The 288,358-nt window shown below is 37.8% G+C and overlaps 2 protein-coding genes and 3 non-coding genes across 5 annotated transcripts; all 5 read right to left on the bottom strand.

Annotated features, from left to right (window-relative positions):
- Positions 1-62,044: 62,044 nt before the first annotated feature.
- Positions 62,045-62,133, bottom strand: TRNAY-GUA (transfer RNA tyrosine (anticodon GUA)). The gene is given in 2 exon segments: positions 62,045-62,080; positions 62,097-62,133. It is a non-coding gene; the product is annotated as a tRNA-Tyr (tRNA).
- Positions 62,134-65,847: 3,714 nt separating this feature from the next.
- On the bottom strand, positions 65,848-65,935 carry TRNAY-AUA (transfer RNA tyrosine (anticodon AUA)). Its single transcript is given in 2 exon segments — positions 65,848-65,883; positions 65,899-65,935. It is a non-coding gene; the product is annotated as a tRNA-Tyr (tRNA).
- Positions 65,936-67,400: 1,465 nt separating this feature from the next.
- TRNAY-GUA (transfer RNA tyrosine (anticodon GUA)) lies at positions 67,401-67,490 on the bottom strand. The gene is given in 2 exon segments: positions 67,401-67,436; positions 67,454-67,490. It is a non-coding gene; the product is annotated as a tRNA-Tyr (tRNA).
- Positions 67,491-100,927: 33,437 nt separating this feature from the next.
- Mettl4 (Methyltransferase like 4) lies at positions 100,928-188,265 on the bottom strand. The gene is made up of 9 exons (XM_090389788.1): positions 187,643-188,265; positions 175,782-175,838; positions 167,243-167,441; positions 153,844-153,999; positions 140,044-140,110; positions 132,005-132,179; positions 115,902-116,091; positions 111,545-111,636; positions 100,928-100,981 (listed from the first exon to the last, which is right to left on the bottom strand). Exons 1-9 carry the CDS (start codon positions 187,874-187,876, stop codon positions 100,928-100,930), a joined length of 1,224 nt encoding a protein of 407 aa, XP_090245914.1. The 5' UTR covers positions 187,877-188,265.
- Positions 188,266-200,931: 12,666 nt separating this feature from the next.
- LOC150091252 (proton-coupled folate transporter-like) lies at positions 200,932-234,240 on the bottom strand. Its single transcript, XM_090389776.1, has 5 exons — positions 233,496-234,240; positions 218,751-218,990; positions 211,600-211,683; positions 210,177-210,333; positions 200,932-200,998 (listed from the first exon to the last, which is right to left on the bottom strand). Exons 1-5 carry the CDS (start codon positions 234,238-234,240, stop codon positions 200,932-200,934), a joined length of 1,293 nt encoding a protein of 430 aa, XP_090245902.1.
- Positions 234,241-288,358: the final 54,118 nt, after the last annotated feature.

The following is a 288,358-nucleotide window of genomic DNA, read 5'->3' as shown; positions in this document are numbered from 1 at the left end:
GCAACTGGAGAACACCGCCAACAGAGCAATAGAAACTCTAGAGGACTGGGCTAACAACAATAACTTGAAGATCTCATCCTCGAAGACAAGATCTATATTATTAAAAGGAGCCCTAGACACCAGACGACCCCCTCAAATCAAGATACAAGGTAACACAATCAAGCTTACCACCGAATTAAAGCACTTTGAAGTCGTACTAGACAAAAACCTGAGCTTTACACCACAGTATGCGGAGTATCCTCTAATTTTCTTCCGTAAGTGCACTTACGGAAGAAAATTAGAGGATACTCCGCACTTTTTGCGCGAATCACACGCAAGGAATGGGGTTTGAGGCGGAAAACCCTCAGCCTCTACTATAAAGCTATTTTCCTGCCAGCGATTACATATGCTTCTGGAATATGATATCGCAAGGCTACCACTTCAGTGAACCGGAAAAAATTGGAGACTACACAGCGACACATACTCTTAACCATCTCGAGAGCATGTAACACTGTAAGTACCCACGCACTCCAGGCTCTAACGGGATCCCTCCCTCTGGACCTGGAGATTGTTAAGCATGGGCTACTCTATCAACTGACCAAAGGCAGAACGGCAACATGCCTCGACTACACCATAGATCTGTCAAATGATCCCAAAGTAGAAAGGAGCCGTCTCTCCGCTTACCTCCAACAAACTTGGCAGGCCCGCTGGGAGACTTCCAGCAAAGGTGCAATAACTAGAAAATTTCTACCCAACATACGGCTGGTATACCCGGATTATCCACCAGGACTCTACACCACCTACCTGCTGACGGGACACGGTTCCATTAGAGACAAACTACAAGGATTTGGACTGAGTGATACACCGTTCTGCCTCTGTGGTGAACGTGAAACGTGGAGCACCTAATGTACAGTTGCCCACTATATGAGGACCTCTATTGCAGGTTCATTACTAGAACACAGCTTAACCTCCGTAATCAAGAAGACCTCGCCATAACTGAAGTTGACACATACAAGGCATTCGCCAGCTGGCCCAGGACCTCTTCACAAGGAGAAGGACGCTCCCACAGCCTCAACCACTGCAGTAAACAACCATGCCGTGCAGGCCAGCAGAATGTCTACACAACCACGGAAACCTTCCCAGATACTACTATGCAAGGGCTCAGAGAAATGATTGCAGCACATTGCTGCCACCTAGCCATATGGCGATCTGGGCTGGCAACCTTGACCAGCCTGCTTTCACTCCTATTCCTTGGAAGGGGGGGGGGGAGATGGCTCGCTGTCTTCTCCTCCTCCTGCCATCCCCCTTTCCCTCTGGCGGGGCATGGGCATGCCCCACTGACTGCAGGGGCCATCTACCCTATCGGCCCCTTAACTTCTCTTTCTTCTCCCCAGCCTTCAGTCTCCCTACCCTTCTCTTTGACTGTACACCGCGAAAGCCCCACGCATCCAAATTTAAATTAGCACCAAAATTATTGCCCGCCCCATTAGGTCTCTAGAACTTGTCATTTTAGCGTACAATCCCATGGTAATTTCGGGGAACAAACCCCACATACTAACTTAATAGCGAATTTGCAATTATACCACCGTGATTATCTATCTTTTTTTTTTTTTTTTTTTTTTTTTTCCTATAGGACCCAGCCGCTGAAATCCCAGGAAATTAGGCGGCGGGACCTGCCAGAGTATAATAAATTTCAAGGTACACCTGGCCAGCCTCCTCGTTGGCATAGTACGGACAACGTCGGGTCTCATCAGGGGCTCGACGGCCAATAGGCCAGAAGAACAATGGGCACAACATACTACACAACACATGATCCACACACTTTTAAATCTCTGGTCTTGACAGAGTACTGTCCCTCGATACAGCGAACACTCGCGGAGATGGGAGAAATTCCTGGTGCCGTTTGACCCTCAACATACTTTGTACTTGCTTCCATTGGTATACAGCAGATTTACACTTGATAAACTTATAAGTGATTAATTTCTTCTTGTTGTTTTAGCCAAGCCGATGATATTCCAATTCACATTTTCTAATTCCTTTTCCAGCTCTAAAATCTTCTCTTCATCGGTGAGCGATCTTACATCGTAACAGGCTAAGTTCATTTTCCATTCATGACAGCCTGGTTGCACCCAGAGATTCTTAGCACCCTCTGCTTCCACTCTGATCGTCTCGCTGCCGTAAGAGGGAGAGTGAAAGCTGCTGGGGACTGAGGGCCATTTGTTTCGTCGTGTTGTCAAAGTGCTGGAGGGTTTGGTCTTTTCCTCTTCACGCTGATCAGACTTCTTGAAGAGAACCACTCTACACGTTCGTTGCCACCAAAGTGACGTAGAGGGCTTACCGACGAGAACTTGTGCATGATTGGATTTTAGGGAGGAAGACCAACCGGACTTCTCCTACACTTTCTAAAATAGAAAGATAATGGATCAATCAGTGTTTTAGACTGAGTGTCTGATAACACAAACCACACAGAATGCCTGTTCTCCTCTAAGCCCCTATTCGTAGATTATACGAGTCTTAATAAGAAAATTCGTATTAAGGCTCGAAAAGAATTCTGAAATTTTTTATAAACTGGATCATCATCCTTTATAATTTATGAATTTTATTTAAATGTTCCCGGTCATGAGATCACATATTTTGCGCAAAGGGAAATATTTGTTAATACACTGGTGTGCAAAACTTAAGGACCAACACTATTTCTAAAGGTTACAACCACAAAATCTTTACTTAAGATACTCTTTACTGATGAGAGTAGATTCAGTTTTTCTGGATGTCAGTTAATCTGGCGAGAGGTTGCCACACGGTATCATCCCGCAAACATCACTGAAAGGGATCGATATGGCGGTCGAGGTGTTCTCGATCTTGGATGGACGTACACAACTCCACATACTGGAAGGCAGTACTGTAACCGGTGCACGCTACTGTACTCAGGTAATCCTTCTCCATGTGCGTCTGTTCTGAGGTGCCATTGGCCCCGAGTTCGTGTTTATGGATGATAATGCCACACCCCATCGCACTGTAGCCGTTGATATGCTTTTGGAAAGTGAGGACATTGTTCGTATGGATTGGCCTGCCCGTTCTATCGATCTAAATCCCATCGAACACGTATGGGACCCCTGGGGAGACGCCTAGCGGCACGTCCACCGTCCACACCCACCAGAAAATGTTCACCAGCTGAAGATGGTGCTGACAGAGGAATGGATGATGTTACCGCAAGAGCTTATCAATCGACATTAGGAGTGGCCATATCTCCTACTGAGGACCACCTCTTCCCTTTGTTCCATCTTTGGCAGTGATGCATCTGTATCATGGCAATAAGTGTTTTGTTGCCATTTTTGAATAAAGTCCCTCTGTACCGTTCTGCTTCCGTTGTTGTGTCGGTGTTGTTTCCTTCATCATTTCTGTACCTCGCGAGGTTCCTTTGGTATGCTTTTCCCGTATCCAGGCCACTCCTATGAGGAGCGACAGGTGAAAACCTGACTGGTCCTTAAATTTTGCACACCAGTGTATTTCTTTGTGCAACCCACAGGCGGTTTTGAATTTGACATCCCTGCCTTAAAGTATTTAAATCAAAAGGCTGACAATAACAGCATATTCAAGGCTTGGGAATTCTATTAATTCTTCTCAAAACCGGAGTTAGGAAAATAAGATTACGGCTATAGCAAAGGAAGTGAAGCCCATTCTGAAAACTTAATTCATATAGAATTTTATGACTTAGAATGAGGGGATGAAATATCTAATCTTTATATATACAAAATTGGTTTAGCCGTAGCTATGGATAAAACCATTCGTGTTACATAAATATACTGTAATTACTATCGTTTCAAAATTCATAGGAAGAAAGGGCAAATCTGTCTCTTTGCACAGAGAAAACTCAATTCTGTTAATGTCAGATTTTGCTCTAAACTTCAATTTTAGAGACCCACTGATTAGCAGATTGCCGTGCATTAAACTTTAACTCAGATCAAAATTTGATAGCGTATGTTAAACAATAATGACACTTTCCTTGTTTGCATGATTTGTTAGGGCCTTAATGATTGTCTACAGCTAAAAAAAATTCCTGAAATCGAATCCGAACACAAAACTATCCGCTCAGTGAGCCTCCAGCTGCTGTTCACATGTGTGCCGAGTCCCAACTGAGCCAGTCACAGCAAAACCCCCCTCCTTCCCCAGGTTAATCACTTAAATTTTTCTTTCCTTTGACAGTTCTTATCTTTTCATTCATCATAACATGGTACTAACTTTTCCAGAAGTAATTAGCACTTTCTTTCACTGTTAGCTTACCTATCTCCTGTATCTCAGGCCATCGAACTTTATCTACCCGCACGAAATTCAGTACAATGAAGCTAATTTTGTATACACTCAGCCACGTTCGCAGACATAAACGAAATAGTTTACCTGTACTGGATATCCGAGCGGGAAAAACCCGCTTAAGAAATCCATGTGACCAATTAACCACCTAACTAAGATCCTTCGAATACTTGCGACCATCCTAACTTATAACTGACAATCCTTAAATTCAGAAACTCTTGCTTCGACTGGAATTTTTGCTGCTGTGCGAGAATTAGTCAGTATAAGTTAGCCACTTGCAACTTACAAGTTGCATGTGACCTTCCCAAAGACATTTAAGCACCAAAAGGATTGCTCTTATCTGCCTGAAGAAGACAGAAACCTTTCAACAGTAGCAAAAAAGAAGGGTAAGAGTTAAATCGTGCTATTTCACAAAAGGCACATCTGCCACCTACTGCTGAAAATAGCGCATGTTGGCACCACAAAAGGAACTGTAGTATCCAGCAGGAAGGGTAATTTCGTACTAATAATAAGTTTAAGGGTGTACTCCAAGAAGAGACAGGCATCCATATTTATTGTTTAATTCACTCCAAAGGAATTGGTAAAGATCACAAGGTGAAGCTTGATGACACCTTCGAAACTGCGCCCAAAGAAGGGCTTCTTGCTAAGTGTAATGGAACTCATTCTGTTAGACGAGATCATGGAACCCATTAATGACAGGCAGCGTGCAATTAAACTAAAAAAACAAAGTAAGGAAGGGCCCCATTATACAACCACCGGTAGCTAGATGACAGGCTTCAATATGCAATTATATAAAGTGACCTGTATAATCAATAAATCTCGGATTTTTAAAAGAATATGCAGACATATTTACTCCAGCATATAGCAGTTTTAAAACTGCCCAAAAAAAAAAAGAATAAGCCCGAGGCGAACACGTAGTCGTATGATTGATGTCCAGTCGCATTTATTGTGAGTCTTATCAAATCGCCACACAGAGCGGCTCGAATTTCTAAACGTAGGAGATGTTTACATCTGTCCTTACCAGGCACATAAATCAGTTAGCAAATGTCCTTTTCTCCTCTTAATTACAGGCTAAATTAGACTTAATTGCTCTCCACAGGATGGATTAATGGGTGACAAGTTTTAATTGCTGTGACAGGAATACAAAGAGCAATTACGGCCTATCTTGTCGTCACGTTTTCATAGAAAAGTGAAAGGCAAAAAGGATGTCTTTTATTTGCGGCTTGACATTTCAACCAATATTAAAAATTTATGGTCATTTCGCCCCTTTCATAACACTGTCGCACGCATGTATGTCAGTGCTGTAGGTCTATTAATATATTTTTTTCATAGAAAGTATTACCTCGGGCTGCCAGTACGTGTTGCACAGCCAAACCCAACAACCCATCAAGCTTTCATGTTTAACGTGAGCTTTGGAAACACACAGGCCTTCTCGTGTACCTTATATCTTAAGAATGCCAGTATTTGCCCGAGTGGTAAGCGAATATTTCCGATTAAATGATGTAATACGAACAAGAAGAAATATAATACCTTATTTAGCAAGAATTGGAACACCTTATTTAACGAAGAACCTTATCCAAGAAGAATTCAAGAATATTTAACGAAGAAAGAATTGGATAAATAAGATATTCCAATTCAAAAAGAATTGGAATATCTTATTTATCCACAAAATAATTATTAGTAATTTGTAATACGACGAATAAGACACCCAAAATATACAGTGACAAAAGGATATTTTTGTTAAATGTCAAGATTGTATTATTACGACAGCTATGGAATAGATCGGGGTAGAAAGGGGGGCCAAATTTAAAAAAAAATAGAGTTCCACTAATGCCATGATGAGCCAGTTTTTTTTTTTTTTTAATTCTTTTATGCACCTATTTTACGCAACCTTAACTTTTATAGTCTGTTGAACCATCTGACCCAACTGGGGTCGAAATCCCTGGAACTGCATACTATACTACTACTCTATTGTTCGGAGACGAGTACTAAACTCCAAAGTGCTGCTTGGCAAAAATAAGACTTTTTTATTGAAATAAGAATAAGTGACTTCCATTTTACATACACCATAGCTGGTTTGGGTTCCCTCTCCCACATCCTTTAGCAATTCATCTCGCAAAAACTGGCAAACCAACCATATATCAAAATTACACCCATGACATGCACGCCTCATGGCTTGATTTGCCTTGGGTAAAATTAAATTCTAAACAATCTAATGCATTTTTTTTATTATTATTCACTCTTCAGGTGACCTTTAAGTAGTCTCTTTCCCATCCTTTATTTTCCAAAAATATCACAACTAAATTCTATTTATTATACAACTACCGTTCATAAAATTAGCTGCAATACTTTCACGCTTACTCCTCCCCCCTTTGCGTTCCTCAAAAGGAGATACGAACTCTCCCTCAGAATTTCGAAACTGTTGACGTAAAATTATATGCCAACAATTAGGAGAAAACTCATACACTATTGGCCTAATATCGATTTAGACATTTATTACCACAGCCACGTCTTTCTTATCGATTAAATGGCTTACATCTAACATGAGCCAGCATAATGAGAGGTAGTGGGCAGTTTCGTGCAGTAATTTATGGAATTAATAATTTGCCCGTTGTGAACAAATACTGATTTTTTTTATTATTAAAATCCATGTAAGTTTATTCGCGAACTCGCACATCATATGGCAATCTCCTCCGAAGAACATTTCCCCCTCCATGCTTCAACAACGCTTGTATTTAGCTTGTCGTTCATGATTAATTAGAGCGTATTGCGTATCTATCATAGCCTTACACAATCATGCACGTTCGGGTTCGCGTGATCAATTTTCCATTGTTTAAATATGAGCATAGCACGTGACTGCGTCACTCGAACACTAAGCAAAAATGTTTCCACATCACGAGAACAATATTTTAACCTCCGTCGAATTAGGAGGGACTTTTTTGTTTTTGCAATTTCTCTGAAGCAACTGATCGAAGATTGAAACGCATGCAGAATTCCAAGAGAAATAAATCTGTCTTTCTTGCTTCTTCGTTGCTCTTTTATCTACATGTGTAGGTTCAGTTGATATGATTGGTAATAATTAGGGCGGTTTCCTCACTTATTAAGTGAATACGCAGGTATTGAATAATAAATAAATTCCACCATCCCTTCGTATGGGTCCTCCATTTACACACCCCACAAGCGTCTGTATTTTTATAGTAACGTTATCTTCTTAGCATCTGATGAGGATAGTGCATTATAGCCTAAGATGCTGATGCACCAACAAATCTAACAACATCTGATGAGGAAGAATTATCCAGTAAAACGCGGTGATAATCATAAAATAAAACTCCTAAAAACAAAGAGAAAATCTAAGGTGAATAAATAGATAATAATAATAATAAATAAATAAATAAAATATTTACAATGAGAGAAGGGGTTCCAGATGATGCAGAAATCATTGTCGCCTTTTTACCCTTATTCTGCTGGTATTTTCCGACTATGTGGAAATGTCTTCTGTTGCTCATTGAGCAACAGAGACAGCGATAGTTAACCTGAAGGATTACTTCCAGAAACACACAGCAGCACTGAACCAGGCCATAAGGAAGATAAACAAGCGGTATACCTCATTCAACCTAAGCGAGGAGTCCCCCCAACCAGGAGGTACAAACGAAGCTAGAAAGATGGGCAGAGAAGACACTCCATGGCAGATACTACAATGATCTCCATCAATATCACTTATAGATAAAATTGCTTCCAATGCATGGCTCACGAGCGGGACGCTCTTCCCCGAGACTGAAGGATTCATGCTAGTCATCCAAAACCAGGTAATCAACACCAGGAACTATACAAAATACATCGCCAAGGAGCCCGGAGCGTTCGATGACACATGTCGACGATGCCACCTGGCCTCAGAAACGTTCAACACATCACCGCGGGATGGAAGGTGATCATCCAGACTGAGTACCCTCATAGACACGACTACGTAGACAGGATAATACATCAGAAGCTACCAAGGAAATACTAGTTGATCGGAGAAAGTGTACCGTACTACAAGTACGAACCTCAGGTAGTACTAGAGACCGCAACCCACAAGCTGTACTGGGACAGCGCCATAATAACGGATAGGACAATCCCGCACAACAGACCGGACATAACCCTTGTGGACAAGAAGGAAAAAGGCTATCTATCTGATTGACATAGCCGTGCCCAACACTGGCAAACTCCAGAAAACGCATTGAGGAAAAAATCAGGAAGTACATGAACCTAAGACAGGAGATCAAAGAGATGTGGCATATGCAACAAGTAACGACCATCCCGATCATCGTGTCAACCACAGGTATGGTGCTAAAGACCCTACATAACAGCTTAGCAAAAGGTCTCCCAGCGGACACCTACAAGGAACTCCAGAAAGTCGCAATCCTGAACACCTGCAGGATTGTCAGAGAGTTCCTCGACCAACAGTAACACCAGACATTACAACCACCCTGTGTACTTGGTAGCAATACCCGTCACGAGGTGGGACCCCCAATCAGGGAGAAATAATATAAGAGCAATAATAATAATAATAATGTAAAATAAATAAAAAATAAACCTATGCATTTCCCTCCTCACGTAGGTACGTATCCTGTTAACTCGAATTTTCAAAAAACGTCACAGCTGCAACTACCACAAATTTAACTCGTTTCAATAATTAACAACTCTGGCTGAAAAAATAACTTTCTACAATCTCCCGTCCAAATATTTTTCCTGTCCCATCTGGAATCTGAATTTATGGGTCCTAGTTTGAAAATCATTTCACCTTCATTTTACTATCTCCCTCTCAGAACTCAATCATATCCTCTTGTAAGGTAGAAAGACCAGATGCTGATGGCCACAACCAGGAAAAATGTGAGTTTAAGCCTAAATCAGGGATTTTAAAAAAGGGGGGGGGGACAATGGGTATAATGAGAATTTCGCCATATTTAAGTAATATTAACTCTAAAAAAAATACAGCTGTAATACTTTTAAAAGAAAAAGTGGTGGTTTAATGTAAAATTAAACTACCACTTTAAAATTAATAAATTTGAAGAATAATTACAGTATTGCAATAAAATAAATCAGAATGCAAAAGTTTTACTAAATTGTATTTTAGTTAAGTAAATTTTGTTTTGTAACTTTTCATTGAACTTCTTTTTGTCTTATGAACATATCTGCGCGTTAAATTTTACGTTAAATTTGCATAACATAATGGAATGAATTGATTTTGCAGCCATACGGTCTCGTTGGTCTGAAAATATTCTCTCAACATTTCCATATACAACATATATATCAGTATCGAATGAAAAACTTGACTTGTATCACTCCTCTTTTGAGATATTACATGAAAAAGTTCTGCGAAAGTCAAATTGCTGCTCCAGATCACTTTTTTAGCATAAAAGCATTCCAATCAAGCTTTCTCATCTTGCTGGCCGCTTTCTGCAATTGAATTGGTCAGATTCTTCACTGGACACTTACTCCTTGTGATTGGAAAATAGCATTCCATATTTCTCACTTTTCGACCAATGCCCAAGTACCTCACAGTTCTGTTCTTACACCTAGCCTTTTTCTTTTGTACAAATGACCTTCTTCCACTTACTGAAAATTAATTAGCAATGACAGCAAAGGATACATCCCTTCTTTGTGAAAAATAAAAAACTTTGCAAAAAAAAAAAAAAAACATTCCAATAACCTAGCCATTTATATATAGACCAACTGTGAGGAAATCCTTGCAAGTCTGAATTATGCACCGTTAGCAAGGTGCACGTGGTATCGCAGAAGACTGGCGAAGTAACTAACCTTTAAATCTTTCTTGGATAAATGCATTGCAAATATCACTTCCGTCTTTTGCTGTAATTCCATAGTTTTCCTTCTAAACAAACAAACAAACAAAAAAAAGGCCACAGAGTGCAATGCTATCAAAATCGAATGTAAGACGAGTGACAGCCACTCTTTCGACTTTGCCTACTTAAACTACTCAAAATAAAAGCTACAAGAACGGTGCCTAAACTTCCATTTATTTCGAAGAGTGAAGAGAAATGCTTCGCTAAAAGCATAGCCTTTATAAAAATGTATTAATATCTCCACGTGAGCAGGCATGAATAGTACTTATACGCAACATCCTCATGGGAAACACTGTAGTTAAGATCGTCGTCCTACATCGTATAGAAAGGCTTGAGTTGGCATCCCATCAAAACAGAGGGAATTTTGATGGGCTTATTTTTTCACATTGTGATCAGGTTAGTCAGTCTCGAGTTTTCTGCCGAACAGGCATACCATTCAATAGACATAACAACACTAATGCCATAACCATAGTTTGCTTTGGCGCAAAAACCAACGCAGAACAGCAAAAAATTACCACTTTGGGACATGCGCACGAATGTCCATCATTTGAAATGCATTTCTTCACCAAACATTCCTCTTGGCCACCACCAGGCTTACACGTGGGATATTTTATGCCAGTCCAGCAACATTAATCTGTTTTATAATGAAATAAAAGTCCCACACGATAACCCTTTAGATTTACAATTTCAGAATCATTAATGGGTTGAATCAATAAAAACACAACGTCGTATTCCAACCTCCTCTGACAATTTGAGAATGGACGCACACAGCAGAAAGCGCTGACAACATACGTGACAAGGATGATAATGCGTATCAGGTGCCAGTGTCGAGTACGTGACGACCTCCAGCTTTCAAAGATTTTTATATTTGTTTTGATCGTAAAGCTTATTTGGTCAGGAAAGAAATTCAACAGAACTGATAATTTCTCTTATTTCTTTTTGTTTAAGTAATTTTTGATGTATATAAAGATTGAAAAAGCTAGTTCCAGTCATGTTTGTTGTAACAAGTTATTTATTTATTTATTAGGTCTGGGAAGATTATATCGTACGTAAATATACCCATTTAGGGTTATCGTTAAAGTTCTTTAGCCATGGTCTATACGGACTTAATTCAAGATTAATAAGAGAATGAGTATGAAAATATTTTGTCTCTTAATCTCGACTGGCTAAGTCACTCACACAAAAATCTAAAGTTCCTGCCCCTCCCCCACCTCCATATTTCGAGAATAAGTATTTCTCAGCTGGCTGATAATCAAAATGTAATCATGCTCTTGTCTACACAGTGTGAGAGCATCCACTTTGCTACCGTACGTGTACTTGATTAGAAATATTTATCTGATAAGGCGTGAATTAAAAATCGCTTTCGAAATCTCAAAAATATTAATCTTTTGATAATCGGAAAACAATTTTAAAAGTGATACACAAACTATCATATATGATTTTGTCTTTTATGTCTCTTTATTTCTGCTTAAGAACTCATCTCATAGTGTCAACGACTTAGTGTTTGGTCCAATCTTATTTTTTGGACTGACCCCAACAAATTAAAACCAACGTTTTCTCAATAGCAAAACAAAGTTCTCTGGTGTCTAATATTCACATAATAACATATGTAATTAACTTTATTCCCTGCCTGATATTTACTTTTTATACTTTTTATTCGCTGTCTGATACTTCTGATTTCCAACTAGTCGCATACACCATGTATTTGTGCCACATCTGTTTCAAGTTAAGCTTAATTCTGACGAGTTACGTGAAATTATTTCATATTTAATAAGAAATATAAATCGCGTTGGTTACAACTTACATGTTTAAATCAGATTTCATGATTAAAATGCTAAACTGTTTCACCATGACAGCTGGTTTTCTGAGTAACTCATTGAGGAGGAAAAGACGTCAGGCTTTACCAAAAATGTTTTTTTTCCATTGCGTTGTGTCACTTATTTTAATGTGCCACTATTCTCTTCATAGTCTTTCTGCTTAGCCAAATGCCCTTGACTTCTACTATTTACGAAACAAGCAATCAGTTTTGTAGTATAGTTCAGTCCAGCAGAAAAGTGATAATACGGTACCACTAATAAGGCATTCTAAAGACGTACTACTGAATAAAATTAACCTCGTTCGCTGAAACGATATATAATCAATCCATTTCCTTTAGACAGTAATTCCGGCAAGTACTTTAAGCCAGATTGTTTATCTTGTAAGCACACAAGAAAAATAAGAAGAAAAAAAATTGCGGATGAGGTTGATAAAAATCTTTCGATGCTTTTACTTTGGCAAGTTTCTTTGCAAACTTCCTTCTCGATCAATCAAAACCGTGTTGACGGCACCTTCCATCTAACAAAATTATCAGCAGGCAGATTTTGATAGCGAGAAAGTTCTCGACTAGTCAAAACAGCATCCATCATGCCAATGAGCAAAATACATCAGAAGTGCGCTTTTAGAACTGTTTCAGCACTGTCTGGTGCTAAGTGATCATAACAACACACAATTTCACTGGGTGGACAGGCACCATTAACCAGTCCCCTGTTTGAATGCTATCCTTGTCCCAAATGTCACTTGTTTTGTTATATTATGAGCTCTGCACTTTTAATTCAAGAATCAAGAATGAGCATTTTGCGTCTCTTTAAGAATATTTTGGTTTTTGTTGCTTTTTGCTGTAGCGTTCTGCAGACAAAGAGTATATTAATGCTGTTGTCGTTGATCAACACTGATTTCCAACCTCTTTTTAACCGCAAGCGATATTTTATTCAATGAAACTACCATACTAAAATTTTTCGCCCCTCAACGACTGGTTAAGAAATTCACTGCTTGTGCATCTAAACTTAATATGAAGTTAAAATCTTAATATAACAGCCAGTGAATTTCGGCTGAATTCTAGATGAGCTTTTAGTTTCAGTTTCAAAAGAGTAGGTAGACTTAAAATTGATGAAATAAAGGATTTGGGGACAGGGGAGTTAGTACAAAGAGTAATTCTCTTTATACTTTGTAACAGGTTTATAAAAGGATCACGATTGCCCTGTTCTCTTTGTAACAGGGCAGTCAAGATCCATTTCTCATCAACAGGTTTATAAAAGGGCATAAATAAGATGGCTATCCCAAAACTAATACAAATTTCACTAAGTAGTTATTAACCACAGTATTTATTTTCAAACACTTTATATTACAAATCCATCACTATAATCCCTCCTCCATCACAGCGACTGCATCCAAATATTTGATTGTTTTCACTCCAAGAAACTGGCCATTCTTGTTCAGATTACACAACGCCTCGAAAAACTTCAGTGGAAAGTTCTCAGCAGTCTGAAACCATTTCCCACAAAATATAGGTTCATTGCAAGTTCTGGTTCGAAACCTTACGTCTGTTTCATCAACAGCAACAGTCCTCTTCCAAAAATATGATATTTAGAAAAGGACCTGTAACTGTTGCGTTATCCAAACTGACATTTTACTCCTTCATTATAAATTGCAAAACTCACTTGCCGATAACCATTGTAGAAGAATCTTCTCATCGGTTGGCCAACCTCCGACTGATGCCAAAGTCAACAGTGACATATCAGCCAGCCGCCTCACACATGCACTTGTCCATTACCTTTGAGATAACATTCTTAATAAGACCAATACCTGAACTGGTTTTCCTGTGCTGCTTAAATTCGGTATAGCAACTCGTTTCTTTTTAAAAATTAGGCGCATTAACCTAAAAACATCTTTCATTGTTTCTTGCAATCAATGTTTTAGCCTCTGATTTCCGACTTCCAGAAATTCTACCCATTATTGGCAATTCCACAAAGTCGTGACTCCCATGTCAGGAACTTCATAGTTACCGATCTGAATCATGACGCCTTAATCTACTTGATCATAGCCCACCATTTCTATCCACCATCATCCCGACCTTACAGATACTTTTCAACGTAAACCAAACACTTATCCTGGGAAAGAATTGAGGTAAAGGTCAAAACAAATTCCTTCGCGCACCTCACAAATATCAGCACGTATTCTGCTTCTTCTGGTTTTAATCAAGGTCCAGATCACTTAGATCTAAGTCAGGAACCCACGCAGTCATAAGCCACAGATGTTTTTCTTCGATCTCCCACTTCTCTTGCCCTGAACCTGGGAAAGGGGAGGGGTAGAGGAATACTTCTTGAGAAATGAAAACAATACCAGAAACGTGTGTGACCACACCCAGACTTGTCCCCCACTTTAATTACAACTAAACCTTGTATAGATGGCCATGATTTGCTAAGTGCGTGTTCTTAGACATCCAACACGTTGTTTTATTATTAATAAAACACACACACGCTCATATAGAACAAGACTGCGATTTATTTTATTGGTAGTACGCCCCTTGTCTTAATAGCTTCTTTGTGTTTGTTTTTTCCTGTTAATAATAGTCATCCGGACTAACCTTCATCACCTACATGCACAGTATTAAAATATCGGTGAACAAAAGGATTCATACGGGTCCCCCCCCCTCATATCTCGAAAAGAACCAAGGGAAATTCCATTCGCTATATACGCAACATGAGAAAAAAACAATTGTTCGAACTGTGCTTTTAAGGCCTTGAAATCATGTTTTAAAACAATAAATGCAGAAATGGACTAATCTCTTTGATATCCCAGTAATTTCAGCAGAGACCAGTAGCTGAGTCACGACTTTTCGCCATTTCCCTTGTAATCGACAGTAATTCTCGCCGCTAGTGACCTTTGATGTCGGCAGGGGGCATGGTTGTGGAGAGGAAAAACTCTTAGAATGACAGGAACGTTGTTGAGTTATCTCTATTGTTACCAAGATAATGGAATTGAAAACGTGTCCCACATTATGAGCATAGTACTGTCCCGGATGTACGTGATATATTTGCTTATTTCATACGGAATAAGTGCATCAAGTAATGTAGTATGTAAGATTGCCATTGCTTAACAGAAGACCCATAAAGTCACTGAGATTTGACTAGTTTAACATGATTATCAATATCCGTTAAGAAAAAAATTACTGTTTGCAACGATTCTCCCTGAAATTCCAGTTCTCCTTTCCCCAACAAAACATTATTTGAACATTTCTGATTTGCAAAGTTCCAGGCAAAACGAGAAAAGTAACGCCTCTGATTTGAGTTAGTGTAATATTTTGCACTCAATTTTTTTCTAATGTCTGTTTGCATTGACCATGCATACATTCGGAAGCGACAATAGAAATTATGGATATCATTAAGGTCATCAGACGTCCTGGTTTTTAATTGATTTTAGTTGAATTTCTATTTTTGTCCTAGCCTTTCGAAAGTCTATTTTCTGGATATATAAATGGTTTTCCATTCCTGGTTTTTCCGAAATTTTAAACATAATGATTACCCTGTGGTTTTTATAATCTCTCCTTGTAGGAATTCATTTTTAATCTCAAACTAGATCTACCAAATAAGGCTATAAAAGGCATTCTCATTTCCATTGGAAAAACCACTTATGCGAGTAAATTCACCAATAGCTGATTGTAAGAAATGAAGACGGAAGTTGGATATAATTTCCCTTCCCTTCTATTCACAAACGATCGAACTGGTGCAGATTTTGAGGGCACCTGCTGTGTGTGTGTACCATCCTGCAGAGAACTCTCTTGTAGGCTAAAATTCTACAGGAAGTGGATAGACAATCTGCATTGTGTGGTGAGATAATTGCTTTGCAATCTCCTTTAATCTTGTTTAAAGATGCGATATTATTTTAATTAGTAGTTCGTCAAACTTTATTATTTTGAAATTTTTTTCTTTTTAAAGACATAACGTATAACAAGTTCTTGACACATACAAAAACTAGCTGGTTAAGTTTATACGAAGCGATGAATCGAGTATTAAAATTTTTCGCAGTATTCAAAGCATATTTTGCAGGGCAGAAGATTGTGATTAATAGATATTCTCCAGAGTGGTGTAACGTAAAAGTGGGATCCCTCAAAGATCGGTTCTTGGACCACTGTTGTTTCTCATTTTCATAAATGACATCAACGAAGAGATAGAAGGCATGATGCCAAAATTTGCAGATGATGTAAAGATTGGCAGAGTCGCTAATGATCAGTGCCAAACAGCCTCCTATGACTTGAACAGACTTCAAAGATAGTCAGAGAAGTGGTAGCTATGTTTCAATGCCGCTAAATGCATGGTCTTACACTAGGGGAATAGCAACCCACAAAAAAAAAATCATACACTTGGTGGGGTTGAATTAAAAATAGTGAAGGAGGAAAGGGACCTTGGAGTTACAATACGGGCAGATATGAAGTTTTCTGAACATTGTAAGCAGGCAGCCAGAAAAGCCCATGGTCTCCTATCGATGAGTTATCGAACGCTATCCTGTAGAGATAAGGAGGTCATAATCACACTGTATAAAGCAATTGTAAGACCAAATTTGGAATACTGTGTTCAAGTATGGAGACCTTATCTGAAAAAAGACATCTAGCTTCTTTAAAGGGTACTAAGATGGGCAACTCGAATGGTGAGGTTGTCAGAAGGATGACCGTATGAGGAAAGACTAATTATGTAGGCTGCAGGTGTGGCAACCAGGCATCTTAGAAGTGACCTGACTGAGGTTTATAAGTCACTGAGATGGATTAGTAAATTGAAGGTGGAATTCTCACTGTTCTAAAGAATTCCAGAACTTCTTCAAGTTAATTCAAATTTATAGAATTAGTGCTTTTTAAAAAAGTATACAAGTTTGGGGGAATAATTAAAATGAATATGTAAAATTTTTGAAATAGAAATTAAAACTGACGAAAACTTATCATTAGTCAGTTTTCTTTGATTAAAAATTCAAAATTATAATAATTGGCGACACTCCAGCTGTGCCACCGTGGTATCGAGTTCTCCAATTATATTCCAGAAAATGTTCAATTCATTTAAAAGATTCTAAACTATATTTTTTTGTAAAATTTATTTTCGTAAGATATAAGGTGTGGAAATGAAGTTCCCGAACTGTTGCAATAAAAGAACACAAAGTTAAGGAGCTCAAAAATGGTTTTGTTTTTATTTACAGTAATCACCACCTGATTGAATACTCTTATTACACCTTTCTAAAAGTTGCTGAAAAGAGTCAGAGAAGGCATCCAAAGAAATGATCAGTTCAGTTGTTACATTTTTTTATGCCCTAAACATCCTGAATTCTCTCTCCTCTGAGGACAGTTTTCATCTTGGGAAAGAAGTCCGCTGGTGCTCAATCGGAAATGTAGAGTGGATGGTTGATCTGTACAATGTCAGAAATGACTCACATGTGCAGACTGGGAGGAGGCATTGTCGTGCAACAGGAACCAGCTGCTTTTCTCTCGAAATTGTGGCGTCACCCAGGAAATGGACTTCAATAGTCATTGAAGCACCTGTACGTAGAACGCAGCATTGACTCTCTCTCCACTTCACGTAGAAATTCCTTGCGAGTCAATCTCTGTTTGTTGAAAAACATTATCAGCATCGTCTTCATCCTGTACTTCTGTAAACGAAACTTTTTGCGACTTGATGATTTTGAAGTCAACATTTTAATTAAACACATTTAAACAGTTTAACATTTTATTCGTTTCCGTTGCAGATTTTCCCAGTTTAAAGCAAAATTTAATATTCGTTCGTTGCTCCAGTGCAAAATCGTGACACGGAAGGTTAACGCTACTAACAAAACTGGTTGTTGCTTGCAACTTGTTACTGACAAGTTGCGAGTAATTATTGGACAATCTCTGTGCCACCATCTGTTGGAGGAAGTTTGAACTACAATATATAACTCCCGTTTATTTTCAAAGTCATCGAACAAGACCGCAACAGTACCAGTCCGATTTACTGGCCCACCTCGTATAACAACACACCTATTATTTAAATTATGTGTCTAGAACGTTGCCATGTCCTCTCAATGTTCACTGGTCAGATGGATGGTTTTTCGTCCATCCGATTAATGAACGTCAGGATGTAAAAACTGCTATTTATTTAATTTATTTACTATTTCTTTTTTTTTTTTAATCAGTCCTTAGCAGAACTAGCATTTTTCGTGCATCCATGTTAGCATGGTAATAAGGATCCTCGATGGTAATGGGCACCAAAGACTTGTTACTTATTTGACATAAACCAACTTTATCATAGCCTCAATGGTTCTTTGTGCTGGAGGCCTTACTACTATATAAGATGGCTTTGGTCCTTAGTACCATCCTTTTGGCCATACTGTCCTCGACTTTTCTTTTTATATTTTGCTGTCTTAAATTAATAAGAAATAAAATTAATAAGAAAGGAAATCCGCACATCTATTCTACAGTTGTAGAATAGATGTGCGGATTTCCTTAAACGGGTGCGTCAGAGATTCTTATTTGCAAGAAATCCTGGATTAAACGACATCAATTTAAGAATATCGGGCAGCGTCCTGCACAAAGCGGATATTGTTGTACACGTTAGCACTAATGACCTTAAGAGTAAGAGATCTGCAGATTTAATTAACAAGTACAGGTCAATGTTGAAAAAAAAGTTGCGAGCTAGAGTTGAATTTGAAAGTGTCTGCAATTCTGCCCAGATACGATAACAGGGAGTATATGATGAGAGCCTTGTCAATCAATTCGGCCCTGGAAAGATTGTGCAAGGCTCATGGGGTAGAATTTTTTTTCAGCATGGTCTGTGCTTGTTAACAGGAGATACTGCTTCTACAGGATGGGATATATTTAAATAGAAAGGGTGCAAAAATATTCTAATGCTATCGAGGCAGTGTTAGGTGGGTCGGAAAACTGCTAGCTTGGGGGGGGGGGGGTTCACAGACTAAAAGATTAACAGTAGTCGCAGGCAGAGGCGAAACCGATTCTTGCACTGCTTCTATTGTAGCGAGCAACAGCCTAGAGAGCAAATTGCTGGGGATTTCAAGAGATGCTGGGAGTTATCATGGAACAAGTAAATGCTGCATGGGATGTGTTAGGGTAACTAAGAGTAAGAACAGGTGCATGTATACTTGCACGTTCACCAATGCTAGAAGTATAGTAAATAAATTTGATGAATTTGAAGTGCTGATCAAGACATCAAAGGCAGATATTGTTGGGATATCAGAGACATGGTGTCACAGATATAAGCAGTGCAGAATTGGAATTTGGGGAGTACAATGTGTACAGACAGGGTAGGAAGGGAGGAGGGGTTATGCTGTTAGTTAAGAAACGCATAAAATCTAACGAAATGCATCCAGTTGACATAGTGGACAGTGCAATGTTGAGTCTGAGTCAGTTTGGTGTGACATAAACACTGGGAAAGAGAAAATGAGACTAGGAGTGTGTTATATGCCTAATGACTCTGATGAATACAACGAACAATTGTGTAGAGAAATAGAATGGGCCAGTAAATCAAAATGTCTTGTAATAGGGGATTTTAACTTTCCAGATATTGACTGGAACTTTTGGGTTGATCCCTCGCTGATACTAGCAAGACCTTTGTGGATTTATTGGAGGATTGTTTTCTACAGCAACATGTTCGCGGGGCAACCAGAGGGGGTAATACTCTTTGATCCGATTATCAGCAGTAATGACTCATGCATTAGGAATTTGCAGATAAAGGAACCACTAGATGACAGTCTACTGATGTGGGATTTACTTAAAGGTGTAACTACCGTGAGGGGTAAAGGGAAAGGTTTTTGTTTTCGTAAAGGTGACTACAGTGGTCCCAAGCAGTTTTTAAATTCTATACAGTGGGATCAACTGATGGTGTTAAAAACAGTGAATTCTAAATGGGAAGCCTCCAAGGAATTAATCTTGCAGGCTACTAGACTTCATTAGAGGTTACTAGGCCTCATTTTACGAAGTATGTAGAACTGCTAGAACGAGTACAGAGAAGAGCAACAAGATTGGTGAGAAGAACAAAGGGTTCTCTTACCAGGAGAGGCTTAAATTCTGTACTTTGCAGCAGCTAGAGACTAGGCACCCGCGAGGTGATCTGATTGAGGTGTACAAGGCCTTGAATGGTTTGAGCAGGCTCAATGCTGATGAGATACTTCCGCTTGCTCAGATTAAGAACCTGAGGGGGGAATAGATTCAGATTGAGGAAAGACAGTTGTAGAATAGATGTGCGGAGTTTGCCTTTAGCCACTGGGTAGCTGATTGCTGGAACAGACTTCCATCTGTTGTTGTGGAAGTTTATAGTTTAAATAAATTTCAGGGACAAACATTTGAAGTGACCGGATGAGTAAAACTGGAAGTTTTTTTTTTTTTTTTTTTTGGCTGATGCGCTATAAGCTTGCTTTCTTGCATCATATGCCTCAACTAATGCTAATACTTTTCGTTCGTAAGGAACCAAGTGACATAAACATTTCCATATGATGATGTTTGGCCATCAGTTAAAAATTTTTAATTAATAATATAGCAATTTAACTCAGCTAATGAGGAGGCTCCTTGCTTTCGTTTATCAGTACAGTATAAGATAGTCAGAATAGGATAGATACTGTACAAAGCTTTGTTCTCTTTGTGACCGTCGAAGTAATTTGTTGAAATGTTGCACTTAAGTCGTGTTACTGTTTCTGCTGTTATGAAGAAACTGTAAGCAAAACCAAATTTATGTGCTCTGCACTTTTTACAAGATTCACATCGTAGAGAGCGTAAAGGAGCCAGAATTTTCCTGATCACCATCTTTCACCGGGGTGTTATATGAACGTGAACATTCTCTAATTCCTTGTAAAATTGCAAATTATGCCTGTGCTCTCTTTCTATCTGCCTGTCATGTAAAAATAAGGCAATGATATGCATAATATAATTAATTAGACAATGTATAATTTGTATAATTTATAAAGATGATGATTTGTATAAATTATAAATGGATAATTATGTATATAACTTATATTTGTATATATGAATGTGCACCCCCTGGTTAATAGCTGTAAGCGGGTGTCTCTTAGGAGAAAATACAGATAATAAAAATAATAATATACGACCGACCATCCAGCGAAGTTACTCGAGTGTTCGATAGCTCTCGTCAGAGTTTCTACTACCACTACGACACGCTAAAATTTCAAGCCTTCTACTCTGCAAACTGGTAAGTGCAGTAAAATGTAGTACTACAACATTTGAATGGGTTTTTATTTAGCATTTTATAATTCTAGCAACTTGGGAGAATATATATATTTACTTTGAGTTTAACGGGTTCAACGGATAGGCCTTATTTCCATAAATCGAGATTTTAACTCCTGTAAGGTCCATGGTTGAGACGCCGCAGATCGGAGTTGCTATTCCAACACAAAACACAGATGCTCGATGGGACTGATGTCTTGGGAATTTGTAGGCCAGGGCAATACCTGGAAGTCTTCCTCATGTTCCGCGAACCAGTCTCGAACAATAAGGGAGGTGTGGCATGGCGCATTATCGTGCTAAAAGACGGCACCGCCAGAGGGGAAGACCGTTGCCATGATAGGGTGTACCTGGTCAGCAATGATGTTTAGGTAGGTTAGACATCAGAGTGCTCAGCACATGGATGAGTGGACCCAGGGTATGCCAGCAAAACATCGCCCAAATCATGACACCGCCACCACCGGCTTGTTTTCGTCCCATGGTGCATCCAGGCGCCATCACGCCCCCAGGTAAACGACGCACACGTACTCTGTCGTCCGCATGGTGCAACAGGAAACGTGATTCATCGGACCAGACGACCTTCTTCCAATCACTCAAGGTCCAGTTTCGATACTCGCGTGCCCATTGTAGGCGTTGTCGCCGGCGAACCGTGGTTATCATGGGCACTCGGAGCGGCCTGCGGCTACGCAGCCCCATTTTCAGCAGGGTTCGATGTACTGGGCATTGCGACACATTACTCCCGTCACCAGCGTTCCAATTATCGGCGAGTTGCGCCACAGTCACCCTTCTGTTGCCATGTACCATCCGGGAGAGCCTTGGCTCACCTCGGGCATCGATGAGCCGTGGTCGTCCAACACCTCGCGGGCGGTTCGTGGGTTTTCGCTTCTCGGACCACTTTCAGTAGGAACTAACCACGATTGACCGTGAGCATTCCACCAGCCGTGCCGTTTCGGATATGCTCTGACCCAGTCTTCTGGCCATTACAATTTGGCCTTTGCCAAACTCACTTAAGTCCGCTGCCTTTCCCTTCTGAAGAACAAGAGTAACACTGATTAACGGAGCTCAGTATCAGGTGTTTTTTATACCGTGTCCCGACCCGTGCACGCACCATAGTTCATCTGCAGTTGCTCGATTTGCATAACGACTCACTGTTCATAATGTTTTGGCTCATCGGTGTATGTATGTATACACTGTATTTGTATGCATGTAAATAAAAAATATATATAATGTAATGTTGACGTTCGGCCAAATTTGTAAACTCTTTCTCCTTTCTGTCACGTGTGGGTGATCTTTGGGAATATTCTGAACTGTTCTCATTAGCACACATCCATTTGTCAATCTGGACGCATTGTCGTGTACGCATATTTAATACGACCTTAAAAGCTTCTACATGAGGTTCTATAAAATAACCGGAAATCTTTCTACCCCATGATTCCCTCTTCACTCTTCAAATTGGATTGACTTTTATTTTTAATTTCAATTTCATCAACCTCAAACTGCAACCATTTTTATATGAAAATATGAATAATATAAAATAACATAAACTGCAAATTGGAACTACTGGTAACAGAATTCTCCGAAGATCAGGGACAGCCACAAACAGACTATTCAGAGTTGACCCTGAATAGTCTATTTGTAGTGAATGGAATCCTTCGGGGATGGGTTGTAAGAACTATTCTTACACTTATTTTTTAGAATTTATAGATTATCAAATTTTAATAAATAACTAAGTTAAAAACAGTGAAGCACTCAGCAGAACTGTTTGTGCTGTTTACTCTTCGAAAGTGAGAGATTAGTGTAGCAGCAGGAGGGACGCTGACCAGATTATGATACAATGGGTAAGCCAGATGATGCAGTTCGTCCCTACAGAAAATAAGGGCTGTGGCCAACATACCATAGCAGGGGACAAAAGAACGCCCACACCCCTAAAGTGGTTCCATCTCCATCCAAAGGGAAGACCCAGATCAGTAAACAAACCCAGATCAGTAAACAGACTCGAGATGTAAACAAAGTACAAACAGGCCGACACAGGAAGCACTCAATGATTTCACAGGCGATGTCTTGTAAGGAAGCGTGACAGAAGAGGTAAGTGAAATGGTCATCCCAGGATAATTTCTAGAGATTGGTTAGAGCCCGGATGTCGTGAATACAAAGAAAGGAGCTGTACCTATCAGATGCGGGTCCAGGCGAGGAGAAAAGAAAATTAAGCGAATGAAATTCAAGATGAAGAGAGAGAGAAAAATGTGATTTGGATGGAAAATAAACGAGAGTTGGAAACAAAACTCGGATGCGGGAGTGAGGAAAGGAGGGGGAAAAGGTCAGAGTCCCAAAGCGGAGGAGAATCCCGGGAAGGCGCTTGAGAGTGGCTGAAGGAAATTCTGGGAGTGTGGGAAATGCATATAGATAGTTCCGGAAAGATGATAGTATAGTGGGAAAAGAAAATAGCAAAGGAGGAATGATCTGAGTAAGGAAGGTCGTCCGAGTTACCCTTGGAGGGCTAAACACAATAGTCCTGGAAAAAGATTCTGTGCGCAGTTGGAACGTCTGAGGTCGAGCCTGGAGCACATCTAGCGAGTTTGCGGTGACCAAGCCAGAGAGGAAATAGGAAGAAACAAAAAAGAAAAAAAGGAACTCATCCAGGTGGTAGAAAAGGAATGCAAGTAAGTTTATATAGAATTATTATTAGCGGAAACGGTGTTAGAAATAAATAAACGAAAGAAAAAGTAATTGACAGGACATTTAGTAAAGAACTGAAACCAGGGGAACAGAAAATATTGTAAGTGATAGGAAGTAGAGTCAATAACTTGGGAGAAAGAGAGAAAGAAAGTGTGTGTGTGTTAATCATCTGTGATTAGAAGTATCTGAGAAACAAGGAAAGTTATTAAGCCTGAAAAGGCTCAAATGATTGCGTTAACCTCAAATGATTGTATTGGTTAGTTATTAGCATTCTGTATAGTAGATGAGGAAGTTACAATTATGGTTAGAAGAACAAAGATGAGTGTAGACATCATAACATGTATAGTAATAGTTGATTGTTGTAAAATTTCGATATTATGAATTATAAAGTGTGTGTAAATATCTTGTGTAAAATAAATCTAGTTTGTTGTTTTATCTTGATCTTATGTGTGATATTGACACCAACTATTAACAATTAATGGTACGAACTATCCAAGCTGGGAAGCTAGAGTAAAGAGAAAAATAATAAAATAAAGTCCTTAGAACTTGGATCTTCTGATAAAATTAATGGATAATATAATATGCAGCAGGTAGCATGTGGGCCTTGGAAGGAAATTGAGGACCCCCCTTGCTTCAAGAAAAGAAAATCAAATAAATTTCTTAAGCATCGGCCTAATGAAGGTTCCAAGGAGGGGATATGAATATATATATTGTGTGTAAATAATTACATATATAAATAAGTAAAGAATATCATCATTAAATACCCCCCCCCCCACAGGGTGATACAACCCCTGGCTTGTAGCCGTGAAGGGAGTTTTATATACAGAAAGCACATTGCTGTATACAATAAAGAGTTCTGATGGTGTTTTTCCTGTTCCTAATGACATTAGAGAGAGAGAGAGAGAGAGAGAGAGAGAGAGAGAGAGAGAGAGAGAGAGAGAGAGAGAGATATTACATCTACAATGTAGTATTCAATGAAATATTGTAAGTATGGTATTGTAATATACGGTAGAAAATTAGATATACAACCATTTAAAAGTATACAACAATGTCTGAAATTCACTCGACTCACTCTCGCAATGATATGTAAGAACTGCAGTCCATCCACACATTTTGGCAGTCCACAGCTGAATAGCACAAGGAGCTGCCCAGTCCAGACGGTAAGAACACCCAATACCACAAGGAGATGCTTAGATCCTTGTGGTATTGGGTGTTCTGTTGGGTAGACGGAGGAAAGTTATTATCCTATGATAATAACTTTCCTCCGTCTTCCAAATGTCAAGAATGGTGTTATTTAAGGATAAGCAACCAATCGTTAATCGGAACGGTACCGTCTATGCTATGCCTACCCTAATCATATAAGACTTTCTTTCTGATAGCTAGAGACCAGCTGATACGTATTCCACCATTGACCTCCAACGTTATTCTTAACGTAACCAGAAACCTATGTCAGTCATTGTTCTCTAGCTTAATCATCCTGAGTCTGCCTCAATTGCAGAAGTACATGCCTTCTTCGAAAAACCTTCAAGGCAAAGAAATGAAACGCCAAAAAAGGTTCCTTCGTTCCAAGAAGGCATGCCTTACATCCTAGTACAAAGGTCGGCAACTTACGGCTCTTTAACTTTTAGCCCACATGAAGCAAAGTTTGAAATGGAGTTAGAGGACTTAAAAATCAAGGATATGTGGAGTGCAAGACTAAAATGCCTTAAAACTGAAATTGAGGATTTGGAAAGGCGAAAGGCTGCCCTTGCAATTCTACATAAATGGATGCCGATAGATGAGTTGAAAAAGCAAGACCAAATTGTGTTCGATGTGTGGTGTATCTTACCGGACACGTATATAAATTTGAAAATATTTGCGTTTGGACTTCTCTCAGTTTTTGGTTTGGATGTTGAGAGACTCCTAAAAAACAAGTTCAGCAGCAAAAGTCACATTAATTAGAAATATTATTAATAAATAATATTTCAAAAAAAATATATTTTTTTTTAATAAAACACCTTCCCACTCTATTCCATTTCTTAAACCAGCTTGAGCTGAAGTGCGGCTCTTTGGATTCTCTTTTTTTTTTTTACAAGACGTATTCCCAGTATTCTCGTGTCCCACAAGAAGGCATTTAGTTTAGCAAAAAACCAACAATGTCCAGTGATAAATGATATGGATTGAACCAAGAAAGTATACCTCTGCCAGCCTTGTCAACATATGGAAGAAACTTTTTTGTTATCAGTCCTTTCACACTGCCATCCCACCTTTCCTACATCGGGCAAGCCCATTCCATTTCTTTTTCTTCTTGTAACTACGGTCACATTGCACTGCAATCCTCTCTCTCTCTCTCTCACTCCGTCCTTCCCGATGGTGAAGCATATTGACTTAAAAAGTATACTCAAATCAAGAGGTAATCTTCCTATTAATACGTGCAGTGCAGCATTAGACACCATCCAGCATGCCACAATGAGCTGTAACAGCATTACTCGCTGAATTGCAAATATCTTGCACACATTTGTCCTTTGTAATGCACAGTCTATCTAAACATGAGCATGAGCACCATAACAGATAATTGATAAAAAGACAGTCGTCGAATGACCCTAGTGCTCTGCTTTTAACTCCCCACTCCGACCCGGTTATTACTACTATCATAGCGACAGAATGACGGTTCTTCTGCACAATGTGATTGATGTGCGACACAAATCTTAGACTTCTGTATATTTTTACCACTAAATACGTTATCGATTTCAAGTTTATGACTGTTAAGAGTGCTAGTGGCAATAATTTTAGATGCAGTTTGAGAGCGGTGTGCATTGTCCAATGATCAGTATAGATTTAAGCCAAGGAGAGGAACAGACGATGCAATGGAAAGAATAAAAATGACTCTTAAAAGCTGTGAGAAAAAGTACTGTTTGGATCTATTTATAGGCTTTGCGGGCGCGTTTGGCACCATTGACTGGAACAGTGTACTAATGGTGCTTCGTAATGGCCGTACATGTCCTAGATTTACTTAGTTATTAAAGACTATTTTCGAGATCGATTTCTTATGGTCAAATTAAGCAGTAGGACTGTTACCAAGCGAGTGGTTCGGAGTTGTCCTCAGGGATCTATCTTTGGGTCACTCATGTGGAATTTAGTACTAAATGATTGGCTACTCCGGAAATACAGAAAAACACACAGATGACAGCATTGCAGATGACCTAGTCATAATTGCGGAATTTCCCAAGGAAGGAGACTCCAATTTTGCGTTATCAGAGCTGCATGATTAGTGTTTCTTCACAAGGTGACAGTATCAACTACAAAGCTCTGTTCTCTTAAAAGGACAGCTCTCTCTGTCACGAGGAACCTAGTCACTACGATAGGAGGTGTAAGCCTGCACACAATATACTGACGCCATGATGAGGTCAATATATTAAATAAAAAAATAAATAAATATTTTGTTTATACTTCGGTACCACCACTTGGTCAGAGTAGTTCACAAGATAGAGAGAGAATATAAGAAACAGCACCGTATTTAGCAGTCTCAGGCTTGAATTCCGGTCACTCAAAGCACGTGTGCTTATGCACCTTCGTGCCTAACTACTCGCTACGGTGACTTGTGTTTGTAATTGCGTATATTCCATGATCGCAATGCGAGATTTAAGTAGTCTGGGGTTGTAATGCACATAAATATTAAAGCTATATAAAACTTTACTCCATATCAGAATAATTATGTTGGCTGGGTATCCCTTCGGTCTTAAGGTCCTGAGACATAATCCAGAGCATCTCCCGGTGAATCTGGCCATTCACTATCCGTTTGATGGATGAAAACTGCCAATTTTACTGAGGGGGGGGGATTAAAAAGGGAAACCATGTACTGCGCTATAACAGTAAACTAGCAAGATTCTTTTATCTTAATCAACTAAAGATAAAGCGATGGGGAGCTAACTCTCATATACGTTGTGAAGTTCAGCTAATCATGTTTAGAAAAGGCGTTCATCGTGTGACATCCTTCGCTGGTAAAACTGGAAAACCTTTCTTGGAAAGCCTTTTTCAGCTCAACTAAAAAAAGATTTTCCAAGAAAGGTGAGGCAGCATCTGGGGCTGGGTGGGTTATACGTCCAAGGTAACTCAGATCATGAATAATGATAAGTTTGAAAGGCCCATTTAAAAAGATCGTCATTAAGTACCTAACACATCGAAAAGATTTGAACATGGAAAGATCCGGGTTCGATACAATTTAGGTACAAGAAAACATGGAAAACAGGTCTCTCACAATTTGTAAAAAGAGTGAAAAGAGGATTTACAGCCGCTAAGATATCCGTATATTTTGCTCAATGTACATTCATTGGGACTAATATCTAATTAAATATTCGCACATTTATTATTTATTTATTATACTGTACAACAGAAGCTAGTATCGCAACAGGATTATAACAACAAATAATAAAAAATAAAATTACAGAGGAAGCCGGGTGTATAATCTGGCTAGTGGCGGGCAAATAAAAAAAATGGCGCCTCTTGAAAACTGTTCTTTTGGAATTTTTGCATTTTTAAACCATAAAAAGGCGTCCTCCAAATTTGGCGCCCAGGGCACGTGCCCCACCCTAGTTACGCCACTAATTCTGGCTGAGAATATACTGTACAAGACCCACATATCAACTTTCAATACAAAGACCAACTATGAACTATAAAAAATAAACTATAAAAAAATAAAATGATCGTTGAGTATGAATAAATCTGTAATTCGGATAGCTGAAACCAAATAAATCGAATTAGTGTTATGATAACTACTCTGTATCCTTCAAAAATCTAACATTATGTAACGTTAAGCTACAACAAAAAAGGCAGTTATCGAGGGTACACATCTATATTTGGAGTGGAGCAAAAGGGCCCTTCAGCTATTCTTGTTACAGGCTATTCTAGTGAGAACATTGCTTGCATAGAAAATAGTGTACGGAGACCTGAAATTTTTTTCACCGCAGCTAAGTAATCCTCCCATATCTTACGCGGTTAATTATTAAAACACTTGGTTCAACCAAAATGGGCTGTTATACAACCAAAAAAAAAAAAACAAAAAATTCTGAAAAACAATCAGATAACTGTAGCCCTTGTTAGCATTACTGCCACGACACTTTAAGAACGTAAACGACTGAAACGCATAAATCTTCGGGTCACCTTTATCTTCGGGACAGGTAGCCCTATAAGTAACAGTATCAGCAAACGCAGCATGGTGTAGCCGAAAGCACTCGTACTTAAAATGTACGCCCACCCCCTTGTGGCTGTCAGTCATATTTTATGACGGGGCTATCACGGGTCAGGTATTATAGCCTTCAAAACAGCTTGTCCGTGTGTGCCCCCCGAGAAATTTGTATATTATGGACGCTCGCCCTATTGATCTACATATGTGGTGCTTGACATATCAAACTGTGCCAGCGTAGACCACACTGAAAGGCGTACCACACATACAACCACCCTAAAAGGAAAAATCTTCAGATATGAAAGAAATTAATCTCTTTGGGGGCTGTTTATAATAGGCGTTAGCTGACAGACTAACACTTGGCTTCTTGTTCGTCCTCTCAAGCGAAGCGCAAGGTGTAAAACTCGTGCGTCATTCACTCTGTGAATTTTCGACTCAAATCTCTTTTCCAATAAAACTTATATTTATTTATTTAGGCTGCTTGTTTATAATAGTTCTATACAAGATTGCAATTATTTATACACAGCAAAGATTCTTTACTACCTTTGTATTAACACACAGTGTATTGAGTACATTTTACAGAAACAGCGATAGTTTAATTAACAAATATTAGGTCTCCATGACAAACCGCCCTAGGACACATGATTATATTATACGCGTTCCTTAATGTAAGATTAGGGGGCAGATTACCTTCTAGAGACGGCCTAACAAGCATCATTCTCATCAGGAGATTACAGTTTTGTAAAGACTACATGTTCTGTTAATTCTGAGTATGGTGATCTCTGTGTGGAATTTATCACAAATGCACCAGGAATCGATTGGCGAAAGAAGGTGCCATTATTTTTGGAATCTGACGAGGATTTTTGCTGCTTTTCAAAAGTTTGTGACTTCTGCTTTACTAAGGCGCCGTATTTTGTCACAGAATGAGACAGTTATCACCATCCTAGGATCTAGTGATGCAGCTTAGTAATACACCAAATGACTGTCAGCTGTTTTCAGAATGATGTAAGATTAAGGAGTTCGGCAGGGTGAGAAATGGATCTTAGTTCTGAAATAAAGGAGAGTGCTTATTAGATGGACGCTGTTGGTGCCTTCGCTGTTTGTTCTGACCTTCGGATCATCAGTGACCTTGGTGGAGGCTAGCACTTCCTCCAAGTGGGTACGGGATTTTTTTTTTTTTTTTTTAGGGCAGTAAGAGCTGTAAAACAGAAGTTTTCGAGGTCGGCCACGATACATGCGTAGTTATGGCCCACCTCCTCGTGTTGTAGATGGGCACTGGGTAAGCTTTCCAGGTGAAAAGTGTCCCTGGTGGCCAGAAACATAACAACATTAGGAACATTTCAAGCCTTTTATTTCTTGTCATCACCTGATTTAAAAGAATAGCTGGATTCCATAATCCTATATGTAATTTGCGCTCAACCATCGGGAGGATTTTACAATGTGCCCTGCAACTGCGCCCAAATGCGGTTCTTATTTCTAGCAGATCGTATATACATCATATCAGATTGCTCTTTTAGGGCATAAAACAAAAATTGATTTCTAATTTATAATCGGTATTCAAAAAATATCTATTTGTATTTTGTGTAAATGGCAATTAACCTCTTTTTTCTTTTCAGATTGTGGGTTACTACACAAAAGGAAAAATATTCACCACATTTCGGAACTTCCCAAGAAGATAACCTATTCCTGCACAAATCCCGAAATTCTGAAAACTTCAATGGATAACAATCATAAGTCTGCCTACATCATATCACATTGCGGTAGGGGAAGGTCTTTGCAAAATGGTTTCCCAAGTGTCTCAACAATGAACGTAAATTTGCGGCTGAGGTTGGGTCCGCAGCGCCTAATACGATAAGAAGAGAAACGAAATGACGTGAATCGCGTAGTGTCTGTGGATTAGAAATGGTACAGACATTTTAAACTAGAGAGCAAACGATGCATCACTCAGTGGAAACATCAATCAACTACGGCAGAATAAATTCAAGCCTATTTTATAAAGATAAAAAAAAATATATAATCTTTATTGTATACAAACGTGGTATATACAACAGACCTTTCACAGCAGTAATGCCAGGGGTTTTACATTGGCTGGTGGATAATAGCCTTGGGGGGACAGGGCCCACATCGAAGTTCGGGCTCATTCCCCAGAGCCAACAATCGAATCAGTGTCAAATTATTTACAGGATGTTATGCTTTTGACAGCATTCACGATGAATTAATAAAGATATTCATATTTACATTTATATTAATATTTATACTCATAAAGATATTCTTGACTTTATTTACAACACATTCATAAAGATATAGTGTTTTGAACATTATTTACAGTATATTGAGTATTATTATGCTGCCCTTATTAATGTGCACTTTGCCCGGCCAAGGTCAGGATCTTAAGGATCTGTCTTCGGTATCTCCGATCCTTCGCAAACCTACAGAGGTCGCCGTCAATTGAATGAATTGTGGCGAGCATCTCCCTGGGGAGAAAGCGGTCACTGAGCGCTAGTCTGTTATAGTAAGCTGACCTCAGTCCGGATAGAGGGATCCTCCAGCCACACAGTTCCCAGATGCTTGGCTCCGAGACCATTCCGGTTGTCATCTTGACAGTGAGAACAAGGCGTTTTTCAAATACAAGATCTGGAAGTCGGACAAAATTAAGTGACATCGCCATCGCAGTTGTCCTTTGCTGGGGTGGACGACGATGTTTTTGCGTGATCCAACGAAGGAGTCAGTATTCGGCGGAGTACACGCGCTTGATATTGGTAGGGGCCGTGGATCCCCAAATTTCCGAGGCATACAATACGACGGAGTATACTGAGGTGTATATGTACCGTCGAGTCACATCCAGATCCCTAACGTGGAGCAGTTGCTGTTTTGTGGTCCAGCGCATTTGACAGAGTTTTGCTGTGAGCTTGTCAATGTGGGGGGTTGAAGCTCAGTTTATAATCGAAGACGACTCCCAAGTCCGTATACATCTTGACCACTGGTTAGGGAATGCCGTCTAGAGAAGCTTGGATTTCAGTGGGTTGGCGCTTCAGAGAAAATGCAATTTGGGCTGATTTGGCAGGGTTAATGAGGAGGCCAAATTGATGGAGATAGGATCCTGAGTTATGTAACTCTTCATTGATCTTTTCATTGATGTTTGAGAGATGTTCGCCGGGGTTAATTTGAGTATATATATCTTAATATCATCGACATAGCAGAGTATGTCTTCTCTGTTGCAAAAACGGAATAATGACTGCAGTGAATAATGCTCCGGAGAAGACTCCGCCTTGGAGAACTCTCGCAGTGATCTTTCTCCAGATTGTGTTGATCCGCTTTAAGAAGAATGGTTCTGTCAGAGAGCAGGGCTGTGATAAACCACAACATGTCACCTTTTATGTAGAAGTAGTTTTCTAGGAGGTGAACAAGTGAGGGGATACTGATGGAGTCGAAGGCAGCTTCTAGGTCGATGTAGGCAAGCTCTGCTTTAGCTTCTAATGCACTGAGAATGGTGTTGGTTATGGATGTTAAATTGGTGACTGTGGATCTTCCTGGAATGGCATAGTGAATCTGTGGGGGTTTGTGAGGCACGATTTGATTGGTGATGGTGGAAAGTAATATCTTCTCCATAAGCTTCAAGAGGCTGGAAGAATAAGAGATTGGCCTGAACTGTTTAATGAGGGTTGCAGATTGGCATTTAGGGTGTGGCCTCACAGCATATCTGTTCCAGAGAGGGGGAAAGTAGTGCTGCGTTAAGACACGGTTAAAAATTGATAGTAGAGGATCAATGATAAACGAGCAGCTAAGACATTTGATCATGAATTGTGGCACAAGATCGGGGCCTGCAGTTGCAGTTGGGAAAATCCATTTATAGCAGTTATAAGCTGCTTCCTGGTGATGCGAACGGTGGCGAGAATATCAGTAGGAACGTTGTTGATGAGTAAGTTGCCTAGGTGCATAGGGGGTCACAGTGTTTGAGAACCGTGCAATGTGGTCCATCCACAGTTCAGGTTCCAGTGTTTTAAGAATTCCTGTGTGCTGAGAGTCATAAAACGATTTGCCTTTTCTTATGGTTGCATTTAAATGCTTTTTAATTGCAAATGATTTCTGGCGGTTGAAAACTGCCCGGGCTCTGGAGAAGGCAATACGATCTTGTATAGCCCCTGATTCTTTCCATCTTTTATGCAGATGCTTGTTGTCCACCGAGCTCTCGAACGGGGAGTGATTCAGACAGTCTTTGTAGCACCATAACTTGCAATGGTTCGAATCCATCTGGTCATGAGGTCCACAGCTAGCTCGAGATCACAATTATTGAGAGCCTCCCAAGGTATCGAGGATGCAGCTTCGAGACATCGTGGTGGATCAATGAATTTGGGTACTGTGATGTCTTTTTTCTTTTTTGGGTCTTGGATATCAAAGTTATGTGCAGCTAAATGCAAGAGTATGGCAATGGGTTCGTGATCAGATTGAAAAAAGGTTGTGAGGACCGTCTTCGAGGTCGCATGGTGCTGAAGAGAATATCAGATCCAAGAGATTAGATCCTCTCGTAGGGTGACAATTAGGTAGACTGATACCCAATGAATCCATACTGCTAAAGAGTTTCCTACTAAGATGTGTAAGAGTAGATGGAAGATTGAAATCTCTGCAAATGATGTGCTTAGCAGAGGCGTGGAGGTGATTTACCAGCCAGTGGATCACATCTTCAATGATGTCACTGTTTGGTCCTGGTGGAATGTATACTGTTGCTATGTCTATCAGGATGGCATTGAGCTTGAGGATACCATAGCAGCTTCAAATGCAAGGGATTGGGTTACCACAGAAGGTGCCAATGAGAAGATAGTGGTATTATAGAATACTGCGATTTCCCCCCCCCCGCTACGATCCTCTCTAGAGGAACAGAACATCTGGTACACAGCCTGAGGAGCACACGCAAGGGAGTCCCGCCCATTCCCAAGCCATGTTTCGGCAATGCAGAGAATATCAAAGGTTTTAGAGAGTGAAGCTCTTCGATAGTGTCTAGCTTGTTACAAATACTCCTTGCATTTTGATAGACAATTCGAATGGTGGTGGCCATAGTAACTGGAGTTCGTACAGGTGGCAAGTCTCTTTTTAAGGTTCGCACGGGTCTACTGTGCATTGTGATGTGTATAGGGATATCCTTCACAGGTCTGAAGCCCTGGGAATTGTCATTGTAATCTGCTGAGAGTTCGCTTGAATGATACGTGGACAGTTTGTTCTCAGTGAAGTTATTTGATTTGATTTTTCATGCGTTTTGTTGGCTTGGGACCTTGGTAGCTTTAATTGCTATTGCGTTTGATGTTCATGTCGGTGGTTTATTGCAGTTCTTGGCTTCTGATCTAGGAAGGGTTTGAGGAGGGTTCCAGGGGACCATAGCCTTGGATCCAGTACGAAGCTCATCTTCTCTGGGTGGCAGGTAAGGATGAAAGAGGCGTAGATTGGATATCTGGTTCTCCCATCAATATTCATCCCATATACTTCTGCAAACATGGCCTTAATGCTGTCTGGTTTAGTAGTCGGTTCCAGTGGAGATATAAAGATTCGACCACGAGTCTGAACTGCTGTGATGTACGAATTAGAACGAGTTCCCTTCGAGGAAAGTTCTGTGGCATTTCTATTGCCCTGTTGTCTTCCATGTTCCATTTTCTGATATGTCGAATATGTCATCCGGGTTTCTTTTGAGTGAACATGTTGATGGGTGAGAGATGCCAGGGAGTAGAGGCTGCCTATAAACCCTGCTAGTGGGATCTTTTGGTTATTCTCAGCATCTTTTTTGCCGGTGACTACTTCTGTAAATGTGGGTCTTGATGCACCCCTTCCAGTATGGATTGTCTCTTTTAACCCTTTAGGTTTAGTAGTATTTTGGGTCGGTATTGTGGAGAGGGCCACCTGAGAGGTCTTTGAGTGGCTATCCCCGGTGTTGCTAGATGCAGGTTTGGGAGAGTTACAGTCATTGAGCCCTGCATCTCTGCTATTAAGCTGATTCTTATCTCGTTGCGTTATGGCTGTCATTGGGCTAAGGGTGACAGGCATATGAGCCATTGCATTATACATAAATTGGAGAATATAATTCCTTTGAACGTTGGAATCATATATCAATTCTGCTTCTTGTGGCTTGTTTTCCTAGGTGCGCAAAAAATATACACACACACACATTCCATCAATGGTTATAAAAATATACAGAGCAGTATTGGTGGAATAGGGGGAGATAACGTAGCATGAAAACAATTCATCCATAAGTTATAGGGTCCAAAACCAAAATTATAAAGTAGTATTACACTTAGTTATTGTCTTTAAAAAAGAGGATATAGATATGTTATACTAGACTTCAAAAGGGTAATTACAAACAAAATGAATCGTGTATACAATGGCGAATACATACACTGAGTGGACAGAAATCATGGGATATCTACCTGAAACGGGTAGGCCCACCTTTCGCCCGGATAAGGGCAGTCACACTGCGAAGCATTGAGTCCACTAGTTCACGAAAGCGTTCCACAGGTGCGACGGAATTATGTGCTTGCTGCACATAATTCCGTTGCATTCCTGGGGGGAGGTTCCGCACCTACCGGTATTGCACTATCTCCGGTGGGTGCGGGATTAGTGCACAAGGCACTAAAGGTGATAGTAGACCCAGGCTTGGCTGCTTGTGCCTGGAGGCGGGCAGCGGCTGCCTAGGTGTTGGCTGCTCCTTGGTGGCAAGGTGGACGTACACAAGCGATACACCAATACAAAAAGCTTTGCAGAGTTTCTGCACCAACACGGACGTACAAGGTGGAGATGGGCTAAGGACTAGCAGCCACCCTTGATACAGGTAAAACACACACACACGAGTTCAGATATAATATAATATTTTATATATGTATAATGAGAATGCTAATGCATATAAAAAATTGTATATATATATCTTCTTTGTAAGTTTTGTATATAATTGTGTGTACAAATAAATGGGGAAAAAAATGGAATGGGGGGAGGATCCAAAGCTCGAACGGACCTTTCCACAGCGCATCCCAAAGATGCTCCACAGGGTTCATGTCCTGTGAACGGGGAGGCCATTCCATGGTGGTAAAATCTGCGGAATGCTCTTCGAACCATGTTCTAACCATTGCTCTCTGGGGAGGCGCTTGTCCTGCTAGAAGAGTCCATTGCCCTACGAAAGCACGATGACCATGAAGGGATGCAGATGGTCTGCAAGGATGGACACGTTACCTGGACCTTTCAGAGACGCGTCTAGACGTACCAGAGATCCCAACATGTGCCAGTTGAACACGCTCCAGACCATTACCGACCTGCCTGAACAGTTCCTTGCTGACGTGATGGGTGCATGGCTTTGCGGTTTCCGCCAGATAAGCACCCTCCCGTCCGTTCCAAACAACTGTAAACAGTGCTCATCGGACGAGGAAACCCGTCTCCAATCATCCAAGATACAGTGCCGATGTTCTTTCGCCTAGTTGAGGCGTACAGTTATGTGTCGTGGAGTTAGCAATGGGACTCTGGTGGGTCGGCGGCTCCCACAGCCTATTGCTGCTAATGATCGCCTGGTGGCCTTGGTGGAGACGTTTCTGGGACCTCCCTCGTTGAAGTCGGCAGTGATTTATGCCACTGTCGCTCTCCGGTTGGCTTAAACAATGCGAGACAGACGTCGAAGGCCACGTTCATCCACCACCTTTCTCCTCCCACAGCGCTGTCCACGATGAGATGTTATTCCGGAAATGGCGTATTCCCAATACACTCTTCATACTGTCGAACGGGGATAGTGCAATTTCTGTGCCACCTCCACGATAGAGTGACCCATGCGTCGAGCACTCACTATCATCCCTCTTTCAAAGTCGGTTAACTGACGACGTTTATCCATACTGATATCGAATTATCGTCTACATGAATGTAGCGTACCTATATACCTGCCAAGCTGGGGGTTCGTCCACTAGCGCGAGGGGTGACAGCGTCGTGTTGCCAAGGGACCAGGAACACATGAATTCTGTCCTTTCAGTTTATTAGGCAATGTCATTTTGATATATCAGGTTCTTCAATTTAGTTGAGGGCCCTCTGCAACCAGATGCCTTTAGTAAATGTAGTGAATTCACACATTAAATAATAATAATAAATTTTCTTCTTTATACTCCGTAGGGATTACACAATAAACAATCTCTTAAATGAATTTGCCATTTAGTCTACAGATCATGTTATATTGTTCAAAAGAACAACTATTTGTTTATGGCCCATTTTAAAACTTGGAAAATGTTCTTATTTCCAATTTTTTCGTTTAAAAACTTGGAAATAAGAACATTGTCAAACTAGAAATTGATTTAAATCAAATCGGAAATTGTTATCACAAACTATTTAAAGAATGCATACATAAGCTCCATTTTCAATTTAAAAGCAAAAAATAAAAATACATACACATTACATTCCAGGAGCGTTAGCGAACAGTAATAATTCATGATTTATAACAAAAAAACTACTTTTATGCGCAAACTGAAAATATTTCAGTCTTGTGCATTCATTCTTCCAAAGGAGCGCACAGCAACAAACATAATATTCAGTGCTTCGGCTACAATATACGGTATACTGAACTCGTACGGATAGCCTGTGCTACGGACATAAAAAAATAGTGGAAATCTTTATTGCAATAATAAAAATACAATTTGATATATTGCAATATTGCCTTTCACGGCCACATATGTGAAGGTTGACAGTAATAGTACAATATGTAAGAGAAAGAACATTGATAAATTAAACATATGAAAATACATATGTGGACGAATAAAAAGGAATGCAGCTCAAAACTCAAGGTATAATACATTTATATACACCACAATGTACAAAGAATATTTAGATGGAAAACTGAAGAGTTAGTAATCCATCTTCATGCCATATGGTAGTGCTGGCTTCTGGCATTAAGGCGAGGTTCAAGGAGAAGGATCAGGGACAGGTAAGTACAATTTAATGATGAGGCGTCTGTATTCCTTGTCACAAGCAAACTTAGTAAGGTCAGCATCCAAAGACTGAGCACATGAGAGTAGCTGAAAAGGCAGAAACCTGTCAGATAGATGGAGACTGCTGAGATGCGGGCACAGAGTTTGAGTCGCTCCGAAGGAAGGCTGAGGGTTTATCCCAGAGCACAGGTCCCAGAATGGTGTCGAAATCTTGCCAGTGATCATTTTGACAGTCGTAGTTAGTAAGGCGTTTCATCCTAATCAGCGTGGCGAGCCTGTGAATTTTTTTTTTTATCAAACTGGTCATTTCAGTTGTCCTTAGCTGTGGAGGAAGTTTGTTTGTTTATGGCCCATTTTAAGAGCCAAAATTCAGTAGAAAAAAAAAGTGGCCGAATGTACTAGGGGCAGCAGATGCCCATACCTCTGCGGCAAATAAAGGCGGAGAGTATACTATGGTATTTATATATCTTCTGGTAGTTGTGATATCATTAATATAATGTAAATGCTGTTTGGCCATCCATCGGAGTCAAACTGCCTGGGTGAGCTTTTCCATGTGGTTATCAAAGCAGAGCTTAGGATCAGTAATAAATAAATAACAATTGCCGGATTTCTGTTCGTCTGATTTTAATGAAATTTGGGTTTGCTAGAGAAATTGTTGTAATCGAGCCAAAAATAAAATTTAATTAAAAACCATCCACTAGGAACCGAGTTATTACATGCAGACAAGAGGTGCATTATTTTAGATGGATTTCTATTAGTCCGATTTTAATAAATTTTGGGCGGGTTCCACAAATATTTCTAAAAGGGCCAAATATAAAATTTTATGAAAGTCCATCCACTGGCAGTCAAGTTGTTACATGCGGATGGTCATGAAAACAACAGAATCTTTACGCACATATGCTAACGCGCCGAAATGAGGAATGAATCACTTCAATACAATCCTGAATTGACTAATAATCATATAATTGTTTTGGGGGGAAAATAAATAAAATAAAAATAAACAGAAACTGAGCAATTCTTTTCACAGCAGCAGCCAACTTTATACAGATAAGCAAGTAGTTGGCGATAGATAAAACAAACAGAATTCATCACAAAGTGAGCGACGAAAGAAATTTTGGAAACAAAAAAATCTGCGGAGTCTAACTTGGTGGTTGTTAATTTACAAGAAAATCTCGTGTTTATTTAATCACAGAATCTACCTGGAGTGTGGGGGGAAAGGGGTTAAAACCCATGTTCGTCACGCACGCTCTGCGGCGAGCATGTAAAGCTGATCTTGCTTCTCGCTAAATTAGTTAATTGGCTGATGATATCGGTGTTCACGTTCTCCTCCAGCTGCTTGTTCAAGCTTTTGTCTTAGCCAAGAAAATATCTTTCCCTCCCCTTTCGGAACCTAACCAAATATTTAGCTGCTGGCTGTTTGTTACTCCAATAGGAAGCGAAGAACCCCATGCGTGGCACGATCTTCTGTAATTAAAACTCGTGGAGCGCGTGATCAATAAACAGCGTTCGTCGTTTAAAACCAGGAAATAATGGCAGCGATCAAAACCCTGACACTTCAACCCATGAACCTTCCGAAACAAACAGTTGTCGACAACAGACATCCAAGAAATAAAGCCTCCCCATCATTGTCCACTTTCGAATACGTTGGCTATTATAAGTAATGCATATTAATTTGAGCATGTGCGTATGCACTTAGATACACCTGAACTGCTGCGGAATCAAAGATCACCATGTCTTGGAATTCCACAAATCTTTTCGTTCTTCTTGTTTTTCAAGGTTACAAGTTGCCTGTGGGTCGCAAAAATAGCATGTCACCACACTTTGGTTTTCATTCCATTTCTTTTTATTTATTTTAAGAAATTGAACACAACAGGTTTAACAAGTAACAGTGTCTCCAACACAAGTTGAATCAAAGTTACAAAGAAGTCAATTATGAAGAAAGCTCAAGAAAAACATGCATACGTGAATGCAGGGCTATAAAAATAATGACAACATTTCAAAACAGCAATGTGCAACAGTTTAAAAAAACCAGCGCGGATGTATGAATTTTAAAGATAATGCCTTCTCATCAATTACAGCAATTTGTTAGCCCAGTTAATAATTTGTGTTACCACGGAGGTTGTGGCTACTGTTTTTATGAAAACAATACCATGATCCTTTGCTCCAGTGAGTCTACTTACTAAAATTTCAGAGCTACTGATGGAATATTGGTAAATTTCACTAGTTTTTTCTAGACCCTGCAAATGAAATTAAGAAAGATTTTTCAGGGTCGATTTTCAGACAGCTGTTTTTAGTTCGAGGCAAAGACGAAAAGATTGCTGCAGACGGAAACCCATACCAATTTAGTTCTTGGTCAATACAGTGACACACGCGCACACAGTCACATTATAAAGTCCTTTTGCAGTTTTAAATTTTCATAACTTCCTTTCTATACATGATAAAATCAATCTGTAAAAAAACGTTAGAAATGTAATTTTGTGACATTTAGTATGCATGTGCTAAGAGTTATTCATTTATTTTATTTACTTTTAATTTTTATTTTTGCAGAATTAGGCTTGACCAAATGGCTTCAATAGAAGAGAAAGTAAATTGTGTGCTGTGGATTGCCGAGTTAAAGTCTGTAATCGCAGTACAAAAAAGATTTAGAACCCATTACAACAAAGATTCACCACACAGGAATGCCATAACTAACTGGATGAAAAAGCTTAAATAAAACAGGTTCCGTCAATGATAAACCACGATCTGGAAGGCCAAGGACAGGTTGTTAATAGTGAGAGTTATTTGGAAATGCTGCAGAATTACTTTATTTCTGACCTAACACGTTTAGAATTTATATAAGTGATACAGTGTTTCGGCAAGATAGTAGCAGAGACCATGGCAAGTCCATTTAATAAGCAAAATAGATCTCAAGATTTTTTTTTGTTCAATCCCATTTTTCTTATTTTGTGAATTGGTTAAACATAACTTTTAAAGTGACTTTGGTAGGACATGATGAAAGAAGAGGAAGTTCGACAGAAGACAACACTGCTACCAGGAAAGGAGACGACAAGATTTACTACAACTGAGTTAAATTTAACAGCGTGAAGAACCGCTATTCCATAAAACTTCTTTTTCGCTACTAATCTATCGGTTACTTTCATGTGTTGAAAGCATGAAAACAATTATAGCACGAATTACGTGGTGCCTTTTTTTGAACATATGTGGCAGCCATCACGATGTGTGCCAAAGATGTTAACGTTCGACTAGAAGACAGCGCGATACTATGCCCACGTAACATTTACAGTTACTGACCTGTGAAAAATTCAAATGATCCAGTAAGTAATGGCTACACAAAGAACTCCCGCACGCCCCTAGAAAAAGCGAAGATCTGAGCAACTGTTGAAAAAGACCATCGTAAATTTGGGCTTGAGAATTGTGAACCATTCTTCACTAACAACACGGATTGGCCCCGAGTACGATACGCATTTTTTAGGGTAGGGCCGTGAAAATGGGAGGTGCATTGGATGCGCTGCACCACAGCCCCGATATAAGGGCCCCCCAATTGAAGGAGCCATCAAAGTCTCAATTCAATAAGAAACGAGGCCCCTTAACCCCTTTTGCATTCGGACCCACAAATACCTTTGCACGGCCCTGCTCGAGGGAGAGGTGTAGAAATTCCAGATGAAGAATTCAAGCTCAATGTCCTGAAGTGACTACGTGATCAGCGTACATCTGTCCATGCTCCCAGTATAAATTTTTTAAAAATGGATGAAACCTTGAAAATGGATGGTAGTATGGTGCGCTTCTTGTTATATATATATATATATATATATATATATATATACACAGAGACCAGGAAACATAAAAGTCTAGGTAAACTTTGAACCACCCTCGTATTAACTGATATTTATTTTCAATTTTTCGGTGATGCCGTACAAAACTGCCCCTTACTATGTAATCGGTTAGTTACTACTGTATTAACTCATCTATCAATTCGGCTCGGACTACACTGTGCCTTTTGCGTGTTAAAACATTTGTTGGGAGCTTCTGTTACGTGTGTTTTTATAATTAATAGATAAATGTAAACGTATAGTCCGAAATCGAGGTAAAAAGAAAACAGGCGGGGCATTGTAAAATACGAGACAGTTATCGATTACCTTCCACACCACTGTTCTCATCCTCATCTTCTCCTAAACCTTTAGAAGTTGAAAATTCGTGAGTAATTCAGTGGCAGTATTTAAAAAAAAATCCCATTTTTCAAACTCCGTATTGAGAAAAATGCTTCAAAAATTTCCAAAGGAGATAGGCAAGACTGGTTTCGTGCTAGAAGTAAAATCGCCCATGGATTGGTTCCAGAGATTAACTTAACTCTGACTTGCCACTTGGTAACCTCTGTGAAAGATTACTGTTACTTTAGCCAGCTGAAAAGCCCTGCCCTCGGGGTGCCGACTTTATTCCCCTCACGCCTTCTTTCGGCCGTGACGCGAGGGTTCACGAGCACAAAGGGTGCAGGGTCTGACTACCGATCTCACTATAATTAGAACAGTCCTGTGGACGGCACGATACACGTTAAATTAAGTAGTTGATTTCGCTGCAACACGTGATCCAATCATCCGCGTGCACTTTTTTCTTACCTCCTTGGTTATTAATATAAATGCGGTTGAAGGGAAAACAACTAAAGTTTTTAAGTGGGGTTACGCAAAAGGTCAGGTAACAGGGTGTAGTCTTTCCTGAACCCCGAACTAACAATACCGAATGGTTGTCACGGCATTTTTTTTTTCTTTTTTAATTCTTTTTTTCGGCATGTGTGAAGCATCCCGAATTAAGTAGTCTTACTTTATTGTCTTTAAGAACTTGGTAAAGATGATCAATAGAACATGGCGCGTAGTTGAGCAGGGACAGGTGAACGCCCTGTGTATGTATTGTTAGCCCGCAACCACGTACATTTTATGGAAACGAGATTCTTGGGACAACTTCGTGAAAGGTCAGGTCAATCCTTGGCAGATTTCAATGCCAACAATTACAACTTACGGAAATTAACACCTTGAGCAGCTAAAATGCACTATTTACAGGTTATTTACCTATAATAGGAACTCTTTAACACGTGCTTTGATAGGCAATACTCCATCTAGTCATACATGTGAGATTAAAAATGGAACCGGACTGTTTGTGAAGCAACGTGCCGAACGAACTTCCTCTTTTCTTCCTCTGAGGACCCCCTAAAATTTTCAATGTAGGTGTAGTTATATAACTACACTATAAAATTGGAAATTATATTTGCAATTCGTGTCTATGATGACATTATCAACGCTAATTACAGCAGTTATTACATACAACAGCATCCACATTTCGGTCGTGATTTTCTACCCCCTCGAACAATGACCTGCATCAAATCCGGCAGTGTCGTGAAAGCAGTAAGAATGGTGGAGCGTTACCTTGTATAAATGTCTTCTTCACTAAGAAGGTTTCCTGGCAGAAACAGTATAAAGTGTGTGTCCACTTCATTAGGTAAACCTACCCTTTCATGAAATGGAAGCGCTCCTCCAGAAACAGCACCATGCCGTATAAAAAAATAAAATAAAAAGTCTTGGGCAGATAGGGATGCTGTATGTGCGCATTCACTTAAAGAATGGACAAGGCGAAAGTTTAAGTGATTTTGAATGCCTATTCATGAGTATCTCAAAAACCGAAAAATCTACTGGGCTTTACAAAGTCTCGGGTGATTGAGCAAATAACATCCAGCCAATGGAGATCCTGTGGTCAGAAATAACTCGTTGATACGAAAGGACAACAGAGGCTGACCCTTAGTCAGTTGTTTACATGCCCTCTGGATGCCCCAACATTGACATAACTGTATGCAGCAAGAAGCGAACAGGAGACCACAATTCCAAGTCGACCATTCACAGAAGTGCACTTCAAAGCCTAACATTCATGGAATATCTCTCATACATGTTTTCCTTCAACAATATCAATTACTGCAACATCTTGGAAACCGACTTAAGTAAAATAAGTTTTGAAAAGAACTGCAGAACAGAAATATTGGCTGATACCTTCTCCTTATTCAATTCTAACACAGACCGAAAATGACCAAAATCGCCGCAACGAGAAATATCGTGTCTGCAGCCGACATAGCCTATTTAAGATAATCGTTTTCTTTCTGGGATGTACTATGGTCATTTAAAAATAAAAAAAATAAATTTTCTGTTTATACTCCGGGACGACCAAACGGTCAGAGGAGTTCACAAGATAGACAGAATACAAGAAACAGCACCGTATTCAGTAGTCACGTGCTTGAACCCCGGTGACTCAAGGCACGTGTACTTATGCACCCGCGCGCCTGACCACTAGGCTACGGCGGCTATTTCCTGTGGGTTTTGGAGTAGATCAGACTTTTCTTTTTTATTACATTGCAGTACGCTGTGGTGCGGCTCCTTGCTTTTTTCCTCCTTTTTGGTCTATATTAGTTATTTTACTTTACTCTCCTTGTTTTATATTTATTTATTTTAATTACTCTCGAAATTTTAGTAAATTCATACCAAAGCGCCTATTTTGTTATTGATTTATCTTTTGAGTTTATAACCTCATTATTGTGTCACAATTGACTTGTAACTGAAGTAAATATCGCTAACACCTTGCTGTTCGAGGTCTAAAACCGATTAAATAAATAAGGGTTACAGTCAGTCAAATAACAATCCAGTACAACAACATTAACCTAAGAGGCATTTCAGAACGCACAACTCGTTGCACTCCATCACAGATGAGGCATCGCAGCAGAAGATCAAACCGGATTCCACTCCTCCCAACAAAAAGCAAGATTTAACGGTGAGGGCTCAGGAACACAAACACTAGACAGTCGATAATTGGAAAAACGTTGTCTGGTGTGACGAATAAATTTTGATGTTTTACGCTGATGGTTCTTCCATCAGCGTGAAACAGCAAATAGCGAAAACTGCTCGCGTCCATGTACCCATCCTGCCAGGTGCCAAGAACATAGGCCGGTTGTAGCAGCGTAATAGTGTAGGGTCTGTTTTCGTAGTACACATTGGGCTCCTTGATACTAGTGGGGGATGTCAATATTACAGGCCATCTGGAACTTGCTTCCAACCAGTTGCTCCCCCCCCCCTAGTGGCTACAGTGTATCTGCAAATGGATTCTTCCACCAAGAAAAAACGTCATGTTACTACGAGAGCACCGTGCTGAATTGATTTTAGAAACACGAGAGTGAATTCAACCTACTGTGGCCTCTACGGGCATCACAATTCAATCAATTGAGCATCTGTGGGATGAGCTGGACCGAGCTCTTTGGAGGATATTCACAAACAACCAATTTTGACAAGCAATTGAATAAACGTGGATCAGCATCCCTGTATCACGCTTTCGAAACTTCGTTGAGTCCATGTCAAGATGAATCATTGCTGTAAATTGCTGGAAGTTACAGGATTTTGAAAAATCCTGTATAAATTCCAGGATATTTTAACCCACAAAACTGGAACCCAATTTCCAGGAGGAAAAAACCATGCAACTTCTCGATACTGACTAACTCAGCGATAATGTGAACAAAATGCATTAAATTTATGTATAGATGGAACTGGAACCTAGATCTCTTCCAAACAGTGGAGGAAACGGCGATCATAACAACTGTACTGACCGCGAGGGAAAACTGCTCAGCAAATCTGTTCAGTTCTGTGACTATAGAGGGCTCTCATAACCCTGCAGGCGAATGTATTCAATAACCAAATAACATCCAGCAGCAGCAGTCCTGTGGTCGGAAACAGTTCGTTGATGCGAGAGGCCAACGGAGGCTGACAAGAGTAGCACAGAGTAGCAGGAAGGCTAAGTTATGCACAGAGTAGCAGGAAGGCTAAGTTATGCACAGAGTAGCAGGAAGGCTAAGTTATGCACAGAGTAGCAGGAAGGCTAATCAATCAGTAAAAAGGCGTAGAATTAGCAAAAATTGGTAGGGTGCAAGAATTAGCAAAGAATTAGGGCCCCATGAAGACAGTGGAGGCCCACGGAACTGTCCCAACATTTTTTCATAAATATTATAAAAGAAAACTCTATCACATAATAATAATAATAATAGTAAAGGGCCATCGTAAGTTATTTCTTACGTTTCCGACAACGGTAGCTAATGTGGGAAAGTCATTTAATAAGTTAAAACAATAAAAGAAATTCTATAGGAAAAACTACTGTATATTAGCTATTAAACACAAAACAGCAACCAAAATATACTTCAAAAGAACTAATTAGTGATTTTGAAAACAGTCAAATAAGAACCAAATTTATAAATTAACCTAATCATATGTTATACCTTATAAATGGTTTTTTTTTTTTATGTACCAACTTTAACAGTTTTTTTATATTTTAGATTTTTTCAATATTACTTAAAATGTACATTATAAACATTTTTATAAGTAAGCCGTTTCGTGTTAACAAAAATAATAATGAGATTTCCTTCGGGGCATAAAACTTCTAGCTATTACTGCAAAAAGAAGACATCAAGAACTTGATTAGAAGACAACATCCAAAGCTGAGACCTGCGTCTTAAGCCTGACAAAATACCGGACCGGACCATGAATGACAGTGCAACTATGCTGTCTAACGCCACTATTGGCCTGCCTCACTGACTCTCTGTGGTCGCCTTCTCTATCGTCCCCATATTTCTAACTCTTCCCCCCCCAGCCTTCAATCTCCCCTCCCACTCTGTATGCTAGCGAACGCCCTACAAGCCCAAATTTGACTACACCAAAATTGCTTCGCCCACAAAACTTTCGGCCCCTCTCATTCTAGAGCTATCCCTGCCGCGATCGCTTCACGCGTGTGCTATTTTTTTTTTTTTTGGTCCTAGCCACTGAAATCTCAGGAAATTTAGGTGGCAGAACCTGCCAGAATGACTATCTTAAACTACTAGGTACCTAGTCTGACTCAACGGGGAGAAGTGCGGGCAACGTCGGGCCTCAGCAGGGGTCTGGCAGCTAAATGGCCAGAGGAACAACAGCACACAACACTACACCTAAACAATACCCATATACAACGTACCTTTAAATCTCTGGCCTTTACAGTGTTCTGCATCACAAGACAATGTATACCACGCGGAGATGAGGGAACCCCCTGGTGCCGTTTGACCCTAAACACATTTTACACCAATGGCAACCAAAAAGGCACTTCAAAACACACAATTCATACCTTGCCACGGATTACGTATTGCAGACTCAAATATAATTCACCAAGTTGCATTCTTGTCAATGGTTGTACTCCGTTTAATTTTATTATTTTTCCCTATTTTTCTAAATTATCGTAGACACAGAGTATAAAATGGAGCTACGTCTTTGTGAATTTTGACCCAGAAATCTGGAGTGCTTGTCTGAGACTCCAACAATTTTACCTCCCAAACAACTCGTAGTTGCTGCAAAGATATACGGTATGCATATATAATGGTTATCCCTAGAAGAGCACACAATTAATCAGTATACTGTCATACAGATGATGAATATATTAATATTATGGATAACCTTTTAAAGCTTTTTTTTTTTTTTTTTTCATTAAGAAGAGAAATCCATGTCTGTATAATATACATGGATTTCTACTCGATTCATAGATACAACAGACATGGATTTCTCTTCTTAATAGAGTATCTAACTATGCTGATAACAGAAATATATTAGGACAAGTTAAACAACCCTCATCAGGAAGTTAGGAAAGGCTGATGGCACAACCGCAGCGAGTGGTAAGATAAAAATAAAGTTACACACACCACCTGTTCGAATCCAAAAGTCCTCTGATCCATGTGTGGCCTTTCCCGAGTGTAAAGGGAAATTTTATTTTTATATTACTCTGACCGCGTAATTCTAAACAGGTGTTTTTCATAAAACGTTACGAAAACCACATTACAACTTTAGAAAATATGAATTCGGTTGGTAACGTTTCAGCATTCTACAGTAAGTTTAATAAAAATCCAACCATGCTCATCTGTTATATATTTTTTTTTTATTTAATTCAGATAAAGTAAAAGTTACATTCACTCCTAGACAGCAATCAAATGGTAGGAGGGTAAACAAAACCATAACATAGTAATACGAAATCTATATTGGATAATAAAAAATATACAAAGATAAAGATACAAGGCGAAGGCAGATTATGTTCGATATAAATTATCAATATCCAGTCAGCGACTGTCAAAACAGAGTGCGGGGATGCCGGCAGGATGCTCTAGGCTGACTGGAACAGGAGCACAAATGATCCTCAATTACAGAAGCCACGTAGGACAATGATGAAATGAAGGTTTAAAATTGAAAGATAGCGTAGGTATCTGCAAAAACTTTTGTTCTGTAGGCCTTGTCAACACAAATTGCCTCAGGGTTGATGTTTAAGTCGTTGAGAAATCCAATCGTGTTTGCTGGTAACATATGACTGAGTGAGCTGATTTGGTTGAGGGCAGGTCGGATCACAGATGTTTGCCGATTACTTATTTTTCTGTTATCCTTGGGCAGGATGATGAGGCTATCGATGCTGGGAGCGCCTAGTTTACCGGAAATGAACTTAGAGAGAGTAATTATGTTGCGAGTGGTGATGATTTGCTTCCAAGGGGTCATTCCAGGCAGCGAATGTAGTATATATCTAGAGTTAGTAAAGGGATGTCCTGAAATCCTACTGAGGGATCGAAGAAGTCAATACTCAATCCCAAGAACTGCCGCAGGTAGGTTGGAGGGGCAGAGGACTAGATTTCCGATGCGTAGAGAGCCACTGGTACTACACAAGATCGGATATACTTAGTCGTCACCTTGCTATTGCAGTAACCCACCAGTTCCTGTCGAACTGACCAAAGGGTTGAGAGGAATTTGTTTCTCTCTTCCTTCAAGTGCTCCTGAAAAGACAGGTTCGAATCCCAGGCCAATCCCAGTCCTTAGGTCCTTGTGAGAGTTGAAAAAAGTAATTTGATGTCCATTTATAGAGATGTACATTGGGATTATTCTTCTCATTTTTATAAACATCATCCGGGCAGATTTTTCGGCATTTAGTTCAAGACTAATATATTGAAGAAAGGTGCTTATCTCAGGGATTTGTATTGTTGCAGCTCTTTGAATAGAGAGCGCTTGCTCCGGCTGATCCGAAAGAATGAAAAGCTTCAGATCGTCGGCAATACGATGCCATGTTTTGGAAATTTGCTAGCAGATGTTCCAAAGCTGCTGCGAACAGTGGTGCTGACAAAACGCAACCCAGTGGAACTCATCTGAAGACAGTAAAGGATCGTGAGAGACCATTGTGCTCAACAAGGAGTCGTCTTTCCTGCAAATTTTTTTTGAGTACAGAGAGGAGGTTATCGGAGATCTTGAAGTAGTTCTTCAGGATATTAAGTAAAGATGTGATGGAAATTCTATCATATGCAGATTAATGTCAAAAAAAAAAAATTATCTCGAGCTGCGTTCGAGATCTACTACCATCAATTTCCTTCAAACAATGTTTGGAGGATATTGATGGTAGTAGATCTCCCAGGGATAACGCTGTGAAGGTGACAAGGTCTGTGATGAAAACAGTATTCAATAAGTTAGGATAGGATTGTCTTTTCAAAAACCTGAAGAGCCCACTGCATACATGCAAACGCTAATTGCATATTGTTCCTCATAAAATGCCTTTCACAGAAGTATTACAATATGCTGAATGTAAATGATATGAACCATGCTAAATCGCATGTGCTCGGGTTAGCGAAATCGCAAACTAACGGACCACAGTATCTTGAGTCGAAAACAAACTTCGGCCTGAAATCGTGGCCGAATTGGAGAGTTCGGTTGATTATTCAGTCTTCAGTTTCAGAAATTGGGAAGCCAAACTACTCACCCCAAAAGTGGAAGCTTTCTCCAGGGACGTACGATAAAATTTTAGTCAAGGGAGAGAATAATTGATAATAATTGTTCCCCCCCTCCTCATACTTCGGGGAAAGGAGGATTAATTCAATATGGAAGAAATACCCCTTTAATAATTTCTATAATTATCTGAAAGATTTGTTAGCTTGAGCTCCACTGTTCGCGCATCTATTCCTAATTTTTTATGTTCATTCAACACGCCGACATATTTTTTGATTTTTTAACATTAGATCTTCGGATATTAACTAAGACTGTAAAAGAAGAGGGGGGAAAAAAAAAAAAACATTGTCCTTTACCATCAAGAATCTTTAGTAGTTAAGGTAAAATTGCAAAAACATGTCCAATGCTTTTGCTATTTTACCTCATGCGACTGTGGGCCACAGCCTGTGGCATTCCCTACTGTTATCTCTCTAAGTTTTGATCTCTCTCTCTCTCTCTCTCCCCCCACACACACACAATGAAGGGAGAGAGATACTTTTATTTCCAAGAATGGAAGCTATTGTCACCCAATTGCGTGATAACTATTATACCTCGTCTGTTATCACAGTTATGGAAACTTAATGTTCCAAATGCAATCTTTATTTGCTACTTACTTGCCAACAGACTGCGTGCGACTCGTACAGCAATCTATCAATGACAGATCGGTGCGTTAATATACCACACGCGTCCCAGAAGGAACGTGTGATCTCCAACATGTGCGACACACAAATACAAGAACTGAGTTTTTTTGTTGATGCCCCCATAACGCTTTGCTGTTACTTCATGTTATTCGCATCAAAGTTGGTACAAATTTTCGAGATTAATTACTACTGAAAGGCAATTCATATAAGCTTTCTTTTCATTTCGGGTTGATCACAGAAGAATTTCTTCAAAGAAAATAATTACACATTACTTCATTTCGATATTGAACAAATATGAACTGTGAATGTCGCCCATTCACTTCATTAACTGTAACTTTCGCTAAGAAAATTTCAAAGGGAAAAATCAGCCATGTCCACGTTTACAATATCTCAATGCTCTTGTGTTTGTCCTGAATCGAACATTTTGCGCAATTCGTTGTATACTATTCCGTTTAAATTCGTGAAAGTGAATGAATATCTGTCAAAAAATATTTTTTTATTGTAGAGTATTTTTCTCCCCGTTCATACGTGAATGGCGGTGGTGGCAGACCCAGCATTAAAGCTCTTAAGTTAGCGTATAAAAATGAGCTACAAAAACAGCCTCCATCAAAGCCACAGCACATGCGACTATAAGTGCTCTCCGTGACAGTATAGTGGTTTTGTCACTTGTCACTCATTTAGAGAGGTTTTGCTTCTCGTCCACGACTGCAGGAATTTCAAAGGTTCTAGAGGTTAGTTAGCAGATTTAAGGCTGGATGGGGGTATGGGTTATTCCCAGTGAATTATTGCGGATGTTTCAGCCCACACAACACGCATATCGGCACACAAACACACACTTCTACAGATATATAATACAGAGTGGCGCAATACGCTTAAGTTGCTGATGCACCTAAAATCCTCGTCAGAAACAAGTGACTAAGTTCCATCAAACTAACAGTGTTGATAGGTTCCCCGGGAAGGAGACGAATCATTCCATGGAAGTGATCTTCCACAAAATTCTGCAGTCTCCAAAGGAAAGGTCAGCACTGTATTCAAAAGAAATAAACGTAAAAGGAACTTCACTAAAAAAAGAATTATCAGAGGCGGGCTGTCCTGAGGGTGAAAGAGGTGCACTGCACACGGGTGCCAATGTTCAAGGGGCGTCTGAAAACCTGAAACTTACATGCACATATTAAGAAAATTTTAAACGGGTGCACGAAATTTCAATTAGCACCCGAGCGAAAAATGGAAATTGGCACGTGGCGCCACATACCTTAGGAACGCCCCTGAGAATGATGCATATTCTAAACGCTTTTCATATTGGATCCATGTGACTCAGGAGCCAAATGATTCTGGCAAGAAACGTGAGGAGGGGGGGGAGATGGACTGGTCATGGGGCCAAGCAATGTATTCTTAAAAAAAAATTGTTTTTTGATGAAATGATAAGTAGATCTGTCGGATTATATAAACAAACAGACTACTACCTTGGATTCCAGTGGCCAAACGAACTTGCTGAGATACTAACAACTCGTAAAACGTGTCTTCCCTTCACCACTCGAGGACTACTGTAATCAAGGCCCATGGGGTGACCCCCGTAAGCTTTGATTACAGTACTATTCGATATGAAAATTATTTTCTAACCAGATTTTTTTTAAATTTAGCGTTCAATACGCGTTTAAGAATAGCGTAAATAACACGCACAAAATAAAAGTGTACTAAACATTCAATGCAGAGATAAAACAATTAAGTATAATTGAGAACAGATCAAAGTTATAATTAACTCCAACTAATTTGGCAAAATTTTTCACGTAAAAAAAAAAATGGATGTAGATCTATTTTATTAATTATTAAATATGAGCTGAGATATTTTTTAAGTATCTCAGCGCATACTGACGTAAATTTCAGAGTAGGTTTAAATATCCAAGGAACAATAATTGCATATTGTTCCTCTCACAAAGTATTACAATACGCTGAATGAAAATTATATGAACCATGCTAAGCCACATGAATTCGGTTTAGTGCAATCGGAAACTAACGGACCACAGTATCAGCAACATGATTTGAGTAAATCACAAGCAGTATTAATATACTCCTGTGATTAGGGAGTCAGGATTTTCCGCAATAACTTCTATCAGCCTGTCTAACGCATCACACACCAACAGTCAATGTCCAGAGACACAGAGTTGTTCAGATTCTGAATAGTTTTAGTCAAGAATTTCCGCTGCCAACATACGCAAGAAGTTTAATATCTTCTACATAAAACAAATGCAGTAAAACACTTTTTAATTTCATAGTACTGAACTTTTTCATAACATTCAACGGATGTGCCGTTACTCTCCTTCCACACCCCATCATATAGTCCATTAAATCAATGTTTTACTGCACGTTCAGTTTCAGTATAACTTGAAGGTACAGTAGTTATGAGCCCTCTTCGAAGGACCGTATTCATCGAGATGCAGTGTCGCGATTGCTCCAGGATCTAAGGTCGTGAGAACCCCCCCCCCGCGACCTTATTTTTAGGTTCTCAAAAAATGGCCGTGTACGAATTGCGCATCTACCAGATAGTTAATCCTTAAGAACTATTTCTAACCTGGAAAGTAGGTATCAATTGCGCACAAAACAATTAATGAATCATTCACTTGCCTATTTTAAAACAAGGGTATGGAACGGGATAGACTCAAACACTCAAAAAGGAAAACAATGATATTTTCTAAAACGTTCCACATAATGATTCATTCCCTTTTTCCGATTTTTTTTTTTTTTTTAAACAAAGGCCATAAAAGAGATATATCTCCTATTCCCGTAACGTTGAGTTGCAATTCAAACAGAGAAGTGTTCCTTCGAGGAAATTTGTGTCTCGTTGACACGAATTTAAAAAATAAATAAAAATTCAAAAATGCATAAGCAGACTACACTTTGTTAAACATTTTGGGTATTATTTCAAAAAATAAAAAAGTTGATTTTCATTTTTCTGCACCTAATACTTCCTTATAAATAATTAATGATAAAAAACAGAGAATCCCGTACTTGGTGTTCAATTCAACGGTACGAAATGGGTCGCGTGAATTTTGGTTGGTGCACAATTCAATGCTGTCCCTAAAATTATGTGCATCAGGGCAACAGATTACCTAAATCCGTCAATACCGACTAGCCATTCTGTGGGGAATCGTGTTGTTCTGTATATTCAATAGGAAAATGAACACCACTGGAACAAGAGAAAGGGGCAGCGGGAAAAGAATTCACATAAAGGGGCTCACATCTGGTGAGTATGGGTTTGGCACACCCAGAATCCTGAGCCGGATATCATCATTGTTCTCTTTCTTGGTGATTCCCCCCCCCCCTCTCTCTCTCTCTCTCTCTCTCTCTCTCTCTCTCTCAGGGTAACTCAGAAAGTTTTTTTTTGGCTGGTGCAGCATAAGCCTCAAGCTTCCTTGCACCATATGGCTAATAATAATATAAACTCCCCTAAACAAGATACAAAATTGGATTTAGATTTATAGATTGCAATGTTTCACATGAAAATAGCGTTTTTATGTAGATGATTTCAATTGCATCCCCCCCCCTTGCATTCTAAACCTCTGGTTGCGCGACTGATAAACTGTGCAAAATACCAGCTCGAATCTCAATGTTTTCTGTTGGCCCTGAAAGCTTCCAAGATACGTGATTATTTTCTCTACTTAAGTAATGTGCTGCCATCTGTTGATTTTAAATTAAAATGATAATTAAAATTGGAAAAATTTTGCATCGTAAATTAGTGTAAATCTAAAAGATACAAAAGCGTGATTATAAAACAGAACATTCCACTAATATTTCCTTATTTTTTAACATAATACAGAAGGAAGTGATTAGTATTTAATTTAGTATTATAGATTAATATATCTTATATCCCATATACTGCTAAAATTACTCGTATTAACCAAAGTAACCTTATAGATAACGAAATACCTACCATCCTGAAGACTATATACTAGAGGGAAAGATTCATTCAACTTTACATTCCTCCTCTTCATCAGTACTAAATATTACTTTTTATTTATTTTACTTCATAAATTTTATGTAGAAGGTACATCGGAAGTACTCTTACCCTATGAGCTGCTGATAATGGGAAATATCAAATAAAAAATCACTTTAGGTAGCCTTACATTATTCAAATAACCTTAAATAACAGAGCCTTATTTAACAAAGTTCGGTTATCTAGAAATAGATAATTAACAATTAGTTTTTAATCAAATATTTAAGAAACAGTAAATAATTTATTCATAATCCTAATATAAACAATGGCTGTATTATCTAAAATGAGTTTAAAAAAACTGACTTTTGTATTTTGTCACATAAAGTTTGATTTTCGGTAGTCACGGTAAGGATAGTTTGACTGACAACACTTGTCACTCGCGATCAGCAGGAATCAATAAGAGATAGTATCACACCTTGCTATTGGAGTCAAACTCATCATATGAATGTTAAGGGAAAGTTCTTTGTAAAATTAAAAAAGCCATTCAATGAACTATTAAAAAAAAAAAAAAAAAAAAGTGTCGTTGGAATTCCGAAAACTTTCTTGACGAAGTTTCTCAAATGCCAGAACAATGTGATTTGAGGCACTACCGTCAAGCCTTTATCAACGATACTTATTTAAATAGAAATGATTTACCACCAGTTTTTTTTTTTTTTCAGTCCAGAAATACTGTACCTGAAAATGATCTTTCCAATACTTGGAATGAGAGTTCAATTTGTTTACCACAAATAAACCAGACATCCAAACAGGGACAAATTTTTATTTTTTAGTAACAGATATACAGAATAACCAATCAAACCCAGTGTTCCTCATTCTTTAATACAGGATGGCTTGGAGTCTGCTCACAGGACAATGAAGGATCCTGCGTTGATAACAAGTGGAGTTCATAATAATCCCATGCCATGGGTGAACGAGTTCCTGATTTCGCCGTAGTCCATGATTCGGAACTGATGTGTGGTTCCTCCACATTAACCACTGAAGAGTTTCTAACTGATAAAAGTGAATGGGTAGGCCTTGCTAAAGGACTGGGCTGTACCGAAATATTCCTTGACACGTCAACTCTCTGATTACTCCTTGACCACAGTACTCTTGCGCAACATGATCTGTTTAAGACTGGAGTACTCACGAGAAGTGGAATAGAGACGTTTTGTTGTTGTTGGGAGTGCAGATGTTCCAAAAACGTTTCTTCTGATCCCCGCATTTCTTCACATGATGAGGGGGGTGACTCGCTGGCGCACGTATTGAAACCAGGATGATAACGAAAGTTCCGTTCACCTGAATCGTCTGATCCGACGTGTGCACATAAAGAAGTAGTTGAGTTAGTCCGGAGTGGACGAGAGTAGGATGATGATGAGGACCTCTCACGCCTTATAAAATTCTTTTTAGACCGTTTCGCAAGTCGCTTCTTAGAATGATATTCTTTTAGTTGAACTGAGTCATGACGGGTACCATTTCTAATGGTTCTAACAAAGGGATTGGTTACATTAGGTGGGTCTACTGAAGAGGAGCGACGAGGTGAATGAGGGTGCACATCTAACGTTCCTAATCTGAAAGGGTTGTTCGCGCTAGAAGGTGCGTGCGATTCGTATTGCTGGGAAGAACGGGTATACTCCCTCATTCTAATAGCCTGAGGATGTCTCTCCTGTTCTTCCAACGTACTGCGTTCGTTAGTGCTGGCGTGCAGCGATATTCTTGTATTATCAGAGGGCGACTCACCATGTTTGTTTGGCTGTTTATTAGCGATAACAGTGCAGTTAGATTTATGGCGAGCACACAACACTATGATTATGACAATACTAACACCAATGAACCAAATACATGATAATGCGATGGCTAAAATGAACAAATTGGAAAAGTATTTCTGAGTAACAAATAACGGCAGTTCGGGACAAGAAGCATTGCCTTTTGAAGGGATGTAGTAGGCTTCCATCAGGACTGAAATTTCTAATTACACAGCTCCTAGGGCAGTTACACTACAGCTATGATATGACATTAAACATCACGCACGATACACAGTGAAATTATAACAGCACAAAGATTTCTAATATAAACGGACCAAGTGAAACTTCCCCATTTATGTAATGTATTCATAAAATAGATTCACGGGACACACACTTTGGTATCAAATATATATTCACGCTGCACGTAAGCCTATCAAATACGTAATAATATAAATGCACAATATATAATAATCGCTGCAACAGAAATTATTACTAGCAATTCACCTTTTGCTTTCAGATCAGAGTACATTTAACTAAAATGAGAGTCTGGTTAGAGATTATTTGCTTTTGCACCAGGTAGAAGCTGCGCTGGAATCACCGCGTTAAAATGATTTAAAAATCGCAAAAACGTTTTATATCTGAAAATACTGTAACAGCCATGGACGAACGTTGCAAAGTTTCAGGAAACACGATTTTTACGTAACTTAATCAAAATAATTCAGCAAGAACAAAAATTGATTACTCACCATTGCACTTGGGCTTTAAAATGTGTTGTATTTTAGATTCGCATTTAATACTGTAGATACAACCATCTGTTCGAAGAAACTGATTTTGCAAGGTCTTAATAGAAAACGTCCGACTTTGAATATAATTTTTAAAAACACAAACTATGAAGCCCGTAAGTAAAAGCACCCTGTAAAAATGACAATTCGAGGAATTAGCACGAGGACCGAGGTATGAGATAAAATTCTGAAATATTTCACGCATGCGCTATGTGCAATCTGTCTTTGGTAACTCTTTCGAAATAGAAGTCATTTGTTACAATTAAATTTAATCTCATCATTAGCAAACAATTCGTTTCTAATTATTTTAGTGGTAAATCTGAGCATGAAATAACCGAAATTCACTTTCTCTCTCTCTCTCAGGGTAACCAGAAATTTTTTTTGGCTGGTGTAGCATGAGCCTCAGGCTTCCTTGCGCCATATGGCTAATAATAATAAGAAGATGAAGTCTCCCCAATTTAGAAGAAGGTCCTTTCGTTTATTAAAATTTTGTTAGACCGTCCAAAATAATTAATTACAATCGAAAATGGAATGAATACCAATGCGGTATCATCTGGTGGAAAAACATGTCCAAAGAATATTCGATCACATTTGCATAGTGATCAAAACAGTAGTAAACTTTGAACGCCCAACAACTATCCTTCTGTATTGCGTACAAAGTTTACTACTGTTTTGATCACTATGCAAATTGATATTTTTTCTCTGTTTTATAGTCGAGATTCGTTTCGTTTTGTTAATTCACCGATTTTTTTCTGATTCCCCTTAAAGAATTCGAATCTTTAGCTTAGAGGTAGAAGTTGAGGTTCTAAAAATCTTAAAGTAAGTAGCTATACATTTTTCATGTACAGCTACCTACTAAAAGAGTCAGCTGACACTACCAAGGTGTAAGTGTATTATGATATTATAGCAGTCCATCATGTAACGTTCTGAGGAATGTGGACATTTCAATTTGTTTGGGTTATTTAAAAGTAAACGTCAAGGAAACTAAGACATTGGGGGGGGGGGCAGCTTGTATCATGAGCGCAAAATTCTGTATAATGTGCATATCCAGTTTGCACGCTCACGGGATGACCTTCTTATTAGGGAGCACAAATCCTACACCTCCGCTTGAGGGTAAATACGCGTGTACAACCGAGAGTGAGAAAAGACTCTGAATGTAATTCCTCTGGTTTCAGAAGGGTATTGAACCTCAAACTTTTATAAACAAGTAATGAGTAGCGAAGTGGTGAGAGAGAGAGACCTGGTTTCTTCCTAAATAAACGTTCCTAAATTATACCATTGAGTCCCACTGTGGACTGGATCGGGGATTTATTATGGAGTTTTATTTTGAGGAAGTTATACAACCGAATGGTATTTCAAGGGAGCTCTCATTAATCTGATATGATTAGGGAGTTTTGAATGTATTGGTATCCACACGTCTAGTAACTGTAGCTTTTTTCAAATCTAGGTTGTCTGATTATGTTGTCAATATTGAACCCATCAGTAGGTCTGAACTTGATTTCAGAGAGAGAGAGAGAGAGAGAAGGAAAAGATTTCCTTCACTGAGAAATTGGTTTTAAGGTGAGATTTCCAGGGTTCAAGAGAGAATAGATTTGGATATTATAGAGAGGGTGATCGGTAACACGATTAAGCCACCTTAGGATCCAACAAGCGAGGTTCTTGTGTGATTCATTATGTGGGTTTTTGGAGCAGATGATCTCTGACCAAGAAAGCAAAGATAAGCAGCAAAGACTTCTATATTAATATTAACAGTAGAGGGAAGGGTTGATTCACATTAGTATTTGCAGTGGCAAACAAAAAGAAAAAAAAAAAAAAACTAACTCCTATCATTAACTGATTTGCTTGACTTTTATATCATCCTGCAAGTTTAGACAATAAGCTTGATATGACTTCATCAATATCGTTAATAAATATTGTAAACAGTAAGGTCTTCAGCACTGACCCCTGAGGAACTCCACTAATAACATTTGTCCAAGAAGAGCAGTACCCAGTTATAACCACACTGTGTCTGCTACTCAACTGTCCCTTTATATATAGCAGCAACTTGCTCCTAATGCCATACTGCTCCAAGTGGTGCAGATCTTTTGTGTGGAATAGCGTCAAACGCTTTACAAAAATCTAAATATATGTCAAAATTATTGTTTGCAACCAGGTCCTTTGTTGCTCCATCATAATATTAATTAGATTGGTCAGACAGCCTACCCCTTAACAACTCCATGCTGTGATTTCTGCATAGTTCCATTCTTGTAAAGATGATCCTTCAATACTTCTTTAACCAACCACTGACTCCATTATTCTTCTTAGAACAGAAAGAAAGTTTAAAGGTTTATAATTGTTTATGTCGCCAATTGATTTCCTCTTTATCAATAGGGAACATATTTGCACGCCTCCAATCCATAGGAAATTCTCCTGAATCCAAGGATGCTTTCATAATTATGGCCTAATATTTGTTCACTGTTAACAGTGTACAATGCTATTTTCCCTTAAATAATTATTTTTCGCGTCGATGCTTCTCGCGTTGTCTAAATATTATTTTGTTTCTTGAACAAAAGAAAAGGAAAAAAAAAAAAAAAAACGAACCTTTATTTAGTATCGAATCGGGCCGCTTTTGTTTATGATAACAGCAATGCAGGACCAGAGAAAAATGATGAAAATCGGTGTCATGTTCTCCGAAACATTCTTGCACGATTCTGGCAATATGCGCTGTAGCATTGTCATCCATAAAGTAATCATCACTTTCGGGATAAAAGTGCAACATTGCAGGGTGCAAATAGAAACCAAACTTATATTAAGGTCACCCGTATTTGGGTCTGTAAATTGCATGTGATCTCTAGTCGATTTGGCCGTTTTGCTGGACGAAAAAACTCGTTTCTGGGGAAAAAAAATCTTGCTATCTATGCTTGAACCCGACTAACTCAGCCACGGAGAGAGAAAAAAACTTATTAAAGTTCCTAGAGTCATCGACGGGATTAGAACCCTGGCCTGGCCGTTTCCACCCAGTGTGGGGAGGACGGTGACGATACCAATGTGCTACCGCGCAGTAGATCTGATATAAAATTCAGTTATTCCCTGGATGATATTCGACCGTCCACCAGTATCAACGGACTCGTACCTAAAAAAACATTCCCCATACCATGATGTCACCTCCAGATGCTTAGCTTATCTTAATTTACATCCACATTAGCTGTAGACCATAGGTTCTGTTCGTTTAGCGTTCGTAGGCCCTAAGTAGTCTTTATTCCGAGGCCTGATTAAAATCATTTTGAAATGCCCCTGTTAAATCTTTTTTTTTTTTTTTTAAATTAAAAAGAGTTTCTATAAATTTGGCATTGAAGATATTTCCCCAACACTTATTCCAACACTAACTTACTCACAGTACGAACTTTGTTGACGTTGTTAATGATTTTCCTAACAGAAAAATCCGAAGAAACAATTTATTTTAGAAATCTGTATTTAAAAAATTGGTAAAACTTTAGCAGCCGGTACCTCCAGGGCGTGGCCGACGATCGGATTCCAGCTTGAATCCCACCTTTTTTTTACTAAGCAAAAATGAAAGTCAATTAAAAACATGGCCCCCTCTTATAACTGTTTTTTTTTTTTTCTTTCTTTCTGATTACAATTTTTCTCAGTTCACGTCCTTCACGCAACCTTCTGTTCGTCACGTAGCGTAACACGAGGAATACCGGATACTAAATTTCAGCCAAAAAATTTATTTTTAGAATTTTATTGCTAGAATAAAATGGTTGAATTCTACTTGAATAATAATTTTTGGGCCCTTATTGTTTTCGTAGTGCCCTAGGCAGGGTACTTAAATTGCCTAATAGAAAAGACGACCCTGCTCGTCCTTTGAGACACAGTCGTGTGTATAATGAATTAAAAATATCCATAATTGTAAAAATAGCAGACATAGAAACTATTTTAATTTTAAATTACAATACTAAACAATTATTAAATTCGACGTTGTTCAAATAAAACACGTTTAAAGTGTAATAGGCCCAGTGAGGAGACAGAAATAGACGCTCATACCTTCAAATTAACACCTCCAAGTACCTTTGAGGCGCCTCCGTAGCCAGGTGGGAAGGAGCAGCAGTGCGTACCACACGCTTCTTGATTAGACCGGGGTTCGAGCCCGTCACCACCAAATATGGAGGATGCGGAAAGGTCAGGGAATGACCACCGCATATTCCGGAGCAATATGGCCTTAGTTGCTAATGCTTCTAAAAACCAAACAACAACGTACCTTTGAGACACGATTGTGTCTCAAAGGTACTTGGGGATCCGGATGCAAAATGGGCAGAGCCGTGCCGAGGCGAACGAGGCTCTTGCCTCAGGTTAAAAGCCGAAAGGGGAACAAAGAAAGATTAAATAATTGCCAACGTTGCCATCGTGAACAGTATGGTGCAATTTTTCATTCTTGCCTCAGGTACTAAAATGGCTCCGCACGGCCCTGACTCCCACTCCAATTATACATTTGCTTCCAACAAACTGACACCACACACACATTGGTTGCTGACAAAAGTAACTTTTGATTCATCAGAGTTCTTTTCGAACTGGGGCAACTTTTGATAAGAAATAAGAAGCATGACCCCATCACCCCTTCTATCTTCCCCGTACTTCCTAAATACATTATACATACCACAGTAAAACTCACCACCCTCAATTTCCGAATTATAGCAGCATTAGTTGTCCTAACCAGGATCTCGAATTCGCCCATTCTGTTGGAAACACTCCTGAGGTTACTGAAGACACTGCTAAAACTAAGTACTCTTTTATAGTTTACTACCCTGACACACAATCCTTGATATTATTTAGACTTATTTCCCTGTGTTTATCTTTCCACTCATTTGAAACTTTGACAACCTCAGAAAGTGTTTCCAATATCGTTTCTGTATTACCCTTCCCCCGACCTAACTAGCAGTTCCCTGAACCCGTACGATAAGCTGAAAGAAATTCTTCCCTAGTGCTCTGCAGAGTCCCTTGAGCCTTGAGGGACTAAACCCTTGTTTGTGATATCTGTAAGGTGTTTTCCTGCAATAAAGTATCATTGATCACCGGGAACTTGAAAGACTTCAGATACAAGTCAGCACGGAAAATGATTCAGGAAAAAATAATCCGTAGTTTTATGGGAAAAAAGGAGAGAGAGAGAAAAACGAAAAAAAAAAAAAAAAAAAACTCCGTCGAGCCGGAGTCGAACCAGCGACCTATGGATATCCACATTACAGAAACTACAGTCCACCGCTCTGCCAACTGAGCTATCGACGGGTACACACGCTACCCCACCCAACAGCCCTTTTCTTGACTTAATCCGCATACAGGTACAATGTGGGACAGGTATTCATTTATTATCCTCTGGCCCTCTGGGGAATAGGTTTCACCTTGTTTCCTCATGACAGAAAGCACTTTTTTCCCTCTTCTAAGGTACGTTCAACTTGGCTGAGAGTGAAGTAAACATTTTCAGATTCAAGAAACTAACTAAATGTGTATCAGTGGTTCAGTAGGAGACACAGGGAAGATGTTCTCCTCCAGAATCGTAGTACAGTTAATTGGAGTGTATAATCCACACTTTTTGAGTCATCCAGTTTACAAAATATAAATTCAGAGACTTTGATTTTGACTTTCACGGACTATAACTGTACAACTTAAACGGTGACCCTCGGAGGTTCACAGTCGAGCAACTAAAAAAATAATTATTAAACGTTACTTATTAGGGAAAAAATTCATGAGGACCTTTGTGATCACTGTTTTGTTGTATTGATTTCTGACTTCCAGATTACAACCTAATCGCATGGCCTACTTTAAAACAGGGGTTGGCAATAACAACAACCAAATAATATCACCTTCGCCTCAAATATCAAAGAGAAATTTTATTTTTTTCTCTATTATTTTACGAATGACTTAAAACAGAAATTACATAGAAATCTGAAACCAGAAGAGGGTCAGATCCACAGACAGATTTTCGATTTTATTTTTTAAATCTGCGTAGTTTGAAACATAACTTGCCAAATTTTAAAGGTGCCTTCAGAAAATTTTATTTATTTATTTTGTGGACCATAATGATGCTTTATTATTCAGAACACTAAAAAAAAATGGTATCTTAATTTGGGGATTCTGCATCCCCCCCGTCAGTAAAAAACAAGAAATTACGAGTACATGTATAGTGGGTTCACAAGCACCAAAACCAGACAGTGGAAAAACATTGTCTGGTCTGAAGAATCCCGGTTCTGCTGCTTAATGTCGATGGTTGAATCAGAATATGGTGAGAAAAAAATGAGTCCATAGTCCCAACCCGGGTTATTAGTATTAGCAATATCCATGTACTGCAGGAAAGCCATAGGCTTTTGATACACACACAAAAAAAAAAAAAATAATAATAATAAATTAAATAACATAAAATGAATAAATAAAAGAAATAAATAAAAATAATAAATCAAAAAAATAAATAAATAAACCAAAATAATAAAAGTAAATAAATAAATAAAATTAATAAAAATAAATAAGTAAGTCAAAAAAACAAATAAAATTAATAAAAATAAATAAGTCAAAAAAATAAATAAAATAAAAATACGAATTATGACCTTCGTCTGTGGACGCAACCTGTTCCAGTAACGAATAACTAGCAACACAAGCTAGTCGGAATTGCCCTGACATTTGCATTTATGCCCTCGAGTTCTGGAATTCTTTATAACAGTAAGAATTCCACCTTCATTCATTTTACTAATACCTCTAAGAGCCTTATAAACCTCAATGAGGTCACCTCTGAGGTGCCTGGTTGCCATGCTCTGTAGCTCAGATAAATGAAGTCTTTCCTCCCAAGGTCTTCCTTCTGCCGATCTCACTATTCGACTTGCACATCTTTGACAACTCTTGAAAAACTTCTTCTTGTCCCATTTTCTTTTAGTCAGTGCTTTCTTATACTCAGCTTTGGCTGCCCTAATGTATCTGTGGTACTATTACAAATCAACTTGTAACTGTTGTAAGCCTCCGAACCTTTCCTTGCTTTGTAACTTTTCCATGTTATCTTTTTCTGTTCTATTAGACTGGCCAGCCCCATACACATTCCTCTATATCCTTCTTGTCTCATATTTTCTTAATGGCATGTATGCGTTCATGGCTTTTGTGATTATTGCTTGAAAGGTTTTCCATAATTCTTATATCTTCTCCCTCCCTTTGCAATACGCCCAATTCGGACCTCGTGGGTTACGCAGTTGGCACAATCACCGTTCTCCCCCCACATCGGGTGGACAGGACTTCAGTTCGAATCCCGTCAATGACGCCAGTAACTGTTTTGGGCCTTTTTCACAACGTGGCTGAGTTAGTTGGTCTCACTTGAGCGAAGTATTGTTGTTTTCTTCAAGGCTCTAGGGTTTTTCCAGCAAACATGCAAATTGAGCACAGAACACCCGCAATGTACAAACGATATATGTGGCACAATACGGCTTAAGTTGCCCATGCGCCTAAAAGCCTACAACAAGCGCTCGATTAATTGATGCAATGTACCGTCTTAAACTGTCATAGTGGCTGTTTCTGAAATTAAAACCTTTAAGTACTGCAACATCTTTCTTCATCTTCCAATTAACGACTGCGTGATCACCACCTGTCAATGGTTCCTGTATTGTAAGCGCTGGGATGTCATCTGATTTGTGAGTAATGATGAAGTCAAGAATATTCGCAACCGTTGTATTCTCTCTAACATTCTGGTACAAATAATCATCATCTAGTTTATTAAAAAAAATTTGTTCCCCATGGTGATTTAACTCCCACTTCTTCCAATGAATCTGGGACGGTTTAAGTCTCCCATAATCAGACATTCACACTTGCTTGACCATTCCATCTGTGTGTAGAGACTTTTGTCTTGCTTTTCACGATCTTCTGGTCTGTAGATTACTCGCACTCTCATTATATCTTTGCCCTTATAGTTTTCGTAGTCCCCTAGGCGGGATACTTAAATTGCCTAATGGAAAAGACGACCCTGCTCGTCGAGACACAATCGTGTGTATAACGAATTAAAAATAGCAGAAATAGAAACTATTTTAATTTTAAATCACAATACTAAACAATTATTAAATTCAACGTTGTTCAATTAAAACACATTTGAAGCGTAAAAAGCCCAGTGAGGAGAGAGAGAGAAATAGACGCTTATACCTTCAGATTAATACGTCCGCACAGGAACGTGAAAGGTACTTGGGAACCCGGATGCAAAAGGGCAGAGCCCTGCCGAGATCGAGGCGAACGAGGCTCTTGCCTTAGGTTAAAAGCCGAAAGGGGAGCAAAGAAAGATTAAATAATTGCCAACGTTGCCATCATTAACAGTAGGGTGCAATTTTTCGTTCTTGACTCAGGTACTAAAATGCTCGGCACAGCCCTGACTCCCACTCTCCATTATACCTTTGCTTCTAACAAACTGACACATTGGGTGCTGGCAAAAGTAACTTTTCACTCAGCAGAGTTCTTTTCGAACTGGGGCCTCTTTTGATAAGAAGCATGACCCCTTTCTATCTTCCCTGTCCTTCCTAAACGTTGCCAATCTCAGAAAACGTTTCCAATATCGACTGTTGCGGCAACAAACAAGAATTCTTGGTAGGTATGCAAGCATTACTTCCCATATCATCAAATAAATGAGTTTCTGTACTACACTTCCCCCGACCTAACTAGCAATTCCCTTAACCCTTAGGATATCCTAAATGATAATGGAAAACTGTTGAGCCATATTTGTTCAAATGAATACCGTCTGTACAAAACAGATCCTTTCTCCCTACAAGAGCGAGCCAAGCTGAAACAAATTCTTCCCTAGTGCTCTGCAGAGTCCCTAAGCCTTGAGGGACTAAACCCTTGTTTGTGATATCTGTACGGTGCTTTCCAGCAATAAAATATCATTGATCACCGGGAACTTGAAAGACTTCAGATACAAGCATGCACGGGGAATAGTTCAGAAGAAAAATAATCCTTAGTTTTATGGGAAAAAGGAGAGAAAAAGAATCCGTAGAGCCGGAGTCGAACCAGCGACCTATGGATGCCCACATTACGCAACTATAGTCCAGCGCTCTGCCAACTGAGCTATCGACGGATGTAAGCAACAACCTTCCCAAGAGGCCTTTTTTTGATACCATCGGGTTAAGACAGGCCAACGTGAGACAAGGTAGTTATTTATTCACCTCTGGCTCTCTGGGGAATGGGTAAATACCTTGTTTGCGCATGACGTAAAGCACTTTTTGTTTTGTCTTCCAAGGTACGTTCAATTTGACTGAAAGTGAAGGAAACATTTTCAGTTTCAAGAAACATTAACAGTGTTTCTGAAGGAGAGATCGGGAAGATGGTCCTCCCCCGCCCCATAATTGCAATAAATTGGAGTGTATCATCCTCATTTTGTGTCATCCACTTTACAAAAGACCTTGATTTTGACCTTCACGGACTATAACTGTACAACTCAAACGGTGACCCTTGGAGATTCACAATTCGGCATGACTAGGTCGATAGTTTTTTTTAAGTGTGTCATCATTAAACTTATTTGCAAGTAGAGGTGCAATTTTTTTTGAAATCTCTGACCCAGGAGTAGTTTACGAGGGGAGAGGAAAAAGGGGTTGGTGAAAGCAATCCTGAATTTTTTTCGGGTAAAATATATATATTTTTAGCTTACTTTCTATCAAAAAAAAAAAAAACAAGTGTAAAATGTTACTATTTAGGGGAGAAAAATAATCTGTAAGTTTATGGAAAAAAAGAACTCCGTCAAGCCGGATTCGAACCAACAGCCGTTTGGTTGACTGCATTGGTGTACCGGTACTTTAAGATATGTGCTTGTTGATCAACTCCGGATAACCTCTTGGAAATGAATGACATTTCTGAATTCAGTTTAATTCTATATAGTTTTAATGAACAGGGGAGCATTATAGTATTAATTCGAAGGGGGGGGGTATTAAAAATACTTGCATTCCTTGAGAAGTTAGAAGACTCTGCCTTCGCCATAGCGAGTGATCAGAGCAAAGTGGTTACCCATTTCGAAAGGACAGAGCACAAGCCATATGAAGGTTCTGTCAGTGTTAAGCACCAAAGGCACTAAGGCTATGAGGTGTCAGTATATTGTGCTTGTGAGTGCGTGTATTCTTAGATCGATTTGCTGTTTGCTCCACGAAAGACACGAGTTACTTGGAGAAAAACTAAGCGATTTCTACTGAGATTATCTTACCACGTTAGGAAAAAGACCATAAAATTTGTCGCGTCATTAACAGGATTCCAACTGAAGCCTTTTCTATCCGGTCTGGCAAGGATATCGATTATATCGTCTGTACTAAATGCGAGGGCACACCATATCAGGGAAGCTTATTTAAAAGACCTTGTTTTCGATTCTTCAAGCAGAATCGAAAACTTAAAAAAACTTTTGTGAATTGAACCCTTGTTGGTTATATCTATAAGGTGATTTCCTGCAATTAAGTATCGCTGATCACCGGGAACTTAAAAGACTTCAGATACAAGTCTGAAATTCAAAAGAAAAAAAATCTGTAGGAAAAAAGGAAAGAAAAAAAAAAAAAAAAAAATCCGTCGAGCCGGAGTCGAACCAGCGACCTATGGATATCTGCATTATCACCCACTACAGTCCACCGCTCTGCCAACTGAGCTATCGACGGATATACACAACTCGCCTCCCAAAAGCCCTTTTCTTGACGTACAGGTAAGGCAGCCCAATCTGGGACACTCCTCTGGGGTATAAATAAATAACCTTGTTTGCGCATGACGGAATATGAGTAAATAACCTTGTTTGCGCATGACAGATAGCACTTTTTGTTTTCTCTTCCAAGGTACGTTCAACTTTACTGAAAGTGAAGGAAACATTTTCATATTTCAAGAAACATTAACTAACTGTGCATCAGTAGATCGGTAATAGAAATCGGGAAGATGTTCTCCCAAGAGTCGAAATAAATTAGTGTATCATCCACACACAATTGGCAAAATATAAATTCAGAGACTGACTTTCAGGGACTATAACTGTACAACTTAAACGGTAGCCCTCGGAGATTCACAGTCGGGCGTCACTGGGTCTATAGTTTAATTTTAGGTGTGTCAACGTTAAGCCTAGTTGCAAGTAGAGGCGCTACTTTTGCGAAATCTCTGACCCACAAGTAGTTTATGATGGGAGAGGAAAAAAAGGGTTGGTGAAACCAATCCAGAATTTTTTTGCGTAAAATATATATATATATTTTTTTAGCTTATTTTCTATCTAAAAAATTATTTGTGAAACGTTACTTATTATGCAAAAAATTTATGAAGACATTTGTGATAACTGTTTACTTGTACTGATTTCTGACTTCCAGATTACGACCTTATCGCATGCCCTACTTTAAAACAGGAGTTGCCAATAACTACAAACAACTAATATCACATTTGACTAAAATAGAAAACAGAAATTTAATTTTTTTCTCTATTATTTTACGAGTGAATTAATGAGAAATCACAAAGAAACCTGGAACCAGAAGAGGGTCGGATGATCCGGATTCCTACTGCTATTTTAATTTTTAAATCTGCATAGTTAGAAACATAACTGGCGACTTCAGAAACATTTTATTTGTTTTATTTTATTATTTATTTATTTTTATTATTATTATTTTTTTTTTTTTTTTGTGGACCACAATGATGCTTTATTATTCAGAACACTAAATAAAAAAATGGTATCCTAGTTTGGGGGGGTAAGATCCGAAATCTTACAAGTATAAATAAAAGGAATAAATTTATATTACCGTATTTCCCCATGTATAAGACGCACTTTTTTTCGAAAAATTTGGGGTCTAAAAACTGGTACATCTTATACAGTGGTTGTAGATTTTTTTTAACTTGCATTTCCCGCTTTTTTGCACTTGTTGTCTTTGCACTCATTGTTTCGCACTTGTTACCGGTATATTAGGTTACGTTTAGCCACGTTCTGCCCAGAAATGGCTCAGAAAAGATTTTCGTACAGTGCTGAATTCAAGTTAAAAGTGATCCAGTTTGCAAAAGTGAATGGAAATCGTGCTGCTGAACGTAAGTTTAGTCCTCCTCCAACTGAGAAAACAATCCGAGACTGGCTACAGGAAGAAGAAACCCTACTGAAAACGCCACGGCAGAAGAAGGCCATGAGAGGCAAGTCAGCAAAATGGCCTGATTTAGAGAGGGAATTGAAGATATGAATTGAGGAGCAAAGGGCAATTGGAATTCCTGTGTCCATAAAGATGGTTCAGCATGAGGCAAGAAGAACTGCTGATGAAAAAGAAGTTACTGATTTCAAAGGAGAACACAATTGGTGCTTCAGGTTCATGAAACGGAATGGACTTAGCATGCGTACACGCACCAGACTTGCCCAAAAGATGCCTGAAAGCTATGAGCAGAAGGTCCTTGAATTTCATCGTTTTGTCATTCAATGTAGGAAAACACATCAATTTGAGTTGGGACAGATTGCAAATATGGACGAAGTCCCCCTTCAATTTGATGTCCCAAGTAACAGAACTGTTGATAAGAAGGGGATGAAAACTGTAACTGTGAAGACAAGTGGACATGAAAAGAGCCATTATACAGTTGTTCTAGCTTGTTGTGCCGACGGAACCAAGCTGCCTCCTATGCTGATTTTCAAACGCAAAACAATGCCAAAAGAAGACATTCCTTGAGGAGTGATTGTCCACGTTCATGACAAGGGTTGGATGGATCAGGATGGGATGAAGATCTAGTTTGAGAAAGTTTGGAGCAGGAGACCAGATGGGCTCTAACGCAACCTGCCCTATTGGTGCTTGATCAGTTCAGGGCACACATAACAAAAAATACAAAGATTGCCGCATAGCAAAAAACAAAACTTGCCGTCATACCTGGAGGCTTGACATCCCAGCTCCAACCACTTGATGCCAGCAAACCCTTCAAAGCTGCCATGAGAGACGAATGGAACCAATGGATGAAGTCTTCTGGGGACAATTTGACACCAGCAGGAAGAGTGAAGAAATCAACTATAGGAGAAGTTTGTACCTGGGTGAAAAGATCCTGGGATAATATCAAGATTGAGATCGTTGTCAAGTCATTTAAGAAGTGTGGCATTTCAAATGCCATAGATGGAACTGAGGACGAGGCAATATATGAAGACTGATTCGTCATCAGACACAGATGAGGACCTAATGGATGGGAGTTTTGACAGTGATGAGTTGCATGAATTTTATGATGAATAAAACTTGAGTTCAAATAACTTTATGTAATACATTTTTTTCAAATTTCGGGCCCCAAAATTAAGGTGCGTTTTATACATGGGAGCGTCTTATACATGGGGAAATGCGGTAATTAGTTAGCAAAAAATTTATAACAAAATTTTCTAATTCTTCTTTGTAGTTAGCTACAAAGCTAAGATAGGGCAAAGTATGTGCTCTTTCATCTAAATCTGCACAGATATTCATCTGAAGCGGATTGCTGATTAGTTATGCCAATGTTAGCAAGTACAGAACAATTGGAATGGATAGCAATGGATGGCAAGTTCGATTTCTAAAAATAATGGTTTGTAATGCAGGCAAGAAAGATATGTTGGGGGAGCAATAAAGTCACCATCCAAAATTATCCATTAATCCTGGTATGTGCATGAGTAGAATAATGGACTGTGAACCTAGTAATGGAAGATAACTAAAGTTTCAGGTACATACATAGATGGAATGATCAAGCTTTATACAGGTAGTTCTCGACTTTACGAGTTAATTCGTTCCTAACTCGCGCTCGTAAAGCGAAAACTCGTAAAGCGGGAATTAATTCCCATAGACATAATGTTAAAAATAGGGGTTACATTATCAACAATGAAATTAGTTAGCTAAATAGTTTATGTTTAAACAATGATTGATTTATCCAAAGAAATGAAAACGTAGCCTGTAAAATGAAGCAAATTATAACAGTAGAGAAATTATTTAGGACTTACAAATGTTAAAGAATGTTTGTTTATTCAATGCACACTCGTTGATCACTCATTATTGGCTCCGCACTCGCTGGTTTGTTGCACAAGGAGTCGTCTTCTTCAGAAATGCTTCAAGAGGCGTTTATTTCCAAGATAATCTTCTTCTCTTTTCTTTATAAATTTCAATAACATGCATTTTTTTAACTGAACGCACAAATTGCAATTAACACGATTTGCGAGGAGTAACAAGTTGTTTTCAAAGCAAAAAAAAATGAATGAAGAGAAGATTCTGAAAATTTATTTATGTTTTTTATACGATTGAAGATTTCAGTAAAGGGGAAACACATTTCACCATAATAACGCAAAAAAAAAAACACACAATTCCAGCTGTCGGTAATTTCGCAAATGCAATAACATCGAGTTTACTACCCGTTTATAATTGCTTGCAGTAACAGAAAAGTCCAATAAACCGGAAAGTGCAAATTGTTTTATGGTCGTGACCTCCAGAAATGTGCTTTAGAAAAATGTTATAAAGGCATTCAAAATTGGTTCTTATATGATAACGATGAAAGTGTAGTGCATTTAATGATTTGAATTGGTAACTAATACAATTTACACTATAAAAACGACCTTTTAGGGAGTTACATAGCGAAAATTTGAACTTCCGAAGTCGTGGAATGAATTACCAAAAAACAATAAAAGGAGATGATTGTCCCTCTGTATAAGGCAATGGTCAGGCCACGCCTTGAGTACTGCGTACAGGTCTGGAGGCCTCATTTTAGGAAGGATGTAGATTTGCTTGAGAGTGTACAGAGAAGGGCAACAAGATTGGTGAGGGGAATGAAGGGATCCTCTTACCAAGAGAGACTTAAGTTCTGCAAATTGCAGTAGCTGGAGACTAGGCACCTGCGCGGTGATCTGATTGAGGTGTATAAGGCCTTGACTGGATTGAGCACGCTGAATTCTGATGGGATCCTTCCACTTGTTCAGATTACGAACCTAAGGGGGTATAAATTCAAATTAAGAAAACACAGGTGTAGAATAGATGTGCGGAAATTTGCCTTTAGTCAGCAGGTGGTTAATTGCTTTAACAAACTTCCATCTGTCGTTGTGGAAGTTGATAGGTTAAATAAATTTAAGGAGGAACTGGACAGGCATTTGGAGGAAATGGTGTGATTTTTTTTTTTTTTTTTTTATGGCTGATGCTGCATAAGCTCATACACTTGCTTTCTTGCGTCACATGCCACTACTACTACTACTAATGTGTTGTTGGGTTCACATTACGATATTTTCGCGATACGATAGTAACGGATTAATATCGTAAAGCGGGGTACACTGTATTGTATAGCTACGCGCGTCATCTGAAATGCGGTATTTATGAATGTTTAACATTCATTTTTTGCAATTAGTGTTCATATTTTCGATTTTGTTGATACTTGATACTTTGAAAAAAAAAAAAAAAACTCGTAAACCCGGGAACTCGTAAAGCGAAAACTCGTAAAACGAGAACTGCCTGTATACGATATATGCTTTATACACAAGATAAAATGGACAATTTTATCTTGTCTTTCCAATATTCTGGAGTGTAGATTATTTCCAAAAACTATTATTTTTAAGCGCACTTGAATAATTAAATTCATCTGCCGTTCATTGTCTTTCATATCTGTAAATTGCGAGTGTGCTCTGGTCGATTTGCCTGTTTTGCTGGACGAAAAACCCGAGTTGCCGTGGGAAAAAATCTTGCTATCTACGCCTGAGACCTACTAACTCAGCCACGGAGTGAAAAAAGTCCATTAAAGTTCCTCGCGTCATCGACGGGATTCGAAACCGCGCCTTTTCCACCTGGTGTGGGGAGCACGGTGACGATACCACTGTACTACACGTGCAAACTTAGATTACCCCCATAGTGTGCATAGTGTTAGGGTCGGGCGCCACCTGTGGTTTCCCACATCTGTGCCATATGTACACTGTGAAGAAATACAGAACACTGTAAATGCCAGAAAAAGTGTTGTGTTGAATGTGTAGTTTTGTGTTCGGTTCTGTTGTGTGTCCTGGCATTTGGCCGCAGGGCCCCTGGTAGAACCCCACGTTGCCCGCACACACCACTAGGAGGTAGCCAGGCTGCCTATAGTTCTCTGGCTAGTCTCCGTCAGGGCCGCCTCAGCTTCCTGAGCGGAGACCAAGTTAAAAAAAAAAAAAAAATAATAATAAAAAAAAAAATAAATAAATAAATAAAAAATAATAAAATAAAAAAAATTAATTAAAAGAAAAAATAATAATAAATAATGGGGTTAAGGGGCCTTGTTTATTTATGTTGAGATTTTGATGGCTCCCTCGATTGCCGGTCTCTCCCTGATGGCTCTCGAATTAGCCGGTCTTTCACATAGATAGTAACCTTCTTCCCCTCCCCTTTTTTCGGTTGTTGTTGTTTTAGTAGGTTTTTTTGGAGCATCAGAAACTAAGGCCATATTACTCTGTATATATTGCCTATAAATTGCGTGTTCTGAGGTCGATTTTCTGTTTGCTGGACGAAAAATCCGACTTTCCGGGAGAAAAAACCATGCTACCCTCGCTTGAGACTGACTATCTCATCCACGTTGTGGAAAAGACACAGAAAAATTTCTGCCGTCAACAACTGGACTCGAACTCAGGTCTTTTCCACCCAGTGTGAGGAGGACGGCAATCCTAGCAACCTGTGCCACCCAAGGATCCTTTCCCCAGAAATTCAGGTTTTCCGTCCACCAAAACAGGTAAATCTATCAAAGAACACGCAATTTATGGACATATTACATGTTACACACAGGCAGGTGAGTCAGTTCTAGGGTGACCCTAACATGATTTTTTCCACCTAGTTGATGATGCAATTTCGCAATTAACAGTAAAGCTATCCATGCGAAATACACTGATAATACCGAACTTGTGTAAATTGCTATGCAATAATAACAAACACTTATGCGTTTGTTATTGCATAATAAATTTCACAAGTACTGAAAGTCAACATAGCAGTATCCGCTACATTATTCATAATGCTGGTTACCATAAAATCAGAGCTCAGTGGATTGAAAGCTTTCTGAAAGAAGAAAAGATATTTTACCTTGCGAATAGGTTTACCTATTAGACCGATACGTTTTCATGAAAAATGGCTAAGAATTTTTAAAAATTGAGTAAAAGGAGGCATTTTTTGGCCAAAAGAACTATAGCTATGACGCGCCAGTGTATTATGTACCCAAACAGCCTGCATTTGAAGGAAAATCCAGCTGCAGAGTTGAATAAAAACTTGAGTATTAGCAGTGAACAAAAACGATACAATAAAGCACGCTTTATACAGCATTAGTTACAAAAAAAAAACTACTTCCCATATCACCTATTCCCCTCTAATACTTTGTCTAGTTCTTCCTTGAATTTATTCAAACTAGCCAACTAAAGGAGAATTTACACACAACTGTCTTGACATAACTTATATTTATGCCACATTCCTCGTGTGTGTAGCCTGAGCAAGAGGAAGGATTCCATCAGCACTGTGTTTACTCACCCCATCCAGTCTTAAACACCTCAGTCAGATCTCGCGGGTACCTAATCTCCAAAACTGAAACCTTTCCTGGAAAAAGCACCCTATTGCTCACTTCACTAATTTTGTTGCTCTTCCCTGCACCCCCTTCCAACAGATCAACATCCTTCCCAAAATGAGGCTTCCAGACCTGTTCCGCTTCCAATTTCCTGTTATCACAAAATTATTTAGATTCCTGTTAGGATGTGATAATCTCCTGGCATTCCCATCTCCAAAAAATTCATCATGTGTGATTGTAGAACTGAATGCCTATTCAGTTTGTCAGCAACATGAGCAGGATCATAAACAGTAAAACCATTAATATTCAATGAACCAATTCGATTCAAACCTTCCTTATGTCATTCTTAGAAAACAAAACTTGCTGAACGTTGCACTGGCTACCTCGGTCAACAGTGGACTGCCTGGCTTAGATTCTGTATATTTAGGCTCTGATACTTAGCACAATCTAACCATCTTCCTCTCCTGTATGTCACCTGCTCAGTTCAGTCGGCAGTGCATGTGTTGAGTGAAATTAGAAATTAAAATAGTTTAAATTAAAAGAAGCAACATTGCAAAAACCCAGAAAACAGAGTTTCATTGTTGGAAGTGGACATGCTGAAGTACGCTGTTCCATCCTTCATGTGACTGCCCACTTCCATTTTTTTCCAAACTCTCACTGCGGACCTGTCGTTTGTGTGCGGCTCCCAGCGCTGAACATGTATAAGTAAAATTTTGGATCTCTGCAATGTATCCTAATGACAATGAATTGTGAAATGTGTGATTTTCAATTATGCTTGAGTTTAAGTAGAATCGCGAATCATTGCAATGCGGCCTGGAGGTTCTATTTATGAATCCCCTGTAACAAGATTGCTATGAGTCAGATCTGTACGGTTCCTTCTGCTGTGCTCTGGAAGTTCGTTGTGCAGTCAACCTGGTGCTTTGATGTGATATTCAAGGATTGGCCGAAGAACTTAGTAATGCCCTAAGCTGTTGCTGCCACTGGTTACATTGAGAGCAGTCTGCTGTCTTAAAATTTCTATGAAGCTTTACATGGACTTGGTGATGAAGACTTGCAGAGGAAGTCGCCATAACTAAATCCATATATAGATAGACGTCTAATGTGCTAAACAGGTCTTGACATTGGTTGCTTTGGACTGAGTGGACAGAAATCATGGGATACCTACCTAGTAACGGGTAGGCCCACCATTCGCCCAAATAGGAGGAGTCTTACAATAAAGCATTGAGTCCACTAGTTCACAAAAGCGTTCCACAGGAATATCCATTCATGCTTGCCACACTGCTGTCCATAATTCCGTTACATTCTTGGTTGGAGGATCCAAAGCTCGAAGAGACCTTTCCACAGCATCCCAAAGATGATCCACAGGGTTCGTGTCAGTGAACGGGGAGGCCATTCAGTGGTGGTAAAATCTGCAGATTGCTTGTCAAACCATATTGTCACCACAGCTCTGTGAGAGGCGCATTATCCTGCTGGAAGAGTCTGTTGCCCTGTGGGTGTACACAATGACCATGAAGGTATGCAAATCGTCTACAAGGATCGACACACAACCTGGACCATTCAGAGATGCATCTACATACCAGAGTTCCTAACGTATGCCAGTTGAACACACTCCAGACCATTATTTCGGCTGTGGTAGCCTAGTGGTCAGGCTCGTGGGTGCATAAGTACACGTGCCTTGAGTGACCGGAGTTCAAGCCAGTGACTGCTGAATGTGGTGCTGTTTCTTGTATTCTGTTTATATTGTGAACTCCTCTGACCGTTTGGTCGTCCAGGAGTATAAACAGAAAAATTTAATTTAATTTATGAGTACAGAGAAGGGCAACAAGACTGTTGAGGGGACCAAAGGGTTGCTCTTACGAAGAAAGGCTTAAGTTCTGCAAATTGCAGCTTCTGGAGACAAAGCACCTGCGAGGCAATCTGATTGAGGTGTATAAGGCCTTGAATGGATTCAGCAGGCTCAGTGCTGATGGGATTCTTCCTCTTGCTCACATTGCAAATCTGAGGGTGCATAGATTCAAAATGAAGAGACATTTGTAGAATAGATCTGCAGAAATTTGCCTTTAGCCAGCAGGTAGTTGATCATTGGAACAAACTTCAATCTGTTGTTGTGGAAGTTTATAGATTAAATAAATTGAAGGCACAATTACACAAATATTTGAAACGAATGGATCAATGAAATGGGGATTTTTTTTTCTTTGGCTGATGCTGTATAAGCTTGTTTTCTTGCATCATATGCCTCTACTAATGCTAATAACTGACTATCCACCTGCCTGAACAGTTCCTTGATATAATGGGTGCATAGCTTCGTGCGATTTCCACCAGATACACACCTTTCTGTCCGCTCAAAATAACTGGAAACAGGACTCATCAGACCAAATGACCCATCTCCAATTATCCAAGGTCCAGTGCTGATGTTCTTTCCCCCAGCTGAGGTGTAGTGTCCTGTATCATGGGTTTAGAAATGGGACTCTGGTGGGTCGGGGGCTCCCATAACCTATTGCAGCTAATGATCGCCTGATGGTCTTGGTGGAGACGTTTCTGGCACCTCTCTCGATGTCTGCAGTGATTTGTGACACTGTTGCTCTCCAGTTGGTTGAAACAATGTGACAAATATTGATGGCCAAGTACATCTACAGGCTTTCCCCACCCACAGAAGTCAACGATGAGATATTATTCCGGAAATGGCATATTCCTGATACACTGTCGAATGGGGATAATGCAATTTCTGTACCATCTCCATGATAGTTACCCGTGCATTGGGCACCCACTATCATCCCTCTTTCAAATTCAGTTAACTCACGACGTTTATCCATACTGACATCGAATTACTGTCTACATGAATGGAGTGATGCAGTATACCTACACTGGTGTTCAAAGAAAGTGCATCACCTAGGAATTTCACATTTCTAACCTTTTTCATGATGGTATGTTACATTAATGACTAGCATCACAAATAGAAATATAAACAAAAGATATTTATTGATAGTTAAGGCAAAGCTAAGTAATATTTGACAGGTGCTCTCAAAATATTCCAAAATGAGCATTTGCAACCTTTATACAACAGTTTTGGTAAACACAATATGGCTGAAATGTTATCAGAAGGCCTCAATTTGCTTCAGTTTATCACTTTAAATGGAAAACAAAATGAAAAGTTCACCAGGTGCAAACTAATATTCAGTTGAACCGCCTCTGGCCCTGATGACAGCAGCACACTGTCGAGACATTGACAAGATCAATTTCTGAAGATAATCAACTGATAGTTCATGGTTCCAAACACGAATTATGGATTCCTGAAGTTCATGAAGGGTCTTTGGTTTCTTTCTGGCAAATGCAGATTCTACACGATGCCAACAGTTCTCTATAGGATTTAGGTCCGGGCTGGTTCCTGGCCAGCTGAGTTGTAATGGACCGTTCTTCCTTTGTTTCACCTGTAGCAAATGTAAACACATTACTGTCGAACCTCTAATGCAGAAATGAAGCTAAAATAACTACAGAAGTGCCTACTTACTTTTTGCCCAATGACAAGGAGCAGAGTCATCCTGAATGATGCAGTTACTTGACAGGTTGAAATGGTCACTAATGGTTGGCAACAATTTGCTTTCCAATATAGCCAGGTATCCATTGCCATTTAATGAACCTTTTATAAACTGAAGGTGAACTACTCCGTGATATGAAATGCACCCTCATATCATTTGGCTGGTAGGGAATTTCACTGTAGACACCATAGTCTGGATGGTATTCTTCACCACGTTTACAGCAAATCGTTTGTCGTCCATCAGTCATGCAGGTTGAATTTCTTCTCATCTGAGAAAATAACTGACTACCACTGCTCAGGAATCCATTTGACATGCTCCTTACACAAAATTAATCAGGCCTTTTTTGTTTTTTGTGTGAGGAGCTTTTTCTTAGGATGACTGGTTACAAGTCCATTTTTGAAGAGGCATCTTCTGACTGTTACTGCACTTGCTACCACTCCTGTATGTTCTTCCCATCCTCATTTCAGATCACACGAAAAAGCTTTACGGTTTTAAGGCATAAGCGCTTCAAAACACGGACCTGTTTTTTTGGGATAGAGACTCGTTTGCGTCCAGTTCCTTTTTTCCTACAAGCAGAACCAGTATTCTTGAGTTTGGAAAGAAATCTACTCATTGTTGACTGATTACAAGACACTTTATAAGCAATATGATGGGAAGAACATCCTTCCTCGCGTAAAGCAACAATTGCACTCTTTCTTCATGGCTTCAACTGCACGTAACTCGCCATCCTGACACAAGCAAGGAGTGGCTGCAACTCTTGCAGACCATGCTTATATAGCTAAAAGTAACAGCTGATGCAATATTACATCATCACCTACGCATGTCAATCTTATCTGATACAATCTGTAAGAAATATTGCCATATACATACATCATTCAGACAATTACAATTTTAAGGGGTGATGCACTTTCTTCGAACACCAGGGTATATAACTATCAAGTGGTGGGTTTGTCCACTAGCCGGGGGGGGGTGATAGTGTCGCAGTGCCTAGGAACCAGGTATCCCATGAATTCTGTCCTTTCACTATAGTTTCTTTATGTACTATGTTTTCATCTTTAAATGTTGTTAGTACTTAAAGAGTTCCAGTGGCAGGTAACATGTTTTTTAAGTTGTGTCATAAAGATTGCATCTGAACTATGTGTCACTCTGATTTCTGTTATGGCGGTGTACATGTAGAGCTATAAAACTCACGATCTGGGATTTGGTGCCATTCTGAATTTGTTTTGCCAATTATTGTTGTCTGGAACAAGTATGGACCACGAATCTGAGTTAATAAACCCATCTGTGACTTGACCAATTCCTAAACCACACAAATCTATTCTTGATCTGATCTGAGATTCTAATTTTTTTTTTAATCTTGCTATCACAGAACTCAGGGTAGGACTTGCTTATCAGTAGAAAGTGTTTGTACAAGTTGATGCACTCATGGAACAATGCCAGAAAACAATGTGTGGCACACCGTACTACACAATGGACTGATCACTCAACATAAAATAACCTAACAGGTTTCATTTTTTGTGTGAATTATAAGAATATACACATACCACTGCACTGATTGGCTTTGCTGGATACATTATCTACAGAAAGGATAGACAGGATAGGAAGGGGGGAGGGGTTATGCTATTAGTTAAGAAACACATAAAAACCAAGGAAGTGAAGCCAGTCGACATCGCTGGACAGTGCAGTGTTGAGTCAGTTTGGTGTGACATAAGCATTGGGAGATCAAAATTGAGAGTAGGAGTGTGCTATAGGCCTAATGACTCTGATGAGTATAATAAGGAACTGTACAGGGAAATAGAGTGGGCCAGTAAATCAGAGAGTCTTATAATGGGGGATTTTAATTTCCCAGATATTGACTGGAATATGGGGGCTGGTTACTCACACACTAGCAGGGCTTTTGTGGATTTATTGGATGATTGTTTTCTACATCAACATGTTCAGGAAGCAACTAGAGGGAGTAATACTCTTGATTTGATTATCAGCAGTGATTCTTCATGCATTAAGAATCTGCAGATAAATGAACCACTAGGTGGCAGTGATCACAGTGTGCTGAAGTGGGATTTACTGAAAGAGGTAACTACCATTAGGGGTAAAGGGAAGGGTTATTGCTTCCGTAAAGGCGACTACGATGGACTGAGACAGTATTTAAATTCTATACAGTGGGACCAACTGATGATGTTACCAACAGCAAATTCAAAATGGGAAGCATTCAAAGAACATATCTTGGAAGCTACTAGGCTTTACATACCAACTAAGAAATATTGTTCAAGGTTTAGGCCAAAATGGATGTCAGATGAACTAATGAGGCATATGGCAGAGAAGAAAAATGCATGGGATACTTACAAATTAACACATGACACAGAAGCCTATGATAGATACAAGTTGATATGCAACCAAGTTACAAAGGAGGTTAGGCAGGCGAAGGTGGATTACGAGAAATCCTTGGCAAGGGATGCAAAGAAAAACAGCAAAGAGTTCTTTACTTATGTAAACTCTAGAAGGAAGGGGATGAATCAGATTGGTCCACTTGATATTGATGGGTCAACTGTTGATGATCCTGCTCAGGTAGCTAACAAACTAAATGAATATTTTGCATCGACATTCACACATGAGGAGTTATTCAGCAAGGGGAATGCCAGAGGTGTATTCAACTCTAGCAGTAAGCTAGAGAATCTTGAAATAACTGGGAGTAAAGTGGAGGAGAAACTGTTGAAGATAAACACAAGAAAGGCACCCGGGGTGGATGGGATCTATCCAGTTATATTAAAGGAGGCAGCAAAGGAAGTAAGCAAACCCTTAGCCATAATTATCAGAGCTTCCTTGGACTCAGGGGAGGTACCCATAGACTGGAAATGTGCAAATGTGACCCCAATTCACAAAGGAGGATCAAAGGCTGACACAAGTAACTATAGACCTGTGAGCTTAACTTCTGTTCCAGGAAAATTAATGGAGGCACTGGTTAAAGAAGCACTGCAGGATCATTTAGACAAGACTTCAGTTATAGCTCAGACACAGCATGGTTTTGTTAAGGGGAAGTCTTGCCTGACCAATTTGATTGGATACTATGATGCAGTCACAAAAGAACTGGATGCAGGGAATAGCTTTGATATTATATACTTGGATCTTAGAAAGGCTTTTGATACTGTTGCACATGGAAGACTGCTACACAAATTGGAGCAGTTTGACATTGGAGGCAAATTGCTGCTATGGATAAAGGGGTGGTTGAGTGGGAGAAGACAGAGAGTGGTAATCAATGGACACTGCTCATCATGGACTAATGTTATTAGTGGAGTCCCTCAGGGCTCAGTGTTGGGTCCATTATTGTTTTCTGTATTTATAAATGATATTGATGATGGTATATCAAGCTTAATGTCCAAGTTTGCAGATGATACAAAGGTTGGCAGGGTTGTCAAGGACACTACTGACACTACACTGCTGCAACAGGATCTGGAAAGGTTGAGCAGATGGGCTGAGAGGTGGCAAATGAAGTTTAACATTGACAAATGTAAAGTACTACACATGGGAAACAGCAACCCCAGGGCAACGTATCAACTCTGTGGTACTACACTGACAGTGGTAGAGAATGAAAGGGACTTGGGGGTGATTGTGCAGGCAGATATGAAGTTCTCTGAGCAGTGCAGACGGGCTGCAAGAGTAGCTCATGGAGTATTGTCAATGATATACAGGAATTTTTCCAGCAGGGATAAGGAGGTGATTATTCCATTGTATAAGGCAATGGTCAGGCCACACCTAGAGTACTGTATACAGGTCTGGAGGCCTCATTTCAAGAAGGATGTAGAGCTGCTGGAACGAGTACAGAGAAGGGCAACAAGATTAGTGAATGGAACAAAGGGGTGCTCTTACGAGGAAAGGCTTAAGTTTTGCAAATTACAGTGTCTGGAGACTAGGCACCAGCGAGATGATCTGATAGAGGTGTATAAAGCCTTGAATGGTTTAAGCATGCTCAATGCTGATGGGATTCTTCCTCTAGCTCAGAAAAATCACCTGAGAGGGCATAAATTCAAATTGAGGAAAGACAGATGTAGGATAGACGTGCGGAAATATGCCTTTAGCCAGCGGGTGGTCGGTTGGTGGAACAGACTGCCATCCCTTGTGGTGGAGGTTGATAGCCTAAATAAGTTTAAGGCTCAGCTGGACAGGTATTTTGAACGAACAGAGGGGTGAAGTGGAAGTGGGTTTTTTTTTTTTTTTTTCTTTGGCTGATGCTGCATAAGCTTGCTTTCTTGCATCAAATGCCTCTACTAATGCTAATGCTAATGCTAATTATCTTCACAGAGACACTGAAGGGTTGATATAGCTTGGAAAAAGTCCTTTCTGTACTAATTGTACTCTTCATACTGAAATTCTACATCCCTTGTCTGAATGACACAATGTCACCGATATCCCTATAATGTTTGCACTGATGACTTAACCAATATCTGAAATTCATCGAATTAGCTATGCTACTAGCATTAGTGTACAAACAAGTATACGTGAGCCCAATTTTACTCTTACTAAGCTTAATATACTCGATGTATTTGGTAGTTCCACGAGGCCACACTTTTAAGGCTGCTGTATGCCCAATACACGCAGTGCAAAAATTACTTTCACCTCTGCTTATGGCTGTTGTTAATCTATTGGCCTGTGCATCTCACCATGTTGGCATCTTTCTAGTCCACGTAACATTGCTTTGATAGCATCAGAAAATATTCCTGCACCTTGTTCTATTTAAATGCATCCCATCTCTGTGAAAAAATTGTATCCTGTTACTAAGACTACACTGAGAAAAATTCTACACCATGAGCCTTGTACAGTCTCTCTCTCTCTCTCTAGGGCCAAATTGACTGATAATGCTCCCATCATGCATTCCTTCCAAACATGCGTGGTCATAATTGCAGAATTTCAAATTCAATCCTAATTCAAGACTATTTCTCTATGTTGCCCTGTATTAATAAACTCAGATCTCCTAAATACTTTTGATTTCATTAGTACCAACATGTACATCACCTTTTGTACCCTTGAAAGGTGATAGCTACTATACTCAATTTTAGCTCCTAGTAGACAAACATGGTCCTATTCCACCTGTTCTTTTTTTCACAATATTTCCCATTTCCTTGACTACTTCCTGTGCAGGGCTGGTACCAATATTTGTGGGGCTTTCTCCAACAATTACTTGCAGGGCTCTCTTTAAGAATTACTTGTGGGGCCTTGTTTGTTATTTCCTTACCTCCAGAAGTTAAAAACACTACAGATATTATTGAAAGTGAGTATAACATAAAAATTACATTTTTAAATAATGTCCTATTTCGATGTCAAACGAAACATACACATTGAGAACTAGAACTGCATTTCTAGTAATTTTCAAGTTGACCTGCGCACGTGCTCTTGGAATAACGATGTGGTAACTAGTCATTAAGACGGTAGGCTCATTGATAGAAATGCCGAAAAGACATGGTTGACATTGTTATTTCGACCATTTGAGCATGGGGTGGTGTTCATGATGCTTGAACATGATTGCGTCCGACCCTGTTCCTGTGGGAGCAAGGATCTTTGCTATGGAGGATGTCATGTTGTCTGATGCTGGGACATCAGGCTAGGCAGCTGTTTTTGACAGATCCCTCTCTTTTAACCCTTTGAGGGCATCCTTATTCTTCAAGACCTCATTTAAGCCCCTCAGAATGCTGAATTTGTGCTTAGCCTCATGCTTTGCAACATATACACTCAAAGCCATTCCCTATGGCTGTATCATGCTGCTAAAGGTAATTTGCAAAGAGGGAACAAATAATGCAATATAATTCTGATTCATATGAGAACCACACCCTCATGAATAGCAGATAGTAAAATCACCATCCTTCCCCACACTGGGTGGAAAAGACCTGAGTTTGAGTCCCGTTGATGACTTGAGGAATTTTTATGGGCCTTTATCATGTAGCAGATTAGTCAATCTCAGGTGAGGGTAGCACGGTGTTTCGCACTTAGACTCGAATTTTTCATCCGAAAAAAGAAAATTGACCACAGAACACTTGCAGTTTAGACAATATACACGGTATAATATAGCCTTTGTTACTGAAACCATGACACAAAAATCACAACTCTATTATTTTAAATTATGTTATATACTATGCAACTCTCAAGGAACCAAATAGTGCCTAATTGTCCGTATGTTAATTTGTAACAATGACAACAGAATTCGGCTCTGGTCTTTTAAGCAACTTCAAAGGCCAAATAAAGCACTACTAATTATCAACAAAATATAAGAAACAATGTTATGCACCAAAGAGTTTCTCTTTGGCAGTTCTCAAAAATACTGCAAAAAGATCTAGGAAAATTAGGTAGAAGGGCTGAGAAATGGCAGTTGAAGTTTAACATTGACAAATGCAAAAAGTACTGCATATGTTGGGATATGCGGTGGTCATTCCTTGGCCTTTCCGCATCCTCCGTATTTGGTGGTCACGGGCTCGAACCCCAGTCTAATCAAGAAGAATGCTATACACTGCTGCTCCCGCCCACCTGGCTAAGGAGGCGCCTCACTGCATATGTGTAGCAGTAATCCCACATTAAGATACCAACAGTATGGTACTACATTCAGGGTGATGGAAAATTAAAAGACCTGGGGGGGGGAGTAATTATGCAGTCAGATATAAAGTTCTTTGAGCAGTGCAGACAGACTGCCAGGACAACTCATGAAGTTTTGTCAATGATATACACAAACTTTGCTGGCAGTGATAAGGTCATTATCCCTTTGCACAAGGCCATGATTAGGAAACATCTCGAGTGCTATGTAAAGGTTTGGAGGCCTTATTTCAGGATGTAGAGCTGCTGGAATGTTTACAGAGAAGGGCAACAAGATAAGTGAGTAGAACAAAGGAGTGCTCTTATTAATAAAGACTTCAGTTGTGCAGTCTCTGGAAACTATGCACCTGTGGGGTTCTCTAATTGAGGTGTTAAGACCTTGAATGGATTACTATTATTAGCCATATGATGCAAGGAAGCCTGAGGCTTATGCTGCATCAGCCAAAAAATATATTTTTTTGAATTACTGAGAGAGAGAGAGCAAGAGTGAGAGAGAGAGAGAGAGAGAGAGAGAGAGAGAGAGAGAGAGAAGGGAATCACCAAGAAAAAGAAGAATGATGATATCCAGCTCAGGACCCTGGGTGTGCCAAGCCCATACTCACCAGATGTGAGCCCCTGGGGTGCTCTTATTAAGAAAGACTTCAGTTCTGCAAATTGCAGTGTCTCGAAACTACGCACCTGTGGGGTTCTCTAATTGAAGTGTTAAGGCCTTGAATGGATTGAATAAGCTAAATTGATGGTATTCTTCCTCTTGCTGAGACTACACACAAGGGATAAATTAAAACTGAGGAAGGATGATTGCAGAATAGATGTGCAGAAGGTTACCTTCAACTATACTTGATAACCATACTTCAACTGTACTTGTGCAACTATACTTCAACTGTACCTGTTAACAGGAGAGACTGCTTCTACAGGGATGGGGTACACTTAAATAGAAAGGGTGCAAGAATATTTGCTGATGCTATCGAGGCAGTGTTAGGTGGGTCGGGAAACTGCAAGCTTGGGGAGATACAAAGACTAATAGATTAACAGTAACCACTGGCAGAGGTGAAAGTGATTCTTGCACTGCTTCTATTGGAATGAGTAGAAGCCTGAAAAACAAGATGCAGGATATTTCAGAGACTGCTGGGAGTCACTGCAGTACAAGTAAACACATGGGTTGTGTTAGAGTAGCTAAGAACAGAAACAGGTGCATGTATACTTGTGTGTACACCAATGCTAGGAGTTTTGTAAATAAATTTGATGAATTTGAGGTATTGCTCAAAACATCAAAGGCAGATATTGTTGGGATATCAGAGACGTGGTGTCACACAGATATAAGGAATGCAGAACTGGAATTTGGGGAGTACAACGTCTACAGAAAGGATAGACTGGATAGGAAGGGAGGAGGGGTTATGCTATTAGTTAAGAAATACATAAAATCCAAGGAAGTGAAGCCAGTGGACATCGCTGGACAGTGCAGTGTCGAGTCAGTTTGGTGTGACATAAGCATTGGGAGATCAAAATTGAGAGTAGGAGGGTGCTATAGGCCTAATGACTCTGATGAGTATAATAAGAAACTGTACAAGGAAATAGAGTGGGCCAGTACATCAGAGAGTCTTATAATGGGGGATTTTAATTTTCCAGATATTGACTGGAATTTGTGGGTTGGTCACTCACACACTAGAAAGGCTTTTGTGGATTTATTGGATGATGTTTTCTGCATCAGCATGTTCAGGAGGCAACTAGAGGGAGTAATACTCTTGATTTGATTATCAGTAGTGATTCTTCATGCATTAAGAATCTGCAGATAAAGGAACCACTAGGTGGCAGTGATCACAGTGTGCTGAAGTGGGATTTACTCAAAGAGGTAACTACCATCAGGGGTAAAGGGAAGGGTTATTGCTTTCGTAAAGGCGACTACGATGGTCTGAGAGAGTATTTAAATTCTATACAGTGGGACCAACTGAAGATGTTACCAACAGCAAATTCAAAATGGGAAGCATTCAAAGAACTTATCTTGGAAGCTACTAGGCTTTACATACCAACTAAGAAATATTGTTCAAGGTTTAGGCCTAAATGGATGTCAGATGAACTAATGAGACATATGACAGAGAAGAAAAATGCATGGGATACATATAAATTAACACGTGACACAGAAACCTATGATAGATACAAGTTGATCTGTAACCAAGTTACAAAGGAGGTTAGGCAGGCATAGGCAGATTGTGAGAAACCTTTGGCAAGGGATGCAAAGAAAAACAGCAAAGAGTTCTTTACTTATGTAAACTCTAGAAGGAAGGGATTGAATCAGATTGGTCCACTTGATATCGATGGGTCAACTGTTGATGATCCTGCTCAGGTAGCTAACAAACTAAATGAATATTTTGCATCAACATTCACACATGAGGAGTTATTCAGGAAGGGGAATGCCAGAGGTGTATTCAACTCTGGCAGTAAGCTAGAGAATCTTGTAATAACTGACAGTAAAGTGGAGGAGAAATTGTTGAAGATAAACACAAGAAAGGCACCTGGGGTGGATGGGATCTATCCAGTTATATTAAAGGAGGCAGCAAAGGAAGTAAGCAAACCCTTAGCCATAATTATCAGAGCTTCCTTGGAGTCAGGGGAGGTACCCACAGACTGGAGATGTGCAAATGTGACCCCAATTCACAAAGGAGGATCAAAGGGCAACACAAGTAATTATAGACCTGTGAGTTTAACTTCTGTTCCAGAAAAATTAATGGAGGCACTGGTTAAAGAAGCACTGCAGGATCATCTAGACAAGACTTCAGTTATAGCTCGGACACAGCATGGTTTTGTTAAGGGGAAGTCTTGCCTGACAAATTTGATTGGATACTATGATTCATTCACAAAAGAACTGGATGCAGGGAATAACTTTGATATTATATACTTGGATCTTAGAAAGGCTTTTGATACTGCTGCACATGGAAGACTGCTGCACAAATTGGAGCAGTGTGGCATTGGAGGAAAATTGCTGCTATGGATAAAGGGGTGGTTGAGGGGGGAGAAGAGAGAGAGTGGTAATCAATGGATACTGCTCATTGTGGACTAATGTTATTAGTGGAGTCCCTCAGGGTTCAGTGTTGGCTCCATTATTGTTTTCGGTATTTATAAATGATATTGATGATGGTATATCAAGCTTAATGTCCAAGTTTCAAATGATACAAAGGTTGGCAGGGTTGTCAAGGACACTACTGACACTATGCTGCTGCAACAAGATCTGGAAAGGTTGAACAGATGGGCTGAGAGGTTGCAAATGAAGTTTAACATTGACAAATGTAAAGTACTACATATGGGAAACAGCAATCCGAGAGCAACGTATCAACTCTGTGGTACTACACTGATAGTGGTAGAGAATGAAAAGGACCTGTGGGTAATTGTGAAAGCAGATATGAAGTTCTCTGATCAATGCAGATGGGCTGCAAGAGTAGCTCATGGTGTCTTGTCAATGATATGCAGGAATTTTTCTAGCAGGGATAAGGAGGTGATTATTCCCTTGTATAAGGCGATGGTCAGGCCACACCTTGAGTACTGTATACAGGTCTGGAGGCCTCATTTCAAGAAGGATGTACAGCTGCTGGAATGAGTACAGAGAAGGGCAACAAGATTAGTGAATGGAACAAAGGGGTACTCTTACGAAGAAAGGTTTAAGTTTTGCAAATTACAGTGTCTGGAGAATAGGCACCAGTGAGGTGATCTGATAGAGGTGTATAAAGCCTTGAATGGTTTGAGCATGCTCAATGCTGATGGGATTCTTCCTCTTGCTCAGAATAATCACCTGAGAGAGCATAAATTCAAATTGAGGAAAGACAGATGTAGGATAGACGTGCGGAAATTTGCCTTTAGCCAGCGGGTAGTTGGTTAGTGGAACAGACTTCCATCCCTTTTTGTGGAAGTTGATAGCCTAAATAAATTTAAGGCTCAGCTGGACAGGTATTTCAAACGAATGAAGGGGTGAAGTGGAAGTGTTTTTTTTTTTTTTTTTTTTTTGGCTGATGCTGCATAAGCTTGCTTTCTTGCATCATATGTCTCTACTAAGGCTAATGCTAACTAGCATGTAGTTGATTGTTGGAACAAACTTCCATCTGTTATTATGGAAGTGGGTGATTTGAATAAATTCAAGAAAGAACTATTCAATTTCTTGGAGGGTATGGATGGGTGAAGTGTGTGGGGTTTTCTTATTTTTGACTAATGTTTTATAAGCTTGCTTTCTTTTGCATCATTTTGGCCCTACTAATACTAATACCTCCTTGAGTAAAACTCATGCAACCCTTACGAAAGCCAACTAAATTGGTCATGATGTTAAAAAAAAAAAGTTCAAAAATATTTCTCCCATTTAGATGAGATTCAAATTTCAGCCTATTTCACAGTGTAAAGGTAGAATGATCATAACCACTTTGTAGCTCGTGAGGATGGAGCAGGAGCATAATCACAAATTATTGGAACAGCAAAATTTTTTCATTTTGCATCCTGTTCTCAGCAACCAAGCCATTGGGATCCCCCTGATCCTTTAAATCTTAACAGTGATGGACTTTACAATATAATAGTTGCAACGCAGAGCAGATGAGTCTCCGTGCCTAAGCTTTTCAGCTTTGCTTATGCATCAGGAGCATAATTACTATATCTCTTGCTGGCTTTTAAGAACCTAATGCAAACATTAATGCATAAAAGTACTGAAACTTTAAACCACCTGCACCTCTGCATCAAATACAACCAAGGCAGCTGAATAAAGAAATCATCCGGCTTTGTGATAAAAAAAACATCCACACATTTCCAACTTAATACAGGCCTTGCTTCCAGATGCATTGAAAAGCAAACACCATGCAATAATCCATATATTGTTGTTAGGTTTATAGGAGCATCAGCAACTAAGGCCATATTGCTCTGTGTATATTGTCTGTAAATTGTGTGTGCTCTGAGATTGATTTTCTGTTTGCTGGACAAAAACCAGAGTTTATTATTATTACTATTATTAGCCATATGATGCAAGGAAGCCCGAGGCTTTTGCTGCACGAGCCAAAAAAAAAATTTCTGAGTTACCATGAGAGAGAGAGAGAACAAGAGTCAGAAGTAGAAGGGAATCACCAAGAAAGAGAAGAATGATAACATCAAGCTCAGGATATCATCATTCTTCTCTTTCTTGGTGATTCTCTTCTACTTCTGACCCTTGTTCTCCCTCTCCCTCCCACACTCTCACTCTCTCTCTCTCTCTCTTTATGCTTCTGGGAGAAAAATCATGCTACCCTCTCCTGAGACTAACTAAGCCAAGTTGTGAAAAGGCCCATAAAAATTCTTCCCATCATCAATGGGACTCGAACTCAGGACTTTTCCAACCGGTGTGGGGGAGGATGGCAATCCTACCAACTGTGCTATCCATGAGAGCAATAATCCATATTTGTCACTATTCGGCTTTTTTTTTCTGTTGAAAAAAAATCTTTAAAAGGACATTGTTTCAATTCAGATGCTGAAGTAAAAACAGCCAGGGAAGAATAGAAATCAATTTAGTATTAGTATTGCTATTAGCAAACAATGCAAGAAAGTAAGCATGTACATCAGCCAAAAATTAACTTCTCATGTCAGCTACTGATCCCCTCTAATAGTTTGTCTAGTTCTTCCTTGAATTTATTCATACTGCCCACTTCTACAACACCAGATTTGTTATGTTTATATTGTTATTTGGTTTTCAGGAGCATTAGCAACTAAGGCCATATTGCTCCTGGGATATGCGGTGGTCATTCCCTGACCTTTCCGCACCCTCTGTATTTGGTGGGCACGGGCTCAAACCCCGGTCTAATCAAGAAGCGTGTGCTACGCACTGCTGCTCCTGCCCACCTGGCTACAGAGGTGCCACAACACCAGATGGAAGTTCATTCCAACAATCAACTACCCACTGGCTGAAGGCAAACTTTCGCACATCTGGCAACCATCCTCTCCCAGTGTGTCCCCTCATGCATGTAGTCTGAGCAAGAGCAAGGATTCAATATCAGCACTGTGCTTAGTCAACCCATTATAAGCCATAAACGCTTCAATCTAATCTCCACAATACCTACTCTCCAAACACTGCAATTTGCTAAAGCTTTTCTTGGTAAGAGCACCCTTTTTTTTCTCTCACTAATCTTGTTGCTCTTCTCTGCACCCATTCAGACAGATCCACATCCTTCCCAAAATGAGGTTTCCAAAGCTATATGCAGTACTCAAAGTGTGGTCTAATCATAACTTATACAATGGGATAATTGCCTCCTTTTCCAACTGGAAAAATCCCTATATATCAACGACCAAGCCCCGTGAGTTCTTCAGGTATCCTGTCCTGGGTCTTTTTCATTCTCTGCTACTTGAGTATGGTAACGTACAGTTGGTACACTAATGTGGGATTAGGATTACTGCTATCCACATGCAGTGCCTCTCATTTGCCAATGTTAAACTTCGATTGCCACTTCTCAGCCCACTACCTATTTACTATTTTTCTATATCCCGAGAAATTTTACTATTTTTCTATATCTCGTTGCAGAAACATACCTTAATTACTGTCATTCTGCTAATTTTCATAACATCTGCAAACTTAGACATTAAGTCTGATATGCCTTCATTGACATCATTAATATAGAAAACAATGATACCAGCACTGAAAGCTGGGTATTCCACTAACAGCATATATGATGCACATACAGCAACAAAAGTAACATAGAACAGCTTGATTTGAAAGTACATAACTGATCAAGTTTTTCCCACAGTAAGTCATAAGTGCAGATGGGTACCATAACCAGTAACAAATGGCATTCCCCAAAACAGTCAAGAGGGCAGACGTACTTAATTTGTTAAAAAAAAAAAAAAAAAAAAAAAAAAAAAAAAAAACCCACCTAAATGATCACTGCTTTTCACATGAGGATTCAAATCGAGATAAATTTTTACAGTCTTATTCATTTTGATTTTAATAATGTACTTGGAGAAATTCAATGTTTTTAATACAAACAAAACCTGAAAAAAATTTTTTTTCCAATGCAGCAGAGCTTTTTGGCTAATTATAATGGCAGTAAAAAAATCTTGATTGTGTGAAATTAAATCTATTATTTGTGCACATCAGTAAGTCACTGTTCATAGATGAGAAATGCTTTATGAAACATTTATGTTTTTCTAGCTCTATTCATACTGACATTTTCTGTCTCTGTTTACTCTCAGCTGCTGTGAAGTGACACAAAATTGGTCAGTGTCTCACACAAGTGCTGTATGAGACACTGAGCTGTAACTTTCATGTAATAACTTACTACATAGCTGTAACTTGCAAGAGAAATTCATGCTAAGTTACAAATATTACTGAATAAGTGATGGCACTAAAACAAAGAAATCTTACCTTTGTGCATAGATTCTTAAGGTCATTGCTACCTTTGTTAAGGGTGCTGGATCGTTTTCTTTATACAGAGCACACTGCATATTGTGATCACGAATAATATAATCATTCATATAATGTTATCAATTTTACAAAATTTCAATAAGATATACAAGTATAACAATATGTATTAAATATACTCATATACTAATACATAGAAAAAACATGCTTATTGCAATTAGTGCTTCGGGTTATGTTATTGCTTTTTTTGGCTTATCACAGTTTATGAATGTGCTGTGGCGGTGATTACCTATCATTCCAATTTGTTCTCCAACTCTGACATAGCCTTGTAGATCAACTCACGACTTGACAGAATCAGCAAGTCTCTAGGGAAGAATATTTTTTTTTTATCAGCATGGCCTGTGCTTGTAGGCACAAGGAATTTATTTTGTAGAGATGATATTCATTTGAACAAAGGTGGTACAAAGATTTCTGCTAGTATCATTGAAGATACCTTAGGGGTTCAGGAAAACTGCTCGTTAGGGGGGAGAAGAGTCATATAGATCCACATTTATCAGATGATACTGGTCAAAGTAATGCTTGGACTTGCCTCAATAATTCTTGTTGCCACAACAGCCAATGCTGGCAAGGTGTTCTGAAGGTAGCAATTTCAAATGAGCAGGATGAGAAAGATAGAGAAAACAGCTTTTTTTTGAGCTGAAGTTACATCTGCCAGCATAGAATTTGTGGGTGTGAGTTAGTTGGAAGCAAAGGTATGATGAGAGTGGGAGTAATTTACAGATCAGAAGATTGTGAACAGTACGATGAGAGTCTTTACATGCAGATGGAATGGGAAAGCAAGCATGAACGTCTTATTATGGGTGACTTCTATATGCCCCAGATCAATTGGAATAAGTGGGAGGGAAATTCATCTTGGGGAAAAGTTTTCCTGAATAAACTAGATAATTATTATTTGTGCAAGCATGTCAAAGATAATACTAGGGGCAAGAAGATTCTTGGCCTTATCATTATTTAGAATTAGATGACATCACAGGACTTAAAATACACAAAACATTGGCAGGTAGTGATCACACAGTCATCAGTTGGAAAATGAAGAAAGCTGTTGCAGAGTTAAAGGTAAAGGCACTGGTTTTAATTTCAGAAGAAGAGACTTTGACAGCTTAAGGCACTATATGGCATCTATTAATTGGACAGACTGCAGAGTGAAGGTGAATACACCTAAATTATGGAATACCTTTAGAAAAAAATCACAGATGCCATGAATGCATACAGACTATTAAGAAAATACTGCAGGAGGAGGATGCTGAAATGGATGAATGCAGAGCTGGCTAGTCAAACAGAACAGAAAAAGATAACATGGAACAGTTACAGTAATGAAAAGTACTGAAGCCTACAACAGCTACAAGTTGATCTATAATAGTACCATAGACAAGTTTAGTGAGGCCAGGGCTGCATATGAGAAAGCACTGGCTAAGAGTGCAAAGAATGGGGATAAGAAATTTTTCATGTATGTGAATACAATGAAGGAAAAAGAAAATCAGATTGGACCCTAGTGCACTGGGTGTGGGAAAGTCTTACATAACCCAGATCGTTGTGGATGAATTGAATGTATACTTTGCATCTGTCTTTAATGAAGAAAGACACTTCATGCTGAGAAGAGGCTGAGTCATGAAATTAGTGATTTTGAGATAACAGCTGACTGTTTATTAGAAAAAAAACTTTCAAGCATAAATTCAAGTAAGGCTCCTGGAACTGATGGCATATACCTAGTAATTTTGAGGGAGGCCTCCAAGAGAGTGTATCAGAACCAGTGAAGTTAATTATGAGATCATATTTGGACTCAGGAGAGATTCCTTCGGACTGGAAAAGTGTCAACGTATCACCAATACATAAAGGTGGTTCTAAGAGTGAAGTTGGTAAGTACAGACTGGTTAGTCTGACTTCACTGGTAAGGAAAATCTTAGAGGCAATGATTACAAGTGTAATCCAAGGCCATTTAGATAGATATGGCATTCTGATTATAAAAGCACATGTATAGCCATAACATGGTTTTGTTAAGGGAAAATAAAATTTAACTAACTTAGTAGGCTATTTTTGCAGTTATTCATACATATTTTATTTGAACATTTTAATCTGGACATATTTTATTTGGATTTCAGCAAGGCATTTGACTCAGTCCCTCACGAGAGGTTACTGTATAAGCTGCAATATGTTGGGATTACTGGAAAAATTCTAAGATGAAATGCTGGGTGGCTGTAGGACAGAAGGCAGAGGGTTTTGTGATTAATGGATATTCTTAGGATTGGTGTAAAGTCGGAAGTGAGGTCTCTCAAGGGTTGGTTCTTGGAACACTTTGTTTCTGATTTTCATAAACGACAATGGGATAGAAGGCATAATGTCAAAATTTGCAGATGATGTAATGATTGGTAGCACTCCTTCAGCAAGATCTGAACAGGCTAGAAGAATGGTCAGAAAAGTGGAAGCTAAGTTTTAATGTAGCAAAATGCAAGATCTTATGCTTGGAGAATAGCAACCCAACAAATTATACGCTTGGTGGGGTTGAATTAAAAACAGTAGAAGTAAGTGATCTGGGAGTTATAATACAGGCAGATATGAAGTTTTCTGAGCAGTCTAAACAGGCAGCCCATGAATGTCCATGGTGTCCTATCAATGATTTATTGAACATTATCTTATAGAGATATGGCAGTCATAGTTCCACTGTATAAGGCAATTGTAAGATCACGTTTGGAATACTGCATTCAAAAATATGGAGACCCCATCTTAAAAAAGACATTGAGCTTTGTGAAAGGTTCCAAAGAAGGGCAACTTGCATGGTGAGATCAGCAAAAGGGCGACCATAAAAGGAAAGACTCCAATTATATGGACAACAGAGCTTGGTAACTAGGCACCTCTGAGGTGACCTGATCGAGATTTATAAGGCTTTGAGAGGGGTTGGTAAAATTAATGAATCTGTAACTTTCACTATTATAGAGAATTGTAAAACTCAAGTGCATAAATACAAATTACAGGAGAAGAGGTTTAGACTAGATTGTAGAATGTTGGAAGTTTTCTTTTAGCCAGCAATCATGATTTCTGGAATAGGTTGCCTTCACAGGTAGTTGAGGCTGACAGTTTGAATAAATTTAAAGGTCAACTGGACAGTAACCTGTATGAGGAGGGAAGAAAATAATTTGTTTTTTTATTTACTCATTTTTTTTTCCAGCCAATGCACCATAAGTCTGTGGCTTTCTTTCCCTATATGGCTATTACTATTACATGTTGCATGTCTAGTTACTGCCTGTTGTTTTGTACAGTTTGTATAGTTGTAAGTATTGTGAAAAAAGTACTCTAACTGTACTTCTATCAATCTGACTGTTTTTCAGTAGAGCATTAACCCTTTTCTAATTCTTGATTTTAATTAATTTATTTGTTTTTTAATGGTTTGTACAGATTTCCAGAAACACTGACAGTTTCATTTTTATTGATGACTTTCTTGAAGAAATAGTGGGTAGCCAAATTTTAGTTTTATATTGCTTGACTTTTATGTTTTCTTTCTGTCCACTTCCACCTTTTTATGTGCATATTTCCAGTCTGCTTCAATAAACAATGCTGAACAGATGCATTCTTGTTTCTTAAGTTATTGTTATTGATTAAGCTGTGTCCCAAAGTAATCACAATAAGCAGCATCCACTATATTTTCAGATTCTAAAATGATTTTTTATTAAATGTGCTGGATTTTAGAGAACTGCAGATTGTAAAGTACCTGGTTTTACAAAGTTTCCTTTAATTGCACTTTCACAAGTTGACACTTGTAAAATCTGCCACTGTGGAATGTATAAGCCATCCAAAACAAAATTTATCGATGCATCACTGGATGTCCATTTCTCTCTACATGCTGAGTAAACAAATTGCCTTCAGTGAGATTAGATGTGAGACTACATGCATTATTGAAATGCATTAGTAATGTTTGGAAAGATACACAATGCACTGACTGATCACTTTTTAAGCACACAACCCTTTTCATGAAATGGAGTAACAGCATCATGTGTTGGTACTATGAAATATAAATTAAAAGAATAGATACATAGGCATGTTGTATGTGAAATTCAATGCAAGAATGGGCAAAATGAATTTAAGTGACTTTGAATGTGGCAAGGTAGTCAGCACAAGATGCACAAGTATGAGCTTTTTGGAAAGTGCGATCCTGCTGGGATTCTCACCTATGATTGACACAGGTGAATTGAGATTGGTTCAATAGCCAAACAGCAACTAGCAAATGGAAATCCTAAGGTCAGAAACAGCCTGTTGATGTGACAGGCCAACGGAGGATCAAATGACTTGTGTATGTTAGAGAAAGACTGCAGTCAGCCAAACAACAAACAACCAGTACAATGGTTGTAACTAAAGAGGTGTTTCAAAATGCACAACTAGTCATATCTTGTCACATTATAGGATATCGCAGCCAACAACTGAAACCAATTCCATTATCTTTAGTTAGCTCCATTTTTTACCTCCAAACTTCTCTTACTATTTTGCACATATTTATGGTTGGATTTCTGTCTGGCAAGTTGCATATCTAACTTTTATTTTATTTTTATTTATTTTTTTGCCAAGCGGAGCAGGGAGTCTAAGGCAACTCAGCTTTGCTTGCCTTGATCTAAGGATGGGCCTAATCAAAGTGTCACAAATCTCATCAGCACAACACACATATCCGAAAACATAAATGAATGCTTCTTGAGAGCATAAATAATTAGAACACAAAACATAGAAAATTCAAAAAAATGATGGACAAGTACAGATCTACTGCTCCCATCACTGTTTGACGTTTCCACTAATAAGCTAATTATTTTTTATGTAATGATGAATTATTACTGTCCTTTGAGATAATACCAAGTGTTTTGCTTTTTCATCAGAAAATGTTTTTTTAGCAGCAGGAAACCAACAACATTCTTCAAACCACTTTTGGTTAATGTTGTGGTTCAACCTTCATCAAAGTTAAACCACATAGCATTTTCAAGTCAACAGTTTCATATTTTTGGTGCAAAAATATGAACATCTTTAAATGTTTACTGTTATTGTATTTGAATATTTGAAAACTTAATTTTAGGACAGCAAAATTCAAATATTCCAGACAAAACTCACTTTTTTTGAATTATTTTCTTGTGATTCTTGCATATGTGAGGATGAATCTAATGGTCATTCACAAAATGATAAACTATTAGCCCATTAGTGGAATTCATTCGCATATGCTGATTTTAATAATTACAGTTAGTAATAACAGAAGGAGATAATTTTTGTTATACAGCATAATTAGAATAATTTTAGATTAATCTCACCAAGCTATCATATATTAGTTACATCGCTTTTCAAACTAGCTGTCACCATTTTCTATGCACAGTCAGGTCTTTTCCAAACAGACGGTTACCTTTATATTTTCAGAATTTTCTTGTATGTAAATATCAACAGTATCCATGATTCAATGCAAAAGTTCATTTTCACATTGAATCATGTTGTATTTGGGAATTTTTGGTGCAAAAATCTTTAATAGATGTTAAAGAAAGCAAGTGCATATTGCATTTTTCACCTTTTAAATATTACTGAAATAATGGCAAGATATCAGGGAAAAGGGGCTTAGAGGGGAACAGACATTCTGTGTATTATCAGACATTCAGTCTAAAACACTGATGGATCCAATATCTTTCTATTTCAGAAGATTTAGGAGAAGTCCGATTGGCCTGCCTCCCTAAAATCCACTCATACACACCTTCTCGATGGTAAGCCCTGTTACGTCACTTAGGTGGCAACGAACATGTAGAGTGGTTCTCTTCAAGATGCCTGGTCAGCATGAAGAGGAAAAGACCAAACCCTCCAGCACAACGAAACAAATGGCCTTCAGTCCCCAGCGGCTTTCACTCCCCTCCTCTTACGGCAGCGAGAGGATCAGAGTGAAAGCAGAGGGTGCTAAGAATTTCTGGGTACGACCAGGCTGTACGACCGATAATATTCCAATTCACATTTTCTGATTTCTTTTCCAGCTCTAATATCCTGTCTTCACCGATGAACATCGGTGAAGGCCAGCAGGCCTGTTACAACATAAGCTCGCTCATCGGTGAAGACAGGATATCAGAGCTGGAAAAGAAATTAGAAAATGTGAATTGGAATATCATCGGTTTGGCTGAAACAAGAAGAAATGAATCACTTATAAGTTTATCAACTGGAAATCTGCTGTACACCAATGGAAAGAGTGAAAGGAGTGAAGGTGGAGTTGGCTTTCTGGTCCATAAAGATATAAAAAACAACATTTTGGAATTCAAAAGTACATCACCAAGGGTGTCAAGACTACTACTCAGGATTTCTAAGAGGTATAAGCTAAAGGTTATAATGATTTATGCATCAACATCGAGCCATGATGTTGACGAAATGTACACCGAAGTTGGGAGTCTTCTAGATGAACAGAAAACTCACTACACTATCATTATGGGAGACTTCAATGCTAAGGTTGGAAAGAGACAAAACAGCACAGAAAGGAGAATTATAGGAAATTTTGGAATTGGTGAAAGAAATGAAAGAGGTGAAAGGCTTGTGAAATTTGCAGAATCTTGAGGAATGTCAGTAATGAACACTTTTTTCAAGAAAAGGATGAACAGAAAGTGGACATGGAAGAGCCCAAATGGATTAACAACTAATGAAATCGACTTCATCCTCACTAACAGAAGATATATCGTGAATGATGTTACTGTCCTGAACAAGGTAAATGTTGGAAGTTATCACAGAATGGCAAGATGCACACTTGATATAGATGTAAGAAAAGAAAGGAAAAAACTGACTCGAGTAAATAATACAAAGGTCTTCGAGATAATAGAAGAGGAGAAAAAGCAGTATGTACTGGAACTTAAGAACAAGTTTGAGCTTCTGCAGACTGCTCAGGATCAAGATAACGACGAGGAATATTACAACTTTCTGAAAGAGATAAAGCCCAAGAAATCTAGAGGTAAAAAGAAATCCAAATAAGAAAAAATTAGTCAAAAAACACTTGTCATGATGAACCGAAGACGACAAATGAAGAGCAAGAAAAACACTGACAAGGAGAAAATTGAGTATACTGAGTTATGCAAAACCATTAGAAAAAGACTCAGAAAGGACATAAGAAAATTTAACAGAAGAAAAGTAGAACAAGCATTAAGGGAAAACAAAGGATTTAAATCAGCAGCCATGAGCAGTAATACAGAAAGACAAATGATACTGAAACTGAAGAATAGCAATGGTGTACTTATAAACAGCAGAGAAGGCATAATTCAAATAGCAGAAGACTACTATAGAGAATTATACAAGGAGCAAGGGAATGATGCCAGCAGTGGGGAAGATGGATTGCAAATTAGCAACACATACGACATACCCGATATTCTTCCTGATGAGGTAGAACATGCATTGAAGAAAATGAAGAATCAGAAAGCCCCGGCAGAAAATGAAGTTACTGTACAGTTGTTAAAATTGGGAGGAAGAGACATGATACAAAAACTGGCAAGACTCTTCACAAAATGCATTAGAAAAGATGTGATGCCTAAGGAGTGAAATAATGCAATCAGTTTTGCTGCATAAGAAAGAAGAAATCAAAAATTGGAAATTATAGACCAATTGGCTTGTTATCCCACATCTACAAGTTGTTCACAAGGGTCACTAACAGATTAGAAAGAATGCTTGATGGGATTCAACCGAAAGAGCAAGCTGGCTTTAAGACAGGATTCTCAACTCTGGATCATCTTCATGTAATGTCACAGCTAATGGAGAAAGCAAATGAATATAAAACACCATTATTCCTGGCATTTGTGGATTATGAAAAGGCATTTGACTCCATACAGTATAAGGCAATGTTTCGGGCACTGGAAAGACAAAGCATAGATAGCCCATATATTATATGATTTTGAAGAAAATATATGAGAATGCTATCTCCTTTATTAGACTAGAGAAAGACAGTAGTAAATTTAAAATTGAGAAAGGAGTTCGGCAGGGAGACACAATATCTCTGAAGTTGTTTACTGCTGCCCTTGAGGAAGCTTTCAGAAGATTAGACTGGTCGCAGAAATCTGGGACAAGTAATTAGCTGTAATAATGATAAATGGCTGGAAGTCAAGAGAAGAATAAATTTTGGATGGATAGCATTCAGGAAATATAGTCACATACTGAGGAGCAATATCCCAATTTGTTTGAAACGTAAAATAATGAACCAATGTATACTCCCCGCCATGACTTATGGAAGTGAAACTTGAGCACTCACAAAAAGAATGGAAGAGAAGCTGAGAACTAAAGAGCAAAGAATGGAACAAATTATATTGGGAATCAGACTGTTAGATAAGAAGAAAAACACATGGATTAGGCAGCAAACTCAAGTAAAGGACATTCTTATCAAAACTAAAGAACTAAAATGGTCTTGGGCAGGACATATAGCTTGAAGACATGATGACAGATGGACTAAGAAAATAACAGAATGATACCCAAGAGGAGCTAGAAGAAAATCTGGAAGACAACAATGGAGATGGACAGATGAAATGCATGAGTTTGTGGGTAGTAAATGAATGGCCATTGCACAAAACAGGAGGAATTAGAAAGTTGCCGGAGAGGCCTTCATCCTGCAGTGGATTGAAAATGGCTGACGATGATGATGATGATCAGGGGAAAAAAAATCATAGTTATCACTTGTAGCAAATAATGCCTTCGTTTCCATATTATACATTAATAAAATGTATGATAATTCCTAAAATATATTAATAAAAATATATGAAATATGTTAATTACATTTAATATAAAACTATATTAAATAATATAGTTTTATATTAAATTTTGTATTTGAAAATAAATGGAGAGGAATGAATCTACTGTACTGCCAATTCTCAGTATGAGAAGTAAGACAATCTTATTTGTAATGGTTAAAATTGCATCTCGTATCTATATCACATGATATAGTAGCATAATTGTGATATGGCAAAACAAATAGTCTATACTATCTTATTGAAGCATAAAAATAGAACTTTTTTTATGTATATTTATACAAATGTCATATTGAAAAACTGAAACACAACTTATAGAAAAACACATGGTTATGTAACATAATACTAGAGCAATATACACCAATTTCCTCAGTGTTTTGTTCTTTATCATATCATCTGATTTCTTGATGCAAGTTAAACAAATCCAAACACTGGAGTTTCAGAACCTGGAGAAGGGAAGAGAGAAAAAAGAAATTTAACTTTCCTAATAACCGGATACCTTTATATATGCTGTACACATCACAATACTGAAAATAAAAGTGCTTCAAACTTTTAAAATCACAGGTTCTTTCAAAAGATGTATGAATGAATTTAACAAACCTGTGTATATATATATATATATATATATAGGGTGTCTCAAAAATACACGGCATAACTTCAGGAATGAGTTCCTCATATGTAGACAATAAAAATATTTTATATCAACATATTTCCAGAAATGCTTGGTTTCTGAGTTTTGAAGGTCTGTCTACGACACTTAACTGTTCACATCACCTTATAGTAATTTTCAAAATGTCCACCTTCTGCCTGAATACAGGCCTCACATCAACGTCTCATGGACTCGCAAAGACGATGCCAAATTCCTGGCATGTTTCGTATTGTCTCACAACCCGCTACAATTCGATTGCGGAGTTTCCACATCAGCTACCAGAATCAGATACACCAATGACTTTAAATGGCCCCACAAGAAGAAATCTAGGTTTAAATCAGGTGAACGTGGTGGCCAGGCAGTTGGTCCACCTGTACATATCCACCAACCAGGAAACCTTCAATTCAGGTAATTGCAGGCTAGGTGGCTGAAATATGCAGGAGCACCATCATGCATGGTGTGCTTGTTGACGAATGATCAGTGGCGTGGCATCCAAGAAATCAGGCATGTTGTTTTCCAGAAAGTTTCCGTACGCCTGCCCTGTGAGTTTGTTTGGAAGTACATGAGGCCCAAATAACTTATCACCAAAAACACCCGCCCAGATGTTGAAGTTGAACCGCTGTTGGTGATGCGATGGAAGAATTGCATGTGGGTTTTCCTCAGCCCATACATGCTGATTGTAAAAGTTTTGGATTCCATCTCGTGTGAACTGTGCTTCATCTGTGAATATCACTGAGGTAGGAAAGTGAGGAGCTGTACCACACTGCTGCAAGAACCACTGGCAGAACATTACTCGCACATGGTAATCTGCTGGTAACAAGGCCTATACCCGTTGCAGATGGTAAGGATACAGTTGGTGTTCTACAACACTTTCCAAATAGTTGAACATTGAACAGCCAGTTGCATTGCTATTCTGCATGTGCTGATTCCAGGAGTGGCATGCACAACATCCAAAATCTCCTCCTCTACTTCAGCAGTCATAGATCTTGGTCGTCCTCTGTCAGCAGCGCGAGGTATAAAGGTCCCATGTTCACAAAGGCGGCAATGGATACTTTCAAACCAATGGCTTAAAATGGCTCTGGGAACCTTTCGTGGTACAAACGATGAGCCTCCAGAGTATTGCCGTCCGCCAAACCATACATAAAGTGAATATCCACTTTCTCCTGATTTGAGTACATGGCTGGAATGGAAAACCACCAGATTCTGTCAGTACCTTATGATGGAGGAAATCACCTATGGGAGATAAGACATTCTGGTTAATAACACGGAAACCAAGCATTTCCGGAACTATGTTGATATAAAATATTTTTATTGCCTACATATGAGGAACTCATTTCTGAAGTTATGCTGTGTATTTTTGAGACACCCAGTATATATATATATATATATAAGTTTTATTATGAGCTCTCTTTTAAGCCATTAGAATAAATACCAGTGGACTAACTATAAGACACAAAAGAATTTTAAGGTACTAAAATGGCTAAGATGCATCACTATTTAGTGGAAACTGCCTGTTTCCACTAAATTTTTCCGTGGTATTTCATAAAAAAAAAAGTTTTCTGGATAGTAGCTTGTACCACATAACAGTGTTTAAGCCATTGGTATTGTTTGTTATTTGTTTTTTTTTTTTTTTAGGAGCATTAGCAACTAAGGCCATATTGCTCCGGGATATGCGATGGTCATTCCCTGACCTTTCCGCATTCTCCGTATTTGGTGGTGACGGGCTCGAACCCCGGTCTAATCAAGAAGCGTGTGCTACGCACTGCTGCTGCTCCTTCCCACCTGGCTACGGAGGCGCCCCATTGGTATTGTATTCCTTCAGAAAATACAAGCACCTGAACATATTGGCAGGTTTGGAAATTTTCAGGAAATAATACTAAACCACTGTATATTACGCACTTCATAATTTTCTAAGTTGACCTGCTTTCTACAAAGGCTCAACTTTTCTGACTGCTTTTAATATGCCACTTATACAAATTACAATTTCACATAGACACAACCAAGAAAGAATACATATATTGCCATTTTTAATATAAATAATTATGTTTTATGTATATTGCAAATGACAATGAGGATTAACTCGGGGAAGGTACAAGTGCACCACTCTCAGCTACATACTTTGGGTCAACCATGCACTCATAATGAAGGCACAGAGACAAAGTTTAAGATTTTGTCTTGAACATTAACCCCTTCATGGATTATCCCGAGATATCTTGTTTTTAGTTTTAAAAGTTATTTGGAACTACAAGATATATCTCTGGATACAATAATACCCAAAGCAAACAATAATACCTCCAAATTTAGGATTTAAACATATTTTCTTGGGCATTTATCTTGCTAATTTTGCATTAGCCAGATAAATTTCAAGATTTCTTGGGATTTTCTTACATCTGGCAGCAGATGACTGGCTTTCATTTTACTTATATTTATTTATTGTACAGCAATGTCAGAACCGTAGCGTGCATTCCTATGCGTCGCCAGTAAGCAAAATAAAATTTGCCATCCTAAATGCTGAATACTGATAAGTATTAATCAATTAGAAATATCGAAAAATATTTCGCCGCCCTCTTGAACTGCTGCCCGTAAGCGACGCTTACCTCGCCTATCCACTTGCAGCGGCCATGTGTCAGAATGTAGTTAGTTCACGATTATTGCTTGTGGTGGGAGGTTGCTGCTTGTGCATTCCACTTGATTTTTTAAATTTATTTATATAATGATTAGTGAAGAGTGTTTTTCTGTTCCTTTCTTTTAGCTCAGGCACTAATTTATTAAAAAAATCTGTATAATTTGCAAACTTTTTGGAATACACGAGATAACTCGGGATAGCTCAAATGGGTTAATTACTCCCATGTATTTTTTACTAAAATATTTATAAAAAACAAAAAATTATACCAGTATTCGCATGATACATAATTTTAATCTGTAAAATAAAAAAAGTCGTTCCATTATGGTACATTTTCCGGAAAAAAATGTTCCTGGAAGGGGTTAATCATATGATAACACCTTGTTCGTGCATTTTTGTATTGGTTATAATTATAGCTAACTTTATGTTTAGATTAAGACATATCATTATATATATATATATAATGAAAGAACTGTATTTTATTTCATGTTTTGAAAATTTAATGTTTAAGTTTATAATCATATCTAATGTTCTTCTTGGGAAGAAAATGGATCAAAGGTTAAATGGATAGATCAACAAGATGGAATATGTAGCTAATGAGCATTGCAATATGTACATCATGTTGGGATAGTACCAAAGAAATACACGACTATGCTCGTGTGCACATGCTTCAATACCCGTGAAAATGCTAACAGATGAGGAGCACCTAAGAAAGTGGCCACAGCATCGTGCCTACAGTTGGTACAGACAGCAGTAAGCTGCATTCAACACAAATGCCTGACACAAAAGAAGCAGTTCTGAAAGCAGTGCAGTCTAATCTGATGACTGGCATGTGTGCATTGGAGTGAGCCATACCATCATTCACAACATTATGAGAGGAAATGGTTTGCACCTATATCACTTTCATCAACTTCGGGCTTCAAACTCTTGCCTGCAGATTATGAATGTCTATCGTATTGTGAGTGGATTCTGAATGAATAGGCCACCAATTAACAGTTTGTGACAATATCATGTGGACTTATGAAGCATGCTTTACACAGGAATGCATTTGAGACTGCCACCATATGCGGTACTGGGGAAAGTGGCAACATAAATCCATATGTTGCTACTCTACAGCAGTTTAAGCTTCAATGGGACATCACTGGTCTTTGTCTGCTCCCTGATTATCTGGTTGGAGAACACTGTCTCAGTTTTATCTACTAGGCTAACAAAGTTACTAGACTGACATTCTTTTGGAGAGGCAATGTGTGTCGGTGGCACATTTTAGCACTGGTGTCTGTCGTCATATCTCAGTATTGCATTCCCTGGGATATGGATAGGATGTGGTGGTCCTGGAGCATGGGCACTCAGTTCATCTGATCTCAATCCATTAGATTATTTTCTGTGAGGCCACTTAATGGGAGAGATTTCTTTGACTTACCTTCAAACTTGGAAGATTTCTGTTCTGTGCATATGACTAAACAGCCACTGCAATTGTAATGCCCATAAGTTAGAACACATTAGCATTAACATAGGCATATGACGCAAGAAAGCAAGCTTATGCGGAATCAGCCAAAAAAAAAAAAAACTCCAACTTCACCCCTCCGTTCATTCCAAATACCTGTCCAGCTCAGTCTTAAATTTATTTAGGCTATCAACTACCACAACAAAATATGGAAGTCTGTTCCAGCAATCAACCACCTGCTCGATAAAGGCAAACTTCCGCACATCTATCCTACAACTATCTTTCCTCAATTTGAATTTATTAGCATTAGTAAAGGCACATGATGCAAGAAAGCAAGCTTATATAGCATCAGCCAAAAAAACCCTTCTCATTTCACCCATCCACTCACTCCAAATGTTTGTCTAGTTCTGCCTTGAATCTATTTAAGCTATCAACTTCTACAACAATAGATGGAAGTTTCTTCCAGCAATCAACCATCTGCTAGCTAAAGGCAAACTTCCACACATCTATCCTACAACCGTCTTTCCCCAATTTGAATTTATGTCCTCTCAGGCAATTATTCGAGTAACAGGGAAATTCCCATCAGCATTGAGCATGCTAAAAAACCATTCAAGGCTTTATACACCTCAATCAGATCACCTCGCTGGTGCCTAGTCTCCAGACACCGTAATTTGCAAAACTTAAGACTTTCTTCATAAGAGCAACCCTTTGTTCCATTCATTAATCTTGTTGCCCTTCTCTGTACTTAAAATGATGCCTCCAGACCTGGATACAGTGCTCAAGGTGTGGCCTGACCACTGCCTTATACAAGGGGATAATCACATCCTTATCTCTGCTAGAAAAATTCCTGTATATCATTGACAAGACACCATGAGCTACTCTCGCAGACCATCTGCACTACTCAGAAAACTTCATACCTGCCTGCACAATTACCCTCAGGTCCTTTTCATTCTCTACCACTGTCAGTGTAGTCCCACACAATTAATATGTTACTCTGGGTTTACTGCTTCCTATATGCAGTACTTTACATTTGTCAAAGTTAAACTTCAGTTGCCACCTCTCAGCCCATCTGCTCAACTTTTCTAGATTCTGTTGTAGCAGCGTACTGTCATTAGCGTCATTAACAACCCTGCGGACAGTCGTACCATCTGCAAACGTGGACATTAAGCCTAATGTACCATCATCAATATCATTTATAAATATAGAAAACAACAATGGACCCAACACTGAACCCTGAGGAACTCCACTAATAACATTAGTCCATGAACAGCCGTGTCCATTGATTACCACTCTGTCTTCTCCCACTCAACCATCCCTTTATCCATAACAGCAATTTGCCTCCAATGCCACACTGCTCCAATTTGTGCAGCAGCCTTCCATGTGCAACAGTATCAAAAGCCTTTCTAAGATCCAAATATATGATATCAAAGTTATTCCCTGCATCCAGTTCCTTTGTGACCACATCATAGTATCTAATCAAATTGGTCAGACAAGACTTCCCCTTAACAAATTCATGCTGTGTCCTAGCTATAACTGAAGTCTTGTCTAGATGATCCTGCAGTGCTTCTTTAACCAGTGCCTCCATTAATTTCCCTGGAACAGAAGTTAAACTCACAGGTCTATAATTACTTGTGTTGCCCTTTGATCCTCCTTTGTGAATTGGGGTCACATTTGCACACCTCCAGTCCATGGGTACCTCCCCTGAGTCCAAGGAAGCCCTCATAATTATGGCTAAGGGTTTGCATACTTCCTTTGCTGCCTCCTTTAATATAACTGGATAGATCCCATCCACCCCAGGTGCCTTTCTTATGTTTATCTTCAACAATTTCTGCTCCACTTTCCTCTCAGTTATTACAAAATCATCTAGCTCACTAACAGAGTTTAGTTCACCACTGGCATTTACCCTCCCTGAATAACCCCTCATGTGTGAATGTAGATGCATAATACTCATTTAGTTTGTTAGCCACCTGAGCAGGATCAACAACAGTTGAACCATCAATATCCAGTGGACCAATCTGATTCATCCTCTTCCTTCTACAGTTTACATAGGTAAAGAACTCTTTGCTGTTTTTCCTTTTTCTTTGCATCCTTTGCCAAAGATTTCTCCTAACCTCCTTTGTGACTTGGTAACAGACCAGCTTATATCTATCATGGGCTTCCATGTCACCCATTAATTTATATGTATCCCATGCATTTTTCTTCACTGCCACATATCTCATTAGTTTATCTGATTAGTTCATACATTTAGGCCTAAACCTTGAACAATATTTCTTAGTTGGTATGTAAAGCCTAGTAGCTTCAAAGATTAATTCTTTGAATGCTTCCCATTTTGAATTTGCTGTTGGTAATATCATCAGTTGGTCCCACTGTATAGAATTTCAATACTGTTTCAGACAGTCGCTTTTACGAAAGCAAAAACCCATCCCTTTACCTCTGATCGTAGTTACCTCTTTGAGTAAATCCGACTTCAGCACACTGTGATCACTGCCACCTAGTGGTTCCTTTATCTGCAGATTCTTAATGCATGAAGGATCACTACTGATAATTACATTAAAAGTACTGCCTCTAGTTGCCTCCCAAACATGCTGAGGTAGAAAACAATCATCCAATAAATCCACAAAAGCCTTGCTAGTGTGAGTGACCAACCCACAAATTCCAGTCAATATCCGGGAACTTAAAATCCCCAATTATAAGACTCTTTGATTTACTGGCCCACTCTATTACCCTACAGTTTTTTATTATAATCACCAGAGTCGTTAGGCCTATAACACACTCCTACTCTCAATTTTGATTTCTGAGTGCATATTTCAAACCAAACTGACTCGACACTGCGCTGTCCAGCGATGTTGACTGGCTGTACCTCCTTTGATTTTATGTGTTTCTTAACTAATAGCATAATCCCTTCTCCCTTCCTGTACACATTGTACTCCTCAAATTCCACTTCTGCATTCCTTATATCTGTGTGACGCCACGTCTCTGATATCCCAACAATATCTGCTTTTGATGTATTGACCAACACCTCAAATTCATCAAATTTATTTATCAAACTCCTAGCATTGGTGTACATGCAAGTATACATGCAACTGTTCCTATTCTTAGCTACCCTAACACAACTTATGTGTTTACTTGTACCTCAATGACTCCCAGCAGTCTCTGAAATTCCCTGCATCTTGTTTTCCAGGCTGCTGCTCATTCCAATAGAATCAGTGCAAGAATCACTTTCACCTCTGCCAGCAGCTACTGTTAATCTATTACTCCATGTAACCCCCCAATCTAGTAGTTTTCCGATCCACCTAACACTGCCTCGATAGCATCAGCAAATATTCTTGCACCTTTTCTATTTAAGTGTATCCCATCCTTATAAAAGCAGTCTCTCCTGTTAACAAGCACAAACCAGGCTGAGAAAAATTCTACCCCTTGAGCCTTGCATAATCTCTCCAGTGCCGAATTGGTAGACAAGGCTCTCATCATATACTCCCTTGTATCGTGTCTGGACAGAATTGCAGAAATTTGAAATTCAACCCTAAACATACATGGTAATCTGTGTCACCATCTTTTTGCTTGAAGAAAGGGTTCCACATATGCTATTTCAAATACTGTACAGTTACTGCATAGAGTGTAATGAAATAACCTGTTACTTGCAATTCATGAGCTCATATTGAACACTCTGGTTTCTTTGTCTTTCATTATTCTGGATATTCATCACATTATAAATACAAACTACTCAGGTCAGATGTGATGTCATCAGTCTTTATTTTCGAATATTTCATTAAATAAATGGTAGCCTGAAAAACCATTTTGGTTTCATTTTGGTTTATTTGCAACCAAAGAATCCCATGTCATTAATGGCGCAATCTATGTGCACACATAGATTGTACTTACTATACAGGTAAAAGTAAGATGTATTAATATTACTGACTATGAAGATGGTGGTTGATGCATGCATGTAGATGTGGGATATGTAAATACAACTTCAAGCATAAAGCAGCAGCAGCATGGGAAGAATGAAAATAAAAATAAGAATATGGTAGAGTAAGATGTTAACTGTACAAGACGCTAGCTAAAAAGAAATAAAGTGAAGTAGAAAAATAAGATAAGAACATCAAAAGCTTAAAGAAGGTTATTAAAAAAAAAAAAAAAAAAAAAAAAAAGATATACATAAAATAAAGATACTTTAATACCTTTAGGCTATTTGTCACCTGAATCTTTTTTGTCATATTTGAGCTGAATTTTGAATTTCAGTAAAATTGAACTAAATATTTCTGTTTAGATTTATGATTTATAAATTAAAATTTTTCTTAATCAACTGGTTTTTTCTCAATGGGAAAATTGTTCCTTGTCATTAATTTATTCCAAAAACAGCATTGGTGTAATTCTGAAATGAAAGCGAACTGATTTTATCTAAAGAACTAATAATAAGATAGTTGTAGCATGAGGAGATGTGGACAACTGCCATCATACAATTGTGGTCAAACGTTGTTTTGTTTATTTTTATTTTTTTGTTAAAATAAAATTGGCTTATTTTCATTTCAGACACTAATGATTCTTTTTGACTAAACTGATAATATGGAACAATTTTCACTGAGAAAAAAGTAGTTAATTAAACAAAGTTTAAATATAGAAATCATAAAATCTAAACAGTAAAATATAAAACAGTAAATTCCAGCCCAAATACAATAAACAATTCAGAGTATAGTGAAGATCCTTGCAAAGTGCACCTACAAATATAAGGGGAAAGTGAAAAGGTCAAAATAATACTATGAGTGAGTTAATAAAATTATTGCGATAATATCCATGATATGTACAATATCAAATAGATGGTAGCAGAAGGTAATATCCAAATAGAGACACATAATAACTGCCCATCATAACCAGGCAAGCAAGGAAATTACAGAGCTAAATATAAAAAAGGAGCCTAAAGTGCTAAACTCTAAATGAACCATTATATTAATAATGCAAACCTCTAGGAACCTTACTTTGAGAAACAAGTAATAAATCCTTATATAGGAATTATTTTTATTATATAACAATAATTATATAAGAGGGCAGCAAGTTATAAATAGATAAAGACAATTGAAAATTCCAATAATAAGTCAGTTACAATGAATAATATTATGCCGACCGGGCTAGCCGGGTAGGTAAAGTGCCTGCCTAGCAACCCAAAGGTCACGGGTTCGATTCCCGCCTCGGGCTGGGTATCACTATGGTGCTGAACCAACCGGTTGGTTGGATATCCCGGCCACAATACATGAAGGAAGCAAGAAAAAACTGGTTCCTTCATGTATTGATCACATCATACAAAATAAATAAAATAAATAATATTATAATAGACAATGAAAACAATTATTACAGTTGAGGGCAGACAAGTTAGAGATTGTAATGATCATCTACGTTGCACTGAGGAGTGGCATTCTTTGCAGTGTTCATGTCACACCTTAACCCCTGCTCATGTTGGTTCATACCTGGGTAGTCACCTCCAGTATACTAGGTGCAATTTTTCAAGCCTTCCACATGGGGATATACCAAAGTTACTAAGAATCCCACCATCATGAGGGTCCAAGCAGAGGATTTGGTAGTTGCAGAATACCCAAACTTCACTGAAATTTTAGTGGGACCTGATATTCAGCTCCCACACTGCTTTGCCATGATTACTACTGCTGATTGCAAAGTTTCACTTAGCCTTAGAGAGAGAGAGAAAGAGAGATGAAGGGCAGAAGCAATAAACTTATTCATCTCTTTTAATTTTAAAGTTACTTCCAGTAACATTCCTTTAAACTTGAGTTAAGCATGTGATAGTTTCAAATTCCTGTGACTGTGCAAAAATTTGAAAAATCAGCAAAAAAATAATTCAAACCTGTTGATTTTTTGATGCCACCTATATTTTCAATCTTTTCTGAACACAAGTGTAAAAAAATCCATATTCTATATTAAAAAGATATATTTTAAATATATTTTTTTAAAATTAAAACTCCCTTTAGCCCTGTCAGCAAGTGAATGCAATTTAAAAACCACAAGCTTCAACAAACAGTGTGATTAGATGCCAGCTTGTCAGTAAGTGCTTTCTGCATGGATCAAAACTGGGACCTGAATATAGGCTCCATTAGCATTCTGAATCCCAGATAGAAAGAACATCTGTAACAAACCTCAGGGACCAAATTATTAGTTAATATATACCTAGCACAATGTACCAAAATCTCTGAATTAAACTGGCAGAAACAAAAGAAAGTAAAACAAAAAAGAAACAAATAAAAGAAAAAAATCACACTTATTAAATTAATTTGGCTTTTACTTACTTCACTGCCACAGCTTGTCCATGAAGATAAAAGATACCTTGCGAACAACTCTAAGCACTTTCCATTATTTGGTATATACAGTTTTAAGACATCTAAACAAAGAAATGGACTTAGTAAGAATTATGTTCTTTTAATGTTCCAGAAACTGCTTAGCAAGGAAAGGAAACTTTAAAAAAGTTGTTTATTGTGGATTTTTTTTTTTAACCATTTTGTTCACTTATGTAATATTGGCTTCTAGGGCTTTTTTTTTTGTTGTTGTTGAAAAATGTATAGGACCAGTGCATAAAAGAAACCTAAAATGACCCATTAATAGTATTTATAAAACCAGGAATTTAAATTGTAAGGTATTAAAAGAAAAATTCTTTATTAAACTTTAAAATATATATTTCCTGAAAATACAACATATGCACTGCTGAAATTTTGGAAAAATTATTTTTTTTCTGGTCAACTGCCATTGTTGTTTGTATTTGAGTAAAATTTAAACCACAGCACATGCAATCATGCATGATTGATATATATGACTGCTGACTTTTCACTTTGGTTTGTTTCAACCAGAATTTTGTCTGGAAAATTTTTTTTTCATCTAGCTTTCATTCATGTTAAATTACCATTTTCACAACATTTAAAGTTTCCTTCATAAATAATATTGAAAAAGATTAGCTTATGTAGCTAACTTGGTAATTTATTTATTTTACTATATCTATAAACATAATAGATTATTTTACTATATCTATAAACATAATAGAGTTAAACCATGGCCAACTTCTGGCATGTGCAGGCCCTAGGTGCTCTTCTTTCGAAGGCTTCACTACATCACATTAACCATATTAAAATGCCCTTGAATTAAATCTAATTTTTTCATTTTTAAAGAAATTTGAAAGTGCATCTATAAATTTGGTTTTGAAGTTATTTCCACAACACTTAGACCTGCACTAACTTATCTCAATATGAAATTTGATGATGTTGTTGATGATTTTGCTAATATAAAAAAGCCGAAGAAAGAATTTATCTTAGTGTATAATTTTATCATAGGAATAAAATCACCGAATTCAATTTTTTTTTTTTGGTCCCTGTTTTTTCATAGGTGCTAGGCACAGTGCCTAAAGCCTCTAAAAGGTACACCTTGTTGTGGACACTCTGGCTTGGGTTTCAGCCAGAAGAATTGGAAATTACATGTTAAATGACCTCTCCAAAATAGGTATTCTCTAATATGAATACAGACACTTTAATAGTTGACCTTTTCATAATTTAAATTTGCTCGAGCCAGGCATTTGCAAGAGTAATCTACTTATGTGTGTTTTCATAGGTCAACAGGATTTGCAATGAAGGCCACGGTTATTACTGTAATAAAGTAAACCTGTAAAATGTAACATCTTACAATCCAGAAAATTTTACAAAAAAAAAAATCAGCATTTTAAAATTCAAAAATATCGACAAAGCAATCCAGCACTCATATAAATTTGTCTGGATCACGTTTGTCTTTAAGAATCCACACAATAATTGATTGATTATTTGAAAATTTTTAAATCAAATAAATGATTGCTATTTGTATCAGCATGTTAGGGACAGTTATGTTATGTTATTTGGTTTTTAGGAGCATTAGCAACTAAGGCCATATTGGTCTTGGGATATGCGGTGGTCATTCCATGACCTTTCCGCATCCTCCGTATTTGGTAGTCACGGGCTCGAACCCCGGTCTAATCAAGAAGCGTGTGCTACGCACTGCTGCTCCTGCCCACCTGGCTACGGAGGCGCCAGGGACAGTACTAGGGGCAAGAATATACTAGACTCAATCATCACCCACGTATCTAATGACATCACAGGGTTGACAGCACAGGAACCATTAGAAAGAAGTGATCATGGAGTTCTGAGTTGAATGATGAGGAGACAGCAGTTGCTACAGGCAAAGAAATGAGGTTTCAATTTCAGGAAATATTATAACAATTTAAAGTGTTAAATAAATAAATTACAATTATAGCATACCTTCAAAGCTATAGTCACAGAAACCTTGAATACATATATACTGTTAAGAAAGTACAGCAGGAGAAGGATACTGCAAAGGATGAATAATGAACTAGTCAGTTTAAAGATGTCGAGTAAAAGTTACACTGTGATAAAAAGTACTGAAGCTTATAACACAAAAATGATCTGCAGTAGTACAGTACCACAGAAAAGGTTAGGCTGTCAAAAGCAGACTGAGACACTGCTGGCTAAGACAGCCAAAAGTGGTGAACAGAACTTTTTCATGTATGTGAATAAGAGAAGAGAACAAATGATAATAGACCCTTGCACAAGTGTGTGAAAGTCTTAGAAAATCAAGCTGACATTGCAGATAAATTGAACAGCTACTTTGAATAAATATTTACAGAAGAAAGACCCTTTGTGGTGAGAAGAAACTGCACAAGGGAAGCTGGAAAGTATGAAACAGCAATACTGAAATTTCCGAAGATTATTTATTAGAAAACCTTTCAACATAAAGGTGAGAAAGGCCCCTGGAACTGATAGCATATACCCAAAATTTTGAGGGATGCAGCAAGAAATTGTAGTGAATCATTCAGGTTAATTATGAAGGCATGATTGACTCTGAAGAGATTCCTGTGGATTGCAGAAGTACCAATGTACTGCCGATACAGGTGGTCCTAAGTGTGAAATTGATAACCATTAACCAGTCAGCCTGACTTCAGTGGTAGTGAAAATCATGGAAGAATCAAGAGTGCAATACAGAATCATTTAGATCGAAATAGAATTCTGAATGAACAGCATGGTTTTTTAAATGGAAAATCATTTTTTAGTGACCTGGTTTGCTATTTTGGCAGATTCACTCATGAGCTGAATGCAGGAAATAATTTTGATAGATATTTTGTTCACTTGGGTTTTCAGCAAAGCATTTGAACTCAGTCTCACATAAGAGGTTATTATACAAGCTGAAACATGTTGAAATCACAAGGAAGATCCTTAGTTGAACAGGATGGGAGTAAGGCAAGAGGCAGAAGGTTATGATTAATGGTTTTTCTTCAGAGTGGGCTTGTAAGAAATGGCATTCCCCAAGGAGTGATACTAGGACCACTACTGTTTTTGATTTTCTATAACATCAACAAAGGGATAAAGGGCATGATTTGTAGATGTTGTCCAGATTGATAGCCAATGATCAGTTGTGGCTGTTATTTCTTTTAGTTTAACAGTGCAAGGTCAGCTTGGCCATAATGCACCTCCAATTATCAGTGCTAAATAGAGCCTCTTCAGGATGACTTAGACATTAGGGATGGTCAGAAAAATGGCAGCTATATCTGAATGCAGAAAAATGCAAGGTCTTACACTTGGGGAATGGCAACCCCAAAATAAATTATACTTCATGGGGTTGAACTAAAAGCAGAAGAGGAAAGGGATTTAGACTTGTTGGACAAAAAGTTATCCAAACAGTGTAGACAGGTGGAAGGAAAGCCCACGGTATCCTCTCAATGATTTATCATACATTTGCTTGTAGAGATAGGGAGGTCATAACACCACTGTATAAGGCACACTTGGAATGCTGTGTTCAAGTATGGAGACTGCACCTAAAAAAGACATCAAGTTTCTTGATTGGGTCCAAAGAAAGGTAACACACTGGTGAGTCAGCAAAAGAGCATCCACATAAAGAAAGACTAAATGTGTGAGCCACCAAGCTTGGAACCTAGACTGAGGTGTATAAGACTATGAGGTAAAAGTAAAAAGAATGAAGGTGGAAATTTCACTGTTATAAATGTTTCCAAAATTAGGGGCCATATCTTTAAATTTAGAGGTTTAGATAGACTGGATTTCAAGAAGTTTTAACCAATGAGTTGTTAATTACATTACCTCTTTGGGTAGTTGAGGCTAACAGCTTGGGAAAATTCACTGGATGAAAATTCACTTGGGAAAGTTTGCTGGATGCTTTTTTTCAGCAATGCAAGTTGGTGGTGGTGATGTAATAGTGTAGAGAGAGTTTTTACAGTGCACACCATACCCACTGATACCAGTGGCACAACATTTGGATACCACAATGTTATCTGTAAATTGTTTCTGATCATGTGCATCCCTTCATAGCTGCAGTATATCTATTTGTGAATGTGTTCTTTAAACAAGATAATGCACCATGCCACAAGACCAAATCTCCATCCAATTTGCAACTGTTAACAGCAGGTGAGTTAACATGGACCAGCATTCCTGTGGCACGCTTCTGACATCTTGTTTAGTCTATGCCACAATGAATTCAGGTTGTTCTGAGAATTAAAAGTTGATCTACTCACTATCAGGTAGGTGCAGCTAATAAATTGGCCACAGTGTATATGTATATATATATATATATATATACACACAGACTAAAGAAGGAATGGCTTACCATGTAATGGAGGTTTGTGTGAGTGAATGCTGCTTGGGATAGTTAAAAGGATTTTGTGGTTAGGTATTTCAGGTAGATTAGAAAAACCATCTGGACATAATTCACTAAAAATTCTGCCAATAATCAAATTTTCATATGGTTTCTTCTGATGTGAATCAATAGGATGGACAAACATTCCTCTTCTTGTAACCTTTTTTGAATACAAAAAAGAATCATAGTGAGAATATTAGTGCATCCATGTATTGAGGGTATTGCAAATTAAGATTAAAATGTGTGATCTAATTATATTTCACATATTTTAATCTTGATTTACAATGAGAATAACAAGAACAGAATAATAATTAATGCATAGTAGAAAATTATTTAAGAAGGCTTAGATAATTAATAAAAATGTACATTCAAAAAGCAAAATATTTCCTATATATAGCAACTCCAGTTGGAAATAAATCCAAATACAAAGGCATTAAAGACATGTACATTTATGCAGTAATGCATAAAATCTTATCTAAAGTATTGGCTCCTGCAAAGGATTTGTGATTAATAATTATGCAGGGAGGAAGTTAAAGCAATTGAAATATTATACTCAAATTGCTGTTGATCATAGCATAGGTACCCTATTAACTTGGTGTCATCAACTAACCAAACTGACAAATTGCTTTGTCCAGTGCAGAATCCTTTTAAAAAACTGCAGCCCATCATAACCCCAGTAATGACTCTATTCTTGATATTTCTGAGAGTATGTTATATTCCATGCTTTGACAGAAAGTTAGTTATACTGTTGAAACAGATTATAAGTTGAAAGATTGCATGAACAAGAACTTTTCTGCCAGATGCAAAAATATCTTCCAAAATTGTAAGTCCAGATGAACTGCTAATTGTGGAAGACACACTACAGCTGAATACTTCTGAATGGAACATCAGCATGCAATCTGCCTTTAGGTAAGTTGATTGGGGATTTTTTGCACATCAACCATTTTGATCACAGTGTGCAAGTTGATGCACCTATAATGGAAAGAATAACAAATTTATCAATTTCAAAAAATTATCAATTTAAAATAATTTTTAAATTGTCAATTTTAAAAAAAATTTGAAATGTGAAAAAAAAAAAATAGTCATAAGACAGCAATAGGGCAATGTTCTAATGTATTCTGCAGTGAGTTGTTTACAAATATCATCATATATTTACATATAAACACAAATGAAAATTATTCCCCTCCCAATCACTGCAAACTAATAAAGCTTAATAAGGATAAAATTTATCAACATTAAATACTGAAGTGTTCTTTTCAGAGAAACGGAATTGGGATAAACTTCTTCCAACAAACAAATAGTATATGTTAATAACTAAAAGCAGAGATGGGGGTTTCTGTCATCTTTTTTAAAATCCCAGAATGCAATGCTATGTAAAATAACCAAAAATAACGTTGTAAAATCATCAAAAGAAAGATGTCCATTTCTCTGTCATTACAGAAGCAAGCTACCCCCTCCACTAACACCAGATATTCACTGAGTTAGACAACTAATGCATTCCTGGCACAATGATTTCCAAAACAGATGGATACAGTACATTTTAAAGGTGCATCTTAGAAACCAATTTTTCATAGTAAATAAAGTAATGAGGAATTTATACTCTGAATCAAACTATTGGACTTTTCTTCTTATCATGATCTACACTATGAGGTACGAATATTCTAGACCTGATTATTATGCAAGGATCAGATAGCATCATAAGGGGGCACACAGTATAAGAACCATTAGCAGGAAGTGATCACAGACCTGAGTTAGTTTTTTTTTTGGTAGTTGTTGGCGCATCGGCTTCTGTGGCCATAGTGCACCTCCCAAAGTTTTTGCAGTACTTTGATCCAAGCCCGAGGCGGGATTCGAACCCGTGACCTTTGGGTTGCCAGGCAGGCACTTTACCCACCTGTCTAGCCCAGTCGGCACCTGAGTTAGAAGATAAAGAAAGAGACTGAAGTTGTTAAAGGAAAATGCATACATTTTAATTTCAAGAAAAGGGATTATGACAGTTTCAGATAGTCAAGAGACAGTAGACGAATAGCAAATACATCAGAACTGTAGAGGGAGAGAGGAGAAATAACAAATACATCAGAACTGTGGAATATCTTTAAAGCAACAGTTTCAGAGTCATGAATGCATTAGCATTAATAGAGGCATATGATGCAAGAAAGCAAGCTTATATAGCATCAGCCAAAAAAAAAAAAAAAAACTCTTCAGCATTTTACTCATCCATTCACTCCAAAGGTTTGTCTAGTTCAGCCTTGAATTTATTTAAGCTGCCAACTTCCACAACAGATGGAAGCTTGTTCCAGCAATCGACCACCCGCTGGCTAAAGGCAAATTTCCACACATCTATTCTACAACTGTCTTTCCTCAATTCGAATTTATGCCCCTTCAGGTGTGGAATCTGAGCAAGAGGAAGAATCTCATCAGCATTAAGTCTGCTCAAACCATTCAAGACCTTATACCTCAATCAGATCACCTCACAGGTGCCTAGTCACCAGATGCTGCAATTTGCAGAAATTAAGCCTATCTTGGTAACAGCAACCCTTTGTTCCGCTCACTAATCTCGTTGCCCTTCTCTGTACTCGTTCTAATAGCTAAACATCTTTCCTAAAATGGAGCCTCCAGACCTGTATGCAATACTCAAGGTGTGGCCTGACCATTGCCTTATACAAGGGAATAATCACCTCCTTATCCCTGCTAGCAAAATTCCTACACATCATTGACAAAACACCATGAGCTACTCTTGCAACCTGTCTGCACTGTTCAGAAAACTTCATATCTGACTGCACAATCATTCCCAGGTTTTTTCATTCTCCACTACCCGAGTGTAGTACTGCACAGTTGGTATGTTATTTTTGGATTACTGTTACCCATATGCAGTACTTTGCATTTGTCTGGACTATGAAGATTGAAAAGATTGAAGTTGTTAAAGGAAAAGGCATGCATTTTAATTTCAAGAAAGGGGATTATGACAGTTCAAGAGACAGTAGATGAAAAGCGAATACATTAGAACTGTGGAGGGATAGTGGAGGAGTAGTGAATACATCAGAACTGTGGAATATCTTTAAAGCAACGATTGCAGAGTCATGAATGCATATAAACAATTAAGAGTATATATACCACAAAAAATATGCTGAGATGGATAAACACAAAGCTAGTCAAATTAATAGAGCACAAAAGGATAAAAATGGGAAAGTTAGAGAGCCACAAAAAATTACTGAAGCCTATAACAGTTGCAAGTTGATCAGTAATACTAGTGCAGAAAACGTTAGGCTGGCAAAGGCTGAGTATGATAAAAATCACTTGCTGAGAGAGCAAATAACAGCGACCAGGAATTTTTCACATACATGAATACAAAGAAGAAGAAAATGAATCATATTAGATCCTCATGTAACGGGTATGAAAAAGTCTTACATAACCCAGCTGATGTTGCTGATGAACTAGATATGTACTTTGCATCGATCTTTACAGAAAAAAGACCCTTCGTAGTGTGGAAAGCTGTTTGAATGAGGGTGAGAAATATGAAATTAGCATTGATGGCACATGCTCAGTAATTTTGGAGAAGGTGAGTGAACTGAACTATTAATTAGATTAATTATGAGGGCATTTTTGGGCTCAGAAGAAATTTCTTTGGATTGGAGAAGTACCAATTGGTGTATACACTGATACACACCAATGAGCCAAAACATTACGACCAGCAAGTCATTATGCAAATCGAAGCAACTGCTGGTGAACTAAGGCACATGCACAGGTCGGGACACAGCCTAAAAAAAAACACCTGATATTGAGCTCCGTTAATCAGTGTTACTCTTGTTTTTCAGATGGGAAAGGCAGCGGACTTAAGTGAGTTTGACAAAGGCCAAATTGTAATGGCCAGACGACTGGGTCAGAGCATATCCGAAACAGCATGGCTGGTTTGTTTGTTTGTTATTTGGTTTTTAGGAGCATTAGCAAATAAGGCCATATTGCTCCGGGGATATGTGGTGGTCATTCCCTGACCTTTCCGCATCCTCCGTATTTGGTGGGCACAGGCTCAAACCCCAGTCTAATCAAGAAGCGTGTGTTACGCACTGCTGCTCCTGCCCACCTGGCTAAGGAGGCGCCGCATGGCTGGTGGGGTGCTCACAGTCAGCCATGGTTAGGCCCTACCGAAAGTGGTCTGAGGAGGGAAAACCCACAAACCGCCAGCAAGGTGTTGAACAACCACGGCTCATCGATGCTCAAGGTGAGCGAAGGCTCTCCCCGGATGGTACATCTCAACAGAAGGGTGACTGTGGCACAACTCGCCAGTAATTGGAATGCTGGTGATGGGAGTAATGTGTCACAACACACAATACATCAAGCCCTGCTGAAAATGGACTGCGACATGCACACTTGGAGTGGCACAGGCCACTCCAAGTGTGCATGCTAACCACAGTTCACTGGAAATTGTACCTACAATGGGCAAGCGAGCATCAAAACTGGACCTTGAGTGATTGGAAGGTTGTCTGGTCCAATGAATCACGTTTCTTGTTGCACTATGTGGACGACCGGGTACATGTGCATCATTTACCTGGGAAAGTGATGGCACCTGGTTGCACCATGGAACAAAAACAAGCCGGTGGAAGCGGTGTCATGCTTTGGGCAATGTTCTGCTGGGATACCCTGGGTCCAGTCATCCATGTGCCAGGCACTTTGATGTCTACCACCTAACTAAACATCATTTCTGACCAGGTAGACCCTTTCGTGGCAACGGTCCTCCCCTCTGGTGGTGCCGTCTTTCAGCACGATAATGCAGCATTCCACACCGCCCCAGGATTGTTCGAGACTGGTTCATGGAACATGAGGAAGACTTCCAGGTATTGCCCAGTCCTCGAAATTCCGCAGACATCAATTCCATCGAGCATGTTATTGTTATTATTTGGTTTTTAGGAGCATTAGCAACTAAGGCCATGTTGCTTCTGGGATATGCATTGGTCATTCTCCGACCTTTCCGCAACCTCCGTATTTGGTGGTCACGGGCTCGAACCCATCGAGCATGTGTGGTTTGTGTTGGGACAACTCCAATCTGCAGCATCTCAACCATGGACCTTACAGGAGTTAAAGGATTTGCTGGTTACGTGTTGGTACCAGATACCACAAGACACATTTAGAAATCTTGTAGCATCCATGCCTTGCCGTGTACGAGCTGTTTTGGCTGCACGTGGAGGACCAACATCATATTAGGTAGGTGGTCATAATGTTTTGGCTCATCGGTGTATACAGGCAGTTCTAAGAGCAAAGTGGGCAAATACAGACCAGTCGGTCTGACTTCAGTGGTAGGGAAAATCATGGAGGCAATGATAATGAACAATAAAGGGACATTTAAATAGGAATGGATAAAAAATAATAATAATAATAATGAGAAAATACTAGTTGATCAAAGGATCATAGAAAGCAGTAGCGTAGCCAGGATTTTTTGTTTCGTCAAGGAGCCAATTGCCTAATGCTAAAAAGCACCACAATACCAGCTTTCGGCATCAGGGGTTACAATGTACCTGCTGAACCTACACCTGTGGCTACACCACTGACAGAAATTGTACCATATTACAAGTATGAACCACAGGCTCTACTAGAGGTCCCAACCCAAAAATCTGTGCTGGGACTGCACCATAATAACGGACAGTGACTTAATGACTTTGTGTTTATTGTCTGATGGCAACGGGGTTCTCCCCCATCTCTGAATAGTACTCTGTGATGCATACAGTTCTCTGTAAAGGCCAGAATATTTATGTGTAAGTGTAGGGTGGTGCAGTGTAGTGTTGGACTGTGTTGTTCATCTGGCTGTTTGGCCATGGGTGCTCCCCTTGTGGGACCCAACGTTGCCTGTCACTAACCCCATGGAGGTAGGCCAGGCAGTGCAATAGAAGAAAAGAACTCTGGCTAAGCAACCCCCCCAGAGTCACCTAAACTTTCTAGGGGTGCCTAAAATAAATGAAAATTAAAGTGTGAGTGCAAGAGATAGTTTGAGAGTGGGGAGTAAAGGTAGGTAAGAAGAAGAGAGGAAGAAAACAGAAGGCATCCTCTAGATGAGTGAGGTAGGGAGGAGCAAAGAGTAAGAATGTCCCTGGATTGGGAAGCTTGCCCAGGCCTGGGGAAAGGATAAAAGATTGCACAGCTAGGGTGCTGCACAAAGATGAGTGCCATAATGGTGTGGGTCATCCAAACGTAACAGTTCCACCTGTCCCGCAACAAGGTATACAGGTGGAGTTCTCTCTGTGTGGGTTAGATGATTATATAGTTGTCCGTGTGGATTGTTGAATTTTGGTATTAATCTTCAGATTGAGCTGGAATCAAGTTTGCCTGGATTCTCAAGTTATTCCTACATTTGGTGAACACTTCCTGGGCAAACTGTGAGAGCATGATGAAACTGTCCTGGTCAGCGGGGAAAAAGTGCTCTTGTCCAGATGGAAGCCCTTTCATGAATGTAGTAAGACATGTTCTGGAGTCTTCGTAGTTTGGACAGTGGTAAAATATATGCTCCCAGCTTTCTGGGAGCTCACAGGAGCAGTTAGGATCTTCAATGATGCCAAGTTCAGCATTTAGGGAGCCATGGCCAGTGAGAGTGGAGGTAAAGAGACTAGGGGCAAACCAAACCAGGCTTAGGGCTGGTGAAGGTTATTTGGGGAGTGAATCTCTTTCTGACAAGACATTTATGAGGGGAATCCCAACCAGTGTTGCCAATTTAGCGGTTTTCCCGCTAGATTTAGCGGAATTGCTTCAGGTTTGGCGGATTAAAATATGTAATAGCAGATAGCGGTTTTTTTAGCGGAATGAGTTTAAATGTAAAAATTTTAAATATGTTTAGCATTTTATATATTTTGGCAATGTAACATTTAAATTAAGAAATATTTTATTGATATACATCGTAAACATAGTAGGGACATCTTATTTAATAGTTTTTTTTATAAAGTGAAGAATCGGTTTTATATTATTCAGGGATCCCCTGAGGGGAATCACAACAATTTCAATACGTAGTTACACTCGTGGTCAAACGATAAATTCATAGCTTTAAATTGTTGAATCAAATCTAAAAATGTGGAAAAAATTCTAATGAATTAGCCCCACCTTTTTTTGAAACTGCGAAGGAATGCCATTGGATTATTTTTCTTCGTCGTAATTGAATCATCTGGAGAAACAAAATTATAGTGATGAATAACCTCATCATCGGTATAATTAATGTCTCGGTAGAGATCTTTATATGCAGGCCATCCATCACTAATGATTCTTGTACTTGACAATATTCTCTTTCTTATAATTGATAATAGAGTTGTTTTATCTCTATTTTCTACCGGAACTAAAAAAACATCGTTTGGTAATTCTTTTGAATGCACCAAAAACCCATTGTGTTCCTATTAGTCATCCTCTATTATTCTATTATTAGCTATACGGTGCAAGGAAGCCTGAGGCTTATGCTGCACCAGCCGAAAAAAAAAAAAAAAAAATTCTGAATTATTGAGAGAGAGAGAGAGAGAGAGACAGAGAGAGAAGTAGAAGGGAATCACCAAGAAAGAGAAGAATGATGATGATATCCAGCTCAGGACCCTGGGTATCCCAAGCCCATACTCACCAGGTGTGAGTCCCTGGGGTTATTATATATTTTCTTTTGAAAAATGCTGATTCGTCAATTTCAACTTCGATAGGTATTCCATTTTCTGAAATCCCCCTAGTTAACTATCTTAATCAATTATTGATATCATGCAGATCTCCCTCAGATCTTTGCATTTTCCAATAACAGTTTTTTTTTTTTTTTTATTGATATTTAAATGAAGAGCAATGCGACCTTGAGACCAATCTTAGGACCAGAAGTATAGAAATAATAAATTTTGAGATAACGCTAATGTACTATCATCAAAAAATGATTTGTCTAATACTCTTTGTTTTACAGCAAGGTTTCTTACAAACCCCATCTAAACATATCAGTTTTACATTTACTTTTTGTTAGCCGCATTTCAAGTTTGCAAACTTCACCAAAGCTGTACTTTGCAAAATGTGATTTTTCGCCAACCAAGAAATCAAGTGATTAATATTGTCACTGCATAAATTCATCAACTCCGTTAAACAGTAGTTGTTATTTTTGACTTCTTCCTCAGAATAAACCGCATTTGATATGCAATTTGGAGGTTTTTGTCTGGACATAATGTAGGGTCTTAAAATTTTTTATGGTGCCCATTAATAGGATTTAACCCAAATTAAAATTTAAAAAGTTGGCGGGTTAAGTGTTAAAAATAGTGGATTTTGAGCATGTGGCAAGTGGGAAGTATTATTAAGAGTTGGCAACACTGATCCCAACATGCTTGCTAGACCTGATACAAGTGATTACATATGTTTCTTTTTCCAATTTTTGGGTCAATTGCCAGGTTCACACTGTAATTTAGGATAGTGGTTGGAATATTTTTCCTAAGACAGTAAGTCGGATAGCCCACTTCGGATGACCTCCAGATCAAGGGGAAGGAAGTCCACTAAGACCTGAAGGGCAAGATTACTAACGGTACAGCATGCCCTAGAGATGGTCAGGAGAATGGTATGTTGTATTGATTGTAGGTTCTTTGAATTCCTGACAAGTGTTGTCCTTTAAGCCCAGGCACCCATCCCATAACAAATGATAGGCAAGAAATGACCATGGAGGCCCCTTTTCGCCAAGGCAGCATATTTTCTAATCTTTGTTCCAAAATATTGGAGGTGTGGAGTAAAAGTGAGGTTGCTGTCAATAATAATTCCAAGATATTTTAACTCAGTGACTAAATGAATGGTGGTGCTGGCATAAAAACAGACAAGAGAAACCCGCACAACAGACCAGACATAACCCTCATCAAAAAGAAAGAAATCACTACCAACCTGATCAACATAGTGGTACCCAACACCAGCAACTTCCAGAAAACCTACAAGGAAAAGATCAGACCTAAGACAAGAAGTCAAAGATATGTGGCACATGGAACAAGTTCCTATGTATGTCAATGATATATAGGAAGTGGTTATCCCATTGTATAAGGCAATGGTTAGGCCGTATCTTGAGTACTGCATACAGATATGGAGGTCTCATTTTAGGAAGGATGCAGATCTGCTGGAACAGGTGAAGGGAAGGGCAATGAGATTGGTGAAGGGAATGGGTGGTCTTACCAAGGTTTCAGTTCTGAAAATTGCAAGGTTCTTCACTGCAGGTTTCAGTTCCGCAAATTGCAGCATCTTGAGACCAGGGACCGACCTGCCAAGTGATCTGATTAAGGTTTTTAAAGCTTTGAATGGATTGAGCAGGCTCAATGCTAATAGTATTATTCTCTTGCTCAGGCTACACACATGGGGGGGGGCCATAAATTCAAATTGAGGAAGGATGGTTGCAGGATACATGTGAGGAAGCTTGCCTTCAGCCAGCAGGTGGATGACTGTTGGAACAAATTTTCCATCTGGTGTTATGGAGGGTAGTAAGAATAAATTCAAGGAAGAACTAGACAAATTATTGGAGGGAGTGGACAAGTGATGTACGAATTGTTTTTTTTTTTTATTATTATTTGGCTGATGCTTTATAAGCTTGTTCCTTGCATCATATCCAACTAATAATAATAAGTCCACAGAGGACCAGCTATTTGACCCCCTAAACATAACATAAAACTGAACCTGAGTTTGAATGGCATAAGCCATTCAAACATGAGTATGATGACAATGTTTCATCACCATAAACAGTTTTTAACATTTCATATGTTCTGTTGCAGATTTTCCTAGTATAAAGCAAAATCTGACATTCGTTCATTGCTCCACTGCAAAATCATGACACAGAACAATAAGAAACTGGTTATTACTTGCAATCTATCAGCCTACTGTACAATCTCTGTACCACCATCATCTGTTGGAGGAAGTTTGAACTGCAATGTACCGCTTCCATTTATTTTCAAACTTATCAAACATCACCACAATAGCACCAGTCAAGGAACTTTGTTGCCACACCTTGTACTTGAGTATTACCGTATAGACTTATAAATGTAGTATTAACATAATACTGTTTTATTAATGAAAGTTATTGATGCCAATTTGAACACATGCACACACAAAGAACACTAATTTTTTAAGGAAGGCAGATGAATAATATTAAATCTAAAAAAAGCTGAGGACAGCATGCAAATACAAGGATAAATAGTTAGACATTGCACTGTAAAGATTGGCCTATTTACCTTCAAAGGTTTGAGTACAAACAAGAAAATTAATGAATCCAAGAATATAGTCATTATTGCTCCTTTCCCAAAGCCAAAAATCAAAGAGAAGGAGTTATAACCAGGTTTATTCCTTCTTTGGACCTTAAAAAAAATTGACAGAAGTGGGAAAGCATTTGAAACGGGAGCACTATAGCTGTTAACAAATACATAGCAATTGACAAGATTGACTTTGAAGAAAAGTCTTTACCAGAAGAAAAGAGCATTAAAAGGAGATAATACTATACGCAGGAGTGTTATAATGGAAGTTTATTGTATGTTAATTTTAATTATATTATATTTTATAATTAATTAATTTTCTTTATATATTTTGTAAATTTTTGCTCTTCCCCAGTAACATGTATGGTACTAAGTACGAGAGGTGATCATTTAATTTGTGGACTGGTACAAGATATCTTAATTGTCATCATCTGAATCTTCTGTGGATTTCTCCTTGAAATACTCTCCCGTAACTTTAAACACTTTCACCACCATCGTATCGAAGCATTAAATGCTTCTTGCAAGCTATTTTTCGAAAGACTGCAAAGTGCTTCCATTGTGGCTCTGTGAGCATTGTTGTCAGATGTGAAATGTTGGCCAAAGACTAGCATTTCACACAGGGCTAAGTCTGTTGAATAATGATGTGCAGAACCTCAGCACTTATGGCAGTGATCACTGTCTGTATAATATTAGCTGTATAGGGCCTGGCATTGTCTTGGTGGAGAAACCACGTTGCACTGGAAAGTTCTTGACTCTTCTCACCAATGGTGGGGTGAAGTTTGACTCTGAGTACCTCAGAGTATGCTTCCTTATTCATGGTTGTTCAATGAGGCACAAAATGTGTAAGAAGAATGTCTTTTATGTCAAAAACACAAACACCATTTGTTTGTCAGCCAAATGAGAAGCTCAAAATTTCTTAAATCTTGGTGAATCAGAATGCTTCCACTCACTCGACTGTTGTTTTGTCTCCAGATCATAGTGAAAAATCCAAGTTTCATCACAAGTCACTATTCGATTTAAGAAGTTTTGACCCTATGTTTCAAAATGATCAATCATTTCTTTGCACAAGTCTACTCTTTACTGTTTTTGTTCTTGAGTCAAATTGTGTGGAATCCATGGCCACAGATTGCAACATTTTCAGGTAATCTTTCACAATACTTTAATCACTACTCTAGCTGTTAGATATTCTAACAGCTAATTCACAAAGTGTAATTTACCTGTCTTCATCCAAATTTCCTGGGCTTTTGCAATTTGCTCAGGTATTGAGGAGGAAGGCTGACCAGGTTTTGGGTCATCTGTAGCAGATTCACAGCCTTCACTAAATCGCTTGTGCCATTTAAATATGGCTGTCCTACCAAGCATTACCATATGCTTCATTCATCTCTAACTTTTTCCGATGCATTTAAACACTTTATCTGACACAATAACTAATCACATATTGCTGTTAAATCTGTATGTCAGACATGATACTTGCTTTAAAATGATCGTCAGTGACATGCGGCTAAAAAACCTGCTTTCATGCAACATAGCTTGACAAGTATTGGCTGCATACACAGTCTGCTCAGTAGCGATCAGGAGAGTGCCTCTAGTGACAGCAGTTAAAGAAAGTTTGCATAGTAAACAAAAAATCTTGCACCAGCCTGCAAATTAAATGATCACCCTCGTACCATAGGTTCTAATACTTTTCATGTTTCAGAAAACTTCAATAAATAAAAAATAATAATAATAATTGGGACAAAAAAACACACGTTGTACAACAACTAAACATAAAACTAAGAGGAATTAGTTTCCTTAGCCTCTGAAACACTCAGCGAATGTGTCAATTTAAAAATGTAAAATAGCTTTATTTTACCTCTTGGACTTATCATAATAAGTAATCCTTGTAACACCCAATACTTTGCCACGGCCTGTATAAGTAAAACTTCCTCCCTCCCCATCGGAGAAGGTTGCGTCGCTGCCCCCTGTGGTGTGCAGGTTACGCCGCGCGAGTGAAACAGTATCGCCCCGTCATGTGCCGCCAGCTAGCGGAGAGTGGTCATCTTTCCCCAGGCAGCGTGCTGACGCATGTTTACAAAAAAGAGAAAGTGAGATGTGACACTCTGCAGAGAGAAAAGTCGCCCCTGTAAGAGTCATACTACCGATGCCGACTGAATCATGTATCAGCGGAATGTTTGGTAGTGGGGAGACTAAAAGGGGAGAGGTGTATGTCACATAAACTTCTCCAAAGCAACCCTGCACGAATATGCAAGCCCTTCATAAATATCGTCCCTGGGTGAGTCAGGTCCTAAAAGTGTCAAGCAAAAACCCTTTTTGCCTGGCCGTCCAAATGAACACGTGCATATGAGAGGGAAAAGCAGAAAGGGGACAAACTTATATATAGAGATGGAGAACAAAGGTCTAGGAGTCTAGGGAGTTGTCCAGTTGGTTGGTCAGAGAGTTGTCGAGTTGCTGTCGAGTAGTCGTGGTCCAGTGGTCGTAGTCTAGTTGATTGGAGAGCAGTAAGAAGAAAGAGGCAGAGAGCGGTATTTTCCCGAGTAGAAGTGAGACGAGATGATGCCAGAGATAATGAAGTCCTCGCTCCGACGTGGCTCGGAACTTTGCAGTAAGTTCATCCCATTTTAATCAATAGAATTGTATATGATAGTAAGTCATAGTATACCCACCTTTCTTCTCATTAAAGTACGCTTCAAGATGTGTTTGATGTGATTGTAACTGTAAAGTAATATTATCTAAACGATACTATATTGTCGTTCTATTATTACCTTGACTACTCATTTAACACGAAGATAGGAGAATATCTATGTTATCATTTAAAGGAAAGGAATCGTTTTGCCTAACTACATGAAGATACACAGACTTAATGTACCAACCAAATTTCCCTTAAACTAACTTAACAGTTATCTTGATACTAGATACTATTATATTAAGTTTATTGTACATTTATATGTAATGTTGTTGTTTAATAAACCATGTTTGTTTGCTAACTTTGCCTCATGACATTCTCTGGTTACACACGGACCATGGAATCCGAATTAAGAAAGAACCTTTATTTGCGGCCACTCTCGAGGCTCTGTTAATTCAATAGAGAAAACGGGGTGGAGAACACAACGCCCTCCGATGTTGCCAATTTTATTCCATGAATAAGATTGAAGAACACGTGAGGTTTATGTCCTAATTCAAACTGGTAGACGAACACATTAAAACCCAACTCTCTGGACATTCATTTTAGTGTTGAGCATGCTTGAAAGTTGTATGGATATTGGTGAAAGTTACACAGCATGCCCGCGCTATAACGGAGAGAAAAGGCGGCGTTACAAAAATAAACATGCATATAATGTGCTAAAAGCAAAACAAAAAAAAAGAGGGAACAGCTGTGCAGGTTCTTTGCATTTATAATTCCAGTAAACAATATGTTTTTCACTTCCAAAACATCTGAAATAAAAGTTGAAGTATATATTTAGGAAAGTAAAAAAAAATTCAGATTTTTAATCATTAATTCAATTTTTTAAGCAACAATTAATTCACAACAGATATTTGAGAAGGGCACCTGTCAGCTCTTGCACAAATGCTAACTGGTTAACCAGAAACACAAGTCCCATTTGCTTGCTGTATAACTAGCATTGTTATGGTAAAAAGAAAAGGTGAGTCACTCACCACTGTATTTTTCGATTTCTTACAGATAAGGAATGATAAAAACCACATAGATATAATGAACTTGAACACAAGAATAAAGATGTACAAAAATAAACAAGTTATGAGTTACGATTTTACTGAGAATATTTAAAAATTTTAAACATGTTCCCTCAAAGAGTGGATAGAATGTGTCCACTTCACAGTCCCCCTCCTCCGAAAGCCAATTAAAAAAAATTTGAAGAACAGCATTCTCCCTATTCCCCATCATTTATATGCCACTTATGAGGAGCATTTGAAAAGTTTATAGCCTGATTATGAAGGGTTTATTCAAGGAGTCTGGTAACATATTACTTTTCAACACAGTCCCCTTTGGAATCAATACACTTTAGCCACCGATGCTGCAATGCATTGTTTCCAGCTGCAAAGAAAGTTTTCTCTTGGATTTCTAGAAATTCATCCACTGCAGCAATGACATCATTGTCAGTGGGGAAATAGATGCCAGTCAAGTATTTTTTTTCAATTTAGGAAATGGTGAAAATCCAATGATTGGGGATGGACCAAGAATTCAAAGCCGCAATGATGTAGTATAGTCTTGTGGCATTTGACACTTTTTATATGCATGCACGTTATCCTGGTGGAACCAAATTCCTTTGCTGAGTTTTTCCTCAGCATTGTCTTTCATGGTTTCCATGCAAATGCCTCACAAGGTCTGCATAATATGCCCCTGTGACTGTGACCTTTCTGAAGGTAATCCACTAGCAACATACCATCAGCATCCCAGAAATTTGATGCCATTGCCTTGCAGGCAAAAGGAACTGACTTGGCTTCCTTTGGAGGGGGAAAAGTGCCGTGTTTTCATCATTTGGAATGCTCCTTTGTCTCTGACTGAAAATGATGAGCCTACATCTCATCCATAGTCAGAAACATTGCAAGGAAATTTTCTGTATCTGCTTGAAAATGATGCAAATGTTCACTCAACTTGACAACTCTTAAGCATTTTTGATCTGCTCTCAACAACTTTAGGACCCACTGTGCTGTTACCTTTTTCACAGCAAAACCTGTTATTGTGTGGTACACATGTTCAGATGAGATGTGAAAGATACTGACATTGTACTAAACTGTCACTCATCACCAGATCATGCACACTGTCAACAACTTCTTAAGTGATAGACATTGCAGGTCTTCCACAGTGTGAGTCATCTTCCAGGCTCTCCCTCAATCGATTAAATTCTGCTCTCCAGTTCTTAACCATGGAATAGGAGGGGTAACCTTTCCCAGTGTTGTAACCATATTCTCATGAATTGCCTGTTGGCATTAGCCCCTTTTTTCTCAAATATTGGACTGCATAGTGACTGATTTGGTCCATCTTTCCTCACTCACACAACTTTTCTGACTTCAGGACCTGTAATTAAAAAAAGACATTACTGAAACTACATGAAACTTTGTGGGTTACTATTTTAAGTGTTATATACTAAGTACAGAATTTTTTAACACTGTACCACTACCCTATCATACTCAGGCCAGAAACTTTCAAATGCCATTTTTATAGAATACAGAATTTAATTTTAATGGATATTCAGTTTCCTTTTCAAATGCCACATTCTCACTTTAGTAGTATCAAAAACCCACAAAACAACCAATGTTTTCCAATTTTTCTAAAGATAAAATAAGATTTGTAAAGATGACTCTATTATTTGATCAATTAAATAACTATTCCTCTTAAAAACACACAGACAGGTTGGTTGTTTGCTTGCTTTAGATTCTGCACAAAAACAACTATGCCATGTCTGTAAATTGCATGTATATGTCCAGTTTGACTGTTTTGTTGGATGAAAAACCATGCAACTATCACTCAAGGTTGACTAACTCAGATAATGTTTCAAAAAAACAAGTTCATAAAAATTATTCTTGTCATCCAGGTCTTCTCCACAAGGTTGGAAGAACAGTGATCATAACCACTGTGCTAGTCACAGTGCAATATATCAGAAAAATAAATAACATGTTTTGTTTAACTATTCTTTTCACAAAACTTAGTCATTAAATAAAAATATATTTATATTTCATTACTGCATACAAATATTTATATTTCACTACAAGCAGTAATACCAGAGTATTCCAGCAGTAAGTGCAATAGAATTCCAACTGTGAAGGCTTTATTACATAATGATATAATTATTATTTGCAATAAAGACGCTTTAAAAAATTTATATGCAAGTTAATCGCACAAAAAGTTTAAACACTTGCCTTGACCCAATGCCAATCAGCACAATGATGTACTGACCATTGTGGAAAGAGTTGATCTTTTATAAATTTAATTTGGTTCTCATTATTTGTTGCCCATATCAGTACCATACAACCTGGCTTACCCAGAGAGGAAATTGGCAAATTCAGTAAGCTATCAGTTGATATCCTTGTGTATCTGGAAGAAGAAGAAGAAAAATAAATAAAAGAGAATTATATATATATAATATAAAATTTAAAAATATATTTATTTATTTATTTAAAACAGACAAAATTACTAGTCATAACAGATTAATGCCATCAACATTAATGATTTAACATTACATTTGCCTGTGAATATACAAATTCAATAGATATAGCATAAAATGGTACCTATTATGACAAATTAAAATTCAAAAACAAAATAGTTAGTGAATATCTGAAACACTCAAAGAACCCTATCAGCCTTTATATAAAGCAAAGCTAATAATAATCATAATAATTCCATATTTACAAAATACAAAATCTAAAACACCAAAAAATACTGAAAATACCAAATTTTACCAGTTATTATTGAATAAGGCTTACATTGAAAATCACATCATCATGGGCCTCCCAATATATGCCAGCAATAACAGCCAAAACTATCTGTTTCTGCTAATTATATGCCAGCCGAGCGAGAGTGCATAGCACGCGTTCCTTGAGTGGACCGGGGTTCAAGTCCGTGACTACTAAATACGATAAATATTTGTATTGACGATTTATTGTAAACTCTACTGATTTGGTTGTCGTGCCGGAGTATAAACAGAAAATTTATTTATTTATTTTATTATACTAAATATAGTATAAATCATAGGATTAAGTTAAGTTGAAATTATATTAAGTTGAAATTTGAGTTGATATAAGTTCATTTAATAATAAGTTATCTGAAATTATATTATATGAAATTAATGGCAGACTGGCAAAAATAACAGCTAGCCCTACAGATAGCAAAAACAATTAAGTTAAACATTATTCAAAATATACAAGCGTTTTCATAACCTGTGAAAAAATTACAACCAAGTGTTTCTGTTACTTAAGAAAAAAATATACACTGTATCTGTTACTTGTGAAAAGCAAAGCAAAGGTATAAACCAATATTGAGGTGAAAAGAATAGGCTGCAAAGATAGAAATAGTACCTCAATCTCCCTCGAATACTCTAATAGATTTTGAGGCATAAGATATTAGAGTAAGATAGTATACAGATAAGAGCAAAGGCAAAGAAAATGAATGTAAACTACTTCGGAAAATTATTCGGTGTAAAGCCCCGTCCCTTAGCAGGGTTCCTGGTAATTTATTGTGTAAAGAAGCATGTACTTATAATAATTATTAAATGCTCATTTATGTATCTGAAGTGAAATTAAAATTAAAATTAAAAGTCAGAATAATTAAAATTGCCTGTATCAAGTACTGAGTGACAACCTTAAAGAACAAAGCAATCCTTACCAATGCATCAAAACTTACAAAAACATGGATAAACCCTAGAGGTACAGGAAATGAAAGAAATTTCAAAGCTCCCTCTACAACCAATTAAGATAACGGTTCCCTCTTCCTCCAATTAAAAACAATATGGACAGCAGCAACCTCTGAACATAACTCAAATGTCAGAATATTAATGCTTAAAATTACCAATATCTATTTATGGAAATTTATTTTATTTTTTGACAGAAAAAATAAAAAAAAACCTTAAGTAACAGAAATTGAAACATAAGTAACAGAAACCGATGGTGAAAAAGAAACTTAAGCCAATTACCATATAAAATGATGAAAAACACTAGATATCAATACAAAATATAAATTTACAAACAATTAAAAATTAATTCCTTCCCATAGAACAGCTATGGGTACAACTTTTTCAGAGCATAAGACACAGATCAACAGTTCTATGGGAAGTGCCTAATATGTACATATATACACATAAGCTAAAAAGAAGACATCTGATTAGTATATCCCTAACTTTTTTAACCACTGTATAAGGCTTTCCATACCAACTAAGAAATACTGTTCAAGGTTTAGGCCCAAATTGAGTCAGATGAATTAATGAGACTCGTGGCAGAGAAGAAAAATGGGACGCATATAAATTTTCAGGCGACACAGATGATAGATATAAGCTAGTTTGTAATCAAGTCACAAAGTAGGTTATGCAAGCAAAGGCAGATTATGAGAAATCTTTGCCAAAGGATGCAAAGAAAAATAGCAAAGACATCTTTACTTATATAAACTCTAAAAGGAAAGGAATGAATCAAATTGGTCTGCTTGATATCGATGGTTTAACTGTAGATGATCCTGCTCAGATAGCTGCTCAACTGAATGAGTATTATGCATCTACATTCACACATAAGGAGTTATTCAGAGAGGGGAATGACAAAAGTTTATCAAACTCTGACAGGGAGCTAAATGATTTTGTAATAACAGAGCAAAGTGGAGGAGAAATTGCTGAAGTTAAACATAAGGAAAGCATCTGGGGTTGATGGGATATATCCAGTTATATTAAGGGAGGCAGCAAAGAAAGTAAGCAAACTCTTGGCCATGATTATGAGGGCATTCTTGGACTCAAAGGAGGTCCCACTGACTGGAGAGTTTCAAATGTATCCCCAATTCACAAAGGCAAATCAAAGGGGGACACAAGTACTTAAAGACCTGTTAGTTTAACTGTTGTTCCAAGGAAAATAATGGAATTACTGGTTAAAGAAGCAATGCAGGATCATCTAGACAAGACTGCAGCTATAGTTGTGATACAGCATGTTTTGTTAAGGTGAAATCTTGCCTGACCAATTTGATTGGATACTATGATGTGGTCATAAAGTAACTGGATGGAAAAAATAATTTTGATAACATATACCTGGATTTCAGGAAAGCTTTTGATACTGTTGCACATAAAAGGCTGCTGTACAAATTGGAGCAGTATGGCATTAAGGGAAAGTTGCTGCTATGGATAAAAGAATGGTTGAATGGGAGAAGACAGAGAGTGATAACATTAGTCCACTGCTCATCATGGACTAATGTTAGTAGTGGAGTCCCCAGGGTTGTGTTGAGACCATTGTTCTTTTTCATATTTATCAATGATATTGATGAAGATATATCAAAGCTATGTATAAATATAGTGCAAATGCATCAGAAATACATAGCTATATCTGAATAAATCAGAATATTGGTAAAGCGGCATCGTTTTAAGTTATATCTCATATTGTGAATACCTTCACAACGAGTTGCCATGATATTGCACTACTTCGAATAAGTAACGCTTCACCTGAGGAGAAGACTAATGTTACTTATTCTCAGATGGATACCACCACCCAGACGGCACCGTTTCAGGGCTATTTGGCCCTTCTTCGGTGGGTGGGTAGGTACCCGAGTGATGCAATGATCGCAAAACAGTTATGAAGTATAACTCCACAATATGAGAGATGCCTGATGGTGTATCATGTATTTAGACTCAAGCGTTTAGGGCATAAGCCTCAAGCTATGAAGAAGTCTAGACTATGTATAAATATAGTGCAAATGCATCAGAAATACATAGCTATATCTGAATAAATCAGAATATTGGTAAAGCGGCATCGTTTTAAGTTATATCTCATATTGTGAATACCTTCACAACGAGTTGCCATGATATTGCACTACTTCGAATAAGTAACGCTTCACCTGAGGAGAAGACTAATGTTACTTATTCTCAGATGGATACCACCACCCAGACGGCACCGTTTCAGGGCTATTTGGCCCTTCTTCGGTGGGTGGGTAGGTACCTGAGTGATGCAATGATGGCAAAACAGTTATGAAGTATAACTCCACAATATGAGAGATGCCTGATGGTGTATCATGTATTTAGACTCAAGCGTTTAGGGCATAAGCCTCAAGCTATGAAGGAGTCTAGACTATGTATAAATATAGTGCAAATGCATCAGAAATACATAGCTATATCTGAATAAATCAGAATATTGGTAAAGCGGCATCGTTTTAAGTTATATCTCATATTGTGAATACCTTCACAACGAGTTGCCATGATATTGCACTACTTCGAATAAGTAACGCTTCACCTGAGGAGAAGCGTTACATCATTGCATCACTCGGGTACCTACCCACCCACCGAAGAAGGGCCAAATAGCCCTGAAACGGTGCCGTCTGGGTGGTGGTATCCATCTGAGAATAAGTAACATTAGTCTTCTCCTCAGGTGAAGCGTTACTTATTCGAAGTAGTGCAATATCATGGCAACTCGTTGTGAAGGTATTCACAATATGAGATATAACTTAAAACGATGCCGCTTTACCAATATTCTGATTTATTCAGATATAGCTATGTATTTCTGATGCATTTGCACTATATTTATACATAGTCTAGACTCCTTCATAGCTTGAGGCTTATGCCCTAAACGCTTGAGTCTAGATATATCAAAGCTTAATGTCCAATTTTGCAGACGATAAAAAGGTTGGCATGATTGTTAATGACAGCAATGATAGTAAACTGCTGCAACAAGATCTGGAAAAGTTGGGCAAATGGACTGAGATGTGGCAACTGAAGTTTAACATTGACAAACTCAAAAGTACTGCATATGGATAGCAGTAACCCCAGAGTAATTATCAACTGTGTGGTACTACACTCAGGTAGTGGAGAATTAAAAAGACCTGGGGCAATTGTGCAGTCAGTAATGAAGTTTTCTGAGCAGTGCAGACAGGCGGCAAGAGCAGCTCATGGTGTCTTGTTGATGATATATAGGAATTTTGCTAGCAGTGATAAGGTGCAATTATCCCTTTGCATAAGCCAATGGTTATGCCACAGCTTGAGTACTGTATACAGGTCTGGAAGCCTCATTTTAGGAGGATATAGAGCTGCTGGAGCAAGTACAGAGAAGGGCAACAAGATTTGTGAGGGGAACAGAGGGATGCTCTTACCAATAAAGGCTTATGTTCTGCAAACTACAGTGTCTGGAGAGTAGGCACCTGCGAAGTGATCTGATTGAGGCATATACAGCTTTGAATGGTTTGAGCAAGCTCAATGCTGACGGGATTCTTCTGCTTGTTCAGATTACAATCTTGAGGGGGCATTAAGTTCAAACTGAGGAAAGATAGTTGCAGAATAGATGTGTGGAAATTTGTCTTTAGCCAGCAAGTGTTTGATTGCTGGGACAAGCTTCCATCTGTCATTGTGGAAGTTCATAGCTTAAATAAATTCAAGGAACTGGAAAAAACTTTTGGAGCAAACAGATAGGTGAAAAGGGAAGGCTTTTTTTTTTTGACTAATGCTGTATATGCTTGCCTTCTTGCAACATATGCTATGAAACCTTGTCAGAAGAAGCGATTACACCACATTTAAGTAAGCACTAATACTTTCAAAACCCATTATAGATGGAGTTCCACCACATATTGTTCAGCTGGTTTTCACTCTGAAACATTTGCACATAAATAACTGGCAGGAATTTCCCTAATGCTTGGCCTCCATGTCTGCCCAATTTGACTCATTTGGGAGTCATATGAAAATCATTTTTAAAGATAACCCCATTTCTTCAATGTCTTTAAAGAATAACATTTTACATGAGGTTTCAGACATGAGGTTTTACATTTTTTACATGAGGTTTTTTTTTGAGTAAATCCATAGAGACCTCATTTTACATGAGGTCTCTATGGATTTACTTCAGAAAAGTAAGAATAATGTTATTTCTAATCTACAGCCACTCCCCGACTTACATAAGGGTTGTGTTCCGCAGAACTCTATGTAAGTCAGAATTCCCCTAAATGCTTATAAAGCACTCCCTAATTTGATTGAAGCAAATTTGATTGAAGCAAAAAATAAATGTTCAACGAATATGTAAATAGTATTATTTAATCAATTTTTTTATCTCATGTGCAGGAAATATTACAAAAGTGTACAAAATTACAAAAATTTCAAAATTATAAAATTACAAAAAGAGAGAAGAGACAGGCATAATTGTCAGCAAGTTTTACCTTTCAAGCATCATTTCCAGAATTAATTCTCCAGCTGATAAGCATGCCGCTGTGGAAGTTGAGGGCTGTGGAGATTTAGAAGAAGTTTTTTCCAACACATCACAAAATTTCTCTGCAGCTGCAGAATTGGCACTAGCGACTTCACTGCATACTTTAATGTTTTGGAAACTAGCGCGATGCTTGAACCTATTAAACCACCCATTGCTTGCCACGAGCTTGGCTTGGGGTTTGTCGCACTTATCCTTAATATCTTCATAAATACTTCTTGCTTTTGCTTGAATGGCCATTGGACTCTGGGGCACTTACTTTCGAATCTGATTTTCCATCCATATTATTAAAAGCTTTTCCATCTTCAATATTGCACCTGAACAATGTTTTGTGATCACTGTTGATCTTAAATGTGTTGATCCTTTAACATCTTGTTTTATACGTGCACTGTCCCTTAAAATAGTATTCGCTGTTGAAGCAGCAAGACCTAATTCTGTACAATAGATGACAAACTTTGTCGTACTTCGTAATTCTTAATTAAGCACCTTCATTTCTAAATCAATTTTGTTTTGTTTCCTAGCACTGCCAGCACTTGTACTTTCTGTTGGTCCCTTTCCCTTCACCATTGTAATAAATAAATAGGAATGAAGAGAAGATTCTGAAATTTTATTTATGTTTTTTATATGATTGAAGATTTCAATGAAGGGGAATTCATTTCACCATAATACCATAACATAAAAACACACACAATTCCAGTTATCGGGATTATTGCAAATGCAATAAGATAGAGTTTACTACCTGTTTATAACAGATTGTGCTAACAGAAAAGCCCAATAAACCAGAAAAGTGCAAATTGTTTTTATTGTTTTATGGTAGTGACCTCCAGAAATGTGTTTTAGAAAAATATCACAAAGGCATTCAAAATTGATGCTTATAATGGAACATATGATAACGATGAAAGTGTAGTGCAATTTCCAATATAAAAATGACCTTTTAGAGAGATAGATAAATAGCTTAGTCACATAGCGAAAATTTCAACTTCCGAGGTCTTGGAGCAAATTGCTGAAAAAAAAAAAAAAAACATTGTGTTATTCGGTTCACATTACGGTAGTAGTAGTAGTAGTAGTAGTGGCATGTGATGCAAGAAAGCAAGTGTATGAGCTTATGCAGCATCAGCCAAAAAAAAAAAAAAAAAAAAAAATCACACCATTCCCTCCAAATGCCTGTCCAGTTCCTCCTCAAATTTATTCAACCTATCAACTTCCACAACGACAGATGGAAGTTTGTTCCAGCAATTAACCACCTGCTGGCTAAAGGCAAATTTCCGCACATCTATTCTACATCTGCCTTTTCTTAATTTGAATTTATGCCCCCCTTAGGTTCGTAATCTGAACAAGTGGAAGGATCCCATCAGAATTCAGCGTGCTCAACCCATTCAAGGCCTTATACACCTCAATCAGATCACTGTGCAGGTGGCTAGTCTCCAGCCACTGCAATTTGCAGAACTTAAGCTTCTCTTGGTAAGAGGATCCCTTCATTCCCCTCACCAATCTTGTTGCCCTTCTCTGTACACGCTCAAGTAAATCTACATCCTTCCTAAAATGAGGCCTCCAGACCTGTACGCAGTACTCAAGGCTTGGCCTGACCATTGCCTTATACAGAGGGACAATCACCTCCTTCTCCCTGCTATTTTCACGATACCTCCATTTAATCCTACAGGACGCAATATACGTTTGCAGCGGCTGGCAAAAACTTACATAAAGCCGAATTTCCATAAGTCAAGTATTACGTAAGCCGGGGAGTGGCTGTACTTAAAGTTATAGACCAATGAGGTGCACTTATAGACCACCTTTGATATACTGCATATCAAAGTGATGCCAATTTCTATAACAGGGTTTTATATTATAATAAAACCTTGCCTATCTGGTGGTAAACACTGAAACTAATTTTTATGAAGCTTTATTTTAGTTTTATTTTTAAAAATAGTTAATTATTTTATAAGTACTCTGCATATTGTAAAGTTTCATGCAAATTATTTTTTTCAATAATTTATTAGTAGCAGCTGTCTTTTTCAAAAGAATAATGATAATGTGCTTACTTTTTTTTTCTTTTCACAGACTTATTATCCCATGGTGGATCAAGAAGTATAGCATCATATTTTTTTCCTAAAAAAAACAAAAAAAAAACTCATTCATACAACAGATACAGGATAAACTCAAAAACAAACAAAACTCCAAAAGTTTTCCAAATTTAGTGCCACTTATAGAACCAAAGGTCTTGATGTGGAAAATAAGATGGAATAGCAGAGAAGTTAAGATATAACATGAATGGTACTCTACAGTGGCGTAGCTACCCTTTTTTGGGTCCGGAGGCAAAGAACACGTTCGGGTCCCTACTTAATGAAATTTGCAAAAACAGGAGTAAAAAATATAAACACAAGAAGATTAAAAAAAATTGAAACCATCATAATTCCTCCTCTGCCTCTGTAATAAATACAATGAATACATTTTTGAAGGTACTGTATAAATGATGTATTAAAAAATAAATATTGAATTTATATCAAACCCTATTTTTTATTATTGTAAAACAAAACCCAATAGCTTCAATTACAGATTAAGATCAACAGAAATACATACAAAATGATCGGTGAAAAATATTTACTGTATATCTATGAAGTAAATAAAGCTAACTAAGTAGTAAACAATCTTTATTCACATTAACAAAAATTCAAGCCTTAAGTAAATGAATAATATCTATAAATAATAAGATTTGAATTAAAATATGCATGAACATAAAACCTGAGTAACTATAATAAATATATACATGACATGTATTACATTCAGATATAAATGACAAAAAAAAAAATATATATATATATATATACATAATAAAATATACAGAAACGTAAATAAACACTTCAGGAAAAAAATACACATACACACATATAACAGTTTTCGAGTAATTTTAAAACAAATCATTGTAATAAGTAACCAACTGTATATGTTAAATCTAGTCTATATACACAAAAAAAGTTTTATAACAAATATTTTAAACTTTAATGAAAATTTTGTCTCCTAGCCTTTTTAGTCGAAAAAATATCTATAATTTCGTTGAAATCGACAGAATTCGCTACACTGTTTTCTATGCTTAAGATGGACAAATCGCTAAGTCGATCTTGGTCTATTGTGTTCCTGATATATGTTTTAATTTTGAAGAACTCCTTTCAGCACCAGCTACAGTAACCAGCAAGTCAAGAATATAAAACATGCCGTTATAACATCTGTAACAAATGTAGATAATGACGTGTTTTTAATTAAAATAAGGTTGCACAAATCCTGAATTGAATTAATTTTTGAAATTTCTTGTCCTAAAGATGATCTTAAATTTAATAGCTGCTGTGGAAAGTCAGAAATATCTTTATTGTATCGGTTTTGAAATTCTACAGCCGCTTGTTGCAGAGCTTCGGCGCTAAAAGATAAGAATGTTTCTGGTTGCAAAATTTTAAAACTATCTACAACATTTTTTGTATTAAGAAATCTAGACTTTAATTGATGTTTTTTTTTTTTTTTTTTTTTTTTTGATTTGGTAGTTGTTGGCGCATCGGCTTCTGTGGCCATATTGCACCTCCCAAGGTTTTTGCAGTACTTTGATCCAAGCCCGAGGCGGGAATCGAACCCGCGACCTTTGGGTTGCCGGGCAGGTACTTTACCCACTCGGCTAGCCCGGTCGGCTTTAATTGATGTATCACAATATCTATTGTTGCATAGTATATATAAACTTTAAACCATCTTTCAGAATCTAGAAGTCGTTCGTCCTGAGCTAAATCTTCAAACATTTTTTTAACTTTCCTATTGCATTTGTTACTAAAATTTAAATTTATTCCCCAAGGTCTTGCTAAAGAAAACGCAAAACTTTTACTTTCTTCATAATTATCTCTTAGCAAAACCATAGAATTTAAAGATGCCTCTAAATGACACATCGCCTGACAGAGATCTAGATTTTTTTGCTGCAGTAACTTTGAAGTTAAATTAATTGATTCCAATATTTTGTAATTTAATACCAAAAGGAAAACAAATTCTAACATTTCCATTTTTTTTTTTCTTCTAAACCAATTGCTTTACATATTTCATCTTTTTTTTAGACACTAATATTATTTTTTCTAACGTTTTTAGGACATCTGTAAATCTATAGCGCAATGCTAGTATACAATCAAATCTTGATGACCAACGCATTGGACACAATTTCTTTAGAGTAATTGCTGATATAGCGCTATCATTTGCATCTACATTCTGTTTCTGATTCAATAGATTCCATCGTACAATACCATCCACAAAAAATGAGTAAATATTTTCAATTATGTCATAAAATAAAGACACATCAGCTACTTTTTTCACAGCATCATTAATTACTAAGTTTAAGTTATGCGTTGCGTAATGAACATAGTTGGCATTTGGAACTTTTTGTAATATTCTTGATTGCACACCGCTATATGACCCACTCATTGTTGCAGCACCATCATATCCTTGACCTCAGCAGTTCTGTAAATCTAGCCCTTTGGATTCTATACAGTAAATAATGAATTTTATGAATTTTATTATAGTAAAACAACAAAAGCTGATCTTAAAGTACAAGTTACATGGCTATGTTATTCTCAGAAATTAGATTTTGTGTATTGCGAACCATGTTGGTTATTTGGAGATCGCTCTAATGCAGATTTAAAAAAATCTTGGATAAAACTTTCAATTTTGCTAGCTGATTGATCTTTTATACTATAAAATCCCCAAAATCACTCATTTATAATGATTTTTGATGGTATATCATTTTCTGTTTTTACAGTAACATAACGAATTTGACTCATCTGGTCAGTTTTTGTGACATCCAGGGTAGTGTCTGTGATTACGGAGGAAAACGGCGCAGACTTTATTTCATCAATAATAACATTTTTGACTTTCTCAGATAAAAGACAAATAATTTCATTTTAAATAGTTGGACTCAAATATGTTGACCGGTAATTACGTTTTGAAATTAATTCTTTTAATATGGGATCATCGTATGATAGAAGCTCAATTATGGATAAAAAAATTCCGCTTTTTATATTTTTATCATTCATATTTTCTTGGTGACCTCTGAATGCCATGCTGCAACTGCTTAATACTAATGTAACATGAATAATGCGTTTCAAAACTTGTCTCCAGAAATTTTTTTCTTTAGTTATACTGGTTACTAAATCAGCATCAATTGTTTTATTTGTGTGCCAAAGATCGTATGTTATAAAAGCAGAAATGTGAACAGAGGAAGCTTCGTGTCTTTTAATTTTATTAGATAAATTTTTCCAGTCAGATATGCCGTTTATCCAAGATTTTTTTAAATCTGCATTAGAGCGATCTCCAAATAACCAACATGGTTCGCAATACACAAAATCTAATTTCTGAGAATAACATAGCCATGTAACTTGTACTTTAAGATCAGCTTTCGTTGTTTTACTATAATAAAATTCATAAAATGACCTCAACCTATTATTTTGTACAGTAATCGGAAAGGGACCTTTAGGTTGGCATGGACCTGAAACTATTATCATATGTTTGTCTGCATCAGAAATATTTTCTGAAAAATTTGCACGGTCTGTTGGATACTGTTGTGAAATAACTGAGGGATCTAATCTTGAACCTTTGTAAACAAATGAGTTTGTTTCTAGACTTACTGCTTCATTTTCCATAATTTGCTGGTCTTGATCGTCATTTGTTCTTGCCAGATCCAACGAAGCAGGGTGATCTTCACTCAGTTCAGGTGGTACATTACTTGGATTGGCTTGCGGTTGTCATTGTAAAAAATTATCTATCTTCTGCATTTAGTTTAATTTTTCGGTGGTTTCCCTTACTTTTATTCATTTTTCTGCACCGCTAAGGTATTTATATACATGGCCAGACATTTGCAATTTATGGAGTCAAGTAAAAAAAGAACGATAACTGTAAAAGTATGCATGTTTTACCATAAAAGTTTCAGCCATATTATTTTATTTTTAACACTAAGAATAAAACACTTTATTGAAAATTCGGTAACTTCCCCCAAGAACGAAACCACTGCAAAACATTATTTAACACCTCTTTAATAAAAAAAATAATTAAATTTTTGTTCTATAAATAAAAATGATTTAACAACCCCCCATTAAAAAAAAAAAAAAAAAACTGTAAAATTTTTACGATCACTCGGTATTTCCCGGGGGAAGGGCTTACCAAAAATTCAAATGAATAAAATAGATATAGTTATTTTTGATACACATACAGTGTTACAGTGAAACTAGGGTAAATAATTACTATTTCAATAATTATATTAATAATACTTACATGGTGTATCAAATTACATTGACCAAGTGATCTTTAAATATTTAAATTATAGGGGAAAAAATGAACATTAGATTTTTTAAGTAGGTATGTGAAACTTCACGCGTACATTGATTAAAATGGACGGTTGCACCAATGTAACTTAAATTTTAAGTGTTCCTTAAATATCGTATCGAAACGGCAGATGAGTTATTGAGTGTTGAGTCAAAATTTTGATGTGCAGTTTTTTGTTTAAGTCTAGCTTAAAATTTAAGTCTCATTGGTGCAACTGGGCATGAAAATAACTTACCCTGTTAAGCATGGGGTGTTCCGAAAACAGCTTCAAAAGGGTGAATAATAATAATTGAAATCATATAAGATAAGATTCAATAGCGTCACTAAAGCCTATTTGGTTTAAAGTGCAGCGTAGCTTGGTATAGGGTGCAAATTTGACGGCTTGTGATTGGTGCAGACAGGAGACAGGTGCAGACTGTCCTAACGTTTATATTTATGTTAACCATTGTTGACACTGATCAATCCGACTTACGTCCTTCGCTTACTGCACATGATTTATGGTTATGACATATTGGTCTTCTTTCCTGAATACGAGTACAGTGTATCTGTTTACGTCCGCTCCCTAAGCTCTAATTTTTAACCCTAACTTGAAAGTTGCCTTCCCCTGAAAAAAAACTAATAATTTCTACTCAATTTACAAAATTGAAACTTTCAATATACATAAACAGAAGTATATGCTCTGATTTCCTACCTTTAAATTGCAGCATAAACTATTAATTCACTCGCACTTACGTCATTAGCGTTACCAAGGTGATCCAAGGAGAAAATAAAAATGTAAGCAACTTTCTTCGAAAACTTTCTTCTGAACGTTGATCATCATTATTTGCAAACAATATTTTGCATTGTCGCTCTGTCACAACATTCTGCTTTTACTGCTTTTCGTAATTGTTGTATGAAAGAATTGCAATGAATTGTTTTTGAAAAACAAAAATATCACATTTCCTTTCTTCAGTATGTATTGTATCTACTAACAATCAAGGAAATTCATCTATTGGAAACCACAGTGGAAACAGAAGGGGGAAAAAAAAAAAACTGTCGTAAAACTGATCACCACAATGCGCATTCCATAAAAAATAAGTTCACTTTATTGTAATTGTTTTTAGAGGGCTAAATCGGAACAGCGGTTTCATGGATGTATATTTGATCTTCTTACGAAATTTCAAGAAAATATTTCTACTGATAGCTGCGTTATAAACTTCGAAAACTTATGTTGAAGGAACTTCGCATGCATCTCACCTGGTGTGCAAATGAAAAAAATATATATATGATACGAGTAACGGAGTGACAGATTGGAAAATTGTAATTGTTACTGAATACTTCGATATTTCCTTGATATGCATTTGATACAATCAAAAAATTTCAAGAGAAAAATTGAATTTTCATTATCACACACACGCCAGAAAAATTCACCATAAAGTGTCATATGTTTGGATGCCTGAATTTCATTCTGAGCTGCAAATGTAATTTCACTTCTCTTGTGCTGACAGAGTACCTGTTTGCTACATGAAGGAAAACAGGGTTCATTTTCCTGAAATTTCCAGTTCCTTTCATTCACTTGGGGGGAAAAAACTCCTTTGGGAAGGGAGTTCGCCCCTTCTAGTCTGACCTTAGGGGGGGAGGGGGAGAGAGAGAGAGAGAGAGAGAGAGAGAGAGATAAAAATACCCTTTGGGAAGAAGGCCAGGAGGTTATCAAAGCTCCAGAGTTCTAACTTTCATCAGAGATGCTGAAGTTCTAATAAGTCAGTTTCATCGCGGATGCGCAAGTTCTAATGTCTATTTCTTTACTGCATTCAGTTTCACAGCAGATGCTAAAAGTTCTAATAAGTCAGCTTCATCCTAGCATTAGGCTGCGACTCCCCAGACCAGGCCAGCTCATCTCTCACCCTACATGTTTTATTTATTTATTTTTTTTTCATTTATTTTATTTATTATTATTATTTTATTTATTTATTTTTTTTGCTTGTGTTGTTCTAGCAATCCATCCTGGATTGGGGCTTCTCTGGGACGGGATAGTCCTCCTCTTTTCTCCTTCCCTCTCTTCATCTTATACAAGTTTTTCTTTCCTCCCTAGGAAACTCGTTCCCCAGGGAAGAGGGCATTGATCACTGCTTCCAGGTAGCCAAATGGCCAAAACACAACATCACACTACAGAACATACACATAAGCTCACAAACAGTTTTTCTTTCCTGTCACTTTCTCCCATGCGGGATGAAAATTTCTTTTTTTCTCTCACTCTCTCTCGCCTTCCGTTTCATCTGTCTTCATCCAGCATGGGATATTCCTATGTGCTATGTGGAATGAAATTTTTTTTTTTTATTTTACACGACACACACTGGCCTTACCTTAACAGGGTCTGTAAAAACTGAACAGAGCAACAAAGCGGAGATGAACTTTTGTTCTAGGAGCCGCCCATACAAAAACACAAAAATAAAAATAATTAAAAAAATTAGCATTATAGCTCTAAGTCAGCTTCATCCTAGGATGCCGAAGTTCTAATAAGGCCAATTTTGGTCCAGTGCGAATTTGAGAAAAAAATCCACTTTGCTTTACTGTAATTGTTTCAGGGAACAATATTTAGCATTTTTACTTTCTAACAATATTTTACATTATTGCTCTGTTACAATGTTTTGCTTTGTTACTTTATGTAATTGCTGTAGCCAACAATGTCGATGTGGAGGACGTTTCATCACAGATGCAGAAGTTCTAATTAGTCAGTTCATCCTAGGATGCGGAAGTACTAATAAGTCCGATTCTGGGCTGGTGCGAATTTGAATGCAACTGACTACGGTTACTTTCTTTCGAGTGACCGCATGTTTTCGTCTTGTACAGATGTTTCATTCTGGATACTTCCTTCCAGTAAAATCATTAGTAGTAGCGCTTTATTGTACTAAAGTAATTCGTTATGTTAGGGGAAACGGTTTTTGCTCCTAATTGATGTAACACTTTCGAATTTTCGCAAAGTGGATCATCACTTTGCGAAATTGAACACAATCTGAACACAATTTAAATTAGAAGGACAGTAAAAGAGTTGATAATTGGTGCCATTGGTGGGTAGCATTCCGACAAACAAATTTTCTGTTTATACTCCGGGACAACCCCGGTCAGAGGAGATCACAAAATAGAGAGAGAATACAAGAAACCGCACCATGTTTAGCAGTCACGGATTGATTGTGTGAAATTACACAATCTACCAAAAACCACAGTAAAACAAGAGAAGTGATGGGGAGAAAATCAATTTTTCAGCGGGGTTTTTCTTTTTATTACAGCTCAGAACAGCATATGACCATGGATTTATTTGGCTTCTGTACTAAAACTGAATTTCTCCCTTTGCGATGACATCAAAGCATAACAAACAAATATTTTCTAACAATACTTTTTGAGCAGCCATTAGTCACAATCTGTTAGCTTTGTATTGTTAGAAATCTTGCAGTATTGTGAAGAAGACATATTTCAAGAAACAATCCGTTATTCATAGCAGATGATTTTTTTTTCTTCTTTTGCACACCAGTTTTCGAAGTTTATAACGCAGCTATAAATATAAATATTTTCATGAAATTTCGTTAGAAGATCAAATATACATCCAAGGAAACTGCTGTTCCGATATTGTTCCCTAAAAACAATTACAATAAAGCAAACTTTTTTTTTGATCAAATGCGCATTGCAGTGTTATCAGTTTTACACCAGTTTTTCCCGTTTCCAGTGTGGCTTCCAGTAGATGAATTTACTTGATTTTCTGTTAAATACCTTTCCTATATAAACACAGATCTTAATGCTTTTGTTACTGAAAAATGACTACAAGTTTTGTGCATGGCAATTAGTTGAATAATAAATTAGGGATTTAATTGTAAGCAACATTTGATTCTATTTTATTTACTTTTAAAATATCTCTGTTTCTGTTGTTTGTTATTATATCATAACAACAAACAAGAGACAATAATGATGCTAATAAACAGCAGCAAAAGTGGAATTTCCTCATACTGATTCTAAATGTTATAGTTTTACAGTACACATTTTATTTCCCCTGTGAAATCAGTGCTGATTACAATAATTATCACAATGGCAGACTTAAATGAGCATTCAGTTCCTTGTGAGAAAAGTTTTGTTTGCCAACAACTGAATTATGGGAGAGAGAGAGAGAGAGATGTATTATTTTGCCAAAGACCCCACTGGTAGAATCATGGCCATAGTGGTTGGTTCTTATATAATGATAGTATCTATTGTGCGTGTTAGTTTACAATAGATATTCATTAGATCTTCACAAAGATGTAGACAGTCACTGAACAAGTGTCCTGGAATCTGTTTTGCTAAATTCTCTTCATTGTAACAGTGCAGTGACAGTGTTGTTTTTGTCATTGAAATTTAATTCTGGTGAAACTACAGAAAATGCATCCTGCATTTCAATGGCTTTGTGTAGAAAAATTAACTGTCTTCAAAATTAACTGTCAACTCCCTAACCACAAAACATTTCTTCAGTGCAATAAACCAAAGATTTACAAACTTTTATACCTTATTTCCCCTTGAAATCTTTCATGAATTTCACCCCCTCCAGAATAAGAGATAAAGAAATTTGATATAAAATTTAATTATGAGTTGCATACTTTATAAATTAATATATCTAATCTCAAACACCGAAGTAAAATTGATGAAATGAGTGGAATAAAATACTGAAAAAAAATTTATGAAATGTTGAAAAAATGAAATAAAATTTAAATAACCCCCCAAAACCAGGTATAATAATATTTGGTTTCATATTTGATTATAGTAATTTATTTTCTTGAGGAACTGAAAAACATCTGCTATATTTTCCTATCTTCCAGTATCGTTTTGAGAGTGAGGGAGTGATGTTTATTTAACTCTTTGAAGCAGTTTCGGCACTCATCTGCAAAAGCTGGACAAGTAATCAGTACATGTTTACGGCACTGTTTCGGAGCTTATTGGCTCCTCAGCAGTGGGTGAGCAGGTAACCTGGTGTTGCCTGTTGGTTAGCAACAGTCTGTTAAATAAATATAATGACAGTACACAAAGGTCATGTACTACCATCATATTTATTTCATAGTTTATGTTAGTTATAAGTAATATTTATAATTTAAAATCTAACATAAAATGCATAAATAGTTTGAAGTTAGTTACTCAAAATCACACTAACATGTTCTAGTGAAGCACTAATATTAGATTCCATGAGGGAATAACCCACTCAAAATAACCCTCTTCAAAATTAACTATGGTCAGAATAACCACACAAATAACAACCTCGGACATCATAACTAATAATCTTGGACAGAATAGCCTAACAACAATTTATTTTTTTTACCTGTTCATTATATTAGCATACTGTAAGATAAAAACAGCATCATATTTCTTCATTTTGTTATATTGTACAATATAATGAAATAAGTTAGTATTATAAAATTATTCTATACATCTATCTATTGTTCAATGATAATTTGAAGGAAAACATGTCATGATGCTGCAGCATCATACATGTTTTCCTACTGACAGTTTGGGGTTTGGTTTGGGTTTTAATGACACATTAGCTACTGACGCTATAGTGTGCCAATCCTACTGACAGTATCAGGTGCATTACCACCTCCATGTTCAACCTGTGTAGACTGTATTCCTTTTGAATGACCTGACAAATTTCAAAATTGAAACGTCTCATGCCCAAACAAGTTCAGAGAAAGCAGTGTTCATCTTTTGAGTGCTACTGGTCTTAGCTTGGCCTTCAACAATTGCCCAGTGGCAATTCTACATTGAGATTGGATCTTTTAGAGAATGCCAATTTCCTTGCCTTATTAGCCACTACCTACATTTGTACAAGTGTCTTCAAAGTAATCAACAACAGGCTGAAAAAGTGTCATCACCATCAATTTTGTATTGCAACTCTACTATCTCTTCAAATTATTATGATTATTATTATTATTATTATTAGCTATATGGTACAAGGAAGCCTGGGGCTTATGCTGCACCAGCCAAAAAACTGAGTTAACCTGTGTGAGTGAGAGAGAGAGAGAGAGAGAGAGAGAGAGAGAGAGAGAGAGAGAGAGAGAGAGAGAGTTAAAAGGGAATTACCAAGAAAGAGAAGAATGATGATATCCAGCTCAGGACCCTGGGTGTGCGAAGCCCATACTCACCAGATGTGAGCCCTGGGGTTATGACCTGAAAATGTGCCTCTAGGACAAAAGCTAATGCAGTTAATATTCTAGATCACAGAACAAATACCTCATCACTATTATATTGTTGCTGTAAACTGGTAGCCTGAACCCAGAACTCCATAGACACTGCCAGATGCAAAAGAAATAGCCTCAGAGTTGAGCCTCAGCACATGCTTCCTTGAACACAGACATAAAACTATATACAAGAGGGAGACAGATGTTCTTTTTAACACATTCACTGCCAGCACACAAACCTGTACAAAAACGTGCTGCAATTTTTGTGCCTTAACATAAATATGCATCCATTCAATTGCAGTCAAGAAATGAACACTGTAAAAGGAAAGGCAAATGAAATGAACAACTATTCAATAGTGGCACACTGATTGAATTATGAGTGATTTGTATTACAGCTGAGATTTTTCTTAACATCAAATCGCATTGTCTAGAGAGCACTATAAAAGCTGCATGCTTGGTTCACATTTTCATATGTTTTTTGCTTACGTTAAAGTTATTTTATCTAGTCTAGTATTTTCCACAAGAAGATAAGATACAATTTTTTAAAGATTATGCTTGCTGAATTTTAATTAGTTTGTGAAAAACAAAACATCATCCTTAATGTGTATCTACTGATAAAGTTTTTGTGTAAAAAGTAAAACTTTCGTGTAAAATTTTGTATAAAATTCTACCCTAATGGGTTGTCATAATGGATCCACAGCCCGGGATATCAGGACTGAAAAGGAACAGGGCAGGCCAGTATGTTGAAGCTGATGACACTGAACCAGCTATCTATAACATGTCATCTGATACTGAAACAGGATTCTATTCAGATCCTGAATCTCATTCAAATGCATCTGTTGATGTTAGAATACTACAAACAACAGATACTGGAGTTAGTTGGAGTGATGATTCTTCACAGATTAAAACCCTTTCTTAGTTCTTCAGAGATGAAATCACTAAAAAACAGTGTCTAATTGTTCCAATGCCCAGAGAAGCACCTTGGGGTGCTTCTCTAGGCACTGAAAATATAAGTGGCAGTGAATGTGTTAAGCTATTCTATTCCATTCCATTCCATGCAGTCTTTCAACAGAGACAAGTGGTTTCTGCTAAAAAGTGTCACCAAATATCACCACCAGTCATTGCAATCATATAGCAGAAAATTTTCCTAGTGAGCAGTTTTTATGGATTCCTCAGGGAATCACAGTTTCTCTGTAGTGGCTGGGGAAGAGGGAGAGTAACATGAATCATGTTAGCTCTGTTGTATCATCCCAGAAAGCAAGTCTATACTCAGCATCATGACTGATATGATACAAAAAGATGAACATCCTCGTGCAATTACTGATCAGGTAAGTTCCTGAGCAGAATTTGGTGAAAATAGTGTGGTGGTATCTCTCAGAGTGATAAAGTATGAATTGAATGTATGTATTGAATGTATTACCTCTGCTTGTGGTAATACATTCATTGGCCACTTTATTATGTACATCGACCTGATAGCAAGTAGGTCCCCCCTTTAGCCCTTAGAACAACTCTATTCACCATGATATGAATTCAACAAAGTGCAGAAAGAGTGCCAAAGGCACGTTGGCCCACACCTGTTTCAACTTGGATAGTGTGGATCTCTACTCCAAAGAGCTAAGTCCCCCTCATCCCACAGGTGTTCGATTGGATTGGGATCTGGTAACTGGAGAGGTCACTGCAGTAGAAATAGCCTTCACTCTTATTCATATCCTTGGGGTCAATTCTATACAATTCCAAGCTTGTGACATGGTGCATTACCCTAACAGAAGAACCCATTTCAGTTGAGTAAGGAGGTGCAACTCAACAGAAAAGATTTCCACATAACTGGTGGCATCCAAATGTTGCTCTACTGGTATCATAGTGGCCTGACATTCCCCCATCATTACACTGACACCACTAGCCTGCATTGTTGACACATGGCAGTATGAGTCCACGGGTTCATAGTGTTTTTCCCTAAAACTGTGAAACTGAGATCCATCAGACAAGACTATACTTTTACAATCCTCCACTGTCCAGTATTAGCGTTTCTGAATCCACTGCAACCAAACCTTGTTTTTTTTGTTGATAGAAATGGAATCTGGTTTGGTTGTTTGCTATAATACTCCATCAATGATAAGACACAAGTTGTGCATTCTGAAATGAATGCCTCTTTGAAATGCCTTACTGTACCTTTTTTGTTATCCTGCATAAGTTGTGTTTGTCTAGATTTTGCATCAATGAGCTATTTCTGATCACAGGATTATTAGTGGCTGGATGTTATTGATAACTAGACCATTCTCAATACCCTTGAGACATCTTCATATACAAAAATCCTATCAGGGTTGCAGTTTCCAAGATACTCAAAATCAGGGAACCCCTAGCATTCAATAGATGCCACATTCCAAGTCACTTTAATATTTCACTTTGCCCATTCTTACACTCAACTGCACAAACACATACAGTAGCCCTACATATTTGCCAACCAATCACTTTATACTGCATGATGCTGTTGCTGAAAGAGTTTGCCATTCCACAAAAGGGGTAAGTGTACCCAATAAAATGGCCACTTCATGTGCCACCAAATGTCTTTATCAAAACAATCACAATGCAAGCTTTTTATAGCCACCAATAAATACTGTAATTATCCTTTCCTCTTTTCTGGCTGCTTACAAAATCTAGTAATACAGTCAGTGTTACAGGTCCTGTAATGCTTCACTAAAACAGCAACAACACTAACTAATCTGCTCTTTTCACCTGCATTTTTCTTATATACCCCTCATGCCACATGTAATGATAATACATCATTTCACAATTTTTACACTATACAAGAGAATAGATGAGACATGTCACCTCTAGCCTAGCATAAAAACACTATGTCACTATTGTACCTTTGTTCATCATGTTGCTTAAATTTTCTTGTGCTATTCTGACAAGAGTTATAATGTTAGGTTATTTCAATACGGCACCCTAATACAGTTATTTGTTATTTTTGGTTTTTAGGTGCATTAGCAACTAAGGCCATATTGCTCCGGGATATACGGTGGTCATTCCCTGACCTTTCCGCATCCTTTGTATTTGGTGGTGACGGGCTCGAACCTCGGTCTAATCAAGAAGCATGTGCTACGCACTGCTGCTCCATCCCATCTAGCTATGGAGGCGCCTCCTAATACAGTAGTGAAGGGTAGATCTGAATAGATATAAATCTGCCATTCTTAAATACTTTGTTGAAATAAATTCCATAATTAACCATGTTGAAAGAAGTGGAAAGGCTATTAATTCTACTTAGAACTTATTTTTTTCTTATAAATTTTAATTCTTTATATAATTATCTAAATAAGCTCAAAAAAGGTTCATTACCTGCTATAATCAGGTCTTCAATTTCACTAATATCTCCTAAAAGAAATGTGGATTCTGATGGGATCAGAAACTTTATTCCACAGAAGCTTATGATTCCAGAAACTTTGCTGTTGAATTCCACTATTTCATTAAATATATCTTGATCGCTTGGATTATCTATTGAGTTTAAAAACAAAGACTGTGATTAAAAAAAGAAAACAGTAGCACGTTTCTAATTCCAATCCTATTTAATTTAACACCAATATTTACTCATATTTAAAACTGAAAACCAACAACTGCATGAATTCTGATGAATGAATCTAGCAAAGATTTAGTATCCCCAGAATCCTATGGCCATATCAGCTACTGGAGTAATCTGTTATTTGGTAATATTTCACAGCACAAAAGAATAAGTTGCATCAGTTACCTCCACTTGACTTGGAAGATGGAAATTCTGTATGAAGAATATATAACATCTGTTTATTCACTTGAAAGTCGAATAAAGCCTGATACAGTCAATGAATGGCTAGGGGTTGTTCAAGTGAAAATATTAAAATTTAAAATAACAATAAAATACAATGAAAAGAGTAAGATCGTTAATTAGTAATAAATAATAAAAAAATTAATATAATGAAATAACACATTACCTACATTAGGTAATAAAATTAAGACTTACTGACTTAATGCTCCATAAACCAGAAGAACAAAAAAATTTAAATGAATCCATTACCTTAATTACCTTATCTCTGGTAAGAAGATGGATTTAAATGTTCAGCTTTATGAAACGTTATTCTTGTTTTCATAATGCTGTATTTTCAGGTTTGAAAACTGAGCAAGATCCTGATATAATGCAGAGTATGAAGAAACTGGTTAAATTTCATGACAACAGGTCATAAACTACATCTATGAGAATACATAGATGCAATTTATGAAGAAGTGGTTAATATCACTTGAAGGAGTTGATTACCTTCATTGTTATTAAATATAAAAGTTTGCTTCAGGAAAACAAAATGGAAAAACGTGTAAGCACCAGTAGCATTTTCTAGAACATTATCTGTAAATCACTAAATATAGCCAAGCAGCAGTGAGTTTAGGCTTAAGTCTAAGTGAAAGGAAAACTGGAGTGACATTTCAAATAACCTTACCGACAGACAGAAACAGATCATTGTATCCAAGAGAGTTACTGAAATTGCAGAGATTGAATAACCAAAAATATATACAGGGTGATTCACTACCAGTGCGACAAACTTGCAGGAGGTGTAGGGGGCACAAAGACGAATCAGAATCACGTAGCATTGCAGGGTCTGAAATGCTTTCGTCATGCGGTAGAGGACGTTGAACAGGAGGTCGCGTGAACAGCGATCCCACTGGAAGTCAGCATTTGCAAACCGGTTCCTGAGGCAGTAGGATGGACGAGTATTCAAACGTTGAACTGGCCGACATGCACCTGGCGTATGGAGCTGCGGACTGTAACGGGCGCACCGCTCTGCGCTTGTACCAGGAACGTTTCCCGCACAGGCATGCTCCTCATCATACGATTTTCGCACGTGTGCACAGAAGGTTACGTGAGACTGGTTGTTTCACGAGAGGTACCATGAATCGAGAGCGAACGACGAGGACGCCAGACAATGAGGAGAATGTCCTACATCTTGCAGAGGGCAATCTGAGTACTCGAGCGATAGGCCAACGATTGGGTATTTCCCAATCCACTGTATGGAGGATACTGTCAACAAACCAAATGAGTTCATACCATCTGCAACGCGTCCAATCATTGGAACCTGCGGATTATCCACTCCGGAGGACTTTTGCTACTTGGTTTCTTCAACAGAAACGGTTCGCAAATGCTAACTTCCAGCGGGATCGCTGTTCGTGCAACCTCCCGTTCAACGTCCTCTACCGCATGACGAAGGCATTTCGGACCCTGCAATGCTATGCGATTCCGATTCGTCTTTGTGCCCCCTACACCTCCTGCAAGTTTGTCGCACTGGTAGTGAATAACCCTGTATACCCGTCCACAAAACCCGTCCACACTCACTATTTCTAAAGGTTACAACCATAAAATCTTTACTTAAAGTACTCTTTACTGATGAAAGTAGACTCTGTCTCAGCAGCGATTCTGGACGTCAGCTAATCTGGTGAGAGGTTGGCACACGTATCACCCCGCAAACATCACTGAAAGGGATCGATAAGGTGGTTGAGGTGTTCTTGTCTGGGGAGGCGTTATCTTGGATGGACGTACACAACTCCAGATAATGGAAGGCGGTACTGTAACCGGTGCATGCTACCGTACTGAGGTAATCCTTCCCCATGTGCATCTGTTTCGAGGTGCCATTGGCCCCAAGTTCGTGTTTATGGATGATAACGCCACACCCCATCGCACTGCAGCTGTTGATATGCTTTTGGAAAGTGAGGCAATAGTTCGTAGGGATTGGCCTGCCCATTCCACCGATCTAAATTCCATAAACACATATGGGACGCTCTGGGGAGATGCCTAGCGGCACGTCCACACCCACCAGAAAATGTTAACTAGCTGAAGATGGCACTGACAGAGGAATGGATGATGTTACCGCAAGAACTTATCAACAATATTGTTCTAAGTATGGACAGGTGGTGCAAAGCCTTCATCAACATTAGGGGTGGCCATATCTCTGAGGACCACCTCTTTCCTTTGTTCCATCTTTGGCAGTGATGCATCTGTATTATGGCAGCCAGTGGTATGTTGCCATTTTTGAATAAAGTCTCTCTATACCGTTTTGTTTTCATTGTTGTGTTGGTGTTGTTTACTTCATCATTTCTGTACCTCACGAGGTTCCTTCGGTATGCTTTTCCCATATCCAGGCCACTCGTATGAGAAGCTTCAGGTGAAAACCTGACTGGTCCTTAAATTTTGCACACCAGTGTACATTATGTACAGCTGAGGGCAAAGGCAGCCATAACACACTAGCACCAGAAGGGTTCCTATATTACCAATTTTACCCCCAGGGGTTCACATCTGGTGAGTATGGGCTTGGCACACCCAGGGTCCTGAGCTGGATATCATCATTATTCTCTTTCTTGGTGATTTCCTTCTACTTCTCTCTCTCTCTCTTTGGGTAATTCAGATTTTTTTTTTTTTTTTTTGCCTAGTGTAGCATAAGCCTCAGGCTTCCTTGCACCATATGGCTAATAATAATAATAATAATGTATCCACCATCTGTGTGTCAACAATAGGTATAAAAGAAAAGCAACTACATTCATGCTAGAAACAGATCAACAAAATACAGTGGATGAGTTGAGGTTGAAGCATGGCTACTTCCAATGAGAAGTCGTCATCGGGTTAACAATCAATCTGTTTGTGCCACTGCAGCAAAATGACAATACCTATAACAATATAACCAAATGGAAATGTCATGGAGCAACTAAAACTAAGCAACATTCAAGTATAAAATGATGGAGAGTGAAAAACATTCAACATGCATGTAGAAAATAACTGGAGAGTGCTTAGAAAAGTGGTATATAGATCCTATCAATCCTTATTGAATACTGTCAACAAGGAATTCAGGGAAGCCACAGGAACTAATTTAGTAACAATATGATACATTGTGAGCTGCACAACATTGAATTTTATGGAAGTGCTTCAGCATAAAAAACGAAACATCACAGCAAAAACTGCACAAAGTCCACATTCTAGGCGTACATTACTGTAACTGATCACTGAAGTGTTGGAAAGCCATATTATGGAGTGATGAATCACGGTATACCATTTTCTGGCTTGATGGTCATGTTTGATCAGGCAGATCAAACAGAATATCATCAGTATATCATTTCCCAGAGTGTGCAGCAGTGGCAGTCAGAAGTATTTCTGTGCCCTGGGCAGAAAGATTTTTCAGCACCCTTTAATAAGGATATATATATTTTTTGCATCATTGTTCTTCTGTTTTTGGCACCCTGAGCAAGGGCCCTGCTAGCCCCATAACTGTCCTGGGGCCTCTCCTCTGGAATCTGGTGCTGGATGATTTCTTGAACACCAAACTCAACAATGTACAAACCCAGGCCTATGCAGATGACCTGGCCATGCTCTTTTCTGCCAATAACAGAGCCCAACTAGAAGCAACTGCCAACCAGGCCATCTCCACCCTTCAAGCTTGGGCAGAGCATAACAACCTAAAGATCTCCCCAGAGAAAACCAATTCGATCCTATTAAAAGGTACCCTTGATTTGAGAAGACCACCCCAAATCAAGGTCAATGGTGTTACAGTAAAACTAAAAACAGAGCTTAACTATCTAGGTTTGATCTTAGACAAAAAACCTTTCCTTCACCCCTCATCTAGACCAACTCAGGATTAAGATCAGGTATGCTGCCCAAGTCTCAAGAGTTGCCCGGATGGCTAAAAGAAGAGAACGCTGTCCCTTTTCTATAAGGCAGTTTTCATCCCGGTTATCACCTATGCCTCTGGAGTCTGGTACAAGAAGGCCAATACAGTTGTAAACAGATCGCGCCTAGGAACTATCCAGCACTCTCTTCTCCTTCTGTCTTCGGGTGCCTGTTGCACTGTCAGCACCCATGTGCTCCAGGTCCTTACTGGATCTCTTCCACTGGACTTGGAGATTGTTCGTCATGGGTAGCTCTACCAAATAGCTAAAGGAAGAGCAGTTACCTGCGCAGGTTTCACCACTGACCCAGCAAATAATAGAAACACTGAAAAGAAGAGACTTAATGAACATCTAACAGACACCTGGCAAGAAAGATGGCAGACCTCAACTAAAGGCGCTGTCATCAAAAGATTCCTCCCAGATGTCAGGGCCTCCTACCCCCTCACACTTGGCTGGTTTTCACCGGGACTCTATGCTACCTACCTCCCTCCCTCCTCACTGGACATGGCTCCTTCCAGAAAAAACTACATGACTTCAGAATTTCAGACTCACCCCGCTGCCACTGTGGAGAGGATCAGACGTGGGAGCACCTTGCCCACAGCTGTGAAATCTACGAGGACTTCAGGAGGATCCTAATAACGAAACTACGCTTCAACTACCAAAATCAAGAATACCTCACCCTACAAAATGAAGAAACTTACCGAGCCCTCACTCAATTTGCAATGGACCTATTTACCAGGCAGAAAGTGCTACCACCACCATAGTATCCGAATCAATAGGTCAAAACAACCATGACTGCCAATTGTTGCTGCGCATCACTGAGCCATGGATGCTAATGCCTTGGACCAACTTACACAAGACTTGACCAACAAACCATCCAGAGTACAGAACCCAACTTGATCCCTCACATCTCAAGTAGTCAACTGGTCTCCCCACTTGGGTGAGACAATACTAGCAGTGCAATCAAAGACAGGGTCCACACATACCTTGACAAATTCCTCATCATTGATTCCTGGACCAACTTCTCCCCACCGGACGTGACACATCTCATCAAGAAGAGACCTACCATCAATCCCTGGACTTGACCATCTATCTTGGACTCCCGGTTTTGACCACCCCACTATTTGTTATCATAGACTACTGGACCAGCCTTCAGTCTGGATGCGACACAGATTCAATAAATGGAGTCCCAATGACGACACCTGGACTAGACCTTCCCGAACATGACCCATCCACCATAGCAGCACTCACGCTGCTAGATTTCCGCTGCTAGATGTGCAGGGTAGGTACAGCCATGCTAGCTGTACCTACCCTGCACTTGCGGGGTATCTCTCTCTCTTTTTTTTTTTTCTTTTCTTTTTTTTTTTTTCAGCTTCTTTCTTCTGTTTCCTACCATCTGTACTTTACCCCCCATTTTTCTCTTACACAATGATTTTTTTTTTTTTTTGTGTGTGGGGAGGTGGTTTTTCGTCACCCGCCACCCCACTCTTCTCTCTGGTGAGGCACTGGGCATGCCACACTGTCATCAGGGGCCATCTTCCCTGTCGGCCCCTTTCTTCTGTTTCCTACCCTCCAGTCTTCTGCCTTCCTCCCTTACTTTTCTCTTACACAACGGTTTTTTTTTTTTTTTTTATATATGCCCCACAGGTCTAAATCTAAATACATCAAAATTATTGCCCGACCTATTTGGCCCTAGAACAAGTTATCAGCGAACAACCCTACGCTCTGTTAAAATTTCAACCATTGCTCAAGAAACAGTGATCATCTCATTCTCAAATCTGGTCCTAGCTACTGAAATCCCAGGAAAGTAGGTGGCAGGACCCGCCAGAGCACTCTAGAATCAGTGGTACACCCGGTCAGCCGACATGAGAAATGATCTATGATGCCACATTTGAAAGGAAAAAATTACGAGGCATTACTTTCATACCAGCCCTTGTACATATGTGAGCTTCGCTGTGTGTCAATTTTTGTTCTTAGCAATAAAATCACAAAACAATTTGAGTGAAATCTTTATTTATAGCACCCAGAAAAAAGTATATATGATTACTATATCTTTTTTTATCTATATTTGCTCATTCACATGTAACAATCATTATTTATAATTACATTCTTTAGGTTGTGGTTTCTAACAGTCAAATGTTGGTAAGTTTACATTCAAATATGTATATTCAATAACATGGGGGGGGTCTTGTCAAAGAGATAGAACTTTTGAATACCATCATTCTGATCTTCACAGTTGAGAGTTTCAATTTATTATCTTTGGTCCAGCTTAACAACTGCTGCATAACAAAATTTGCATTTCTTTGCAGTCAGGCACAGAAGTTTCCATAGAAGATCGATACCAAACCATCAGCATATGTTAACAAGCAGAAATTATCAAACTCCTTTCATAATTTTTACAATGGTCACAATTTTTAAATTTTTTTTCAGTGGGACCATGAGATGTTAGCAAATGCGAAACATGAGAGTGCACAGGAAATAAACTGTTTTGTTTATATTCCAGCATGACAACTAAGTCAAAGTAGTTTACAATTAATTATTCTGACAATGCATACAATCATTAACTGTATTTAGCAATCACATAGGCTTGAACCACAATCCACTCAAAATTGTGTGCATCACTCTTGCACTTGGTCACCCAACTATATCAGAGCTATCACAGAAGTTATTAAGCTTTATGTCAATGAAGAGATATTGTTCAAGGCTTAAAACTAAATGGATATCAGATGAACTGATGAGAAAAAATGCATGGAATGATTATAAACTGTCAGGGAACACAGGGCCGGACAGAATAGTTTCTACAGTAAGTAAAAACTAGTTTATAATCAAGCAGTTAGGCATCTTAGGGCACATTATGAGAAGTCTTCAGAGTGCAAAGGAAAGCAGAATCCTACAGTAAGTATAAAGTAGCCTATAACTAAATTACTCAGGGGTTACACATGCTAAGGCAGATTATGAGATATGTTTGGTTAAGAGTTCAAAAAACATTCCTTGGATATGTTAACACTAGAAGGAAAGAGATGAATTATGTTAGTCCCAATGGTTATTTAACAACTATTGATGACTTATACAGGTACTGAAAATAAGTATTTTGCATCTGAATTCTCATGTGAAGAAGTTTTTGGGGAGGGGATACCAGAAGTATATTTAATTCTAACCAGGAGCTAAATGATTTTATGACTGAAAGGAATATAAAAGAGAAATTATTGAGACTGAAAGTAAATATGAATTTGGTGGTGAGGGAATCTATCCAATTATATTAACACTAAACGGGCACACAATCACTATTTCACTATGGAATGTGTTGTTTTTTACTCCTTTTGGCAAGATGTCATTAAAAATTGTTCACTTTTCAATGTCACCTACATTTTCAATCTATTATGAAATCAACTGTGAGCAATTCATTTTTTATGATGAAAAAGTATATTTTTAAATTTCTTTTAAAATAAAACCTTACAGCATGCCTGCTTGCTCTTGTTCACACTCAACTGCCTTCTTGGGACATTGTGCAATTTGTTGCTAAGGAAAAGGGTTTTACAAAGAACAGCAGAGAGTATCACTTGTGAAAATGAAACAATTGTGTTCTTTGTTATAGGCACTCCAGTTATTTATGCTAGCTTTTTGTTTTCACTTGTGAAAATGGCACCCGGATGTTCTGCTGCATTGCCGCTTGAATTATTTACATAAGCTGATGAGCATCAACAATTCAAGCTGTTCTCTGAAAGAGCCTGCTGATTTTAAATTCATATTTTTAATAACTGCCTAAATTATGTTTAAAGAAAACACATTATTTTATTAGTTTAGGGCAAAACTTCTTCCTTTATAAGACAATTAACAAAGCAGATCAAATGGAAAAGTAATAATTGAGGAATACCTATTATACATATTATTTTGAAATATATGGGATATTGAAATATATGTATATATATATAGTGTTAAAATTGCATTGGGATATAAGTTTAGGGTTATATTTTTGTATTTAAATTGAAATTTTATTTGAAATTGAATCGAAATCAAGACTGAGACCAGAGAAGCAAAGCAAAAGGCTCAAGATAACGGGAGTGCTGTGGCTCAGGGGAGAACTGAGGGGGGGAAGGTTGTCCTCTGAATCACATCCTTTTGAAATTTACCGCTTGTTTCATGTTTGTGGATCAATCAGGAACGGGACATGATATTGCCAAGGGAAATGACTTCACGTGTGCGTGCACAATGTAAGGAGTGTGAAGAAATCAGGCATAAAATCAGCATTGTTAAGGGTCTATATGAGAGCTTGGACAGGGTGGATGCCCTCGAAGGATTTAAATTGAGGGCCCATCAAGCTCTCAGCTACCCACATCAATGCCAGAGCTTGCACTTGAACATCACGCAACACAGCAGCAACCCCCAAGGCAGAATGCACTGGTCCCAAAGGAACTAGTTGTTGTCGATGACTCTATTTTCAGAGAAACGGGGAACATATTGTGTAAAAAGGATAGGTTGTTGTTGTTATTTGGTTTTTAGGAGCATTAGCAACTAAGTCCATATTGCTGCGGGGATATGCGGTGGCCATTCCCTGACCTTTCCGCATCCTCCTTATTTGGTGGTCACAGGCTTGAACCCCGGTCTAATCAAGAAGCGAGTGCTAAGCACTGCTGCTCCTGCCCACTTGGCTATGAAGGTGCCTCAAAAGGATAGGTGGAACAGGACCAGGGTATATCTGCCAGGGGCAAAGGTCGATGAAGTTGTAGAGTAGATATCATTTTTTAAGGGCACAAAAGGTGATATTGTGGTAAACGTTGGCACAAATGATATTAAGAGTAGAAGACTGGTGGAATTACTTAACAAGTACAGGTGAATGTTGAAAAAAAGCCGTGAATTAGGGTTGAATTTGAAAGTGTCTGCAATTCTGCCCAGACACGATAGGAGGGAGTATATGACGAGAACTGTGTCGATCAATTTGGCCCTGGAGAGATTGTCTGTTTGTTGTTTGGTTTTTAGGAGCATTAGCAACTAAGGCCATATTGCTCCGGGGATATGCGGTGGTCATTCCCTGATCTTTCTGCATCCTCTGTATTTGGTGGTCATGGGCTCAAAGCCCGGTCTAATCAAGAAGCGTGTGCTACGCACCGCTGCTTCTGCCCACCTGGCTAAAAAGGCGTTGGAGAGATTGTGCAAGGCTCAAGGGGTAGAATTTTTCTCAGCCCAATCTGTCCTTGTTAACAGGAGAGACTGCTTCTACAGGGATGGAATACACTTAAATAGAAAGGGTGCAAGAATATCTGCTGATGCTGTCGAGGCAGCATTACATGAGTCGAAAAATTGCTAGCTTGGAGAGATACACTGGCTAATAGATTAACGGTAGCTGCTGGCAGAGGTGAAAGTGATCCTTGCACTGCTTCTATTGGAATGAGCAGCAGCCTGGAAAACAAAGTGCATGGGATTTCAGAGACTACTGGTAGTCATTGCGGAACAAGTAAATACATGGTATGTGTTAAGGTAGCTAAGAATAGAAACAGTTGCATGTATACTTGTGTGTACACCAATGCTAGGAGTTTGGTTGATGAATTTGAGGTGTTGGTCAAAATATCAAAGGCAGATATTGTTGGTATATCACAGACGTGGTGTCACACAGATATAATGAATGCAGAACTGGAATTTGGTGAGTACAATATGTACAGTAAGGGTAGACAAGATAGGAAGGGAGGGTGGGGTTATGCTATTAGTTAAGAAACACATAAAATCAAGGAAGTACAGCCAGTTAAAATGGCTGGACAGTGAAGTGTCGTCAGTTTGGTGTGACATAAGCACTTGGAAAGCAAAATTGACAGTAGGAGTTTGTTCTAGGCCTAATGACTCTGAGGAGTATAATAAACAACTGTACAGAGAAATAGAGTGGGCCAGTAAATCAGAGTGTCTTATAATGGGGGATTTTAATTTCCCAGATATTCACTGGAATTTGTGGGTTGGTCACACACACTAGCAAGGCTTTTGTGGATTAATTATTACATGATTGTTTTCTACAGCAGTGATAACAGTGTGCTGAAGTGGGATTTATTCAAAGAGGTAACTACCATCAGGTGTAAAGGGAAAGGTTTTTGCTTTCATAAAAGTGACTTTTTTTTTTTTTTTTTTTGGTAGTAGTTGTTGGTGCATAGGCTTCTGTGGTCATAATGCACCTCCCAAGGTTTTTTGCAGTACACTAATCCAAGCCCAAGGCGGGAATCGAACCCGCAACCTTTGGGTTGCCAGGCAGGCACTTGACCCACCCGGCTAGCCCAGTCGGCGTAAAAGTGACTATGGTGGTCTGAGACAGTATTTAAATTCTATACAGTGGGACCAACTGATGATGTTACCAACAACCAATTCAAAATAGAAAGCATTCAAAGAATTAATCTTGGAAGCTACTAAGCTTTTCATACTAACTAAGAAATATTGTTCAAGGTTTAGGCTTAAATGGATGTCAGATGAACTAATGAAACATGTGGCAGAGAAGAAAAATGCATGGGATACATATAAATTAATGGTGACACAAAAGCCTATGATAGTTATAAGCTGGTCTGTAACCAAGTCACAAAGGAGATTAGGCAGGCGAAGGCAGATTATGAGAAATCCTTGGCAAAGGATTCAAAGAAAAATAGCAAAGAGTTCTTTACTTACGTAAACTCTAGAAGGAGACGAATCAGATTGGTCCACTTCATATCGATGGTTCAACTGTTGATGATCCTGCTCAGGTAGCTAACAAACTAAATGAGTATTTTGAATCTACATTCACACATAAGGAGTTATTCAGGGAGGTAAATGCCAGAAGTGAATTAAACTCTGGCAGTGAGCTAGATGATTTTGTAATAACTGAGAGCAAAGTGGAGGAGAAATTGTTGAAGATAAACATAAGAAAGGCACAAGGGGCGGATGGGATCTATCTAGTTATATTAAGGAAGAGTTGTTGTTATTTGGAGCATTAGCAACTAAGGCCATATTATAGTTATATTAAAGGAGGCAGCAAAGGAAGTAAGCAAAGCCTTAGCCAGCATAGTTAGCCATAATTATGAGAGCTTCCTTGGATTCAGGGAAGGTACTCATGGACTGGAGATGTGCAAATGTGACCCCAATCCACAAAGGAGGATCGAGGTGAGACACTGTTGTTATGTTGTTATTTGGTTTTTAGGAGCATTAGCAACTAAGGCCATATTGCTCCGGGATATGCGGTGGTCATTCCCTGACCTTTCCGCATCCTCCGTATTTGGTGGTGACGGGCTCGAACCCCGGTCTAATCAAGAAGAGTGTGCGACGCACTGCTGCTCCTTCCCACCTGGCTACGGAGGCGCGTGGTGAGACACGGGTAATTACAAACCTGTTAGTTCAACTTCTGTTCCAGGGAAATTAATGGAGGCACTAGTTAAAGAAGCACTGCAGGATCATCTATACAAGACTTCAGTTATAGCTTGGACTCAGCATGGGTTTGTTAAGAGGGAAGTCTTATCTGACCAATTTGATTTGATACCATGATGTGGTCACAAAGTAACTGGATGCAAAGAATAATTTTGATATCATATATTTGAATCTTAGAAAGGCTTTTAATACTGTTGCACCTGGAAGACTGCTGCACAAATTGGAGTAGTGTGACGTTGGAGGCAAATTGCTGCTATGGATAAAGGGATTGGTTGAGTGGAAGAAGACAGACAGTGGTAATCAATGGACACTGCTCTTCGTAAACTAATGTTATTAGTGGAGTCCACCAGGGTTCAGTATTGGGTCCATTATTGTTTTCTGTATTTATAAATAATATTGATGATGGTATATCAAGCTTAATGTCCAAGTTTGCAGGTGATACAAAGGTCAGCAGGGTTGTTAATGACACTAATAACAGTATGCTGCTGCAACAGGATCTACAAAAGTTGAGCAGATGGGCCGAGAGGTGGCAACTGAAGTTTAACATTGACAAATGTAAAGTACTGCATACAGGAAGCAGTAACCGCCAGAGTAACATATTAATTGTGTGGGACTACACTGACAGTGGTAGAGAATGAAAAGAACCTGGGGTTAATTGTGCAGGTAGATAAGAAGTTTTCTGAGCAGTGCAGATGGTCTGCAAGAGTAGCTCGTAGTGTCTTGTCAATGATATACAGGAATTTTTCTAGCAGGGATAAGGATGTGATTATCCCCTTGTATAAGGCAGTGGTAAGGCCACACCTTGAGTATTGTATAGAGGTGTGGAGGCCTCATTTCAAGAAGGATGTAGAGCTGCTGGAACGAGTACAGAGAAGGGCCACAAGATAAGTGAATGGAACAAAGGGTTACTCTTACGAAGAAAGGCTAAGTTTTGCAAATTACATTGTGTGGAGACTAGGCCCTGCAAGGTGATCTGATTGAGGTGTATAAAGCCTTGAATGGTTTTTTAGTATGCTCAATGCTGATGGGATTTTCCCTCTTGCTCAGAATAATCACCTGAGAAGACATAAATTCAAATTGAGGAAAGACAGTTGTAGGATTTTTTTTATGTTAGCTGTTGGCGCATCATCTTCTGTGGCCATATTGCACCTCCCAAGGTTTTTGCATTTTCTACTCTGATCCAAGCCCGAGGCAGGATTCGAACCCGCAACCTTTGGGTTGCTAGGAAGGCACTTTACCCACCCGGTCAGCCAGTTGTAGGATAGATGTGCGGAAGTTTGCCTTTAGCTAGCAGGTGGTCAATTGCTGGAATAAACTTCCATCTGTCATTGTAAAAGTTGATAGCTTAAATAGATTCAAGGCAGAACTAGACAAACAATTGGAGCGAGTGGATGGGCAAAATGAGAAGAAGGTTTTTTTTGGTTTTTTTTTTTGGCTGATGCTATATAAGCTTGCTTTCTTGCATCATGTGCCTTTACTAATGCTAATGCTATATTCTACCTATTATTACTATTTGAAAAATAGGAGAAATTTTGAAATTTAAAGTATGAAAATAACCAAACCCTGTTATAAGATTCAAAACGTTATGATGACACAGTACTTTGCTACACACGTTCAAACATCAGGTTTAATTGTAACACAAATTTCACCAATTCTTATGGATGTAATAGGAATAATAAGAAAATAAGCCAATTATTACCAGTTATTACCACCTTTCTTCTATGTCTTTCTTTCTTTGGATTGCACATAGAGAAATATGCAGAAAGTTTTGCTGTAGATCGTGCAACACTGTTATTATTAAGCCATTCTGTAGCTAATGGAAGTCCTCCTTTGAAGTATGATAAACTTTTTCCTAATTCAACAAGGTCATTTGTTCCTTTAATAATATAGTCTTTAACCTTGTAAATCAGAAAAAAAAAAGTTTATTATTTTTTTTTTTTCATTCTCATTAATTTACAAATAAAGTTGCAAAAAAAGATTATTAAATATTAGAAACTAATTTCTTATAAAGAACTTTTATTATACAGTTGAAGCTCTTTATAGTTGAGTCTTTAAACTTCCTGGCTGATTTTCCATAAATCTAAAACTATTTTACATTTGTTATAATGATTCTGAAAGATAAATGAATTCTCTATAAAGACCCAAAAATTTTCAATGCTCTTATCTTGTTTTTTACTTTTCTATTACAATATCCACATTTCAAACTGAAAGAATATTGAAGCTAATGATGAGCTTACAAGCTGACACTGAGAAATCACTCACTGGCACTTTTCTATGCTTACTGGCAATTTCTCATGCTCATTGGTGTAATGAAATTAACTTTGACTAGAAGTTCATTTCATTATACAATATGTAGAGACAGCTGGTTTATCAGTATGGCTCCTATGAAGAGGACGGTTTTGCCAATCACAGACAAAATCAAGATTTTACAAGTAGATAGTGGCATATGTTCTAAGATCGATATCGCTAACAATTTGGTATTCCTAAGAGTATACTGTTCACTATGTGAAAAATCAAAAACAGATTGAAAATTGTGCCAACTTTGGAGGCTTTGGCACAGAGAAACTTTGATAAGTGTTGGGTGTTACAATTCACATTAATTGTTGACTGAAGACAGAAATCTCTGATTTCTCTGTTTTCTGGGACTAACTATTTATAAGAATAGCATTAATAAGGTCTATTGATACAGGGAAGCAAACTTCATCTACATCAGCCAAAAATAAACAGATAAATAAAATAATAAAAATTCAAATAAAACAGAATATTCATACTATTCCCATTCCCACAAGCAAATAACCCAATTCTGCTTTAAACTTAGTCAGACTCACTTCCCCCACCACCAGGATGCAGCTTAATCTAATGTTCAATAATCCACTGCCCACAGGGGAACTTCATGAGATCCTATCTTCTGTTATTTCCTTGGATTATATATTTTATAAAATTTGAATTTATGGCAACTAGTTCTGGAATTCTTTATACCAGCAAAAATGCCACCTTCATTCATTTTACTAAACCCTCTCAGGGCCTTATAAACCTCAACCAGGTCCCCCTCTGAGATGCCCGATTGCCAAGCTCAGTAGCCCACATAGTCTTTTCTGCTATAGGCACCCTTTTGTCAATGAGAAATGCTTGCCTTTGGACCCTTTTAAGAAGCTTAATGTCTTTTTCAGCTGTCTGTGCACTCGGACACAGTATACCAAATGCAGTCTTACAATTGCCTTATACAGTGGGATTATGACCTCCCTATATCTACAGGATAATGTTCGATAAATCATCAATTGACACGATGGGCTTTCCTGGCAACCATTTACAATGCTCAGAAAACTTTATATATGCATGTTTTGTAACTCCATCCCTTTATACCTCAACTGTTTTTAATTCAACCCTATCATGTATAATTTATTTTGGGGTTGCTATTAACCAAGTGTAAGACCTTGCATTTTGCTGCATTAAAACAGCTGCCACTATTCTGACCATTCTTAAAACCTGTTCAAGTCATCTGGAATGAGCGCTGCTTGGCACTGATCATTAACAATTCTACCAATCTTTATTTGTCTGCAGATTTTGACATCACACCTACTATTCCTTCATTGATGTCTTTTATGAAAATCAAACACAACGGTGGTCTAAGAACCAGTACTTGGGAGATGCCACTTCTGACATTACTCCAATCAGAAGAATATCCATTAAACACAATTCTCTACCTTCTGCCCTGCAGTGACTAAGCAATCCATCTGAGAATCTTTCCAGTAATCCCAACATGTTCCAGCTTATACAATAACTCCTCATGAGGCATTGAGTCAAATGCTTTGTTAAAATCCAAATAAACTATGTCAAAATTGTTCCCTACATCCAGCACATGAGTAACTGTGTTAAAATAGCTTACTAGGTTAGTTAAAAATGATTTTCCCTTAACAAAACCATGTTGTTTGTTGTTGTTGTTTGTTATTTGGTTTTTAGGAGCATTAGCAACTAAGGCCATATTGTTCCGGGGATATGCGGTGGCCATTCCCTGACCTTTCTGCATCCTCCGTATTTGGTGGTCACGGGCTCGAACCCCGGTCTAAATAAGAAGCGTGTGCTACGCACTGTTGCTCCTGCCCACCTGGCTACGGAGGTGCCAAAACCATGTTGTGTGTGTTTCTTCTGAATGCCATTTCTATCTAAATGTCCTTGGATTGCACTCTTAACTATTGCCTCTAAGATTTTCTCAACCACTGAAGCACTTTCTCAACCACTAACCAGCCTGTAGTTGCAAACTCTAAGAGCTGCCTTTGTGTATTGGCAATACATTGGTACTTCCCCAGTCCAAAGATGTCCCAATAATTAACCTCAATGGTTCAATACACTCTCTGGTATCCTCCCTCAAAATTATTGGGTATATACCATCAACTCCAGGAGCCTTACTTGCCTTTATGCTCGAAAGTTTTTTTAACAAAGTCATCTGCAATTTCAAAATCAGTAATTTTATACTGCTCAGCCTCCCTCGCACAGCCTCTAATCATCACCTGTAAAGAGGGGAAAAAGACATCCTTCTTAGCAAAGGCCCTTTTTTGGACCATATTGCAACTGGTGTGTTTTTGAAGCATCATGGCCTTGCTCGAATTGTTTAACTGTCCTTCCCACCTTCAAATGATGAGCAGACTGACAGCTTACTTTGGATACCTTCATCAGTATCATTTATAAAATTTAGAAATGCCTGCAAAATGCCTACCAGTAATTCTAACTTCTTGCAGTTTATATAGCAGCCTTCCATGGGGGATGATATCAAAAGCTTTACTAAAGTCTAGATGCATAATGTCAAAATTGTTACCTGCATTCCAACTGCTCAATCACTATGATCTATGTAGCAATTTACCAGATTCATCAGGTGTGACCTCCCCTTAATGAATAGAATCTTGAATAGATCCATACTTGGATCTATTCAAGATTCCATTCTTATCCAGATTGTCCTGAATAGCATCATCAACCACAGACTCCATGATCTTCACTGACCTATAGTTACCAACCTCCTCTTTGGTACCACCTTTGTGGACTGGGGAGACATCTGTACTTCTACAGTCCAAGAAAATCTTCTTGGAGTTCAATTACAGTTTGATACACTCATATGTGGGGGAAGATGAAGTTACTGTAGAGTTGTTAAAATTGGGAGGAACAGACATAACACAAAAATTGGCAAGGCTCTTCACAAAGTGCATTTAGCTTGTTATCCCACATCTACAAGTTGTTCACAAGGGTCATTACTAACAGATTAGAAAGAATACTTGATGAGAATCAACCGAAAGAGCAAGCTGGCTTTAGGACAGGATTCTCAACTATGGATCACCTTCACGTAATATCACAGCTAATGGAGAAAGCAAATGAATATAAAACACCATTATGCCTGGCATTTGTGGATTATGAAAAGGCATTTGACTCAATACAGCATAAGGCAATGTTTCGGGCACTGGAAAGACAAGGCATTGATACCCCATATATTATGATTTTGAAGAAAATATATGATAGTGCTACCTCCTTTATTAGACTAGACAAAGACAGTAGGAAATTTAAAATTGAGAAAGGAGTTCGACAAGGAGACACAATATCTCCGAAGCTGTTTACTGCTGCCCTTGAGGAAGCTTTCAGAAGATTAGACTGGTCGCAGAAAGGAGTCAATGTGAACGGAGAGTACCTAAACCATTTACGATTTGCAGATGACATTGTGGTCATAAGCCACGATCCCAAAGAATTAGAGGAAAATCTTAATCAGTTATGCACAGCTAGTAAGGATTTTGGACTAAAGATGAATATGGCTAAAACAAAAGTAATGATGAACAAGTATTCCACAGAAAGGAAAATAATGATTGAAGGAGCAGTAATTGAAAAGGTGGAGTCATATACTTATCTGGGACAAGTTATTAGCTGTAATAATGATAAATGGCTGGAAGTCAAGAGAAGAATAAATTTTGGATGGATAGCATTCAGGAAATATAGTCACATACTGAAGAGCAATATCCCAGTTTGTCTGAAACGTAAAATAATGAACCAATGTATACTTCCCACCATGACTTATGGAAGTGAAACTTGGGCACTCACCAAAAGAATGGAAGAGAAGCTGAGAACTACACAGCGAAGAATGGAACGAATCATATTGGGAATCAGACTGTTAGATAAGAAGAGAAACACATGGATTAGGCAGCAAACTCAAGTAAAGGACATTCTTATCAAAACTAAAGAACTAAAATGGTCTTGGGCAGGACACATAGCTCGAAGACATGATGACAGACAGACTAAAAAAATAACAGAATGGTATCCAAGAGGAGCTAGAAGAAAATCTGGAAGACAAAGGCGGAGATGGATAGATGAAATTCATGAGTTTGTGGGTAGTAAATGGATGGCCAGTGCTCAAAACAGAAGGAACTGGAAAGTTGCTGGAGAGACCTTCATCCTGCAGTGGATTGAAAATGGCTGATGATGATGATGACACTCATATGCAGCCTTTTTAATTACATTCGAATATATACCATCTTCCCTGAGCCTTGCCTTCCTTTAATCTCATTTAATCTGTTTATTAGCTTTTCTAATAAACACTTGTCTGAGATCAATATATATCACTTATTTCACAGTCCTGATACTTTAAAAATCCCCCAGTTTCAAGTTTGCTTGTAAATATCATTAAATATCTGTTTGACTCATCTACCATTTGCTAGGCTTTCTATGGACCTTCCACTGCAACCATTGGCAGAGTAAATGTAAATAAAATTGAACCAGAAACAAATAAAATTCAAAACTTTGTAGAGTCACACCACTCTTCAGGCATCCATTCTTGTATAGTTGCAAGAATGGTCTCTACACCTTCACACATGATTACTCTGCAAAAAAATTACTTCAAAAACTACTCTCAGAGTTACAGGTTGTCTATATTTGGGAAAGTAGAAAACATTTTCAGATTTCAAATCTTTGATCAACAGTTAACACAGGGTAATATTTTGAGAAGAACCTCACTGGTCCAGCAGCACCACCACCATCACCACTGCCAGGTTAAACATGGGCATATATGGGATATATCACCAAAAAGTGAAATAAGCAACTCAGGAGGTCACTGAAATTGATGCATAATAATGGAGGAATCCTTAAGGTGCACATACAATAAATGCAGTCACGACAGCAGCTATCTGACACAACACCACTGTGAGCTGGCTAAGAGATACTGATGTCATCTAGACAAGAGTACTTACAACACTTCATAACCATCAAGTATAAACAGTTTCTTACTTCTTTGCATCAGCTCTCATAGCAATCAAACATGCCCAAAATGTGTATGAAGTGCCAGGCAGTTATGGAGGAGAAATGTTTATGGTTGACAGAACAAAATGGTTGAAAAATACAAATAATATCTTGTGCCATGGAATGAAAATTCTGTCATTCACATTGCAATATTAACAAATTATAATTTAATACACACAGCTTAGAGCAGCTGGGAATTTTGCATGTAAGTTTGCTTCTGTTTTCACTTTGAAAATTTGTTTAATCATATATCCACTATATAAGTTTACCCCTTTTTTTACAGTCATTTTTTGCATCTTGCAAACGTATTTAAAGAGTATGTATATGGAGTACTGTCCTGAAACAAAAACCTACAGGTGACGAAGATGAAACCCTACAATGTCCCTTCATCAGGGGTCAGCAACCTTTTTTGAGTGAAGAGCCATTTTTGATTTAATTAAAATAAAAAAAGAATCTGAAGAGCCGCACCTCAGCTGAAGCTGGGGGGTTTTAAGAAATGGAATAGAGTGGGAAGGTGTTCTATTGAAAAATATATATTTTTAAATATTATTTATTAATACTGAAAAAAACATAACAAACATCCAATTAGGTACGAATTAATGTGACTTTTGCTGCTGAACTTCTTGAGCGAGTCTTGCAACATCAGGCAAGTATGCCGTAATTTTCATCTTTAAACATGCTGAGAGACTTGCATTATTCAGATGGTTTCTTGATTTATTTTTAATATAGTTAATGTTTGAAAATATTTGCTCGCAGAAATACATAGCTTGTCGTACATGTGGGCTAAAAGTTAAAGAGCAGCAGTTACATGTTCAAAGAGCTGCATGCGGCTCGTGATCCACAGGTTGCCGACCCCTGCCCTACATCATCAGCTGTCTCTTGAGGTTGCTGTAACCATAGAGGGAAACATTTTCTTCCAATGCAAGGAAACCAGTGGTTTGTATCCCATTAACCCAAACCATTGCAGAGCTTGTCAAAACTGGTGCCATGAACATGTCACTTAAAGCCCTGACAAATGGGGTACAGTTCTGTTCTCTGATGAGTCCTGTTTTAGCCTACAAACAGATTCTAGATGTTATTTCTGAAGACAACGAGGAATGCGGTACTATCCCTCCAACATCAGAGAAAGGGACACTTACTGTGGAGGCGATTTTCTCGTGTGGGGAGAAATAATGATTAACGGCTGCATCTCTCTTCATGTTTTTGATAGGGGTACCATAACCATACAGAGGTACTGAGAACAGATCCTCGAACCCTATGTGTGACTTTTTATGGGTGCAATTGGCCCAGATTTTCTTTTCATGCACAACATCACTACACACAAAGCTAAAGTGGTGGATGAATATCTTGAAAGTGATGATAACCAAGACTGCCGTGGCCAGCAAGATCACCAGACTTAAATATGATTGAACGTGAATTGGACGCTTTTGGGCATCACATTGCAAGCTGACAGCCAACTCCTCGGTCACTTGGTGAGCTAAGGTCTGCACTGGTAGAAGAATGGGATTTGTTGCCACAGAATCTTATAGACACCCATATATCGAGCATGGTTCACTGCTGTCAGGCCTATTTAGCCATTGAGGGAATTATATGCTATACCGAAGTCATGTGACCATATTTTCAAGCATCTTGTATTGACTTCTGTAATGTGACCTTTTTGGTAAATCTTATACATCTCCTATAAATGTCCCTTATACCTGTCCAAAGTTTCTCACTGTCTTCTCATTTCATCATTATTCTATGGTATACCACCATACCAAATTTTGTTCCACTTCATCACAAACTGGACAAGTTAGTTTTTCTGTGTTCTGTTAATTTTGTCAAGCAGTGTATGAATAGACTAAATTAAATTATTTTCTAAAGTACAAAAATTAGTACTTTCATTACTTTAGAAAATAATTTAAGCAGTATTAAAATTAATTCAAATATACATAAATTTTTAATTTTTTAAAAGTATTTGTACACAATAATCACAACTATGTGAGCATGCTCAAGGATTAAATATTAGTACTGTTGAGGAAAAATTCAAAAAAAACAACTTTTTCCAGAAATTTAAAAGAAAGGTGGTCACCCGTCAGGTGACTTGCCATTGTGTTTGCTACAACTGGGGATGCCAGCACCAACAGATTAAGCAATAAAAACTGTTGAGCAAACCTAATGATATAGAGATTTTCTTTTTATAAGCTGATGCAAATATGGGGACAGATTCAAATTAAGAAAAGATAGCTACAGACCGGATATAAGAAAATGTGCCTTCATCCAAGAGTAATCAAATATTGAAATAAGTTACCACTTAGCCTTGTAGAGGTAGACAGTTTATGTAGATTTAAAGATGAAGTAAATAAATATCTGGAAGAAGTAGATAAAAAAAAAAAAAAAAAAAACTTGTGAAACATTTTATTTTATTCTTTATTATTTTTTTATGGTGGATGCCACATAAGCTTTGCTTCCCTGTATCATTCTGTCATTTTAATATTAACCAAAAAAAGGAAGCAATGTTCTGCATGAACAATTCATTCACCTACCCCCATACATCTGTTTTCCCTGGTTATGTAGACGTGTGCACAATGCCCTGAACATTGTTTACTTCTTACTCTTAGCAAACCCAATGGCCATCATTCTTTGTGACCTCATTTAAGCCAACCATTTTCTTTATAACTGTAGACAAGGATTTAGCAGTTTTAGGATAAGTATTGCTGCAAGTACCACATTACCTGTTATTAGTGAGTGTTATTATAATTAATGATACTTATACCCAGAATAAGTATCATAAAGCCACACCTTACCATACTTAAATATCATTAATTAATTAATTATTAAAGATACTTAATCTGGGATTAAGTATCATTAAACCACACTTGCTCCATGTACATGAAATTGTAGTTGTTTCATATACATGAAGCAAGTGTGGTTTCCTTTTATAATTTTGAAGTTCATCACATCACCCTACAAATCTCATGTCTTTCACTTACCTTAAAATGATATGAATCAATTTCGGATATATCACTGATGTGGCCTGTCTTCTTTTTCTTTTTAATTACAGGGGAAAAAAAAAAGGAATAATAAATAACTTTTAAAAATACCACTACCTGATAGTAAAGCTAATATATAAAATATCTTCATGATTCTTTATTACTTTAATATGCTGCATCTCAGAAATTTACAAAGTAAACATGAATCAAAAACAGTCTCAAATATATTAGATACATAGAAATGGAATGAATTACAGGAGTCAAATCAAATATTCAAAGTGTCTGCTACCAGTACACATGCACAAACAGTATCATTTCTGAATGGCCTGACATTCTGTGGTGCATGTGTCAGCTGTAAGGTGACTTTTGTCAGTGGTCCAATAAACAGAGCTATGACAACTAAAATGGCTATTTCACTTGAATGTCACTTTGTGTGACCAAACTGCTTATATCCACTGCAAACATTATGTCTGACAGGTGCCACTTTTTAAAATTTTATTTTTAATTTGTAAATGAAATGAAATCATCCTCATGTACCTTTGCCAAACAATATTCTCTAAATGGTCATTCAGTATTTTCTGTTTTCATTTCAATATACTATGAATTACAAGACATTAAATTTTTGTTTTGCATTTAACAGATGTCAGGTGAGCAAAAGCAACTATCTTTTTTCTAGGCAACTCTCATTCCCATGTGGTATCCATGAGACACCAATGACAGGTGTCTAATCTTGTTGTAAAGCTTTGACTTTGCTGGCTAAACATGAACAGCTGAAAAAAAAATACAGACATTCACATTCCATCTGTTGGACGTCATGCAACTGCCTGGGTTTTGATCTGCGAGAAGGGTTGTTTATAAAACTACTCTTTAGGAACTGTCATTTCTTGACAGGCAGTTGTTTAGCTGAACACTGCATGTAGCAATGCTCAACAATTATATGTAATCTTCTAGCAGTCTTCATAATCCATTTTTAATTTACAGATCAACTTGTAACCAAGCTGATCTGTAACCAAGTTACAAGTTGATCTTTAACCAAGTTACAAAGGAGGTTAGGCAGGCGAAGGCAGATTATGAGAAATCCTCGGCAAGGGATGCAAAGAAAAACAGCAAAGAGTTCTTTACTTATGTAACCTCTAGAAGGAAGGGTATGAATCAGATTGGTCCACTTGATATCGATGGGTCAACTGTTGATGATCCTGCTCAGGTAGCTAACAAACTAAATGAATATTTTGCATCGACATTCACACATGAGGAGTTATTCAGCGAGGGGAATGCCAGACGCGTATTCAACTCTGGCAGTAAGCTAGAGAATCTTCTAATAACTGGAAGTAAAGTGAGGAGAAATTGTTGAAGATAAACACAAGAAAAGCACCTGGGGTGGATGGGATCTATCCAGTTATATTAAAGGAGGCAGCAAAGGAAGTAAGCAAACCCTTAGCCATAATTATGAGAGCTTCCTTGGACTCAGGGGAGGTACCCATGGACTGGAGATGTGCAAATGTGACCCAAATTCACAAGGGAGGCTGACACAAGTAATTATAGACCTGTGAGTTTAACTTCTGTTCCAGGAAAATTAATGGAGGCACTGGTTAAAGAAGCACTGCAGGATCATCTAGACAAGACTTCAGTTATAGCTCGGACACAGCATGGTTTTGTTAAGGGGAAGTCTTGCCTGACCAATTTGATTGGATACTATGATGCAGTCACAAAAAAAGAACTGGATGCAGGGAATAACTTTGATATTATATACTTGGATCTTAGAAAGGCTTTTGATACTGTTGCACATGGAAGACTGCTGCACAAATTGGAGCAGTGTGGCATTGGAGGCAAATTGCTGCTATGGATAAAGGGGTGGTTGAGGGGGAGAAGACAGAGAGTGGTAATCAATGGACACTGCTCATCGTGGACTAATGTTATTAGTGGAGTCCCTCAGGGTTCAGTATTGGGTCCTTTATTGTTTTCTGTATTTATAAATGATATTGATGATGGTATATCAAGCTTAATGTCCAAGTTTGCAGATGATACGAAGGTTGGCAGGGTTGTCAAGGCCACTACTGACACTATGCTGCTGCAACAGGATCTGGAAAGGTTGAGCAGATGGGCTGAGAGGTGGCAAATGAAGTTTAACATTGACAAATGTAAAGTACTACATATGGGAAACAGCAACCCCAGAGCAACGTATCAACTCTGTGATACTACACTGACAGTGGTAGAGAATGAAAGGGACCTGGGGGTGGTTGTGCAGGCAGATATGAAGTTCTCTGAGCAGTGCAGACGGGCTGCAAGAGTAGCTCATGGTGTATTGTCAATGATATATAGGAATTTTTCTAGCAGGGATAAGGAGGTGATTATTCCCTTGTATAAGGCAATGGTCGGGCCACACCTAGAGTACTGTATACAGGCCTGGAGGCCTCATTTCAAGAAGGATGTACAGCTGCTGGAACGAGTACAGAGAAGGGCAACAAGATTAGTGAATGGAACAAAGGGGTGCTCTTACGAAGAAAGGCTTAAGTTTTGCGAATTACAGTGTCTGGAGACTAGGCACCAGCGAGGTGATCTGATAGAGGTGTACAAAGCCTTGAATGGTTTGAGCATGCTCAATGCTGATGGGATTCTTCCTCTTGCTCAGAATAATCACCTGAGAGGGCATAAATTCAAATTGAGGAAAGACAGATGTAGGATAGATGTGCGGAAATTTGCCTTTAGCCAGCGGGTGGTTGGTAGGTGGAACAGACTTCCATCCTTTGTCGTGGAAGTTGATAGCCTAAATAAGTTTAAGGCTCAGCTGGACAGGTATTTCGAACGAACAGAGGGGTGAAGTGGAAGTGGTTATTTTTTATTAATTTATTTTACTTTATTTTTTTTGGCTGATGCTGCATAAGCTTGTTTTCTTGCATCAAATGCCTCTACTAATGCTAATTATCATATGGCTACCTCTGGGAAGGCCAAAGACCTAGCCATCCTAGAGGTAGCCATATGATAAGCTCAAAAATTGTTTTCAGTTTAGTTTAAGTATTTTATGCGTCTTTACTCACTGGCAAAAAGAAAACTTCCTACAACCTAATCTAAACCTCAAGCCCTGCAATTTGAATTTATGACCCTAGTTCTGGAATTCTTTAGAACAGTGAGAATTCCACCTTCATTCATTTTACTAATCCCTCTCAGAGCCTTATAAACCCCAATCAGGTCACCTCTGGGGTGCCTCATTGCCAAGCTCCATAGCCCACGTAATCAAAGTCTTTCCTTGTACAGGAATCCTTCGGCCGATCTCACCATTCGAGTTAACCGTCTTTGGACCCTTTCAAGAAGCTTGATATCTTTTTTTCAGATGAGGTCTCCATATTTAAACACACTACATTTAGCAGTTTTTAGCAAAAGTTAACAATATCACAAGCCGTAAAAAATGTAATACGCATAGTCAAATTAATAGAAAAAACTTACATGCAAAAAGAACTAAACCTCCCAAAAACTTCCTCGTTCATTAGTATAGGCATATGATGCAAAAAGCAAGCTTATGCAGCATCAGCCAAAAAAAAAAAAAAAAAAAACCCTTCCACTTCACCCCTCCGTTTGTTCGAAATATCTGTCCAGCTGAGCCTTAAATTTATTTAGGCTATCAACTTCCACAACAAGGGATGGAAGTCTGTTCCACCAACCAACTACCTGCTGGCTAAAGGCAAATTTCCACACATCTATCCTACATCTGTCTTTCCTCAATTTGAATTTATGCCCTCTCAGGTGATTATTCTGAGCAAGAAGCAGTATCCCATCAGCATTGAGCATGCTCAAACCATTCAAGGCTTTGTACACCTCTATCAGATCACATTGCAGGTGACTAGTCTCCAGACACTGTAATTTGCAAAACTTAAGCCTTTCTTCGTAAGAGCAACCCTTCGTTCCGTTCACTAACCTTTTTGCCCTTCTCTGTACTCGTTCCAACAGCTTCAGTTCATTTCAAAAATAAATGTGGTCTCACTTCCAATCTCAATAATGTCCAATTCCACTTACACTTTTGCCAATCCCACTTTTTCTAACAAAATCCCAATAATTAGGATACTTGAAATAAGCAGTGGTTCGTTCAACTACTGCTCATCTCAAGTGTCCTAATTATTCACTGCACAATTCCTTTCACTTCATGGGTGGTACTTGTGCATATGTCTGTTCTGATATTCCTTTCAGAGACTTAGTAATTTAGAATCTCCACTTTTTGATCTTCTCTGGCTAAAAATCTCTCTACCCCATTCTGTGAAATTCATATGTTGCCTCTATTGTTCTTACAACTTCATTAATCACTTGAAACTCTTTGACTTCCATTCTTTGAAACTTGATTTTCTGCAGTCCAACTTTTCCAACAGTAGAGTAATTTTCCTTGGTGATTTTAATGTTCACAACTCCAGTTGGCTTTCATTTTCTAGTTACACAGATCTAGTTGGTCGAGATGCTGAGGCATTTGCAATTACTAATGATTGTTGAGATGTTGAGTGTTGAGCCATGTGGTTAGGTTTGTCTAGTATTCCAGTAGGTAAATGATCACACTCACTTAGATTGATCATTTACCTACTGGAATACTAGAAAATCCTAACCACATGGCTCAATACTCATCTTTTCCTCACAAACAACTCTTCCAAGTACACAGTTTGCGGTGAGTGGCCATCTAGGCACTTCAGATCACAACTTGGCGATGGTCTCTTCTCTAATGGAGCCTTTCTCAACCTTGTGTTGTTTAGCATTACAAGAATGCAAAATGCGAAGATTTCGTAGATTCTTCTACTTGGTAGGATAGCTGTTTTAAATCTTCTCATGCCAATGTTTGTTCAGATCATGTCAGTGATATTATTCTTCAAGAGATGCACTAATAGAGGCCTTTAGCACTTCATTAGCACTAATAGAGGCCTTTAGCATTAGCACTAATAGAGGCATAGAAAGCAAGTTTATACAGCATCAGCCAAAAAAAAAAAAAAAAAAAAGCATTTCCCATTTCACCCACCCATTCGCTCCAAACATTTGTCCAGTTCTTCTTTGAATTTACTTAAGTTATCAACTTCCAAATTGACAGGAAGTCTGTTCTAGCAACCACCCACTGGCTAAAGGCAAATTTCCATACATCTATTCTACAACAGTCTTTCCTCAATTTTAATTTATGCCCCAAGAGTGTAATCTGAACAAGAGGAAGAATCCCATCAGCTTTGAGTTTGAAAAAAAACCATTCAAGGCCTTATACATCTCAATCAGAACACCTCGCAAGTGCCTAGTCTCCAGATGCTGCAATTTGCAGAACTTAAGCCTTTCTTGGTAAGAGCAACCCTTTGTCACCTCACCAATTTCATTGCCCTTCTCTGTACTCATTTCAGAAATTCTATATCCTTCCTAAAATGAGACCTCCAGACCTGTATACAGTACTCAAGGTTTGGCCTGACCACTGACTTATACAAAGGAATGATCACATCCTTATCCCTATTAGCAAAATTCCTTTATATTCCTTCTTCTCTTTCTTGGCGATTCCCTTCTACTTTTGACTCTCTCTCAGGGTAACTCGGGGAATTTTTTTTTTTGGCTGGTGCAGCATAAGCCTCAGGCTTCCTTGCACCATATAGCTAATAATAATAATAATATAGACATCAATTAGCACCTATCACCAATTTGGTGAGTCTTCTTTGAATCTTTTCTAGAAGCATTATTTTTCTTCAGGTATGGCTTTCATATTTGAACACAATATTCTAAATGCGGTCTCACTATCGTTGGGAACAAGGCATAATTTTCCCTACTTGCAATGGATCTGTATATCATTCAGATATTTAAACAGAACACCATATGCCTTCATGTAAATTGTGTGGTGGTGTGTGTGTGTGTGTGTGTGTTTATGAAAACATCATAAACTATACTTTGTCAGTGCTAATGCACTCAGGTAACACTTTCTGAATAGTTGCAGCAAGTGTTACCTGAGTGCATTAGCACTGAAAGTATGGTGAAGTCCTATTACAAGAAATAGTGTTTTAATAAAAATTTCACTATAAAAAACTTTCTAAGTCCTGGTTGACTTCCCTTATTATTAGTGGCATGTATGCCACGTTTGAACAAATTTATACATTTCCACTATGTAAGACAAACTATAGGTGACAGTTTGTCTTACATAGTGGAAATGTATGGCAATATGTACATGTACATGCAAATGGAAATATGCAAATTTTGCAACTTTCTAAAAACAGGTTAGATGGCATTTTTAACATAAAAATTTTGCAATCCTTTCAGAAACAAGATTAATTGGCAATTTTTAATTTCATTTCTGCTATGCAAAAGAACATCTGATAAGTTTTCTTTTACAGAATATGCCAAAAACTTAATGACTGTCAGTCAGAAAAAGAGTCTTTGGAATGAAAGAAATGGGCCAACCACATATGGTCCTATGTAGCTAAAATCCATTCAAAAGATGATAAGATGGATGGATTCAGCAAACTCATGCTGATGGCATTCTTTCTTTTTTGCTCAGACTACACACAGGAAGGAGTATAAATTTAAACTGAGGAGGGATAGTCCACATGTTGTTGTGAAAGTGGGTAGTTTGAATAAATTCAAGGAACTAGACAAATTATTGAAGGGGGAAGGTTGATGTTGAAACTTTTTTTTTTTTTTTTGGCTGATGCTTTATTAGATTGCTTTCTTGCATTAATTGCCACTAAAAATACTACACAAAACTAAAAGTGTCATCTCAAGGATATGGAAACAATTCCTGGAGACAAGAACATCACGACAGTAGGAAAGGTGGTTATTCATGGGAAATAACATCTAAAGGTAACTGATATCTGGACTTCATAGCTAAATACAACAGAAAATGTTCTGTAAGCAAACATAAAATAGACTTTTCATCAGCCACAGGCTGTACTACAACAAACTGTCTCATAGACTTAAACAAAGGATATTTGATGTGATAAGATTGTTTGTTTGTAGGTTTTACAGCGCAAGGGCAGCAAGGCCATAATGTACCTGTTGTGATAAGAAACTTGCAATTTCTATTAACTTAACCAAATCCCACAAGCAAGTACATTTATTAGAATACACAGCATTGTAAATGGAACATTGAAAATGGAGCCAAGCTTTGTTCTCTGGTGAGTCTGAAAGCAATTCCCAAATAAAAGAATCGAACAATGAATCAACCTCAAATTTTTAACAAGACTAAAGAAAACATCAAATGAAAGTTATGAGTTGTTATGGCAAGTTTTGGGGAAAATACTATGTCAAGTGCTTGTGTGTTTGAATAGCATAAAATATTTTTAGATGGAAGAGAGAATGCAAAAGACGATGAACCAGGCCATCCGGTATCCTTGAAAACTGATGAAAATGTAGATTGGGTAAAGACATTAATTAGAAGTGATCACGTTTAATCATTAGAATGGCTGCATCAGAACTCATTATGGACAAAGAAACAGACAAATTTTAACTGAAAACTTAGGCATGAGAAAAGTGTATGCCAAGATGGTGCCAAAAATTTTGAATGAAGATCAAAAAACAAGAAGACTCAAAGTCTGTGAAGATGCTTTGAAAGAAATTGAAAATCCAGCAGACTTTCTGACTACTGTAATTACTTGTAATGAAAGTTGGCTGTTCCAGTACATGTGTGTGTATGGATGTTCAATGCCGCATAAACTACACTGGCTATAGTGCACCTGTCCATAGGGATGTTAGGAAATAATTCAGAAAGCCACTTTAATTTCATTTTATAAACCTATTCAGAATCGATGATATATTCCAATTTTTTTCAGAAAGCTGAAAAGTTCATTAATATTTGCCTGATCACCAATAATATGCTCTAGTGATATCGGTTGTTGAAGATTTGTTAAAGAAAGCAGGACTGATGTTCTGTCCTGTTGATAGTGAGGACAGTCAATAAGAATATGTTTGACTGTTAGTTGTGCTGAGTAGTGTGGATACTGAGAAGGATCATCACCTGTGAGTAGATGGAGATGGGTCAGATGAGTAAGCCCTATTTTTGCCTGTGCAAGTACCACTTCTTCCCTTCTCGTTGTCTGGATGCTCAAATGCCAAAACATTTTGGGTCCTGTTTCAACTGGAAAAGTTTATTATTAGTCTGGGTGTGCCATAGTTCTTTCCACTGTTGTTATTTGGTTTTTAGGAGCATTAGCAACTAAGGCCATATTGCTCCAGGGATATGCGGTGGTCATTCCCTGACCTTTCCGCATCCTCCGTATTTGGTGGTCATGGGCTCGAACCCCGATCTAATCAAGAAGTGTATGCTATGCACTGCCACTCCTGCCCACCTGGCTACGGAAGCACCTCTTTCCACTGTGCAAGGCATGCTGCTGCTATGATGACATCATAGTCAGAGGCTGGAGTATGGACAGAGGTCAAATCTAAAGTTGACGGATTTTTTGCAGATATATCTGCCAATTCATTCCCCTTTATTCCTGAATGTGCTGGAATCCAACAAAAGTTCACTAATTGTTGAAGATGTTCAATTTTCAACAGTAACTTCCTGATCTGGTTTAAAATAGGGTGATTCGTATAGGAGGGATTTTGTATTGCTCTAATTGACCTGAGAAAGTTTGTGTAAATTAATTATTTTGGAGATGGGTAAAGATTCAGATTTTCTAGAGCTGATTTTATTCCATGTAGTTCTGCAGAAAAGTTGCTATACTCAGGTGGAAGAGAAGCTGAAATGATAGCAGAGGGAAACACTGCTGCTGCTCCAACGGTTGATTGAGATTTGAACCAGTCAGTATATATTGGAAGGAAATCAACATAGCTCTAAATATGGTTTGCATGTTGTTTCATGTTGAGAGTTAGTAGAAGAGTCTTACCCCACTGAAGGAAATAAGTATCAAAGTTGAGTTGAGGAGGGGGAAGTCCAAGGTGGATGAAAGTAATTTATTACCTGTTGACCATTGTGAAGAGTAACTTTCCAACTCTGTGATATTTCAAAAGCCGTAGGCCTGCTGGCCTTATTTTATTAGGTTTATTTCTATAGAGATCAGGTAGTTGTGGATTGAAGAGATATGGGTGAACAGGATGCAACTTTTTATCTTGGCTGCATACTTCAGTAGTAACATTTTACTGCAGGTTCATGAGCTTCAATATACAGACTATGAGTTGGAGATGTCCTGAAGTCTCCAAGTGCAATCCGTGGGATCCAGCCAGCATAGTACACTCCTTCAGGCAGAACCATAGGCTGGAGCACCATAATCAAAACAGGATCTAATCAATGCTCCATATAATCGAAGCAACGAGATAAGATCTGTTCCCCAAGACAGGGCGGATAAAGCTCTTAGTATGTCAAGCTTTTTGAGACAGGTATTACGTTCAAATTTAATATGTTCAAGGAAGTTTAACTTGATGTCAAGGGTTAATCCCAAGAATGTGATGTTGTTGGCAATTGAAATGGTAAAGTTTGACATGTGAAGTTCGGGATCTGTATGCAATTTACATTGATTGCAAAAGTGTATAGCAACAGTTTTCTGTTGTGAAAGACGATAGCCATTGAGCACAGCCCACTTTTGTATTTTATTCAGGGATATCTGCAATTGATGTTCAATACATCTCATGTTCTGAGAATGGCAAGAAACAGAGAGATCATCAGCATAAAGGTAAGCCTCAATAGTATTTGGAAGTTCTTTTGTAATAGAGTCAATTCTAAGGGCAAAAAGGGTTGCACTCAGTACAGACCCTTGTGGAACTCCTTCCTGCAAAAATGTCATAGAAAGGGAATTAAAATATCGTACTTGAAAAGAACAACTCCATAAAAAGTTCATAATGAATATAGGCAAGTTGCCTCATAGACATGCAAGTCTCTGAGAATGTCGTGATGCCAGGTAGTATCAAATTCCTTCTCTGTGTCTATGGAGACCATAACAAGGTGTTCATTTTTCACAAAGGCATTGCGAATTGCAGACTCGGCCTTGATCATGAGATCTAAGGCAGATAGACCTGTTTTGTCAAAAGCCACATTGACTATTATTTATTAGATTTTGGTTCAATGGTCCAAATGAATCGTCTGTGGATCATTTTCTCAAGGATCTTACTGAGGCAACTGGAAAGGGAAATTGGCTAGTTCTGGTACGACTCAGAAACTAAAAGATGGTCAATGCAATGGAAGACAAAAAAATATTTCCCAAACCAAAAAAAAAAAAAAAAAAAAACTGTCAAAATCATAAATGGAAACCATGCATTGTTTTCCTCAATACTAGAGAAATTATTATTATTATTGGCCATATGGTGCAAGGAAGCCTGAGCTTTTTGCTGCACCAGACAAAAAAAAAAAAAAAAAACCCAGTTACCCTGAGAAAGAGAGAACAAGAGTCAGAAATAGAAGGGAATCACCAAGGAAGAGAAGAACGATGATATCCAGCTCAGCTATGGCTGAATATGTCCCACCAAACTGGACTGTCAAACATACTACAGTGAAGTTCTGACAAGGCTACATGAAAAAAAATTCATAGACCTGAATTGTGCAAGGATGATTGGATACCACATCAAGATAATGCTCCAATACACAACATGCTCTCTATTCAATTCCTGGCCAAAAAACAAATCCCCTTGTGTGAACATGCCCCTACTTGCCTGACCTAGCTCTTTATTGACTTTTTTACTCTTCCCTAAACTGATAAAAAAGTATACCTAAGGGAACCCAATTTCAGTCCGTCTGCCGAAGATATTCAGAAAAAAATGACTGAAGTGTTAAAAGGGACTACAGAAGATGAATTCCAGAAATGTTTCTGTACGTGGAAGAAATTTATGAAAGTGTGTGCAAACCCAAGGCAATTATTTTGAAGGGGATAATTTGTAAGGTGCAAAATATTTCATTATATTTATTTTATTAAGGTGCAAAATATTTCATTATATTTATTTTATTACAAGTCTCGTTATTTAATAGCTACATCTCATATCAGCCCTACTGTACATGGGAACAATGGTATGGGGGAGATACCACACTCACATCTTTTCCTGTCTTTGGACTTTATCTCTAATTTTTTGACCTTAACTGCTCAAAACTATAGATGAAATCTTAAGAGTCCTACATGAGGTTGTCCCAGAATGTAACTGGTCAATTCTTTTTACAGACAATATTACACTTCCCATACTGTTAAGCTTGATGATGAACTGAGGGGTGAAAATAATGTATTAAACTGATGAATAAATCAATAACAAATGATTTCTGGAAGTCAAAGATATCCACGGAATGAAGTAGTCTCCCAGATCCCTAGACCAGAAACTTCTAGAACATGCATGGTGATTTGGAGAAGTGAATTGCAAGGTCACCACCAAGCAACCTATAAGAGCTAAACTCTGGTCTTAAAAGGGGAAGGAATTTACTGACCCCCAGAATAACTTTTTATTTCATTTATTTTTTTGACAAGTGAGGGTCATCACTTCCCCCTACCCCATTAATTCTTTTCTAACCATTCACATAAGCCTGATGGCATAAAATGTGTTTTTCATTTAATGCTTATTCCTTCCTAACATCAATGTTCATTATTGTTTTGGTGGATTGTATGAATTGTAAAATTTATTCATTTGTATATACAGTATTTACATAAAATTTTACTGAAATACAAACAGGTGGTTTATTTAACAATGCTGTTTTATTAAAATCACAACACATTTCTATAAATGCTACTGCTCCATTAACCTTTGCAAAAGTATACGTTCAGTGTCATATGCAGTAACCCTAAATAATAACCTGCATTTATTATGGGTATAGCTTGTTGAATGTCATTTGTTAACTATATCACCTCTGCATAAAGTAACAAAATTCTCTTATGCATAAATAATAATCTTAAAAAATAAAAAAAAAATAAAAATGGTTCTGCTAATTCGCCTGTATTATAATAATTTGACAAGTTTTCGATTACCCTCTTCACTTTTTTATGCTGGCAACCCAATTCTCGATGCAACTTTGCCGTAACTTCACTATCCATTAAAAATGGAGTGTTAATCTCAAAAAAGTCATTTTTAAAAAGAAATATCTGATACTTTTCACCGCTTCCAGACTTTGTAGTAAGATCATTACATTCTTGAAACATCTGATCAATAAACATTTTGTGATTAAGAATCCACCCGTTTTCACTCTCACCAATAACCGACATTTTTTTTTTTTTTTTTTTAACTTATCCAAAATTTGAGCTAAAAATATCGACGCGAAAAAACTACTTTGGAAAGAAAAGGATTTACAAGATGCCTACAACCTGCTGGGCCTGTACAAACTTAGGTATGTTTATGACGAGAATCACAGTGAAAACAATTATAACTCTATCACGTTTTATCTTCATTTGTATCAATTAACTAGAAACAAACTCAGTTAATTCGAGATAAGGGACCAAATCCATAGGACAAAGTGAAATAATGAGACAAAATCAGCGACATCCACAGGGAAACCTAAGGTATGGCAAACGTCAGAGCTCAATATATGCGAGAAACTATTCTAAGTTAGTTAGACACAATTACAGAGTGTAATATTGTGTGGGTACGGTTAAAACACTACTATAATTTTCGCTTCAGTACCAAATGTATACGCTAAATTACTTTTATAATTACTAAAATTTCTAAAAGAATAGTACGTAACCATTCGGTAAAAAGAAAACTACGATCAACGTGTATGAAAGTTCTGAGACCGACCGCACTGCGGCACCAGGATAGACAAACAAGAATTATCATTATTATTAGCTATATGGCGCAATAAATCCTGAGGCTTATGCTGCACCCGCCAAAAAAAAAAAAAAAAAAATCTGAGTTACCCTGAGAGAGAGAGAGAGAGAGAGAACAAGAGTCAAAAGTAGAAGGAAATCACCAAGAAAGAAAAGAATGATGATATCCAACTCAGGACCCTGGGTGTGCCAAGCCCATGCTCACCAGATGTAACCCCTGGGGTTGAGAAAGAGGCTTGAAAATGGCCCATTAAAGTGAAAAACATTGACCATCTTAGTAGTACAAATAAATAAAAACATTACACAACTTACGAATATTAAAAAAATTTTCAGAAACTGTCAGCTGAGTCACAAACAGCTTCCTCATTACTATCATAAATGTCTGCATTGAAATGTTTTCTCAAGAGTAATTAATTAATACATCTTAAATCTTTTAAGCTGCATTACTGAAAGGTATACTTAGTAGAGTAAGAGCATAAGTAGAAAGTTCTCGAATTATAGTACCTGACGCAGGAACGTATCTAAAGTATTTGGCACCCTGGGAGGATCCTTCCTTTGGTACCCCCATAAATAATTTTAAAATTTAAGCAGAGAGAAAAATATATTATGTTTTTAAACAGAGTTTTAAACAGTACAGTACTGTCATAAGCAAATTTTAAATAAGAAAAATGCAGGACATTAAAAATTCAGTGAATAGGTAATAGGGCATTTTATTTCTCAATATTTTCTGACTCATTGTGGAGCGAAAGAAATTTTTTATCAATTTCAATTTAGGAAAACTTCTTTCACACGAAACAATAGAATACAAGCAGTCAAAAATAATCTCAACCAGAGTGACAAGGTTGGCAGAGATTCACAAAAATTCCATTTCTAAAAACTACAGAAACTGCAATGCTGTCCATTTCTTTGCCTCTTCAACGCTGATTTTGGTAACTTCCGAAGTCGTGCAATTTCCAAACTGATATTCAGGTATTGCGTCAGAGAATTCATAGAAAATCTAAGTCAAACTTGGGATATACAGTACTTCTGAAGTTTTTCTTCTGATGCAAAACCCAAAGTGTTTGGCTGAATAACAGCGAAGATTGACAGAATTAGATGACAGGATTTCTTTTAGAACGAATCTCCATTTCTTGATGAAAGCGATGAAGACATTCAAACATATCCCTTTTTAATTCCTCTGGCAAAGTGAGACCAGCATCTTTTGCCATCTCTCCTGGCATCCTTTTTCGAAACTTTACTCTCCCTCTTCTCTCTGTAGAAATGTCCATTTCCTCACACCTTGTGGTAGCATAGTGAGTAGTCCTCTCCACCATTTCATTGCGCTGAACTTCAAGAAACAGTTTTAGAGGTTCGAGCATCACAATACACCTTTCAAGGTTGATTCCATGTTTGCAAATATATCGTATGAAAATAATTTCTTCTATGATTTCCAGGAAAGAAGGTAACTCAAAAAAGAGAAATCCTATATAGCAGACAGCAAAAGCTGAGCTTGATTAGCTGATTTCCACATCTTCTTTAGATTCGCAGTGTATTCAACGGTTGAGGTCAGCTTCTCAAAATTTGTCTTCACTGGGTTCACAGCTACATAATGAGCATATCATCTTTTCTGTGAAAGTCTTTTGACTGTGACGCCTACATTGTCCATCACATTTCCCATCGATAAAGTCAGACTGAAAGGTAAGAATAGATTCTCCAAGATTCCAAAAAAAATGGTACAGGAAGAAATTCTTCCAAATGAGGGCACTAAGGTTCAGACAATGATTTGCATAAATCACAAAAAAAGCCATGGGATTAATCTCTCTAATGGTTTACCGAACACCGCCATGAATCCCAGCCATAGTTGCAGCCTTGTCATATCCTTGACCATGGTCCAGTCCACCTCTCTCTCTCTCTCCAGATGTTTATTATTATTATTATTATTAGCCATATGGTGCAAGGAAGCCTGAGACTTATGCTGCACTAGCCAAAAAAAATTCTGAATTACCCCAAGATAGAGTGAAGTAGAAGGGAATCATCAAGAAAAAGAAGAATGATGATATCCAGCTCAGGACCCTGGGTGTGCCAAGCCCATACTCACCAGATGTGAGCCCCTGATCCTCTGTAAGCTCAGCATCAGTACTTTCTAGCAATGGGGAAGAATCCCAAGAATTATTCCTTTCTTCAACTTTGTCACATTCAAAGTGAACGTGTCTGATCACTTCACACATGTGAGCAGAGTGAGACACATCAATTGTGCTGTCAAAAAAGAATCCCAAAACATTCTGTTTTCTTGACATTAGCCACTATTTTCTCTTTAACGTAATTCCCAAAAAGCAAATGAACTCATCCTGAATATTTGGAGATAAATAAGAAGCAACTCTACTCCAGATGAAATAGAATACTTAATCATTACAAAATGTTCTTTCAAAACTGGATCCTAATTTTACAGCAACTCTATCTATTCCATGACGTTTCTTTTATTTGCTGATGACACGTTCTCTTTATGACCACGAAAAGGAAGATTCTAGTGAGCCAGAAACAAAATTATATCTAATGATGTAAAATATCCTTTTATTTCTTTCTCTTCTTGTCCATTAATGCTTAATGGACTTGATCAATGGTTTTTCGAATCTTCAACCCGGTTCCCAAGGGTCGTCCATTTCTCCAAGCATGAGAGATGATGCTGAGACACCTTTGGGTTTAACTTCCGCCATGCTTGAAACCCAGTGACAAAGCTGGATGTTCCAATTCCTTTGTCATCAAGAGCAAACAGTCTGCACGAAAAACAGAACAAACTTTCTTTTGATTGAGAGTAAACCATCCGTGTTCTCAGAACTTTCTAGCTATTTGTCAGAGTCTTATAAACCATACAGTGGTCAGCTGTCAACTCTTCCCTTTGGATTTCTTTCCTTGTCACTGAAAGGTCCATCTTTATTTTGGAAGGATCCACTTCCCTCATAATAAGGTCAATTTTCAAAGTCACTTGGAACTGGAATTGACCAAGCAGCAACATCAGAATAAATTGGAAATCCATCCGTCTCCTGTTCTTCATCAGAGTCTTTATGTCAATATCGTCAGGACTTTCTCCTATTGTGCTTGATATTTGAGTCACATACTTCAAAATTGATCCAGACATTGCCTTGTTGGAATCCACTGGGTCGATTTCGCTTCATACGGGTGTTTTCTACAAAATATCAAAATCATAATACAGTATATACATGCATTATACAAAGCCTCTTTCCTCTGAACAGATTGTGCACATTATTGGCACGCCTCCTATAAATATTATTACAAACACAAGCAGTGATTTTTCAGTAGTACTTAGGTCGAAAGATTTACACACTCATATACATATATACATTAAAAATTAGCAAGGTTTCTCCCCCACCCGGAAACTGGGGTTTTTCGTCTAGAAAGCAGGCAAATAGACCAGAGAACACACGTAATTTACAGATACATTACACACGAGTTGTTGAATTAACATTCTGGGTGACTCTGATAAATAATACAATAAACATTAAAAACTTCTGTGTTCTAGATTCTCCCCATCCTTCACAAACTCTCTCCATCATTGCGATTCTCCCTCTTCTGTTCATCTTCATTAAATGCAAATGTTATATTCAATTTTCTAGCAAGAAGCATCATAACGTCGTTTTTTTTTTTTTTTTTTTTTTTGTGATAAGTGTAATTCTGAAGAGAGTAGCTCGATTAATAATGATAAACTTTAACGGATAATAAAAATGTTTTTTTATATTAGGAATTATGTCTAATCGGAATTATATGCATATTTATTAAAGAATGACCACTGTAAGTCATCGTTATAGAAAAAAAAACATCATCTGAAAAATCGAACCAGTAATATATATATATATATATACTGTGCTGCCACTTTATTAGGGACACCTACCTAATAGCGTTTTGTGCCTCCTTTAGCCTTCAAAACAGCCTGAATTCGTCTAGGCATGTATTGAACAAGATGCTGAAAACGTTGTGCAGGAATGGAGTACCATGCAGACATGAGTGTCAAGCAGTTCCTTGAGATTCGACGGAGGTGTAGGCCTGCAGTGAAGAGCCCTTTCCAGCTCATCCCAAAGATGTTCAATAGGATTGAGATCCAGGGACTGAGCGACTGCAGCAAAGAAAAGTCATTGTCATGTTCCTCGAACCATTCCATAGTGATTCGGGCTTTGTGCACTGGTGCATTATCCTGCTGGAAGTAACCATCTGACTGAGTATAAACTGTCAACATGAACGGATGCACTTGGTCAGCAATGATGTTTAGGTACGATGTGGCATTCAGACGTGAATCTGTGGGTATCAATGGACCCAACGTGTGCCAAGAAAACATTCCCCGCGCCATAACACTGCCCCCATCACCTTGCACAGTAGTTGTCAGACATGACGGGTCCATGGATTCACGTTGTTTTCGCCAAATTCTGAGCTTTCCATCAACATGGTGCACCAGGAACTTCGACTCGTCAGACTAAGCAACTGTTTTCCAATCCTCGATAGTCTAGTGCTGGTGTTGCTCTGCCCACAGGAGACGTGCTCTCTTATTCTCCATTGATAACAAAGGTACGCGATGTGGCCGTCGGTTGCTGTAGCCCATTCGTGAAAAAGTGCGACTAGTGGTCTGTTGCGATATTTTGTTCTGCGCACCAAGGTTGTATTCTGACGTGATGTGCGACATTGTGGCCTGTCTGTTTGCTTGCTCAATTCTAGCCATTCTCCTCTGACTTCTCTCATCAACAAGCGATTTTCTTCCACAGGAGTGCCATTGAGAGGATGTTTTCTGTTCGTTGCACCATTCTCGATACACCTTTGAAACTGTGGTGCATGAAAAGTTCAGGAGAACTGCCGTTTCAGAGATGCTTTGTCCAGCACGTACTACCATGCCACGTTTGAAGTCCGTTAGATGACTCCTTTTCCCCATTCTTGCTACGGTTTGTACCCTTAACTGATACTAGAAAGGTTGTTCTGCTGCATTTATATCCACAACTGTGGTCATGTGACTTGCAACGTTGTGGTGGGACAAACCATTGGTGTGCACAGCAGGGGTGTACCTAATAAAGTGGTAGCACAGTGTGTGTGTGTATATATAGTCATATAAATCAGAATAAGGTTTAAAATAATAAAATAATGCCAGCAGTACGGCAAGAGAAGAGCGAAAAAACAAAATTAAACCTAGTTTCAAGCATCATGTAGAGGAATATGCTTTTTGCTGCCTTTGATGTGTGCTGTACCCTCCCTTTTATTTTTATAAAGTAATACTTCTTTTCCAACATTATTTAAATATAATTATATATATATAACTTCGGGAATGAGTTCAACATAGATCCGGAAATGCTTGGTTTCCGAGTTTTGAAGGTCTGTCATTGACACTTAAATGTTCTCATCACCTTATAGTAATTGTTCAAAATGTTGTTCCACAGGCTTTCCCGTAATAGTGTGATTGCCGGATAACCTTTATCACCTAACGATTAAGACAATCAACTCATACAATTACTCAACATTCAATGCGTAAAATAAAGTTACCGGACAAGACTATCACTAATATTAGTATTCCAGGAAACCTGGGTTTTCATATGATCGACTAGTGATTTACTTTTAGGACTACAGTCTCGTGTCCTCAAATCTTATCCTGAAATATGGAGGATAGATCCGCAACAACAAGAAGGCGCTGTGATTTCCACTCTGGTCCCTTTTCAGATGATTAGACTCCAGAGTGGCCACAATAGATGGTTCTTTTATTTATAAAATTAGTGCTATGGATAGGGTGTGTCAAGAGAATGGCCACGAGACAAGATTAAGCAAACAAAACATGATTTATTAGAAGTAAACACATATTATTCGAAATGCACAAAACAATGCTTGATTGCATCTCTCTGCTCAAAAGGTTATAACTCAATAGCTTGATCACGATATACAGTAGGATACATAATCAACTAAAAGTTAAAGTATAGATGGCACATATTTAATAGTTGGTTTGTGTCCTTCATGTTCTCTTGGAGAGACAGTTACTTCTAGAAATCCGACGAATCAATAGGCTTTCCTATATCCGAGTATTTGGGTAGTTGTGTTCAGTAGACATGTAAGCTTAACTGTAATCGACATTACCACATTCAATAATGTGTAGTGCTGGCACTATATCCTAGTGCCTATGTACAGTAAGATAAACCTTATCAGGTTATGTATTTCGGAGGAGAGATGTCAGTTGGTGATGACAATACAAAAAAGGGGGTGTAGGTGTTATTGTTTGGTAGTTCCGTTCAGTTTGCTATAAATATAGGGGCGAACTTACCAGCAAAACTCCAGGGCGACCTGTGAGGTTCGGAGGATTCTCCAGGGCGGTCTGTCGATAACAATATCATGTCTCTACTTGCTATTATCTTCTTTCTGCGTTTCTTTTACAACTTTCTCACATCAGTAGACGCAACCTTCACGCCAACAAGACCTATGCTCCGACTCTCGAACAGCTCAAAAACTCTCCACCAACTCCAACATGACAACGACCAGTCGACGATCACGATAAACTCCTCTTTCCTTTGTCTCCCCTCGATATATATACGTACCCCCCCTTTTCTGGGTTTAGAATCCTTTTATTGGTTAAAAGGCTACTTCCTGGGGGAAAGAAAATCTCAGGGACTATTGTCGCCGAAATCCGACACAATTAAAAAGGAGTGTGAGAACAACCAATCAGTAGTTATCAAGTTCAGATTTCACCACAAAGGTATATTCCTTACTGGCATTACTTTGATTTCTCCACCGAGAATCACATACTTTCCCATAGTTTTCATGAAATCTGACTCCACGACGTTTGTTCGACTCGATTGAGTGACAACCACTTGCTGTGAATTAGCCGAACTCATGACGGTGGAATAGCGTCTCGATTGCCGCTTCCCTAGTGTGGCGTCAAGGGGTTCATGTGTGTTCGGATAAAAATAGCTTTTTGTACGGTGTAGTTATTATTCTTTAAATATAGCCATGGCAAAAATATGCGGTGACTCGGAGTGGAAATTGCTTCTTAAAGGCAAGCCAAAAGGTAAAAATGGAAACATTTTTACAATGTACACCTTCTGCCTGAATACAGGCCTCACATCAATGTCTCATGGACTCGCGAAGACGATGTCGAATTCCTGGCATGTTTCGTATTGTCTCACAACCTGCCACAATTAGATTGCAGAGAGTTTCCACATCAGCTACCGGAGTCGAATACACCAATGACTTTAAATGGCCCCTTCAAGAAGAAATATAGTGGGTTTAAATCAGCTGAGCGTCGAGGCCAGGCAGTTGGTCCACCCCTCTAATTCAGGAGTCATAAATCTTGGTCATCCTCTGTCGGCAGCACGAGGTGTAAAGGTCCCATGTTCACAAAGGCGGTGATGGATACCTTTGAACGTTTTCCTGTCTGGACATCTTCGTTCTGGGAACCTTTCATGGTACAAACGACGAGCATCCAGAGCATTGCCTTCTGCCAAACCGTACATAAAGTGCATATCCGCTTGCTCCTGATTTGAGTACATGGTCGGAATGGAAAACCACCAGATTCTGTCAGAACCTTGTGATGAAGGAAATCATTTGCGGGAGATAAGACATTCCGGTTAATAAGTCGGGAACCAAGCATTTCCGGAACTATGTTGATATAAAATATTTTTGTCTACATATGAGGGACTCATTCCCGAAGTTATGCCGTGTATTTTTGTGACACCCTGTATATATATATATATATATATGTACACCAATTCTAGGAATATAGTTAATAAATTCGATGAGCTTGAAGTGCTAGTCGACATCAAAGGCAGATATTGTTGGGATATCAGAGACATGGTGTCACACAGACATAAGCAGTGCAGAACTGGAATTTTGGGAGTACAATGTGTACAGAAAGAAGAGACAGGACAGGAAGGGAGGAGGAGGGGTTATGCTGTTAGTTAAGAAACACATAAAATCTAAGGAAGTGCATCCAGTTGATGTGGGTGGACAATGCAATGTTGAGTCTGTTTGGTGTGACATAAGCACTGGGAAAGGAAAAATGAGAGTAAGTGTGCGTTATAGGGCTAATGAATTTGATGAGTATAATGACCAGTTGTGCAGAGAAATAGAGTGGGCCAGTAAATCAGAGAGTCTTATAATGGGGGATTTTAATTTCACAGATATTGACTGGAATTTGTGGATTGGTCACTCACACACTAGCAAGCCTTTTGTGGATTTATTTGATGATTGTTTTCTACAGCAGCATGTTCGGGAGACAACTAGAGGGAGTAATACTCTTGATCTGATTATCAGTAGTGATTCTTCATGCATCAAGAATCTGCAGATAAAGGAACCACTAGGTGGCAGTGATCACAGTGTGCTGAAGTGGGATTTACTGAAAGAGGTAACTACCATTAGGGGTAAAGGGAAGGGTTTTTGCTTTCGTAAAGGTGGCTACGGTGGTCTGAGACAGTATTTAAATTCTATACGGTGGAACCAAATGATGATACCAACAGCAAATTCAAAATGGGAAGCATTCAAAGAATTAATCTTGGAAGCCACTAGGCTTATCATACCAACAAGGAAATATTGTTCAAGATTTAGGCCTAATTGGATGTCATATGAACTAATTAGACATGTGACAGAGAACAAAAATGCATGGGATACATATAAATTAACATGTGACACAGAAGCCTATGATAGTTATAAGCTGGTCTGTAACCAAGTTACAAAGAAGTTTAGGCAGGCGAAGGCAGATTACGAGAAATCTTTGGCAAAGGATGCAAAGAAAAGCATTATGTAAACTCTAGAAGGAAGGGGATGAATCAGATTAGTCCACTTGATATCGATGGTTCAACTGTTGATGATCCTGCTCAGGTACCTAACAAACTAAATGAATATTTTGCATTGACACTCACACATGAGGAGTTATTCAGGAAGGGGAATGCCAGAGGTGTATTGAACTCTGGCAGTAAACTAGATAATCTTGTAATAACTGAGAGTAAAGTGGAGGAGAAATTGTTGAAGATAAACACAAGGCACTTGGGGTAGATGAAATCTACCCAATTATATTAGAGGAGACGGCAAAGGAAGTAAGCAAACCCTTAGCCATAATTATGAGAGCTTCCCTGGACTCAGTGGAAGTACCCATGGACTGGAGATGTGCAAATGTGACCCCAATCCACAAAGGAGAATCAAAGGGGACACAGGTAATTATGTACCTCCATTAATTTCCCTGGAACAGAAGTTCCAGGGAAATTAATGGAGGCACTGGTTAAAGAAGCATTGCAGAATCATCTAGACAAGACTTCAGTTATAGCTCAGACACATCATGGGTTTGTTAAGGGGAAGTCCTGCCTGACTAATTTGATTGGATACTATGATGTAGTCACAAAGGAACTGTATGCAAAGAATAACTTTGATATCATATATTTGGATCTTAGCAAAAGCCTTTGATACTGTTGCACATGGAAGACTGCTGCACAAATTGGAGCAGTGTGGCATTGGAGGCAAATTGCTGCTATGGATAAAGGGATGGTTGAGTGGGAGAAGACAGAGAGTGGTAATCAATGGACACTGCTCTTCGTGGACTAATGTTATTAGCGGAGTCCCTCAGGGTTCAGTGTTGGGTCCATTGTTGTTTTCTGTATTTATAAAAGATATTGATGATGGTATATCAGGCTTAATGTCCAAGTTTGCAGACAATACGAAGGTTGGCAGGGATGTTAATGACACTAATGACAGCACACTGCTGCAACAGGATCTAGAAAAGTTGAGCAGATGGGCTGAGAGGTGGCAAATGAAGTTTAACATTGACAAATATAAAGTACTACATATGGGAAGAAGTAATCCCAGATAAACGTATCAACTTTGTGGTACCATACTGAGTGGTAGAGAATGAAAAGGACCTGGTAATTGTGCAAGCAGATATGAAGTTTTCTGAGCAGTGCAGACGGTCTGCAAGAGTAGCTCATGGTGTCTTGTCAATGATATACAGGAATTTTTCTAGCAGGGATAAGGTGATTATCCCCTTATATTAGGCAATGGCCAGTCCACACCTTGAGTACTGTATACAGGTCTGGAGGCCTCATTTTAAGAAGGATGTAGAGCTGTTGGAATGAGTACAGGGAAGGGCAACAAGATTAGTGAATGGAACAAAGGGTTGCTCTTATGAAGAAAGGCTTAAGTGTTGCAAATTACAGTGTCTGGAGACTAGGCACCTGCGAGGTGATCTGATTGAGGTGTATAAGGCCTTGAATGGTTTGAGCATGCTCAATGTGGATGGGATTCTTCCTCTTGCTCAGAATAATTGCCTGAGAGGGCATAAATTCAAATTGAGGAAAGACGGTTGTAGGAAAGATGTGCAAAAGTTTGCCTTTATCCAGCGTGTGGTTGATTGGTGGAACAAACTTCCATCTGTTGTAGAAGTTTATAGCTTAAATAGATTCAAGGCAGAACTTGACAAACATTTGGAGCGAGTGGATGGGTGAAATAAGGGTTTTTTTTTTTTTTTTTTGTCTGATGCTATATAAGCTTGCTTTCTTGCATCATGTGCCTTTGCTAATGCTAAATATAACTAAATGGAATATTTCCACAGATAAAAAAGTGAAATATTTATCTTTATTTTTAATTTATTATGTGACATCCAATAAAGTGTGATGTCCTGTAGATTATGTACAATCTGTAGAATTGTGGTTTGTAGAAAGATCAATATTCCAACAGCTTGAGTCTGTCGATCTGTGGCCCCAATTCCCCCCTGGTTGAGAACCCCTGTAATAATTTACTGGGTGACTCTAATATAACAGTTGAAAATTAAAAAAAATTTCTTCTGATGGTACCCCGTCATGGATATCACTTGCACTTCCCTTAGTACGATACTGGTCTCACAAACTGTTTTGCATTTGGAATACTGTTGACCAAACTCCATTGAGTGGGATTCTACAATTACCTCAAGCTGTCGTGGATGTCTGGCGAAAAATCACTCTGTTTTCAAGTAGAGATAAACATCTATCACCATTGGAATTGAAGAGTTGATATATCGAAACCAGATACAGTTAAATAAACTGGTACATCTTAAAAATTGACAGATATCTTCCGAAAGTAATTTTAAAGTTTAATCCATTAAAAATTAAAAAAATTATTTTGACAAAATCCTAAAAGAACAATATTTAACTTGGATAACAGCATATTTTGAGGATATGAATTTGGCAAATTCTGGCAAAGTGGCATATCAAAAAAAAAAAAAAAAAAAAAAAAAAATACACATTGCTAAGGACTATAGCAAATTCATAACCAAAATTCACTTCAAGGAGAGGGCAAATCTTGTAAACTGAGATCAACACCAACCTCTTTTAATCCTGACTTCACTGTTCTTTGAAGTAAACACAAAACAAATGATTTTAGATTATTAAAAATTATGCTGTGTTCAAAATTTTCTTTTTCAAATAGTAAATATAAAGTATGCTTTGTTACTTCCATCAGTGTACACTTCATATAAAATAATATTAAAGGAGGCAGCAAAGGAGGTAAGCAAACCCTTAGCCATAATAACAACAGCATTGTTGGATTCCAGGGAGGTCTCTCTGGACTCTATATTTGTGAATGTATCTCCAAATTCACAAAGGAGTATCAAAAGGTGAGATGGGTAATTACAGATCTTTTAGCTTAATTTCTGTTCCAAGGAAAATAATGGAGACCTTGGTTAAAAATGCATTGAAGAACCATCTAGACTGGAACCATCTAGACATTGAAGAACCATCTAGACATAATGAACTGAGAAGTTTGTTTTTTCAGAGATATTTTCCTATCCAAAAAGTCAAAAATTTATTCTTGATATGATTTTGAGGAGGTAGGATACCTTTTCTGTGTACACCAAATTTTGTCCTCATCCAGAAGTTGAAAGACTGGAAATATAATGTAGTCAGTTTTTGTTCAACAGAGCATATGATTGTTTAGTGTGATAAGGTTCAGTATTAAGAAATGTGTTAATATGTTCAACACAATGTTTTGCTCTTACCAGTGACATAACTACACTGTGTTTTTTTTTTTTTTTTTTTTTTTTTGAGGGCTAAAGATCATAGGCAAAATTCAATTTTTTTTGTTACACACTTCTGGACTATAATCTTTAATTATATATATATATATATATTAAATTTTTTTGAACAGTAAATTTCAGAATCTTTTTATTATGATAAATATCTATTTACAGATTATAAAATAAATCAAAAAATATATTATTGTACATAGGAAATCCATTTTTGATACTTGCTAATCAGTGCTGGGATGAAGGCATAGTGAATAACACATTCACCTTTGGTGCAAGGTTGGAAGGAATGCAACAGTTAATGGATGGTATCTTCATACAATATAGTTTAGTGGGGGGGAGAGAATGTACACATCTGAATAGCTGCCTTGTGAACTGGGGACACTTCTGAGTATTTGCTTTAGGTGCAGAAATATATTGTCTTTTGAATATTCTAATTTTTGATAATTATTTAAATATGGTAAAAAAAAATGCTAATATACAACTAGCTATAAAAATCCTTTTAAGATTTCTCTTCATCTTTTTCATTACTCTCCTGAGGATCATTGTTCTTTCTTACGATAAGCCATCTGTAAGGGAAGAAAAAAAAAATTAAATTATCACTAAAATCGTGTTCTTAGGATGTTCTTTATTCCTAGTAAAATTTACACTTGTTTCTTAATTCATTAAAAACAAAAACTATAGTTACACAATATAACATAAAAAAAACTTTTCTTATAAATAAATCAGATTCTCATTAAATTTTATATGCTGAGCATATGCTGAAAATATAACCTCATTTCAATCTGACTTACTTCTGAAATAATGCACAAAACATACTTCCATTTGTATACAGTAGAACTTCAAATGTCTGGCACTTTTTCAAGTACTTCTCTGAGGGTAGTCAACCATAAAAAGAAATGGGGGAATTAGGCTAGCCAGACTTAAAAAATAAGAACCACAGGTGTCAGCTATATTCCAGATATTCCAGCTATATTCCAGGTGCCAGATTATATTCCATTAATAATTTCCAAACACCAAATTCATTCTGCTTCACATATTTCCTACACTGCATGTCATTGTTACTATGTATTTGCAATGAATAAAATCATTCATTTTGCAAGAAATTCAATACTAGTTCACAGAATAGTAACTAATAGTAGAATACTCTGTATTTAATTTTTAAAGTGATTCAGTTGCTGAAATCACATTGAATCATTTATATTATGCAATGTAATTTCATATTAAAAATTACATTGAAATATAATTTTAAAAATATATTAAAATACTGGATAATTGCAACAATTATTATTATATTGTAAAACATTTAAAAATTGGACAACTGCAACACTCATATTGGAGGCAACATTCAAACCTGTGACATTTATTTTTTAAGCAAGTACAGTACATTACCACTGGACCAATCTGCAGTATGAGTCACATTTTGGCTCGCTGGTGACTATAATTTTTCTGTCGATTATAATCACAGCTATTGTATTATCTAATAAAAATAATGAATTACCCCCAAATACTTAGGGGTAATTAAATAATTAGGGAAAAAAACAGAACTGGCATATGTCACATCCTTAGCATGCTGAATTTATGAGATTCTATTATACATAGATTGTGGAAAGAAGAACCACAAGGCTTAAAAGATTCTCAGGTAACAATGACACACATGTTAAAAAATTGTGTTCATCTGACTTTTCCTTTAAGTAATGCTTAAACATCCAAAACGAATATAGATTTCTCCTGGGTTGGGGGGGGGGGCAGTAGCCACACAATCAAAACTGATCCTGAAACTTTCACAGCAGAACATGTGCTGAAAATGTGGTATCAATCTGCATTCACCTTTTTAATATCCATATATGTGAAAGACATTTATACAGGATGGTTATAATCAAAATGTGTCATCTCAGCCAGCTGCAGAAAGACAAAACTTGGAAGAAATACTATCCAGTGCATGCAGAAATAGATAGTGTAAAAAAAAAAAAAAATCAGTTCCAAAAACTTCCACCAGGGGCAAATTGGCACTATGTGCAACTGGCAGAGTACTGTTTGGATGAACTGCTATGTTCAAAGACTGGGATATTCAATATTGATGTTTGGTGGCCATTTATGATCCACTGCATGCTCATATTACAGTATGGAATGATCAGCTTTCATTCAAAGCCTTGTGATGCTTCCCTTCAAATCAGCCAGAGATGATTGGATATGTCTTTGATAAATCACGTCCTTCAGATATCCCCATAATCAAACATCATAAGTGATGACATGTTGAGGTCTTTTCCTTTCTCTCTCTCTCTCTCTCTCTCTCTCTCTCTCTCTCATGAGCTGAAACTTCCTTGAAGAAATATGGTCAAAATTCACTGCAAACCCACACCAAATAGCAATGCATGGACAACCAACAGTGATGTGCTTTGTTGACAACACCTAGAAGTGGCAGTCCCTAGACTTGACAATTATGGGTATCTGTACTGCCATTTAACTGGAAATGAGCCTCATCAGTCCATAAGATGTTCCCTGGACAACTCCCAGCACTTCCCATCCTTGCCAGAAACCACAGAGCAGAGCAGAGAAAATTCATTACATTGATGTTAGATCAGATTATGTAATCCGTTATACCACACATGATCTTGTACAGGCACCAATGAATGATAGATTAGAGCAGTGGTCTCAAACTCAAATTGCATGCGGGCCGAATGCACGATCTGAAAGCAGCTGATGGGCGGGAATTTTTTTTTAACAAAATGAGAGTGAATATATATATATTGCACCGTACTTACACCTAATATATGGATACCACCCCTTTATAACCTGGTGTTACACGTGACGCGTGTGTGTTGTGTGTAAGTTTATAATAACTTTGGAAAATTTTGGTTCAAGGCAAATTAAATTTGCCTCTAACATGGTTTAATTGAAAATTTATTTCAATAATGTTCAATTGTATTTTCTACAATATTTTTCTCTATACTTACTTTTTATTTCTCAAACTTATATTTTTCTCCTTCTCTCGCTGGCTAAAATTATGAGACTTTCTTTCGGTTAAATTTTCTTTTCTATTTTCTTTAGATGCCCAATCACTTACTAAATATTTATCAAAACATACGTAAACAATAATAATAATAACGCAAAGGAAAAAATTCAAATTTATATTTATTTTCTATCTGAAATCTAAAGGTTGGTACCTGCAAGAAATTTCTGTTGGTTACACTTTGTAATTCAAATGTATTGACAACTAAATATTAAATTTTCAGACTGACATTTATTTCAAATAATTCTAATATGTTGAATTAACCACTAAGTAACTTACTTTTAACTTAAACTAAAAATAAACATTATGAAAGCTTTCCAAGTGGGACAAAACTTGAGAATAAATAATGACAACCTATTCTCTTTCTTTTATTTATTAAATTTTTCTTCGACACATACAAAAAAAATACATATGTTTGTATGTAAATAATTATAAACTTCTTTATTTCTTACTACAACTTGACACTTGATAGCATTTCGATTCTGATAAAGTTTGTAGCCTTGGAGAAAATTTACTAGAACTATCTTCATCATGGATTGTAGATGCTCTTCAGTTAATCGGGTTCTTTTCTTAGACTTATTAATTTTCAACTGCGAAAAAAACTGTTCACATATAAATGTACTCCCAAACAAAGCAATTATTCTTATTGCAAAAATTCGTAACTGAGGGTATTTATCTTTTGACAAGTACGAATAAAAGTTAATCAAATCTGTATCTTCAAATCTTTGAATAAGATTTATATCACACTGTAAATTAATTAGCTCCATTTGTAGATTTTCTGGTGCGTTATTCACGTTCGTTTTTAATGGTAATGAAAATAATGTAAAATCGGACTCCAAATCATTAAAATCTTTAAATTTTTCTTCAAATTCTTGTCATAATAATGCTGTTTTTCTTGCATATTCTTGAGTTTTTTCATTTGAAATAATAGGGCAGGATTTAAGATGTAGGAAATGTACGAAATTTTTTTATTCCAGTTGTGTTTTCCATAATTCAATTTAACTTTAAAAGCTTTAATACAAGCATACATGTCAGTGATAAGTTTATTCTTTCCTTGCAGCTCTTTATTGAGAATATTTAAATGGCCAGTTAAGTCAACAAGAAATGCTAAATCCGTTATCCATGTATCATTATGTAGCTCGTCAATGGTTTTATTTTTTTGTGTCATGAAAACTTTGATTTCATTTATTAAATCAAAAAACCATTTTAATACAGCTCCTCGACTTAACCACCTCGTTATAATAAATCATTTCTCCGTACTCATTTTCATATTCAAGCAATGCAACAAATTCTCGATGATTCAGAGCTCGTCCATGGATAAAGTTTACTGTTTCCATAACATTATCCATCTGAAAACTTTTGGCACAAAGTGCTTCTTGATGAATAATGCAATGTATAGCGCAAAAATTATTCTGAAATTTTTCTTTCTTCACCATATTTCTTAATTTTACCGCTACTCCATTTTTTTTACCAACCATAGCAGCTGCACCATCACTTGCAAATCCAACCATTTTATCCCAACTTAATTTATATTTATCTATTACAGTTTTTATTTCAGAAAAAATATCCTGTGCACCAGTTTTTCCTTTCATAGGAATTATTTCCAATAATTCCTCAATTACTTCAAATTCATCAGACACCTCGTACGAAAACGGCAAGTTGTGCTATATCTGTGATGTCAGTACTCTCATCAACTGCTATTGAGAATGCTGCATTCCTGCATTGAGAAATGGCAAGTTGTGCTATATCTGTGATGTCAGTACTCTCATCAACTGCTATTGAGAATGCTGCATTCCTGCATTGAGAAATGGCAAGTTGTGCTATATCTGTGATGTCAGTACTCTCATCAACTGCTATTGAGAATGCTGCAAAATCTATACTTTTTTCTTTTAACTGATATCGTAAATCACTAGCGATTTCGTTAATACGTTCTGCTACCGTGTTGGCTGACAAACTAATATTTTTAAATAATTGTTGTTTGTCAGGACAAAAGTTCAGCAGACTTAATCAAACAATCTTTAAGGAATTCACCATCAGTAAATGATTTTGATCATTTTGCAATGATGTGTGCGAGAGCAAAACTTGCGTGAACTGTTGCTTCACTGGATTTATTTGCTTCAGTAAAAAAATTGTTGTTGTAAGCCAGATTTCAGAAACTGTAACTTTTCTTCCCTCAATTTGTCTTCCAACATTTCAAATTTTTCTTTATGATTTGTTTCGTAATGGCGACGTAAATTGTATTCTTTTGGAACTGATATTTCCTTATTACAAATAAAACATATAATTTTATTGCGCACAACATCACAAAAGTACATAATTTCCCATTTACCTTAAAAACACATCCTTCTTCGTCCACTTTTCTTTTACCCTTTGTTAAAGACATGGCTTGCAGTTTAATCTCTTAATTAAAATCACTATTATAATTTTATTTACAACTTTAATTTAACAAGATGAATTTTCGTATGAAAGCAACACTCAAAAGTTATGCACAATTCTAAACGATAGGTATTGATATAATGTAGAATCTACATTATATCAATACCTATCGTTTATCATTAGATCTACATTGTAGATCTAACAACAGGCACAAATAAACAGGTTTTATAAACCGTACGTTAGTTTGTCTCCATCTACATAGCAATGTGAACTGCGCAGCTGTGCATCCAGCTAACCAACTAGTGACTGACTCAAGGAAAATATATATCAGAAGTACCAACTCAACAGAAAAAATCGGAAACACCAGAATACTAAAGCGCCACCAACTGTCAGCTGGTGAACTAAATTTACTGATTGTACCGACGTGGGAAGTTCTCCCACCTTACCCCAGTCACATGGCCTGGCATACAAGCATACAATGACAAAGACAAAGCCCCAACCTATTCATTCTATCTCTTTTTCCTTCAATAGCAATCGCGCACATAAGCTCAGTCCATATCTGTATGTCTCTAAAACTATAAGCACCGTATTTACAACAAATACATAATTGAAATGTATTCGCGGGCCGTGTAAAATTGCTTCGGGGCCTGTATGCGGACCACCAGGTTGAGACCACTGGATTAGAGAACTTTATGGATGTTGTTTGTGGAATGTTAAGCTGTTATCATATCATCCTAGCACTAATGCAGGCACCACAGAAACAGTGATACCTTCAAAAACAGCTGCCATGAGCTACAGGTAAGTCACTGTTTCTTTAAATGTTCTCATCATTTTGCACAGCCCATTCTGGGAAAGTGGTCTCTTTCTTAATGCTTTTAAATTCTAGTATTCTCTAAGTGCACCCATGGGTTGCTGTTGTTCTGGTTAAACAGCACAATCTTTCTATTGGAGTACCATTTTAGCATTAGCAGAGGCATAAGATGCAGGAAAGCAAGCTTACTGTATAGCATCAGCAAAATAAAAAAAAAAAAAACCTTCCCATTTCACTCATCCATTCACTCCAAATGTTTGTCTAGTTCTGCCTTGAACTTAAGTTGTCAACCTCCACTACTGACTGCATTTTCCATTCCCATTTCAAAATCCTCTCAGAAATATTCAGCAATGGTCAAATAATAAGGATAAATTTTCATTCTGGCACAAACAATGCTACTTGCTCTCTGACAGCAGTTATGATAGAACTTATTTTTAGCACTTGCCATTTCTGCATATGTTGGACGGTGTCTATTCCAATTTAATCTTTCTACCATTAAAACATTTCCCTCCCATACCATTGAAATAAATTGGCCTCAACTACATTTATTTCAAATATGGGAGCTCTCTGACAATAAAACCCATCTGACTTCCCTCTTGAGATGGTCCTTGAGACAAATGTGTACATTAACAGAATTACTGAAAGTTCTAATCAGAATGAATCCCTAGATCTTTAATCTTGGTTTCAGTCTGCAGCCGAGAAACACAGGCACAACAAAGTTGCCAATGTAATTTCTGATAAAATCATCTCAGAAGCATTTCAATAACTTAATTGTGCCTGCATATCTCAATTGCAGGTTCTCATTTTCAAATTTTGATCAATGGACTCAAGGCTCATACCCTATGTATAAGAATAAAAATTAATCATATAAAGAAAAAGTAAGTGGTTTACTTCTGCTTGGATTTTGCTAATAATCAGTTATAAATATTGACACTTGGAATAAGCTCCTAGGAAGTAGAATGCACGTACTGCATAGAAATGCAGGACCAATGGTCCAGTAGGGGTGGGGGATCTCTTCACAAAGGATGTGAAGAGATCCCCCCCCCAGCAGAAATCACTGCCTTTGGGTCACAGACTAATAGTCATGAATTTTGGTCCCATCTGAATCACTTATCACATCATGATAAGTGATTCAAACAGAAACAAAATTTTTTAGGTTTCACCAGTGCCAAAACCTACCAGTTTGGAGCTGCAAAAGAAATAAAAGTTAAACGTATGAATGATATCATCTCGAGTACAAACTTGATTTCTGAATTTTATATAGCAAAGTGAAATTCTTGCCAGCAGGTGATATGACTAAGTTGTGTTGGAATGTTCGCATGGCTTTCTGCAGATTTATACAAATACAAAAAAAAAGCTATGATTCTAGATGAAATTTAGTAGATTTTCATAATTATACACGCACAGGCAGATTCATTTGTTCTTCAGTGGTAGAATGTATTCAAGTCTGCAACATAAAATCTAATATATACATCGAAACACCTAATACAATCAAGCATCTAAGTAATCAGTGATAGATGAGTGAAAAGGATGATAAATTAAACAGATGGATGTGACAGATTATAAAATCACCTTTTAAAGGGTTGGCAGGATAATTCAAACTAATAAGTATGCAATGGGAAACAGGCTTCCAACTGGGTTTTTGTTGTTCCTTTCTCTGCCGTATTTTTTAAATGCTCCCTAGTACAATTTAAACGTTCTTGTAGCCTTTGTCTAATATTCTGCACGAATACTCCAGTAGATTCCCATCACTCCTCCCAATATCTATAATAATTCTTCCAGGATATTATGATATTTTATTACTACCTGTATTTTAGATAGTACTATAAGAAAAAAAAAAGTTTTCTTAAATCATGTGATGTTATAAGCCATGTAATTATCATTAGCATTAGTTGAGGCATATGATGCAAGAAAGCAAGCTTATACAGCATTAGCCAACAAAAAAAAAAAAAAAAAAAAAAAACTCTTCCCATTTCACCCATCCGGTCACTTCAAATGTTTGTCTAGTTCAGCCATAAATTTATTTAAGCTATCAACTTCCACAACAACAGATGGAAGAAGCAATTTCACCATATCTTGAAATCAAGTTATTCAGAAACACCTTTCATAGGATATTCATGCTTTATCTTGATGTTTATGCCATAATGCCACTTTGTTGGAATCCTGCCCACCTGAAGCAATTTCATACCTAAAAAACTTTGTAAAATGTTTTTTTTACATATTAATTGGAGTTCACCATAATGGTCCGGTCACTCTCCTCAAAGTATATGGACTGCTTACTGAAAACAATGACACAGTGTACCAAACAGTAATATTACTACTGGCAAGGTCTCCCATATAGTCACAAAGGATTCTCTTCAGCTCAATATTAGAAAGCCATTTTACTGATCTAAGGTGTGCCTCATCTTATGTAAAGTATTTAAGATATCTGGATTTCCATTCAAAACTTACAAAATTGTCTATAAAAATTCACTCAGGCAACTTTGTTTTTAACCTTTGGTTGCTGCACAACCTATAACCTATACAGATGCAAATGCAAATTCACATGCAAAAGGTTTTTTGGAGACATGTCTGACATTCATAAGGCCATTGCCTAAATGAGCCTCGCCTCCATAGTCAGGCGGGCAGGAGCAGCAGTGCATAGCACACGCTTCTTGATTAGACCGGGGTTCAAGCCAGTGACCACCAAATATGGAGGATATGGAAAGGACAGAAAATGACCACCGCATATCTCTGGAGCAATATGGCCTTAGTTGCTAATGCTCCTAAAAACCAAACAACAAACAGTCTAAATGAGCACAATGAATTTTTTTGCATTACATTCCTAATGCCAACCGGGCTAGCCAGGTGGGTAAAGTGCCTGCCTGGCAACCCAAAGGTCGCGGGTTCAATTCTCACCTCGGGCTTGGATCAAAGTACTGCAAAAACCTTGGGAGGTGCATTATGGCCACAGAAGCCGATGTGCCAACAACTACAAAAAAAAAAAAAAAAAAAAAAAAAAACATTCCTAACTCTTACCACATATTTTTTTCGTACAAACTGAATGTGTAGTTCCAACAAATCGAGCATATATCAAAACAGCGTTATCAGTTATAAGACCATGTATTGCCACATTAAATTCCTGTCTGAAACAGCCATGTTTAAACTATCTATTGTGATTTCAACACTTATTATCACAATTCAACAGCAAAAGCATGTTTGTTAACAGTTCAGCTGTCCATGCCTAACTAAATGGCATGCATTGCATAGAACATACAATACAATAATAAATCTCTTACTATAACCAGTTTTCATGCTGCAATATATCAAAACACAGATACCATGACTGCACCCTGCAGAATTACTTGCCTCCTTTTTTGAAATCCTTGTGGAAGGTCTAATTAATAGATGTGAAGTTTTAAGAGTTTTTAAATATTGCACAATTTTATTACTTCTATATGCTACAATCTTAATAATCTAATAATTTATTACAATCACAGTTTCAACCAGATCAACCCTTAAACATCTTTATGATGCATTTTTAAAATTTATAAATTTCTGTACTCACATAAAGACTATAAGTGGAAAAAATAATAATACACCACATATCAGATAACAAAGACCAGCAAAGGAGTCCAGAGTAGCATTGAACAATTCGGTGAAAATAACAGTGCCCACCACAGGAATTAGAGATTCAACTGATGCTAAAAGGGAAAATACTTTACCTACAAGAAAACAAATAATTTTTTTTTAAATTATATATGTAATACTTATTAGGGAGAAATTAATTTATGTTAATGTTATTCAAAATTATAGAGCAGAACTTCTTATCATACAACTATAAATAAAATCTACCATGATTCCAAGCAACTAACCCTCTCCCCCCCCATACTACAGAAGATTTTGTCTGGTTAAGTTTAAACATGCTACATGATGACTACAATATTTCATTAATAATTTATTATTTCAAATGTGTTTAAATATTTTCCATTTAAACTTAACCCCCTCAACTAAGGCCTTCTGATAGCCCACTGAAACAAGCAGCAACTAGATTTAGATATATCTCTTTTCGACAGAGTATAATTGCTGCCACCACACAGTAACCATCTCTCTCTCTCACTCACATTTTCATGCACAGAAATTGTGGTTTCAATCCATATGTGTAGTTGAAGACACCACAGCATTTTTCAGCACATATTTCAAGGCAGTGTGCATACACATGCACACTGCCTCTAATTTTTATAGGTAACACAGAATGATTACATTTTCCTGTTGAGTTAAGGTGCACTGGCAAATTTAAGCATAAGCAGCCACTTAAGAGGCCTCCTGCTTCTTATTCAAATTAACTTAATACAAATAAATAAAGAAGCAAAAAAATTATATTACCTCCAGCAAGTTTTCAGGTGTAGTAGAAATACACCCTGAACCAGTACAGACCTGCTGATATTACAACTGATCAACTTCCATGTCTCTCCCAGGCAAACCATCCAACAATGTTATTAAGAAATACATTACTCTGAACTGACTCTCCTCAATTGCAAATAATCTCCATTTAGATTTCTTTGACAACTCACAGAATATACTTACTACCGTTAATGTACTCACACCTTCCTTCGGTGCAATAAATGGTATAGTCTAATAAGATATTATTTTTTTTTTATCCCGGTAAGTTTCTAACAATATTCATTACTGTTTTTGTTATTGTTATAATTATTTTCATTCTGTTACGCAGGCACTGTAATTGAGTGTTCTGTAGTGCATGTTCTATTTTAATAAAAAATAAAATATGAGTACATCAAAATTGATCAAAAATGCATATTATCAACTGTATAATTATAACCACTTTTATATTCAAATAAATAGTTCTATGGTAAGTTTATAAATGCAAAAATTTATTTTTTACAACTATCACACAAAACTAATATTTTAAAATTAAATATGGCATCACATAATTATTATATAATGTAATGCTACTGTAATAAAAAACTCACCCAAATCACTGGCACTAACAACCTTTGACAAATGAGATCGTACAGCCAAAGGACCTGGACCAGTCAAGAGACCAAGAACTATTGCTGCAAAGAGAGACCATGTTGAGAAATATAGCAAAGTAGCAGAAAATTAAAAGAAAAATAAGAAAACAAGCAAGAAAAACTGGAAAGGATAAAATTTTATTATTTAATTATCCTTAATAATAGACAATCCTCAATAACAGTACAGTGGTTTTGTCACAGAGAAATATAGAGTTATAATTTGGATCTAAGTGATTCTGTGATAATTGAGAAGAAATTGAATGAGAAATTGTTGAAGCTAAAAGTTGTTGTTCTTGTTATTTGGTTTTTTAGGAGCATTAGCAACTAAGGCCATATTGCTCCGGGGATATGCGGTGGTCATTCCCTGACCTTTCAGCTCCTCCGTATTTGGTGGTGACGGGCTCGAACCCCGGTCTAATCAAGAAGCGTGTGCTACACACTGCTGCTCCTGCCCACCTGGCTACGGAGGCACCTGAAGCTAAAAGTAAATCAAGTACCAGGAGCTGACAGAATCTATCCAATTCTTTTAAAAGAAGCAGCATGAGAGGTGTGCAAACCTTTGGCCCTAATTATGAGAGCATCATTGTATTCAGCAGAGGTCCCCAGAAGCTGGAGATGTGCAAATGTCTCTTCTAACCACAAAGGGGATTAAAGAGAGAAGTTAATAATTACTGACCTGTAAAATCTGATTAGCTACTATGGTGCTGTAAAAAAGGAACTGAATCTAAATATATGATGTTCAGATTTGATACTGTTCTATATGAAAAACTTCTATACCCTAATTACGGCATTAACCACCCTGCTCACCTTGGTATCAGCAACAAACCTAGACATTAAAACTGATATGCTTACATCAACATCATTAAGAAATATTAAAAACAGTGGGACCTCACCCATGAACAGTAGTGACTTAATAACCACTGTGTCTTCTACCACTCAGCCTTCCCTTTATTTACAGAAGTAACTTGCCCCTAATGCCACACTGCTCCAATTTGAAAGGTAGTAATTTATGTGTCAAAGGCTTTACTCAGATCTAAGCATATAACGCCAAAATTACTCTAGTACTATTCCACTTATTCTACCTAAATAAAATATTTATCATTTCCCTGACAACTGGGCCAGCAAGAATAATTATCTACTATGGTAATTTCCCTGCGAGTCGAAAAAATATGACAAATATGACCTTCACATTTCCTCAAGACTGTCCTGCTTTTTTTCTGCTTGGAGAAGACAGTTGTCCATTGAGATTACTGGGCCTTGTTTCCAAGATATAGCCATCTCACTATGATTTGTCACCAGTAATGATGGAAGAAACAAAATATGGGTCAGCAACAGCATGAAAACCCTGATGTGCGAGCACTCGCTGCTCTCTGTAAGGAATCTGTGCTTTGCATTAGTAAAGATGCAAGGCACAAACTTGGTTGGAATACATCACATTCCAAAATCTTGTGTTAAAACTGATTGACATGTCAATCACAAACACAAGTATCTGAATCATTTGGTTTTTGAAGCTGAAGGGTGGCCAGAGTAAGTATCATCTTCAATAGACAAGCAGTTCTTTTTAAACTTTGCAAACAACTGAAAAGTCTTTGAAAAACACATAGCGTTTTCTATGAAAGCTGTTTATCATTTCATGATTTCTGTTACACTTTACCTTAATTTAAAACAAAATTTAATGCAAATTTGCTGCTTGATAAAATCACTCATTTAAGTGCAGTGAAACACATAAAATATTACAAAGATAAATGGTTAATTGATGCATTACTATGTTGCAACAAGTTGCAACTTACTACAGAGCCAGAATTCCAAGATATAAATTCAACCCTCTCCATCCCCAAACATTTTGTTCATACCTTGATGTATGTTTGTAATGTATAAATACTAGCTTTTACTAAATTCTGGTCCTGTTTAGAAACTTCTTACTGCTACTAGGGCTGAAAAACTCTAACTGCTATTCATATACTTGTTGTAATATTTGAAGTGGTAATAGCAAACATTATATTAATCTGTAACTTTCTAAATATGTAGATAAGCACATAAATAAAGAAACTGTGTAAATAAGGTGCTTAAAACTATTCCTTTACTACATATCACAATGTCTGTTAAGCAAAAAACCTCAAAATTACCATAAAAATCATTTGAATTCATGAGCAGGGAAATATTTGCAATGCCAATGGCAGATTTTATATAAATCTGTAAGTTTCCATATATTTAGATTAATACAAAAATAAAAAATCAGGTAAAAATCAGATAAAACCATCTTTCAAGTAATTAAGGTATTGAAAACTATTCCTTCACTGCAGATTATAATGTTTGTTAAGAACCCTCGAAGGTATCTCCACTTTGACGTAGTGGGGCTTGTGTGGCCAAATGATCCTGTGAGCTAAAATGGCAGTAGTCTAACTGCTAGTAGGGCCTCCTAGGCTGGACAGGTTACAGGTGATGACTCAAACTAAGAGAGATACCCTGGTCCTCCAGGTTGGGGGGTTGGGCGTGAGGCTAACAACCCCACCCCAGAAAACAAACAGATTGTTACGAAACCTCAAGAAAATAGCCGGACTGTCTCAAACGGAATTCAACCCAAGCATGCCAAAAGGAATAAAGAGATTTTTGTAGCTACATGAAATGTCTGAAGTTTGTACCAACCAGGAACAAGCAAGAAATCGGAGAAAGAACTGAAGAGATATAAGTGTAGCAGCCTTACAAGAGATAAGATGGAGAAACTTAGAAATTATAGACCTCCGAGACTACACCCAAATAAATTGTGGAAGCAGAGACAACATTTTGGGGACAGGCTTTATGGTTAAGAAGGATAGTAAAGCACGAATGATGAGTTACAGTGTAATTAATGAAAGAATATGTATGCTAAGGCTTAGAGGGGTCTTTTATAACACATTCATGATCAGTGTGCATGCTCCAACAGAAGATGCAGAGGACGAAGCATTGGAGAGAGAGAGAGCATTAGATGAGGCTCCATGACATGATATTAAACTCATCCTTGGAGATTTCAATGCCAAAGTAGGGAGAGAAGAAGTAGCACAAATTTCCCACATAAGAATGTCCACAAAGAAACTTGGATATCACCTGATAGTGTCACACATAATCAGATAGATCACATCCTCATTAATACTCGTCATGCTACGGATGTAATGGATGTGAGGAGTTACAGTCCTACTTAGATTGTGACTCAGACCATTTTATGGTATGGTGCCGTTTGCGAAATAGGCTCTCAAAGGTATACAGGGTGTCTCAAAAATATTGGTACAAATGTTTAGGGGAGGTAGGTAACATCTAAAGGAATGTGAATCGCATAGGAACCCATAACCGGAAACGTCACCGTAAGTCGGTACATGGCGCTGTTCATCAGCTCGCGAGAGGGAAAATTTCTGGTTTATCCATTCAAGCAGTAGTCGCCACACGAAGAGCATGCATTGATATACGAACTGTGAGCTGGCAGCCATGCACCTAGTGTATGGATTAGCAGAGGGCCCACACAGTGTGCACCCCCATGCGGCACAACATCGCTTCACAATAAATGTGTGGGCAGGTAAGGTCGGTGACTGCTTAGTCGGCCCATACCTGTTACCATCCCGCATGAACTCTGCTAAATATCAGATCTTTCTTGAACAAGTTCTACCAGGGTTCATTACGATGTTCCAGCAAATGTGAGACGCAATGTTTGGTTTCAACATGACGGGGCGCCTGCCCATTATGGAAGGTGTGTTCGTGACCATTTGAACAGGCGTTTTGGGCGTCGATGGATTGGCTGTGGTGGACCTGTTGCCTGGCCCCCATGCTCACCTGATTTATTGAGCCTTGATTTTTTTCTGTGGGGGGCCCTCAAATCTATCATGTATGAATCGCCTGTGGAGATGGAAATGGATCTCGTGGCGAGACTCGTCTGCGCTACTGCTGCTGTCAAAGAAACTCCAGGTGTGTTCGACCGTGTCCGCCAATCCATGCTGTGTCGGTGTCACGCATCTCATGGTGGAACCTTCGAGCATCTGTTGTAACATCATGAAATGCATCCATCTCATACTCCATTGTTAATATGTCAAATAAATGTTTGCCACTAATTACTGTCTTGTGTCATTTCTGCTTCTTGTACCTCTGCTACTACTTTCCCCATGACGTTTCCGGTTATGGGTTCCCATGCGATTCACATTCCTTTAGATGTTACCTACCTCCCCTAAACGTTTGTACCAATATTTTTGAGACACCCTGTATAGAGGGAAAGGAGGGATAACAAAGAAAAGATATAAACAAGATAAGCTTAAAGAAGATACTAGAGAAAGATTTAGAATGAAAGTCGAGGAACAATTGGAGAAACACCAAACACAGGATGGTGAGCCCATCAATAAAAAAATGGGAAGATATTAAGGAAGCACTGAGTGTAGCAGCAGAAGTGGAGAAAAAAAGAGTGAGAAATGACTGGTTCGATCAGGACTGTGAGAAGATCCTGGAAGAACGAAACCAAGCCAGGCAGAAAATGCTATAGAGAGGAACTAGAAGAAGAAGAAGAAGAAGAAGAAGTACTGATGATTACAGGGTTAAAAGAGCTGAAGAGAAGTCAGTATATAGAAAAAAGAAAAGAGAATAGGAAAAGAAAAGAAAAGAATAGAAAAAATGCAAGAAGAATACAACAGAGGGCAGATCAGAAAATCCTATAAGGAAGTAGGAAATGTAAAAAAAAAAAAAGTTTCCAGCCACATCTTAACCTGTGTAAGAATAAGAAAGGAAAAATAGTGGGGGGAGTAGCGGAGATCACAGAAGTTTGAAAGGGGCATTTTAATTCCTTACTTAATAAAGAACAGGCAGCCACAGAAGAAATTGCAGAAGAAACAGATAATATTGAAGGTATCTTGGGCCCAACAATATAAGAGGTACGGGATGCAGTCCAAAGGGCTAAAAATAACAAAGCACCCAGAGAAGATAATATTCCAGCAGAACTCATAAAGGCAGGCAGTGAGAAACTGATCCAAAAATTACAACAGCTTATGTTGAACATTTTGGGAAAGAGAAGAATTGCCAAACGACTGGAAGACAACGGTAATCATCCAAATCCACAAGAAGGGAGATAAACTAATGTATGGAAACTACAGAGGGGTTGCTCTACTTAGTGCAACATATAAGATTTTATTCTTCATTCTGACTAGGAGAATATCAAGGCTAGCAGAAGGAATAGTTGGTGAATATCAAAATGGGTTAAATGCAGGGAGGTCGACTGTTGACCATATTTCCGCCTTCAGACAGACAGAAGTGATACGAATATAATGTAGATCGGCACCATCTCTTTATTGATTTCAGCACAGCATATGATAGTGTGGATACAGTGGAACTGTTGGAAACAATGGGAAGCCTGGGCATACCAAAAAAGTTTGTAAGGCTGATGAAGATCATGCTGGAAGGAAGCAAGAGTAAGGTTAAGGTGCAAAGGAATCTCTCTAAGTCCTCCAAGTGAGGAGAGGTTCTTTGTCACCAGTCCTTTTTAACTTAGTATTGGAGAGAGTTATAAGGAAAGTATCAGCCACCTCCAATGGGATCATATATAACAGACTCTACCAGCACTTAGCATATGCAGATTATGTAGTGATGACTTCAAGAAACCCACACATTCTGAGGACAGCTTTTGAAGGATTTGAGAAAGAAGCAGAAAGGGTTGGGTTGAAGGTAAATGAAAATAAAATGAAGTTTATGATTACAAGTAGGAAGGAGAGACAAAGTACCCAACAGATCTGGCAAATAGCGAAGCACAGTTTCAATAGAACAGAACCCTTCAAATATCTGGGAACTATGATTCAACATGATAGTAGTAACACCCCAGAAATTCAGGCTCGTCTTAATTCTGGTAATAGATGCTATTTTTCCCTGCAGAAACACTTTCGATCTAGGCTGCTCTCTAGAAGAACGAAATTAGTGTTATAAAAAAACAGTGGCATGACCTCTTGTGACTTTATGCTAGTGAAACACGGGCTTAATAAGAAGGCCAAAAAAATCTTTAAATGTGTGGGAAAGGAAAATCTTTGCCCGATAAAAGTCGGGGAAGAGTGGAAAATAAGGACAAATCAAAAGCTGAAGGAAATGTATGTATGAAGAGCCAGATATAGTAGGAGTGATAAAGAGCTCAAGACTTAGATGAGCAGGCCACGTGATATGAATGGAGGAAAACAGATGGCCAGGGAAAGCAATGGAAGGGCAACTGGGAGGAAGAAGAATGAGGGGAAGACCGAGAAGTAGGTGGGTGGATGCACAGAGAATAACCTACGACAGCTTAGAGTGAGATGATGGAGAACAATGGCCAGAGAAAGAGATAGCTGGAGAAAAATCATTGAGGAGGCCAAGGTTCTACAAGGACTGTAGTGCTGTGGAGTAAGTAGTAAGAAAAAAATCTAAAAATTATCACAAAAAAATACTCAGTCAAAATTTTGACAACCACAGATAGCTTCATTCCCAGAAATATTCAACGTTCATAATACTCAAGACATAAATTCACATTATGAAAATACAATTTCTTTAACATTTTTCACATTAACTTATACAGGTTTAAATTTCCATGAATCAAAATGGAGCCAATTAGTTTCCTTAAAACATACAGATTTTACCAAAAGAAGCATTCAGGAAATACTACTGACATGAATTGTAAATATGTTTTTTCCTTTGACTCTTATATAGCATCCATAGTTTTTTTTTATTTAAAACTTGGGTCAGCCACTAATTATTATTATTATTATTATTATTATTATTATTATTAGCCATATGGTACAAGGAAGCCTGAGGCTTATGCTGTACCAGGCAAGAGAGAGAGAAGTAAAAGGAAATCACCAAGAAAGAGAAGAATGATGATATCCAGCTCAGGACCCTGGGTGAGCCAAGCCCATACTTACCAGATGTGAGCCCCTGGGGAAAAATACATAAATACCAAACTGTTTTAAGATTTACTAGCCTCTCATCAGAGAACAGGTGGTCTTCAGAGTCTTTTCCCTAGAACACAAACACATGCATAAAGAGAAAATTCACTTTATACTGTCTGCTGTTTTTTTTTCTCCTAAGTGACTCATTTTCAATTAGTGATAAAAAAATAAATAAAATAAGTGAAAAAGGAAACTTACCCACATAATAAATCCATGGCTTTGTTGAAAATGCTTTACATAAATTTTGACCAATCATGGACGTAGTTCCTATAATTCCTAAAACGGAATCTCTGACTTTAAACACTTTTGTCAATAGAGGAATTGCCACTATAAGAATACTCATACTTGCAAAAGTGGAAATTGTGTTTACATAGGAGTACTGAGTAACATCCCAGCCATATACATGGTGAACATAAATGTATCCGATTCCCGATAATCCTAATAATAAAGAATATCACTATATATGAAAGAAAGAAGTTGAAATATTTATCAATGTTATTATTCAGACCTAATATGGTTAATCATAAAATACCTTTAAAATAAATATATCTGCACAAGCATACCTATTATCCTCCTTCTTTCGTCAATTTTTTTTCATGGTGTATACAATAAAATCCCACTACAATAAATTCTCCAGGAAACATGAATCATAGCACAGACATTTCATTCTAATGAATATGTCACAAAATTATATTATTTGTTAAAATAAGTTCTGCTGCACCTTTCTAACATGCAGAAGTGGTAATTTAAGTTTTATTTTACTTAAATATTGACACTTTAAAATCAATAATAAATGAAATTCCAAAATACATATGGCAAAGGTGAATACTGGTATTAGTAAAGGTCAAAAGATGGAAGGAAACTAGGCTTTTGCTACTTCAGCCAAAAAAAATAAACCTGTCTATATAACCTGCATCTCTTTATCATACTATTTCCACTCCCAGAAGATATCAATCCAGTGGCCCCTTAAACCACGACAAACTGTCAGTCTCACCCACCGTAACCAGTTTATTCCAGTGGTAAGAAACATGCTGACCAGTAGCGTAGCTACCCTTTTTTGGGCCCGGAGGCAAAGAACATGTTCTGGACCTTACTTATTTAATGGAAATTGCAAAAACAGGAGACAACCAAAGGGACCAGAGGCAATTGCCTTGCCTACCTACATGGTAGCTACGCCACTGATGCTGACCATACTTAAGTTTCCTGAAGTCAAGTCTTCAGTTCTCCAATAGTCTATATTTATCCCCCCATTTTCATTTCTCAGTTCAAAGAGAAAATTCCACACCTTTCAATTTGTCCTCCACCTTCTCAGTGCCTTATACAGGGTGTCTCAAAAATACACGGCATAACTTCAGGAATGAGTTCCTCATATGTAGACAATAAAAATATTCTATATCAACATAGTTCCGGAAATGTTTGGTTCCCAAGTTATTAACCGGAATGTCTTATTTCCCGCAGGTGATTTCCTTCATCACAAAGTACTGACAGAATCTGGTGGTTTTCCATTCCGACCATGTACTCAAATCGGGAGCAAGCGGATATGCACTTTATGTACGGTTTGGCGGATGGCAATGCTCTGGAGGTTCATCATTTGCATCACGAAAGGTTCCCAGAACGAAGATGTCGAGAGAGGAAAAAGTTTGAAGGTATCCATCACCACCTTTGTGAACATGGGACCTTTACACCTTGTGTTGCTGACAGAGGACAACGTCCAAATTCTCCTCTACTTCAGGAGTCGAAGATCTTGGTCGTCCTCTGTTGGCAGCACGAGGTGTAAAGGTCCCATGTTCACAAAGGCGGCGATGGATACCTTCAAACTTTTTCCTGTCTGGACATCTTCGTTCTGGGAACCTTTCGCAGTACAAACGATGAGCCTCCAGAGCATTGCCGTCCGCCAAACCGTACATAAATTGCATATTGAGTACATGGCCGGAATGGAAAACCACCAGATCTGTCAGTACCTTGTGATGAAGGAAATCACCAGTGGGAGATAAAACATTCATAAATTCAAATTGAGGAAAGACAGATGTAGGATAGACGTGCGGAAATTTGCCTTTAGCCAGCGGGTGGTTGGTTGGTGGAACAGACTGCCATCCCTTGTGGTGGAGGTTGATAGCTTAAATAAGTTTAAGGCTCAGCTAGACAGGTATTTTGAACGAACAGAGGGGTGAAGTGGAAGTGGGTTTTTTTTTTTTTTTTTTTTGGCTGATGCTGCATAAGCTTGCTTTCTTGCATCAAATGCCTCTACTAATGCTAATGCTAATGCTAATTCCAGTTAATAACTTGGGAACCCAGCATTTCCAGAACTATGTTGATATTAAATATTTTTATTGTCTACATATGAGGAACTCATTCCTGAAGTTATGCTGTGTATTTTTGAGACATCCTGTATACACAATCAGATCCCCTCCCCTGCCCCAAGATGACTTGTTTCCAAACTCTAAACTTTAAAACCCAACCCACACCTTTGTAATCTCTCTTTTCATTTAAATGTCTCTTTGCAGTTTTGACCGGACAAGTCACCTGTCATCTGTTTAGAAGTATTTTTAATTTATAAAATGATAGTTCACAAGCTACATGTGAAGACTGATAATCCTAAGGGTTCTTTCAATAATATATCATATTTACTTAAAAATATTTAAATTTCTAAAATATTACAGTGATCAATTTTTTCATCATTTAACTATATGCTGATTCATTATTTTCCTTTCCTTGACCACGATATGCTTGTCCTCTCCAATTATTTTTATTATAAATTATATGCTCTAACACCTTCCTATTGATGTCTACAGCCTTAGTGTGGGAACTTTGTTGATTTATTTTTTTTTTTTTTAGTAAAAAAACTATCTAAACTTCCACTTTTTAAAAGTGTATGCCTCTGTAATATATAATTTTTCATGTTCTGTTAAATGCTGATATAGATGTTCATGAGCCATCGTGGGCAGCACAGTTGGCAGGATCGTTGCCCTCTCTCTGCACACTGAATGGAAAAGATCTGAGTTCGAGTCTCATCGATGATGTGAGGTTTTTCACTTTGCAACAAAGTCCCGTAAAAATGGGACTTTTTTCACAACATGACTGAGTTTGTTGGTCTCAGGCAAGGGTAATCTAGCATGGCTTTTTCTCCCGGAATTTTGGGGTTTTCGTCTAGCAAACTGAAAATCAACCATAGAACACATGCAATATGTCCTTTCTCATCACCTTAATGTCTTATGTAAATCCCCTATATCATTTTTTATTATTATTACTAGCCACATAGTGCAAGGAAGCCTGAGGCTTATGCTGCACCAGCCAAAAAAAAAAAAAAAAATTCCTGAGTTACCCTGAGTGAGTGAGTGAGAGAGAGAGAGAGAGAGTAGAAAGGATTCACCAAGAAAGAGAAAAATGATGATATCCAGGTCAGGACCCTGGGTGTGCAATTTAATGTCACCTTGTTTTGTTCTTTAATGTCTTATATTATTTAATACCTCTTTTCTTAGATGATTTATAGAGCTTCTTAAGGTACCATTGTATAATCGACTTAATAATGTGAATAGCAGTGAGAGCTTAATAGACGGTACTTACTTCAATTGATCTGCTTAGTTACATGAAGTTGGAGTGGAAATTAAGTTGAAATGAAGTTTAAAATAAGTTAAATTAAGTTAAAATAAGTTAATTGAATAAATACGGAATTGTTAAAACCTGTAATTAAAATTTGCTCAAGGAAGTAGAAGTGTGCTACCTCGTCCCTGGTTGTCATTTGAAAAAATTGAAAATTAAAAATTAATATGAAACAAGCGAAGCCAATAGTCACAACAAGCAACTTTCGTGTTAAACGTCTTCGGTTGGCAGTGATAGGAAAGAAAGAAATCGTGTATTTAAAGGATTCCTATGTTCCCATAATGCATTTTGTGACATGTGGGAATTTTATGTGCGTAAGATTCCAGACCGGAGAAAGTTTGGTTGGTAGTTTTGTATTTAGAACGTTAAATTTAGTGTTATGGCGACACCATTCTATGACAAGCGCCTCGTGTTGGAAGATTTTGTAACTAGATCCTAATTTAATAATTGCAATGGCTGAATTGACTAGGGAGTTGTGGTTGTGAGAATGTACATGTTGTGTAAGTTCGGTGCTGGTTTGATTGGTTCTGAAGCTATTATAATGATAATAAGCACATGTATTGGAAGTTTTGGTGGAGCCATATTTTGCGGTGGTGCTCCCGATGTAGCATGCGTTACAACCAGGTTGACATTTAATTAAATATATTACATTGTTGATGTCACTTATTGGATATTTGTGTGTCTCTTTACATATATTAAACATAGTCCCTAATTTATTGTACAAAGAAAATATTAATGCGATATCTGTGTTTGTGAACACTTGGCGAAACTGTCTGGTGAGACTGCTGTGGTAGGGTAGGATAATGCATGTGTTCTGTTTGTTCTTATGTTTATGTGGGTTATTGACATTATTCCTTGCAACAGAAATTGTGTGTTGGATTAGATGTAACGGGTAGTGAATTTCCTGGCTGTGAATTTCTTTGTAAGATATTGTAATTCAGAGGATAAATCGTCTTGCAAAGAACTGAACTTTATGGCATTGTGGATTTGATTGTAGAGAACGGACTTTTTTGTACTGAGTGGGTGATGTGAATCAAAATGCAAATATTTTCCTGTGTGTGTGTTTTTTCTATAGATTTTGGTTCCTAGCTTGGTGCCCATTTTATATATCGTGAGGTTAAGAAAGTTGATTTTATTGTCGGTTTCTGTTTCAAGGGTGTATTTTAATCTTTCGTGTATTGTATTGAATTTAATAAAGAGATTATCAATGGTGGCTCTGTTTCCTATTAATAATATATCGTCTGCATACTGCATGTAAAGTTTAATACTGGGAGGGAAAGGTTGGAGTAATTAAAAAACTTAATTTAACTTCATTTCCACTCCAACTTCATGTAACTAAGCAGATCAATCGAGATGAGTACCATCTATTAAGCTCTTTTCTGTAAACCCCTGGCCTTTTGGCTGTGAAGGGAAAGTGCAACACTATTTAACCTCTTATCCAGTTACAATCAAAGGTTGTTGCAATAAAGACTCTCTCTCTCTCTCTCTCTCTCTCTCTCTCTTTCATGCTCCTGAAACCCTACTACAATGTGTTTATGATTAATACAATAATGATTTTGAAATATCTATTTATAAAAACACTTTTATCATTTTTAATTTGCTGAATGCTTAACCTACTGAACTATAAAAAGCAAATTTCATTAATGTCTGTTACCTATTCTCTTCTCTTCCCATCTTGTCTATAAAAAATATTTTCATAATTATAATTTAATTTTTGAGTTGATTAGGGTGAAATGTAAAGAAGCCAATGAAATCGCTGTATTATTATTTGGAAGACTGAAAAATCTTTTAACTCTTTCAATTTCAATGAATGTTTGTCCTTCGCTAGTTCCATTTTCATCTTACCTTCTGTTTTTGCAAGGCTCATGAGGACGCCTCTCCAATAATTTTTACTACTTTAAGATCTTCCTATTCCTTTTCTTCAGCTATTTTTATTACCTCTAAATATTCTGTTGTTGTTTTGTTTTCACTTTTCTGAATATTTCTATTATGTGAAGTTGTAGATAAGTTTGTTTGAAATATATCTATTTAAATTTCATACATTCACGGTATTTGCTTCAGCTTCTACTTTTTTTTTTTGTTGATCACAGAGTTTCTCTGCTCCTTTTTGTTTTCATTTATTTCACATGGCACTGAAAGTATGATTTACTTCGGTTATCCTATATTAATAATTATATAATAATAATCCACCCTCACTGTGCACTAAAATAAAATGATAAAAACAGTGTGCAAATGCGTCGTGCCCCTGTTACAATCGAGATGATCAAGTGTATACTTTAATACAGTACTTAAAATAATTAAATGCACAAGGCATAATACATTAAGAGTTTAATATCTATATAATATCGGTGTTTTGATACACCATAGAAAACTCTTAAAAAACTACAAAGTAGTTGTTGTGGGCATCATTTGCTCTTTCTCATATTGTGCTCTGCCTTCACGACGAGTTGCCACCTATCATCAGTGGGTGGGCAGGTACCCTGGTGTCTGCAACACCAGGGTACCTGCCCACCCACTGATGATAGGCCAACAGCCTTGAAACATGTCTGGGTGGTGGTACTCACCGAGAATAAGTAACAATAGTCTTCTCTATTAGTGAAGCGTTACTTATTCGAGGTAGTGCATTATCATGGCAACTCGTCGTGAAGGCAGAGCACAATATGAGAAAGAGCAAATGATGCCCACAACAACTACTTTGTAGTTTTTTAAGAGTTTTCTATGGTGTATCAAAACACCGATATTATATTTAATACAGTACATACCGTATTTCCCCATGTATAAGACGCTCCCATGTATAAGACGCACCTTAATTTTGGGGCCCGAAATTTGAAAAAAAAATGTATTACATAAAGTTATTGAACTCAAGTTTTATTCATCATAAAATTCATACAACTCATCACTGTCAAAACTCCCATCCATTAGCTTGTCCTCATCTGTGTCTGGTTACGAATCACTGTCTTCATATATTGCCTCGTCCTCAGTTCCATCTATGGCATTTGAAATGCCACACTTCTTAAATGACTTGACAATGATCTCAATCTTGATATTATCCCAGGATCTTTTCACCCAGGTACAAACTTCTCCTATAGTTGGTTTCTTCACTCTTCCTGCTGGTGTCAAATTGTCCCCAGAAGACTTCATCCATTGGTTCCATTCATCTCTCATGTCAGCTTTGAAGGGTTTGTTAATGCTGACATCAAGTGGTTGGAGCTGGGATGTCAAAGTATGACGGCAAGTTTTGTTTTTTGCTCTGCAGCAATCTTCTTTGTATTTTTTGTTGTGTGCCCTGAATTGATCAAGCACCAATAGGGTAGGTTTGCATAAGAGCCCACCTGGTCTCCTGCTCCAAACTTTCTCAAACCAGATATTCATCCCATCCTGATCCATCCAACCCTTGTCATGAATGTGGACAATATCTCCTCGAGGAATGTCTTCTTTTGGCATTGTTTTGCATTTGAAAATCAGCATAGGTGGCAGCTTGGTTCCGTCGGTATAACAAGCTAGAACAACTGTATAATGGCTCTTTTCATGTCCACTTGTCTTCACAGTTACAGTTTTCACCCCCTTCTTATCAACAGTTCTGTTACTTGGGACATCAAATTGAAGGGGGACTTCGTCCATATTTGCAATCTGTCCCAACTCAAACTGATGTGTTTTCCGACATTGAATGACAAAACGATGAAATTCAAGGACCTTCTGCTCATAGCTTTCAGGCATCTTTTGGGCAAATCTGGTGCGTATATGCATGCTTAATGCTTAGTCCATTCCGTTTCATGAACCTGAAGCACCAATTGTGTTCTCCTTTGAAATGAGTAACTTCTTTTTCATCAGCAGTTCTTCTTGCTTCATGCTGAACCTTTGTGGACACAGGAATTCCAATTGCCCTTTGCTTCTCAATCCATATCTTCAATTCCCTCTCTAAATCAGGCCATTTTGCTGACCTGCCTCTCATGGCCTTCTTCTGCCGTGGCGTTTTCAGTAGGGTTTCTTCTTCCCGTAGCCAGTCTCGGATTGTTTTCTCAGTTGGAGGAGGACCAAACTTACGTTCAGCAGCGCGATTTCCATTCACTTTTGCAAACTGGATCGCTTTTAACTTCTATTCAGCACTGTACGAAAATATTTTCTGAGCCATTTCTGGGCAGAACATGGCAAAGCGTAACCTAATATACTGGTAACAAGTGCAAAACAATGAGTGCAAAGACAACAAGTGCAAAAAAGCGGGAAATGCAAGTAAAAAAAAATCTACAATCACTGTATAAGACGCACCCAGTTTTTAGACCCCAAAATTTTTTTGAAAAAAGGTGCGTCTTATACATGGGGAAATACGATATATCAAATTTTCTGTTTATACTCCAGCACGACAACCAAGTCAGTAGAGTTTACAATAAATCATCAATAAAAATATTTATCGTATTTAGTAGTCATGGGCTTGAACCCCGGTCCACTCAAGGAACGCGTGCTATTCACTATCGTTCCTGACCACTCGGCTACATCAGGCCTAAACGGTCAGGGGAGTTCACAAGATTGACAGAATACAAGAAACAGCACCGTATTCAGCAGTCACGGGCTTGAACCCCGATCACTCAAGGCACGTGTACTTATGTACCCGCGCTCCTGACCATTAGGCGGCCCGATATATATATATCGTATTTTCATACTAAAATCATGTTTATTTTATTATTTTACTTTTCTCATAGAATTTTAATGTAATAAATGATAAAAAGCACAAAATACGTAAGAATAAATAAATTAAAATACATTTGTGGAATATTTGGCTGTAAAACGACCCCAATGTACACCGGCCCTAGTGGATCTTACTCTGGAAATGAGAACATAAGAGTTATCTTCTTATTGATTACTAAGGTTATAGGACACCTAATAAAAAAAGGTTTAAGTTCTCTAAACTTAGCCATTTAGCTTAATTACACTATATAATATTTATTACTCTCCCATTCCTTTTTTTTTAAGTCTATTTTTCTCTCTGTATATACAATATGTATATGTTCACAAGTGACACCATGTTCACGAGCACAGAGAAGTAAGATACAGAGTGGACACTTGCTCAATACTTTCCCAGCGCCCTCACTTTCAGGACATGAAACTAACGTGGCGATCTGTGGCCATCAAAACTCACTGAGTAATAGCGTGCATGCCCAACACTAATAAAGTTGCTACCACATGGTTGCTTCTGTGTCTCGAGCTCTAGTGTTCGTTGAACATAGAAATTTTGTTTTAAGTAGTCTTTTTTTACTACTGTTATAATTATTTGTGTATTTATTTTTTTATTATTATTATAATTATCTGCTGTCATGCACAGAAATAAGTGTTTCGTGTGCAATAAATGTGGCTGCGATTGTACTCATTTCCGAAAGAACGCTTAAGGTAATTTATTGGAATCCATAGAACCAAGAAATGTTTAATGAAATGTAAAAAAAAAAAAAAACTAATAGCTAATTAATAACACGTGGTTGCTACTTTCTTTTGAGTTCTAGTGTTCGTTGAATATAGCAATTTTGTTTTACCTAGTTTTTTTTTTTTACTATTATAATTATTTGTGCTTTTTTAAACTATTATTATAATTATCTGCTGACATCATGCACAGAAATAAGTGTTTCGTGTGCGATAAATCTGGAGTTCGATTGTACCGATTTCCGAAAGAACATTTAAGATAATTTTTCAGAATTGATAGAACCTGGAAATGTTTTAAAAAAATACTGAATAGCTAATTAATAACTAATTCATAACTTATTACATTAATTTAAGTCTATTGATATTAATCAAAGTAATAGTTTATGAAATAATTAAATTATTCCGTTCTCTATAACCAAATCTACAACGCTATTAAATTCAGCACCTCACAAGACGACCTATCCAATGAGTTACAATATCTCACAAAAAAATTTCATGAAAATCCATCCACTGGCAGTTCCTCTCTTACATTCTTACGGACGACATTGTGAAGACAACAGGCGCTTAGCACAGATTGAAAATAAAGATGTGGCATCAAAAAAGTCGACAATTTTGAATTATTTCTTATGATTTGTAAAGTTATAAAAGGTAAACTTTTTACTTCGTTTAACCAAGTACGTGGGTGAGACTCAAGAAATACTGTCACAGCTAATTATGGGTTAATATAACTGGATGGATTCGATCAGCCAAAAGTTTCTTTACCTAACTTTGGCTTCACAGTCTCCTTCAGCTTCCTTTCGCTTATAAATTCTTTTAACTCAGAGTTAGAATCATATGCACTTCTGGTATTCCTTCTTCATATGTGAATGTACTACATAGAGCATATAACGTATGTTACGAGCAGATTGAATAATCCAATGATGAAGAAAGATCTGCTTTTGGAAAGCTCCAGAATTTATTTATATATCTAGATGAGGGGTGGCGAACCTTTTTAAGGGTGGGTGCCAAAATCAGCTCAATCTTTTAAAAAACTACCCTCGCGTGCCAACATTGGCTAAATCTTTTGAAAAACTACCATAGCGTTTCAGAACACATAATGCTTCATTATCCTTCTCAATATCCGAACACATCTAAATTGATAACTGATTACGTACAACCTAAGCATCACGTTTAGACACAACTATAAATATGCTTGCAAGCCTTTGAGGAGATACTAATACGATGCAAGATGTCGCGATCAATGGAGTTAACAGACTTCCAACGCGAAATTATAATAGAGTACCACACAAGCAATTAGTCTACACATGACATTTCGATGGGGTTGAAAATATCTAGGTTGACATGAGAGCCCTGCAAAGAATTATCCGCTTGGAATGCAGGTTGACGTCGTCGCAGCACATACAGCCCTTGGTGATGCGATTGGGACACATGTCAGCACCAATACAGTGCGCAGGACCCTGCATGGTACAAAACTATTTATTAGAGTCACCATGAAAATTACTTCATTTACCCATGCGTATATTGTCTTTGTAAATTGCGTGTGTTCTCTGGTCGATTTGCCTGCTTTTCTGGACGAAAAACTTCTGGTTCCGGGAGGAAAACCTTGCTATCTACGCCTGAGACCGACTAACTGAGCCACGATCCTGCATCATATGTACTACCACAGTAGTGAAGTCATTCACAAGCCAAGAAACACCCCTACTAATGCCAGACACAATCCAGCTTGGTGCAAGGCCTGCCATTCTTAGACCAATCGAAAGCTATTTTCGGAGTGATGAGTCACGGTACATACTCTACCATGTCTGACAATTATGCCTAGATGTGACAGCTGTTCAGAGAAAGCTACTTGCCGGATCATATTGTCCCGACAATGAAGTTTGGTGGAGATAGCATAGCATGGTGGTCTGGATATGTTTTTTATGATTTGGCCTCGGAAACATTGGTTGTTTTGAACAAAACTATGAATGCTAAGGTCTATCTAGTATGTTAATACGTTAACAATAATACGTTACTTATTGTTATGGCATAATACGTTATGTCAGCACGTCAGGCAAAGCCCACAGCTTTACCAACAGAGCATTCCACGTCATACTGGTCACGTTGTAATGGACTGGTCTAAGAACATGAGCATCGAAAAAAAATTACACTAGCCAGCCAAGAGCCCTGGCTTCAATCCTGTAAAGAACCTTAGGGATGAATGGATTGTCAGGTGCAGGTGAGGAAAGAAAATAACCAAAAAACCTGATTGGTCGCTACTTTGAAGGCCGAATGGTAGAAAATACTGTATTATTAAAAAAACTACCAGAGAAGGTTCCATAGAGACTAGAGGTAGTCATAAAAGCTAAAGGTCTTGCTAGTTTTCCTGTGAATAAATGTTATTTGTAAATATGAGTCAGCAGATTTATCACTTTTATGTAATTTTATTTATAACGTACTAGAGCTTTAATTGGAGGTTTAATTTGTGTAAATTTTGTGTTATATAATCCTTATTACAGTGGTCCTGCTCTTTCTTCAGGAAATTGATGCAAAGAGGCCTTTTTCTAATAATAGATGTAAACTATTTATTCAATTTATCATCAACTAGAACTGAATCATCCAAAATTATGACATCACGTGGGTCATCCGTATTCTTCTAATGTTAAGATAAGCAAAAGCTAAAGATGTCTGGTAATCTTACTCAACATGCTGACCTCCTCAGTAACATGACTGAATACGAGTTTATACTAACTGAAGGCACCTGTATACACTGATAATTTGTAATCATCCCACGCATGTAGCACAATCACCGTCCTCTCAACACGGCTGGAAGAAACATGAGTTAGAATCCCGTCGATGAAGTGAGGAATTTTTATGGGCCTTTTTCACAACGTGGATGGGTCAGTCGATCTGAGGTGAGGGTAGCATGATTTTTTCTCCAGGAAACTCGGGTTTTTCGTCCAACAAACAGAAACTCGATCTCGGAACAACACACGTAATTTACAGACAATATACACAGAGCAATGTGGCCTTAGTTGCTAATGCTCCTAAAACCCCACTACAACAGCAAATATATATATACGTTTATATATTTTTATAAATATATAAAAATTTATATATTTTTTTATAAACATATAAGTATAACAAAGCTGAGAGCCAGTGGTACGAGTATTTGCGCCTGTGGTAAAAGGCATGAGTTGAGGACGGAATTCAGCACCCGAGGTAGTACAAGTGGGTGCTAAGTGGCCGAAGCAGTTGCATTCGCTGGTGGGAGTAGTCTTTGCAGGTTTTTTTTTTTTGTTGTTGTTGTTGACGTGTATGCGGCCCATACCAAACTATGGCAACTCTGCGTTTATGGTATGTAGATACCATACAGATAAAGGCCAATCAGTGCAGTGACGTAAGTGTATCGTAGGGTAGTGTTGTTTGTGTTCAGTGATTGGCCGCATAGACTAACTCATCGCAGCAAGCTGCCACGAACTCGTTACCATCCCTGGCACGTGAAGCCAGGAAAGGGATTTACTATCTAACACTGGTGACATCATGCCCATCTACCTAGCATACAAATCAGAATACACTAGAGTAGTGTGATGTATCCAGAGTAAAATGAAAAAGAAGAGAAAGTACTAGTATAAAGCAAGACAGAATGAAAACAGAATAAAGAGAACACAACAGTTATTTGTTGTAGTAGCCTTCAGGAGCATCATCTGGGCCTGAGACTGACTAACTCAGCCACGTTGTGAAAGAGGCCCATAAAAATTCTTAGCGTCCCTGACGGGTTTCAGGTCTTTCCCACCTGGTGTGGGGAGGACAGTCATTTACCAACTGTGCTGCCACGAGGCCAAAGTCCACACAGACATTTCACTGGGCAGGGAGGTTCACTTCAGATGTCCTACTTCACATTGCCCAAGTAGCTGAAAAGTCATCAACGACGGCGAGAAGACAAGCTCAATGCTCTTCAGAAATCTTCAGATACTTAAAAAGCAACTTCTCTTACAGGAGGCTTAATATCTGTACAAAAAATTTCACAGTATTACCAAATATTCAAAAATGGTATAGGATGAGTGGCTTACCGTCGTTTTCCCAACACAGCACTATGCTTTCATACTTCGATCACTTCGTCATTTGATCAGAGAACACACTGGAGAGGCAAGCCAATTCTCTCTTCCCACAGAATGTACTACTATCTACAAGCTGATGCCCACAACCAACAAGGTTAAAATGTTGCTAGTAAAAGACACACAAAACAGGTCCCTGTTATAAAGCTAGAGCTAAAGTTATAAATCCCAAAAATGGTCAACCTCTCTGAAATATCTGGGAATTATCCTTGACCAAGAATAGTCCTTCCTTCTTCTAAAACACATAAAAGAAAAGGTCAAGGCACACAGCCTTATGTTGGCCAAGGTAACCAGAACTGACTAGGGCCTCAAGGGATCGTTCTCCATCTAATGTACACAGTTATCATCTTCCTTATTGTGGCCTATGGGGTCTCAGTGTGGTTCAGTTGAATGAACAAAATCACTGTTATCAAGAATTTGAATCAGATCTAGTGTCTCTTCTTCCATTGACTTATCAGAGCATGTCGCATAATTTTAACTCCAATACTGCAGATAGTATCAGGATTTATCCCACTTGTTGATTTATAAATCATCTTTCAAGGTATTTCCCATAATGTCAGGAAAAACAAACAGAATCCCAGGAATTGCTACAAGAATAAGCCAGGACATCAAGGTGAGGAGGAAGAGGCTCTGGGAGGAATTATAATCGTTTTGGCAGAGCAGATGGACCCAGGAATCTAAAGGAATGACTACATGAAAATCTTTCCAGCTAAAGGCTTCCTAACTGGTTCACACCCAACCTTGAAACTACATACAAAATGGTATAGGATGAGTGGCTTACCGTCGTTTTCCAACACAGCGCTATGCTTTCATACGTCGATCACCTCGTCATTTTGATCAGAGGACACACCGGAGAGGCAAGCCAACTCTCTTCCCACAGATACTACCCTCTACCAGCTGATCCTGGTAAATGGTAGTACAGGCCATGGATCCATCAATATCAAATTGATGGATCTATCAATCCACCAATGGAACACAGGCCATGGATCCATCAATACCAAACTCAAGCAACTAAGTCTGACTGATGGAAGATATGATGATAAATGCCTATGCAGGAATATGGAGGACTGATCCACCGGTCTTTATCTGGTGGATCATGCCAAAATTAGACATATCAGCCGATCTCTTAGGAAGTCAACTCGGACACGATTTTCAGAACTAGCAATTCCACGAACAAAACTGCGGCCAGGGTCCTTAATCAAGGCCTTACTTCCTTTTCAGGCGCGTTAGCATGTGTGTATAATATGCTATATTGTTTTCACCATATCCGTCGCACGTAACAACTTGACTTCCTCTGAGTGGATTTTCATGAAATCATATATTTGGCCCTTTTAAAAAGATTCGTCAAACATTACAAATTTAATTACAATCAGACCAATAGAAATCTAGCAATTATTATTCCTTTGTCCGTCCACATGTAATAACCAATCGCAGTGGATGGATTTTCAAGAAATTATATGAATTTCGGTCTTTTAGCAAGATATATATAGCCTTCTCAAATTTCATTAAAATTGGGATAATAAAAATTCGGTAATTATTATTTCTTTTTTTTTTTTTTTTCATACATATCACACAGATTCACAGATGATCCAAATACCACAATTGTAGCTAGAACACGGGATATTATGTTTATTGCCAGGCGTTGGTTGGAGAAATGAAATGCAGTGGACGACGAGAAACGAATTTTTTTCGGTTCGCGCATGAAAATTCACTGCTATAAGCAAGTTTTTTTTTTTTTTTCCTTTTTGTCACTTACTTAATTTTTGTTTCGTACATCGCATATAATATGTGAAATGAACTGCATGGAATTAAATTATAATTGCAAAATTAATACACTTACCAGCATAGTCAAGAATAATGGCACACATGGAAATTATCAATAATATAATTATACTTCTGTTTCTATTTTTCAAGCAGACATTGACTGATTCTTTCACATTTTGCAAAGAAAATAAATTCCTTGGAGCTACATTACTGTCGGTATTTTTATCTGGATGACGGGTTTCTTTGAGAACTAAGAATATCCACAAGAAACCTACAGTGTGACCTGAAGTTGCAAAAATGTATACCGGCAAGTAGCCATAATAATCATATAATATGCCTCCTAACAATGATCCCACTGGCATCGCTGCCATAAATGATAACTCCAATAAAGCAAATTTTAATGTACGAAATTCTTCTTTTGTGACATCAGAAACATAACTATAAACAGATGTAAGTATACAGATTATTCCACCAGAAATACCAACAGGCACTGCAGATAACAGCATATATTCCACTCTTTGGTTGAAGTAAATTACGTTCAGCATTAAACCAATATCAGAAAGAATAACACCAAATACTGCTATCAACAACGGAAGTTTTCTTCCATACATATCACTCCAGGGACCAATGAAAATTGATATAAAAGCGTTTGGGCCAAGAGCGATGAGTTTAAAATAGAGGTTATAACTATTACCCATTATCTCTACTTCACTTTTAAGTTCAGGAACATTACTGAGATTACTACAGTTATCTTTTGAGTAGCCTAAATTAATCAAGCAAGCTTTATCCATCATCAGATTTTGCGATGGCACAGTACTCATCATAAAACATAACATATAAATAAACAGGAAAGGCTCCACAGTAAGAGATTTCAAAATTTTAATTGTTCTCTGACCGCAAGTTACTGGTTGTATTATTTCTGCTTCGTTAATCAATGGTGTTTTCTCAGAGACAAGTTTGGCTATGTCCCCAGAAGGACCAGCCTTACTGCAATTGGACTTCTCGGCCATGATGAATCTAGTAACTGATGGAGCAAGAGAAGATCATTAAATCTGAAAGTAAGCAAGATATAATATTAAAATAATATACTTATTAAATTGGATAATTAATTTGTATTTTCTAAGAAATAATGTCAACGAAGTTAAGAAATGGATATCTTGCCTAATGCGAGCACACAGCAAAAAAAATTTCGTAAATACTCATTTGTTTTTTCCCGTCCCATTCAGTAAAAGATAGTGAGAGCAACTTATCTATGGTTAATATAAAAAAAAAAAAAAAACACGCTAAGCTAAATTAAATTTAAGTTATATACTCATAAATGGAAAAAATTACCTTCCCAATATGCAACTTGACAGTATTGTCAAGTTCAAGTTCAAGTTTAGCGATGAGTTTAAAATAGAATGGGTAATAGTTATAACCCATTCTAGTTAAAATAGAATGGGTAATAGTTATAACTATTACCCATTCAACCCATTAGTGAACAAGACAGACTTGACAGTATTGTCAAGTCTGTCTTGTTCACTAATGGGTTGAATCACTGCAGATCAGAGTTCTCAAGGCGCGTACATCATGATCTATTTATGCGGTGCATGCTTTCAGTCGATAGGTGCACTTTAAGAGTGACTGATGAACCCGTTAATTCGTATTTGAAAAGAATTGGTTATGCGAATTGATGAACCCCATTATTTACATTACAAAAGGCTTGGGTTCGAATTCCGTCAAGACAGGTGACATTTTTAGTTTCTATTCTCATTTTGGCCGAGTTAGTCAGTGTTTGGCTAAGTTGCACGGTTTTTTAACCTTTCTCACACCTGGGAAGTAACCAGAGAGTCCATGACAAGTAGACGACAGTGCAAATACGAAGAAGAAGAATACAAAAAGGCATGCACATTCAGCGACACGTAAATTGATCTCTGGTCGATTTGTCCGTTTTTCCGGACGAAAAATCCCTAATTTCCGCGTGAAACAGACCTTGTTGACCTCGCCGAGACCGACTAACTCGGCTAAGGTACCGTAAGATTGGAAGAAATCAATCTTAGGGTAAACTTTAATGTAACATGTGCCGAAACTAGACAGGTTCGTAGTAATAGTATACGTAGGTGGGGGTGGCCTGAGAAAGGAGTTTTAGCACAGCCACCTGTTGAAATACAACTCACGCAATACAGGGAACGGATACTGCGAAAGCAATAAATAACGGGGATGAATGATACGCTGGAAAGAAGTAAGGGACCAGTTTGGACATATGTTTCCAGTTTTGATATGGATAGCGACAAGAATTAAGGAACATAACTAATTAAAATATAGAATTTCTAGGGGGATATTTGAAGATCGCTTAAGAGGAAAGAAGGGAAACGAACGAGAGTCGACGCTAAGGGACCCGGGTGGCCCTACCCAAAACAGAAATTTAAATCTTCCGTGGGAAAGGGGACGAATCTAGGATATCTACTGTTTGGGCTGTAAAATGAAGGGTTGGCGAATGGGGAGGGGGGAGAGACTCTTTTGAAACTTGTTTAGGATTGGTGGAAAAGAAGTGGAAAGTTGGTAAGTGAGTGAGAACAAAATTATAGTGTGCGAAAAGAGAAGATAAGAGACACAGTTAAGAAGTCGTGGCGATCAGTCGCAAAAAGGGTGTGAGGGAAACACACGCAGTTGAGAAGTCGTGGAAAGAGTCGCGAAGGAAGGAGTCGAAGAGTGTTTCGGAAATGTAAGAGTGTAAAAAAAAAAGGGATGAACGTGTAGGGGAGTTAAAGGGAGTTCATTAGAAAGTAGGGAAGGATGAAGAAGATATACATAGATGACTAAGTCCGCCGAGGAATGCGGCAATATCCTAAAAAGGGACAAATCTAATGAAGCCTGACCTATTAAAGGTATTAACTAAACAGTTAATTCCCACTCCTGATTGCGGAAAGTTAGGATGAGAAGGCCAGATTGGGATAGCTCAGATTGGGATAGCTCAGATTAATGAATGTCAGCAGTCCTAGAATGCGGAAAGAAGTAGCTCTGGGAATCAGAAAGTAGCAGCCCTAGAATACAGAAGAAAGTAGCCCTGGAAAGCAGAAAGTAGCAGCCCTAGGATGCAGATGGAAGTAGAAGTACCTTAAGAAGACAGCTCACCATTGTATAGAAGTAAGTGCTAAGTTAGATTAAGCACACGACAGGCTATATGAAGGCCTGTAGAGTATTAATAAGAATTTCAATGAAAAAGATCAAATGATTAATATATCCTAAGATATATATATATATATGTATATGTAGATGAATTGAGCATTATCTTAGAATAAGTAATGGATAGAGAGATAGAAGGAGAGCAGTTGAGTTAAATAAGAAATGATTAGAGGGTTGGTAGCAAGAATAGATGAGTTAATTAGGGTAAATACTAGCAAGAATAGGTTGGTAGCAAGAATAGATGAGTTAATTATTAGGGTAAATAGAGATAATTAGGGTAAATACTAGCATTTAAGGTGTTTCCGAATGTATTATGGTGACTAAGACAGATAAAGTTTTGTGTATACTGCAGGTAAAAAAAAAAGAAATGTATTAGAAGGTCGATTGAGGAATTAAAGAGTAATTCCGAAATGGTTATACATTAAAGAAGATATAATAATTGAAATTCATGGAACGTGTTAAGTATCCTTGTTCTGACTAAAATGAAGTATAAGTTAAATATGTCATGTCAACAAATATAACTAAACATTTCATTTAATGTATTATGTATGCGTGTGGTGTTTATCTTACCATATAATGTGCAAACTTTTCTTTAACCTTTATCTCATGTATATATGTAATAAAGAATTGTATTTAATCTATAATGGAGTTGTAATTGGTCAATTTGAACTCACAAGCCTAGCCTGAAGGAGGAATTTTACTTAATACAACATTCCTCAAGAATCTAACAGGAAAGAAATAAGTACACGTACGAACCCGATTCTTCTGTGAGGTACATGAGCTAGATTGCGGAATGTAGGGGGATAAGGAAGTCGAGATAGAGTAAAAGTTTAAACAGACTATAGGCATTCTTACAGAATAAGAAAAAGAGAAAAACAACGAAACACTTCCAGTACGAAAACATCGTATAAAAGTTCCTCAAACGTGAGTCACGTTACCAGATTTGAATTCAGGCCTTTTCACACAGTGCAGATGAACAATGTTTATAACCATTGTGCTACCATGAGGGCATTACCGGTGCGACAGTAAGTTGTCACATAGCGGATGTATCCATTTGCCAAACAGCAGAGACTGCTACACCCAAAATTAACTGTTGGAAATCGTACAACAATGGAAGATAGAAGATAACACGACCAGTCATCGTAAGTCAGTCTACTGTTAATGATCTTTCAGGGCATGTCGATAGTGGAAACAGATAACGAGAGGAAATCGCAAAGAGTACCCTTAATAAGCAAACTGGAGGGACAGAATTGGAATAAATGTAGAACTAACAACCAGAAAAATACTTTAGAGAAAAGGTTACTTAAGGCCGCCGTAGACTAGTGGTCAGGCGCGCAGGTGCATAAGTACACGTGCCTTGAGTGACCGGGGTTCAAGCCCGTGACTACTGAATATGGTGCTGTTTCTTGTATTCTATCTACCTTGTGAACTCCTCTGACCGTTTGGTCGTCCCGGAGTATAAACAGAAAATTTATTTTATTTATTTACTATAGTGGCACAGCTGCCGGTAAGACGAAGCTGTTTCCCAGCAACGCATATACTGGTGCAGAGAGTGGAGCATTGCACAAAACGTTATGCGGATGGTCAATCACATAACACAATCCAGGTATTAGAAGTACGTGTCCGGTGTTGTCTACACGGTTCCCTCTAAGCTGCGCGCGTGCGCGGCCGCGCACTGATTTCTATGCACAGGTGCTTTTACTTCCCGCGCACACAGCCGACATACTAGAGGGCGATAGGAGTATTAGTGGAAGAATGGATATAGGAAGGGGGAGGGATAGCTCATGTCATAAGATTCGCCATTGCATGACATGTTCTCACATCTTATATTTACAAATACATAGTTATGTGTTGATTTTTATTTATATGAAAAAAATTATTACGTAGCCTAGTGGTCAGGCGCGCGGGTGTATAAGTACAGGTTCCGTGAGTAACCGGGGTTCAAGCCCGTGACTGCTGAATACGTGCTGTTTCTTGTATTCCGTCTATCTTGTGAACTCGTTTGGTCGTCCCGGAATATAAACAGAAAATTTATTTATTTATATATAAAGGACTGTAACGGTTGTAGTTTATATTGTATGTTTTTAAGGTGAATTTATTGTTATAAAAATAATATAAATACCATATAATACGGAAGATCAGCATTTTTACATTCCGGCCACTCAACCACACATACACAGGGGGTAAAGTGTATAAGGAATGTATTGTGATCGTGAAATTTTTCGAAGTCGAGTTTTTTACGTATTAAAAAAAAAAAAAAATTGCAGCCATTATCAACCCACTGCTGGATGGAAGCCTCCTCAACAATTCATGCTGAGAGAAAATGGACCATAATCTGCCACGCTGATCCAGTGCGGGTTGGCAGATCGACCGTATTTAGCAGTCAGGGGCTTGAACCCCCGTCTACTCAAAGAGCGTGTGCCGCTGTACTCCCGCTCCTGACCACTCGGCTACGGAGGCCTGATTTTTACTAATTAATACATAAAAATATGTGGGCGGAATATCGGCGGATCTACTGATCCGGATTTTTTTTATTCATTTGATTTTTTTTTTTTAATGTATAAATTCTGTTCTCATAAAAAATATCCTGAACGAAATAAGAGAATCTACTTTCCACACGTTAATTGTAGACGAAAGTACTGTACTGATTTTCAGTACAAAAAGTATTAATTTTGTATTTTAAATTTCAGTGAAAAATGAAACATTACAAAACAGTATTTGGATTTGAAGTTTACAAACTGTGACAGTATGTCCAGTTTAGGAAAAATAAAAAAAAATTACGACGAATATAATCTTGATAATCAAAAGATGGTAATGTTCAAGTCAGGTGGAGCAAGTGTTATGCTTAGAAGGAAAAATGGAGTAGCAGCAATTCTCAAAAAGGAAATATTACATCTATCTGAACAACATTGTGTTGCACACCGAGAAGATTTAGGATTGGACGACGCATGGAAAAATGTACCTATTATGCAAGATATAGCGACATTGCTTAGAACTGTTGTATGCACAATGTTTAGTAGCTCTAGCATAAAAAAAGGAAAATCAGAAGAACTAGCCCAGGTTACAGAACACGAGGTATCATTTAAACCATTAAATGAAGTCAGATGGTTATCTAGACATTTTGCAGTTGATGCTTTAGTAAAAAATTATGAAATATTAATTGAATGTGCAATGAGCAGGTTAACGAATGACCCTATTAGTAAATACTGTTTACAAATTTTGAAAATTCACAATATCATGTGGCATTAATTGCGCTCAATGATGTATTAGGAGAGCTTGCATCGCTTTGCAAACATCTACAAAAAAGTTGATTAAACATTATTGATGCATATCGATATGTTAAATCTAAAATAAATAAATTAAGAAGCCAATATCTTGGAAAAAATATTTTCTGGAGTGAAAATGTGAAAGAAGTATTATCAAAAATTCAAAGTGATGTTGACACTGCAGCTATAATTCGCTTTATCAAACGTGTACGTGATCACTTAGAAAACAGATTTGCTGATGATGAAATAAATGATTGGAAAGTATTTGATATTAATGCTATCACAAATGAAAGCAATAATTTTTACTTTGCGAAACTTAATGTGATATGTCTTGCAAAATATATTCACGATTTATTACAAATAACGAAAGTGATGTTATTTCTAAAATAGCAGAAGAAATCGGACTAGCCGTAGCCTAGTGGTGAGGCGCGCGGGTGTATAAGTACATGTGCCTTGAGTGACCGGGCTCCAAGCCCGTAACTGCTGAATACGGTGCTGTTTCTTGTATTCTGTCTATCTTGTGAACTCATTTGGTCATCCCGGAGTATAAACAGAATATTTATTTAATATTCGGAATTAAAATTTATAATTGCCGAAAAAACTAAAACTGGAACATTTAAAACTTTCAGTGACACTTTAAATTTCGTACTTATAAATTTAGAGTTTTGTAACATATCCATTCTCTGTGATATTATGGAAACATTTCAAGCATCAAGTGCAGACTGCGGGCGAAAATTTAGCACTATGAATTCAATTAAAACAAAAAATCGAAATAGAATAAATGAAGATCATTTAAGTGACCTTATGAGAATCAAATTGCATTTAGCTAATGGTGAAACAATAAATGTAGATGATGTCTACAAAGAACAGAAATTCCAAGAAAAATAAATAACTAACTGTAAAGTGTAAATGTACTGTTAACCTTTTTTTTTATTATTATTATTATGTATGTCCCTACTTATAATTAAAACAATTTGGAAAAATATTGCACATATTTAATCTTGTCTGAATTTTTTTTACTCAAGTGCATTTCTGCACCACGCAGCTATAAGAAAAATTAGTGGGAACATTGGTTGTCTATACCTAAAAAAGTAGTTTCACTCAGATTGTTTGCCCCAAGAATGAAAGACAGTAGCATAATGGCTTTGGACTGAATTACGTGGTTTTGACTTTGTCCACTCTTTGTTATAGGAGAAATCATGAATGCAGCTATTAATTGTGACATTCTAAACATCAGTGTTTTGACGATTAATTTTAGCCATTAGCATTAGTAGAGGCATTTGATGCAAGAAAGCAAGCTTATGCAGCATCAGCCAAAAAAATAAATAAAAAATAACCACTTCCACTTCACCCCTCTGTTCGTTCGAAATACCTGTCCAGCTGAGCCTTAAACTTATTTAGGCTTCGTTGCGCCATGTGGCGCAACGAAGCCGCCCTGGTAGCACAGTGATTACAACACAATCTTTTCACAGTGGATGTGGAGGCAGAGTTCTAATCTCGACGCGGGGAATTTTTATTGTAATTATTATTATTACTAGCCATATAGTACAAGGAAGCCTGAAGCTTATGCTGCACTAGCCACAAAAAAAAAAAAAAAAAAAAATTTCCCGAGTTACCCTGAGCGAGAGAGAGATAAGTAGAAGGGAATCACCAAGAAAGAGAAGAATGATGATATCCAGCTCAGGACAATGGGTGTGCCAAGCCCATACTCACTAGATGTGAGCCCCAGGGGGTAAATTTTTTCACATGGCTAAATTTCTCAGTCTCAAAAGAAAATTATAGTTTTTTTCTTCCAGATACTCGAGTTTTTCGTCCAGCAAATACACCGAAGAATACGCAGACAATAGCCTCAGTTGCATTTAACACAAACATAACCCAATTGATGAATGGAGATAATAACAAATAGAATTAAAAGCAATGATCACAGTTAATAAAATGCAATTAAAAAGTTAAAAAAAAAAATTTACTTCTTACAGAAATTACACTGGTCTGAGATTCATCGCAAGGCTCTCTAGCAACTGTGTCAAATCACTCTGGAAAATCCAGTCTTGACTGAAACACAAAGGAGTTACGAATGCTTTAAAAAAGGAGGATGGGGGGGGGGAGGAGACTCCTGGCTCTGGCGTTGAACAGGTCAGTATGACCAAAGATGGACCAAAAAGCTATAAATTTCTTTGAATAAACATGTTTTGTATTTTGTACAAGTGTCCGAATGCAAGGCAGTGCCGAGCTATTTTAGTACCTGAGGCAAGAATGAAAAATTGTGCCCTGCTGTTAATGATGGCAACGTTGGCAATTATTTAATCTTTCTTTTGGCGCCCCTTTCAGCTTTTAACCTGAGGCAAGAGCTTCGTTCGCCTCACCCTAGGCACGGCTCTGGTCCCATGACTATCTGCAAGACACTGTACGTTGTGCACACATAACTATTGTTAATATTTCATTCTCATTGATTTCACTCATAGCGCTTTACGCTAACAATCGGTTAGCAACTGCAATTTCCGAAAATGAGATACTAAAGAAATAATTGATAACTATCCTGGCTAACTTTGATTACAATGGTAACTACTCAGAAGGTAAAAATCGAAATAAGTATTTTCGCAAAAATAGATATAATACAGATAAGATAAGCCATAAAGTCATGTGAAATTTGCAAGTAAATTAGAAAACTGCCATTATCAGAGATGTTTGTGGAAATATGTGTCAGCATAAATTTATCAAGAGAATAAAAATGATATACATTTGATTTGTCGAGTACACTTAGCCAACGATTATTTGCTTTTCATTTCGGGATATTATAGTTCTCTATAACTAAAAATAAATGAAACAAAGTGAAAATGGAATTGTATAACTATTCAATATGCGCCTGGCAGGCGTTATTTTACATTGAGCTAAGAGCAGTAATTTGCTGTTACCTAAGTCCAATCAAAATTCACTAACAGTGAGTAAATTTTGAAATCTACACACTTAGTATTAAAATATGACTACCTTGCCTAATAATATGTATACATAGAACCTGGTCTCGAGATTAAGAAATACATCTAGCGATTTCGGGGGCCCAATCACTATTTTCGTTAATAACCATACACAGCAACAACAACAACAACAAAAAAAAAACATTCCGAATTTTCGCATCCCCCCCCCCAACAGCCCTCAAAAGTGATGAATCAGGAAATGTGGTATATTTACCACTGATCACCATGCTGCCTACGAAACATCCCACAATAGTGCCACACGACTAGTGGTGATAAGCAAGCATCACAACTATTTTACTTCATTCTACAAATGATCGTGTGGTCGAGGATCGAGTTGGTCAAGAAAGTAGGACAGTTTTATGAATATTCTGTTTAGGTTTGGTGTGTTTTAAGCGTCAAAGCAAAGGCCAATTAGGTGTTAGCATACCATGTCAGCAAACTGCGTGTACTTTTATTTTATTTTTATTATTATTATATTTGGGGGGGGGGATTAAAAAGCACGTTGTTGTTGTTTTTTTTTTTTTTAGGAGCATTAGCAACTAAGGCCATATTATTGCTCCGGGGATATGCAGTGGTCATTCCCTGAACTTTCTGCATCCTCCGTAATTGGTGGTCATGGGCTCGAACCCCGGTTTAATCAAGAAATGTGTGCTACGCACTGCTGCGTAGCACACGTTTAAATTTTAAAAATGGTGTAAAAAAGCTTAAATGCATATAGAACAATTGTTGTTGTTTGGTTTTTAGGAGCATTAGCAACTAAGGCCATATTGCAACGGGAATATGCGGTGGTCATTCCCTGACCTTTCCGCATCCTCCGGATTTGGTGGTGACGGGCTCGAACCCCGGTCTAATCAAGAAGCGTGTGCTACACACTGCTGCTCCTTCCCACCTGGCTACGGAGGAGCCATATAGAGCAATATTCTCTTCCTATTAATTTTTTTTTTAATTTTAAAATTTAAATTTAATTTTAATGATGTTGGACATGATGTTTTCCTTAGTGGCATGGGATAGTAGTCGGAGCCCCGAGTTGAGTTGGACGTCCAATAGTGATACTATGGGATTGGCCCGCTGCTGTTCTGACAGTGGGGAAGAAGTTTAATAATTTTATAAATATCATATCGTTGTTACAAATTAATCGTTAACGAGTTGGACTAGGAGAGTTGGTCGAAAGAAGCCATCTTATAACAAAAAATAAAGGTAATCCCTGTTGCATTTCATAAGATAATAGAAAATAGGAATAATTGAGTATTTAATAGCTCTCTATTGTCAAATAGTGCATAAATTATGTATGTTGTCTGTCAAATAGTGCATAAATTATGTATGTTGTCTAGTCCAGCAAAACAATTCTTGGTTTGCTGGAAACTCGAGTTTCCGGGGTAAGGGGAATAAACCTTGCTGTGCACGCATGAAACCAGCCCGTAAAAGTTCCTCGGGTCATTTACGGAATTCGAACACGGGCCTACCCCCCCTCCCGCGCTGGTTGGCAGGGCAGTGGTTATAACCACTGAGCGTCACCGTTAAATTGATTCTAACGGTGGCGCAAAACGGAAACTAAAGTTTAAGTCTTCTAAATGTAACGTTTTGTATCTGGGAAAGAGAAATCAGAGAGCTATACAGAGTGGGTGAGAGGAACTATAAGTGGTCCTGGAAGATAAAGACTTGTTGGTTTGAAAGCGGGAAGGTGGTTAACAATTCGCATGGAGACATGCACCCCATGGGGCTCACATCTGGTGAGTATGGGCTTGGCACACACCGCACACCCAGGGTTCTGAGCTGGATATCATCATTCTTCTCTCTTTCTTGGTGATTTCTTTCTACTTCTCTCTCTCTCTCTCTCTCTCTCTCAGGGTAATTACCTCGGGAATTTTTTTGGCTGGTGCAGCATAAGCCTCAGGCTTCCTTGCACCATAGGGCTAATAATAATAATGTTGCTTCAGAAAGTTGGATCGGTTGCATAGAAGGTCTGAAAAATAGCGACTTATGTTTAATGCTTCTAAATGAAACGTTTTGCAGCCAGGGAACAGAAATCCAGGAATTGATTATAAGCTAGGGGAAGAAGAGTTAAAAGTGATTCAAGATGAACAAAACTTAAGGGTTATAATACAATAAAAAGCAAATTTAGCATACAGCATAAACAGATGCGTAGAAAGGCAATGATATTCTTTCTTAGATTTACAGGGCCTTTGCAAATAAGAAGGATGCTACCGATGTCATTGTTCCTCTGTGTAACACGATGGTGAGACAGCATCTGGAGTAATATTTTCAAGTCTGAAGGCCGCACCACTCAAAGTTTGACAATTTATCATTTGTGTGTGGGGGGGGGGATAATCGAAGTGTATAAGGCTTTGAAGTGTGTGTGTTAAACCCTAAAGCTATGAAGTGTCAATATTTCAGCTGTAAATTACAAAAACATTATGTCACAGATTTCCCAGTTTGCTAATCAAAAACTCGAGTTTGAGACCTAATCAGCCACACTGTGAAAAAAAAAAAAAAAAAAAACTATAAAAACCTGTTGGCCTTGAGGTATATGAATAAAATGAATGAGAAGGTATTCTTAAAGTATATTTTTTGGAAGATCACCGGACTTTACCTCTGATGATTTCGGACGGGAGTGTAGGGATATCTTAGTGATTAAATTTGTGATGAACAGTCCAGACTAAATTAAAGACATAAGGGGTACCATCATCTAGTTAACTGCCGACAGTGGCGTATCCAGGTATCATCGTAAGGGGGGGGGGGCATGGCAACCTGGCTTCTTAATTTTTTTTTTTTTAGAGAGCCTCCTGCGTTCTTTTTCTTTAATTTAAAATTTTTGGTTAAGGAGGGGCATATGCCTCCTCTACCACCCCTGAATACGCCCCTGACTACCGACAAGCACCAGAACATGCTTCACTGCGCCACCGAAAACATGTGTCGTGGGGGTTCAAGGTGAGCACTTCCGAAATGTGTTGTAATGCATTGTGAGTCACCTTATACAGCAAGTCTGCGAGTCAACCAAAATTACACGTTGTTTCCGCAAGTGTAACTGAGGACGTATACAATTGTATGGATTCGGCGATTTTAAAACAATGGCATTCGTCCAACAGATTTTAAGCGTAGTTTATTCTCAGATAAACATGAAGGTTGTGTCCTAAGTTACCGATATTCGAACTGTCACAAGTACAAATACTGATAAATATTACAAACTACAAATGATAAAATAAAAGGTTTGGTAGTATATACCAATAAGACCTTTCGACATCCAATCCGATGCGATACTATGCTGTTGAATTCACAGGAATAGTGATTGTTTTGATACAGAGGGAATTCGTATCATTTAGATAAGGTGTCTGATGACGTAAATTTCGCTACAGCAACTAAATGACTGTCACATTTCCAGATTAGCAATGACCGGCGGGGCATAACAGAACTTCTTTCATTTTTATTCATAAGGTGTAGATTCTAGCCTTTTTATACTGTATGCTGCAGTGGCCTATCCAGGTGTCATATTGTCCAATCTGCGCGTGTTGCACAGTGGTATCGTCCTCCCCACCCCGGTGGAAAAGGCCCAGGTTCGAATCCCGTCGATGACGCGAAGAACTTTCATGGGCTTTTTCACTCCGTGGCTGAGTTAGTCAGTCTAAGATGTAGATAGCAAGGTTTCCCCCCCAGAAACTGGAGTTTTTCGTCCAGCAAACAGACAAATCGACCATAGAACACAGGCAATTAACAGATATAAGACACAGCACGGCAGATGAATTTAATTGTTCAGGTGGCCTAAATATAATAGGTTTTTTTTTTTTTTTTTTTTGTCATTGTAAGGGAGAATGATTCCGTAGTAGATCCAGAGCATTCAGCTATACGAATGGCCAACAAAACCTATGCCACTAAGGCAACTACCAACCCCTTCATCATTGACGAACTGTCGGCAGTGATTAATAGGATCAATCCCAAAAAATGCCGTGGGATGGACCTAACAGAATATGTTTTTATTCTGCGCTTCTTCAAACTCAGATTGCTATACCTACAATTACTGTACAATAAATGTCTGCAAAACGGAGTAATTCCCAAAATTTGGAAAGTAGCTCTCCTTAGGGTTCTCAGGAAACCTGGTAAACACCCTGACGACCCCAGCTTCCTCAGACCTATTGCCCTCCTGGCAAATCTCGAGAAAATACTGGAAAGACTCATGGCACTAAGAATCGTGCAGTTTCTCTGTGAACAAAACCTCTCCCCAGCACAGTATGGCTTTATGCCAGGGCGCTGTTTGACCTTATTAGTTTGAATAGAAATTGCGGATATAATAATTTCATTCCCTTAAATTTATTAATTTATTAAGAATTTCTTTATTAAGAACTTGCGAATGTAAAATATCAGCAATGCGACGTTTATAGTAGTTGCACACTTCTAAAAGACTTTTTAAATAAATTTTCTGTTTATACTCCGGCACGACAACCAAGTCAGTAGAGTTTACAATAAATCGTCAATTTACCAAAGTTGAGTTCCATAAATAAGCAGTTACAAGCAAGTAACTTGAAAATTATTGATGCAATGTTTATAATTTATAAACTTAAAAATATCTCAAATGATCTTATACGTCAAGCTGAGAGTGATGAGTTTTCGATTTTTCCTTCTATTTTATATAACAAAGTATTTTTTCCTTCTATATTGTATAACAATTCAAGCGAATATATAGAATTAGCTATAGCAGCTCTTCTTTTATCGATATTTACAATAGTTTACTGTAGCGAGCTTTTAGTACACTGCATTTTATTAAAAATAAATATCACAACCAATTAACAGACGAGAACTTGGAGGCAGTAATGAGACTAGCATTGGAAGATAGAACCGAAAAAGAATTTTCTTTCGAAAAATTATTAAAGTAAATAAATATAGTTTATTATATTAAACTAAAAACATGTTTGCTTTTCGTATTATATGTTTTGGAGTATTAAACATCGGTTTTTGTTGTTTGTTTGTTGCTTTTACTATTTTATTTTAATAATAATATTTTGTGGAGTATTATGTTTTGTTGTTGTACGGCTTTGTTGCATTTATTATTTTATTTTAATAATACGTTTTGGAGTATTACGTTTTGTTATTGTGTGGTTTTGTTGCGTTCACCATTCTTTTTTAATAAATTCTTGATTTTTATTATTATTTTTTTGCATGTTCATAGATCTTTATTACTATACATTAGATTACCTGAAGCTTAAAAAAACAAATCAAGGTTTATTGCTATATGACCCAAGTAATTAATAATAGAGATTCTATAATTATTTCTTCTTATAATTCGGTTATATATGAAAACAAAATTTAGAAACTTAAATACCACATTAATGGTGTTTGACCACCCATCAGATATTTTTTTAATTTGTTTTTATATTTGCAGTTTAATAGCAAAGTATTACAGTAGTTGCGATTTTACATGATACTGTATTGTTCTACAAAACTCAAAAATAAAGTATATACGTTTCTCAGCTGACTTCAGGATAGAATCTTAAATTACATAACTTCTTATTATTAGTTACAGTTTTTACAATCCCTTTAGGAATTTTATTATTATTCCTACGTTATATGCATATAAATTCCGATGGAATTTATATGCATATAACATAAATATCATTGTTATATATAATATAATATAAATTATCAATATAATATAAATATCATTGTTATCGGTAAAATAAATGTCTTAATAAAAAAGGAATTGTGCGGCCACCAGAAAAAAACTCTTGAGAACCATTGTTTTAGAACATTTAGCAAAGCACAGTCAGTCGATGAGGGTTTGTTCTCATTTTTACTTCAGAAGTCATAAGTGAAGTCATATTCACAGTTAAGGATCTTTAATTATTGTAATATTTTTTAAATGTATCAGAGAATTTGTAAAGTAATTACCTGTAATAATATTAAGGTTTCCTTTGAAAAGTGGGATTATCCACGTATTCTCTTTATATAAGGCGAAGAATGCTGAACAGCCAGATGCGATGTGACCCCCCCCCCCCCTTACTGGAACATTAATGGTGGGATAAGAGAAGGAACACAGGTTCTGCATTTCGTCCAAGTTGAGACTATTGATAGGTTGCTTCAGTTTCCATAAAATTTATGTAGCTGCTTGGCAAGAAATTACAGTTTATTATAATTAATATAAAAAAAGGGGATTTTGTTTATAACAATGATATGCATAATCTTTGAGGATGTAAATCAGAACTCATAGGAGAGTGTATACATCTGTACCCAGCGTTGACTCGAGATAAAACTGCCCCCCGCCCCCAACGAAGTCAACATTCCATTTGTTATTTTTGCCCCCATACAATTTGCTTCTTCTTCTTCTTTTTTTTTTTTTTTTTTTGTTTATTTGAACACTTGTTGCCCTTGGGTCATAGCACTCTGGGCAACCGCCCAGTCAACTGGTACCTCGAGCCCGCTCTATCTGTACCTATACAAAAAACAAGGGCATACCAGAAATGTCTTACGCCAGGTCAGTCCTCGCGGTAGCACAGTGGTTATAATCACCCCCCCCCACACACTACCGGGTGGAAAAGATTGGGGGTTTCCCTTGAATGACGCGAGGAACTTTAAGGGCCTTTTTTTCACTCCACATTAGTCGCTCTCCGGCGATGATAGCACGGTTTTATCTCCCGGTAGCTCAGATTTTTCGTCCAGCAAAACAGAAAAAACGAGCGAAGAATACACGTAATTTACGGACATAATACAAATGGGTGGATCAGGTTGTTCTTTGGTAAAACTAATATGACAATTTTTACTACATTTCAAAATGTTAGTTAAAAATGTAGTTAAAAGGGCTTAACAAGTTTTCAAAAAAGTTTATATGAGCTGCAGTAAATCCTTAGAAACATAACTCTTCAAAATATTCTATGAACATAATTCAAGTAAACAGCTGCTCAAAACACAGACTGTACCCGCGGTTACGATCCATAATACACTCCTCATTTAAAAACGACTTTTTTGCTTTCATACACGAAAGCAAAAAGTTAGTAGAAAGGAAGTGGGGGAGAGAGAGAGAGAGAGAGAGATGACGTGTAAAATACCTGTTTGAAAAAGAAAAGGCCACTACACACCATCAAACTCTCAACACATCTAAGGGTTGACAAACTGGATTTCTAACCTGGGTGGGAATAATTTAGCAACCCACTGGGAGGAGGTGTCCACAATACGTGAGATGTCAGGTGTGTAGGAAAATGACATTAGTGAGTTAACAGCAAAAACCTCTGCTACATTACTATTATCTCTTTCTTCTCCTAGCGGGTTTTTTTCCATTCCGCAACGAGTACTGGTACCAGGTGCGTGGCGTGGTTGCGATGTCCGGTTACTATTATTGGTCAAAGAACTTTCTGACTATATTACAGGTATTCAAATTGTGGCTTTCTGGAACAGGTCTCTGCGAGGCCTATTACTGTTAGGTTCTTATGGAGGATCATTGGCACCATGTTGGTGATTGACAAGGTGAGCGGGATGGTCATTACTTGTTCAGTACACTACATTTCTTTGACTTCCTGTCTTAGGTTTGTGTACTTCCTGATCTTTTCCTTGTAGGTTTTATGGAGGTTGCTATTGTTGGGCACCGCCATGTCCATCAGGCAGGTAGCCATTTTCTTTTTGTCGAAGAGGAGAAATTATTATTATTATACGTTTATTTTAAGGTTAGTATGTACAATTACATAGATTATCGGTAAGGTAACACACGATGAGTGCTTCATGCCTATAATATCGGAGGATTTCCACGATATACTTGGTTGCATCATTCCTGTAGGTGACTATATTTCAAAATTTGTTTAGATCTGTGGCGAGAGTATTACTGAGACTGATTGCGTTGAACGGGGACATGTTCTTGAGACACACTAAATTAATACAGTACATACTATATATTTTTACATTAACTCACTTTACTTTAATTTCATTTTCCTTCACCCCCTGATATCTTACACTATCGTATTTCGCACTATGGACACTTCCTTTCAGTCGGTTGTTGACGTTGCTACCTGCCCACTAATGAGCTCCTAAATAAGAGCTAAACTCCAGTTCGGGTAGGGGCGAACACTTTAAATAAAGCAGCAATATAATTCTCCATTGCAGTAGTGTTTTATTGTAAGTTGTGCAATACCAAAGCATTTGTGGTAGGGTGCCTCCATGATGTGAGATTGGTGCGCACCAAGCATCAAATTAGTTTTCTAAATACTACGTACGAAATACGGAATTAAATGGCAAAAGCGTGTGCTACATCCAAATACAAAGCAAGCTTTGTATTTGGATGTAGCACAAGCTTTTGCCATTAACTCACTCAATCATTAAAAAAAAAAACAGATCAAAAACAGATCACTTACCTATTAGATACAAATTTATAGAATACAGAAAACTCTCGATGAAGCTTCATTACGTCTCAAATCGCAGACTTCCTCAAAGCCATAAACTAGAACCGAATCCAAAAAACTTTGCCCAAGTAAAGTTCTCATTGGTCAATTGCTAACCAACACAGTGATAATTCGGTAACTGACCATTGTGAGCATCTTGATGTCATAAAGTTAGTTAACAGAGTAAAAGTGTATTTAGTGTCAAGTGGCACCAGGGGTTTCCCCCATCTCCGCGTAGCTTTCGTTGTGGGTGTACCAGCGAACTGGTACACCCACAACGAACTGGTACAAACGTACTGGTACAACGAACTTTCATTGTGAGTGTACCAGCGAACTGGTACACCCACAATGAAAGCTAAGTGAACAGAGTATATTAACTGACACTTATAAGTCTCAGTCGTATTATAAATGTTTCAAGAGGTGGAGGAGGAAGCATTAAACGAATGCCGTTGGACACGAGCACATGCTGGGGTTTATTCAGTTATTTCGGATCAATTAGGGAGAAAAGAAATGGTTAAAATGTTGATTGTGAAAATGCTTTACCTGTCTTCCAAACTTTTTTGCTTGTTATCATTGAAATTTAACTGAATGCAAAATTTACTAGAGTTAATTTTTATATGCTGAAAACTTTATATCAGCTTCGAGATAAAATAATTATTCATTCAGTATCGAAGGAATAATTAAAAAACATACTCCATACGGGATTAAAAGTCAACAGACTAATAACGGTTAAGGGCAATAAAGCCTTACCCTATAAAAAAAATTCAGACTACGATATAATTGTTCATATGCATCACTGATATACAAAATTTGAAACAAACCGAAGTTTGAGAATAAGGCAGCATTTTGCAACATCTCGTATTGTGAAATCCTTCACGAGTTGTCGGGTTACTTAGGGATGTTCAGTAGTTCTCTAATGGAGAAGTGTTACTTACATCCATAAGTAACACTTCTCCATTAGAGAACTACTGTTACTTATTCTCACTTGAGTACCCAGACCGCAACGTTTCAAGGCTGCTTAGCCACTCTTCAGTGGGCGGGTAAGTATCCAAGGTATAATAGCTGACAACCCACCTGGGATTTATTGAAGTGTTATTTATTCTAAGTATACGAGCATGGAAACTCGTTGTGAAGGATCTCACATCACATTGCATGTATTAAAATGATACATGATTCATAAACTTCGGTTTGTTTCAAATTCAGCTATGTAACGATGATGGACGTGCACAACTATGTACATCATAATCTGAACGTCAACAATTAATTATAGAAATACACACTTAATACTGTATCGCGAAAATTGTTTTCATTTAATATTACGTACAGAATAATTATAATTAGATCTCAACGGTTCAACTAAATCTTCTTACCAGTCTTCATCCGGAACATCACAAATAATTCAGGAATATAAATGAAATTAAAAACACAAAGAAATATTTAAATCAACGAGATTAAAATTAAAACAGTACATAAATATTAGGCATAGTGAACTGCCGAGAGCGGCCCCAAGTAACGAAACTATTTTAAATTATCATGATTAAATATTTAGTGAATGTTATAAAATGATTGGCTAGTTGCATGAAAAAGTGTAATTTTTTTTTGCTTTGCAAGTTATACGATTAGTATCATGTCCACGTTATTTATTAATAAATCTTTATTATTGGTCAGGCCTGAGACCAATTTCCTCATTTGGATATACGATTAGTATCATGTCCACGTTATTCATTAATAAATCTTTATTATCGGTTAAGCCTGTGAGACCAATTTCCTCATTTGGATTTATTTCATATTTTATCTTCATGAATTATTATGTTTCGCTTCATCCTCATTAGTTCCTGTTCTTTTCCCATTGTATAATTAATTTAAAAAAAAAAATTATTTTTAGGCCACCCGAATAATTAAATTCATCTGGCGTGCTGTGCCTTATGTCTGTTAATTGCGTGTGTTCTTGGTCGATTTTGCTGGACGAAAAACGCCAGTTTCTGGGAGGAATACCTTGCTATCTACACCTGAGACCGACTAACTCAGCCACGAAGTGAAAAAAGCCAATGAAAGTTCCTCACATCATCGACGGGACTCGAACGCGGGCCTTTTACACCCGGTGTGGGGTGGATGGTGACGATACCACTGTGCTACACGCGCAGACAATATAATTAGTTACCAAATAATTTATTTCATAACAGTCACTAAATATTTAATCAAACTAAACGACCTGTTCAACTGTTTGGAGTTGCTGTCGAAGTTCGTCAGGCCCAGTACACCTTCACACATTAGAGGCTACATCCGTCGCCAGAATTCTCTCTTCTACTCTATCTTTTCTGAAGTCTTTTCCTACCCCTTTCTTTTCTGTTTTGGTTTCTATTTCGTTTTAACATCAATTGTCCTGATTTACTGATTTCTCCACGTGTTTAATAACTGTTTTATAAATTATAATTACTATATATACTTTTAAAACTTCTTTCTTCCACATCATATTCAGAAATCTTGATATTCTTGATGCTGTTATAACTTGTTCTAATATACTACCATGTTGTCTTCTTCACAATGTAATTGTATTACCAGGAATTTAAATCCTTCATCTCTTCAAGCCTTGCGCCGGAGGCAGGTGTCTCAGCTGTGACATACTCTTCCTGATCCAAAATGTATATACAGAGAGAATAAATTTTCTGTTTATACTCCGGCACGACAACGAAGTCAGTAGAGTTTACAATAAATCGTAAATACAAATATTTATCGTATTTAGTAATCTTTATTGCTTGTATACCAATACATATTAATAAATAATACAGGGAGTTGTATTATTTCTTTTCCAACTCTCCTAGTTCATCACGTAAAACAATTAAAATACAATAAAATTGATAAACTTCATTTTATGAAGTTTATCAATTTTAATCGACAGTACGACAGCGATTTAATAACCCGGAATCACCATTGAGACCACAACCCGACTCCAAAAAATATCAACCGTGACGCAACTATCAGCATAGGAAAACATTATGTCAAAATTACAAATAGTTTAAAAACGAACAAGAAATACGTGAATGCAGATTTCTTCTTAAGTTAGGCGAAAATTTTTTTATTTTGAAATAAAATATAATTGGCGGAAACTAATAACTTGGTAAGTTCGAAAATGTTATCTTTGGGGAGCCTGGTATTATTAATATTGCTATCATTAAGTAAATCCCAAATAATGTTCCATTGTGTGGAACGTTTACATTAGTGCACAGAGTAGTAAGATATTACTCTGTGCATTAGTGTATAATTAAGTCCTCATCACGCATGCGTTTATAGGACCAATCATCTGATATTAAAAAAAAGGTCTGCGTTACATTAGTTTTTTTTTTTTGGTAGTTGTTGGCGCATAGGCTTCTGTGGCCATAATGCACCTCCCAAGGTTTTTTGCAGTACTTTGATCCAAGTACTGAGGCGGGAATCGAACCCGCGACCTCTGGGGTTGCCAGGCATGCACTTTACCCACCCGGCTAGCCCGGTCGGCTATTACATTAGTGTAAACGTTCCATATGCACTAGACATTATTTGGGATCTACTTAATGATAGCAATATCAATATTAATAATACTAGGCTCCCCAAAGATAAGATTTTCGAACTTACCAAGTTATTAATTTCCGCCAATTATATTTTATTCCAAAATAAAATATACAGACAGATCTTTGGCTTACCAATGGGCATTAGCATTAGTGGACTCATTGCAGAATTATATCTGGATAAAATAGAGAATATACATTTGAATCCATTTATATCGGAAATCTCATATTATGGCAGATATTTAGACGACATGTCATTATAACCAATCAGACTACCATAAATTATATTTTACAAGTCTTAAATAATATTCATACTAGACTAAAATTCACATTAGAAATTAGAAATCGAGAAGGAAAACACAAAATCTATCAACTTTCTTAAATTTCACATTACACAGGGTAGGGGAAAATTTAACTTTTAGTATTTATAGGAAACCTACTAATATGGGTATGTTATTACACTACAATAGCTATCACCTATACACATACTAAAAATCGGTCATGCTCAACCAGTTTTTAAATACTTTTAAATATTCCACCACACAAAGTGGGTTACAGGCAGAAATTAATGCACTAACAAGGAGATTCCTCGATAGAGGTTATCCAATCACCTCTATTAATAAAGTTAAATTGATTGCTCAGGAAAAGAGAACTAATAACAATCAGAAAACAAATATTGATAAAAAGCATTTTATTGCAGTTCCATATGTAGAAATCTGGTATAACAGAGTGAAAGATTTATGTAAGGGCACGGATATGAAAGTAATAGCTAGAACCCACTAATAAATTGCACACATTATTAAGGAATTGTTCAATTAATTCCTCCTTTCAACAAACACATGATCTTGTTTATAGCATTTCTTGTAAAGACTGTGACTCGGCTTACATCGAATCTAGGGGGGGGGGGTTTGGATGGTTCATTCGTTTCTTTTTAATAAAGCTAAAATAATTAATATTCAGCATAATTATAGTAAGTTACTTATTGCAGAAACTCTTGAAATAACTGTAAAAATTCAATCAACATTCGCAGACCTTTTTTTAATATCAGATGATTGATCTTATAAACGCATGCGTGACGAGGACTAATTTTTTTTTTAAATACATGCGCATCGGCGCATTTTTTAGTTTCATTCCGTCTTGTGAACACGAACTATTGAAAAGTTTTCGTCTAACTCGATCTTATTGCATTTGCGATAATACCGATAACTGCAATTGTGTGGGTTTTTACGCTATTATGGTGAATTGTGTTCCCGTTCACTGAAATCTTCAATCATATAAAAAAACTAATTTTCAGAAACTTCTCTTCATTCCTATTTACGTATTACAATGATGAAGGGAAAGCGACCAACGAAAAGTGGAAGTGGTGGTAGTGCCAGGAAACGAAACAAAATTGATTTAGAAATGAAGGTGAAAATGATTAAAAAGTACGAACCAGGACAAAGTTTGTCATCTACTGCAAGGGAATTAGGTCTCGCTGCTTCAACAGTGAATACTATTTATAAAAGAACATGTCAAAGGATCAATGCACTTAAGATTAATAGTGATCACAAAACAGCGTTCAGGTGCTATATCGAAGGTGGAAAAGCTATTAATAATATGGATGGCAAATCAGAAGCAGAAGCGTGTGCCCCTGAGTCTAATGATCATTCAAGCAAAAGCAAGAAATATTTATGAAGATATTAAGGATAAGTACGGCGAACCTCAACCCAAGTTCCTGACAAGCAACGGTGGTTTAATAGGTTCAAGCATCGCGCTAGTTTCCACAATGTTAAAGTATGCGGTGAAGTCGCCAGTGCCGATTCTGCAGCTGCAGAGAAATTTTGTGATGTGTTGAAAAAAATTATTGATGAAGGCGGCTATTCGACGCAGCAAATTTTTTACGTTGCCGAGACTGCTCTGTAAAAAAATGCCGGACCGAACGTACATTGCCAGAGGAAAATACAATGTCGGGTTTCAAGGCGTCAAAAGATGGGGCTAATGCAGCGGGAGATTACAGATTAAAACCACTGCTTGTGTACCATTCTGGAAATCCTCGTGCATTTAAGGGCATCAATAAAGCCACCCTTACCGTGCATTTCCGATCGAACCAGAGAGCATGGATAACAATATCTCTCTTTAAGGATTGGCTTAAATGCTGTTTATTCTCGAGGTTGAAAAATATTGTAAAGACAACGACGTTCCTTTCAAGATTTTGCTTCTATTAGATAATGCTCCTGGACATCCTACTCCTCTAGATGATTTCAATTCGAACGTGAGAGTCATATTTCTACCGCCAAACACGACTTCAGTCATTCTACCTATGAATCAGTGCGTTATTTCGAATTTAAAAGCATACTATTTACGTACAACATTTTCTCAGGCATTGTCTGGAGTAGACGATGAGAAAAATTTTACGTTAAGAGACTTGGAAATCTTACAATATTTACCACGCCATCTTAAACATTAACAAGGCCTGGGCGGAAATTACTAAAAGTTGTTTAAATGGCGCATGGAAGAAAATATGTCCACGGCACGTAAAACGCTTCGAAGGATTTTAAAAAGACGAATCATATGAAGAGGTTACAGATAAGACTGTAAAGGTTGCAGAGCTACTTCAGTTGGAGGTTGATGCCAAAGACGTGGAGGAGTTAATAGAGGAAGAAGAGAAGGAATTATCTAACGAAGAACTTATTGACTTACAGGCAGCGATAGTGAAAGAAGAAAAAGAGGCCGCCGTAGCCTATGGTCAGGCGCGCGGGTGCATAAGTACACGTGCCTTGAGTGACCGGGGTTCAAGTCCGTGAGTGCTGAATACGGTGCTGTTTCTTGCATTCTGTCTATCTTGTGAACTCCTCTGACCATTTGGTCGTCCCGGAGTATAAACAGAAAATTTATTTATTTAAAATGCTGACGAAGCTCAAGATGAACCAAAATGAGGAGCCGAGAGGCTTAATCATCAGAGAGATGGCAGCCATTTCGTGAAATTGCATCGCCAATGGCGAGGTTTGAGAAGATGGATCCTGACAGCGAACGATTCTTAAAAGTTAACAGAGGAGTGAATGATATGCTTTCTTGCGACAAAGAAATCTACGATGAAAATAAAACAGCCACCGTCCAGTCATCCATTAATGTTCTTTCACAAGGTTCAGCGGCCGACCCCTTCTAAATCTCCACAGCCCTCAATCTCCGGAGCGGCGTACTTATGAGCTGAAGACGTCGATTCTGACAACGATACTCGAAGGGTAAAACTTACTGACATTATGTCTGTCTCCTCTTATTTTGTAATTTTATAATTTTGAAATTTTTTTTTAAATTGCACGCTTTTGTAATTTTTCCTGCGCATGAGATAAAAAATTTAATAAATAATTCTATTTACAAGTTCGTCGAACATTACTTTTTTGATCCAATCAAATCAGCGAGCAAAGTTGCGAGTGCTGCACAAGAATGGGGGAAATTCCGACTTACGCAGCGTTGCTCAACAATGGCCCATTGTTGAGCAACCCTTACGAAAGTCGGGGAGCTCCTGTATGTACATCACCTACAAGGAGAAACGCCTGGCACTTAGCAAGAGATTTTGCCGTTACAGGGAGTGTGCCCAGAGGAAAATAAACAGCAGGATATTTGATGAAAACCAGAGAGCCTTCTACAGGAAAATCGGGGAAGGAAGGAAGGAAACGAACCCTCCCAACCAGAACGTTGGGGGGTCCGTCTATTCGATTTTCACAAGAGAATTAATCATTCGAATGATGTGGATATGATCGAAATAATCGATTATGCCCATCTAGATTTTTTTTTTTTTTTTTTGCACCAGTTATGGTGCAAAAAAAAAAAAAACTAAGATAAGGAGGAGGAGTTATAACTCCCCTGGATACGCCATTGGGCCTCCAGGTATTTATTACTTAATGGCCCATTGTTGAGCAATTTAACAAACATTCTGCTTTTTATAACCAGTTTTTAAGATAATCCGTTATTGAATTTATCTACGGCTATTTATATACGTAAAAAAAAAAAAAGTATTTATCTTTGACGTAACCAAACGCGGCAGTCCTGAGATCAAAAGCAAAATAATCACACGGGTTTAAAGGGTAAGATAAGATGTGAACCATGAATTGACAAAATTTATTGATCCTTTTCGCCATTGTATTACTAAGCGTTGTTTATAAAATTATAGCTACATTGCGCAGTAAACGATTAAAATTTTGATTAGTACAAGGACTGTTAACTTTTCTTTTACTGTCCGCATACTGGTTCCGGTGCCATTCTTGTACTGAATGACCTATTTTGGCAAATATCGTTGAGAAAGATCAAGGCTGTATCGTTAGTAAATACACTAACGCCCTAAAAATTAGGTGAATTTTATATTTTAATTCAGAACTCTGTAGCTAATTTTAAAATTCAAACAGCCATACCTCCATAAACGTTTGGAATTGCACACATTTATGACTTTTTGTTTATTAGTTTGGATTTTAGAGGCAGCCCTACATTGTTTTGCTAGGGGAGGGTGGTAATAATAATGACAATAGTAATTGAAACTAAAGCTCAAATTTAGCTTGAATTTATCGAGAATTTTTAACCACCTTTTAGCTTAAAGCGTTCAGGTTGCTGAACTTTCAAAAAAAAAAAAAAAAAAAAAGTTTTCCAAGAGAACGTGAATTTTCGTTCGATTAAGCGATTTGCATACATTATTTTATAGTCTCGCCCTGGTCAAGTCGGCAGGTAACATTTTAAGTATATAGAAAATATACCTAAATTTTATATTTTAAGTATATTTTCATCCGAATTGGGAAATCCCATTAAAGTAAACAAACAGTTCGGAAGAGATGTGGGATTTACTGACACTATACGTTTAAATTCGATAATGACTTTGTAGGTTAGTAGTTTCATTAGTTCGGTTCGTTGATTAAAAAGTTATGGAAAAGTGTTATTCAGCTTGGGAAAAGCGTTTTTACTTGTTAACAACTTTTTAAATATTGATTTATTGATACGTTAACTACGGGTAAAAACACATGGAAACATCGAACACCTAGCTGAAGTTTTACCAAAATATCAAGCAGAAAGTTGTAAAGTGTGCATAAATGCCACAACCCGATTGTTACTACTTAAATCGAAAAAATATCTTTAGGATAGATTAAATTCATTTTTCCATTCGCAGTTAACATTAAAGGAAAATATATATTGTATTTAGCTTAGCAATAGAAATTATACATTCCGTGGTTAAAATCCCCAGATGGGTATCATTGTTTCACTGGGTACGGTCCATAATTTATCTATTGACGGAAAATGTCAATCCTCCCGTAGTCTAAATCATGCGGAAACTACATGTGCCCATTTTCCAAAATGTTCATTGTCGATTAGAAGTATGAGAACAGTCATAATGAATCATTGCTAGAGCTGCTACAGAAAAAAATTACAAAATTGGCACATCATTTAAGTAAAATTCAAATTTACTGAGCTGAAATCAACAAAGCAATAATAGTTGGATCCATGTAATTGCTTCAGAAGAAGTAGAAGAAGAAAGAGTTAATTTACGTAGCCTTACATGTGGTGTGGTAGTAAACAGAATTAATAATACATGATTTATTAAAAGAAAACGAGTTTTATGCACGAACCGAAAAGCATTTCATTTCTGTGCATCCTCCATATTGCCCATTCCATTCCCCCAATCACCGCATGGCAACAAACATAATATCAGGGCTTCAGCTACAATATACAGTATATGAGTAAAATAAACAACTATACCGAGAAATAGTGGGCCGGTAAATGAGAATGTCTTTATAATGGATGATTTTAACTTTCCAGATGTTGAGTGGAACTTGTGGGGTTGGTCATTCACACACCAATAAGACTTTTGTGGATTTATTGGATGACTCTTCTACAGCAACAAGAATGAGCAATACTCTTGATCTTAGTACACTGTCAACACGTAAAATGTTACGAAAACGAAAATACCCAATCTTGACTAATTTTATGCTGCTGAACACGAAAATCTCATTAAAATTTGTCGATTGGCTATTCGGAGATCCCAACTATATTTCGAATTATAGTTGGGGTCTCTCATATCAGCGAGTTCTGAACATTATCCGGCTCTCGGCAAAACGCATGGCAACACGCAGTTATCACGTGATCGGCAACTGTCGCCTCGCTCTGTTGACGTGATAAGTTGTTGTCGCCTCAAATGCATCTTCAACTGTGTTGCAGTAATCCTTGAACACTGCTAGGTACTGGGTGATTTGTTCTCAATTAACAGAACTGTTAACTGAGAACAAATTCCTACTTTTTTGCGCAGTATTTGTGTCGTGTAAGATTAATATGCCCCGTAATTATGTGAATAGTCAGAATGATTTCTGTTACGTTAGCTTCAAGAAAGCATCCCTTAACTCGATCCATAAAAAGGCCTACTTGTATTTTGGGTGTAAAATAGGTGACCAGAACAGGAACTGGGCTCCACACATATTCTTCACTACCTGTTCATCAAAACTCAATGCGTGGGTGAATCGAAATTGTTTCAGAAATGTGACCACGTGTTCAGATGGCACTGCGTTCTTTCAACAAGACAACATCCCCTGTCACAAGGTTCGCATTGCGCAGAAATGGTTCGAATGTAATGTCCAGGCATTTTGTGTGCTCTGTTGGCCGTCAAATTTTCCCAACATTATTCCCATCGAACATTTGTGGGATGCTGTGTAACGCAGCATATGCCAGTCCAACCAATGATGTGCTTCGTTGCCGAACTCCTGGACGTCCTTCTGTTTGGCCAGAACCTGAAGATACCGCCCGCAGTCCTGTGTAGTCGATGCAAAGCTAGTTGTGCAACCGGCTAACTACGGTGTTCTCAGACAGTTTTTAAAATCTATACAATGGGATCAACCGAAGATGTTACTAACGGAAAATTCTAAATGGTAAGCACTCAGGAAAATACTAGTAGAAGCTACTAGGCTTTTCACACCAACCAAAAAATATTGTTCAACTAAAAATGCTAATGAGACATGCGGCGGAGAAGAAAATCACGTGGAATGCATATAAATTATTAGGTAATACAGAAGCCTATTATAGATATAAACTAGTCTGCTATCAAGTCCCAAACGAGATTAGACAAGCTAAGGTAGATTATGAGAAGACTTTTGCAAAGGATGCAAAGAAAAACAGCAAAGGCTTCTTTACTTATGTAAATACTAGTAGGAATTGAATGAATCACATTGGTCCACTTCATATCTATGTTGTAATTGTTTATTATCGGCTCAAGTTGCTGAAATTGAATAGGTATTTCGCATTTGCATGCACACATCGAAGGCTTAGCGTCAGACAACGTTAACTGCAAAATTGCATTTTTGTTTTGAGACAACTTTAATTTAACTTTATACAAATAACAATGCATATCATATCATAGATATGTATTTCTCTAGTAGTTTACAAGTTAGCTTGGGCTATAAGCACATTTCCGGTAAACCAAGAAAATGTCGAATGGCTTTTTCTTGGTTAATTACAAAAACATTTACTACAAAATGATTTTTAGTTAACGTTGTCTGAGACTAAACCCTCACATGAGGAATTCTTTAGAGAAGGGTATGCAATAAGTTTATTAAACTCTAACAAAATGATTTTGTGATAATTGAGAAGCAAGTGGAAGAAAAACTACTGAAGCTAAATATACATATTATATATATATATATATATATAAAAACCCCACCTAGAGTGGATGGGATGTATCCAATTATATTAAGGGAAGTAGAAAATGAGACATGCTGTCAGAACAACTCATGAAGTTTTGTCAATGATGTACAGAAATTTTGCTAGCAGGGAAGAGGTGATTGTTCCATTTTATATGGCAATGGTTGGGCCGCATTTTGAGTACTGCATACAGGTCTGGAGACCTCATTTTAGGAAGGGTGCAGAGAAGGGCAACAAGATCGGTCAAGGGAACAAAAAGGGTGGCCTTACCAAGAAAGACTTCAGTTCTGCAATTTGCAGCATCTGGAAACTAGGCACATACGAGTTGATCTGATTGAGATACTTAAGGCTTTAAATGGATTGAGCCAGCTCAATGCTGAGCTCAGACTACACAGTTTGCTAGTGCTGATATTCGGCCTTTAGAATAATCCACATCACTTGCAGAAATATTCAAGCACTTGATCAGGATCAAAAATTCGATATGGTTAAAAAAAAAAGATAATGAAGTGTTTCACACTGGTGATATCTTCCCCCCCATATAAAATCTTGTTTTTTTTCCCCATATAAAACTACTATTAGCAAAGAAAGATATAAAATTAAAACATTATCATTCAAGCACATTTATACTTTTTTGGAAGGAAGTTTACGATCGCAAAAATACATTAGGCCTTTCAAAACCATTCAGCCCATTCAATCTTCATAATTGAGAACTAAGAAAATTGCTTAGTTGTCAATCTTCATAATTGACAACTAAGCAAATTGCTTAGTTGCCAATTATGAAGATTGCCTTCAAGGATGATTTCATAGCTGGTCGGAATGAATATCTCACCAGGCGAAAAGCTTTAACGCAAAAGAAACTTTTGATATACTTTTTGTTCCTCACCGAGGTTCTGCAAAGCACTGATTTTCAATGCAAAGAACGACAGAGAATACACCATTGCAGAAAGTCTCAGGGAATCAGGAGCAGTCTTCACTGAACAACTGTATTAATGCAGTTTTCAAGTTACGCGTGTGTGTGTGTGCGCGCGCGCGCGCCCCCATAATAAGGGCACAAATATTACCGGTTAGCCAGTCATACATTGCTTAATTTCATTTTATTTTTATTAATAATTATCGTTGTCCATAAATTGTATGCAAATATTGTATTCCACATTATGATGTAACCTGCCTTCCACTAGCTGGATGACTGCAAAGGGACATTTCTTCTGAAATAAACTAATAATGATAACTGACGATAATGCACAGTTTAGGTCCAGCACTAATTAGTAGTCTCGGTTTCGGCATGAATAGTTTATCAATTAGAATGGAAAAACTTAAAAAGGAAGTTATGAACTTCACTTATTACTAGTAGCCATTCATTCATTATGAATAATCCGACAAAAGGCGGGTCCTTAACTCTTCAGAAATTATACACATTAATGTAGTGGTTTCCTGGTGCATCTCAGTCGCGGACTTGCACAGGTGTTGGCACACCAATTATAATAAAAGAGAAAACGGCCTTGAATACAGCTAGCAGCAATCATAAGTAATTTCCCCACTTAAAAAAAGGGGGGAACCAAAATGAGTAGGCAGGGGAAACAAAGGCTACGCCCCATAATTAGAACCGTATTTGTATGATCAGATGTCTTGATTCCTGAAATTAAGAAGAGAGCAGGTACATTTCAAGTTATCTTAATAGTAAATTAATAACGACATCAAACGCGTACCGGTTTAGAATACAAAGCAAATTAGTACTGCTAGTTTTAAAGCTGTTGCAAAGATCGAATCCTGTTCGGGAGTAGGGAGATGTCAAATCACCAGTTTTCTTTTTACCTTTCCAGACTCAAATGCTGCAAGGCAAGTGTAATTACGTGGAGTATGGAAGCACATTACAGTGTGATCTATACATAAAAATGTTCAGCTGTAAATGTCCACTCTCCCAATTAAAACTGTTCACGAAACGTCAGAAATTTCTGTTTTTTCTTCCCCCTATTTCGCCACCACACTTCGGATATGAGGGCAACCTTCAAATCCGCCAGCCATATGAACACATTTTCCTCCACCACCTTAAAATTCCTATTCACTTTAAGGTAAATTATTCTGCGTGACTGGTAAGAAATGTTGCCATAAGCTTTAGTATAGGGGTACCAACTATGTACGCATCCGATAAGACAATAGTTACAGTTTTACAAGTCTATTTAACATTTTTAACGCTCAGCGAAACTTGCAGTGCTGCCCTGAGGTATTTCGACACTTGAATATAAACTCAAGCAGGTCCCCCTCCTCCTCATTTACTAATACAGTATATAGATACAGTCTGCGTGGGTAGCACAGTGGTATCGTCACCGTCCTCCCCACACCGGTGGAAAAGGCCTGAGTTCGAATCCCGTGGATGACGAGAGGAACTTTAATGGGCTTTTTTCATTCCGTGGCTGAGTTAGTCGGTCTTAGGCGTAGATAGAAAAGTTTTCCTCCCAGAAACTGGGGTATTTCGTCCAGCAAAACAGACATAAGACACATGAGTATATGTAAGAAATTACTGGGTGACCCTAATATAATAGTTTAATATATAGATACAAACAGATAACATCGGTAGTATATATTTAAAAAACAAATCTGCTTTTAATACAAATAGACTTTCTTGTAAAACTTTTTAGGTGGTGATTCCAAATCTGTAATTGATTTTGGTTCATCTTGACAAGCTTTTCACAAAATGGAAATAAAAAATGTACTACCTACATAGATTACTTCTAACAATCAGTAGATAATTTACAGTATGGCCACTTTTTTTTTTTTATTTGTGCCTTTTTTTGGAATCTCTTCTGAGCTCATCACAAGAATTCCTTTCCAACAATAGTCCATCACTGCCTCATTCCATTTATCCTGGTATCGTTTCCCCCCCCCCATAGTCTTGATATCTTTGTAAAACCTTTCACCACGCACTTTACTCGTACTCACTGCATTAGCGTTCTGAAGAAAGTGTTCAAGCTGGCTGCGCAGAAAAAGAAATCTTCAAATTCATGTTGCAACCCAATTTGTTTAAAATTTTTTAGTATATTTTTTTTGTAGTCCTTTGATTACACGTTGATGTGTATAAATGCCCAAAATGTTTTTGAAAATTCTTGAATGCTAACGAAGTCTCCATTTCTTCTCTCTGAGACAGAGAAGTTCTGAAATTATCATCTTGTAATAGCTCTATTTGTGGTCCGTCGAAAACAACAGAGTAGAAGAATTTAACAACATTTGTCTCAGAAAATTTTGAAACCATATGTTTTTCTTACGGGTGTGAGATTATCCACTTTTGTCCACCACTTTCTAATCCAGTGATCGACTTTAGCCCAGCTGCCCATTCTTACAGAAAGCAATGAAATTTTTAAATATAATAATTAATTTTAATTGAATTCTGAAAAACATGACTGCTACCCAAGAAGTATGGTTGGCACCTTCAAATCCATTCATGATACAATACTGGCGACCCCCGTTTAACGCTGATAATTCGTTGCCGAAAAACAGAGTGCTAAGTGAATCAGCGATAAGCGAGAGCCGCATTCTCATACGGTAACATATGTATTTGTGAGTTGCGGTCTATGCCATAGGATATTTCCTAATCAATAATAAACGGTAGTGAAAAGACGCGCAAATGTCAGTAAAAATATTTAATATACAAAATTTGTACATACAAAATATTCTATATTACATACATATATATAATTATGTGGTAAGTAATAACATAACGTATCAAAACTAAACTTAAAATGCCAATTAAAATCATGAATTTATTAACCTAATGGCCCGGGCTGTCGAGTTTTCGTATCTTTGGATTGACAAATGTGTCGATTTTGGGTTGTACTTTGTCCCTCTTCCTCTCGTTGTACAAAATCATGTAGGGAAATCATTTCTTTCTTTAAATTTCTTATTACCTTGGAACTTCGTTCCATTTCACTGTTGTTCTCCCGTAAATAATCATTTTTTAAAAGTGTTCGACAGCTTTACGAAGTCCTTTTGCAGTCAGCGACTTTATCGGTTATTCATCTGTAGGATCCTGATCATCTTCTCCCTCAATTGCACACGCTCTTGTTCTTTTGTCATTTCCATGAGTTCTTCATTAGAGAGGCCGTCGTTGTCGATCAACTCTCTTGTACGTCGTCATTGTCAATTTCGTCCAATCTTGCTTCTTTTCCGAGCTCAACAATGCACTTTAACGTTCTCAACTGAATCATCAAGTTCATGGGAATCCTTTATGCAATTCTTCCAAACTTTTCTCCACACTCCATTCCTGGTTTTCTGAGTCACTTCATCCCAAGCACTTGAAATGTTGTGGATGGCAGTTTTAATATTGTAGGATTTCTAAAACTCCTTTGGGCTCGGTACATTTTCACCAGTGTTGATGGCTTTAATAGCGTGGGAAAAGGTATTCCTTATGTAGTAAGCTTTAAAGGTGGCAATAACGCATTGGGTCCATTGGTTGGATCAGAGATGTAGTGTTTAGAGGCATGTCAAAAATTTTTATATGATTGTTCAAGTCTTCTAAGCTATCTTTGCTTGGATATCCTGGTGCGTTATCCATGATCAGAATTGCTTTGTAATCAAGGTTATTTTTCGCACAATATCTTTCCACTGCGGGACAAAAGAATTCAGACTACCAATCAATGAAAAGAGGCCTGGTTACCCAATCTTTTTTATTAGTCTTCCAAATTACAGGCAGGTTTGATTTACTGAAACCATTAAGAGCCCTTGGATCTTCCGAATGGTAAATTTAAAGGGGTTTTAATTTAAAATCTCCCGAAGCGTTTCAACGCAACAGTAAAGTCAACCGATCCTTCGCCGCTTTGAAGCCTGGCATGTTTTTTTTTTTTTTCGTTCTTTTGATATGAAACTTATTTTAGGCATACATTTCCAAAAAAAAAAAAAAAAAAAGTTCTGTTTCATCTATGTTAAAAACTTGTTGAGCAGTATAACATCCCTCTTCAGTAATTTTAACAAGTTCTTTTTTGAAAGTTTCGGCTCCTTGATCTGCACTTGCGGCTTCTCCCTGGATTGCTATGTTGTGTAGGTTATAGCGCTTTTTAGATCTATCGAACCAGCCCTTACTAGCGTTAAATGGTTCCACATTTTTTTAGAGGTGAGCTTTCTTCATATAGGCTAATCGTTTTTTTTTTTCTTTAATAATAATTTAACTTAACAGAATTCTGCATATTATCTTCAATAAAATTATTTAGAAGTCTCTCCATTTCAATCACAATAGCCCGCCTGGTTCTAGTAAATTTAGTTGCCCACAGTGGAACCGCTGTCTTTCCCACTGCTAAAATTAATTCTTCATTTTTTATAATTGTTCTTACAGTTGAACCTGCCAGTCCTAAATTATTGTACACATCCACTTGTCACTGACCCGAATCGATTCGCTTCAAAACGTCTAATTTAATTTTCAAACTCAAATCTTTTTCTTACTTTTGTAGTCTTCGCGACCAAGACGTTGCTTTTTAATTTTTAGGGTGCTTACACGTAGAACACAGGTGGCATGCTTACCTGTAACCAGCAGCCACAAGTAGCCTAAATGAATAATGTAAGTTAATGGGGGTGCGTATAAAAAGGGCATGTGGGCACAGACTACCGTACTTAATCTTTTTCTTCTCTCAACAAATTAAGTTTGCTGGTTACCAGCGAAAGTACAGAAGTCCCTCAACTGCATTACTCGCATCTCTGCCTTTTAGGCAATTATAAGAATTGCTTTTGCTATGGAAAGCAAAAATTCATGGTGATGTAAAGAAAATTTATAATACAGAAGTTTTAAGCATGGATACTGAAATTTTAACTCCAAACATTTATGGATTTATGTACAACGCGCGCAATATAGGACAAAAATGTCAAACTGCATATAAACAGGAATACCATGGGTTTTTTTTTTTTCCGATATTTATCTGTAAAGTGCTAATAAATAAGTAGAATTAGTTGGCTAGTCCGTGTTTTTATTAATCGAATTTAAAACAATGTTTCTTGATTCGTTCTGATATATTTAAAATTGCCCCTTTATAACTTTCCGATTCATTACATAAATTATGATATACAAAAAGTTTGTCTACGAGGAATGTACGGGGATGGGGTATACTCATCGGTTCCTTATTGTTTTCAAATCTTAAAAAACAAAAAAAAAAAAAAAAAAAAAATTATCAGTATGACAACGAAGAAATAAAATTTTGGAATATGTAAAATTAAGTTTTTATTACTTTAGTTTTCAGATTTATACTTACTCTGTTTCTGAAAATATCAGACTACATCAATATTTTTCATTAATAACTAACACAGTTCGTAATATATTTTATATATCACGAATCTGTGATCAGCCAATTAAAGCTGTGATTGAAGAGGCCGGCAAGGATTGCTAGTGTCCCATAGGATTCGAAATTCAAAGGAGTGACAAGCGACAAAATTGCTATACTCTCACGGTGATAACAGATAACATCTCGTTCAAAAATCACTCTCTCTCTCTCTCTCTCTCTCTCTCTCTCTCTCTCGTCTGGGGGGCCCCTCCCACCTCAAATTCTTTTTTTTTTTTTTTAATTTGCAAGAGGCAAAGCGATTGTAAAATACATGCAATTTACAGAAATCATATACTGCACTTCACGGCCACTGTTGTCGTGGCAAATTCTAAACCAATCCATTATAACCCTCCTTCAATCAATTAGTAATGAAATTTATATTTTTCTGAAAAAAAAAACCGCTTTTTTCTTTTGATCACATCAGATAATCTATTTATTTGACAATCACAAATACTGTACGTAATTATCATATGCCCACTTTCTCAGCAACGAAGCTACTATACCGCCAGGTCGGCTACCGGGAGGGGGGGGAGAACACGAAGTGTGAGGTGGGTATAATATTGATAAAAAAACAGAGGATCGTTCGTGTCTCTCCCAAGGAACAGAATTTTGTCTCTTTCTATTAATTATTTTTTGTTGGGTATATAGCTGTTATCAACTTCAATATGAGCCTCTGGTTGCTTTTGTAAAATGTGAAAAGTTATGAAATGTTCTCATTATAAATTAAAAAAAAAAAAAAAAATTGATAACAGCGATATACCCAACAAAAATAATTAATACAAAGAGACAAAATACCCATCTATCTATCTATATACATGTATATATTGATGTACGTGTATTATGTTGCGCGATTATTTTCCTCTAAAATTTCCATGGAAACCGGCAGGTGAAACCAGCCGTTTCTCGTTTTGCTAGTTGGCAAATTTCCATTTATTATTATTATTATTATTTTTTTATCGACGGTCTGCTAGTAACCTATAATTATTAATTGACGACGGCATTGGAGGCGGAAGAGAGATGTTAAATTCATTATTTCTCAAGCCAATTTTCTCACCCCAACACCTATTCTAAATATCTGCCTCGAGGCTAACTGATTTAAGCATATACAGTACTGTACTTAACAATATTAGCCTTCACAGTTTCTATACATACTCGCAAGCGAAGCCATGAAGTTTCCCATTTTGTCTGCATTGGTTAGCTCACTGGCTTTTAACTGTTATGAGTGAATTAATAATGCAGCCAAAGCGAAACGCCACCTACTATATACAGTAAATGAAATAAAGTTACTTACTTAACAGGATACAAAAGCCATAATTTTGTAATGAATAAATATCAGCGTTCGTGACAGATGAAGACCTTCTTTCTCGAATGTAGACTATGGATCAAGTGCAGTTTCTTTTATCGGAATGTGCACTACTCCCGCAATTAAACTATATCACATGCCATATTCCACGTTTTGAAATGCGCACCTCTCGCTTCTTTACAGATATAAATGTGACGTCATAGCACGTGCAATTAAGCCTACGGCCTCAAGTGAAGTGGTTGGTTTTTAGCAGCAGCTGTACACTAAAATAAGCACGTTGTCAACTATAATCAGGAAAGTTAACGAAAACCGTTCATGATATGCTACTGTAGCTTGACTAGAGAAAGTTGCTGAAAGCGATTTATGTTGATAGCATCGTTAAAAACAGTAATTACTTAACCTTTGGTTGCCAGATCGGCCCAGCAACGTATGCTGGGCCGATCTTCAGGAGGAGCATTTGTCTATTTATTATTATTATTATTATCACAATATGGCCGAGTCAATCCTTCTCTGGCGAGTGTTTCATGGTTTTGTCTCTCGGAGCAGGGCCGCGTTAATGCTACTGTAAAACCAGCCATGGCCGGGGGCCTCATCCGAAGAGGGACCTCATTTTCAGTGTAAATATTTTCTGAAGTAGTGATAAAAATTTCTAATAATAATAATAAGCCAAGAAAAGATATAATATAAAAACATATTTAAACTTAACTTGTTAAGTGTTTCAATTTTATTCTTATACCTTTTTATTGTACAATAAATAAGGTAAAAATTTCTATTAAAATTGTTTTTATTGTTACTTTATTTTTCAAGTAAAAAAACAAAACATTTTTTACCTTTTATTTTACATTTTTATCAATGAATTATTATTCACAATATCAATATAAAAACCTTAGTTTCAATAATTATGTATCAATAATTATTTCTGCTGACATCAGATCATGCATATTTGCATTACCTATATTCGACCATTTTCTAAATATGTTGCTCCCATATCTGATGACAGCTATAACATATTAATTTACATTATATTATTATTTTGATGTACTAATTTTCCTTTACAGTTCCCCCACTTTATATTGGCTTGGTAATTTAGCCCATAATTTTTCTTAATTTATCATAACCTCTAGGATTTTAACATTCCTCCCATATCTGAATAAATCTACTACACTTCTTTTTCTACTTTCCTCACCCTGCTAGTTTCTGGCACTTTGTATAACTATCACATCCATTTATGCATATTTAATTCATATATTAATGCAACTTATATTTACTCTTGCATCCTTTAATGCTGCTTTGCGCTTTTAGGTGCATCTGTCATACCTACTTATTAATTTTGCATTCACTGAAACCATTTCATCAACTGTATACCTTTTTCATATGTAATTCTTTAAACATTACCTTTATAGAGTTACATTGAATATCCATTTATATGTATATTAAAGGGGCCTCGAATGATTTTAAATATGGCCGGGGTCCTATTTCAGACTTAATCCGGCTCTGTCTCGGAGACGGGTTTTTCGTCTAGCAAAACAGACAAACCGACTGAAAGACACTATTACACACATAATACACTGACGTCTCATAACCTTAGTTGCTTAGGGTTTAGTCGTTGTCTAGAAACTCCTTTGCACATGTTATGGCTAGTTGGACCGGGATTGAAGTAAAGAGACAACATTAAATAAGGCCATCACTTGGTCATCTGAAATGGATAGTCTGCACCTTGGTCCAAGATCAAACAATTTCCCACTGTTTGAAACGGTATGGGCAGTCTTGCCTCCCAGGGACGAGAGCAAGCAGAATACAAACTTGGATAGCTCGTATGTCGGCGAACCACAACAGGAGACGATGTCGTAAGGGTACACCCTCCTTGTGTACCTTTGGTAGCCCTTAGAACTGCGGAATTTGGCCTCCGGTGGCATGTAAGCGCCAACGTACGGACTCGGTGATCTTCCCCGTTCGAAACCAGCTGTAGACAAGTTTGTTCACTTCGGACTCCCATCGTTCTAAAATCTTGATGGGGGTGGCAAGAACGGTTTCGTAGACGGCCGTGTTTTGTTGTAGAAGTGACAGGGCTTTAGTGTCACTTCTACAACAGTAGAAGTGACACGAAGGTTTAAAACGACCGTTCGACTGCCTTTGTCTGCCCGCAAGATGACGATGGAGTCAACACGTTTCGATGAGTTGAGGGCAGAGATTTGATGCCGACTGAGATTAGAGATGATGGGACGGGCACGTTGTAGTATCGCCGCGGTTTTTAGCCGAATCGCATTCGCAGCTACTTCAGGGATATGTGTTAACGGCCGCCGTAGCCGAGTGTACTTATGCACTCGCACGTAATATATTTATGCGCGGGTGCATAAGTAGACGTGCTTTGAGTGACCGGGGTTCAAGCCCGTGGCTGCTAAATACGGTGCTGTTTCTTGTATTCTGTCTATCTTGTGAACGCCTCTGACCGTTTAGTCGTCCCGGAGTATAAACAGAAAATTTATTATTTAATGCGTCGCCACTTCAACACCCAAGGCAATCTCAGTGATGGGTGGTCTGCGGGGGGGGGTGGAAACGGCAAACTTCATCCCCAAGGTGAGTAAATCCAGTTGCCCAGCAGACAGGTTTGTCACTTAGATTTAGTATAAACTGTGAGAAGTCCGTAGCGTAGCCTCCTTGCTGGTGGCAGGAGTTATACGTCTCACGAATCAATCTGTCAAACTTACACTGTTGACGAGTACGATAGCGCTCAGATACCCACACTGCTTGGGAACATAAAGTCCGGATAACACTGGAGTAAACGGAGGTGGGAACCAGACTCCTGAGTTTAAGAATGAGGACTGCTTTGGTGGTGGAAGCCTCTTGCAGGTCATGGTGGAGGTAGCTACTCCGTATGTTCAGAGTCCTGAAACGGAAGTTCTGGCAGGCGCGCTGCATACGTTCATTAGGAAATGGAAAGCTAACCCTGAAAGCTCCATTTTTAGTCATTAAAATTTTTCACTGGATGTATACTATATTGTTATTTTCTTTTAGCCAAAAACAGTTCGAATATCTGAAAAAAGGCCTACGTACCCAGGATTCATGCTAGAACAATAATACTGTGTTACTGGGAAGCCAGGAAATAAAATAAAATATAAATGGTTGGGTTAAAATCGTTTAATGACTAATTAGATTTGGTTTGGGTTTTATTGGCGCATCAGCAACTAAGGCTATAATGCGCCTGACTAATTAGAACAAAAATAAAAGTAATACAGTATACACACAAAAGCTTTCAGACGGATGGCCTCCTTCTTCCGTTGTGACAGTTAACCGCTATTGTAAAATACAAAACATAATGTGCGTGCCATGGTGGTCATGTGTGGTTCAGATATTCATAATAAATGTTTAAATAGCGTCCTCTTATCAGGAATTAATTTTCATATTCCAAAAAAAAAAAAAAAAAAAAACCACGTTTTTATAAAACTTTTCTGTTGAAATTTAGAATAGATATTGGTAAATTCAGTCCGGTTAATGCCCTTATTTGTCTATTAGATTATTTGAACTAGACCCGTTCAAATCTTATACAAACTGCGATAAACAATTAAAGGAGATTTATTTGAGTCAATAATGCACTGTCACTATTGTTGCATGTATATCAATTTGATACAAATTAATTGTATAAAAGTTATTAAAATATATTCAAAATAACTATAAAAAGCTATTACTGACTAAAAATAAAATTTTATGAGTGTGCATAATTATAAAAAAAAATACGTTATTACATTTCAATTTTATTAATGTAAGCGAAATCAATTTGAGATCTGTTAAAATATGGACATTGTAACTGGGTCTTCTGCTGTAATGTGCTAAACAAATAAATAAAAAAAATCTACCCCGCCATTCTTTATGGTGCAGAAATATGGGTCTCAGACACTCCCACAAACCTTAAGTGAGTGTACACAGCTGATTACTCGCTACTGAAATGGGCCAATACCAAGCTTCGTCTGCCTCCCGCCACCGCAACTACCAAGATAGCACAAGCACTGAAAATCCTGAGGGTGAAGTCCCTGATCATGGAAAAGAGGTTAGTCTTCACGTCCAAACTCCTCACTGACCAGATATCTCCTAATATTTGGAGTGCCTGCTCTTAGAAGATCCCACATTTCATTGTACATATGTATACGTCCCCGGACTGACGTCCATCTCCACCTGTATCTTCTGTATTCAAGTAGAAACTCTATAAATGGGACTGCAGTGTAGTATGTGTGTAATGTGTTGTTTAAAAAAAAAAAAAAAAAAACGGGACTCTTTGTCACCAAGGAGCAGGCACCACCTGGGCATCTGCCTCCTGGTGGCGCATTTTGTCCATAGCAGCCCTTGAGCCAATAAATTTCACTTCAACAACAACAGCCTCCTGGTGCCTGTCCCCAGGAACGTGGAGCCCGGCGATCTGTTTCACTGTCTGTACAACTTGCACTACTCCCGCCACCGCCGGAAGTAATGCAATATCGGTGGGTGCAAACATAGCCGCTCCTCACACCTGGAAGCATTAATATATATATATATATATATATAAAACTGATTGACTGAGTGCCAGCAAAAGCAAAAAAAAAAAAAAAAAAAAAATCATCCCGCACTCAGTCAAGATTTACAAAACGGAAAAAGAAAATTAGAAAAAGAAAAAGAAGTTGACAAACTGCAATATATTTTTCTGGCTTTTTTCAGTCAGGAAATGCATGTAATTCATATATAACTGAACGAGAATCTTCCAGTAAGGAATTTGATTTAAATGGAAATCGGAACAGAAAATTCTTCCTCTAGTACAGTTGACATAAATTATAAACATTCGTGTTTAGTATTCGCGTCTGTACTAGACGAGCTCGTCTAGTTTGCTCCAACCATTTCAACAAGACTAAATATTGTATCAAATGAAAATCCTAAAATCAGTAGCCTAGGAAACTGTGCTGATTCAGTATCAAATACAGCATTTGCTGATGATAAACAGGATAATTTTGTTAATGTTACTACCATTTTCAAATACGATGATCCTGCAATGTGGGCTTTTTCTCTGACTTCTGTACCTCCGGATCATATAATATCATCGGATTTATCTGAATCTACCAGAACTGTCAGAAATAACTTTATTTACCCTAGATATTCTGAGAACCGTTGTTGTTATTTGGTTTTTAGGAGCATTAGCAACTAAGGCCATATTGTTCTGGGGATATGCGGTGGTCATTCCCTGATCTTTCCGCATCTGGTGGTCACGGGTTCGAACCCCGGTCTAATCAAGAAGCGTGTGCTACGCACTGCTGCTCCTGCCCACCTTGCTACGGAGGCGCCTTCTGAGAACCGATGTTTCTCCGAGGCGATGTATTATAGAAGCAGTTCGAATGGTGAAACACTTTCGAAACTGGCTTATATTTTCAGAAAGCGCTAATAAAGTCTTGTATTTGTTGCAAACTATTTTATTTAGTTAAGTTAACATCTGCGTTTGGATCAGTCGGCAATTCTAATTGGAAACATATGAACAACTACTTAAAGGGTCACGAAAAATGGCCTGTACATCGGAAAACTATTTGGAATGGATTGAAGCTTGTCAAAGGTTTCGAACTTGCAGAACGATAGATGAAGAACTATAGTCTGCCATTGTTAAGAAACGAGAGCATTGGAAACTTGTATTGGATCGCCTGTATAACATTGCATTGTATTTATCAACATGAAACTTGGCATTTCTGTTCTTCAGATGAATTGTTTACTTTACATAACGGCAATTTCTTGGGTTTAATTGAATTATTAAGTAAATACGATGTGGTAAGGCACGAACATGTGCGTTGCATTCTTTTCCAAGAAACTTCTATAACGTATTGCAGCAAAGCAATTCAAAATGAAATAATTTCTCGTTGGCATCAGATGTTCTCACCGACATTGTACAGCGCGCCAGAAAAGTCAAATTTTTGCTATTATTTTTGACTTCACTCCTAATATTAGTTACAAAGAGCAGCTTTCATTTACATTAAGATTCACAGATTTATGCCAACCTGATTTAAAAATACAAGAACATTTCATTTCAAGAAGTTGAAGAGTTAAAAGGTGAATCATTGTTTGAAGCGACAAAAGCATTACTTTCGGATTTAAAGTCACATTTACAAGGTTGCCGAGGCCAAAGTTAAGGTAATGGATTAAACATGCGGGGAGAAAAGAAAGGCGTGCAAGCACGTATACGTCAAGAAAATCGAAGCCAAAAATAAAGTTTCCAGTCTCATCAGTATCAGCTTCTCAAACACCTTACCAAAATTGACTAGTAAGGAAATCGGTCGGTGTCCTCTAGGATCTGTTATGGAATTACCTGGTTTCTGAAATTACCTGGTTTTTCTCAGGAAAAACCCCCTCAATGAAGCATTTATTGTAGTGCATATTCAGTATGACCTCTGAAAGCAAATCCAATGTTCTCATATAATTATTTTCAATTTGATGAAGACTAGGTGTTTCATTTACATTTAATTTAGAGCACACAGCCTTAAGCTCACTAATATTAATTACTTCAGTGTCGTTAGCCCCATTATGAGCTCCATTGTCCTCTCTAATCCTACTCTGATAATCAGAATCCTGTGCACTACAATCTTTCAAAAATAATCTGTCAGTTATCGTTTTAATCGTTGAATACCAATTTATAGATTTCTTAATATCCGATTTTAAAGTACCGATAAAATTATTTACGTTTAATTTATTCCTGGTGATTTCAAAAAGCAACTGTCAGGGATCTCTATTCTCAACAGTAAAAACCAAATCCTGCCAAGCCTTAAGTTTATGGTTATAAATAGCCATATAATACTGTTTTTTCTTAATTTTGTATAACTCCTTATACACCAAAACCTCTGAATGTCCCCAACTTCTAAACCTCTGATATCTCTTCCTCATGCGAAACCACTCAGATCTTAACTCTGACAATTCAGTTGACCACCAAGGTACAGTGTAAGAAATTTCCCTTTTCCTCTTAGCAGCAAAGCTCAAGGTATTGTGTATTATAGAATACATATTCAACTGCAGTGAAATTATTTAAACTCTGTATGACATGAGAAGTAAAATTACTGGTCAATATAAAAACCTTCTCCAATTTACTTTTCTATAATTAAATCTTGAACAATCCTGTGAAATAGATTCAGTTAACTCCTTCTGCTAAACTTACATAAAACAAAATAGATCTATGATCACTAGTAGTGAAATTAGTAACTTTATCCCAATAACTAATTCTTCTATTCAAATGTTGAGTAACTAAAGTAAGATCTATATTCGAACTGCCATGGATATTATCAAATGTACTGTATACGATTAGTCAGGTAAATTTAGTACATTCAAGTTATGTTATGACATAAAATGAAATCTTCCAACTGCACACCCTACTGTCAACAAAATTACTGTGCCACATTCTAGACTTAGCATTAGAGTCCATAGTAATAAGTACATTGCTACCAGAAATAAACTCCGAAAGGTTTTTTTAAATATCGAACAAATGGATCTACAGTATACTTACTGCTGGAGGATAATAAACAGAAACTTCATAAAATGAAACCACTGATGCACTAGCGTAGCTACACTTTTTCGGGCCCGGAGGCAAAGAACATGTTCGGGCCCCTACTTAATAAATTAAAATTGCAGAAACAGGAGACAGCCAAGGACGCCGGGCCCTTAACAGGACCGGGCCCGGAGGCAATTGCCTTGCCTGCCTACATGGTAGCTACGCCACTGCACTGATGTGTTAATGTGGATGCATGCAGCATGCTCAGTGCATAAATTAGAAATTATAGTAACATTTCCTTTTTTGTTAAAGAAAACTATTGCAGTTTTAAACTTAACATCTCGAGTATGTATCACTTTTGAAGTTACTGGAAAATCTGCAATCCTATATGAATTAGAAAAAAGTACCAACATACGGCTTCAAGAGCCATATGCTCTACAGCATACGGCTCTTGAAGGCATAAAATATCTAACCTATTTTCTACCATTAGCATCCTGGTTTCATCAATAAACTAGTAGATTTTTGTCAATTCAACTGTAGGAATCTTCTGTATGAACTACTACTAATATCAGTACTATTAATATCAGTACTACATAACTACACTGGTGGGCAGAAATCCTATATAGTAACGGGTAGGCTCACCTTTTGCCCGGATAAGGACAGTCACACGGCAGACATCGAACCCACTGGTTCACGAAAGCGTTCCACAGGTATTTCCATCCACGTTTGCCATAATTCTGTCGCATTCCTGGGTGGAAGATCCAAAGCTTGAACGGACCGTTCCACAGCATCCCAAAGATGCTCCACAGGGGAATGGCTTCCCCATTCATGTCTGATGAACGGAGAGGCCATTCCATGGTGGTAACATCTGTGGATTGCTCTTCGAACCACGTTATAGTCACCATGGCTGGCTCTGTGGGGAGGCGCATTGTCCTGCTGGAAAAGTCCATTCCCCTTTGGGTGCACCATGACCATGAAGGGATGCAGACGGTCTGCAAGAATGGGCACGTACCGCGGACTGTAATAAGTGGAAAACAGCAAGAATAAGACTTATACTTAAGAATCCAACCAAACCCCAGGATAAGCCAACATCGTACAGACTCATAGCTTTGCTTTCTACCTTGAGCAAACTTTTTGAGCGGCTTCTACACCATAGATTAGAGACTCACTTCCAGGAAGCGAACATGATGTCGCCGAACCAGTTCGGCTTCAGAAGAGGACGCTCAGCGGCACACGCTTTGGAAAACATAATTGAGGCAGCAAAAAACTGCGACATGAAGTATTTTCTCCTCATATCAATAGACTTTGCTGGCGCTTTTGATTCTCTCTGGTGGCCCGGAATTCTGGCCAGACATTGGCGCGCCAAAATTCCTGTTCTGCTGCCTTAGATCATACTTGGATGACAGAAGGATTACAGTGACTACTCCTTTTGCCACTCTCTCCAGGCAGATCCACAGAGGCTGCCCCCAGGGATCAGTTCTCGGGCCCCTTCTGTGGACTCGTGCTGGATGAGTTCCTCAATACGGAAATCCCTAATATAAGAACGCAGGCATACGCCGATGATCTTATACTGATTCTGCAGGCTAATAGCAGGACACAGCTGGAGACCCATGCAAATCATGCCGTTTCTGTTCTGCAAGGATGGGCCAATGGGAACCTACTGAACATCTCACCGGAAAAAACACATTCAATACTCCTCAAGGGCTCCCTTGATCCCAGGAGGCCTCCTCAGATCAAGATAAATGGAACAACCATTAAACTCCAAACATAAGTCAAGTATCTTGGCGTTATCCTCGATAGACACCTCAACTTCACACCGCATCTTAGTTACCTCAGAGTAAAATTCAGGAAATATTCCGGCCTATTCGCTAGAGTTACACGCAGAGACTGGAGTCTGAAGAAGAGGGCGCTCGCCATCCTCTATGAGGCATTCTTCATCCCGGCACTGGCTTATGCAGCGGGAGCTTGGTACGCTAAGGCAAGTACTGCTGTTAACAGAAGGAAATTGGAAACCATCCATTGCATAATTCTCCTCACAATAACCAGAGCATGCTGCACGGTGAGCACCCACGTTCTCAAGGTCCTTGCGGGATGTCTCCCTCTGGACTTGGAGATTGTCGGCTGTGGGCTGCTGCACCAACAAGCCAAAGGAAGGGTAATCACACATTTGGGATACACTACGGACCCAACTCTGACTAGACCACAAGAAAAAAGACGTCTTACAGACCACACGAGAACAGAGTGGCAAAATCGGTGGAATGACTCCACTAAAGGCCACATAACTAGAAGCTTCATACCAGACATTGGACGTGTTTACCCTATTTCCCCGACCTGGTACTCTCCTAGACTTCATACCACTTACCTGCTGAGAGGGCATGGCTCCTTCAGGAAGAAGCTACACGATTTTGAATCTCGGACATAGCGCACAATAGATGCGGACAAGAAGAAACTTGGGAGCACCTGCTCTACGAATGTAATATATATGAAGACCTCCGTGGCCGGCTGTTTACCAAACTACGCTCCATCCTTAGAAATCAGGAGGGCATAGTGCTGCAGGAAGCAGAAAACTATAAGGCTTTCACGCTTTTCGCTCAAAACCTCTTCGCGAGGCAAAGAGCACTTCCACCACCCTGAAACAAACTTCAGACTGTGGACCCCGATGGACACAAAGAACACAACTGGCCATTGACGACCAGCTGAGTGACAACAGGACTTGAACACAAGTGGCGGGGACAACCTACAGCAACTGAAAGACAACTGAGTCCTAACTGGATGCGACCAAACACTGGGACCTAGATGTAGCTGGCCTGTCACGTGCAGGTGACGCATCCTGGCCTCTGCCGAGACTAAGTCCACCACCTGGAGAGTCAAAGTGAACGACTTAGATTGCAGCCTTGCTGCCAACTAGCCAAATGGCGATCCAGGTCCGACACCTTTCCGGGCCTGCTTTATCTCCTCTTCCCGGTGGGGAGACACCCCTGTCCCCTCCTCTCCGGGCAAAACCCACTTTCCCTCTGGTGTGGCATGTCCCTTTCTTCTTTTTCTGCCCTCCAGCCTTCCTTCTCCCCACCCAAATCTGTCTACCTTCACAGTGCACAGCCCCACATGTCAAAATTGTAACTACACCATAATTGCTTGCCCGACCCTTTTCGGCCAAAAATAAAACTCATCCAGCGTACAGTCCCTTCTCGCTCCTAAGGCAAATCTCCATGACCAAACAAAAGCACCAACAGCGATTAAAGTAATGTTTTTTTTTTTTTTTTTTTTTTTTTTAGGTCCTAGCCACTGAAATCTGAGGAAAGTAGGTGGCAGGACCTGCCAGAATACTGATTCCTTACTGGTAACACCTGGCTAGCCTCCACGTGGCGCGGTACGGGCAACGTCGGATCCCATCAGGGGCTCGATGGCCAATAAGCCAGATGAACAATGGGCACAACAGACTACACTATACACGATTCACTCACTTTAAATCTCTGGCATGACAGGGCACTGTCACTCGATACAGAGAATACCGTGGAGATGGGAGAAATCCCAGGAGCCGCTAGACCCTCAACATACCAAATACCGCGGACTGTTCAGATTTGCCTCTAGATGTACCAGAGGTCGCAATGTGTACCAGTTGAACATGCCCCAGACCAATACTGACCATTCACCTGCCTGAACAGTTCCTTGTTGACATCAGGAGTGCATAGCTTCGTGCGGTTTCCACCAGATACGCACCCTCCTGTCTGCTCGAAATAACTGGAAACGCTACTCATCGAACCAGGAGACCCGTTTCCAATCATCCAAGGTCCAGTGCTGATGTTCTTTTGCCCAGTTGAGGCCTAGAGTCCTGTGTCATGGTGTTAGCAATGGGACTCTGGTGGGTCAGTGGCTCCCATAACCTATTGCGGTTAATGATTGCTTGATGGTCTTGGCAGAGACAATTCTGGCACCTCCCTCGATGAAGTCGGCGGTGATTTGTGCCACCGTCGCTCTCCAGTTGGCTAAACCAATGCGAGACAGACGTCGATGGCCACGTTCATCCACTAACTTTCTCCGCCTACAGATCAGTCCATGATGATATGTTATTCCGGAAATGGCGTATACCCGATACACTCTTTATACTGTCGAAGGGGGATAGTGCAATTTCTGTACCACATCCGCGATAGAGTGGCCCATGTGTCGGGCATCCACTATCATTCCTCTTTCAAAGTCGGTTAATTGAAGATGTTTGCCCATACTGACATCGAATTACCATATACGAGAATGCAGTGTACTTATATACCTGCCAAACAGTGGGTTCGTCCACTAGCAAGAAGGGTAACAGCATCGCGTTGCTCAGGAAACAGGTATCCTATGAGTTCTGTCCTTTCAGTGTATTATTCATTACAAACACGCATACTAGCAACTTCCAAGGCTCTGAGATACTCAGGAGATTTTGTATCTCTAATTGGATGTTCACAGTTCTTTCCCCTCCTTTTACAGTTGATATACAGGATGTCTCAAAAATATTGGCACAAACGTTTAGGGGAGGTAGGTAACATCTAAAGAAATGTGAATCGCATAGGAACCCATAACCGGAAACGTCACGGGAAAGTAGTAGCAGAGGCACAAGAAGCAGAAATGACACAAGATAGTAATTAGTGGCAAACATTTGACATATTAACAATAGAGTACGAGATGGATGCATTTCATGATGTTACAACAGATGCTCGAAGGTTCCACCATGAGACGCGATGCATGCGTGACACTGACGCAGAAGATTGGCGGACACGGTTGAACACACCTGGAGTTTCTTTGACAGTAGCAGCAGTGCAGACGAGTCTCGCCACGAGAACCATTTCCGTCTCCACAGGTGATTCATACATGATAGATTTGAGGGCCCCCCACAGAAAAAAATCAAGACTCGATAAATCAGGTGAGCATGGGGGCCAGGCAATGGGTCCACCACGGCCAATCCATCGACGCCCAAAACACCTGTTCAAATGGTCACGAACACACCTTCCATAATGGGCAGGCGCCCCGTCATGTTGAAACCAAACGTTGCATCTCACATTTGCTGGAACATCGTCAAGTAACCCTGGTAGAACTTGTTCAAGAAAGATCCGATATTTAGAGGAGTTTGTGCGGGATGGTAACAGGTATGGGCCGACTAAGCAGTCGCCGACCATACCTGCCCACACATTTATTGCAAAGCGATGTTGTGCCGCATGGGGGCGCACACCGTGTGGGTTGTCGTGAGACCAGACGAGCATTGTGCTGATTAAATAAGCCTTCACGAGTGAAATAAGCCTCATGCGTGACCAAAACATAGGCTGGAAAATTCAAGTCTTGAACACTTTCTTGGAGAAACCACTGCGCAAAAGCCACACGTGCAGGATAATCTTGGGGAGCAGTAACTGAACCCTTTGGAGATGAAAGGGGTGTAAAAGAGTCGTTGTGCTAGACACGCTGTACACTGCAACGAGACACTCCTAAGGCAGAGGCAACGGCACATGTGCTGGTAGTAGGATTATTCTGGACAGCATTCAACACTATTTTCCATGGCGGGAGTTCGCGTCGAACGTGGTCTGCCCGCACTACTCCTGTTACCTCTAAATGATCCATAATGGCACAAATTTTGATGCACACGCGCAAACAAACGGTGGTCGGTACGTGTGTGTCTGGGAAGCGTTCTCCATAAATTCGTTGAGCGGCTCGTCCATTGTCCTCTGCTAATCCATACACTAGGTGCATGTCTGCCAGCTCACAGTTCGTATATCGATGCATGCTCTTCGTGTGGCGACTACTACTTTAATGAGCAAACCAGAAATTTTCCCTCTCGCGAACTGATGAACAGCGCTGTGTACCGACTTACGGTTATGCGTTCCTATGCGATTCACATTCCTTTAGATGTTATCTACCTCCCCTAAACGTTTGTACCAATATTTTTGAGACACCCTGTATATTTCAGGTTGATCCTTATTCTGACAGTCACTGAAAATATGAACGGGTTGAGTGCAATGCCCACAAGTTATAGATTTATGAGTATGGTGAACTGAAGAATGCCCATAACCAAGACATTTAAAACATTTAGTAATGACAACAAACTTTCGAAACTTATGAGAGTTGTATCCAATAAATATCCTGAAATTTTGAAAGATATACCCGTACATCGTGGAGTCAAACCTATTACCCAATTAGTTATTCGCGCTTTTGAACCAATGTTAAATCTAAAAGTTACCCCATCATCTTTCACCTCTTACTCTGATAAACTATTCAAATAAACTTTTACAATATAAATCCTGTACTAATATTCATGTGCAGTCCTACATAAGATACCATAAAAAAAAATATATAAATCCTGTAACTGTTCCTCCTTTGTTATCCCTTTGGGCATAAACACAGATAGTTGCATTAGCCAATTTAACCTTTTCAGACTTAATACCATTTTCCATGAACTGATGAAAACTAGCAATTCTATTCAAATCTTCAACTGTCTCTATCTCAAACATTTAGAAAAAATTATGAAAGCTTTCTTGGACTCAGGGGAGGTTCCCATAGACTGGAGATGTGCAAATGTGTCCCCAGTTCACAAAGGGTGACATGAGTAAATACAAACCTGTTAGTATAACTTCTGTTCCAGGAAAATTAATGGAGACATTAGTTAAGGGAGCAATGCAGTTTCTACACAAGACTGCAGTTATAGTTCAGACACAGCATGAGTTTAAGTGGAAATCTTGTCTGACTAATTTGATTGGATACTATGATGTGGTCACAAAGGAACTGGATGCAAAAAATAATAACTTTGATATCATATACTTGGATTTTAGGAGAGTTTTTGATACTGTGGCACATGGAAACTACTTGGAGTTTCCATGTGGCACATTGAAACTACAATACAAATTGGAGCAGTATGGGATTAAGGGCAAGTTGCTACAATGGATAAAAGGATGGTTGAGTGGGAGAACACAGAGAGTGGTAATCAATGGACACTGCTCTTCGTGGACTAATGTTATTAGTGGAGTCCCCCACTGTTCGGTACTAGGTTCATTGTTGTTTTCTGTATTTATTAATGATATTGATGAAGGTATATCAAGGTTAATGTTCAAGTTTGCAGACGATACAAATGTTGGCAGGGTTGTTAATGACAGTAAATAGTACGCTACTGCAACAAGATCTGGAAGAGTTGAGTAGATGGGCTGAGAGGTGGAAACTGAAGCTTAACATTAACAAATGTAAAGTACTGCACATGGGTAGCAGTTACCCCAAAGTGACGTATGAACTGAGTGGCGCACTCAGGGTAGTGTAGAATGAAAAGGACCTTGAGGGGGGGGGTTGATTATGCAATCAGATATGAAGTTTTCTGAGCAGTGCAGAAAGGCTGCAAGAGTACTTATGGTATCTTGTCAATGATATACATGAATTTTGCTAGCAGGGATAAGGAGATGATTTTCCCCTTGTATAAGGCAGTGGTCAGCTACACCTTGAGTACTGTATAGAGGTCTCTCGAGGCCTCATATTAGGAAAGATGTAGAGCTGCTGGAACGATTACAGAGAAGGGCAATGAGATTTGTGAGGGGAACAAAGGGCTGCTCTTACGAAGAAACAATTAATTTTTGCAAATTGCGACTTCTGGAGATTAGGCCTGCGAGGTGATCTAATTGAGGCTTTGAATCGTTTGAGCAAACTCAATGCTGATGGAATTATTCGTCTTGCTCAGACTACTCACCTGAGAGGACATAAATTGAAATTGATGAAAGACAATTGTAGAATAGCTGTGAGGAAATTTGCCTTAACTAGTGGGTGGTTGACAGTTAGAACAATCTTGCATCTGTTGTAGTAGAGGTCAACAACTTAAATATGTTCAAGTCAGAACTAGACAAAATTTTGGAGCGAATGGATGGGTGAATTCGAAGTTTTTTTTTTTTTTTTGGCTGATGCTGTAACAGCTTGCTTTCTTACATCACATGCCTCTAACAATGCTAATGCTACTGAAAAGCCTTTTATTCCTAATCGCACGTACATTTCTTACCCTAATATCTCTGAAATTCTGTTTTAAAGAAGTTACCACAATTTCTTTAAATTCCTGACTTGTATTAAACTCTGGCCCAGTGTCAGCTCTCTGGTGTGCAAAATTTAAGGACCAGTCAGGTTTTCACTTGTAGCTTCTCATAGGAGTGGCCTACATATGGGAAAAGCATACCAAAGGAACCTCGTGAGGTATAAAAATGATGAAGGAAACAACACCAACACAACAATGGAAACAAAACGGTACAGAGGGACTTTATTCGAAAATGGCAACATAGCACTGGCTGCCATGATACAGATGCATCACTGCCAAAGATGGAACAAAGGGAAGAGGTGGTCCTCAGTAGGAGGTATGGCCACCCCTAATGTCGATGCAGGCTTTGCACTGCCTGTCCATACTTAGAACAATGTTGTTTGATAAGTTCTTGCGGTAACATCGTCCATTCCTCTGTTAGTGCCATCTTCGGCTGGTGAACATTTTCTGGTGGGTGTGGATGTGCCACTAGGCGTCTCCCCAAATCCCATGTGTTCGATGGGATTTAGATCGGCAGAACGGGTAGGCCAATCCATACGAAAAATGTCCTCACTTTTCAAAATAGCACAGTGATATCGTCATCATCCTCCTCACACCGGGTGGAAAAGGCCCGGGTTCGAATCCCGCCGATGACGCGAGGAACGTTTGTGGGCTTTTTTAACTCCGTGGCTGAGTTATTCAGGCGTAGATAGCAAGGTTTTTTACCCAGAAAAACCTTTTTCGTCCAGCAAAACAGACAAATAGACCCTTGAGCACACGCAATTAACAGACATAAGACACACTGCACGGTTGATGAATTTAATTATTCGGGTAGCATAAAAATAATAGTTTGGTATTTTTTTATTATTTTTTCCCCAAAAGCATATCAACAGCTGCAGTGCGATGGGATGTGGCGTTTTCATCCATAAACACAAACTAGGGCCAATGGCACCTCGGAACAGATGCACATGAGGAAAGATTACCTCAGTACAGTAGAGTGCACCGGTTACAGTATCGCCTTCCAGTATTTGGAGTTGTGTACATCCATCCAAAAACACCTCAACTGCAATATCGATCCCTTTCGGTGATGTTTGCGGGATAATACCGTGTGCGAACCTCTCGCCAGATTAGCTGACATTCAGAATCGCTGCTAAGACTGAATCTACTCTCATCAGTGAAGATTCTGTGGTTAATTATTATTATTAGCCATATGGTGCAAAGGAAGCCTGAGGCCTTTGCTGCACCAGGCAAAAAAAAATTTCCCAATTACCGTGAGAGAGAGAGAGAGAGAGAGAGAGAGAGAGAGAGAGAGAGAGAGAGAGAGAGAGAAAGTAGAAGGGAATCACCAAGAAAAAAATGATGATATCCAGCTCAGGACCTTGGGTGTGCCAAGCCCATGCTCACCATATATGAACCCCTGGGGTTGTAACCTTTAGAAATAGTAGTGGTCCTTAAGTTTTGCACACCAGTGTATTTACTTGTATTTTAAACCCCTAACCTTATTACTATCAGATCTCACCTCCCTTCACCTGAACTATTCCTTACATTATCAGCAACCGCAATATCTTGTAAACCAACTGCCTTCACTTCGTCTGCATTAGTTATTTTCTGTTCATCAAACATAGCCATAACAGGCTGTCCTCTGACAGTCATGAAACAGATTTGCCCCTTATTGAAGTTTATAAATTTCTGCCTTCAGCCGTTCGTTGCCAATTAGTAACGCCGTAGTAATGATTTCCACAACTTGACCCACTTGCCAAGGACAAAGTTTGAGGCCGACTTGGTTACCTTATTGGCTTCATTCGCGGTGTAATCCACTACAATTTTCTTCTACTTAGTAATTAATTCATAAATGGTGTAGACATCACCTACATCTTTGTTCATGTATATTCGTAACAATATTATCAGTTTCTCTGGCATATGTTTTAGTACTCCATGTGCTAACATCTCGAAAAAAGCTATCCATATCTACATTCAAATATTCTTAATGAACCTCCGAAACCTAGGTTCAGAAAACAACTGCAAATCCTGAATACCCTCTCTAATCTCTTCAATTTGTATTCCTTCATCTGTTACATTTATCTGTTTATCAATTGAATTATTCAAAATCTCCACCCTTGGGTCAACCTTGTCAGTCATACTACTCATGCTGGCAACTGCAGTAGAAAGAACAATACTTCACCCCTGCATTCATTGTCGACCCGAGGTATATTGGTACCCTGTGCGGGGAGGCATTCCTGCATCCCCTTTCAAATAGAAAACATTTTGTGTTTTTATTGAGTTAATATTTTTATTTTTGCTGGAGAAAAGTGAAAGACAATCAGAATATTTTTTTAATATTAAAATATTAACAAAAATTTACCTTCAACACCCCCAAAGCATCAGCACCCCAGTCGCTTGTAGCTCAGGCCAACACTGCCTGCATTAGCTGCACCTGGCTTAATATTTTCCCTTTACTGCCAGGAGCCCTCTTACTGCTTTCAGCATGTAGCCTCGGAACTCTTGAAGGGAAGGTAGGAGGGAAAGCACCCAGCTCATTTTCTTTCCCACTTACTGAATTGTCCTTTTATTGTCCATTTCTCAAACTTGGTAAGTTGATATGTCATAAAATGATTCATTCACAATGTGCAAAGAAACTTGAAAATTACACAATATCACAATCTCGATAATCCAAAATAAAACTGCTAATCCAACAATTGCAGATGTCACAACCACTTTTCCCTTCCTTATAAAATTAGAGGCAACTTTAGATCCCACAGCCAAGTATAAGATCGTTACCTCCACCTGAATGCACTCGCTGACAGGTTCTTTCCCAAGCAGATGCTTGCCGCACTGAACTGTGTAGATGATGACTTTCTTGACAAAATACAGCATGACTATTTTGTAATCTCTTTCCTCAAGCTCCTACA

Source organism: Mastigoproctus giganteus, chromosome 1 (genome assembly GCF_048544385.1).
Source record: "Mastigoproctus giganteus isolate SK-2022 chromosome 1, ASM4854438v1, whole genome shotgun sequence".
NCBI classification, from domain to species: Eukaryota; Metazoa; Arthropoda; class Arachnida; order Uropygi; family Thelyphonidae; genus Mastigoproctus; species Mastigoproctus giganteus.
This window is presented reverse-complemented; position numbering and strand designations above follow the sequence as displayed.

Coding starts and splice junctions, on each gene's coding strand:
- Mettl4 (XM_090389788.1), bottom strand. CDS start 187,876: ATGTCGGTTATTGGTGAGAGTGAAAACGGGTGGATTCTTAATCACAAA. Junction 140,111..153,843: donor TGAAGACCTGATTATAGCAG/GTAATGAACCTT, acceptor TGTTTTTTTTAG/GAAAAAAATATGATGCTATA. Junction 100,982..111,544: donor GGACAAGCTGTGGCAGTGAA/GTAAGTAAAAGC, acceptor TCCCTTCTCCAG/GTTCTGAAACTCCAGTGTTT.
- LOC150091252 (XM_090389776.1), bottom strand. CDS start 234,240: ATGAGTACTGTGCCATCGCAAAATCTGATGATGGATAAAGCTTGCTTG. Junction 218,991..233,495: donor CATTATTCTTGACTATGCTG/GTAAGTGTATTA, acceptor CTTTATTATTAG/GATTATCGGGAATCGGATAC. Junction 200,999..210,176: donor TTTCCACTTATAGTCTTTAT/GTGAGTACAGAA, acceptor CTTCCCTTACAG/ATGGCTTATCGTAAGAAAGA.